Here is a 243,793-nt window from a genome sequence, read left to right on the forward strand (position 1 = left end):
TTGTGGTTCAAATTGTACTTATGTTTCTACTTAACCTTAAGTTCCTTGAGGGTAAGGATATTGTCCTCTTCTGGTATGTATCTTCTATACCACATAGATTAGCTTGTCCATGGTAGGTGAACAACCAATATATTTCTCAATGAATTGAATAAATTGAATTACTACCAAAATAGCTCCTTTGTCCTTTCCTCTCTCCCTACTTCGTTCCTTCCTTCCTTCCCTCCTTCCTTCGCTCCCTCCCTTTGTTCCCTTCTTCCTTCCTTCCATTCTTTCCTTCCTTCCATCCCTCCTCCCTCCCTTTCTTCACTTCTTCCTTCCTTCAATTCTTTCTTTCCTTCCTTCCTTCCTTCTTTCCTTCCCTCCATTCCTTCCTTCTTTCCCTTTTTGTTTCCTTTCTTCCTTCTTTCCTTCCTTCCTCCCTTCCTTCTTTCTTTTCTTCTTTCCTTCCTTCCCTCCCTCCCTTTCTTCCTTTCTTCTTTCCTGCCTTCTCTCATACATTATGAGGAAAAAGAATATTAGGGGTATTATAGTATTGTAGAATAGGAGAATAGTATTCTGGGGGAGAGGTACAATACAGAAACAAAATAACACTTGCCCTTAAAGTGATTACTTGCATGTTGAAGGGAGAAAGGAACATGAAGACAGAAAAATACATATAAAATACAAATAAGTAGCTACAGCATCATTCCCAGGACTGTATATTTAGCTGAAGAGATCACAAATAAGCAAGATAAATGGTAGACATTATTTTAGTAATATTTGATTAAAGTTGTGAAAACAGTTAGGGATTCTACAAAGTGGAGGATTCTGAAAAGAGAGGAGAGAGGACATTTCTGTCATGGGAGACATCCTAGGCAAAGGCATGGTCCATAAGAGAAGACTATGTACAAGGAACAGTGAGGAGGCAAGCTTGACTAGAATATTGAAAGTGAAAAATAGAAAAATGACTGATAAGCCTGGAAAATTTGGCTGGAACCTAACATATACCCTCTAGGAGCAAGTATAAAATCCTTTGGTTGCCATTCAAAGCTCTTCATAGCCTGGCCCTTTCCCACCATTTTACCCTGGTGGCCCATGTGTTCTGCAATGCAGAGCAGTGACTCAGCCTTCTTCATGTTGCCCCTCTTGACTCCTATCCATCTGCTCTGCTGCCTCACCCCTATTCCCTGCTTGGAATCCCTTCTCCCCTCGTCTCTTCTACTTGTCCCCCTTGGATTCCTTCAGTTTTTAGTTACAATACCATCAAGAATTCCCTTAAAACAAAACTTTCTTCCTATTCCTTCTTTCCAATTCATCCTGTATTGAGCTCATTTGTACATGACACTACATAACATCTAAACTGCATTTAGATTATGAGTTGTTATTGGTCCAAACCCTTAATTTACAGATGAGGGAAATTGAGGCTTAGAAAATTAATAGACTGGCCAAGATTCTGTGGGGTAGGAATAGGGAGAGACATAAAATATATGTGTTACTTAAAGAAACAGAAAATATTAAAAGCACTTATGAAAAAACAAATGAGAAGAATCTGAGACTTTTTTTGTATTCCCAACCCTCACCACAGTTGTAGTTTCTTGATGATGTTCATTGGGATGATCTTCACTGATGATGATGACTTTGGGGTAGATTGTGATGGACTTAATAAGCTAAACAGAATAGCTATGACTTTATAATAGAGGTGTTGGGCTGTTACTGGAGTTTGTTGGGAACGAGAGTAGAATGAAGTGGTTAGAACTGTGCTTTAGGAATATTCTCCTGGAAGCTCTAGGGAGGATTGATTGGAGAGATCAACAAGAGGGAGACCAAGAATGGGACTGTTGCAATAATTCTGAGAATCTGAACTGAGGTGGAAATATTGACAAGGGAGAAGAGTCACCAGAGCAATTATAAAGATGCTAGCAAGAAGTCTGAGCAACTAGTGACTTGAAGGGTGAATGATGGGGATAGGGACAAGCTAAAGATGACCATAAGGGTGTCAACCTTTGAGTGATCGGAAATATAGAGGATCCTTCAATAGAAATGAAGGATCTTAGGAACAGGAGAAGATTTAGTGGAAAGAGAATACCATCTTTTTTGTTTCACATTTTTATGTTACCCCAATTATATAAAGTTATTTTACATGTTTTTAAAACTTTGAGTTCTAGATTCTCTCCCTTATGCCCACACCCAACACTCATAAAAAAGCACATGTCAAGTTATGCAAAACATTCCCATAAAAGTCATATTGCGAAAGAAAATGTAAATCCCTCCCCCCAAAAAAAAACCCTCAAAAAAAAATAAAATATCACAGAGTGAAAGTCAGAGTAAGACAGAGAAGAGAGAGAGAGAGAAAGAGAGAGACAGAGACAGAGAGACAGAGAGAATGTTTCAAACTGTCTTCAGATACAATTAATTATTTCTCTGGGTATGGATAGGATTTTTCATCAAAAGTCCTTCCGATTAGTCATGGATCACTGCATTGCTGAGATTAGTAAAATCATATACAGCTAATCCTCCCACAGCATTTCTATTACTCTGTACACCAGTACATTTCACTTTACTTGAGTTCAGGGAGGATTTGCTAAGATTTTCTTTGAGCATCCTGCTCATCATTTCCCATAGAACAATAATAGAATAAGATCTTTTGGAGGGGGGGGATATGTTGAGTATGATATGATATATTTTGTCCTAGACAAGATGGAGCTTTGCAATGAGGACTTCTTAAGTCCCTGTTCCAAGGTGGTTACTCCCACCTATTGTACATAGACTTGAAGTTTGGAGTTTAAAGTAACTCAAAACTCAGCTCCAAGACCTCCTTTTGTGAGAGGTGGGTCGTGACACTCTCCTTTCTCTCTTTTCAATCTCCTTTTGTGAACATAAAAATGAATTGTTGCAAAATGTCCTTGATATTTTAAAATGAGTATTTGTTGTATCTCTTCTACCTCAGGCAAACTCCTTGAAGACAATCTCTACTGAATTTTTTTCCTCTTCTAGCACCTAGTGTTGTGCCTTATTTTTAGTAGCTGCTGGATGATTTTTTGTTGAACTGAAGGACTCCAGCATAAATCACAATTAAAGTTCCATCACCCTCAGGGATCCTGACTTGTATTCTCCATGAAGACCAGCTCACCTTTGCATCTCTTCTATTGAGTCCAGCTGCTTATAGAATCTGTCAGCTGCCTCCCTCTAGTGACCAAAGGTCTCCCTCCCTCGGGTAAGTTGTCCTAGAGCTCATGAGAGGGTGGAATTCTGATCAAAGCCAGGAAGACACCTTGTTCCAGGACTAACATGTGGGATGTTTGCCTTTTCCACCCAATGATCTCCTTCTGTCTCTTCAACATCGTCAGTATTTCTATAGGACAGGCAATAGACTTGGGTATACTGAAAAGAGAGCTAGATTTGGCTTCAGAAGGGACCCGAGTTCTAATCTCTACTTTAACACATTGGCTCTGACCATGCTCAATTTACTTCCTCTTTCTTAGTCTCGGTATACAAATCTGCAAATTGAAAGTAATAAACCCTTTAATACTCAGCTCAGAAGGTTTTGTTTTCAATGAGGATGAAATTAAGTAATGTTTTGACAATGCTTTGTGAACCTTAAGGTGATATATGAATGAAATTATTATTTCCATTCTCAATTCTCAGATAAAGATGCTAAGGGTAATAAATATCTTGGGGTTTACAGTAAAAAAGAACAGGAAAGACCCATCAATTTAGAGTTGCACCTCTCCTTGAGTTTATAACAATAGCAATGAAAATCTCTGGAGTGATACTGTCAAATATTAAGTTTGAAGCCTCATTCATCCCCCATCAATTCGATACTTTAATGAAACCATAAGCCTTTATTAATCTCTTTGTTCTAGGCACCACATTGAATACTGAGGACACAAATTGAAAGAAAAATATTCTCCACGATCAAGGAGCTAGATGTTCACAACCAAATAAGCACAGGTGGTCATGGCAATTGGAACACTATGAAAAGGCTGTCATTCCAGGAGATAATATGTGAATTAAGACTTGAAAGAAGGTAGGGCTCTAAAGGGTCCACATGAAAAAAGAGAATATTCCCAGCCTAATGGATAGCCATCACAAGAGCAGGGGGGAAGAGACATGGAATGTTAGATACAGAGCCTGGCAAATGGGCCACTTTGTCTGGAGGGTAAATTCCTATATACTCCATGTGGAATGATAGACTGGTACCCAGAGTTCCATGCATCTGTGATGCCATGAATGCCAATACTGCCTTCCCTAGTCCAGATCATAGACCCTCTGCTCTTTCCCATCCAAGGCCTCCCATAAACCCAATCCATTGAGAGCCAGCCCTTGTTCTCTGGGCATTATGTGTGCAGCACTGGAATACAGAGATACCCTAGCAGTCATGGCTTGTTCTGCCACATATATGGCCTCTATCATCTTGGACTCACTTATATCTTTCATGGCTTCCTTTAAATCACTTTTGGCACATGATTCCCCTCCTCCCCACATGCAATCTTTTCTCAAGGGTTTGACTGATAGAAATGGACATTGTATAGCTTCTACTAGTGATGGGAAACTGTCAAAAAAAGGCTTCTTTTCATTGTGTATTTTTAAAGAAATGGGCTAATATTTAGCAGGGGCTCTCAGATAAAATCAAACCTAAGAAAATTCTGAGTTATTAGAAAGACTTTCTTAAATGACAACAAGAACAACAGCAATGAAGTCTTAGGGCATTTCTATGAGTGAATTACTCATTCCCAAGGCAAAGTCAGCCACAAGTAAAGAGAAGATGTAAAGAGACATTTAGCTGGTCTTTGAGTCCAAGAAGTCATGTCTAGCCTGAGACTTACCAGGACTTAATCATTAAGGCTTCATCTATACTAGAGTATCAGCAGGTCTTTTTTTGGAAAATTACCAAATCCAGATATTTATCCATATGCTCCCTGTGCCTATAGAACATATTTATTTGATTTTCTATATCTACAATTCCCTGTCTAGTTCAGTGACTGTCAAATGACAACTACTCATAAAATTCTTATTGATTGATTCAGTGACTGATGGCTTGAACCACTGTGAATAGAGAATGTGAATATGAAGAGATGTGCCAGTACTCTGTGCACTAAATGGAAATTGTGAAAAGCCCCAGAGGACATGAGACAGGAACAGAACTAAGAAGAGACCACATTGGGCAACCGCCTTAGAGATGTGGAACCTGGCACAGAAACTCCCTACCCCTTTCTCTCTCTAACACAGAGGTAAGCTGGGAAAATATGATCTCTTGTGGCTAAACGGGAGGACTGAGCCAACCACCATGCTTAATCCCAATAGCATCCTTTTCCCCTAACATGGTATTGAAGATGAGAATAAGAAGCCGGGCTTAGAGAACGGATTAATTTTCACCTTCTGCCTGGGAAGTCCCTCCAGTCTCCGGCTTCCATTTCTCAGGTCATTTTACCCGGCTCTCAATGCAGCTGCTCTCATCATTCCAGACCCACAAGCCTTCATGTGAACAGCTTGTTTAGCCACAGTGATTGTAAGCAGACATCCAGACATCAGGATCTGACCACTTTTATGTAACCCCAAGACAGAGACCACAAAAAGAAAGATTTTAAAGCAGATGGCCTTCAGCCTGTCTTTGGATTCCCATCTGGCCAAAGCAGAATCTCTAAGAGGCTGAGATTTCAAGCAACACAAAGAAATGTCCACTGACTAAAACTGGAGAACATCCCAGGACTTGTGGATGAACCCCCATAGATGAAAAATTCTTAATCTGGGAGTCATGAATCCCTGATCAAGTTCAGGGGAGTCTATGAACTTGGATGGGAAAAGATAGATCTTTTCACTCAGTTCTAATTGAAATTTAGCATTTGCTACAAGTATGAATGTAGGCTCCAAACTTTTATGCTGAGATGGGGTCCACGGGCTTTTCCTGGTTGCCAAAAGGATCCTCAAACTAAAAAGGTGAGAACCTTGTTCTAGTCCAGCCCTGTAATTACAGATGAGAAAACAAAGGATCCTCTGGAGAGGGGGAGGAAATTATCACAATTGCCAAGGTCACAAAGGAGATGAGTGGCAGTGTTTGTAACCACAGGTTTCTAGATCCAAGCCCAAGGGATTTTCTCCTGGACCACCTCTCTTGGGGGACCAAATGAGCCTTTTGAAAAACCAAAACATCCTAAGCTATGTCTGGATGAGAAGCAGGGGGAACAAATTGAAAAATGCTATTTTTCATTTTCAGTGTTTGCTTGTTGTCTTAAAGACCACAAACTTCAAGTGTTAACCATAAAATTGCTGAATGGATTTTCTGTTGGGAGGATAACAGTTTCAAAATCAGAGCAGATGGCATTTGGGGAGCACTTAACACTTATGATAAAAATTTCTCATTCTGGATCTCCCTCCCAGGGCCAGGGGAGGGGTGCATGCAAATAACCCAGGAGGGAGAAACTGGACTTGGAAGAAATAAACATCATCATGTCCATTTTCCATCACAGATTTCAAATTTCCATCTCTACCTGGAAACTCTCTCCACAGATGCAGCTCAAAGGCCATCTTAATATTAGCCCAAGAGAGTGCAATCTCATTGCATTTGGAGGTGGGGCCCCAGTTTAAATCACAGCCCTGCCAGGGATGATCTTTGAGACTCTGAACAAATCAACTTTTCTGAATCTCAATTTCCTTCATCTGAAAAGGGGGAAGTTGGAGCAGATGGCCTTAAGTCTCCATTTCAGTTCTAATCTATGATGGTGTGCTCTATAAAGCTCAGAGTGATTAACTAACTTACCCAGGATCACACAGATACGACAGGTATGAGTAAGGAACAAGGCAGGTTCAGCTCATCAGTGCTAACCCTCTACAATACCACTTTACATACACACACATATACATGTATGTTTTATATGTGTTTATATATTATATTTAATATTATCAGTTTATTTTATTTTTAATTTATAGGATAAATCAAGCATTTTTTCCTAACAATACAAATAAAAATGATTACTCATAAAACTGCAAATCTACTATGTACCAACTTGCTATTCCTTTCAAACAGACAGCAAAATTATGGTATAAATTTCCATTTTTTTCTTCCCTCCCTTTCCCTCTCCCTCAGAGATGTCTACCATGAGACACAACCAGGTATATGAATGTAAAATTATCCTATCGATTCATCATTTCCTTCTCTGGAGGAACATAGGGTCTCTCCACTTGTTCTTTATACTTAATTTCCGTATTTATTATAGACAAAGTAACCTATTCAATCAAAATTATTTTAAAAAATATTGCTGTTATTGTAGACTATATTCCCTTGGTTCCCTTGGTATTCATTTGGCTTCCCATTATTCTGGGCAAATCTTTCCATGTTTTTTCTAAGATGATTGAACTCATCATTTCTTATAGTATGGTAGTATTCTATCACAACCATATATCACAACTTGTTCAGGCATTCCCCAATTGATGGGGGAATCCCCGCATTTTCTAGTTCTTGGTCACTACAAAGAGAGTTGCAATAAACATTTTAGAACATATAGATAATTTTCCATTTTCCCTAAGTATCTTTGAAAATGGACAAAGTTGTGGTATTTTGGATCAGAGTGTATATGGAGTTGAATAATTCTCTGGGCAAAATTCAAATTTTGCAGTTCAATTGTGAACTCACAATTCCACCAACAATGAATTAGTGTCTGAATTTTTCCACACCCATTCCAATTTTTGTCACTCTGTCACATTGTTACCCAATGTGGGAGGTGTAAATGATATCTCAAATTGTTTTAATTTGTCTCTCTGCTCAATAATGATTTAGAGAGCTTTAATTTAACTATACATTGTTTTGATTTCTTATTCAAGAAATCAAATCTGAACTGCAAGCTCATATCCTTTGACTTTTTATCAATTGAGAAATTAATCATAGTCTTATAAATTTAACATAGTTCTTTGTGTATTTTGAAAATGAGACCTTTAGCCAGCTAGAGGCTCAGTGGAGAGAACACCAGCCCTGAAGTCAGGAGCACCTGAGTTCAAATCTGGTCTCAGATACTTAACACTAAGTAGCTGTGTGACTCTGGGCAAGTCACTTAATCCCAGGTGCCTCAGCCAAAAGAAAAAAAACAGAGAGAGAGAAAGAGAAAGAGAGATTTTTATCTGATAAACTGTCAATAAAATCTTTCTCCTCCCTCCAAGTTTGGTGCTTTTCTTTTGACTTTGGCTACATTTGTTTTATTTGTAAAAAAACTTTTTAAATTTAATATGATCAAAATTATCCATTTTATATCTAATTTTGCTTTCTATCTCTTGTTTATTCCTAAATTTCTTGCCTATCCACGAATCTGATAAGTAAAATGTTTCATGTTCTTCTAATTATCTTATAATATCTCTCTTTATATCTATACATGTATAGAAGATATTCCCAGGTCCTACCATATTCTTGTGTTTGAACGGGGCTTCCCATGTTTCCAATGATCAGAATCAGGGGTTCAAGGTAAGACTTGACTTATGAACCTATTAATTCAAGGGCTGCAATATCTGCATTCTTCAGTCCAGGAAGATGCTAATGACAACTGCTCCTATACAGTCCCTTCTTTCTCCTCCTTGGAATCATTTTTTTTTGTTTGTTTGTTTGTTTTCCTTCAAGACTTACCCCAAATGACATTTTCTTCTTGAGTCCTTTGTTTGTCACTACACTCCCTCTCCCAGGGGCTAATACCTTCTTATTCCTCCCCAAATTACTTTATATGTGCATCAGTTTTGAAGTAAATACTTTATATGTCACTATTTTATAATGATTTGAATTTAACTTCATATTGATCCTATATATTATTAAGTTTACATACATGTAAGTATACATACATGTATATATACACATATATATGCCTGCACATGTTATATACATACTTGCATGCATGCATCTATCCATGTATCTACAGCTATCGCTATAGTTAAATCTATATCTACATCTACACAGTTAGGTAGAACAGTGGATAGGGACTCAGGTTTGGAGTGAGGAGGTCCTGAGTTCCAATGTGCTCTCAGACACTTACCAGTCATGTCATCCTGGGCTAGTCACTTAATTCTATTTGTCTGTTCCTCATCTATAAAATGAAGTGGAAAAGCAAATGGCAAACCACTCTAGAAAACCCCAAATTGAATATGACCAAAATGACTCGACAACAAACTTATGTATATATAGTTATAGTTGTATATATAATTTTATAGCTACATAGTTTTTTATCCAATTATATAGTTGTAATTATATATCATTTTATATAGTGATAGTTATTATCCTCCCCTCCATTAGAAAATAACCCCATTTTTATGTCTGTATACAAGTTTCATTCTTAATATAACAACAGAGTAACTGGTACATCATAGGTACTTAAATAACGTTTGTTGATAAGTGGATTGATAAGTTATATAAATCCCCTCACCCAGAACATATGATGTTTGTCCTTAGGGAGTTCCTGACTTTTGTTTTCATTCACAACTAGCACACGGTAGGCATTTCACAAATTCTTATTTATTTTCTCCAATGGAGAAAGAACAAGTTGCCTGGAAGAACAGTCTAATTGTGGTCATCAGATCCAACAATGAATTGTAGAAGGCACTTTAATGGATGGGGAAATAATGCTAGTTAAATTATTACCACTTGCCTAACCCTCGCCACCTGCTTTGAACTGTTACTGGGACAGACGTGCCTCCTTCAGACGATGACACTTCCAACTGCCCTGGCCCATAGCAACCCCTGAACTGCCAAATACTCAGTCTGATCTTGAGCATCAGGTTGTTTGAACAGAGACTACGTGCTTCTCCTTAGCATGGACATGTCTGTCTGTACTTTGCACCATTTATTTGTTGTATCCCCAGGATAAACACTGGACCTGTTTTATCCATTTGTGTAGGAGGAGCGGATAGAGCCCAAGTAGTGGCAACCAGAGATCTTGCCACCGTCTCCTGTCCTTGGTTCACTGGGTTACCCAATAAACATCTATTAAGTGCTTACTATGTGCTGATCACTTGCTAATTTCTGGGGCTATAAAAAGATGCAAGAGATGGTCCCCACACTCAAAGGGCTCCTGATCTAAGCACTGGTACATGGGTTCCTATTGATTCCAGTGTGTTTGAGACTTTGAGCACTGAGACACTTGTCATCTGTGAAATAATGAGTCATGAGAGGATTCCATGGGGAAACCATAACAAGACTGGAGTCGTCCAAGCGTTCTGATGAAAGATCTGGGTGAGATGTACGAGGTGCTCTGAGGACTCAATGGGTACTGGGGCTCTCGAGCCCTTGATCTGGGATTGGGGTTGTTGCCATTTCTATTAGCATGTTCTAATGAGAAAAAGGAGGCTATTATTATAGTTGCTGTTTGTGAAGTTTTGCCATGTGTGACATTAGTGGTAAATTAAAGTAAGAGGAATAGAAAGAATATTTGGTGAATTCAGGGCTTGGAGACCCTAATGAACTTAATTAACAAGACCTGGGTCATTAAAAAAAACCTTGGTGTTGGAACAATGATATGGTTGTAAGTGTTTGACAACCAGGTCTCTGAGGTTGGAAAATGTATAGAGGACGTACTTTAAAGTTGAAAGTACATTAGTAACATTTTCTCCATTAAATGCTCAATTCTAGACAATGGACAAACCAAGTCTAAATTTATAGTCTTTGATGATTTCTGAGATAAACATAACACTGAAAATTTAAAATTTGGCTCTTGTCAGTGAGTATAGAACCATCGCCAAACTGACCTCGGTACATTTCTGGATTATGGAAGCTACCAACTGGGATTATATGGAGCTACTGAGACTCAAAACTAAAAGGTCATCATAAAAGTTTAGTTTTCTTTCATAACCAAAAACCATTTCTTCTAAAATGACAAATAATATTGATAAATATCTATTTCTATAAATACCATGATCCCATGATGCATTTTTTATCATGTATGTGAACATATGTCAATGTATGTGGAAGAAATCTCATCCATGAATGGGGGTTGGCCTCTTATCTGCATCTGACCCATCTTAGTGAGAGTTGTGGGATGTCATGAGCAGTTGGCCAATTTGTCCCTGGCCATTGTTAGGAGATGGGGCAGCAGGGCTGCAGACCAACTCTTCCCAGATCTGAAGCCGCATTGTCATCCGTGATGACACACTCCTTCTCATCGACACCCACAGATTCACAGAATGGACATCAGAGAGGGCTCCCAAAGACCATCTCTTCAGTCCTCAAAGGGATCTGGTTATGTCAACTAGTAATAGATTGGAATCAGGATTTGAACCGATAACTTCCAATTCTATCTCCAAGACTCCTTCCCCTACAGCACACTGCCCTTTCACCAGGGCCATCTTTGTCTGGAAGCCCTGCTTTTAATGGGTAGCCCAAGGAGATGCCATTTCCCCAGGTCATTAAGGATTAAGACAAGGGATTCCTTCCTAAGCTTTGCCTATGATTCATGTCCTCTGACTAAATTCTGTATGCTCCATTGAAACAGACAGGTAATGAATGAGAAAGCACCACCCAGCAGACGCAGCCAGGGTCAAATGAATGGCTCTGTTTCTCCCCAGCTGCTGTTGCCCTCCCAGGATTTTCTGAAGTTTCATGTTGAATAAGCACAAATTCCCCTGAAGAGAGGAAAATGCCTCCTCCAGCCCGGAATAGATTCCCTTCTTTCTGCAGATTAAGAGCATGTGCTCTACTGCTAAAAATAAGCTAGTCACATTCATTTTGTGCATTATGTGTGTATTGGAAACTGGGGAATGGAGACAAATTCTTTCCTGACCCCTGTTACCACATTGCAGAATTACTCAGTGCCCCACCTTCTCTTCCTGTTCAGTCACATAAAAAACCAGTGGCTTCTGGGTCCACTCGATTATCTCATCTCTCTTCACTTTACTTCTGTATGTAGCAGGTAAAATGCTGAGAAGACCCAGGCAGGGACACATCTAAACAAAAAAGAAGTGGCTCCTGCCACAAAAGAGCTGACATATTTTAGTTTTGATGGCAGAATAGACCCAGGTCACTTAGTACAAATTCTGGGCAAAGTAAACATAAAGTCATCTCTTGGAGGGGAAGAGAGCATTAGGAACTAGTGAAAATGAGAGCAGGAAAAGAAAATTGGAAAGGCTGATAGGAAGCTAGGGAAATGAAAGGAGGGATATTGGTGGTGGTGGGTGGTGGTGGTGGTGGTTTTCCATGTTCATTTAAAATAGTAAAGTCAGGAAATGGATTCTAGGGGAAGCAGCAAGTAGGGCACTGTTGTTAGTAAAGAATATACCTGAAGGACCATAAAGGGAGTCCAGAGAGAAATTTATTTCAAATCTTAATGGAATTATTTGTATTTATCAAATTTTACTTATTCTGTAATTAGTGCAAAGTAGATTCTAAAAGATATTTACATCTCTCCTCTCTCTCTCTTTCTCTCTCTCTCTCTCTCTCTCTCTCTCTCTCCATTTATTCATCTTTCTGTCTGTCTAGCTTTCTTTCTTTTCTTTCTTTCTTTCTTTTTTTCTTTCTTTCTTTCTCTCTATCTGCTGAGTGGCACAGTTCTGAATTAAATCTAATCTCAAACAGTAGCTGACCCTGAGCAAATCATTAAGAATTTTTGCCTCAGTTTCCTCATCTGTAAAATGAGTTGGAGAAGAAAATGGAAACCATTCCAGAATCTTTGCCAAGAAAATACTCAATGGGGTCACGGCGAGTCAGACATCACTGAAAAAATGACTGAAAAATATGAAAGGATCACTATTATGATGTGACATCCCCCCATCTAAATTTCTGTTTACAAGCCCATCTACTCATTATTGTTGCTGTTCTCATTATTGCTATTGTCATCATTGCTGTCATCTTCATTGTCATCATAGTTGTTGGGATTTTCTTGGCATGGGGACCCCTGCTAAGGACACTTTCTCAATCAGTGTAGATCATCTATCTGCTCTGTGAGCTGGTGGCTTCAGCCAGTGATACTGCTCATGGAAAAGTGCTTGGGTTCCATCATGCTCAGCTCTATGCCATCACAATGGCCAAGAACCCAATGTCTGTTTCCCTTCCTCCCACTGTGTCAATTTGTGTCCCACTGAGCTGTCTGGGCCCCACGTTATGAGGGGATATATTTCTCAGAGTCCTGTTAACTATACAAACATGATTATTTTCTTGGTCCATGCCTTTTCCCCAGAATCCTATACCCCCTCCTGAACCTGATTCATAATCTAACTTCTTCTCAATAAGTACCACTTAACTGATGACCTCCTCTGTTTCAAAAGGCAGATCTCTTTGGGTCCCCACAAAAAGCATATGCATTCTGCACACAGTATGGTCTTTCCACCCTTTCTTCAGCTCTCTATACCAACCTTTTTTTCCCCTCAAATTCAGTCACAGCCACTATATTATCATGCAAAAAAAAGGTTTAATTAAGACATGGTTTTCATGGTCCAGTCCTTGAATGTTCTATCAAAGAATAAAAATGAAACAAAAATAGCTGACACAGTGCCCACATCTGAGAAATGATGCAACCTTCTGCACTCATCATTCCATGCCTCTGAGCTGTAGAAGGGACATATGTTCCATTATCTCCCAACTGATTGTGAGAATTACCCAGAATACGGCATCCTTTTAGTGAGTTTTTCATTTGTGTAATGGCAAGTATGGTCAGCTTTGTTTGTTTTGTTGTTGCTGTTATTTTTTTTCCTTTCAGCTCATTTAATTCTGTGTCAGTTCATTTTAGAACTTTCCGTGTCTCTCTGAATTCCTTGTCCTCTGTCTTCATTTCTTCATACTGCACTGCATTTATGTAAAAGTTTATTCTTTAATCAGCAGCCAGTCACATTTTTAGGTTTTTCCTTCCATAAAAAGGATTTTGATGAATATTTTGGTGTATATTGAAGTGTTCTATCTTTACGTTCCTTGAGATTTGCTAGATCAATGTGTGTGATCAGTTTAATCCTCCCTCCCCCCTTTTTTTGGATAATCTTTCAACTGTTTTCAGGAATGGTTGGACTAAGTTATTTGTGGCCCCGTGACTTATTTTTGCGTCCAGCACCCATTTCCTTGGCCCTGTTTGCATTTGGACTCCAGTGCTCAAGACCACCTTCCTAGTTTCTTGAGCTCAGAACCAGGGTGGATTCCTATCTGAGCTTTGGATACCAGCCAGTCTCCTGGGATGTATTGGGTGCTTATGAGTAAGTCTTTGGAACACCTTCTGCCTGAGGGGTAGAGGGGAAGGCTGAAAGCAGGGTGTGGATCAGAGGTACTTCAGTGCAAATCACAAAGATTTGTTCAGCATGACAGCTTGATTGAAAGAAAGGGAAATCTGGAGACCCATTGTCAAGGCCATTGCCAATGGGTGGTGCTCAGGGGAAAGGCTTTGATCACTCAACCAAGTCAGCTTAGGGAGAGCAAAACTCCAGTAGGCAGGTAAAGACCTCAAAGGAACCTGGGTAAATTACCAGCATGGAGGAGAGAAAATGAAAGCGACATCCAATGACACACCGATGGCCCTTTAGAGGCTTTGTTGTGTCAGACAAAGAGCTTGGCAATGAGGCCGCCTCACTAGTGATTCAGGTTGGTATTTATCCCCACTGTACAGATGAGCAAAAGAGAGGTTTGAGAGATTAAGCTACTTCCCTCAAATACTAGCGCCTACTGTTTACCACATTTAGATGGGTATGAGTGCTCATTCCCCTATTTCTGGGCTCATCAGTTCTACTTCTGGGCCCTGGGAGGCAACAAATAGGGATCCACCCATAAATCTGCATGAAGTGTCAACACTTTAATGACTTTTCAATGTGACAGTTTGTGTACTTGCTCTTCCTACAGAGCTATTACCCCTTCTATGACTTTGTAGCTATGGGATTATGGGTGATAGAGGTGGATCTGGAAAAAACCTCAGAGGGCAGAGATTCCAACTCCTCAATTGGCTGATGATTGACTAGCCTGTGGATCCCAAATACTAAGTGGCTTTTAGGGCCATCTCTGGCTAAAATAATAGTTTAGTCTGAAAAGATGGCCAGAGTTAGTGCCAGTAAATTGTAAACCCTCTCTCCAGTTATTGGGCTATTGGATGAACAGAGATTAAAGGTTAAATAGACTTCCTCATCCTTGTGGGGTTGTAAAGTGAAGAGTGGTAATAAAGAGCTCTCCTCCAACTCCTAAGTGTTTTCTCCCATGTTTATCTTCCCTTGATCTATAGACATTTAAAAATAAAAATAAACTTATCTCTATGACCATCAAAAAATACAATATAATAAAATAATCATTTTATATGTATGGATTTACATGCATGTGTATACACAGTATATATTGTAATTTTTATTTCATGTAATTTTCTCCCCTTCAATAGAATCTGAGATCATTGAGGGTGGAACTATTTTCATTATTTTTAATGTAAAAGCAGTTTTCTTTGGGTCACCTAATGGGACTTTTTTGGCCACAACAGAAACTAAAGACATCTTGATTTCGGAGTGCATGGGGTTTTAAGATCCCATATAGAACTCATTATATTAATATCACAGACTAGCACTTGGAGATAAATTGGATTTTTAATTTTTTTTTATCACCCATTAGCTTCCTATCTCTGGTATTTGTGAGTGAAACATCAGGGATTCAATTAGAGGTGATAAAAAAAAACCTTGATTTGTTCATCCTTTATAATCCCAAACCTTACTGCTTTGAATTCTCCTTAAAGTAGTCCTCTTGTATCTTTTGTTAGAGGAAACTTATGTTAGGGGGGAAGTCTTAGTTAAAAGGCAAACATTCTATGGATAGTGAGTCATCAATCAATGAGTCAGAAAACCAATGGACCCAATGACCTTGATCTCTGATGCTCAACAGAATTTCATTATTAATACCCTTCACTAACTCCCAGTAAATTTGGCCAATTCTGGAAACTTCACTTCAGTATTATGTCTCATCATTCCAAAAAAAAGTTTAGTTTGGAATACTTGGAATAATCTTATTATGACATCTCTGTATTATTGTGGCTTTACATTTGGCAGATTTATACCACATCAGTGCTGTTAAGTTTTTTTCTACCTAAGGCTCAGAAAATTGCCATTATAGTATAGGGATGCTGAGCTATTTATTTATACACTGTTTTCTTTCTCTATCTTAGCAATTTTTTTTCTTATTTTGTAGAAAAATCAAGTTTAGGGTCTGAGATAAATTTTATGGAACATAGGACAAGGCTTTATTTTTTTTTCTTTCCTGAGGCAATTGGGGTTAAGAGACTTGCCCAGAGTCACACAGCTAGGGAAGTGTTAAGTGTCTGAGACCACATTTGAACTCAGGTCCTCCTGACTTCAGGGCTGGTGCTCTATCCACTGCACCACCCAGCTGCCCTAACAAGGCATTTTTAATGCAGATGAAAGCTTTGGAAGACACTTCTTGAGCCTAGAGCAGAAGCACATTCAATTTCATGGTTGTGAAGGGTCTCAATGGCCATCCTGTCCAGACTTAACTCCCAAAGGCTTCTTCTACAACATACCCAAATGGGCATCCAACTCTTTGGGAGAAGACTTTCAAGAAAGAGTAGCCACCAACTTCTTCTGAAAATCTCAAATAATTAGGATGTGTGTGTGTGTGTGTGTGTGTGTGTGTGTGTGTGTTGTTTTCCTTACATCAAAACTTTCTTATTGGTAGTTTTGAATTGTTCCCCCCTTTTAGATACAAACAGAACATGCTTATTATTGTCTTATTTGTTCATAACAGCCTTTGAAAATCTCTTCTTCTCCATGTGAAATTCATTTCAATTCAGTGAGCATGTATCAGGAAGGAAGGGAATTTGCATTTATTAAGCACCGACTATGTGCCCGTTGTAATTATCATTTCATTTTATCCTCCCAACAACCTTGGAAGAGGCAGATATTATCATTATCCCTATTTCACATTTGAGGAAATGGAGGCACACTGGCTAAGTGACTTGCTCAGGATCACACAATGAGTGTCTGAAGCTGGATTTAAGTGAGGTTTTCTTGACTTGATACCCAGTGCTTTGTTAACTGTACCAACTCACTGCTTCTTTTGTGCCTACCTTGATTAGTGCAGTGAATCATGCAATCCATGATTTTTTTAATCAGGCTAACTTGGAGATCCAATGAAATCTGGGGTAGACTAAAGTCCTGGGCCCCAATGGCAGGTCACCCAGAAGGATTTCAAAGAAAAGGGACAAGATTCTGAGGAGAAATTCTCTCAGCTCCCTTCTGTTTGTGACAACTCTGGCTTCTTCTATGAGGAATAGAGCTCAGAAATACAGTAGAATTGGGATCTTTTGGCAATATTCCTTGCAGCCAGGAGGTGAAGAGAGGCTTTCCCCACCTTGTATTGCTTTCCTATCCCTCCCCTTTGGAGTGAGTCAGTTTAATCCCATTAAGTTCAGAATCCAGCACACTCTTTTGAGCCTTTAAGCTCAATCCATTATCAATAGACTGTATTTGAATCTGTCTGGACTCAATTCATGGAAAACCACAGCTGCTCAGACAACCATTCTCTGTGTTTCTCTGTGGAGAGCCCCTGTCCCCAGGGACGACTCACCTTGGAGGTGGGGGAAGCATCCTCTGCTTCCACTGGCAGACTCAGCAAAATCAGAGACATCACTTTCGTGGCCCAATTTAGAACAGGAAATACAGAGCAATGCCTAAGCAGCTATGCTGACAAGGTGACTATTTGGCACTGGAGGCCAAATACAATTAAGCAGTTTGGAATCTGGATCTTGAGCTCAAGAAGACTTTTATTTTAGCCCTAGGGGGTGGGGGAAAAGGGAAAAAAAACAGATTATGAAAGTAATTTCTCTTTAGAGATTTCCCAGCATCCCCATGAGGTCATTCTGGGGACCCCACCCTGGCCCATCCTACTGGCTAATGCCATAGACTCAAGCTCTTTAAGTTGTTGGTATCAAGGGTTACTAAAGTAGAAACGAACAAAATTCAGTGAAAATAATTTCATTTTGTCTTGTCACCTGATGGGACTCCTTGCAATTAGAATTTCCAATTCTTCTCAAGTATTACTAACCGTATGACCCTGAGCAAATGATTTTACCTTTCTTAGGTCTTAGCTTCCTCTTTCATAAAATGAACATAATTATTGCAATGCTTACTAGATGAGTTGGTTCACTGATTATGTGTATGTGAATGTGTGTGTGTATGTAGTAAGAAACCCTTTGCAATCTTGCAACAACTATGCAAATACCTAATTTTAATTATCATTACTATGGGAAGAAGTCATATTGTGCTGTTCTCCCATCATCCCTTTCTGAAAAATTAAGCAAGATTGAAAAATGATCATATTCTATTGGGTTCCCATCTCTCCATCTGCAAATTCAGCTCTCTTCTGCAATTTTTTGGTTGAAGACGAGAGCTAAGCCCCTCGTCTGTGTGGAGAATTGTCCTCACTCCTGGTAAAGGAAGAAGACATCTTCAAAAACTCAGAGGGCATTAGAGGTGCCTTCATCTTTCATGTAAGAAAGCTGAAGTGCTCACAGATTCTAAAATTATCCCAAATGGCATAGTTAATGGCAGGACTAGTCCTCCAATTTAGGCATCTGACCTGCAAAAGTGTCCTTTCAATGGGATCCTGGGACAGTTTCCTAAAGCCTGCCTACCTACTCATGGTCCCGTTAGATTCATTTTCACTCTATTAACCTCAAGGAAGGGGTAACTATTTATGAACTAAAGGATGACAGCAAATCATTTCCATTTTGGACTGACTCTAGCTGCAAAAAGTTCCCCAGGATCAACTTGGGAATTAATTTCATCATCTAGGATACGAGAGACCCATTTTAATGAACCATTGACTTTTTCTTTCTGTTGTGGCTGATGATGATGGTACCCAATTTTGGGTACCAAATTGCACCAAATTTGGGGGTCTGATCCCATGAAGAATTCACAATGGCCATTCTTTTTTGGCAAAAGGTGAGAGGTCACTGACAAAACCATACAATAGACACCAGGAATAGCAAATAAGAAATAGTGTGATAGCACGGAAAAAGGAAAAAGGGCAAGTTCCCCATTGGAACTAGCTAGCTGGCAGGCTAAATCCTGAAAGGGACTTAGCATCCCCAAAGAGTTAACTATAAGGAGAAGAAGTGGGGTCAGGAGAGATACCACAAGGAATAATGGGGTTGGGGTGATTCCTCACTTAGTAGGATTAGGGGAGACACCACGTGGCATGGGGGAAGGAAAAGGGAAAAAAACAGCAGAGTGCTAATGGCTGACTGATCCAAAGGAGGGCAGTAGTGAAAATATGGACCATGAATTGTTACAGAGGGAAAATTTAGCCTTAGGGATTATGTCCAGAGGGTGGGACCATATGTTAATATCCACTTAAGAAACTCTTAACCAGAGACTCTAGCTATGGACCATCCCCAGTGGGTCATTATTTAAGCAGGGTGTGTGACTACTTCACTGAAAAAGATCTTTTAGAACAAAAAAAGTCACACTTGAGTCTTTCCCAAAATTGAAAGTCAGGAATTATCACTGGGGGACTATTGTAAGCTTCTCATACAAAGAACAAAGGAACGCATTTATAATCCTCAGTCTCTTGTTTTCTTCTACTTTTTCATCTTCAATGATATTTATTGAACTACACAGTAGAATTTAAGCTTCCTGAGGGAGGGGGGAATGATTCCATTTTTGTCTTTAGATGTTTTATATTTTAGATACAACAATTTCATGAAAGGAATGTTTCAAGTATAATTGCTTCTATTTTACAGACATAAGATCATAGATATTGTGTTGGTAGAAAATTCGGAGGCCATTGGGTGTAGTTCTCCCATTTTATAGAAGAGAAGACTGAAGTACAGAGAATTTGAGTGACTTGTCTAGAGTACCTAGATTATAATTGACCAAGGCATTATTTTAACTTAGGTCTTCCTGGCTCCAAGATCAAGATTTTACCCCACTATACCACTTAAGGATGAACAAAACAAACAAAAAAAAGCCACCAAAAACATTTAAGATTTTCCTAGGTTCCCAAAACTATTAAATAGTAGGAGGGTATTTAAACTCAGGCCTCTCCTAACCATAATCTCTGTCTTTTTTTTTCTCTTAAGAAGAACTATAGAAAGGACCAAGATTGCAGTCACACAAATCTATAAAAGAATGGATGGAATGAAATCTAAAAAATGACAACAACAACAACAAGAATTGTAGCCTTTTTTGGAGGGGGAGAATAGACTTCTAATATTTGAAATGCTACTGAATGGAAGTTCCATTGGACTTATTCTGCTTGACCTCATGGGTTAAGTTAATAGTAACGGGATCACATTATGAGGTAAGTAGAGCCTCAACCTAAACATGTCTTGAAATTAGAGCCTTCCCAAATTAGTTTTTTCAGTTAACAGACACACCAGTTATTGGAGGACTAAGAGTGAGAGCAGCATGAAGGCAATTTCTCATACCAGTAAACCTGAAGGTAAATTCCAATCTCATTTCCACAGGAACTCTTATAACCTCTTCTCTCATTTCTCATTCACTTATTCATTTATTCATAAATTCAATAACCCCTTAAAAATAATCATTCTTTCATCTAATTTGATCCTGTTGATCTTGCCTTTTTGATAGATATTAGATAGATATTTTGATAGATAGATATCTCTTCCTACCTAAGCTGTGTTTCTCCATGTCACTGATTTCTTATTTTCCCACAACCACTTAATGTTGATCTTCTCTCCTCTCCTCTGTTCTCTTCTTTTCTCTTCTTTTTCTCTTCTCTTCTCCTTTCCTCTCTTCTTTTCTCCTTTTTCCACTTCTCTTATATGCAAATTGATCCCTTTCCAATTGACAACCAAATTACCATGTGCATTTTCTCTCCCCTGTCTTAGAGTTGGCTACCACTAGACACAAATTGTGTGTGTGTGTGTGTGTGTGTGTGTGTGTGTGTGAGAGAGAGAGAGAGAGAGAGAGAGAGAGAGAGAGAGAGAGAGAGAGAATTCCTTGAGAGAAAGGATGGAAATTCATCTAAACTTTGCATCTCCCCCCAACACATTGTTCTGTACACATAATTTACTTGAGCCTGAAGACTGTAGAATGATTTTTTTCCCCACTTCAGACATGATTCCATTAAATTTAGAAACTCCTGTTGAGAAAACTGTCTCCCCAGTACAGATCAGCATCTGTGCTGTCCCTTATAACCAGAGATGAGTTTCTTGGAGGTTCTGAGAGATTGCCTAAAGATTCTCAGGTCAATAGGTCGCTTGTCCAGTGTCCCAAATTCATCATGTGTCATAGGGAGGTTATGTACTCACATCTTCCTGATTCCAAATCCAACAGTACATCCACTCTAACATAACACTGCTTAAGAAACAGTTTTATCGAATGATCTCCCTTTGATGTGGCTTCTAGTTTTTAGAGTCTAGGATTCTCTTTGGCCATATTTCTGGGTTTTTTCCCCTTCATGTTCATCTCTAAGAGAATAGAGGACTGAAATAATAAAGCAAAGTCCCACATCCCCACGTAATGCTCTCAGAATATAATTTTGTACCCAGTAGTCATCATTATGAAGAGCATAGCTAGGAAACTGTTCTCATTTGAAGGGAATAAACATTGAAAACAGAAGACTGATATGAAGGGAATTTGACGATTACAATTTAGAATAGCATATGGGAATGAGCAAGTGGGTGGTGATGAGGATCAATGAGTTATTCATGGGAAGCTCGGGAAACTGAAAGATGCTCTGGTGATCAATCAGCCAAGTGCTTACTATGTGTCAGCCATTGGGCATCCAGATCCAGCAGGAAAAATGGCTTGCACTCAAGGAATTCACATTGGAGAGAAGGAATATTAGTAGAATCACACACACACACATACACACACACATACACACAACCACAATTGAAATAAAAAGAAGGCATAGTCTTTATGATAAAGAAGACACTAGTAGATGAAATAACCAGTACAATGACATAGATAGGAGAGATGAGATTTCATGTGTGAGGAAGAGCAAAAATGAAGAAAAAAAAAGCCATTGTGTCTGGATGAAAGACCATATGGGAATGAATAATATGTAAAAAGATCAGAAAGACAGAGAGGGGATAGACTGTGAAAAGGCTTAAATACCAGACAGAGGAATTTGTATTTTAATCTTGGGGATAATAGAGAGCCAGTGCATAAACTGAGTGTGGCTAGAGATGTGTGACATTTCTCACTCCTCACAAGATCTCTCTTTTCCACAAGAAATGGATCAATTCTTCATGAGCAGTGGTTCAGAAAATCACTGTTGTGATCACATGGAACATGAATTGCAATGGGCAGAAGCTGGAGACAGATCAGCTGGAGGGTCTAGCACAATAATCCAGGTGAGAAAGACGAGTGCTGGAGTTAGGGTGACGCCGGGTGATTATAGAAAAGGGGTTGTATGAAAGGTCTCTTGTTCATGGGACAGGGTTAACATTTCAGATTAGAATGTTTAGTATAAAGTTTATATTAAAGCAAGGTCCATTTCCGTACCTTAATGTAACATCGAGACCCTGGGGATAACAAAGAGGAAGGACTGGCAGTGGAAAGAGCCTCACTAAGCTCTTCTCCAGTTGGCCAGAAGCAGAAAATAGCATGGGAACCTGTCATTTTCCAGAATAAAGCCAGCAGGAGTCAGATGAGTCACAAGCTGAGGGGCAGGAGGGTATTAAAGGTCAGGGCAAGCCAAAAGCCCCAAATCCAGACAGGTAAGTGGGAAGGAATAAGACACCAACAAAGAGAGCATTGTGTTGTGAACCTTCATCTGAGGTCACACCTTCATCAGAAGGTCCTAATATACACATTCCTTCCATGTCATCTTGGGCTTGAACACACAGGTATAAGCAATTGACGCCTGTAGGTTTAGGTCTAAGTGGCAACGGAGGAGATAAAAAAGTGAAAATGCTGGAGCTGGGTTACCCAACAGCTGGGTTAGTTTAAAATAACTCACTCTAAAGAGTGGCTTCATATTTGAGGGATCTTGGGTACCATTAATTATCATTTCAACATCTGCCAAAGCTCATTGTCTATCCATCCACACAGCTACCCTCCATCTGATTTTTATCCATAAATCCCTCTATAGAAGAACTCTCCAACAGAGTCATACGTCTTTTAAAATCCTGTGGGCAAGAGTAAAGTGTTGAGATTAACTATCTGGGATTCCTCTTTCTGGCTATGAAACTGAATCGTATCATTTCTCATTTCTCAGATGGCCTCGAGGGTTGCTTTTGAAACAATGAAATGCAAGAAGGGGGAAAAAGTCTCATCAATAATGTTAAGTTTGTTGATATATAAAACAGCTAGATCACACATTGGATAGCTGAGTCAATAAAACTCATCTTTCTGAGTTCAACTCTATCTTTATATACTTACTGTGTTATCCTACGCAAGTCACTTAACCCTATTTGCCTCAGTTTCTCTTCTGTAATATGACTTGGAGAAGGAAATGGCAAAGTGATCCAGTATTTTAGGCAAGAAAACCCAAAAATTGGTCATGAAGAGTCATGATCAAAATAACTCAACAACAGCATGAGTTTATTATAGATGTATTATATGCAAATACATCACATTGCATCCTTGCATGCATGTATGTATGTGTTTATATACATACACCAGAGTGGAGAGCCACCATCTTGAATTTTTTGAAAAGCAGACTTGAACCAATCACAATGATGACTATCTACCACCACCTAGTGACACTCTTCCTGAAGAACAGGGAAAATAACCAAGAAACAAAACCAACTTTTGACACTCATCTTGGCAATAAAAGGAGCTTTGTGACAAATGCATTAGATAATCATAAAGAAAACAAGCTGAGTTAACTTTTGTTTTTGAAAATTTAAGTTTTAAAATCAACATCATTAAGGGTCCACTGAAATCAAGAGAAACATTAAATTTTGTTTTCTTTAAAAGAATTTAAGTCTTGCCATTTTGTTTTCAGACAATGGTGAAACATAGGATATAAAAAATTATCAGTTCTTAAATAAATTATGAAATTAAATACTGGAGGAGGTACCTCTGAAGTTTTTTTTTTAATTCTCTTTCAAAAAGCACACACATAAGTGATTTTATCACTTGCTTAGATTTGTTAATTATAATTCAAAGTATTACTTAGCATTTCAACATCAACAGTCATCAAATCCTCATAATTAAATAGAACTCATGCTCTTACTCAATTTAATCTCCTTGGGTAAATGTTGCCATACTAAGAATTCTGATTGCTTCTTCTTTTTTTTTTTTTTTTAAAGACCATTAATTTGAGTTGTATTTTCTAACTCTGGGCGTCATTGAGACAGTATATTTGGCCATGTTCCTTTGTTTCTAGGTTGCTCATGATGGTAGATATGCAGAAGTACTGAGCTTCTTGATATAAAATTAAGGTTTTGCTGCAGTCCTTCCAATGTATCCTAGATCCTTAATCCATAGATTGGTAGAATGTAAATGCAGTTTTTGCCAAGTTAGAAAAGCTCTAAGGACAATCCTAGTAGTGGCAGCTGTGTACTCTTCAAGTGCTAGACTATCTAAGCAACCAGAATTTGTTTGGCCAAAAAACAAAACAAAACCCATGCAGCAGCTGTAAGTGTATTTGGAAATAGATATAGATAGATAGGTAGGTAGGTAGGTAGGTAGGTAGATGGATAGATAGATAGATAGATAGATAGATTTGGAATATACAATGTATATCCATAGAAATATATATTTATAGGCATTCTCTGACATCACCATCACAATTGCTACTTAATTTATCAAGTTGGGTCTCCAGAGCATTTCTACTACATTTCCTTAGTTCTCTAGTATTTACCTTGGAGGGCAAGGTTGACAAGGGGTAGTAGCAGTGTTTTTGAGCCTCAGTCAATATGATTTCTATGGATATTATCTGTTGATATCAATTAGACATACTTAACTTTTATAACAATATTTTCTACAACCATTTTATAATAAGAATAATTGTTAGAAAGCATCCCACTGAAATTGTGGGATACACTATCCCATTTGTATAAAAGAGACCTAAGGGAAATGGGATCAAACCCAGACAGCACTTGTGATGAAGAGGTAATTCAGAGGCCCTTGGAGTATATTTTCTGGAGTCTTCAAAATGTTTAAATGTAGTAGAGATTTTTGCTTAGGTTTCTCTTAGAAGCTTGAATCTTTCTTTCCTATTAATGTATAGTCTCTTAAAAGCTCACAATTGTTATTGTTGTCCGTAAGAATGTATCTTTAACCTCATATCTCTAATTACATTTCAGATATTTTGAACTCAATGTTCAATAGACATCTTAAATTCAAAAGTCCCAAACTAACCTCAATATTTTTTCCTTTTTTTCTTTTTATAAGAAACTTTTTATTTTAAAAATATATGCATGGATAGTTTTCAACAATTGCCCTTGCAAAACCTCATGTTCCAAATTTTCTTCCCCCTTGCCTTTCTTCACTCCCTTCCCTAGATGTCAAATATATATATTGATGTATATATGATGCATTTGTTAAACATGTGCAATTCATACAAACATATTTCCACAATTATACTGCACGAGAAAAATAAGATCAAAAAGGTAAAAAAAGGAAAAAGGAAACAAAAATAAGCAAACAACAAAAAAAGGTGAAAATGCTATTCTGTGGTCCACGCTCAATCCCAATAGTCCTCTCTATGGGTGCAGATGGCTCTCTCCATCACAAGTCTATTAGAATTGGCCTGAATCATCTCATTGTTGAAAAGAGCCAAGTTCATCAGAATTGATCATCATATAGTTTTGTTGTTGTCCTGTATAATGATCTCCTGGTTCTGCTCACTTCCCTCAGCATCAGTTCATGTAAGTCTCTCCAGGCTTCTCTGAAATCTTCCTGCTGATCATTTCTTACAGAACAATAATATTCCATAACATTCATGTGCCATAATTTATTCAGCCATTCTCCCACTGATGGGCATCCACTCAGTTTCTAGTTTCTAGACACTATAAAAAGGGCTGCTTCAAACATTTTTGCTCATGTGGGTCCCTTTCTCTCTTTAATGATCTCTTTAGGATACAAGCCCGGTAGAAACACTGATGGGTACAAGGATACGCACAATTTGATAGCTCTTTGGACATAGATATATTTATTGCTCACCAGAATGGTTGGATCAGTTCACAACTGCACCAACAAGGTATCAGTGTCCCAGTTTTCCCTCATCCTCTCCAACATTCATCATTATCTTTTCCTGTCATCTTAGCCAATCTGAGAAGTGTGTAGTTAACTCCATTATTTTGAAACATTTCTCCAGTACGCACCCTCTTTTCTCTGACATTACCCCATCATGATCTAAGTCATTATCATTTTATATTTGGACTATTTCAGTAGCTTACTAGCATAGTCTGTCTGCTCCAAATTCCTCCCCATTATAGTCCATTCTTCATTCAGCCACCAAAGTAATTTTCCTAAAGCAAAGTTCTGACCATTTTATTCTCTTATTCAATAATAAAAAAAACCCTCTGCTTGGACTTCAAAACTCCTCCTCCTTTGCCAGTCTCATGTTCTTCTAACTATTATTCTTCCACCCATGACATTGCCCTCTTACTCTTCCATGAACAATATACTCTGGACTCTAGGCATTCCCTCTGGCGTTCTCTAAGACCTGGGATGCTTTCCTTCCTTATCTCTTCCTAGTAGATACCATGACTTCATTTTAGTCCTGACTAAAATCCTATCCTCCACAGGAAATATTTTCCAACATCTCTTAATTCTAGTTTTTCCTGTTAATTATTTTCCATTCATCCTGATGTTGTTTCTCTCTATATACTTGCTCTTTTGTTGTCTCCCCCATTAGATTGCAAAGTTCTTGAGGACAGGGACTATCATTTGCTTCATTTTATATCTCCAGAGCCATAGAACAGTGCCTTACACATAGGAGGCACTTGATAAATGTTTATTGATTATTTTTTTGAAAAAATGTTGATGGGGAAATCAGGACTTGAAAATTCTTCTGCCCCTTCAAATGTTCTACTCCAAAGTGTAAGTGGGGAGAAAAGTTAAGCTGAGACTGAGGCACTCTCCTCTCTCCTCTCTCTTCTCTCCTCTCTCCTCTCTCCTCTCTCCTCTCTCCTCTCTCCTCTCTCCTCTCTCCTCTCTCCTCTCTCCTCTCCCCTCTCCCCTCTCTCCTCTCCCCTCTCCCCTCTCCCCTCTCCCCTCTCCCCTCTCCCCTCTCCCCTCTCCCCTCTCCCCTCTCCCCTCTCCCCTCTCCTCTCTCTCTCTCTCTCTCTCTCTCTCCCCTTTCAGCAGCTTTTCTTGAATGTTTTCTCTTTTTTTTCCCTCATTCAAATCTCTTGTGTTCTGACCTAGCTCCCTAGTTTTATGTAAACTGCATAAGGATGTTCCCTAGCAACCTAAACATACCTCCTGTCACACCTGGGGAGCTATCTAGGCCATCTTAATACCTAGTGAATAATTAACTAATAAATGGATCTAATTCAAATGAGGTATGGTGATTTTAACCCTGCCTTATCATATAGAAACTACATACATACATATATAAAGATATATATATATATACACACATACATACACACACACACAAAATTAGATGTAATAGTACATATATTGTTCTTGTTCTTTTTACATGTCCACACAGTTATTTTGCTGTACAAAAAGAATAGGACTTTGAAATAGTGTACAATTAGCCTCTGAAGGAAATCAAAAATGCAGATGGACAAAAATAGAGGGATTGGGGATTCTATGTAGTGGTTCATAGTCATCTCCCAGAGTTCTTTCACTGGGTGTAGCTGGTTCAATTCATTACTGCTCTATTGGAACTGATTTGGTTCATCTCATTGCTGAAGAGGGCCACATCCATCAGAAATGATCATCATATAGTATTGTTGTTGAAGAATGTAATGAACTCCTGGTCCTGCTCATTTCACCAGCATCAGTTCATGTAAGTCCCTTCAGGCCTTTCTGAAATCATCCTGTTGGTCATTTCTTACAGAACAATAATGTTCCATAACATTCATATACCACAATTTATTCAGCCATTCTCCAATTGATGGGCGTCCACTCAGTTTCGAGTTTCTGGCTACTACAAAAAGGGCTGCTACAAACATTCGTGCACATACAGGTCCCTTTCCCCTCTTTAAAATCTCTTTGGGGTATAAGCCCAGTAGAAACACTGCTGGATCAAAGGGTGTGCACAGTTTTTAAACTTTTTGAGGACAGTTCCAAAATGCTCTCCAGAATGGCTGGATGTGTTCACAATTCCACCAACAATGTATCAGTGTCCCTGTTTTCTCACATCCCTTCCAACATTCCGCATTATCTTTCCCTGTCATTCTAGCCAGTCTGACAAGTGTGTAGTGGGATCTCAGAGTTGTCTTAATTTGCATTTCTCTGATTAATAATGACTTGGAGCATCTTTTCAAATGGCTAGAAATAGTTTTAATTTCGTCATCTGAGAATTGTCTATTCATATCTTTTGACCATTTATCAATTGGAGAATGGCTAGATTTCGTATGAATTAGAGTCAATTCACTATATATTTTGGAAATGAGGCCTTTATTAGAACCTTTGACTATAAAAATGTTTTCCCAATTTATTGCTTTCCTTCTAATGTTGTCTGCATTACTTTTGTTTGTACAAAAACTTTTCAATTTGATATAATCAAAATTTTCTATTTTGTGATCAATAATGATCTTTAGTTCTTCTTTGGTCATAAATTTCTTCCTCTTCCACAGGTCTGAGAGGTAAACTATCCTATGTTCTTCTAATTTATTTATAATCTCATTCTTTATGCCTAGGTCATGAACCCATTTTGATCTTATCTTGGTGTAGTACACATATTCTTGTAGAAGTTTGTTTTTATAGCACTTTACTCAAGCCCTAAAATGCTATCCAATGATGATGGATGCTATTTTTCCTATAGTATAAATTAGTAAACTGAGGCTTAGACAAATGAGGTGACCGAGGCAAATCTTGAAACTCATTCCCCCAGCTTAAAATCAACTGCTTTCTCTATTTTATTGAAATGTATGGGGACCTCAGCATTCATTTTTATAGACACTATATTCCTTAAACACTCTCTGTTCACTAGTCCCATATCACAAGCTGAAAAAAAAAAAGCTCTCCCTTCACATAAGGCTTAGAATGTAAAGGAAAATCTCATGGAAAATATAAAGAAAAAGATTTATGAAGGGCCAGAGCAGTCCCATAGTCATCCCATTTTAGACAAGCTATCAGAATTCCAGGAAGCTTGTCCTGGTGATTTTTAGTCCCATGGCATGTAGCCTATAATAATTTGCATGTTTATGTATTTGAAGATATGTATAGAGTCAGTACAGCATAGTTCAGGGAGAGCTGGTTTAAGTCCCAAAAAGGTCTCTGGCCAAATCCCATCTCAACCCCTATTCAGTTGGAACCTTAAGTCTCAAGTCATGGATATTTTTAGTGATCCATGGGAAATAGTAAGTTGAAGGGAAGAGGCCAGTTTTTACTAGTGGGGGCAAATACTCTGCCAATGAAACCAAGGCCCAACCACTGTCCTTGTCCCTTAGTATTGATATGGAATATTGGACTTAAAAGCAAAAGCTGACCTACAACATGAATGAAAGAGATATGACCTCATGAGCCAAATCTCCAGGAAGCCCCTCTTACTGCCCCGGCTACCAGGGCTCTTCTCCCTCCTCAAATTATAGGGAGGGCAGACATCAGGAACATGGAAACTCCTCAAGGGGCTGAGCGTTGTTGTTGTTTTCAGGTTAGCCTTTGTATTCCCAATGCCTTCTAAATTCCCATTAAACTCAAGAAATCCAGGCTATGGTTGCTCCTACACATGACCCCTCTACAGGTGAGAGTTGGTGACAATTGTGAGATAAGTAGATCTAAGTAACTAAAAAAAAAAAAAAAGATTTTTACCTAAGTGACTGATTTCTTTAATGCAAACTATAAAACTTCCCTAATTCCGAGTAATTACAGGCAAAATGAATCTGAAATGGCCTACTCTTTATCAGTGGAAAAGTGGCTGTGGAAAATGGAGCTTTTAAAATCTATAGAGATCATTTTCTTTTCTTTTCTTTTCTTTTCTTTTTTTTAAAACATATTGAGCATCTTGGATCTTTCATTTGTTCAACAAATCTCCCTGCATCATTAATAGCAAATACAAACCCTCAGAACTGCCCAAACGCTATCATTTGGAAAAAGCCACTCTACAAGGCTCAGTGGGAGTTTTGATTTATTCTGGGGGTAGCCAAGCTGTCGTTGTGCTAAAGAGATATTTCATTAAATTGTACAATGGGCCCAGATTCGTTGTTTGCTTTCCCCCAAATTGTCTATATTTCACTGTTCCCTTTGGTAGACTTCCTCCAGGTGGTCATTTCTTTTTTGACACACCCCAGGTTAAAATGTTTATCTAGAAAGTTGGGTGGGACTGACATTCACATAATGAACCAGCATCCATTGGCTACAAGACTAGAAGGCTCAAGTTCATTTCTTGGTGTTGGATATTAATCTTTATTAAGAAGAATGAACCCTTTATGGAACAGAAGGAGGATTGTGTTAAAATAAACTCTCTAGAGAGAAGCTATCATTGGCAACATCAGTTGCTTCCGTCCCTGTTAGAAGTTTGTATTCTGCCCCATTCTAAGTCACCAAATATCCTCAAAGATTCTTCCAATGAGGAGATTTATTTAAAGGGCACTCAAAGGGATTTCAGTTAATTTGATGTTGCATTTCTGGGTGATGGCTGGGAGCCAGGATATGTTTAATGCACCTTTCTCCACCCACTGTTCCAGTTCTAATTTGGTCCCCCAGTTGCTATGTTAAGCACCAAGTCCCAGATGAGAAACTCTTTATGTTTCCCAATGTTCTCTCAGTTACCCAGCATGTTCCCCACTCTAAGGAAAGGACAATGTACAAGAACTTTCCAAAGCAGGTACTCTAAAGAGTCTAATCCAATATTCTTAAAACTTTTAATAAATCAATGTATTTTAGTAAGATCTTTTAATTTTGTATCCCCTACATTCCCTATGCTCCCCATAGAGTTATTCTTTATAATAAAGAATTGAAAAGAGGAAAATAAAATAGTTCAAGAAATCTAACCAAATCTTCACAAGGTGAAACACTATATATCTTGTTCTAAATCCATTTTCCCCCTACCTCTGAGGAAAAGGAAAGTACCTTCTCATATTTTCTCCTTTAAGGCCAGGACTAGTTGTTATAATTCATAATATTCAGTTTTTATTGTTTTCTTGTTCTTGTTTTTTTTTAACTTACATTATGGATATCATTGCATATATCATTTTCTTGGCTTTTTTTTAACTTTGCTTCACAATAATTCACAAATCTATAAGAAACATACTAATATATAATCAAAGAAGAAGTCCATACATGAGTTTCTACCAGTATACCGTATTGTGATCAGTTCTACGACAAGAGTATGATGGGATGGTGTTTGGATGCTAATCAAAGAAAAGTCTGCCATTAATGCTAATGGATTAATTAACTTTGGCCAATTTTTGTGCCCTTAAGCACTTTCAATTGTTAAAAAAAAAAAAAGCAGAGATCTGAGGGTCCAGATCACAAGGACAATTATTTCAATATATTGAAGAAGAATTTCTGTAGTGTGGGTATATATTTAGGTTATATCCTTTCTGCACTGAGTGGCAATCAACTGAAGTGACTACATGGGTCAACAGATCCCTTCCTTAGATGTTTATGGTAGCATTAAAAGGTTTTCATGTGGCTCGCCATTCCTTTCAGTGCTGAAATTGTATAGAGAAGGCCCTTCTAAATAAATCCATTGCTACATTTCTGGTATTGTCTTGGTTTGTCATCTATGTCACTAAATGGGGAAACCCCAAAAGTCTTCATCCTGGACTTTCTCTTTACTTTACTTTCTATTATTTCATTTCATGATTTTATCAGTTTCCATCAGTTTGGCCATTAATTTCTATGCAGGGGATTCTCAGATTCACATATGTAGGCCCATTTGCTCTATTGAACTCTAGTCTTGAATCACGGACTTTGGACATTTCAACATCACTTTGTCCAAAAACAGAACTCAAACTCTCCCTTCATCCCCTGTATCACTATCAGTGTTGAGACTACCATTGTTCAGTTAATCATTCAGGCTGATACTTTCATTTTCATCCTCAACTCCTTCCCCTCATTTGCCCCATATTTCCAATCCATTGCTAGGTACTGCCAATTTTGCCCTCATGTCTCACAGATCTTAGTCAACAAGTATTTATTAACCCCCTGCTATGTGCCAGCCAATGTGCTGAGCTCTAGTGATACTAAGAAGAGTAAAAAACAGTCCTTGCTTTCCAAGAGTTCATCCATGTACCCAGTGGAGAAGGACCTGAGTTTAGGCTGTGCCTCCTGGCAGGAATCGCCATCTCAATCTCTCTCCACTGCAACCCATCATTTATTAGACTTCCAAATCTAATGTATCGCAATCTGACTGTGTCACTCCACTACTTAAGAACTTTCAATGGCTCCCAACATTTCTAGTACAAAACATAACATACAAGCACAGGTTTGGCCCCGGAAGCTCTAAATCTGGTTTCTTCTTATCCGAATAATCTTATACTTTGTGTTCTCCCTCCACTTTATGATTAAACACTCCCGGGCCTGCTTGAATTGCCTTCAACACAACACTTTTTTCATGCCTTTGTACTAGCTTTCTTTCACGCCAAGGCATTCCCTGTCAGCTCTGTTCTGTTTCCTGCTCTTCTTTAAAATTCATCTCAAGTTCTACCTTCTGCAAAAGGCCTTTCCAGCCCAGCTGCTGTTAGAACAATCACCTCTCAGATTACCTTCCATACACTGAATATTCTTGTGTGAATTGGGTTCTTTACATCTTCTCACTTGCCAGAAAGTGTGCTCCCCAAGATCAAGGGCTGCATTAGGGGACCTCTCCTTATAAATAAATAATAAATAAATCCATATTATTCTTGTTTTAACTTTGTGATCCCATTGTATAGTACAGCTCCTGGCACATAGGAGGAGACTTCTTAGTGTTTGCTGATCAACTGACTGACCATCCTACAGGGCTGCTAATGAAGAAAGTACCAAGCCCTGACCCTGATGGAGATCAAAAAAGGGAGACAAAAATTAAAAGCAACTTTCTCCTTTAGCTTCCCCACAGAGAAACCTGAAGTGTTTACAAAGTCATAGAATCAGAGGAATGCATTGAAAGTGATTCCAGTAGCCATCGATGTCAACCTGGAACTGACAAGAATATTTCTAAAGACATATCTAGCAAGTAGACCAACATATCTGTGTGTATGTATGTGCACATGCATAGTAGTGGTGGTAGTAGTAGTAGTAGTTGTAATTGCAGTAGCAGTGGTAGTAGTGGTAGTAGTGGTAATGATAGTGATGGTAGTGGTGGAAATGTGAGTGTTGTTTGTTGTTCTCAAAGAGGACCATGACATCAGGGAGCTGCTGCCAGGCTGTGCAGGTTGGATTTGAGGGAGGGAGGGTTTTGCAAGTAATTGTTTGTTTTGTGCCCTTTTCATCCTTTTTAGCTTTGCCGTCACATGCATTTCTTCCCCATCAGAGAGATCTGGGCCCAGTGGCAAGATATAGATCAGAATAAGTGGAGCTGGCTGGGGTTGCAATGGGAGACCTTGGCCTTTTTAAGCTAAGGTCTTCAATAGGTCTCAATTTAAATGAGTAATTAAGGCTAGATAGCAACTGAGGCAAAGAATTTCCTCCAAAAAATGACCAAATAAGGCTTGACCTGGGTGTGGAAAGACAGAGACTGAGACAGAGAGAGATAAAGAGATACAAAGAGAGAGACAGAGAGAGAAACAGAGAGACAGAGACAGAGAGAGAGACAGAAAGTGACAAAGAGACACATATACAGAGACAGAAACAGAGACAGAAAGAGACAGAGAGTCTCAAAGAGAGAGACAGAGACAGAGACAGACAGGGACAGAGAGAAAGATGAAGACTGAGACTTAGTTTTGTTTGATAAGTTTGGCATTTAATATGCTTAGGAGAAAGGAAGATGTTTAATGAAGTGAGGGCTGACAAGGAAATAGGAGAATATCACGAAAGGCTCATGGGATATGCTAATGAGGAATGGGATGGATTGGATGGCATCCCCCCAGAAATAGGAAAAAGGTGAGAGTACTCTCATCCTCAACATAGCCAAGCCGCATTCAAGTCGGTGTTAAAATATGCAGAATTTCAATATATCTTTATATCTTTTCTTTCTTCAAGTCAGTGAGAAACCAAACAAAGCTGACATGGTTTGTACTTTTAGATAAGAAGACTGTGTTTATTCAAGGCTCCAGAGGCCACATCTCCTTCTCAGACAGAGCATAGGGCAACTAAAATATCCACATGAGCTCCTGGAATATTAAAAAGGCCATGGAAAACCCAGTTGTTATGAATAATTCAAGTGACCTACAGGGTATGTACCAATTTTTTTTTCTGCCCGTAAGTTTTTAAGTATCTACCCCATTTCTATAACCAGCCAGTCAACTTTTTTTTTTTCAAGTTTTGTTTTGTTTTGCCATCGGCTCTCAATAACAACCTTTTGTTGGAGGGAACCCTGTCCAGCTAAATCCCCAAACTCTAGAAAATGGAGACTTTTAATGATATCAGTCTGACCATTCACCCCACAAAGAATAGCACATCTGAAAACAGGACCGAATTCAAAGCTTCTCTGGTCGCTCTTTCTTCACTTTTTAAGACACAACTTTGATTTTATCCCTGTATGAGTGCAGTCATCCCAAAATTAATAAGAGGAGGCTATTGTGTGTTTTTAAATATAGCTATTTTGTATATTTAAGCTAGACAAGGGCTTGAGTACCCCAAGGTAGTCAGGCCAATCACATCTTCAATCGGTTTGTTTTGTGCCCTTTTCACAAGGGTTTGAGTACCCCAAGGTAGTCAGGCCAATCATCTTCAATCGGTTTGTTTTGTGCGCTTTTCATCCTTTTTAGATTTGCCATCACATGCATTGTCTTCAAAAATCTGAAGGATTTAGGAACAAGGGGAAAAGGGTCAGGGACTGGCCTTTTTTGATCTCAATGAGTCAGTCAGCAGTGAGGTACAACTGAGGGTGGAGAGGAAGGCGACTGCTGTAATTCAGACTTTTTTATGTTCAAAAGAACAAATTTGTTGGGAAATCATGTGAATTAAAGAAGGCAAGAATCTACTCAGCTGAACAATGCAACAACAGCAGTTCCTGATGAAGGATGTTTGCTTTTGCCTTTCCTGGAATCAGCACTGTGAAAATGGGCAGAGTGGGTGCTGCCTTTACTGAAACCAATGCAAGGATTTCCAGACCTTTCATAATAGATGTGTTGAAAGGAAAGGAGAAGTTTTGGCAGGAATCTTAAGATTTTCTAAGATTTTTTTTTTATTGTAAATGACAAATGCTGGAGGGGATGTAGGGGGAAAAAAAGTAGGTACACTAATGCACTCTTGGAGTAGGTGTGAACTAGTCCAACCATTCTGGAAAACAAAAATTGGAGCATTGACTAAAGGACTATCAAACTGTACATCCAGAGGCCTCAGAGATACCCCTGCCAGGTATATACCCTAAATAGATCAAACAAAAAGTGAAAAGGCTCATGTGTACAACATATTTATGGCATCTCTTTTTGTACGAGCAAAGCTTTGGGAACTGTGTGGTTATTGATCAGTTGGGGAATGACTGAATCAGTTGTGGTTTATGAATAGGATGGAATATTATTTTGCTGCAAGGAAAAGTGAAAGAAATGATTTCAGAAAATCCTAGGAAGATTTGTATGAACTGAGGAATGTGAAAAGAGCACAACCAAGAGAATAATTTATAACAGTTACATTGTTAAGATAACCAACTGGGAAAGGCTTAGAAATGCTGGCCAACACAATGACCAACCACAGTTCCAAAGGACTCAACGAAACATGATATCCATCTCTAGATGGAGTACTAAAGAGCTCAGAGTGAATACTAAATTACCTTTTCTACCTCTTTTTTCTTGATTTCCTTTTTTTTCTGGGGGGAGGAGAGTATAGTTAATGTGGAAATGTCATTTATATAATTAGAATATTATGATAAGTTTGTCCTTCCTACTTTCCCAAAGGCTAGGGGAGGAGGAAGATGAGATTTTGAATTTAAAATAAAACTGAATATAAAAATGAAATTCATTTTGGGTGAACTTTGTTGTTGTTGTTAAATCAGTCAAACCAATTTTTTGTGACCTCATTTGGGTGGTTTGTCATTTGGAGTGGTTTGTCATTTCCTTCTCCAGCTCATTTTACACATTAGGAATAAATAAACAGGGCTAAGTGATTTTGTCAGGGTCAAACAGATAATAAGTTTCTGAGGATGGATTTGAACTCATGAAAATAAGTCTTCTTGATTCCTAGCCCAGTGTTCTACCGACTTTATCACCTGGCTGGCCAGTTTTTAGTGAATTAGAATTATTTACTAGGTCCATCACAAATTTAATAGGTTGTCCAGTCATGATTGACCTTATTCATTGCTCATTTATTTTTTGGTTGATGGATACTAGTTAATTTAATCCATTTGTTTTGTCCTGGTGAGCAAAGTCCCTGAGTTTTTTCTCTCATTGTTGAGAATATGAAAGAATTAGGATTAGGGATATAGAGGAAAACATTTGTATATCTCATTTAACAATTTAATCAACTATCAGACACACACACACACACACATACACACATACACACAGAGAGAGAGAGAGAGAGAGAGAGAGAGAGAGAGAGAGAGAGAGATTATTTCCCTCATGGAACCATTTAGATAGGATGCTCTGCCCCATTTAAATAGTTTAAGTCACATTTCCCTCATCTTTTCCTTCCAAATACAATTAATCCTTACTTTTAGAAGATACACTCAGATACTTAGACTAATATTTTCCTTTCTTGACTTCATCCCATTACTCTCCTGTACCATGGTAAATAATTCCTCTCCCTCCTTGGTATTTACATCAGCCTACAAGTATCTGAATGGCATCATTGCCCCCAATTAGTCATTGCTTAGCTAAGCTGCCTACATTTAGCCTGAAGGACTTACATGCTTTTTCTCCTTCAAGCCCGTAGAGCTTATTTAACTTTATCCTAAAACAGTGTCTCCCTCTTTTTGTCGACTGCTTTTCTCCTCTTTCTGGTCCTTGAGTATCCAGAAGGAAAATCAGGACTAGCAACATGGCTGGACCATGATAGATATGGCCCAATATGTGGCTTATAGTTACAGATTTGACACCTGTTTAATAGGACTTGTCTTTTAGGCTGGCTATCTTGTTTCAGATCCTTGTAGGATTTGTTCCCCACTGTCTTTCACAGATCTATTTCATCATAGTTGCATAACTTTGCAAATAGCCACTGGACACTCGCAAAGGGTGATTGATGATTTTAACAGATGACTGGCCGAGAACACTGATGTGGGGTTTATTTTCAAATGAAAGGTACCAATGAATTGGGTAAATCTACATTTGTGTATGTCTATGTGTTGCATTTACCTACAAGGGAATGGTAGGAGGTAAAGAGAAAGTAATGGGTTTCTCAGAAGAAAATGGCCTCATCATCTTAGAGTTTCCAGTAGTCAAGAAAGAAACTATAATTTTGGAAAGCAGGTTTTGAAAGGTTTCCAGGAATACATAAAAGGAGCCCAAGCACAGAGATTCTGAAAAAGGATAGAGGAATCTCAAATGTGAAATTGTGACCAGAGAACAATCTATATCTATGATGATAAAAAATAAAACTGGGTGTCTGGGGAAATTGCTGTGGTTGTTCAGGAACCCTTCAGATGAGGTTAAAATGGACTGACATGAGAGAGATGAAGAAGGAGAAACAGAGGACTTCTCAAAGCTATATTCCAACAAATATGCACAATGAAGGGATGGGCCCTTTGGCTTTGGGCAGATACTGTCATGGCTTTTTTTCCCCTCTTTTTTGTGAATAAGCATTTTTTAAACAACTTTCATGTGTTAAGTACTATACTTTGAATGACAAAAATGCAAAACTAAACAGAAACAAACTTCAAGGAACTTACTTTTTTCAATTAACAAAAATTCATTTTTCTCTGCGTCTTCTCAGAGATGGAAGAAACCTTTATGTGAAATATGCAGAGTGAAACAAAATAAATCCCTGTTTTGGCCATATCCTAAAATACATGTCTCATCCTGTATCATAAGCCAACATCTTTCTGTCAGGAGGTGGGGAGCATGATTCTTCACTGTTCCTCTTAAGGGGAAAAAAAAAGAATTTTTGTTAATTAAAAAGAGAATGTAAGCATTTTAAGAAGAGTTTGATTCTTCTTCAAGAAGAGTCAGAAGGACTCTTATAAGTATTTATTAAGTACCATTTATGTGTCATGCACTGTGTTAAGTGGTTTATAAATGTAATTATTTTAATTGGTCCCCATAACAACTCTGTGAGTCAGATATTATTATTATCGTTCTCATTTTACATTGAGGAAACTGTTGATGAAAGAAGTTATGACTTTCTTAGTAGTACACACATAATGGCTGAGGATAGATTTGAACTCAAGCCTTTTTGACTCCAGAATCAGCATTCCATCAAATGTGTCATCTAGAATCCTTTAGTCTTTTGTTTTATCGGTTAATTCTGTGCAACAGAATTCTAAGGGGCTTACCAGAATGCCAAAGCAAGTCCCCAGCTTCACCAAGATGAATGTGTCTTTTGGTTAACGTCAAATTTACCCCAATTTTCATTTATCTATTAATAATTTGGGACATTTTCATACAAGTGTCAAAATTGTGTATAGCTCTCTTTGATAAATGTCTGTTCATATCCTTTGTGGATGTTTCAACTGATGAATAATTATTTTTAAATCTATAGCAAGCAGTTCCATAAATACCTTGAAAATAAGAGTCTTATTAGAGATTTATTTTTCTCAGTTAATGGTTTCCTTTCTAATTTTAGCTTCCTTGGTTTTGTTTAAGTCATTAAAATCTATCAAAATTTTTCATTATATCTCCTCTGATTGTCTCTAACTCATATATGTTTATGAACTCTCCACTTAGCAATAATTCTGACAGGAAATATCTTCCTAGCTACTCTAATTTGTTTAAGATATTAACCTTTTATGTATGTCACCTATCCATTTAGAGCTAATCTTGGTAAAAGGTGGGAAGTGCTGGCTTAAAACTAATTTCTTTAGATATTTTCCTTAAAGATTTGTTGAATAGTGAGTTCTTATAACTTACTTTCATAGCTTTTGAATTCATTAAAAATAAAAGACTTCACATGTTGCTTTTTTAATGTTATATAAATTATTTCCCTGATTGAACTCTATATTTTTAACCAGTACCATTACAAATGATTTTTATAACATTGATGAAATCAGATAATCAGACTAACTGCATATTCACTTTAGATTCTCTCCCTTTCCTTTCTCTCCCTCCTTCCCTCCCTCCTTCCTTCCTTTTCTCCTCCTCTTCCTCCTTCTCTTCCTCTTCTTCCTTCTCCTTGTCTTCCTCCTCCTTCTCCTTTTCCTCCTCTTCCTCCTTTTCCTCTTCTTCCTTTTCCTCCTCCTCCTCCTGCTCCTCCCCTTCCTCTTTCTTCTTCTTCTTCTTCTTCTTCTTCTTCTTCTTCTTCTTCTTCTTCTTCTTCTTCTTCTTCTTCTTCTTCTTCTTCTTCTTCTTCTTCTTCTTCCTCTTTCTCTCCCTCTCAAATGCATTTAATTCTCTTAAACATATTTCCATATTTCATGTTGTGAAAGAAAAATCAGGTCAAAAGTTAAAAAAAATATGAGGGAAACAAAAAAGAAAAAACAAGGACCACCACCACTATCACCACCAAAAACAAACAAACAGAAAATGGTAAATATACTATGTTTTGATTCACATTCAGTCTCCATCTCTGGAGATGGATGGTACTTTCTATCCCATGTCTACTGGAATTGCCTTGAATCACCACATCATTAAAAAGAGCCAAGACCATCACAGTTGACCATCACAGAATCTTGCTGTTGCTGTGTACAATGTTCTCTTGGTTCTGCTCATTTCACTTTTTAGGCTTTTCTGAAATCAGCCTGCTCACTATTCCTTATAGAACAATAATATTTCATGGCATTCATAAGCCATAATTTATTCAACCATTCCTCAACTGATGGCCATCCACTAATAAAGATGATGAAGTTTTCCATGTAGAAATGTCCTGATTCAACATCGTAGTATAGTTACTTATGTCTAGCATTGCTTGAATGTCTCAGGTCAATGCCATTTTGGAAGAAAGTCTCCAGTGGAGCACTTGTCAGTGCTTGACCCTATATTGTTCAACTATTTTAAAAAAGAGAATCAGTGAGTTGAATAATTGTGTAAATGTCATTCTTATGAAATTTGTTGATAACATGAAGCAGGAATGGAGAGCAAGTACTTTGGATGCCAGAGTTAGGATGTAAAAGGTTTTGGCAGACTATACAATTAAGTGAAGTTTAATAACATAGTCTAATAAAGAATTATTAAGTGTTGACAAGTATTCTGATAAGCACTGGGGATAAAAATAAATGCAAATAAAAGAGTTCCTAGTCTCAAAGACCACAGTCCTAATGAAGGAAGCCAACTTAAAAAAAAAAAAGTTAGGAGAAGACACTCTCTGTAGATGGCAGTCAGTAAAGAACTGGAGAAGCATGAATAGTGACAGGAACAAATAAAGGAGGGAAGTGAGCATGGCTCGGGCCTCTCATGAAATAGTAGTATGTAAGTCTTACTCTTAGATTAAAAACAACAACAAACAACGACGTTGAACATATAATGTAGACAGACATGATAGAAATAAATTGCTTTGAAAAAAGCATGTCAGTTTAAGAGACTGGGATTACAAATGAATCAATGTTATGTCCACAAAAAAACTAATAAAATGAAAAATTGTATTCTTGGAGGCATTGGATCCAGGGCTAAATTCACTACCAATATAATCCTGTACTCTACCTGGGCAGATTATTATCTGGAAGAGCATGTTGAGTTGTAGGTGAGCCTACAATCTGGAAATAACATTGTCAAACTACAGTTTCTAGACAAGGATTTGTGGTGATTAAGGACCATTATATTATTGTTATTTTCTCTGTCCTTCATTTTCAAAGAGTACCAATGGCATCATAGGTAATTTCTTTTTTTGTTGTTTTATTTTATTTAATAGCCTTTTATTTACAGAATATATGCATGGGTAACTTTACAGCATTAACAATTGCCAAACCTCTTGTTCCAATTTTTCACCTCTTACCCCCAACTCCCTCCCCTAGATGGCAGGATGACCAGTAGATGTTAAATACATTAAAATATAAATTAGATACACAATAAGTATACATGACCAAACCGTTATTTTGCTGTACAAAAAGAATCAGACTCTGAAATATTGTACAATTAGCTTGTGAAGGAGATCAAAAATGCAGGTGGGCACAAATATAGGGATTCGGAATTCAATGTAATGGTTTTTAGTCATCTCCCAGAGTTCTTTCTCTGGGCGTAGCTGGTTCAGTTCATTCCTGCTCCACTGGAAATGATTTGGTTGATCTCATTGCTGAGGATGGCCAGGTCCATCAGAACTGGTCATCATATAGTATTGTTGTTGAAGTATATAATGATCTCCTGGTCCTGCTCATTTCACTCAGCATCAGTTCGTGTCAGTCTCTCCAGGCCTTTCTGAAATCATCCTGTTAGTCATTTCTTACAGAACAGTAATATTCCATAATATTCATATACCACAATTTATTCAGCCATTCTCCAACTGATGGCATCCACTCAGTTTCCAGTTTCTAGCCACTACAAAGAGGGCTGCCACAAACATTCGTGCACATACAGGTCCCTTTCCCTTCTTTATAATCTCTTTGGGATATAATCCCAGTAGTAACACTGCTGGATCAAAGGGTATGCACATCATAGGTAATTTCTTGACTTGCACATGAATTGGGGTCATGTGAGGCAGGATTGCACAAAATTGTGGCTTCCTTCTTCCAGAGTCACCAAAACCTAATGGCAAAAATCAAGATGGTTGACCATGGCTCAGGATGCGATGGATGACCTTAATGTCCCTGAGTGCTCCTCGGCAACTACCTCATCCACCTTCAGGGCCATTGCAACAAATGATTTTCATCTGCTCATTCGGCCAAGAGAAGTTTTCACATACTTGGTCTCCTCCACTTAAGATAGTTTTGAGGTCTGGTGGTACCCCTCAACCTGGTGTAGTTTATTTGCTGAGATTGGAGCATGGTTGCTATACGTAGTATGGCTTCTTGGAGCCCTAATATGATGGGACATGTTGAAGGAAATGGTTATATTGAGTCGGAGGACAAAATATCAGGGATAATAAAGCTAAAGAGCCACTGTGGTATAATGGGAAAGGTTGTGGTTCTTGAGTCAGAGAATCTGGTATCTCTGATATCTGATAGCTATGTGACTTTAAATTTCTCTGGACATCGATTTACTCGAGTCTAAAATGAAGGTAATGAACTTTTTGGCCACTGAGACATGTTTTGGATTTAAATTCAAAATCTATGGTGCCATAATCAAGCTTTCTTAGACTAATTAAAGAATGTGGATGAGAGCCAACATTATAGATAGAAAACATACAATTCAAAACTCATTTATTGGCATTTTCATTGATTCTAAAAATTGTTGAAATATATCATATACAAAAGATTGTATAAGGGAGATTTTAAAAATAACACTTTTTCTCTGTTTTGGGGATCTTACAATCTAAGACTCAAAAATACTTAAACCACAATGTCTAAATAAGCAGTATAGACTAAAACTTTTATAGGATTTCTGAGAATATATAGTGGGAAAAGGTAGAGAAACTGAAGAAGCAGAGAAGGGAGATGAAAGAGGCATCTTGCCCAGGAGATACGATGAAAAGTCTTAGAATCAAGAATGGATTTGAAGTGATTAGTTGATAGAACAAGCATGGGACCATCTAGTACTTTATTGTAAGCAATCATTTATAAGACTAAAGTCCCACACATGGGCAAGTACAAGACTGAAGAGGGGTTGAAGGCATGGGGGCTTTACCCTGTAAGTAATGAAGAGCAATGGAGATTTGCCTGCACATTGAACTGCAGTGAAAATTTGTTAGTCATTGTTAATGCCTCTAATAATGTGACAAAAGATGGCACTAGTTTTGTTTGTTTGAAAGCTTCATAAAGTTGTGTTTTAGAAAGTTTCACTTGTTCAGGATGAATTAGAGAGAAGTGTTACCATAGTCAAGAAGGTCAATTAAAGTACCCTTGCCCTGGTCCACATATCAGCTGATCCGGCCCTGAACTGGGGTTGTGAGCATGGAGTTTGTTCAGTAAAGATGGACGAGACGTTTCAAAATCTCCAAGATTCAATGACTTACTGTATTTAAGAGAGAAGAGAGAAAATTTTCAAAGACAAATGGGAACTGGAGAGATGTAAATATCAATGGAGCAAATAAGGAAGGAAGTAGGAGCAATTGTTTTAGAAACATGATGGAATCACTTGGAGATATATGAAGGAAAAGGGCAATCCCCAAATGGACAATTTCTACTGGGAGCCGAAAATATGGGAATGGAGGTCAAGGCTAGAGATGTTTATTTTAAAAGTCATCAACACAAAGGCCAGAGTTGAAACTCTGGGCCAGAATTAATTTGCAAGTGGAAAAAAAAGAGAGGAAGAAAGAAACATAGATAAAAGAGCAAAAAACTCTGCAGTCCTGACATTGGATTCACAACTATTGCTTTTGGAAGAGGAACTCTGTCTCCAGTAAAAGAGACAAAGAATCAGTAGTTATCAAGAGCTGGACCAGAAAACTGAAGCATGATGGTATATAGGGGAATGAGGGCTTTCAAGGAGAAAGTCCTGGTCAACAAGCAGCATGGAATGAAGCAAAGGCAGCCAGGAGGTAGAGACCCGATGCTAGATTTGGCAATGGGGCAATAGTATTGACTTTTTGGCCAAAGGACAGAGAGTGCTGTTTGCATCAGCTGCATTCTGGATTTTAAATTCCAAAGGATTAGGTACTCTGCCTGTCCAGTGGAGTGTCCAGATGGCCATCCCTCTGCCTCCTGTCTATACTACATGCTGCTCCTTTGTGTGGTAAACAAGGACAGATGACAGAAGATCACCAAGGACTCAAATGCCCTCTGAATCTTTCCTCCATTAAGATATTGATCCTAAGTCAGGCCATTGTCTCCTCTTTCTATCACAATTGTCTAATTGCTCTTCCTCTTTTTCATGTCTCCCCTCTCTATTTAATCTTCCACAGTGATAATAAGATAATGCTCTTCTTCTTTTTGGTTTCTTCCCTCTCTATTTAACCTTCCACAGTGTTAACAAGATAATTATCTTCCTCTTTTTGGTTTCTTTCCTCTCTACTTAATCTTCCACAAGACAATTCTCTGAAAGTCCAGAGCTGTCTGTATCATTCTGCTGTTCAAGAACTTTCAGTAGCTCCCTATTGCCTTTGGGATAAAATTGCACATCCTTAGCTTTGTACTTCAAGTATTTTTTTTCTTTTTTTACAATCTGCTTTTTGTCTCTATGTCTAGATGTAGTCTCTCTTATCCCCCTTCAGGTGTTCCGAATTTTAGTTCCATTGATAGATTTGCTTTTCCATTTCCTGCTTCTGCTTCCATATCTTTCAGCAGGCTGACCCCCATGTCTGTAAAGTATTTCTCATTTCTACCTCTCAGAAGATGCAGATCTTGGATGAAATATGCTCATAGAATTTTAGAGCATTTCCTCAAGATCCAAAAGATTTCATGGATTGCTGTCACTCAGGTCAAGAAGGCTTAGGTCAGTTCCAGCACCTTGTTCCACCATTCTCTCCAAGCTTCAGTCACAGAGATCCCCACATTTCTCTCTGCACTTAAGGTGTGAGATGCTTCAACCTCCCTACTGTCAGCTATGAGAATGGCTGAGGGCACAGCATTAACTTAGCAAGCTCTGGAGGGCACTGCTTGAGAAAGTGGAGCTTGACAATTGCTGAATACCGTGGAACTGCCTCCTTAAAGGAAGGGCTTTTGCATTTGTGTTATTAAATTCTCAGCATCTCGAGTGGACAGAGGGAAAAGGAGGAGGGGAGAAAGGAAAGAAAGGGCCAGGGAAAGAATTCACACATAACGCTCTGTGTCTTAACATTGTCCACTTCTGGTACACTTAAGTCACAAATTAAATCCTAGGGCTTTTGCAACCATTCTGGAGCTGACTTTTTTTCCCCTTTTGCCCAGGAGAGTGAAATGGTCTTTCAATTTCCATCCAAATTGGACAAGTCGGAGGGAAACTAGAATCATTTCCCTTAGCTTGCATTAAGCCTTTTCCGGGTACCAGGCCGGGTACAGCAATGGTCTGAGATCAAGTGCTATCATTCAACTCTTGATCCTCCAGGCTGATCTGAGACTGTCCGTTAGTGATGAGCCACCGATCTGAATGGGCAAGAAAGTTCCTACCTCAGTAAATTACCCTATACTTTTGTCCAGATCCCCCTCCATTTCTATAAAAAATGGAAATGAGATTGGAAAAGGAATTAGGTATTCAATGACAAAATGAAAAGCGATATCATTTGAAATACCAACCTCCCTGCAGAGTCTTAGAATAAAGTAAAAAGATGAATAGAAGTTCCCAATTCAGTTATCCATTAAGTCCTAATTCAGTATCTATTCTGGTCCAGGAGCTCTCAGAGAAACAATAGCTTGAATTGGGAAGCAGATGAAATTCAGCTTTAAATTATGTTTACAATTTAACCACTGGTCTCCACGACCACATTTCTTACCATATCAGAGCTTCGGTTTCTCAGAGATAATATGCTGCACTTAGCACTAGGTTGTCTTAAGAATAAAATGAAGTGAGAGTGGCAATTAAGTCTTGTCCACCTGAGAGTGCATTCTAAATGTCAGTTCCTACTTTATGGAATATTTAATCAGAGTGGACAAGTTTGGGCGCCAAGGCGTCACTCCCCATGGAAGTATGAGTCAATGAATTCCCTTTCCCCCAAGTGTTTTTGTCCAGTGTTTAGACACAGCCTTAGTGATTTCCAGCTTGGAAAAGAGGTGAGCTTTGAAACAGGTGTTCATGGTCTGGGCATCTCCCTGGATACTCCATGGACACCCAAGCTCCTAGGCCTATTTCTTTGATCCTTTCCTTCACATGTGGATCAGAGCAATTAAGAATCATTATCAGATTGTTCGCATCCTGGAACGTGGGGCAGTCTCGTGGGGACAGTGAAATTTAGGGCAAAAGGATGAAATTTGGGAAGTTCTTGGAGTGGGTCCCGTGGGTCACCCTGACACCTCCACGTCCAAGATTAGTACCTTTCTGATGGAAACGGATCCTGGGCTCTGTTGATGGTGTGTATGTTGGTTACTACAAGTATTGACAGTTTTGAGGCCTTTCCACAGCTCACATTTCCCTGCGAGCTGCCCCACAGTGACCCAGACACAACACTGACAGCTGGGGAGTAAATAAATAAAAACAGAGTATTTTGATCCTGATGGTGGGGAGGGAGGGAAAGTGATGAGGCAGGGAGGGAGGGAGGTTGGAAGGAGGCAGAGGCGGCCAGAACAGGCCAGCCGCAGCTGTGAAAAGAACAGATGCTCTGTTGGATGAGGCTGAGAACAAGGGGAGGAGGATAAAGAACAGAAGCTGGCCAGTGCGGGAAAACTTGGAAGCCAAGGTGGTGCTGATGGCTGGGGAGGAGCCGCACATGGTGCAGACAGGTGAGGATTGTTTACTTTAAATTAGAAGGGCCATTTACCCTGTGACCCAAACTGACCCAGGCCCAGGGCCCCTTTTAGGCCTCTGGAAATGGTGATGGGTTCAAGAGTCTTCTCAAAGAGTCAGGATGAGATGGCTCACGGGGACTTATCAGCATGCTGGGATTTAACATGCCCTTTGAGGCTTCAAGTCTCCCTAAGAGAGCTAGTGGCTTCCTTAAGTCCCTCAGAAAGTGCTCACACTTGCTAAACAGATTGCATCCTAACTTCACCCTTGCGCCATCTGCTTCAGGCTGGCACCCCAGCTATCCCCAAGTGCTCTGGTTACCTAAGCCACTTCATGGATGCTGCAACACAGAGGATTGTGTACAAACTGTCCCTCTGGGAGCTGTGGCAACAGATGGGCACAGAGTCTTGGCACTCCGGAGTCGAGATTTCATTCTGGAATGACTTTGCTCTCCCTCCTCTGCCCCTCTTTGGCATCCGAGTAGCCCGGAGCCAAGGCAGGAGCGGGATTCTTGGGGCAACTTCACAGAATCACAGAACGTCAGAGCCAGGAGGACCTCAGAGAGCCGGAGCTCCCCTCAGAGCATTCTAACACAGCTCAACAAACATCTTTTCAACTGGGTTCCAGGCGGGGTGTTGGGACTGAGGATACACAGAGGAAAGGAGAGGGGTTCTAGCCTGAAAGAACGGCCATTCCACTGGGAAATGGCTTATCTGTCAGGGGAGGGGCCCTAGTTCAGCCCAAGTCCTCGGGAGTCCCGCTTGGGTCTTCTATTGGGCACAGGTTTTAAATCCGGTCATGATGTCCCTTGCAATGTCAATGCCATATTCAAGAAATCATGAAAGGCAATTGTCTAAGCTTTTTAGAAAAGGAGAGGGAAGTGAAAATAGAAAGAATTCATTGCTTATCTCCTGAATGATACCCAAAATCACAAATGCCCAAAATGCCATGGGCTACATTCAGAGCTTCCAATTTAAGGGAAAAAATTACCTTGAGGAGCTAATCATCACCAAAATCATAATCATAATAAATCATAATTTACAATTATATCATTTTATCCTCATAATAGGCTTCTGAGAGCCTTCAATACAACATTTCACATGGAAAAAAAAAAAGGATTATAATGAAGAATAGCTCAACAAGGAAAAGTGATTAGAATCTATAAGGGGAAAATGTGTCTTTAATGAAATAAATGATATCCAAGCTTTCAGAACTAAGTAGAAACTCTGAAATACCAGGATGAATCATGGAGTCACTATCTGCAAGGTGGGAATCCTTATATTCAAGACACCATATATCTTTAAATTTTGTAGAAAATCACATATAAAGATAAGGATGGACTTTGAAATCATAGTAATATTCAGAGTCTGTGATTTTATGGGGGTGATAAGTTCCAGGGGAAGAAACTTCCTGCACCCATGGTAACCCACCTCCTCTGCCACTGAAAGCTGAAAATTTGTGTCCAAGGTCATACAGTCAGTGAAGCTGGCAAGGTTGAGACTGGAACCCATTTCTTTCAGCCTTTGAAGCCTTCTCTCTCTGGCTCTACACATCCTCTCAGAAGTCATTAACAGGACTTACATCCTGTGGTTCTTTACATGTTTCTCAAAGGTTTCACTCCATATAATTTCATTTGATCATCCAATACCACCATGAGGAGCAATACTAGAGAGTTGGGTCTCCAGCTGATGCACAGACCCTACAAGTAGTAATAGTTGAACTCAAATCCTTTCTCAAATACTAACAGTGTGACCCTGGCCCAGACATTGTACCCTTCGGTCATAGCTTCATCACTCGAATGAGGATAATAAAAGCATTTACCCCATAGGGTTGCTGTGATGAACAAATGAGATGATGTGTAGACACAAAGCACTTTCCAAAACTTAAGGTGTTATAAAATTTATTATTCCTATTAGGGTTATCATCATTATAAATTAACAGGGCAGGTATTTTTCACACTTAAAAAATTACTTAATGTTCTTTGATGTATTCACTTGCTCTGTTTACTGATCCCAGTGTTCCTTTGCATTGAGTGATTATTGCCAGCATCCCCACCTGGTCACCACAAACCAAATGGGAAACCATCAAATTGAGCCCCAACCTATAGATCCAGAGGTTCCCTATTGGGCTGGATTGTCCACTGAGGATGAGGATGAGAATGGGAAATGATATTCAGCTTCACTTCTCTGCTGACATCATAACAAGAAGGCCTTCTTTCTGGTCTTCTTTCTCCCAAATACTTGACTTCATGACTCAAACGAGTCACTTAACCTCTTAGTGGCCCAGGAAACTTTCTAATGATTTAAGATTCAGAAAAGTTGCCAAACTACAGTGAGAGTAGAATTCCTTCACATGAAATTTCTGATGTCAGTTAACAGCTATTTGAGTATTTTTATTTGAAAATCTGGTTTCCCTCAGGTGCTCAGAACTATCTGTGTTTCTCCCTAAATGCTTTTTTTCTGTCATATTGGAAAGAGGACAGTACATTGCATTTTAGAGCTGGAAAGTCCCAAAGAATCATAAATTAAAAGTTAAAAATGTCTTTAGAAAATACCCAATATCACTTTCTCTCTTATCAATGAGAAAAAAAGCGAGAAAAGAGGAGAAACAATTTATTCATTTTCCTGTAGAACAATAAAAAGTAGTAAAGCCTCAATTTAAGACTTAGGTCTTACCTGAATTTTGGATTTCCTTCACAAGCTAATTGTACAATATTTCAGAGTCTGATTCTTTTTGTACAGCAAAGTAACAGTTTGTCATGTATACTCATTGTGTATCTAATTTATATTTTAATATATTTAACATCTACTGGTCATCCTGCCATCTGGGGGAGGGGGTGGGGGGTAAGAGGTGAAAAATTGGAACAAGAGGTTTGGCAATTGTTAATGCTGTAAAGTTACCCATGCATATAACCTGTAAATAAAAAGCTATTAAATTAAAAAAAATAAAAATAAAAATAAAAAAGACTTAGGTCTTGGATAGCAATTTGACATTTTTATATCCACAAACTGATTATTATTATTAGAATCTTTGAAATGTACACAAAAGCCATGGGGCAGAGGAATGATGAACTATAGAATACGGTCATCCAGTATACTCATTCTTTCAGTTCCTTGATTCTCCAGTCCAACCCTTGGCCTATATACTAGTCTCTCATTCTGCTTTATATCCAGTGGGTGCTTTAAAATAAATGTAGTTTGAAACAATGCCTCGTATGCAGTCGGTGCTCAGCGTCTGATCATGAGTTCACAGAATTTGAGTTCAAATTCTACCTAGGCCAGCCTGCATCTCTGCAGGAATGTTTCCCATAAGATTTCCAAGGCAGGCAACCCTCATCTGAAAAATGGGACATTGGAACTCATGAACTAATAATTTCAGCCATCTTCTTTTTAAATAATCCCAGATGGAAAGATGTTCTTTTCCCTTATATTGAGCTGAGATAATCTTTCATTGTCAGCAATTGCTTCTAGTTCAGTTCTTTGTAGTAATCAGAAGCAGCCCATTCTTGCTACTACATGAGATCCTTTCAAGTACACAATCAGAGCTCACATGTCCCCTTAGGTAATTATCTTCCTCAGGAAAAAAAAAACACCCTCAGCCCCTTCAAAGTGTAAGGGCTCATTTCCATTTCCTTCTCCAACAACCAGCACTTTAAATTTTGTCTGATATGAGGGTCTCATAGTAAAAGAACTGGCTCCAGATGAGGGCTAGTGTGGGCCCAGTACAACAGCTCTGTCATCTCCTTAAGACCCATGATCTTTTTGGCCACCATCTTTTCTGTTGATTCTGTTGATTTCAAGTTGATTCTGAAGTAATCTTTCAATGATTTGTAATTCACTAAAATCCCCACATTTTAATGTTGATTACTATCTATATACATCTCTCCACCTCCTACTTCTCTAGATTCTACTATTTATATTCTACTAAATCTATCTTTAAAACCCAAATCTTGAGTTTTATCCTGATTACATGTAAATTTTAATTTATTAGCCAAGTAATTTCTTCCATTCAGCGAACATTTATTGGATGAATAGTCTGCTGAACTGGGAATTAGGAAGAACTGAGTTAAAATTCGGCTTGAGCTATTATCGGCTAATTGTATAATTCTGGAAAAATCAGGAGACGTCAATTAACTTATTTCAATCTTAATTTCCTCATTTCTAAAGCAGCATCTACCTTATATGACTGTTTTGAGGATCCAATGATCTTCAGTCATTAAATTACTATATAAATATCAGTTATTGTTGCTAACATGATTGAATATCACTACACATTATCTTTACTACAGCCATCTTTGCAAGACACACTGAAGTTTTCTGACTAGACAGCTGTTCTTTCTGAACTGATTTGGGGCTTTGAGAGAAGGTGTAGACGGGCTAGACATCCCCTGTGCATCCACCCCTCTCTGAGCCCTCAAGCAGAAATGGAACAGCCTTGTCATGCTTCTCCGTGTCCTTATTGGGCCGGGGAGGGATGCTGGCTGGAAATTGTAAGGGAGGTCCCAGCAGCCCCTTGGGCAGCTCAGTACTTCCTTTTTCAAGGAGCACAATCTGTTTTCTTTGACAGGCTGCATCTGATTTTCAAACTTGTCCTTAAATCACCCTACTGAGAACTGGTTCAGCATGTAAAAGAATGAGAGAACAGATAGATAGACAGACAGATGTAGAAAACTAGAAAGACTGAGAGCCACCATCTGGACATGAGGTTCATTCTTAACTCCCTCCCAGTAAAACAGAGAGAAAGCTCAATCCCCAAAGTAATATTGCGTGATCGATCTTACAGCTCCGTGCATGCCCATGATCCTTAACACTGCCCATGGTCCCAGAACACTCCATGAGTTTGTGGACCTTGAGTGCCACAGCCAGCAATGGAGCCATCCAAGACTTGGAGGAATCTTTAAAAGTCCAGGCCCAGGGTCAGCCCTCAGGGGGGAACTGCTGGAATGTTGTTTGTCTTCAGACGGTAACAACTAGCCCAGTGTTTCCCAACAGAAAGGCCCTTCCTAGATCTCAGACACAGAAGGCTCAGAGCGACGATTCCTGAAATAACTTTGGCTCCTGCCTCCTCCTCCCTCCTCGCCTCTGATCCTGCCTCCTCACACCCTGGGAGTGTGTGAGGCAGGACACCCCTCACACCCTCCTATTTTCCACAAGGAATCATGATGCCATCAGGTCTGTGACCTTGAAGGAGACCTGTAACTGTTCCTTGTAGCCCCTGCCAGTACCTGACACACAGTAGGTGCTTCAGCCATTGCTAGGCTGAGATGAGAGCAAATGGAGCCCCATTCACTTCTGGAGGGAGCAGGGAATATGGAGATGCTTTTTTCTGTGAGTTTTACTCATGATGTTCATGAAGATTGCCTTATGGGGTGACTGAGTGACTCATTTCATGGAACTCAAATACATTTTCCGATTATCCCAGAATCCTTCACTGAATGAAGAAAGAAAGGGCTGATGTCCCAGAACCTCAGAGTTAGAATGGAGGGCAGAGGATTGTTCCTGGAGGGGCCGGCTTCTCTTCTCTTGTTTGTGTTCTCAGCCTTCTCCAAAAACCAGCTTGAATGACTGAGTCCAATTCCTACATGAAGAATTCTTTCTTATTACACCCATCCAGCAGTCACCCAACCTGTACCTGAAGCTCTCCAATCAGGTGAAACCCACTACTTCTGGAGGCAGCTCATGCCTTTTGTCTGTGTTTTCTGATGTTACAAACACATTTCCTTATTTATTTTTTAATAGTTTAACCCAGTTCTCCTAGTCCTGTCCTCTGGGGCCAAACAGACTAAACTTTATTCTTTGTTGATATAGTATCCTTTCAAAAACTTAAGACAACTATCAGGTTCTCCCTAAACCTTCTTTTGGGAGACTTCTTAAATTTATCATCATAGAGCCTGAACTTGAGGCTCTTTACCTACTAGTTTCATTAGTATGGGTATTTTCCAGTCATTTTCCAGTTCTCCTATGTTCTTTAGCCTTTTAAAATAATTTATTGTTCGAAGAACTGAGCAAAATGTTCCATATGTAATCCATCAAGAGAAGACAATATGGAGACACTGCCTTTTCCTTCCTTGATTTTGTGACTTTATATACCCTGGAAATCTCATGGGCTTCCTTGATCAACATAGCACCCATAAGCTTCTCTCCTTTCAATAGAACCAGAAGCACGGAGATTGTCACTCCTCTGCTGACAAATCACAGACATGGAGAGACAATTTTAAATATTTGGTCTTGTAAGTAGAAAGGAAAGATCCTGTTCCTCTATCTCTATAGAGATTAACCCAGAAGCTACCCCCAAGGATTGGGCTCAAAGTTGAACCGAGATGTTAGAAACAGAAAACACACAACTTCCCCTTGTATGTCCTTCCCCCTTTAGAGAACTGGATTTCTAGTTGCACAATCTTAGATTTGTTTTCTCCAAGTGGGAGATAAATGGCAAGCCAAAAAAAGAAAAAAAAAGAAAGAAAAAGAAAAAAAAAGCTTTCCAAGAAAAACGAATTCTTCACACTGAACCAGCACGCAGGACCTCTAGCCCTAAAATCAGCCCACAAACTAATTCTTTATTTGATTTGGTCAGTCTTGCTTTCTCCTCTCAGCTCCAGGGCAGAAAAAGAGCAGCAGTTTAGAAGTCTGAAGAACTGGGTTTGGGTTCCAGTCCTATCTTACTCTTGCTGGGGGACACTGACTCACTTTATTGCTTTGAGATCCTTTTTCCTTCTCTGTATACCAAGGCCCACATCCCAGCAGCCCTGCCTCTCAGAGATAATTCAAGGAGTAATGGGTGAGATAGCAAGGCAGGACTCTTACTAGAAAGCATCAAATATTATGGAGTTGCTTAATCACTTATTTCCCCAGTTTTGTTCCCTTTGTATCCTCAGCACCTAGCATGGTGTCTGTCATACAGAGCCCCAGAGAAGAACCTGCTAGATTGAATTGAATCCTGTTCTATTTGCAGGTCCATTTCCATCAGTCTGACCAATTCACTGAATAGATTAAACCCACTGTTTTGGTTTCTTTAGTTGGTTTTGTTCTATTCAACTATCCCTTGAGAAACAACTAATTGATCAGGAAGAACTTTGTACTGACCAATCTGTCAGGTACTCATGAAGTCAAGGGAAAAATACAACATTCGGTTCAAATTCAGCCTTGGAAACTGATCCTATGTATGCCATGTATCTTCTCTGAAGCGGAAAATAGTACTTTCCTAAGAAGACTGCTCAAATAAGAACATTTATGTCTTGTGAGTTTTGGAACAACATGTCTCATGAAGACAATCGTTTGTTATTCATCCATTTTCTATTCTTTCCTGAAGCCTTGTCTCACTTGGGCTCTGCCAACTAGAGACAGAATTCTTTTGACCAGGTGCATTTTCTGAGGGCAGTGTGTTGGCCAACGATCCTGTTAAAAGAAATCTTCATTCATGCCTTATGCTAGTCAATAACTCCAATTCAGAAAATAAGAGAAAGAAGTTTGTTAGCACATCAAAGCATCAAAAATTGGCTTTGTATATTGGGTCAAAATACAGCTGGGTCTCCCCAGGTTACAAGCCTAGATTTCACAAGGAGGAACTTCAATCATTCATTGGACTCGTCCACCACCAAGATCCCTCCTCCTCTGGATTCCTGGAAAAAGAGTTCAAAAATGATAAACCTAAAGACTCTGCATATTGACATAAGAACTCATTACTTGACAAAAATGCTGGGAAAACTGGAAAAGCTGGAAAAATGGAAGAAACTAGGCATAGAAAAATATTGCATCCTCTACACCAAGATAAGGTCAAAATGAATACTTGATTTAGACATAAAGAATGATGTCGAAAGAGAGAAAGGAATAGTTAACCTAGCCTATCTATGAATAGGGAAAAAGACCAAATAACAGAGAGAACATTATGAAATGTGAAGTAAAAAATTTGTTACATTTTGCACAAAGAAAAATTAACCAAGATTAGTAGGAAAGGACAAACCTGAGACACAAATGTTCGAAAATCAGTGTTTCTGACAAAGGCCTCATTTCTCAAATATATAGGAAATGAGTCAAATTTATAAGAATACAAGTCATTCCCTAATTGAGAAATGATTAAAGGTTGTAGTCACATAAAAATGTTTTTAATCACAATTGATTTGGATAATGCAACTCAAATCAACCCTGAGGTATCATCTCATGCCTATCAGATTGCAAAATGAGAGAAAAGGAAAAAGAGAAATGAAAAGATGTAGGAGAATTGCAACACTAATTCATTTTTGGTGGAGTTGCGAACTGATCCAACCATGCCAGAGAACAATTTGGAACTATACTCAAAGGGCAACAAAACTGTATAATCTCTGATCTAGCAATATCACTACTAGGTTTGTAGCCCAAAAAAAGATAAAAAAATGAGGGGGAAGATGCACATATACGAAAATACTTATAGCTGCTCTTTTTGTGATGATAAAGAATTGGAAATTGTAGGGATCCCCAGCAATAGGGGAACAGTTATACAAACCATGCTACATCGATGTAATGGAGTACTATTGTTCACTCAGAAATGATGAACAGGTGGATTTCAGAAAAAACTTGGAAAGACTTACATGAACTGATGCTGAGTGAAGTGAACAGAACAAGAGAACACTGTACACAGTAACAGCAACATTGTGTGAAAATGAGCTATAATAGCTTAGCTCTTCTCAGCAATACAATGATCTAAGACAAATCCAAAGGACTCCTCATGGAAAATAATATCCACACCCAGAGAAAGAACAATATATTCTGAATGAAGATTAAAGCATATTATTTTTGTTTGTTTTGGTCTTCCCTTTTGTTTAGATTCTTCTTTCACAACATGAATAATGTGGAAACGTTTGGCATGATTGTACATGTATAGCCTATATCAGATTGATTGCTGTCTTGGAGAATAGTGAGGTAACAAGGGGAAAATGAAACTCAAAATTTTACAAAAAATAATGTTGAAAACTATCTTTACATGCAATTGGAAATAAAATAAGATACTATTAAGTGCAAAAAAAAAGTCTAATGGCTTGCCCAATGTCATACTATTAGGAGAAGGACCACTCAAAGTTGATGATACTCTACTCTCTTGGATTTCCTTCCACTCCTTCTAAGTCTCCATTATTTGACTGTCATCCATTTTATACTCTCTAAATATAAGTGCCCCTCAAGACTCTATCCTGAGCCTTTTTTTCCTTTTCTTGGTGATTTCATAAGCTCCCAAGGATTCAGATATCACCTTTATTTTCATGATTCCTCAGAACTCTGCCTCATGCCCTATTCTCTTTCTTATGCTCCCACCTCCCATGAAATATTGTCTTTTGAATTATTTGGAGATGTTTGCACATCCAGCCCCTGAAACTTACTCTTCTTGTAAATTCATCCTTCAAGGTTGCCCTCACCCCTTCTAGTTATGGAGATTCACAGCCTATGTCAATAGGTGATCCATGTATTGTGGGGAACCTGTTAAAGGAAGTCTTACAACTTCCAGGCAGCAGATCCCAGAGTTTGTGATATTCCTATCTCACCAGGCTCTGAATAACCCCTGTTGTCTGGATGCAGATACTTGATTCCCATGCCTGCAGGAAATCCAGAACTCAGATTCATTCTGAGATCATATTCTCATTCCTATTAGCTATTGTCTGAGAGAAATTGTGATTCATTAAAATCCTCCCAGAAATATGACAGACTGCAGGAACTCATCATCTGCTTTAGGGCACCCAGGGAATAGAATACAGGATCTGGAGTCAGGGAGGTTTGTTTTCAAATTAGGCTCCGATATTAGCTTAGTAATCCTGGAAAAGTTACTTAACTTCTTTTTTAACCTCAGTTTTCTCAACTACAAAATGGAGACGATAATAACAGTTGCTTTCCAAAACTATTGTGAGAAGCAGATGAGCTAATAATACTGTTAAGGCACTTAATTGAATGCCTGGAACCTACAAAGTATACAAATTTTGCTGCTGCTACTCTTCCTCCTCCTCCTCCTCTTCCTATTATTCCTATTACTCCTACTCCTATTACCTCTTGTTATTCTTATTCTTATTATATTACTATTATTTTATTTTCTCCCTAAGAGCCACTGGAAGTTGAAACCTATGGACTTGTTGACTTTGAAATCTCCCCTGTAGCTACATCCTCCTTTATGTGGTCTCATCACTACTTAAAACATGACCTCCTTGAGAAAAAAATTATCTCATTTTTTCCTATTTTTTTTCCCAATTTTCCATTGCTTGACATGAGGTGGGCACATTTCCAGCACTTTATAAATGCTTTTTCTATCATATCCTCAAAACCTTCATTTTCCTCACTGTACGTGGCTAAACTGTCATGACATGTTGCTGCTTCTTCCTCCAGTCATTAAACAAACATTAAGCCTCCAAAAAAGCTCTCACCCCCTTCCTATGTAAGCATCTCTCCATTCCCACAGACAGTAAGTAGTAGCCTAATTTAAAACCTCTCAGCTGGTCTATTACAATAGTTTCCTATTTATCTCCTTGCCTCAGTTCTCTTTTCTTTCCAATCCATCTTCCACTCAACATCAAAGGGATTTTTCTACAATAATCTCTTCCCTACTCAATACAGTCTTGTGGCTCCCTGTAACTTCTGAGATGAATCTTAATCCTTTAGGTTTGGTATTTAAAACCCTCCACCACTTGAATCCAATGTTGTTTCCCAGCATTTTGATACATCACTTTTTCCTATATGCCTATGGTCCAATTACATTGGTGTTCTTTCTGTTTTTCATGCACCACAAGCCCTTCCCTGTCTGGGACGCTTTTTTCCTCTCCTCACCTCAATATTCTTAAAATGTTTGTTTCCTTCAAGTGTTAGGTCAAATCCCATCTTCTCCAAGAGCCCTTAATTATCTCCCCAGATGTTAAACCTCCTTCCCCATCACCTTGTATTTTACAGACATTTCACATACATTTACTATATGTATCTGCTTCTTCCCCTGTGCGAATGCAGTGCTAAGGGCAGAGATTTCCCACATCTGTTGTTAAATCCCCAGAACTTATCAGAGCCCTGGGCATATAGTAGGTGCTTAATAAATATTTAGTGATTTAATGTTCAGACCTAGAAGCCAAGTCTCTTGACTTGAACCTCAACTTGTATTATTTGAGCCTCTTCAAAGTCAGTCCAGCTTATTGGCTTTTCCCTCTGGGATTAGTGTAACTGCTGTTTTGTGATTTTTTTCTTTTTCCTTCTCCCTGGTCTTCTTTTGAATTCAGTCCATAACAAATTCAAGAATTGAAAAAGAATTCATTAAACATCTAGTATGCACCATATACTGTGCTAGGGAACACGGAGCAAATAGGAAGTAAGGGGGGAAGGGAGAGAGAGGAAAAGGTACTGGGGGGCAAAGATAGGAAATAGCAGATACCATCTTCAATTTGAAGGGACATTCTAGAGAACTGGGGGCACTCCTCTCGTTTCACAGGTAAGGAAACTGAAATCCAAAGAAGAGATAAGAAGTTACTGTCAAAGGACATGTACCTATATAACCTATGTCAGATTTCTTGCCATCTTGGGGGAGGGAGGAGAAAAAAATGGGAATCTTATAAAAGTAAAAACTATCTTTATATGCAGTAGGAAAAAAATAAAATGGAAAATAAAACAAAGCAAAAAAACAAAAAGCAATGAACATGTGCCATTCAGTCCTGGTCTAGCTTCCAAACTCTTGGAGTTTGCCTGCTCAAAAGGGCAGATTAGGGGAATGACAATAGGCCCATGTTCTTAATTGTACCCTTGCAGGAGCCCAGAGCCAATGAGCTCACAAAGTTCAATGGAAAATGGTCAGGACATGGGGACAATTTTGGTTTCTATTGAACTTTCTCTATGCTGATGAAAGAGGCGAAACCACCATAATGATACCAATTCTGATGGATTGGCTTTTCTTTGAAAACTATAAAGTGGTCAGAAGACACTGGAAAAATAGCAGTTCTCTAGACTATTTTTTTAAAGCTTCCTGGCATTTGCTTTGATTGGAGTTTTCTTTTTCTTTTTTTCTTTTTTGTTTCTTTATTTTTTGCTGAGGCAATTGGGGTTAAGTGACTTGCCCAGGGTCACACAGATAAGAAATATTAAGTATCTGACACAGTGTGGAGTGACCTGCTTGATCCAACAGGGCTATAAATTGGATTCAACAGTCAGTTTTCAGGTGTTTTCAGGTGTACCTTCCTACATTTGTTGGGTTGCCCATGGTAGTGAACTCGGTAGAGTGAATGTTGTGTAGCCATTGCTCTAAAACTGAGCCAGGTAGAAAGGGGGCAGAGGGGACAGTGTGCCCCTGATCCAGTGGAAAACATTTGTAAATCTTGTTTTAACTTGTCAGTAAATATTTCTTTTATAAAATCAACAAGTCTTTGTAAATAAAATAAAATAAAATAAAAAACTCATCAATGTCAATAAGTTAAATAATATTAGATCACTAGTCACTGAAATACTCAATTATGTAGGTAGAAGAGATATTAATTATAAGTAGAGATAGTAGGGAGAACATACTGAAATGCAGATATGAGCTGACAGGATTAGAGAAAGTTGATGGTGAAATACCCTTAATGCTTAAGTGTAAATCTTGCCTCTGTTCCACATTGGTTTTACGACTCTGGGCAAGTCGGTCATTCTTTCATTGTACCAATCAGCTCTCAATATTATAAGCTGTAGAAAAGATGCCAGCCTCATCATTTCTCATCAACGTCAACCATTCCTCGGCGATGAATATCTTCTCCATTTCCACTATCTCCCACCATCCCTTTGGTGTATTTCCAGGAAGTGGAAAGTCATTTTCTTATAAGCAAAAGCAAAACAATTATTTAGCTTAATCTCCTGAAAGAAAGCAAAAATGCAGACAGATCTATTACAGCATTTTTCCCCTTAATCTATTGCTTTGGCTGTAAGGCTGCCTCATTCCTCTCGACAGCTATAGATAATGGAGGAATGTATGGAACAAACATTCAACTGGCTCCTCCGAGACCAGCACCAAGCCAGGCTCTGAGGACTGACTGTGATACTTCTTAGATTGGCAGGAGTTTAAATGGGACAGTCAGTTGGCAACAAACAAGCAAGGAAGATGTGGGATGAGTAACATAAATAAGTGGTTGTCTTCTCAAAAATGAAAAAATAAATGAAGGCATTAGTAGACTAAATACTTATCATAAACCACTGGTATTATCAAACAACTAAAGCAGTTGGTGTGACTTAAACTTCATTGAGAGTCAGAGGAACCTGGTAAAACACAGTCACAAACATCCCACTATGCTCTGTGTTGGCTAAAACCAAGCAGCCACATAATGTTGGGTTCTGAGGCAGTTAAATGGCATTAAAAGGTAGGAAAACACTCTGATTGTGAGGGTCCTCATGTCATATGGGTACCTTTTAGAGGAGCTTAAATAAGAACTCTCCCCAGTGACTCTTCCCCATCTTGGAAGATCAGGGGATTCCTTTCACTAGTCTTCCATGCTCAAATAATGATCTCTTGGGATGTGAGTGTGTGTGTGTGTGTGTGTGTGTGTGTGTGTGTGTGACTTTCAATTTTACATATGGGCTGGACAAGTTGGCTACTAGAGCTTGTTTTAATGATCCAAACATCAGAAAGCCAGATGAATAGACAGAGGCAGATAGGCAGAGACACACAGAGAGACAGAGTGAGAAATGAGAGGAAGGAACAATAGCAAAACATCCCTCCCCAAGAAAAAGAGAAAGGAGAAGAAAGACAAGAAAACGATAGGAGAAAGAGAAGATGCAAGAGAGAAAGAAAGCAAAAAGTAAAGAAAAAGAGAAGGAGAAAGTAAAGGCAGAGTAAGAGTGAAATAGAGAGATAGAGGGAGAGGAAGAGGGAAACAGACAGAGAGAGACTGAGAAAGAGAGGGAGGGAGGGAGAGAAGGAGAGAGAGAGAGAAGGGGAGAGAGAGAGAAAATGCAAAGGAGAAAGAAAGCTAAAAATAAAGAACAGAGGAGAAAGCAAAAGCAGAGTAATAAAGAAATGGAGAGGAAGAGGAAAACAGAGAGAGACTGAAAGAAAGGGAGGGAGAGAAAGAGAGAGAGAGAGAGAGAGAGAGAGAGAGAGAGAGAGAGAGAGAGAGAGAGAGAGAGAGAGAGAGAGAGAGAGAGAATACTGCGTTCATCTTTATGCCTCAGGCTGTGCTTTTATTTATTTTTCAGACTGGCACACGTCTCCTTCTTTTTGAATAATGGAGATAATTATACATTGATGGGATAACACTTTAAGCCCACTGTGCAATTAAAGAACTCTTATTGCATGCAATCATGAGAAAATGTAAGAGGGATTATCACAGAGACAATGGAAATCACAAGTCTTTTTGTCCCTTGTTAAGCTTAGAGACCTAAGCAGACTTTTCCTTTCTTTCCCAGGGTTTGATTGTTGATAGTTTCACCTTCTCTCCCAGCAGGGAGGCTGTGGTCTCTCTTAAATCCCAGTCTTCTAACATTCCCTTGAAACCAGAGATTTGACTAAACTGCTGTCTGATGACACTTTGATGGTCTTTCTTTTTTGTTTTTGTCTAGGTTCTTTTGGCATCTCTTCTCACAGTGGTGGCCAATCACTTATGCAAGCAGCAGCTTTGGGGAAAGACAAGAGACCCCGGTGACTCACCAGCCTCAGTCTTTGTCCCTTGTCATCCCCAATCTCCCTTCAAACTTGGAAATCCTTAGACACTCTTTTCCTCCAGCTGCCTGCCCCCGACTTCCCCACAGGGAGGGGATAGGCAGGGAGAGTGGGAAGGGAGCCTTTGGGTTCTTGTCATTGGATGATGTAAGGAACTTCAGAGACAGATCAGTACCTAAATGTAAGAGGGTTTTGGTGAGGGTCTGTCTCCTTCCTTCTTCTCCTTCCTTCACTCCCAATTATTATTGTTGTTTGTCCTTTGTTCTCAGAGAGTACCATGACATCAAAGAGATGATGCAAGTAGGTTGCAACGTGCAAGTGCAATGGATTTGAGTGAAGGAGGGCTATGCAAGAGTCATCTGCCTCACTTTCCCCTCCAGAACCATCTGGGTCCAGTGGCCAGAGAGAAATAGAGATCAGGACAACTGGACATGGTCCTGGATGTAGTGGGAGACACTGACCTTTTTAAGTTAAGGTTTTCAATACGTCTCAGTTTAACTAAGGTGGCACCCAGTCAGTGATTAAGGTTAGGGAGCAATTGAGGCAAAGATTCTCATATAGTAAAAAAAAAAAACTATATGTATAAATAAATATATCTGGGAAGGGAAGACGCTCAGGGCTTCTTTGCCAAAACAGAAATGATTGCTACTTACATTCAATCTGAGCCACTCAGGACCCAACAATGAGAATCAGAGTGGTTTTGGCTTAAGCTACGGTCCTTAAGAAAGGAATCTAGCCAGTAAACCCCAAGATATTTTGGGGGAAGGTTCAGCGATCCAGAAGAAGAGAAAAGCTTTTAATAACATCTGTAGGTGAGGTATTATACTTTATGTATGTGGACAACTACTTAAATGATGGTGACTGAGAAGTCATGGTGAGGATGAGGATGTGTGTGTGTGTGTGTGTGTGTGTGTGTGTATGTGTAGACTAGGATCACATGAAAGTCAGAAGTCCAGTGGCATTCCAGCTGTAGATAATATGAGGAAGGCTGGAAACAGAATCAAGGAAGTAGGCAATTATAATGTGCTAAGCCACGGGGGCACAAATAGCAACCAAGAGGAAGAGAGCCGCCATCCTCATGAAGCTTGTATTCCAGGGAGAAAAACACACAAAAAGGGGAGCTGAAAATGAGAGGAATGCCCAAACAGATGTGTACAAAGATGGGCTAAGGAAACCCATGGAGAACTGTAGTGGCCAAGTTTGGGGTGACTGAGGCAGAGCTAGGAGGAAAACGAAGCTGAAACCATCCCTCCATGAAAAACAGAACAACAAAGATCCCGTAGCTTGCCAGTCCCCAGCATTCCCACCTATCAACCCTGCACTCCTTCCACAGGCTTTTTTTAAGCTTCTTGTCTCTTGTAATTACATCCAGGGTGGAGACACGTATGGGGTCTAAAATGGATGGATTGAACATGTCATCAGGTAAGAGGTGATAATAATGCAGTTCTCTCTAACTTAATCTTATGAAGTGGTTTCCATTGGGTAGCTCATTTAGTACTCCCCACAAACAGAGGATGTTGGTGTTTTTGATAACTTCATTTCCCAGAGGAGGAAACTGAAGTGAAGAAAGATTCAATGACTTATAGAGGGTCCCACACCTAGTGAGTGCCTCAGTCAGACTAGACTCAGAGTAGTCACTTAGATACCTCGCTACATCAAAGGAAGATTCAGTCACACACCTGATCACCCTTGGGGTAAAGATTTCTTGTTATTGTTGAGTCATTTTTCAGTCATGTCCGAGTCTTCATGACCCTATCTGAGGCTTTCTCGGCAGAGATACCAGAGTGCTTTATCATTTCCTTCTCCAGCTCATTTTACATATGAGGAAACAGGGAAACAGAATTAAGTGACTTACTCAGGGTCACACAACTAGTAAGCATCAGTGGCCAGATTGAATTCAGGAAGATGAGAATTCCTGAATCAGGCCTGGTCTGCTATCTGCTGTACTGTAATGTCTGGGCTAGCTTTCTGGTGGTTCTCTGGACGGGCCTTGGTCTTTAGGTGGAGAAGTGATGAAGGCAGGAGAGCCACCACAAGGCTGGTCAAGTCTTCTCTGTGTCTGGCTGAGAGTCTTCTATGTCGGTCCCCAGTCCTTCCACTATAGCAACTGAGCATGTGCAACCATTACATCATCATATTACATTAAGTATATGTTTAGAGAACCATTATCTCACTGAGTAGGTGCTTAAGTAAAAGCGCCCTGATGTCCTTGATTCAAGTACACCTTTTCAGAGTTCCAGCCCTCTACACTATGTACTACACTATGTACCACATAGATGCTTACTAGCTAGCTAGAAATGGAGACTAGAGGGAGTAACACACATTTATTGATTGATTTATTGATTCATAACAATGAATGACAACAGTAAGGATTCCAATTCCAAGCCTGATCTCTTTTCTCCCCACTGTCCTAATCATCATGGGTTTGATGGTAATTTTTTTTCCTAGATTTTCCCAAACAGGCCTGATTTCAAATGATTTTCTCCAACACAAATCAGAAAAAAAGAATCTTTTGACAGATGACATATTCCTCTTTATCCTTTGAAATCTATCTTGATCTATATTGGATCTGGGTAGAACTGGGAAAAAAATATGGAGAGATGAGTCTTCTTGGCTACTTATATGTCATACTCTTCCCTGAGTCTTCTCTGAGTAAGGTGAGACACGCCTCACCTTAAAAAAATAATACCGCACCCAGCAACCAGAAGACTCAAAAATATTTGGTTAGCCAATAGGCATTCAGACACAAGGTCAAATTTGTTGACAATTGATAGTTTGAAATTCAGCGTTTCCATAAAATCCTTACCTCCCTCGACAACTTCTTATATGAGTGCTTTGTGCTCTTTCCCGACCCACAGAAACCATCCTTCTCCTTTCTTTGTTTTATTGCTGCCAATTACCGAGAGCACAATCAAGAGGAAATCTACCTTGGAATTCACTGTAGGCAGAAATGTCATTCCGGCTTGAATTGGGTTCCATTAGAGACAATCAGCCACTTGGATAAGCTCGGTGGGAGCAGCTGTATTGTTCCCCAGCAATCACTCAAAGTCTAATAGTAACACTTTCCTGTTTGTCGCTGAGCTAAGAAAGACACTTTAGAGGACAGAACAACAACAAAAAAATGTCCTCAGACAATAGTTGAGCACATGATGCCTGTGGTCAGGTTGGTATTTAGTTTTTATTCCCTTTCAATAAAGGCTTCGTTACATAAGAGAAGGACTCAGGTTTCATGGCATGTGTTCATGGTTTGCTGCTGATTTGTAATTCTTCCTTGATCCTCAGGCAGAGGGACTTATTTCCCTTTTTATATGATCTGAGTTATATGTAAAATAACCCCACAGCAATCAATGGATTAATGATTAATTGGCTTTGACCAGTGCGTGATGAATGTTTTGTATTAAGTTCCACTCACAATCACTGGGATCCCTTGTGAAACTTTTCCATGGGTTTTATATCAGTATCGTCAAGGTTCTCATCAGGATTCAGCCAGGAACAGCTGGAAAATGTGTGAGTGTGTGTGTGTGTGTGTGTGTGTGTGTGTGTGTGTGTGTGATCCTACAACCTCTCCCTCACTGAGCCCTTTCAGGCTGCTTCACCATGCTGGAAGAATAATAAGATAGTCTCAGCTTGAAAATCCTTAGACTCCCTAGTTTAAAGTTGAAAAGTATTGGAAGGAAGGTATAAGTGTTCAGCCTCATTCTCTGAGCAAGTAAAGGGGATGGCATCAGGACATTTCTTGTGACTCCCAAATGAGGACTCCAAATTAAGGCTCTTAATGAATATGCTCACAGATGCCCTTAATGCAAGGCTCCTATCTCTGATCTCTCAGTGTGACTTTGAGAAGATGGGCAGATGTTAGCCAAGGAATACTGGGTCATATAAGCCCTGAAGTTATTTCAAGGAGAGTCTATTGAGTCACAAGCAACTAGGACTCAGGGTCACTTCCAACCCGGTGAACTAAGAATAAAGAACACAAAGGAAGAAGATATTGAAAAGATCAAATACCACTGTGTTGCTCCAGTTTCAATTAAATAAAGTTTTTATTTCCTTTTTTTAGACAAAATTATCTTTTATCTATTGAGAACAATCTCGGGGTAGAGAGAATTATGATGAGAACTGTTTCTAGTTACATACAGGAAGAAATATTTAAAGTTGGGATAACATATGCTTAGGCTTTATTTTACTTTCTTGCCAAAATGACCTTTTTGTGCCATTTCCTGTTTATGATCTCCTGCCTCTAGGTATTTGCTTAGGATGCATAATCATCCTGAAAGTTCGGGATCCTCTCCCCTCAAGATCTCTTCTTAGAGAATTAGATCACTCCATTTGACTTATTTCCTAAGACCTTTCCTAATTCCTCCCATTGTTGGTGATCTTTGCCATCCATGTCCTCAAATTACTTCATATATATTCTGCATGTATTCCTTGTTTATCACTCTACATTTTTTTCTTTTAGACCAATATAAAAATAAATCACCTATTCATCCATTCATTCATCCATCTAGTCATCCATCTATCCATCCCTCCATCCATCATCCATCCATCCATCCACCCACCCACCCATCCATCCATCCATTTTTCTATCCATCTTGGGTAATGATACTTTGTCTTCCCCCCGAATAATCCGATCACCAGGAAAAGTTTTTTCAGGTGGTGCCAGTATAACCTTCCACCTTCTAGCAAAGTCATTTATTCCATCTCTAATGATCAAAACATTTTCCTCCTTTTTTTGATTATTTTTTCCACTTTAATTATATTTTCATGTCATAAAGACACAACACACACACACACACACACACACACACACACACAGAGCCCACAGTGAAATTTTGACATCATTTGATTATAATTCACTGCTTGAGAGGATTACAGAGAGTCCTATTCAAGTACAGCTTGGGAGCTAGGCTTTCACAGACATCAGAGCTAAGCTGGGGATGAAGCAAGAAAATTCCAGGGAGTCAAAGAGAAGATTGGACATTTCTGTTGAATGTTACAGATTCATTTAGGACCCATACATTTCTGCATCTGGGAAATGTGACCTGGGACAGCTCCAGGAAGGAGTGGACCTGGTGGGTAGCCACATTGCCTCCTGTCGGTGAGGGTAGAATATACTGTGATTTGATAGGAAGCCCCATCCCAGAAGGGGAGTTGCCAGGGAATTTCCATCTACATCATGAGGATAAGGTTCTGATACATGGGAAAGAAAGGGAAGACTGACAGTTTGTCCTGTTTTGTGCACCATCCCCATTTTGTTGTTAGTCTGCGTATGTGGTATCCCCACAAGAGAATTAAAACCTTTAATGGAAGATTGTTGTTAACATTGTCATCATTGTTGTTATATACTCGGTGTCTCACAGTGATCTAATATTTGCTTATTGAATGGATGAACAAAAGCATCCTGAGTTTCTGGCTTTAGACCTAGATGACCACAGAGGCCATTTAGTCCCACTTCTTTATTTTGCAAATAAGGAAACCAGTCCAGAGAGGGTCTCAAACTCGTATCTTTTGGCTTCACATCCAGATGACTTTTTTTCAGAACAATTTAACGTCTTCTCAGAGAGACCTTTGGCATCATTAATGCTGACCCTTATTTTGTGGATTTGAGGAGGTGAGGCGATATCCCCTGGGATATTGGCGGCAAATCCCAGAGTGGAATCCAGGTTTCCTTCTCCTCCATCTCAGGCTGTTTTAGTTTTACACTTCGTCTCAACTGACCCACCATCCACATCCTTTATCCTTTCACATTATGTGCTGATTTCTCCAATCCATATTTTAAAATAATCCTCCCCCTTTTCCAAATGCAGAATTGGCACAATCCAGGGCAGAGCGATCTGATAGAAGCAATGTCCCCAGCTCCTGAAAACTGCACTGCAGCAGAGTCAGCCTGCCATGTGGGATCTGTCAGTGATTAGAATTCTAACCTTGACTGGCTTTCAGTCAGCCTGTCACTGCATCGGGGATTATCTGCTTTTTCAACATAAACATCAACAGCATCAATGTGATGGCTCATGTCCTTGGCTGGGAAGCACTATATAGAATGTTAAACATCACACCGTGCAGACAGGAAGGATCTGGGGGCTTAATGTGCCATAATTACAGAAGGCATCTTAGCTTCTGTCTAAACCTCCAGGACCAAGTGCCTGAAAGCTTGGGGAAATGTGGTTTAGTTTCAAGAAAACAGCTGCCTGCCTCCACATTTTTTTTTCAAATTATTATTTTTCTAATTATCAAGTGTTTTTTTCTTCCTATCTTACCCTCCAAACAAACAAAAACTTATTTAAAAATATTCAAATTCTCTGATTTGATGAACTACATGTTTTAGCAAGGCAGATGAGAGAGCATGGGTCATCCCTCAATCCCCCAGCCAGTTTGATAATTGTCTACTTCTAAATTTGGAGGATTCATTTTGATATTGATAAATTTTGATTAATGTTGATAAAGCTCTTAGAACAGTTGGTCTGGTACATAATAGATGGGTAACAATTTATTCTTTCTTTCCTTCCCCCTTCTTTTCCTCTTCCCATGTCCTTTTCTCATCCCCACTGTTTCAAACTATGTCTTCTCTCTTCAAGTTCCAAAGACCATCCTTATCCTCCTATTTTAGCATATGCTCTTTTTAAAAGACAAACTCCTTAAAGGATCATATGCATTCCTAGCTCCTTCTCCTACTCACTTCTCAATCCCTTCAAATCTTGCTTGATACCCAGCAGTCCAGCAAAGCTAGTCACTCTAAAGTTACCATCTTGGAAGTGTTAAGTCCGATGGTTATTTCATAGTCCTCAACCTTGGCAGCTTTTTATTTTGTCAAGCATTCCATCACACTTATCAAAATAATAATAAGCTTATCAAAAACAAAAATAAGGTTAGTCTGGATTAATCTGCTCTTGACAGAGCTAGTTTGGGTTTCTGTGGTCATTGCTTCTATTTCTAAATCCCCATAAACCGTCTCCTCAAATACAAGATTTTTGCCTAAAGAAAAACTCTGTCTTTAATTAGCAGATTCAACATTCAAAAAACGCTCACAAACATTGAAGAATACATGGAACTGAGTTTCAAAAATCTAGTGAAAAGAGTAATATCCATCAAGAAATCAAATATGCCTGTACACAATATACGGAAGGCCCATACATTCACTTTGGAGTTTGAAAAATCAATGGATTTATTTTTCAAGAGAGTTTATATGACAAAAAATTTAAAAGAAAATAAGGGGAAAATATCCTATGAAAAAAGGTAGAAAGTTTTGTGTTTATATTATAACAAAATCATGGATTCCTACAACTGAAAAAAAAAGTCTTCTAAAGCCATTTTTAAAGCATTCTTTGGTAACTAAGTATTGTAGTGGATGAACTTCCAAGCCTAGGGTTAGGAAGACAAGATTAAATCCAATCTGAGACACTAGCTATATGATCCTCAGCAAGTCACTTAAACCCTCTGCCTCAATTTTCTCCACTGTAAAATAGAGATAATACAACACTTTATTCAGGATGGTTGTAAAGATTTGATGAGGTAATATTTGGAAAAACATTTATTACAATGCCCAGCATATAGTAGTTTGTTCATAATACAGATTCTTTTCAATTCTCCCCATTGCCATATATCTAAGTGGTTAAAGTACTTGACCAAAGAGTTCTCAAAAAAAGAAAGATAGAAAGAAAGAAAGAAAGAAAGAAAGAAAGAAAGGGAGGGAGGGAGGGAGGGAGGGAGGGAGGAAGGAAGGAAGGAAGGAAGGAAGGAAGGAAGGAAGAAAAGAAGGAAAGAAGAAAAGAAAAGAAAATAGAAAAAAATGCAAGCTATTATCAACCATGTGAAAATGTTCCACATCATTAATAATAAGAACAATCACAATAATTTTGAGGTTTGAGAAAAACAATTATTTATCTCCTATGTTATTAACCAATTATTAAAACTTTGATGCAGCAGTCTCTCCACTAGGCCTGTATCCAAAGCAATTATATAAAAGGGAAAAGAACCCACGTGTGCAAAAATGTTTGTGGCAGCTCTTGTTGTAGTAGTAAGGAACTAGAAATTGAGTGGATGTCCATCACTTTGAGAATAGCTGAATAAGTGATAACATATGAACATTATAGAATATTATTGTTCTATAGGAAACAATCAAGAGGATGATTTCAGAGAAGACTGGAGAGACTTACATGAACTGATACTAAGTGAGATGAGTAGAACCAGGGGGACATTGTACACAGCAACAGCAAGATTATGTGATTTTCAACTGTGAAGGACTTGGCTCTTTTCAGTGATGTGTTGATATGGGAGAATTCCAAAAGACTTGAGATAGAGAGCCATTTTCATCCAGAAAGAAGACTACAGGGACTGAATGGGGATCATAACATAGTATTGTCATCTTTTTCTTTTTAATTGTTGCTCATTTGCTTTTGTTCTTTCTCATTTTTTTCCTTTTTGATTTTTTTTTTTTGGTGCAACATAATAAATGTGGAAGTGTTTAGAAGAATTACACATTTAACATAAAAAATAAGTAATCATTAAATTGGAATTAAGGTTTCCCTTTCTATGTTCTCCTTTAAAGCCCAGTCCTTATGAAAGAAATTGCTAATGAAACTGTTCAAATTCGTTGAGTACATGCTCATCAAACTTGGGTGGGACCCCACCCAACTAGAAAACCTTACAAAGATTGTAATCTAGGTGGAAGTTTTACCCTACAATTGTTCATTAAAGTGATGGATGCCTTTGTCCAGATATCTTTAGACAGCTAAATCTCATCACATCCTCAGCAGAAGGATCTGAAGGCTTTCAGCCCACCTCCTTCTCCACAATGTCATTGTTAACCAATAAGAATTGATTTCTACTCTTAGATACACTACCTTTCTCAAAGGATTTTTAATCATTGAATATTCTCCAGGGGACATGTTAGGTTTATGACCTCATTTTATTAATTATTTGCTAGTCCTAGCTAATTAATAAAATTGATTATTAATCATCCAAAAAGTATGTCTTGGGCTTTTAACTCACCACAGGTTTCATCCTTTTCCCAGCAAAATTGTCAAAGAAGACATAAGTTGAAAACAATCCATTTTGGAGGGATCATGGAAAGATTGACTCACCTTGACCCAGAGAGTCCATTACTAGGCATATGCCATTCAGAGGTCATTAATACAAAGCCCCAAATACCTCTATACCTCCCCCCAAAAAAAGTAAAATAAAATAAAATAAAAACACCTGAAAACAAAGTAGGTCTTTATCAATTGAGGTATGACTAACTAACCAAACTCTGGCACATGAACATAATAGAATGTTAGTGATCTGTGACAAATGATGGATGTGATGAATACAGACAAGCATGGAAAGAATTACATGAACTGATGCAAAGTTAAGTAAGCTGAGTCAAGAAAACAATATATACAATAAAGTGAATGAAGGGAACAACTACAACATAAAAAGGGGTAAACCATGAATCTTGCCAAGTTACAAAGCACTAACATGACTTCAAAGAAGAAACCTGGGAAGGTACCTTCTCCTACTCCCTTGAAGAAGTGGGAGGTCCCCAGGTGCAGGACATAACATGGATTTTCAGATTTTTCCATTGTATTTTCTGGTTTTGCTGCTTTTTCATCTTCTTTCTCATTTGTTTTTCTCTTTAAAATATCTTCTTATGTTGAATGGCTCTCTGGGAGGTGAGGAGAGGGGAAAACTTAGGTTATGAAAAACAAAAGATTTTACTAACCATTTCTTTTTTTTAGAAAATAGAGCACCAATCACTAATATGTATTACACACACACACACACACACACACATATATCAATCTATCTATCTATATACATATATATGTATGTATATATGTATGTATTCTAAGGTCTGCACAATATTTTACTTACTTTTAAATTTTATATTCCTACGATAGACATTTAAATATTACTTCCATTTTAAACATAAGAAAACTGAAATTCAACGTGCTTTAATCTCATGATCATAAATCTTGTAAATGTCCAATGCAAAATTTAGACGCAGCTCTTGATTCCAAGTTTAGCACTTCATCTACTATGTCATATTCATGCTAAATGAGCATAAAAAGAGGCATTATGGGACAGCAGAAAGATGAACAGATTTAATAACAGAGGACTGATATTTAAATTTTCTCTGATACTTAGGATAAATGACAGACTGGGCTCCACCTCTAAGAACCTACATACAAAGTTTTATCTCCTATATCTGGATCTTTTCATTGACTCTCTCCCATGTCTAATATTGATCTCACAAAAAGCTTCCTTAAGCCTTAGCTCAACTGCTACTTCTCCCAAATAGCTTTTCCAGTCCCCCAAGCTAATAGTGTTCTCTTCTCTAAGGCTATGAGAGAGAGAGAGAGAGAGAGAGAGAGAGAGAGAGAGAGAGAAAGATTCATTCATTGTTTAATATTTAGTGTCTATCAGATATAGAATCACAGATTTAGATCTTTAAGGGATATTAGAAGCCATCAAACCTAAATCCCTCCTTTTAAAAATGGGAATAATGAGTCAGAGCATCATTCAGTGCACAGCTAATAAGAATTTGAAGCAGAAATTAAGCTTATATGCTCCTGACCATTATTGCAAATGTGTCCTTCATTAGACTGTAAGCTCTCTGAAGGAAGAAGCTATTTTTCCCCCTTTGTATACTCACTGCTTACTTCAATAGCCTACAAATAGACAGGACTTAATAAACGGTTGTTGAATGACTGATTGAGATTGAGAATTCTAAGACTATGAATGAAATTGAAGTAAGCAGTGAGTATACAAAGGGAAAAAATGATTCTTATTCTCCAGGTTTGAGGAGATCATAGAAAATACCTTAAAATATGAATGATTTACCCAACCAAAGCCAGTTTTTTCTCCCAACAAAAGCTAGTTTTTTTTTTTTTTTTTTTTTCTCTCAGGGAATTGCATCCTTCTATTTCTCTACAATGGAAACTACTGATCAGCTATGAAGTTCAAGTTTCTCACTGTCTCTTTCTCCATCTCCCTCTTTCTCTGTATACACACACATACACACACATACACACACATATGATTATATTTTTAAAAAGGAATTATGCATCATATATATGCATGTATATATGTGTGTCTATGTGTTTCTTGGAAACCATCTCTATTGTGAAATAAAAACAGAAAAAACATCATTTACTTAAAAACTGACTCAGTTCTCCACCTCATCACTAAAGATTTGACATTCTTTTCCTAGAAGACTTATAAATGACTCAACCCTTCAGTATTTTGAATAAGATGGCAGTCAATATAACTTCAAAAGTTGAAGATGGGACTTTAACGACAACAATTTGTCTAAAACTGATTTGGGAGTTTTAATGAACTATAAGCTGAAGATATGTCAACAATATGATGTGATGAAGAAGGTTTTCCCAATCGTTGGTCCAATCAAGTGAGAAACTATGTTTAGTATTGAGAGGTGATACATCTGAGGTATTGTTTTTATGGCTGAGTATTCCATTTTAGGAAAGATATAGCTGCCCTCATATGTGCTCAGAGGGCAACCATTCTGGTAAATAGTCTTGATATTATGCCATATGAAGTTTGATGAAAGGAATTGGGCATTTCTACCTTCAGTAAGAGACTTGGGGTAGACTTGGTCAAAAAAATTTAAGCTCAGTTTCTGCTTCCTTCTTCCTTTCCTTCCATCACTTTCTTCCTCCCTTTCTTCTATTTTTTCCCTCCTTTCTCTTCCTTCCTCTCTCCTTCCCTTCCTCCCTTCCTTCCTTCCTTTCTTTCTTCCTTCCTTCCTTCCTTTCTTCCTTCCTTCCTTCCTTCCTTCCTTCCTTCCTTCTTTTTCATCTGGATTAAGAATGCAATTTAACTGGTACAAGAGACTTCTTGGTGAACTAATCATGCAAATGCCACCTCTTTTATGTCTCATAGTCTTAGAGAGAAACCTAGAGTACTCTGAAGTTAATTAATTTACCCAGGGACATACAGTCAGGGTGGATCAGAATGGGAATAAACCCAGATCTTCTGGACTTTCAGGCCAGCTTCCCATTTTGAATGTATAATGTCTAAGCCACCTGAGATAGTGAAATGAGTATTGAACTAAGAATCTGAATGCCTACATTCTGGTGCTGGCTCCACCACTAAACTTCACCTTCCTCATCTGTCAAATGTGGAAGCTGGAACAAATGTTCCTTCCAGCTCTCAGGGTTAGGTGCAAGTGCAGAAAGCACCAGGTATATAGTCAGGAAAACTCATCTTCTTGTGTTCAAAGCTATCTCCAATCATGTTCACTGGGCAGGTTGTTTAACCCTTTTCATCTTAGTTTCTTCATCTATAAAGTGAGTTGTAAAAGGAAATGGCAAATTACTCTAATATTTTTGCCAAGAAAAGCCCAAATAAATTCATAAAGTATTACACACAACTGGAAAAGTGACTAAAGCAGCTCTAAAAGCCAAGGATTTTATCAATCTATTTGAAAAGAAAATAGAAAATAGAAAAGAAGAGGGGAAAATTATCACCCAATGGCCAAGTCTATGTGTTATTACTATTAAAGACTCAATGCCTTGTACCCATATTACCATGTGGTTATAGAACCTGAAGGACAAAAGGTGGGATGGAAGGGGTGTTATTAGAAGGAAGGAAACCATAGACTCTGGAGGAAACAGCGCATGAAATGTGACCTGCAGACTTGGGGTTTAATTAATAAGAGGCGTGAAAAGCCAAGTATCAGACCGACATTCTCTGAATGCCTGCTGTGGCACACTAAGGCCGGGGCCTGTTTGTGTGTCCTCCAACTGCGGGGGGGAGCATCTATTTTAGAATGTACTCATTGTTAGGATGCTTCATCACAGCTGTGGCAGCTCATTAAGCCACCGCATGTCACTCCATTGAAGCAAATGGTGCTTTTCTTTACATTGAAAAGATCCAAGATGACTCCTCTACTAGATACTCAGAGGGAAGTCAAAATGGGATAGACCTGCGGGTATGTGGAGATGATTGAGGATCAATGGCATGGGAAGGGGTCCTTTGTCCGAGCCACATCGTTGGAAATCAGAAGAAAAAACCCAGGCTAACAAGCAGAGGGGAAAAAGGTTTCCGTGGCAGCTCCACCCACTTAAATAGTCATTCAGGACCTGGTTCCCTCCATTAACGTTCTTTCATGGCTAGAAAATAACTCTAGAGGTCCCGACCCATGGAAAAAATTTGAGGAAGAATGAGGCAAGTCGATGCACCAAGATCACACCCTTTTCCCTGTGGAATCTCTTAATGTCAGACGTTTATCCCCACCATGAAGTGCTGTTAAGTCTCGTATGTCTTGCTCCAAATGATGTTGGATGTCCTGTCCTTCTTCCCTGGAAGCTCTGAGTTGCATTGACACCCTAGGCTCTTGGAAGAAGGCCATCACCACGGAAATGGAGGGCATGTCATAGAGCATCCGTGTTGTGACTCACAAGGAAATCATCAAGATACAGAGGGAGATGAAGCCCCAGTAAAGTCCTAGCAGGTCCCTCCCTTGAAGAGAGTTGGAAGATAAAGCTTTTCACCTGGTTTCAGAGCTAGGAGAGACAGAGTTGTCGCCAAGTAGATTGTCTGTGATGCTATAACCCATCTTGTCTTTCACTGGGTTCAATTTGATCCCATGATTAAGGGCTAACAAGGAAATACTCCTGTGGGTAATACTTCTCCTGTATCCTTTCTATGTCTCCCTCCCAGAGAAGCTTGGACTTTTGGTTCCTGACTCTATAGCAAAAGCACTTCCACAGCACAGAGCTAATTCGTAGGGAGGTGCATCCCCCTTGATCCTGTTGACTGTGTAATTCAGTGCCATTCCACCTGTATTATCCCCACTACTGACACAAGCTTATGGTTAAAAACGGCTCTATTTTGGTCAATAGAACCCCATATTCTCTGGGTTTGTATACCATCCATCTCTCAGACCTATAGGGGAACAGGCTACTACAGTGAATAGAATTCTGGACAAGTTGAACCTAGCCTCAGATATTTACTAGTTGGATGAACTTGGGCAAGACACTTAATTTCTGTCTTTTCTCCCTACAAAACAGAGATGATAAATGGATAAACCTCCCAGGGCTGTAAGGAGCAAATGAAAGGTTTCTTGAAGTGTCAAGTCCACCTTGAAGTGACATGCCCAGGCTCATCAAGCCAGATAAGTCAGGGGACAGAGCTGCAGCCCGATCTTCCTCACACTTGGGTCCTCCCCTTCTATCCATGATTCAATGCTTCCTCTTTGCTGCTTGAGATGATTGATTTAAATGGATCTCTCTAATAAGCACTTATGAAATATGGATAGAACCCATTACTTTTCACAATTCACAAATCATCAACTTATTGGCACATAGGTCTAGAACTGCAAAGGATTTTAGAGGTCATTGCAGCCTGTCTGCACAAGGAGAACCTCTTGGGAAACTTGGAGGTGACACAATTAGGCCAGGGTCACACAGGCCATGTTACAGGCAGAACTTGAAATCTGCTATTCTTTTTATCTCTTTTTTACTCTTCCTTTTCCAATGAGTGTCACTACTGCAATCAGGAGAAAATTCACAAAATTTCTTTATTAGACAGGATCTAAAAGGCCTTTGGGCAGCTAGGTCGCTTAGCAGATAGAGCACCTGAGCTGAAATCAAAAAAGACTTATCTTCCTGAGCTCAAATCTGGCCTCAGACACTTACTAGTTGTGTGATGCTAATTAAGATTTTTTTAACTGTTTTCCCAGTTTAATCTGTTTAGAGGTACAGTGTACCTGTAAAATAAGCTAAAAAAGGAAAAGGTAAACCATTCCAGTATCTTTGCCAAGAAAATCTCAAAAGGGATCATGAAAAATCAAACTGAAACAAATGAATAACAGGGACTGTCCTGTCCAGCTCAGACCTGGGCAAGAATCCTTTCTTTCCATCTCTAATCAATGGCCATCAAGCTTCCAACTTAAGAGTTAGAGGCTGGGAGCTCACTACTACCTAAGAAAGACCATTCCACATGTCTTCAGCTCTCCCTTGGAGAGGGTTTTTTGTTATTAAAACACAAAAGAACCCAACAAGCGTTCATGATAGTAGGTAGACTGTGAGGATGAATCTTCTCATTCTTTCCCCTAACTAGACCAATGGGACAAAAGCTTATGTGAGGGTTCTGGTTGGTTAGTCTAGAGAGCTCTAGTTGGAGGACCTCTTTCCACCAATCTGATCACCACCAGCCATGATTTTCCAGAACTCATGGGGGATGGCGTTAGGTGACTTGCCTAAGGTCACAGAGGTGGGAAACACCTTGATGTAGACACAGAACAAAGTTCTCCTGTGTGGTGCTGACCACTTTCCTACTAGGGATCGTGCTATCATTGGTCATGAGCCCAGGTCCCTGAGGTGTACAGGTCAGCAGAGAGGGCTACACAGGCACTAGTTTCTTATCTTTTTTCACTGGAATCAATGGCTGATTCACAGGAAAGAGTAATGGTCAGGGAAGCAAGAGATGACTAAATGCAAACACTCTGACTCCAGGCACTTTCACCACAATGGCGATGAGCAATGACTATGACTAAAACCACTTCTGCTACTGTCTCGGCTCTTATTTACACAAGGGACCTCATCTGAGCCACAATAACTTTATAAAATTGATAATAATATTATATTTCAGAGGAAATAAATGATACTTGGAGAGACTGAATGATTTACCCAGAATCATCAGCAAGTATCGGAGGGTCTGAGTCCATGTCCAGTGATGTAGCCTCAGGGTGACCTTGGATCTCTGTTTACTTATATTTACAGTACAAAAAGGTAAGTTAGTTCATCTCCAGCTCCAAGCACACTGCATGGTTTGACAAAGACTGAATCTGAGAGGCTGAAGCATAAACGATGCCCCTCTCTGGGGTGCACTACATTTAACGGTGACCCCGTGAAGTGCCGCTATGGCAACCTTCAATTTTTCCACTTTGGACAAAACTGTTGGTCTCTCCTTCCTTATCTTAAACATGCTCCCCCCCAACACATGTATCCCTGACTCTCTGCAGGCAAGACACAGCCTGGACATAGCACCATGTTGCTATGTTCTCAGGCTGTAACCAAAACAAAGTTTCAGTGGAAGAAACATTTGAGGAAATCATTGCATCTTCCTGATGACAGGACCAGAAGTGAGATTTGTCAGCTCAGCTGTGAACCAGATCACCTTAAAGACTCCAGGTTAGCAGCAACAGAGACATGTGCTACTAAAATAGGAATGGGTTCAACCAATCTGCAGTGACCCTGGTCGATAAATCATGGGCCACTGAGGCCCTCAGTGGTAGCATGTCTGAGTTCAGTGACTAAGAGAAAGCAGTATGTCCAGATCAGCTGAATTCCTTAAGAACAAGAGGCCAGAAAGGTCATCCATCTAAGAGATTTCAGAACAACTGTTCCCAGGCCTCAAGAGTCCAATCCCCTCTGAGCACTCCAACTTCGTATCACATTTCTCCTTAATACGGTCTTCCCGATTCAGTCTAAATGAATCTATTTACTGGTCTCCATGGGCAAGGCAGTAGTTACCATATCAGAACATTACAAATGAGTGTCCTTATGCTTAGAATTCCCCATACCATCACCCATCCACAGCACCTTGCTTCAAAGCTCTCTCTGGGAAGCTTTCCCCAACTAAGAAATGCTACCTGATTCCTCCTTTCCTGTATCTCCTCTGCAAATAATCCCATCCAATTCACTCTTATCCTATTCAACTTAGCATCTATTATTCATCTACTATGTATAAGCCACTTTGCTAGACACTAGGGAGAGAATCACAATTAAAGGGCTAACTTCTTCTTCCTATTGAAATGACTTTGCCTCAGGAGCCTCAGCTCCAGCTCCTCTATTCAGCCTTTGGAAAGCCTGTACTCTAAAGAAATGGAGTTGACTTTCTTCATCACGTTTTCAGGATCCTTATAATCTATCCCATAGTTACATATATATGTAAAATTACATAAGGCTTAAGTTTAGTTCTTGTCAAGAATTTCCCCAAAGGGTAAAAGGAAGTTGGATTTCAAATGTATTTATTGAGCAATAGCATCAAATGTAAGACACCTATTTATCTCCTCCATATAATCTAGAAGTACTGTTTAACAGGGAGAAAAAACAACCTTGAAAAAAAATAGCTCAAAGACAATTATTTTTAAACTCACCCAGAAAGTTGAGACATTTCGCATTTCACTCTGCAAAGTCCAAACCCTGAGTCCAGGCCTATAAGCTGGGCTCATCCTCCTATTGGTCATCTTCTCCCCTAAGAAACACTGACTCTTCCAAGAGTACTTCCCACACTACAGAAAGTACTATTAAGGATCCTAGCTCTCCTGACCTCCCAAATCCTGTATACTTCCATGTCAAGACTGACATTTAATTAGGTTCATGTAGGTAGAAGATGTACTGTAACTGTCACATGCTCATAATTGTTATGAATTTAGAGTAGAGAAAAGTATCATCCACTGACCTCAGGAATAGTCCTATCATGATCTGAATAGAGAAAGGAATGAGAATTCTGGGGATCAATTTAATTTTCAAAAGATAAACTGAGTTAATGAACCTTTCTATTCATTGTTCCAAATTATAAAGCCTAATATCTATATATATATATATATATATATATATATATATATATATATAAAAAATCAAAATAATAATATATGTATATTATATATAATTGATCTTGATATTGATAGATATCAATATATCTTTAGAGTCTTCAGAAGTTTCCAATGGAGCTGATCTTATCTTCCCTTCCAAGCTTCTTTTTAAAAAATCATTTTGACTTATTCCCTTCTCATCTTTGTCATTTTTTTTTAAAAATCCCTTTTGATTTATAAAATACAGAGGGAGCCTGATAAGTAAGAGTACAGCTATGCTATTTTCTCTCATGTCAGTTTTCATCTGTTTGTTGTCTTCCTGTGTACGCTATTAATGCTTTGAAAATAAACTTGTTAGGAGTGATGTTATATTTGTCTTTTACCACAGATTCTCAGAAAAGACCTCAGTCATCATACAGTTCAACACATTCCCAAAGCTGGGTTTTGCATCACATTTTTTGGCAGAATTATTTCCCCTTTTACTACTTCTTAATGTTTTATAAGGTGATGTTGATCATAATTTTCTACTCAAAGTAATCTGTAATAATTTGGAATGTAATTTACATTTTGAATCAGTGCTATCATCAATCATGATATCTCTATGCTTGGGAACTTTCTGGGTTCTTTTGACTTTCCCTCCCAAATCTCCCCATTTTGGAGATTTCTTTGTGTCAGTTCAAAAGGTAGTAGTCTGTGTCTATATAGTTTCCTTTGTTGATTTCTCATTTTGACATCAATAGCATTTTTTGATTAGGTCAAGTTGGACCTATACATTGCTATTGCATACAGTATCTTTTTATATTTATTCTTTTGATTCTTAAGCTTAATAATCTGTGTTATTCACCATTTTCCCTCTTTGGAATTTAGGTTTTTGGTTGTGTTTTATTTGTCATTTACTTTATCCTATGTCCTCCAAACTTCTTGAAGAAAGGGTTCATGCTTTATATGCAAGCATGTTTTTTGTAGTCTGAGAACTTTAAACCTCTTTAATTTCTTAGTTTTGGATTACATATATTTTTATTTTTTAAGCTTTTTATTTTAAAAACATATGCATTGATATTTTGTAACATTCACCCTTGGAAAACCTTGGGTTCCATTTTTTTTTCTTCCTCCTTTCCTCCTAATCTCTTCCTAGATGGCAAGTAATACAATATATACTAAACGTTCAATTCTTCTATATTTTACTTTCACCATTACCATGCTGCACAAGAAAATTCAGGTCAAAAAGGAAAAAAAATGAAAAAGAAAACAAAATACAAGTAAATAACAATAAAAGTGAAAATACTATGTTGCGATCCACAATCAGTCCCCAAAGTGCTCTCTCTGGGTGAAGATGGCTGTCTTCATCACAGGATCATTGAAACTGGCCTGAATCCCCTTACCATTTAAAAGGACCATATCTGTTAGAAATGATCTTCATATAGTCTTGTTTTTGCTGTGTATAATGATCTCCTGGTTCTGCTCACTTCCCTCAGCATCAGTTCCTCTCAGTCTCTCCAGGGCTCTCTGAAATCATCCTACTGATCGTTTCTTACAGAACAATAATATTCCATAACATTCATATATCCTAACTTGTTTCACCATTCCCCAGCTGACGGACGTCCACTCAGTTTCCAGTTTTTTGCCACTACAAAGAGGGGCTCCCACAAACATTTTTGCACATGTGGGTCCCTTTCCCTCCTTTAAGATCTCTTTTGAATACAAGCCCAGTAGAGACACTGCTGGATCAAAAGGTATGTGCAGTTTGACAGCCCTTTGGGCATAGTTCAATATTACTCTCCAGAGTGGTTGGATTAATTCACAACTCCACCAACAACGTATAAGTTTTGGACTATATTTTTTACAATAAGTTTTTACTGATAATCTTGTGCTTCACATTAATTTTCCTGATACGCTTCCCACTCCCAAAGAGCCATTCAACATTAGAAATATAATTTAAAGGAAAAAAAGAAAAGAAAAAGAGGAAAAAAATCAGCACAACTGATCAGTACATTGAAAAAAGTCCCAATGATGCACAATATGCAACATCCATGGGCATCCTCCATCTAAGAATGGGAAAGTCAGGGGTGTCCTCTCATATATCTCCATCCTCACCCTCCACATTCCCACACACTTAAGATTCCTTGTACTATTATATGTTGCCTCTCTAAGGAAAAATTCATAATAGCTTCCATTTGTATAGTACTTACTATGTGCCAAACATTGTGCTTTTTATAGTTATTGTCTCATTTTATTTTTATAATAGTCCTGTGATAGAGATAATATAATTATACCCATTTTACAGATGGAAAAATTGAGACTAACAAATTGACTTTTTCAGGATCCCATAGCTTGCAATTTTCTTAGGGTAGATTTAAACTCCCATCTTCCTGACTCCAAGTCTGGGCACCCTACATATTGCACAATCATGGCTGTCCCTTCTATTTAACTAAAACTGGTTTTTATCTTCTGATTCCCTTCGAATACAAATCTGGTATTGATATGATTTCCTCTTGCAACAGACAAATTGTTGGTCATTGGGCAAGAATCTCTCATTTAGAGTATTTCAAAAAGTCAACTGTTTAAAGATCTGTGCTTCTGCCACCATCACACTCCCTCTACCAAAGCATAATCACTCTTTGACGATAGCCTCCAAGTGACCTTAAAAAAATAAGTCATTCCATTGAGATAAGCCTGTCAGGAACTGCTCCTTGCAAAGCTGGACTGGTCTCAGAGCACAGAAAGCCTCTCAGATAATGGCTATACAACCTCCCCCTAAACCCCACGATTAGGACCGACAGAGTTTTTGCTCCATAGGCCTAGTTTTCAGGAACATTGGTCCCTCGCTCTTGCTTGAAAGCCACAGAAAGAGAATTTCCCCGGCAAAGACTTGGAGACCCAGGGCGGGGCTGATTTTGATGTATGGCCTATGGATTATATGATTCTTGGTTGCTCTTCTGCCTTTTTGCTGCTGTGCAGCCACCAACCCTAGAAAGGACTGCTGAGACCATTTGTCTTTGTTTCACTTGTTGAAATGGCCACAGATTTGTCACCTACTGGGCCAATGCTGGCGAAGAGTCTCTCTGCGTTTAACTAGGCCAAAGATACACTCAAAGCCTTTCCAACTTGGTGGAACTTGCCAGAGAATCTGTTTAGCTTTTATGGACTTTGAAGACCCAGGGACACCCCCAGAGGGATGAGAAAGCATTAGAGCTGAAATTCTGCAAAGACTGAAAATGTGCATTTTCCCATATATTTGAGAGAGCAGTCCAATTACTAAGGAGAAAAGGGAAGGGAATCACAAATAGAAATAAAAGGACAATTTTTACTACCACGAGACCATTATTACTACCAACCCATCTGCCTTCTCTCAGCTTATAAAGACTTTATATGGATCATCTCCACAAATTTTTGAAGTATAATTGATGATAATGGAAGTGAGATTAGGAAAGCTTTTAAAAGAGGAGAGAAAATAAGAGGGAAGAATTAATTTCAATTAGAGAGACAGAAGGGGAGACAGACAGACACAGAAAGACAGAGAGCAATCAGACAGATAGGCAGAAAGAAAGAGAGAAAGAAAGACAAAGACAACTAGAGAGTGAGTGAGAAAGAGAGACAGAGAGAGATGGAGAGAGATAGAAAGAGAGAAAGAGAAGGAGGAAGGAAGGGAGAGGGAGCGAGGAAGTCAGGGAAAGAGGAAGGGAGAGAGAATTGTGTCTATAAAATAGTTAAATGACCTTGACTTTGATTTTTGGCAAAATTTTAGAATGTATTATCAAAAGAAAGATAAGCAAATAACTTGAAAGGAAGCAGGAAGTAATGTAGCTTCATCAGGACCAGGTCATGCGAGACCAACCTATTTCCTTTTAGAAAGTTATTAGGAGACAGTTACAGAGGAATATTGTAGACCTAGTATACTGAGATTTTAGCCATGTGTTCAACAAATTGCCTTCTGTGAGGCTTTTGGAGAAGATGGAGAACTCTGGGCAGAAGGATCATATAGTTGGTTGATTTTTTTGTTTCTCTTGTTTAGTTATTCACTCACATCTAAGTCTTTGGAATCTCCTGACTAATTAAATGAACCCTTATAATTTTTCCTTTTCACAGAAATATTTAGTAAAGAACTGATATGATCTAAAAAGAAACCAGAGTATGAAAGAACTTGGAACTGGTTAAATACTGAACTCTGAGTAATCATTAAGGAGGTAACATTATAGAAGGAAGGAGGAAAAGGTAGAAGCTCCAAGGATGTGAAATTGTGTAAGGGCAGCATATTTATCACAGTCCCATGTTAGAAAGTTGGGACATTCAGGTAAAACAATGGACAGAGATAGGATCTAAATATACACACATACACATATACAGACAGATATGGATTGATGGACAGATGATAGATAGATAGATAGACAGATACATAAATAGATAGATAGATAGTCCTAAGACAAATTTAAGAAGTATAACTTAATAGGATCGAATCTAAAGTTTCACACAGGGTTAAAAATAAATTTCACACAGCATTAAAAAAAAGTCTTTTTCACATGTATCACTTGGGGGAGGTTGGGTAGAAAGCCAATTTGTGGGATTTGAGAAATGAGTGGGATGTGAGGAAGTTGAGGCAAAGAATGTAACCGATGACTATTCTTCAGGTATGCTATAGATGAATATAGATTTGGACTGACTAGAGTACGTAAATTGCATGTGATGAATTGGATCAACTAGAGGTGTCTAGGTGGTGTAATGAATAGAGTACTGGACCTGGAGTTAGAGAGATGTACATTGAAATTCATCTCAGATACTTATTACATGTATGACCCTGAACAAGCCATATAATCTCCATTGCCTTTTATGTCAAATGGCGATAATCATAAAATCAATCTGTGATGGCTGTGAAAAATCATGTAAAGTATTTTGCAAATCTTAAAGCTCTAGATAAATGTCAACCATTATGTATTCCGAAGCCTAATTTGTCTTTGAGATTTTGGGTTTTTAAAAGGAAGATGTTTTTAGATGAAATCTGCAAGGATTAGGGAAATCTTCTTGGAGGAGGTAGTGCATGATTAATATTTAAAAGGAAAATCAAATTATACCTCAAAATCAACAGTTTCCACATCATATCCTAGAAGCCCCATAAAGATAAAAGGATGAAATATTCAGGAAACATTGAAAGTCTAGGAACAAGACATGAAGAATTATGGTGGGTAAACTTCTGTGATCAGTCTTTCCTTGACCCCCAGATGGTTGTTTAGTATGCTTCAGACTTGCTCTCAATACCAGTTTTGAGATTCTTATATCCTCTATCCTTTCTGGACAAAGCAGAGATGATGTGGACATCAGTGGCTTCCCAGTGATAAATAACTGCACCTCAAAAGTGTTGATTAAAGATAATAGTAAGAGAAATGAAAAATGGAAGAATTCTATAATGTCACTTGACATACCGAAGAATGAGAAATATGAACAATCATTGTGAAAAGGGTTATGAGGAGATGGGCCCTTGAACACAGCCAATGAGGCTCTGATAACAATTCATGTATCAATGTGTTATTCTGAAAGACAAGTGACTAAGCTCTCCATATACTCTGACCCAAGTATCCCCGTATGCCCCTGGTCCCCCACTTTGTAAACCATCGCACTCCTCTCCCGTTTGTTGGCAATGTTGTAAAAAGAATTCCTAACATGGGTGGGAGGTTGGACTAGATTACCTCGACCATCCCTTCCAAATCCAAGATTCTCTGAAAAGGGAGTGGGGAATTGAAGGGAAAGGAATTATTGAAATGTAGGGGAAATACAATATGGCCTTGGACTTAAAAGACCTATCTTCCCTGATCTGAGCTGTCAACATGAGTGTCATTCGGTCTCCATCTATCTGTAAGGGCGTACTGTTAACCCCCACAGACATAGAAGGGCCCGAGCCAATTGTAAGAATTCACGAGCCCAGACCTCAGCGTTCCACTGAGCTTTTCTGAAAAGATCTCGGGTTTTTGTTTATTTTCTGAGCATCTTCCTCATCTCTCCCCAGTGACATACGGACACTCTGCGTTTCCTTAAAAAACAAATTCTTGAATTTCTGACAATTTAGGCAGGTCTGAGTTCTGTCTCAGGAGGGTAGTAATGACTTCCCTCCTCAGATTTCACATTGGCTGGGGACCTGAAATATTGTACAACCCAAAGCTGGAGGCTTTGGTTTCTGGGCTGGAGAGAGGATTGTGCAAAAGGTATCCTGATTCCTCCTTGTAGGCTCAGAGTTATCCTAAGGGCACAAGTTGGCCAGAACAGGGAAGTTTCAGAATTCAGGGTGGACCTACTTCTAAGCCCTTCGACAGCTGGTCCCCAGAGCCTGAGAGGTTATGGAAGCCAATGGCCCAAAGGGTCAAACCTTCCCCATGCCACAGGGTGTGCACTCACAAAAAGGGCAGCTCACACCTCACTGATGGCAGCTTCCTGTTGCCCAAAGTAAGAAGTTGCTCATGAGCAGTGTCCTTAAAAACCGCAGCTCACAGGATGTGGCTCCAAGCCTTGTGAAACTCCTGGCGCACTGACAATGGCCCTTCATCCTTCTTCAAATACATGTTGTTTGTTGGGGTTTTTTTAGGTTTTTTATATATAAATATTTGAAAACCACAGGTATTAGTCTCACTCGAACTTCCCTTTGGCACGCGGCAACCTCTGCTCTCCAACCAGGGACCGGAGCTGGAAAGAATCTCTGCTGAGCGTGGGGTCGAACTTAATACAGAGACCCTCCTCTTTGCCAGTGCAGAGAGCCAGACAGAGGTCAGGCTTTAGGACAAAGGATGAGGGCCAACCACGGCTCTTGCACATTCCCCCGCTTGCTTTGGCTTCTTTAATCAAACAAAACCAGAGTGGTGGATGGGAGACCTTAAGCTTTTAAGAAAATAAAAGGCATTTTGGGAAATTCCCTCAATCCACTGCAACATTTCTCCCCTTCACTTTTGAAAAAAAAAAAAAAAAAACTAGTGACTCTTTTAAAACAAAGTTAAGAGCAAACAGTACAACAATGTGAAAAGAAAGTTCTTTTTCTCCTGTGATCAGGAACAGGCTGAAGCTGGTGGGATGACCTCCAGAAGAGAGGGTGAAGAAATTCCCCATAGAATAGAAGTTTCTAGGTTTTGTTGTTTCCCTCTTCTATGCAAAGTGTTAGGAGGGATCCAAAGAGCACCCCTTCTTCTTTTCCCACAGGAGAAGGCAGTGGGAACCACCATCTGCATCCCTGTAAGATACCCTTGGCAAGCTTTATACCACTTCAGGCCTTGAGCTACTTGGTAACCAGGGTGGGGGAAGATAGGACTGTGGATAGACAGATGTCCAAACAGATACATAGATGATAGAATGATCGAGGATAGATAATTTATAGATGATAGATTAGTAGATTGTAGATAAATAAATGAGAAATGATAGAGAAATAGATAAATAATAGATGATAGGCTGATGGATAGAAAGATAAACAGATTGATAGATGAGAGATACATAGATAGATGATAGATAGTAATCGATGATAGATAGGTGGATGATAAATGAATCAATGGTAGATAGATAGATGATAGAAACATATATGATAAATAGATGACATAGATAGATAGATGGTAAATAGATGATAAATACATAGAGAGATGATAGAGAGATAGAGAGACGATAGATAAATGGAAAGGTAGAGTATTTATTAAGTACTTGCTTTGTGCTAGGTAATATATATTAAGCCTTGGGTATTCAAATGCAAGCAATATGATGCCTTTCATCAAAGAGCTTTTAAATCCCAATAAAAAAATCATAAAGGGATAATGGATAGAAAGGGAGAGAAGATGGGATTTATGCATCATGGCTTGGAAATGGAGAAGGAGAAGAAACATGGAGATCTGGTATTGGGCAACAGAAGAAAACAATCAGAGTTCATCAATAAAATGGCATGGCCTAAGTCTTTACCAAGGGGTAGATTAGGATAATGGTCAGAATAAGATGCTTTCTCACCTGTCATCAATTAAAAAAAGCTAATGTCCAAAAATTTCTGTGTCAAATTTAAAGAGATAAAAATTAAGAAAAAATATGAAGCATGACACTTAGATTCTTTTAAAACGAGCTCCTTAGGCCACAATTAAGGGATATCCATGGTCCACTGTCCATCTAGGAGGAAAGGGCTAGAAGTTTTAGAGGTTTGAAAGCTCATTGTGAAATAGTGATGTGATATGGCCATCTAAAGATGCAATCCTCTCAGTGGCTGAAAGATGAGACATAATTTGCAGGAAACCAGAGTTAGAGCTTGGCTGTTCTCTGTCCTGGTCAGATTACATCTGTTACGTTATGTTCAACTCTGGGACATTTTAGGAAGAACACTGACAAATGAGGATATTTGGTTAGGGAGCTAAGGGGGTGAAGGACTTCAAACTGAGCTCATATAAGACCCAGTTAAAGGCATCAAAGCTCAGAGACAGCATGATATGTCTTTGTATTCTTAAAGGGTTGCCCTATGAAAGGCGGATTAGATCTGTGCTGTTGGCCCTAGAGAGAAGAAATGATGAGATGGGTAAAATCTGGAGAGGTAACATGATTAAGTTGCAGCCCACTTCAGGAAAGAAAATTCCAAATAAGTGAGAGGATACATTCATTTGCAAAGAAAGAATAATCTCCTGACACAGCCATCTCAAATTTCAATCAGTTTCCTTGGAAGGTAATGGTCTTCCTCTAAAAGGAATTAACCTAGTAAGGCCTGGATGACCACTTTTCAACTCATTAATAACCCTATGTTAAGGGAATGCTCTGTTTGATTTCACTGACTCCCGTAGAAAGAGTGAGGCTGACAAGTTTATATAACTTTGGCTCACTTAAATCCAATTCATATTCAAGTCTAAGACCATCATCTACAATTTTACCTTAACATCATGATATATGGGGGAAGAAAAATGAAGCTAAAGTCTATACCACACCTAGATGAGTCTTAATTTGAGTTTAATGCTTCCTTTCCTTTCCTTTCCTTTCCTTTCCTTTCCTTTCCTTTCCTTTCCTTTCCTTTCCTTTCCTTTCCTTTCCTTTCCTTTCCTTTCCTTTCCTTTCCTTTCCTTTCCTTTCCTTTCCTTTCCTTTCCTTTCCTTTCCTTTCCTTTCCTTTCCTTTCCTTTCCTTTCCTTTCCTTTCCTTTCCTTTCCTTTCCTTTCCTTCCTTTCCTTTCCTTTCCTTTCCTTTCCTTTCCTTTCCTTTCCTTTCCTTTCCTTTCCTTTCTTTCCTTTCCTTTCCTTTCCTTTCCTTTCCTTTCCTTTCCTTTCTTTCCTTTCCTTTCCTTTCCTTTCCTTTCCTTCCTTTCCTTTCCTTTCCTTTCCTTTCCTTTCCTTTCCTTTTCCTCTCCTTTCCTTTCCTTTCCTTTCCTTTCCTTTCCTTCCTTTCCTTTCCTTTCCTTTCCTTTCCTTTCCTTTCCTTTCCTTTCCTTCCTTTCCTTTCCTTCTTTCCTTTCCTTTCCTTTCCTTTCCTTTCTTTCCTTTCCTTTCTTTTCTTTCCTTTCCCTTTCCTTTCCTTTCCTTTCCTTTCCTTTCCTTTCCTTTCCTTTCCTTTCCTTTCCTTTCCTTTCCTTTCCTTTCCTTTCCTTTCCTTTCCTTTCCTTCCTCTCTCTCTCTCTCTCTCTCTCTCTCTCTCTCTCTCTTCCTTCCTTCCTTCCTTTCTTTCTTTCCTCATTTCTTTCCTCCTTTCTTCCTTTCTTCCATTCTTTTTTTTTTTAGTAAGTAGATATGACTGAGTCACAATTTTGAAGTATATATTCCTTGGCTTAGAGATAACCTTGTGAGGAATATACACCTGAACATAACTGATTATTAGCAACTATTCTAGCACATTTTGGAGAAAATGAGGAGCAATGAAATAGTATGTGCTACACCATGGCTGGTTCTAAAGAAAATACAGACCTGGAGAGACAGTAAAGATATGCAAAGAGAAGGGGGAAAGCCAGTACTATAATCCCACAAATTGCTTTATGTTTTGATGATTTTGAGGCACAATATAAAGTGATTCCAGCTGGGAATCTTAATGCAATCACCTCCTCCCATGAGATTTAAAGTAAGGGACTCAAGAACTTTTGTGATGAAAAATATATTCATGAAAATTTTCATGAGTAGACGTCTTCCAATTGAGTTTTCTACATTGAAATCTTTTGAAATTTTATTTGGAGGCCATTCACACTTATTTGAAAATGGGCAGGCTTATGAGAGAGATGTTAAGCTTTGAGTGGGAACTTAGGAAGGTCTGGTTGGCCTTTCATAGCTCAATGCCAGCAAATTCCACTTTCTTGGGGCAAAGGGATGGGGGAGGATGTTCATGCTGCATTATTACAATAATCTGCCAATTTTTCCTGTATGTGAACTGCTGCCAAAACAATGCAACAACATTTCATTCCATCCTTATTGACAGGACAGCTAAGTATTTCAACATTTCCTTTTGCCATCTTAATAGAAGTTTATTGCCCTGGGGACTGTAACAATATTTGACACAGTGAAAAAAGGTTTGGGGGTTGGGAAAGAGGAAAAAGGGGGGATTTAGGGTCGGGTAGATTTGTTCCAGAATGGGGATTTTCATTACTATCCAAATATGATATTTTGTATATGGAACATCAAGGGATAAATCTGAAGGAAAAACAAAATAAGTAAACAAATATTTTCAGAACAAATTTTTAAATTCGCTTAGAGGAGCCAAAAGGAAGTTAGCCAAAGTCTGCCTTTTTTGTTTTCTTTCTGAAAATCAACCAAGTTTTCCCAACCTCAAGAGGAGAGATGGACAAGAAAATTATGTTGTAATTTTTCGTGGCCTATGTCCCATATTAATGGTTTCTGCAAAAATAAACAAAACCCAATCTAAAAAAATAATTTGGATCTTCAAAGATTGGCAGAATCTCCTAAGGACATATTTCCCCTTCACTGGAAAGCCAGTTTGATGGCATTAATCCTGCAGAGGAGCAGGCATCTGGAATCTGGTGGGGACCATGAGTCTGTCTTCCAGGAGTTGTTATGCTCTGTACCAGCCACTTCCAAGGATCCACAACGTGGGAGCCTGGGTCACAAGATACCAGACATCATCGAAACAGGAAGGCCCCTCTATACATCCTTCCTAAAAAGCACAGATCTCTAATTTGTTCATACCTACTGAACCAGACCCGAGCCATGGAGAATGGTGTAGATCTGTTATGACCCTCTTATCAATTCCAGTTGATTATTCAGCTGCCAGACAGTACACTGAGATAATCAGAAAAGCAGACAAGGAACCTCATGACTGTTTTAGGGGCAGTAGATGACTCCCATCAGGTGAATATGAGGCAGAAAACTGATTACCTCCCCCCCAAAAAACAGACAACATTTTTTTCTTTTTGTTGAAGGTTCTATGATTCTTCAGTTACTCCTTCTTACTCATCCCACAAATCCAGTCACCTGCTAAATTTTACTATTCCACTCATCTCTTTACATAGTCACTTCTATTCACTCACACATTCACACTGTGATCCATAGCCCATCACCTGGACTAGTGTAACAGTCTCCTAATTGACCTATTTTTCCCCCAAGTCTCACTCTAATCCCATCCACTCTGCATTTAGTTACCATTCCTCAAGCACAGTCCCTTTACAGCAGCCTCCGGAATTACAAATTGAATGGATTGAATCTTCTTTGGATCACACACTTTCCAGATATTTGAACTTCCAGAGACCTAATTTTGTCCCTAATATGTCCCTGGCCATGCTTTCTTGTAGTGTTCTTGTTGGTTTTCTTGGGACTAGCCTTCGTTTTAGCAGAGTAATCACCAAAAAGCTGATGAAGATGGAATGAATGTCTCTCCTTGGCTCTGAGAGCTTGAGCTCCCACCTCCAGTCCTCTGTCTTCTCCAACTCTGATCCTGGCTGAGTTTGTCCTAGCTTATATGCTCTATTATAATTAGATCATTTACAGTATACTGAGTATAAACCAATCATTATAATATTAGGGAACCATTATTTGTGGTAAGATTAAATCAATCATACTGAACTAGAGAACTATTAATCACCATGCTAAACTAGATAGCCATTGTCTTATCAATTTCCATGAGTTAGCACCTTGTAAGAATCCTTGTTTCAAGTACAGAGTTCTGGCCCATAACACTTTCTAGCCTTAATTTTCTAGCTCTGATTCTTTGAAGGGACACTCAATTAAAATCAGTTATACTACACAGATAATGAAATCTGTTGTCTACAGTCCTTCCTTACTTTCAGCCAACTCTCCCCATTTTCAAGAAATTTAGTCCCTGGACTGTAAAGTCCGGGCTAGCTCCCTGGAGACCTCAAGAACAGCTAGAGTCAGGATAAGGAAAAGTCCTTGGTCTTCAGGAGGAGAAGTGAAGGGGATGGACAAAGCTGCCAGGAGTTTTGCCAAGGAACTAGAGTTCAGAATCTCCACACTTTTCTCCTCTCTGTCTGCCCATGGCCAAGTGAGTCTGCTTGTCTCACTCCACCCTCCAATCCCTCCTATGATTATCTGTATACACCAAAAGATCGAGCCAGCACGGAATAATGAAAAGGGCCATTTTTCCAAGTATATGCTAATAGAATTATTGTCCAATAAGTAATTAGCCTTAAGTGCTTGGTTGTCTGATTCAAGCATACCTTTTAAGAGTTTCAGCCCTTTACATCAGATCACTGTCCAGTACTCTTCCCCTTGCTTTTTGGAGGATTTCAACCTTCATGCTTATACTTAATCAAACATTTCAACCTCCCAGTTCCTCAATTTCTTAAATCCCATGACCTATATTTCCAGTGAGAAGGGGTGATCCCAACCTGGATCTCAATTCCCCCACAAGTAGGTAACTCATAGGACCCAAATTTCTGTTAATGCTCTGAATGATCATATGGCCTCCTATCCCCAAAGTCATAGCAGTTATACCTTAGCGATTCATATGGTACCTGGGACGTAATGGGTGTTTCCATGAATGGGAAATGTTGTATAAAGAGTAGAAAGAGGACATAGATGGTTAGAAAATTAGTAAGGATATATTGCTGTAGTATGAAAATGGAAATCTAAAAAGTAATTATTTTTAAATGTTAATTTGGCGTTTCAGAAATCAACAGGGGTCCCAGAGTAAATAATTTTAATGATTACAGAATAGAAAAGCAAAAAAACTGACATACTCACAAAACTTGATTTTCAATATTCATTAACTGGTCTTAGGGTGAGAATATCATTCAACATTACCCAAAAACTTAAAACAAAAGGTGTATTTAGAGTAAGAAGAGGCTTAAATCTCATTTTAACAAAGCAGTTAGAGGAATTTTTATTTTTCCTCCTGGGCTCCCAGTTGGCAAATTAGAAAAGCTAAAAGCTTTGTTCAATTTTTAATTGACTAATCCTCCCTAAAGACAATATTTAAAGATTCTCTCAATCCCATCCAAGTCATGCATACTATAGGCAGAGACACATGTTCTGGCTATTTTCTTATAAAATGACTTAACCACTAAAAATAGGATATCATAGGGAGTCATTCATGTGGCAGGCTTGAGGAGAGGCACCCGTGATGTAAGTTATTCTTTATCAAAACTACCCGATAAGTGTGTGGGCTTTGTATAATCTCCTATTTTGTGGCCTATATCCACTTTTCTTCCATCATGGACAGACATAGTGTCTTCATGTTGCCAACAGATGTCCACGATTCTCAATAGAATGTCTCACTTAGTCCTGATTCTCCAGGACTTGATTTTTTTGTTCATTTTCCTTTCCTTATCCAAATAGACACATCATGCATTTCATTGATTCAGGACCCACTTTTCCACTAAGTTAATCCATGTGATTGGAGACTCACAGCTTTATGTATTTATTTCCTCTCTGAGACTTGTACATATGAATAGCAACTTTCTGTAGACAATGCCCAATAGCCAGCAATGTTTTTTTTAAATTTATAATAGCTTTTTATTTTTCAAAATACATACAAAGATATCTTTAAATATTCAACCTTGCAAAGCCTTGTGTTTCATTTTTTTTTTCTCCCTTCCTCCCTTAGATGGCAAACAATCCAACATAAGCTAAACATGTGCGATTTTTTTGAAATATTTTTCCACATTTATCATGCTGAACAAGAAAAATCTGATCAAAAAGGAAAAAAATGAGAGAAAAAATACAAACAATGAAACAACAAAAAAGTGAAAATAATATGTTGTGATTCATTCAGTCCCCATAATTCTCACTGCAGATGGATTTCTCCATCATGAGTTTATTGAAATTGTCCTGAATCATCTCACTGTTGAAAAGCACATCCATCAGAGTTGATCATCGTATAATCTTGTTATAGCTGGCTATAATGTTCTTTTGGTTCTACTCACTTCACTTAGCATCAGTTCATGTAATTCTCTTCAGGCCTTTCTGAAATAACCCAGCTCATCATTTCTTATAGAAAAATCATATTCCATAGCATTCATATGCCATAATTTATTCAGCCTACTGATGGGCATCCATTCCATTTCTAGTTCTTTGCCACTACAAAAGGACCTGCCACCAACATTTTTGCACATGTGGGTTCCTTTCCCTCTTTTAAGATCTCTTTGGGAATATAAGCCCAGTAGAAACACTGCTGGATCCAAGGTGATATACAGTGTGATAGCCCTTTGGGCATAGTTCCAAATTACTGTCCAGAATTGTTGGTACAGTTCACAACTCCACCAACAATGCATTAGTGTAACAGTCTTCCCCAAATCATCGCCAACATTTATCAGATAAAAAGTCTTGTTGGCTTTGGTTGCAGCACTCCTCAACTTCTTGCTGCATTCATTACCTTTATCACCATCACTCCACTCTACCATTATCATTGTCAACTGCATCATCAGCCATCCGTTATCAGTGCCAATCATGATTGGTATATTTCCATTTTCCAGTAGCTGATGCTTATCCAGTGCTTTATAAAGAATGTTATTTATGGGTTTTGTGGAGTTTTTACAGCAATTTGATGACACAGTCAGAATAGGTACCCTTGTCCCTGTCTCTTTACAGATGGGAAAAGTAAGGCACAAAAAGTATGATGCACTTGCCTCAAATCATATGACTATTAAAAAGCAAACAAAATCCCAAGGTTTCCTGATTTAATTCTTAAGCTCTGAATTATGCAATATCTTTTGAGATGACTAGTGTAAATAAGACACTAAGCTGCTAGGGCTAAGAGGAGGTGCAATTTATGATACCTACTCTTAAGGGCTTATTTACATTCTTCTTGAAGAGATAGAATACATACATAAAAATGCAAAATGCCAGCACAAAGGGTTATGGCAAGAATGAACTGACTTACAAAGGGAATCAAGGCAGAAAGAGTTGAAATAAAGCTGTTCTGCTCAAACATGAGGCTATTGGTAAGTGGTCCTAGAGAGGAGCCATTGTGGCTGAGCTGAACTTTAAAATGTAGGGTTCACACCAATGGGAAAAAACACAGGGAGTTCTCCAGAGAGGAAGAATAGCACATGCAAAGGCAAAATCATAGGAACACGCATGTATGAGGAAGAAATTGGTATGAGAAACTGGAGATACTATTATGTCGTTAAATGCTCAAGGTTTTCTGAGCAAGGAGGTTCAAATTCTGAGATACTTACTAGCTGTCTGATCCTGGGAAAATCATTATCCTCTCTCTGGCTCAGTCTCTTCATTTATAAAATATGGATAATAATAGGGTTGTTGTGCAGAACAAATAAGATAACATAAATTGCCTCATTTATCTTAAGTTACTCTACAATTATTGCCATCATCATCATCATCGTGACCACCACCATCATCATCATTTGCAAAGGGAATGCCTTAGGAAGATTAATGAAGTGACCATATAATAATAGGCTTACATGTGGTCAGTGAGTATCAGATGGACAATCAGTAAGATGGCCACTAAAATCGCTTAGATGGGAAATAATGAAAATATATATAAAATCATAAAATTATTAATTGGAATAATTTTAGAATTTATCAAATTTCAAACTATCATTTTTATATGAACACATTGAGGTACAGAAATGAGAAAGAACTTGCCCAAAGTCACAAGTAAAGTTTGATCAATTCTAGAATACAGATACATCAATTCTGACTCTACGGCCCTTGCCACTAAACAACAGTGCTGTGGAAACACTATGTTTTCTTTGCAGAACATGTTGAGTTTGAGGTGATCTGGATATCCAGGTGGAAATATCTGGCAGACATTGGGAGATGGGGTAGAAGAGAGAAGTAAGGATGGAGGCCATCAATTTGGGAGCCCATTACATAGAGCTTGGGGGATGACTGAGATCCTGAGAATGGATATACCTCCACAAAAAGTTAAGATTGGAGGAGAATATATTTGTACATGGAACTTACTTCATATTCAGACACTAATTTGATAATGAATTTCTACTTTAATTGTTATCTCAATCTTTGTATAAAGGTCTAAAACACTATCTTAGTTTATACAACTTTCATACTTCTTGGTAAAAATTAAGCAGCACAGAAAATAAGTCTGTGTGTCATAAATCTTGTGGGATGGAGGAGAGGGAGAGGTGACTGTAAGGAAAGGTGACTTACAGAACTGCAAAGGAAAATAGCCCAGGAACCCTAAAATGACTTCATGTCTTTTGATAGCCCTCATTATACAGGAATGTGATTTTAAAATCCCACACTGCCTCGGGCCAAGGAATAGCCCAGTTTGTTGCGATTCCCAATGAATGACATCAGACCAGTGTAGGTCTCAATGAGAATTGGTTCTGTTGAGACCATGACTCCTTTTCCTCTTCCAGGTTCTGAGGAGGTCTTGTGAGCGTTCTGAACAGCAGGCACAAGTTTAGCTGTAAAGGCAGACATCTGGGGAAACAAAAAAGAAAATCCTCAAGTTGAGAAAGACTAATAGAAATGTTCTTAGTATGTAATAAGAAAGGGTTTGCCCAGGACACCAGAATTCAGAAGGTACTTAGAACACTGAAAGAGTACAGAGAGCATAGCTGCTGCCTAAGATTTCTATGATAATTATCTAATTAAGGAACTAAAATGTGCGTCATTGGACAATCTGAACCGCCAAAGAATGAAGACAGTCTCTCAAGACTTCTTTGGCAACTACATAGTGCTGTGGATAGACATTAGCCCTGAAGTCAGTAAGAACCAAGTTCAAATCTAGCCTTAGAGTCTTACTAGTTGTGTGACCCTGGACAAGTCACTTAACTCCTATTTGTCTCAGTTTCTCATCTGTAAAATGGTGAAACCCTGAAGAAAAAAATGGTAAGTCACTCCAGTATCTTTGTCAAGAAAACTCCATGGAAAAATTCATAGATCTTGAAGAGTTTGATTAGATTGGCTACTAGAACATTTACCCTGCTTTAGGAGAGTAGAAACAATAGTTTAGGATTTGGTTAGTACAAACAATTTATTAAAATAGGAAGCACACAATAGTCTGCCTAGTTGCTGAAACCCAGATGAACCCATCCCCTTGTCCCCACCTCTCCTGTAACAACTTCTCCACAGGTGATACCAGGTTTAGCTGGAAAGCCCAGTGATCTCTGGCTCCTAGCAAGACATCTTACTGGTGTCTGCGTTCCCTGGGATCTCTTATTCTATCCAATTCAATTTAGCTTAAAAAGACAACTTGAGGCCATTTGCTGTGCCTATTCTTTCAAAGTTCATTTGTGATGTTCATCTCACTTGTTAAATTTGCAAATTCTGCCACAAATCTATCCCACCCCATATCTGCCCATCTCAGTATTATTGTTTTTATTATTAATTTAATGGAATAAAAGAAGCAGTTCCATAACAGCAGCAGCAGAAGCAGAAACAGAAGAAGAAAATGATGATGATGATTGTACACAAAATTGTAAATCTATTATGTACAATTTGCAATTTCTTTTAAATATATTTAATTTCTTTTTTCCTCATTTTTCCTTCCCTCCTTCCCCCTCCCACCCATTATATCCATTAGATGCAAACATGTGTGTGTATAAAACTATTCTATACATACTTCTATTTGTCAGTTCTTTCTCTGAATGTAGATAACACCTCTCTATTTCCTTTCTACTTAATTCCAGGATTTATAACAGTCAAAATGACTTAGATGCTCAAAAAGAAATTACAACAATATTGTTTACTGTATACAATGTTCTCTTGGTTCTGATCATTTTACTCTTCATTATTTTGAGCAAGTCTATCCAGATTTTTTTAAGGTCAGTGAGCCCATTATTCCTTACAACACAACCATTTTCCATCACAATCAAATACCATGACTTGCTCAGTCATTTAAATTGCCAGCAAGTGAGCAGCACTTTGCTGCTTCTATGAACTCATGCATCTCATTGTCTCCAAAGTAACCAAGAAGATATCACTCAAGGTAGAGATACTATTGGACAGTAGGAAGTGGATGGTGATCTGAACAAAGAGCTTTGATTTCTGGTTCTGATCCTATTGCTTGTTAGATATGGGATCTTGTAGCTGTATAAATATGTCTATGAGTGTGTGTGCATATGTTGGATTTAACATATATTTTATTATATATATTCATTCATTATATTCAACATGTATTGGACTACCTGACATCTGGGGGGGGGGGGGGGGGATAGAGGGAAGGAGGGGAAAATTTGGAACAGAAGGCTTTGCAAAGCTCAATGTTGAAAAATTACCCATGCATATATTTTGTAAATAAAAAGCTTTAATTTAAAAAAAATGTGGGATCTTGAACAGACTGATCAACCTTTTTGTGCCGCAATTTCCTCATCTCTAAAATGGGGATCATGAGCCCTGCTCAACTGATCATGAAGTATTCTAATACAGATCACATAGGATAATAAATGTGAAGCTACAAAACATGTACAAGGCTTTAAAAACACATTTGCTTGTGGCTGGGGTTATAGCTTAGTTCTCTCCTTCTGGATGATTGTATTTCGTGTTCTTATTTTTACTCATTATTCCTATGCTTACACATTGACTGAGCTAATGCAACTTGATAGGTAAGTCCTAAAAGGCTTCATCCTTCAGTCAGTTAAGATCCTTTTGATAATTTAATTAATTAAAATATTCAATTAGCACCAAATCCTAATTAAAACATTAAAAAAAAAACCAACAGTCGCGTGACAGGTACTCTGCTAAGCCTAGAAATCCAAACAAAAGCAAAATCCTAAACCAGTAACTAAGCTGATGTTAAAGACAGTGTTTAAGACAGAGACAACATGCAGACAAGATTTCTAGAAGATCAATTAGTGATTCTTAACAAGAGGAAGCACTAACAGTGGAGGAAAGGAATTGGGGAAGTCTAGTACCAGATGGGATTTATGACTTGAGTAGAGTCTTTCTGATGGAAAAACCAGGAGGTCGATGTCACTTGATTGGAGAGTATATGAGGGGAATTAAGGTATATGAAGACTGGAAAGGTTGGAGAGAGAACATTATGAAGGTCTTTGAATATTAAATAGATGATTTTGTATTAATTCTGGAAGTGAGAGATTATCTTTTTTTTTTTCTTATAGTATCTGGATTTGATGCCCGGAACATAATAGATTCATAATAAGTGCTTGCATTGATGACTGACTGGAATGACATCCCCAAAATAGTGTGAGCACTGGTAATTCCTCCAGATTCTCTACCCAAAACTCTCGAGATGCTATTATTCTTTATTAATATGCCTTGGCAAAGCCTTTCTGTCACTCATGGGACATTCTTCCATTTGATATCAATAGTAAATTTTCAGCCCAATAGTATTCAGAAGTCAAGAATCAGAGAATCTCAGAGTTGATTTCTCTCTGCCACATCTGTGACAGTATTTTAAGACTTTCCTTTCACTGGCAAAGATGTTAGATTAGCAAATTTTAAAATTCCCTCCGTATTCAAGAAAGACCAGGTAGAATAATGGAAAGAACATTTGATCTGTAACCAGCAATCTAGATTCAAATCCTATGTGAATTTGGGTATTCCCTTCTCTGGGTCCAGTATCTTTCTAAATAATACAAAAGAGATGAATGGGATGACCTCAAGGGTCCCGTTCAGTTATAAATCTATCTTTCTAAGATCGGAATCTTTCTGATGTATATAGCATTTCAACAACAGGCTCCAACTATGAGGAACACAAGAGTTGAGTGGTTGTGTAATGATGCTGGAATAATAAACTTAAGAAAGAGTGAGAAGTGAAAAGAGGAAAAAAAGAAGAAAAAAAGAGATAGTTATAGAGAAGCACATTGGGAATAAACTCTTTCTTATAATGAGCTCTCAGTATTTTTTCTTCAGCAACAGTCTCCATAACCTGGATTAAATTGTGGGTAACAGTTCATTCAGAGTTCATTCAAGCTTAACAAGCACTCTCTAAAAAGACCCATTGTTCTGTCCAACCACCCAGAAAGAAGCTGGTTCTGGCTTTCAGGGCTGAACCAGAAGTGTGAGTGTCTGATGAATCAGAGAGCTCCAGGTGGATCCATCTTGTGACCCTTGCCACAGTCCAAATTTTCATCCAGATTAAGTTTTGGCTCTGGTATTTTGTCCTCAACTGATTTATTACTATCCCCTGTTATTATCTGGGTATTATCATGAGTCACAATATTCAGAATTTGAAAAATCACTGAGATGCTTTTGACTCAACTCCTTTTTTTCTTTTCTGTGAGTCTTATCCCAAGGGAGAGACGCCCTCGATCAATCACTCAGCAAGTGTTTAGTAATCATCTACTTTGTGCTAAGCACTTTGTGAGATTCTGGGGATAATAATATATAAATAAGGAATCTCTTGCCATTAAGAAGATTACCTCCTAATGGGTAAGACAATAATATATGTGTGTATAAAGAGTAAATGTAAACATAATCAATAAAACAAAAGTAGATAGATAAAAGGCAGTTGTGAGGAAAGGGCACTGATAGTTTGGGGCAGATCATGATAGATTTTATGTAAAAGATGTTAGCTAATTTAGGTCTTGAAGGAAGAAAGGGAATTGATCAATTGTAGGTGAGAATAGAGTGTAATAAGAATTGGAAACATATCTTGGATCCTGTTATTTTCAGAAACTGGGAGTGTGTTCATGGTGGTAAGATTTGCTCGCCATTAAGAGGAGTTTTCACAGCAGAAGAAGTCAAGATGAGTCTCCAGCCCTGCCCCCTCCCTGGTCCCATTCTAGGACAGATCTACACTCTGAGTGGCTGGCAGGAAGCTATCTTGTCCCAAAGCCAACGGAAACCAGTGATGCTCATGTGGGCTGGGGGAATCCTCTGAGCGAAATATTTGTGGTACACAGACTACAGAATGACTTCCTGTCTGCCAGCCACAACTCAGCTTGCCAGTCTAAGAAATCCTTCTATTTGGAATGCCAGATGAAGTGTGTTTTTGTTTTAGCATCCTAGAAGTATAGATGTAGAAATGAAAGGGATCTGGGATTCAGCTAATCTGACTCTCAATTTATTGAAGAGTAAACTGAGGTGCAAGGATGCTCAGTGGCTTGGCCAAGCTTCTATAGGTAATAAGGGACAGAATTGGGTTATTTGATGCTATTTCTTCTGACTCCAAAGCCAATATCTCCATTTATATTACAGTACATTGTCCTTCAGTTATACTACTGTTTGTGGTATCCTATAAAGAGTGCCTCCACAAAGTCTCATGCAGAGTTGTCCCTCACTTATCCTTACCTGAATAGTATGAGATAATTGGCGAAGTGATGGATCAGGAGTGAGGAACATGTGGGTTTCAATACTTCCTGACACATACAAACAATGAGCATGAGCATTTCACTTCAGATCTCTAAGACTGGGTCCTCCTATGTAAAATTAAACTAGATGGCCTCTGAGGGCCCTTCCAGTTCTAAATCTGTGATGCTAAGAATGACAGGATGAGAAGGATATAACCATATGATTTGCAAAAATTATAGAACCAATGGGGAAAATCCCATATAGGTTGTTTTCATACTTAAAATGTTTAGTGAAAACATAAATGAATTAAGGAATAATTGAGTGAATGACTCATGGAATAAGAATAAAATCAGAGATGAAATGGTCCAACATGGGATAGAGTGGCTGGGAGCAGGGATAGCTGAAGAATTTGTAAAGGTTATCCAAAGTAAATGATCTTGCAGGGTGATTTCTGAAAAGCCTAGAGAAACTTACAGGAGCTGATGCTGAATGAAATGAGTAGAACCAAGAGAACATTGTATACAGCAACAACTAGATTATGTAACGATCCACTCTGACAGATGTGGCTCTTTTCAAAAATTCAGGCCAATTCCAATAGCCTTGTGATGAAGAGACATTTGCAACCAGAGAAAGGATTGTAGGGACTGAATGTGGATCGCAATATAGTGTTTTCATCTTTTTGTTGTTGTTTGCTTGCTTTTTGTTTTCTTTTTTTTCCTTTTTGATTTGACTTTTTTGTGCAGCATGCTAAATGTGGAAATATGTATAAAAGAATCATACACTTGACATATATTGGATTACTTGTTGTCTAAGGGAGAGGGGGGAGAGGAAGAAGAATTCAGAGCACAAGATTTTGCAAGGATAATGGTTGAAAACCATCTTTGCATATATTTTGAAAATAAAAAGCTCTTTTTTAAAAATCACTCTTGAAAAAAGAAAAAAAAATAGTGAATGATTCTCTCTCAGAAGATGGGTGCATCAAACTCCACGTGCAGACCTCACTAGGCACCAAATAATTGCATTCACAAGGAGGACCTAACTCCTCAGAACAGAATGTGCTTATGTGAATATTTAGTCTTGATCCAGAAGTAAAGGCATGTTGACTTGGATATGTAATGAGGTGAATGTAGAAAGTTGATTAAGTGGGGGCAAAATTTGGGGCTGGATCTAAAATCATACAAATTTCCAATATTATTCTCACTACTTGACATTTATTTATTTTATTTTATTCCTGCAAGGTGTTATGAAAAACTATTCTGCATGCTAAAGGCAGTGGTATAATATTATTGTTAACTGTAGAAGAGAGAGATGGAGAGACTTAGTGGACAAAGAACTGGCATTTAAGTCAGGAAGACTTGGGTTCATTTAGGGGCCTCTATATCTATATGAGTATGGGTGTATAAGTTAACTTTTCAGTTTCCTGAGAAGCTCTTGAAGACCTTAACTTGCAGAGAAAATTGATTCTAGGTCTGTCCTAGAATGGGAGCAGGGAGGAGGCAGGGCTGGAGACTCATCTTGACTTCTTCTGCGAAAACTCCTCTTAATGGCAAGCAAATCTCACCACCATGAACATACTCCCATTGTCAGCTGTGTGAGATAATGCTGATTGGTGAAGGGAGTTTCCTTTATTAGTGATATTAGAGTCACAGATCTTTCAAAGAAGGCAGAAGGTCACAAGTTCTTTGGAGGCAAAATATGATGAAAATTAATGATTAACACCTGAATCAATCTCACAGTTTCAAGTCTCTTCCCTCTCTACTCCAGCCTCCATTCAACTACCAAAGGAATTTCTCTCAAGTGTAAGTATGACCATGTTACTTCTCTATTAAATAAACTCCAGGAGTGCCTGTTTAGCTCTGAGATCAAATGACATTCCTTGAGAGTCCTTTAAGAGCTGCCAGAAATGGGTCAAGTGAACAACAACAAAAAGATCAGATAGTTGATTATCAATAATTGTTTAGTTTCCACTGAGAAAAACAGTGGTCCAATGGAAAGTGGTCCAGTAGGCAGAAGCCTTCCTCTGTAAAGTTACTTAGTTCTTATGTTCTCTGTATATTGCATATACCTATTTATGTCGATGTTATCTCCTATTCAAATATAAACTCTTTGAAGGCTGATTTTCTGTTTTTCTCCAGGAACTAGCATAGTACTAAAAAAAAAGTACTCAAAAATTATTAAGTTTGATAACTAACTCATTATCAATTAATCTAACAAGTGGACAACTGATTTTCTCAAGCAATGAATATTTCCTTCAATGAAAGCATAGTCCCAAGATCTGAGAACAAAAACATCAAGGTCAGATGCTGCATTGACAATTAATTATTTGACTTGAAAAGGCTACAAGCCCAGACTAAAATCAAAGGAGAATGGTGCATGATTTTTTATTTGCAGAGAACTGTGCACTCAATGCGGTCTCTGAGGCTGAGATGCAACCAAATATGAACCGATGCTCTGCTGTTTGGACTTAAGTTGGTCTAAGAAGAAACACCAAGAAAACAGAAGTTCTCCACAAGCCAGCACTACATCATCCATAGGTGGAAACATCCACTACAGCACATGGAGAAATTTTGGATAAGTTTAATTACTCTGGCAATATTCTTTCTAGAGATACCTATGTAGAGGATGAAGTTGATGGATGTATCACTAGAGCTAGCTTAGTGTTTGGGAGTGTTTTTAGGGAAGTGTGAGAGAGAAGAGTCATTAGACTCCCTACCAAACTACATACTTACAGAGCCATTGTTTTATGCCTGTGAAACCTTGACAGAGTAGCATCACCATGTCAGGAAACTGACATGTCTTAAGGAGATTCTGAAGATAAAATTGCAGAATAAGGCAATGGATACTAAGGTCCTTTCATATGCTAAGTCACTGGCCACTCAAACTCCCCTGCAGAGATCTCAACTCCATTGGGCCGACCATGTTGTTTGAATGTCAAACTTATGCTTGCCTAAAAGACTGTTTTACAGAGAACTCACACCAGGAAAGCTCTCACGTGGTGATGATAAGAAGTAATATAAATACATGCTCAAAGTCTCTCAGAAGAACTTTAATATTGATTTAGGGACATGGGAAACACCAGCATAGGGTTGTCCATCATAGCATGCCATACCAAAGCAAGTTCTGTGCTCTACGAGCAAAGCAGAATCACCGATGCTCAAAAGAAATGTGAGATGCACAAATTTAGAGCCATCTCCCCTCCAAATGATCATCTGGATTCTTTGTGACTGAGATGTGGTAGAGCCTTCTGAGCTCATATTGGTCTGATCAACCTTAGCTGGACACATTGCCCCTTGAACCCAATATAGTGATGTCATTTTGGTTTTCTTTAAGCATGGAGGACAACGAACCATTCTCAGATTCTGATCCCTCTCAGTTTTCTAAGTCAAAAGAGTAATGGTTTCAATAGAGAGCAGGGATAGATATACATATAGATATCTATATGTATTTATCTATACATATTTATACATGTATATATGAAAAAGTATATATATACTTATTTAAATATATATGGATTTGAACACATATTTGTATGTCTAAATGTGTATCTGTATACATCTATATCTCCCTCTTTATATATGTATATATATATATATATACACATTTATACATACATATATGTGTACATATACACACCCAGCATACACACACACATACATACATATATATATATATATATATATATATATATATATATATATAAACTTATATAAATGTTTGTATTTTTATTTGAACACACACACACACAAATGAAAAGGGGCAGCTAGCTGGCACAGGGCACAGAATATTGGGCCTGGAGTCAAGAAGAATCTGAGTTCAAATTTCATCTCGGATACTTCCTAGCTGTCTGACTCTAAGGAATTTACTAAATCAATTGACTTAGTTTCTAATCTGTAAAACGAGGAAAAAATGGCAAATCACTCCAATATCTTTGTTAAGACAATCCCAAAGGAAGTCATGGAGTTGCGTACAGGTGAAACTGATATAAGATATAAGAAAATATAACAATATAAGGACATAAGAAAAATGTCACATTTTATTTCTCTCTATAAATTTTTATTCTCTTTTCAAGAGACACATGGCTCTATAGAGTGTTTTGTGTTTTTATATACATGTTTCTATATATTATATATGATGCAGACACATATGTGCATATGCACATATAAATACATGTACCATGGGGTTTTCTGGACAAAGACATTGTGGTGGTTTACCTATTTCTTCTCTGCCTCATTTTATAGATGAGGAAGCTGAGACCAAAAAAAAAAAAAAAAAAAAAAAGGATAAGATGACTTGACCAATCTCAGGCCAGATTTGAATTCACAAAAATGAGTTTTCCTGACGCTATATGCAATGTGCTATCTACTGAACCATCCAGCTGCTCAGCTCCATTTATCTAAATATATCTCTCTATATAGATATATGTAGATGAAGAGAAGGAAACACTTGGAATTTTTGAGGAGCAAAATATGATGTCAAATTCATTCAACTGAAGACCTGTAAGAATCTGTAGTTTCCCCTAAAATTTAGGCTTCATTATAATGTGCCATCATCTCGGAATGGGAGATCAAAAAAGGAGATACACTTTCTCCTGCATCAACTTTGACACTTCCTCAGGGGTCAAATATGTTTAATTTTGAGCAATTCCTGTTTGCTGCTTATGCAAAAGGAAGCCAATGGGAAGGAGAAGAGAAGGGGCTCGTGTGGATTGTGAAGAGGGGACACAAAAGCTCTCATTTGGAGAATTTCAGGCAGCTGCACTCAGTCTGGGTGACAGGAAAGTCATGTAACCTGACATTAATGCCACTAGCTGCATATTTGTCTGAAATCCTGCCCCTTCCCCTCTTTCAACAAAAGAGGATCAAGTTATAACAACTCCGGCTGCATGCAAGCTGCTGGGTGGTTTGGGCCTTTTGTTTCTGTACGTCTCCCGTCCATAACCTCCATTGTTGCTGGGCCCTCCACAGGGGCTCACTTCAAATGCCAACAAAGCTTCGAACACACCGTCTCCCCTTTCACAGGCAAAGCCACCCCTTGCTTCCTGTTGACACAGGGTGACAAGAACAGGTTTTATGCCCAGGGGTCCAAATTCCCTTGTTGGGTGAGTCCTTCCAACCCTCTGGCCACAGGCTGCTGCCACGTGCAGGTTGCACAATAGGAAACATTACCAGAACCTGTATCTCCAATGAGTCAGGCCTTCACAGTCTAGACTTGAATACCTCTCATTCCCTGTGTGATTATTTTCTGTGATTTTTGATTGTAGAAAGGGGGACCTTTAGGCACATGGGCCAAAGAAGAGAAGATATGGCAGGAAGGAAAGTGAGTGCTTTGGAATCTGAATTTAAATTGAAAATTAATGTGGTATTATAGAGAGAGCACATAGCTTTAGAATCAGAACCATACTTCTACTCTCCCATCTGAAAAATGGGAATGGTGACATTTGTACTATGTACCTCAAAGGGTTACAGTGAGGATCCATGGGAAATATGGAAGTGAAGAATGACATTTCCTCCAGATGTGGGATTACATAGGGGTGGGAGAACACCTGTAATAGAAAGTGCTTTCACCAAAGCAGATCATCAGCATTATCAGTAACATCAATGGAGTGTTTCTTGGAGAGCTTCTAGGGTTTGGAAAACCTAAGTAAATTATTAATGGTCATTTAGCTAGCATGTATCAAAAGCAGAAATTTTTGAACCCAGGTCTTCTTGATTTCAATGGACAGATAAGGTTTGATGCATCCCATACTCATTCATCACATCCCTCTCCCATGAAAAGTCTTTAGAAGTGCATCAAATAAGCTAAAAAGAAAATAAGGATCAGAAATATTTAGGTGCCATTGATCATTTATAATATCCATAAAGAAAGATTAATGGAGAGGGAGTGAAGGAGGGAAGAGGGGAGAGAGAGAGAGAGAGAGAGAGAGAGAGAGAGAGAGAGAGAAAGAGAGAGAGACTGAAACACTAGCCCTGGACATTTTGCTTTGGATGAGTAAGTAGAAGGATAGGTATTTTCATACACTGTTAGGGAAGCTGTGAAATGGCATAACCATTTTTAGAAAATAGTTTGTAATTATGCAAATTAAATGACCAATATGTCCATGCACTTTAAATAAGTGATTCCATTATTATGGTTATATCCCAAGGAAACTATTGCTTAGGGAAAAAAATTCCTCATACACTCCAAAATATTCATTGCAGTATTTTTTTATAGTTGCCCAATGATTGAGAAATAAAAGAAAAAATTGTGTATGTGAATATAACGAAATGTTATTGTGCTTAAAATCCATGTGATAAATACAGAGAAGCCTAAAAAGATTTGAGTTGATGCAGAGTACAAGAAACAGAACCAAGAAAACAATATACACAATAGTTACAATTGTGTAAACAAAAAGAGAAATATGCTAGCAAATCAAAAGTAAATGTAACAAAAGTGTAGAAATCAAACAGGCAAGATAAGAAATCATTGACTTACCCCTTTGTGGGGGTAGAAGGTTAAACCGGAGCAGATATTTTTGAATTTTTTGAATGTACTGATCAGTTCTAACTGTTTTTTTCCCTCTCTAAACAAATATTTTCCATAAAGGAAAATTCTCTGAAGGGGGAAAAGTGGGATATGTGTTGAAATAAGTATGTTGATGTAAAAAACAGAAAATATTCATAAAATATTTTTAAAAGTACAGAGATCAGGTTAAGTATTTATGATCCAATTCAACTCTTAATTCCACTGTTGGGGAAACTGAGACTCACATAAAAGAAAGAGTATCTCTAAGGTCAAACAGGCATTAAGTAGCACATTGAAGGTAGAATAAGCTAAATAATCTGAGTGTATTCCTTAATCATCTACTGTTTCTAGCATCCGTATCTTTAGATATGTGTGGGTTTGGAGATTGTCTTTCCCAAGGGAATCATCCAAAGTCATACCTACCTTGCAAATTTCTTTGAATTTTTCACTGCTATTCTTCATGGGATGCTCTGTAAAAGTAGCATAAGGAACTTTTGTGGACCAAGGATTCCAGCGGGACCAGAGGGACTGATCCTCACTCTTTCCCCAAAAGATGCGGATGCCTTCTCCCTGCCTCCTGAAAAATGAATGGTTCAGCATTAGATTTAGAAGGATACAAGCAAAGGAAGATGTTTCAAAGTGAAGTTTCTATGACTTAAGTGCCCTTGGTTAGGGATAAATTCCTCCAGTTACAAATAATAATTCTGTCGATATTTATATAATAACATTTGTAAAGGAATTGATGGACATTGTCTCATCCAGTCTTGCAAAGTTAAGTGCTATCACAGCCCCCATTTACCAGTAAGAAAATCAAACTGAAAGAGATTCAGCTACTTCTCCAGGGTTACATAGTGAGGAAGTATCAAAAGCAAGATTCAAACTCAAATGTCTGACTTTAAGTCCAGTCATCTGTCCATGACATTGCCAACTTCTACCCTTTTCACCAAAACAAACAAATGAAGGAACAACTAAATGAATGAATAAATGAATAAAAAAAACATTTTCCAACCTAGAAACATTTTGTTAAAAGCACAAATGACATCAAGAACAAGCTCTTGTTGAATTTAATCTTCTTACAATCTTAGAAATGGAATATTCCCAATGTGAATTTAAGAAATGTCCCTGAATTTGGAATACTGATACACATCTATAAACTCAGGTCAAGGAGAAATAGAGTCAAACAAAGCTAACCCTGAACTAAACACTTTGAGTGGTTTCAAATAAATATTGAATGAGTTTTTCTTGCAAGACAACTCTCATTAAATAGCTAGCCCAATACAAGTATGTGCCTTTTACATACAGGGAAACTGATGCACAGGGAAATGAAGTGCTTGGTTAAGAGTCACACAGGTAGTTGGCAGCAGTTTGAATATAGTGCTGCCTTCAAATATGGGGATTTTTCCATGGCATGAGTTTTCTTTTTTTATGATCTTCTATTATTCTATGTGTATTGTCCCCAATGCAAGAATGAACGTCTTTACTTAAGTCGTTCATTCTAAGTAATATTTATTAGAAGCATGCTATTCACAAGGTCAAAGGAGCCAAATGAACAGAATAGAAAAGTATGGTTATTGGTGAATGATCCTAGACCAAATGTTCAAAAATACTTAGAATCCTTCCAAACCCTTGGGAAGATTGGGAAGCAGGATCAGTGGGGTCTGGTACAAAAGAATCCAGCTTTCTTCCTTCTTTCTTTGTAATCCTTCAGTCACTGTAAATAAGTTCTGAGACAAGCCTGGCTCCTACAAAGGAAGAATGAAGAAACTGGGAATGTTTTACTTGGAGACAAAATGATTTAGATGAAGTGCCTCCAAATATGTGGAGGCTGTCTTGAGAAGATATTAGATCCATTCTATTTAGTCACAGGATACAGAACTGGTGTTAGTGGGCAGAAGTTACAAAGATCTGAGTCAAATTTAAGGACCCTTTTCTCCACAATTACAATGGAGATTTCGAAAGATGAGTGGACAGCTTCAGGGTAGGAGTGTGAAGAAATGCATTGTTTTAGGACAAGTTGTATGAAGACAGAAGACACAGATTCAAAACTTGGCTTTTTGCCATGACTTTGGGCAAATCCTACCTCTGGTCATCAGTTTTCTCAGTTTCCTCATTCTGCTAACGAGGCATCGATGATTTCTTCTCAGTTCTACTTCTGTTAATGCAATCATTCAAGTTGCTATTAGATGTCCAACCACTTCTCAGGAGTAGTTGAGAAGGAAATCCAGTTCATATTGACCTAAAAGTCCCTTCCAACTCTGAGATATTGGTTCCACACGATCTCCTGGTGTACAAAGTTTATGATCAACTCAGTCTTAGGACTAGTTCCACAGTGATTTTTAATGTCTATTTCAGGAAAGGGAATGGAATTGTATTATTGCAACAGATATTTGAAGTAGAATATAGTGGATCAAAAGCCTGCCCTGAAGGAAGGAAGATTTGGCTTCCAGTGTTATCTCTAACACATTCTGATAATGTGATGCCAGACAAGTCACTGACACTTTCACTGAGAGATGATGGGGACTAAAAAGATAAATTTGTGACCAACAACATTTCCCACATTTTCTAAGAGCAAGATATTCTTGGATTTGCTGCAGCTGTTATATGCAAAGTGCTTTGTCTTTTTTTCTGCCCCAGATACTATTCAAAATCCATTTCTATTCTTGATGGATGCGATTGGCCTGGTCTTTCCACTTTTGGCATTCCCCATTGCCTACAGATGAGACCCGTGCATAAAAGCCATCTGTATTGACATCTTTAACTGACATCAGCTTTCTCTGCTGTGGTTGTAGTATTTCATCTACGTATCAAAGACGCCGCAAAGGAATAAGAGGGAGCCTTAAATTACTGGACAAATTGGAAAACGGAGAGGGAAAAATTAAGGAATCCAAATGTCAGAAAGGATAAGATGATTCTTACTTAAAATGGGAATGCCAGGAATGATAGTGAGGTTTCTGGTACTAGGACATGGTTTTGCACAGATTTTGAGTTTCAGATGATGGCAAGACTTTTAGGTAGAAACACCCAATAGTCTTTTGGAATCTGGAGACTGGTGCTTGGAAGAGGAAGCAGAACTGGAGATGATTATTTAGCAATTATCGGCATTAGATGAGAGTTGAAATTTTAGGAATATATGAGATCTTAGAGAGGAAAGTGTAGAAAGGGTACAGAAGAACACAAATGTGATGACTGCACTTTGAAAAAATCCCCAGCCCCACATGGAAAGTAAGAGGAAAAAGAGCTCAAGAAAGAAGGCAGAGTAGAGATACCTGACAGGGATATAAGGGGTACTGGATACTTAAGAGATGAACAAAGTTGCGAGTTTGTATCAGTTGTCCTACAGAGATGTGCAATAGGATCTATGGAGGGAAGACGGCTTGGGTTTGGCGATGAATTTGGCATTGGTGACCTTCCAGAATCGCTGTTGATTCATCTTGCTTCATGACACCTACTTTGGTACTCTGCTCCGATTTCTCCTTTGAATAAATCCAGCTTGATAAGATTCCATCCCTTTTAATTCAACATGCGCACATTAAGTGTCTACTTCATGCCAAGTACCATGCTTACTTGGCACTGGGGATACCAAACCACAGATGAAACAGCACTTGTACCCAAGAAGCTTGTGTTTCACTGGGAAGTGTGTGTGTGTGTGGGGGGGGGGTTAATGTGGGCAAATGCACTGAAGGAGTAGAATATAATATAAGAAAAGTAACAGAAGAGAGAGAGAACACTTAAAATTAGGGAATTTGGGGAAAGTTTCAAAAAGGAGAGGGAAATATAGTTGAACCCTGGAAGAGGACAAAGGGTTTGAAAGCTGGAGATAAGGAGTGATTATGGTTCAGGTAGGGAGGTCAGCTTGTATGGATGCACAGAAGTGGGTGAAGGAATGACAATCCATTCCATTGGTGATAAAACTATTGTATTTCCTCCTTTCCCCCCCCAACTTAGATTCTGATTCTGATTCCATACCCAGCACAGGACAGTCCATCTCCCTCTAGCACAGATCTCAAAGGCCCAGGTGCACTGGGCGTGGTGCGCTCAGCATTGCCAGAAAGATTCCATTGATAAATGGGAGCTGGAATTGTGGCAGGCTTGTGGGGAGTGGGGGTGGCGGGGGGGGGCACTGAGTAATCTGACTAGAATGTCCGTGGGTTTTACTCTTGGCATGCATCTGGCAGAAGCTGTGGTCTGCGGTTTCAGCCCTCTTGGATGCAGAAATGCCTGAAGGTTAATCCAAGCTCAGGGGCTTTGCACCCAATTGGGGCTAAAACAAAAAGCCTGAAACTCTAGCCATCCAAACCAAGTACCATGGAGGTCTCATTTCTCCTGGAAACCAAATCCTGGGATTTCTGGAGTGAAAAACCTAAGCTTAATGGTGATGCCATCCCGAAGCTGTCATTTCCTGAGTTTGTCAATTTGGGGAAGGGAGACTGTTCTGGCTGCTGAAAATGCAAGCCAGTTTCTGCATGTGTGCATGAATACACATACAAACTCAAAAATACATACACATACACGCACTGAATACGCACTTCAGTGGGTTCAACACAAAAACTTGGCTACTTTGTACAATAAAGAACGAAGGAGAACATTTGGCACAGGCTCCCACCCTGTTCTCAGATTTTGACAATTATTTTTGAAAGCTGAAACCTAATCATTTTTGTACTTAATCCTTTGGGGGCAAAGAAAGAAGCAAAAGAAAAAAAAAAGTTCTTAAAAAAAAAAAAAGCTTGCATACCTCTAAAGTCTCCTTCCTCCCTCCCACCTCCTCAGGTGTTGAAGACATTTCTAAACCTTCCTGCATTATGCTGTTTTCCCCCCTTCTTGCTTCTCCCCTCTTCTTTCCTTCCTTCCTTCTTTCCTTCCTTCCTTTCTTTCACTTCCTTCTTTCCCTCCTTTCCTCCTTCCCTCCTTCATTTCTTTCTCTTTCTTTCTTCCTTTCTTCCCCCTCTTTCCTTTTCTTTCTTTCTTCCTTCCTTCATCCCTTCTTTCTTTTATTCTTGCTTTTTTCCCAATTTTCTTTTTTGTTTCTTCCTTTCTCCCTTCTTTCTTTCCTTTTCTCTTTCTTTCTTTGTCTTTTTCCTTCCTTCCTTCCTTCCTTCCTTCCTTTCTTCCTTCTTTCCTTCCTTCCTTCCTTCCTTCCTTCCTTCCTTCCTCTTTCCCTCTCTCTATGCCTCCGTTTCTATCTCTGTCACTGTCTCACTATGTCTGTGTGTGTGTGTCTCTGTGTCTCTGTTTCTGTCTCTCTCCCTTTTCCTCTCCCTCTCTCTCTCCCTCTGTCTGTCTCTGTCTGTCTGTCTGTCTGTCTCTCTTTCTCTCTGTCTCTCTCTATGTGTCTCTTTTTCTTTTTCTTATAACAGAATGCAAACTCAATGAATATTCTATGGATATGTGGTTAATGGAGCATTTTGGCTCGAGTCCATTAAAACATCTTGCACAATGGAATTATTTACTGCTTCATATGTCAATTTATGTGCTGTGTGCAAATTTGCTTCTATCCAAAGGGGATGAAAATTTGCCAAGCTGGCTGAAGTAATAACACATTCCTTATTATCCCCCTCCATAGTTGCCCCAAAATAAAGTATAAGCATGAATGCCTAGGGATATAATAGAGCTAATGGTCTGTTTGTCTTTCTGATGCTCTCTACCTAAATGACAGAATCTACCAATAACTTCTGTTTTCTAAACTGCAGTAGTGGGATGATGAGAAAAAGAGTCATTTTGAGATCTTTGGACATCGCATTGAACCATTCATTAGATATATTTTGCTTCTATTACTTTTGGCGATTCATCACCTCCCTGGGTCTCAGTTTTCTCATCTGTAGAATGAAAGCTTTGAACGACATGATTGTTGAGGTCCCTTTTTATTTCTAGATCGGTGGTTTTCAAGGAACCTTGTCTTTTGAAGGCTGTCATGAACATTGGTAGGAAGTCAGTTCCCGTGTGACCAAACAATACACTTTATGTCCATCAATATTATTTATGAAGACGGTCTTGGGAATGAGTTAGGCTGACAGACTCTAACAACTCATACACTATAAGTGCAAGAGACAAGGTTTACTATGATGGCTATGGGGTACAGATATGGTAGGAGGGGCTACATCTATTTAGAGATTTAGATTTGAACACAATAGAGCTGAGAAGACTTCTCAGTAAAGCAGAAACACTGAGGATCCTTCCCAGAGCCCTGATTCTAATGTTATGATGGACCTTACAGATTCTTTCATCAAACCCTTACTTTTCACAGATAATAAACGGACTAAATAGACAAGCAGAGTCAGGTCAGTTTATTGGACATGAATCTGGAGGCAAACCCCTACGTGGGGGAAGCAAAGCGGGATCATTAAAGGGAAAATCAATCCAGGAAAACCACACCAAAGCAAAATGGGGATATGGAATGACATGAAATGAGGCTGTGGAAGCATTATGGTTGGGAGTCAAGGGTTGGACTAGACCAAGGCCAAGGAACAGATTGGAAGAAATAGTCATGGATGCTAGAAATCTTTCTTCCCTTTGACCTTAGTTCCTGGCAGCCCACCTCACCCACAGATCCTGATTTGTGGACTTCTATTTCAATATCAATGTATGTAAAAGATACTTGTTCTATAGGATGAGGCTAGTAGAGCACTTTGCATAAGTTATAAGAGGGATTTTTTTTTTTAGGGGAAGGGTGAGTGATATGAGATGAATTAGATTATTACTGAATCCTCTTCCTCTTCTCAAATGATGTGATTTTGTGAGTTCTGGGATCAGAAATATAGACTAAGAGCTAGAAAGAAAATCAGACAGAAGACAGATATAGAGATATACACATACAAATATACATTTACATATGTTTTTATAGCTAGACATAGATATCATATACATATATGTGTGTAGATGTGTGAAATATATTTATATATGTGTACACACATAGACGTGTGTATATATATGTGTATGCACACACACACACACACACACACACGTGTGTATGTATGTGTATCTTCAGTAGGTAGTCACCTAGGAGAAAGTCACTATTTCTGAGCTCAAATCCCTACTTGGCCATGCATTTGGCTTTAAAGTACTAGAAAGATTTTCCTAAAGTATTGTCAGAGTCAAGTCCCCTGCTGTTTTTCTCTCCTTTGTATCCTTGGTCCATGGCCAGAAGGGCTGAAGCATCTAATTTATATAGAACTTTATTGGGTCTCCAGGATTTGTTATACACTAGAAACAAGAGGAAAAGATGAGTATAATTCCTAACTTAACAAGAATTCAGAACCAGTTCAGAAAGATGCCTGAATAAGGAACGACCCAAGTGTAAAGATTAAGCACTAAATTCTGAAGCATAATGGAATTAAGATTCCTAGTGAGTACTTTATCAATCCTTGGGGATTAATTGAGTGATTGATTAAAAAGAACTCTTTCTGGTCTGTTTTCTCATCTCAACATTCAAGGAGAAGTCTAGTCCATAATTGATGCTCCATTAGGTGCTGGCTCTTTTTTTTTTTTCTCATAGCAGGATATAATGAGCTTTTTTCCCCTCCCCATTCCACTTCCATTCTAGCCTTCACTGAATCTCTTCCCTCAAACACTGTAAGTGTAAGAAAAAATGACTCAAAGTCTCAGCTCTCCAGGAAGAATAGCAGCCTCCATTATCTCAGCGGACTACACCTCCTTTCTACTCATCTCAAATCTCAAATCTCAACAATAGAATTAAAAAAAACATAGCTTAAGGCATCAGATCCCAATTTATGAGGAAGCACAGACATTAACTTCTGCTCTAAATGTTGGGTGTGTGCTTGTAAGTCAGAGTGAGCAAACAGAGTGTGTGTGTGTGTGTGTGTGTGTGTGTGTATGGGCTAAGAGAAGGAAGAAAGAAACAGCTCAGAGGGGGCACACGATTTTTTCTCCATTCTTTTACAACTCATGCTTATTGAAAGACAGGCTTCTGGGGCTTCGTGAAATGTTAGCCCCTTGTTAATTTAATTAACACAAAAGGGGGCACCGAGTTGGCACCTCGGAGGGTATTAAATGCTGCTTTGCTGACTATATGACCTCAGACGAAATATTTTCCATGACAGGAACCCCAAAGACGCTGGCACCAAGTCAGAAAGGAGGTTTTCAGAACGTGTTTACATTCTGTCCATGGCCCCCGGCTGTTCCAAACCCATCAGCAGGTGCTGCCTTTCTCTGTTCTTTGCTCACCTGGCTCAGGACCAGAAGGTTCCAGGGCCTTGGGCTCAGCAAGCTTAACCATTTATTGACATGGGTGGCCCAGAAACTCAATAGACTGATTTATTCCCCACTGGAAGCAAGAGAGAAAATCTAGCACAATTTCAGAATTTGGAGAGGATCCACAGGAAATCTATAAAGAAGACTGAGGGTGGGAGGGATAACCTAAATAAAAAGATTCAAAGGCCTTGGCCTATTCACATTGACCACAAAAGTAGAATTTAACGTCTTTGTAATGTTCTCAGAGGGTATGAAAATCATAGAATCTCAGAGTTGGAATGGAATTCAGAGGTCAATATGGTGGACCCCTGTTTGAACAGGAACTGTCTCCAAGAGAGTGATGAAATATAATTATGTCATGTCTTCTTGAATCTCTTCAGTGATGAGGAACTCACTTCCATTTAAAGTGACCCATTTCCTTTGGGGATCAGACAATCATTAGGCAATAGTCCTTTACATCAAGCCATCCCAGCTTGGCTGCCTTTCTCATGATCATACCTCGGCAGAAATAGATCCAAGCCCCCCTTCTACTTGATAGCGGCCTTTGATCTTTCCTTCTTCCCAAGAGGAACCATGAATGGTTCAAAGAGACTTGGGAAACCTTCTGAAGTCTATTGGATCTGCTTGTCCTTGCCAAGGACGAGGAGCTGCTCATTACGATGTCAATAGAGCAATCTGTGATTTTCATAGGAAAAAAAAAATCATTAAAGAAGTCGCCTGAAGAACCTAAGGGGCAAAACCTCCTCAGAAAAGGGGCCCAAACCTGTAGTGAGAGGGAGAGAAGACTAGCCCCGAGACAACCCAGCTGCTCCCTTGTGGCTTCCTCAGCTGAGAACTGATTTGTTTTAGGATTGCAGGAGAATCCCCAAAAGAGGGAGGCTTCATAGTCTGACACATGGGGAGAACTGCACAGAGGCTGTGATGGCACGATGTGCCCGGGGGGCAATCACGGAGCCACAGAAGCATTTCCTGAGTGTTGAACAAATCATAGAAGAGACCCATTCTCTGCCCAGTGTCTTAAATAAATACAACAATTCACAAGTGTATGGCTTTCATGAAAAGAAAGCACTTCCACCTACTTACCTACTTGAGCATTCCAAGAACTAGGGGAGAGGCAGGATGTTTCTTGGGAAGGGAGGGAGCAGTGTAATGACTAATGGATAGAGAAGGTGCAGCTAGGAAGTGTAATAATGGATATTCCATTGGCCTGGAGTCCAAAATTTCAGACACTTACAAATTGTGTGATCCTGGGCAAGTCACTTAACCTCTGCCTACATAAAAGTGGAAAAGAAATAGCAAATAAGTAAGTGCCAAGAAAACTCCACAGGTGGTCCACAGTGTCATGAAGAAGTGGTTACAAAGGAACTACAATTTATAAAGAACCACCCTCAAAGTCCTGGAAATCTGGGCTACACTGGGGATACAAAAATAACTTGTCACCAACATTGAACAAATGAGTCAGGAAGACTTTTTTTTACTACTTCCTTTGTGTGCAATCTCTGTGTCACTTCTATGGGGATCTCGTAGGGCAAAAATCCATCCACTGAGGCAGAGAAGCTTCCCCTTTTACCTTACGGACTTTGAGAGTTGCCTGTGGTCCTAACATAGAGGTCTGTTCAGGATCTCCTGGCCAGTGCATGTCAGTGGTGAGACTTGAATCAGATTTTCCTGACTGACTTTCTACAAGTTTTCTACTCAGTCTGAAATACTGTTTCCTCAGGAAAACTTGATCGGTTTTTCACCAATGGAAAGTCCTTTCATTATGGGCTCTTAGAGTAATATCTCACCTATGAGATAACTACATTTCCAAAGTTTATTGAGCTAGAAACAGCCTGTCATGGAAATCCGTGTGTTCAGGACTCTGTGCATGCACTCTAAATGTGGGGCAGAGATCTGTGTTGGAGGCCACCCAACCCACTGATTTCCAGCTTGTACTGTACAGTTCTCTGCCTTTACGGCACATTTCCCTGCATCCGTATTCCCCACTGAGAACTCATCCATCAGCCATGAATACAGACTTCTGGAGAGGAAAACTAATTTTCTTTTTCACACTTCTCTATGTACTCCAGACAAACCCTTTAGGCTGTATTTCCTCTCTATACTCTCAAGGATGTGTTAGAAAATTCATTTCATCAGTCTGACTACTTAGCTAGAGGCTGAGTACTAGATCCAGAGGGAGAAAATGGCATTTGAAATTCTACTCCTCTGCTAAGAGACCATTGTGAGCTTGGGCAAATCCTGTCACTTCTTAGCTGCCATCTCTTCATGTAAGAAATGAGGAAGTTGCCATCCAGATTTTCCAACACTGAATCAGTGACCTGTTGGGATAACCTTCACGTTCAAAGATGTCGTCTCTCTTTGCAAATTCTCTAAATTATAAAATGAAAGATTTGAAATAAATGTCTTTAAGACTCTATTTTATCTCTGAATTTGTAAATCTACTTCTAGGTAGTTGGTCTTTACATTTTGAACATATGGTGACTATCCAGATTGGGGAGTGTGTGATCAGTGATCCTCCATTGAATCCTCCATGTAATAATTGGTTGATGTCTGCTTTTCTGAGACCATCCCCAACTATTTTTGCCATTCCTGTCTATTAGAATATAAACTCCATGAGGATGAGACTTTATGATCCAAGAAGGCAGTGTGGTAGAGGCCAAAGAGTTCCATATCTAGAGTTAGAAGACTTGAGCCCACCTTCTGTCTCAGCCCCACACTTCCTGTCAGACCTTAGAAATTCAATTTGTCTTCATGGACCTTACTTTTCTCAGTCACAAAGTGGTTAATCCCAATGACTCCAAATGGTCCTTTTTAGTACATTCTCTCTGTGATATGATTTTACATTTAATTCCAAGATGGCACTGGGCTCCTCTGGATCAACATGAGAGGAACTAATCAATAATTCTTAAAATGGAGTCATGTGAAACTGGCTTCCCAGCCAATCTCGGCCCTCCTTGCCCTTTCTTTTAATCTATAAGATCCATGAATGTAGAGCCTTTTCTGCTAATCTGCCTCGGTGCACTGCACACTGAAAGTGGCCTTTCATGGCCTTTGAATTGGCCATGGGCATTTAGAAGTTATCATAATAATTGTCTTTAGAGAAGCCCTCTGACATGAAATGGGCCGATCCTATTGCCCCAGGTGGCTGCTGTTCTTGCCCTGAGTTCATTTTGCTGCAGACACGAGTTGCCAAGCACAGGTTGGGTCACCGAAATACCAACTGCTGTGGCCTGGGCTTGGAGAAGGCAGCCAAGCAAGCTCCCTAAGGAAAACATGCTTTCATAAAGAAAACATTTTTAGGGCCTACCCTTTAAGTAAAATAAATCAATGGAAACATTCAGCAATTGGTGTAGCCTCCAGGGCTTTGCTTTCAGTGTTGTTATTATTATTTTTTGCTCTAAGCATGGAAGAACCAAGCCTGAACATGTTTGCCATCTCTAAGGAGAGGGAAGAAGGATCAAGTTCTAAGAAATATTGTTGTTCCCCCTCTTTGCTCCCCAAATCTAAACTGAAGCAGTAAAAAAGGGGATTCCCTCGCCCACCATCTTCTTCTGTACTCCCCAGAAACAGCTGGATAATGACATTGCCCTTGGAGTTTTGCAACAAGTGTGCCTTTAGTGGTAAATAAATAAATTCCCTGAAGCCAGCCACTGATGGTTCTGGTGTTCTGATTCCCCCGTTGTTTCTCCAGTAGGGAGCCAGTCCCACCACCCCTCCTCACTTTTATTTGAAGAACCTAAGGCATTAAGGTGGGAAGTGACTTTTTTAATGTCACACACATATTAAGTGGCAAATGCAGGATTTGAATCCAAGATCTCAGGCTCCAAATCCAAAGCTCTCTCCATTCCCCTCCAATGTTTTTCAGGGGGTACTTAGCCATGAGGTGACAGAAGGACATTGATCTTGGAGGACAGCTAGCCCAACTTCTCATTATACAAGAATCCTACCTGCCACAGAAGAGGCACTAAGGGGCACCATAGTGCAAGCATGCTGGAGTCACCAAGACTCATCTCCCTGAGTTCAAATCCAGCCTCAGACACAGGCAGGGCAGGGCCTGCTTTTGCTATTAATTTAGATTCACAGAGTTAGCATGTAGGAGGTACTTAATTATTACTTAGCTGAGTGATCAACAGATGAAGGAACCAAGACTCACAAAGGATAATCGGTGGACTAAGGGTCATCTAGGTAGTGAGCCTGGCCCCTTGATACCACAGTCCTTAATCTTTCCAATGTTATCTCAGATCAGAGACAGACCGTTCTGCTCTGATCCTTGTTTGGAAAATATGAATTTGTTCCAAAATGACTGATATATTAAAGAGTAGTTTAAACAGAGATTTTTGCATTTGTTGACTCTTCATTTGATTTTTGTGAAAACTGAGGGACTTGCATAGAATAGTTTGGAGAATGGGAGGATAAGCCCCTCAACATACAGAGGAGCCTGCAAGAAAACTTGATGTCTCATTCCATCAGGGGCTTCCTTCATCCCGGATGTGGTGAGAGTTCTTGGAGGAAGGATGTAACCCTCTGAGGAGTGAGAGGTGGGGGCCTAGAGAGGAAGGTACAGGAAGGAAGGATGCTCTACAGTGGGGAATAAAGGGGTCAGGTAATCTATGGATGCTGTGGCATATTATCTCCACAAAATGAACACAGCTTTGTCGGGGTGTCCCAAGAGCATCAGTGACAACCCAATAAAGATCAAAATGTCGCAGTCCTCCTCTGAGACCAAATCTGAGTAGTGCTACTAACTTCATCCTTCACCCCCACCCCAAGCCCTATGGTTTTGAGTATAGGACTTTATAAATTCAGGTATTCTTCTTTCTTCCCTCCTTTTCTTTCTTTCTTTCTTTCTTTCTTTCTTTCTTTCTTTCTTTCTTTCTTTCTTTCTTTCTTTCTTTCTTTCTTCTTTCTTTTTTCTTTCTTTCTTTCTTTCTTTCTTTCTTTCTTTCTTTCTTCTTTCTTTTTTCTTTCTTTCTTTCTTTCTTTCTTTCTTTCTTTCTTTCTTTCTTTCTTTCTTTCTTTCTTTCTTTCTTTCTTTCTTCTTTCCTTCCTTCCTTCCTTCCTTCCTTCCCTCCATTCTTCCCTCCCTCCACCTATTTATCTATGTATCTATTTATATATGCATATATGTATCTGCCTATGTATCTCTCCATCTATATATCTTTGTACTATGTATCTATATGTATATATAGACATACATTTATTTATATACCCAGTTTCATTGAGCATATTATTTGAACACCTGTCCTGTAGAGAAGAGAGAGACATTGAGCCATGACACTTACAGGAACCTAAGACAAATCAGACCGCTTATGAAAAGCAGGCTCAGAACTCTGCAAGGAGACTCTGATAATTGATGGATTTGTTAAAATTGTAGTATTCCATTACTTGTGCTCATACCATATTATTGGGAGAAACTGGTGGGAAAAATAGATGAGCCCTTGTTTCCCAAAGAAAAGCGGTCATTAAAATAAGTTTTCAATTTCTCAAAGACAATCTGACCCATTTTCTTTCCCTAATTCAATCAGGGTCTGATTATTTGTGTATTTGCAGCCCAGAAGCTGACATTCACAAGTTTCCAAGACCATTTGCCTCTCAGGGGCATCACTTGGAGTTTATTGTTATTCATTGCCGTCCAATTCTGCTTGAACTCATTTGGCATTTTCGATTGGGATTTTCTTGACAGAAATCCTGGAGTGTTTTGTCATTTCTTTCACCAGCTCATATTACAGATGAGGGATCTAAGACCAACAGGATTAAGTGACTTGGCCAGAGTCACATAGCTAGTAAATATCTGAGGCCAGATTTGAACTCAGGTAGATGATGAGTCTTCCTAACAACTCCAAGCACGGTCCTTTGTCCATTGTGCCACCTGGCTGCCTCTATTGAGCAACTGTTGCTCAAAATTGGATAGGGGAATATAATGGAATATATCCGTTTTATAAAAAATGTTCAATATAAAAAAATCAGCCTTCCAAGGAAAGATCTTCCTGAAGTGATAGAAAATCAAGGAGGTGAATCAAAACAATAGCACCCAACACCAAGCAAAACCCAAGCAAAGTAAGTCTGTAAATACAAGACTCTGGTCAACTTCGATGGTCATCAACGTCAGAATCATGTTGTTTCTGTCCAAGGACAGCTCCCCTTTCTGTTAGTTTGTGATGAACTCCTTTAAGGGAATGTAATATGGAGTGTGTTTGTTTAGGCATTTGCTGGGAAATGTTATTCGCGCCGAAACAAAACATATCCATAAATTAATAGCAGAAACAAAGCTATGAGACGACAAGGAATGGAAAAACAAACAAACAACAATAACGAAGCATGTTGTCTTGTCATATATCAGCCCTCAGACTCCCTGATCAAATAATAATAATATTTTCATATTTACTTTAATTAATTTTGTCTTTGCACAAGGGTCCTCGTCATCATTGAGTCTGAAACAAAGAGAGGAGTGAAACAAAACAAACAAACCCCCTCCTCGATCCTTCTGGGACTTAGCTGAAGGTACCACTCCAATCTTTCTCCTAGCACATCCCCAAATATCTCTTCCCACAGGGAAAAAAAAGACTGCTTTCAGCCTGGGTTTCAGAGATTGCAGCTTTCTCTTCTCACAATCTCTTACAGATCAGTGGGCCAAGGTACGTTCTGAGATCTGGGCTGTGCCCACTCCCCATCCCAAGTTCAACAAGCTCCAAAAAAGGGACTTCAAACTGCTTCCAACTGAAAAGGATGAAGAGGTTTTAGTCTCAGGACAAAAGAAATAAACTGGATGCTGGCAGGAACGCCCACCCTGGAGCCTTACTTTGCTCCCTTCCCAATTATTCTTTTCCTCATGTTTACTCTATCAAAACCTCTCCAGAGGTTACCTAGCTTTTAATTACCCCAGCCCCAAATCCTGATGAGCTCCCTGAAACGGTTGCCTGAAAGAATGCTGCAGTTAACACCCCACCCTGGCAGGGCTCCAGCCCCGATTCTGGGGAACAGAGAAGGGGGTGAAGGGGCCGGGAGGCTTAGCAGAACACTGACCAGGCCCCTGATCTGTTTACATTGGGAGCTGTTCTGAGAAACCTGGCCCAGTGGCGTCATCTCATTTAAAACAGGGGAGACAATGGGGAAGTCATGGGTGGTACAGGAATCTCTCCCTGCAATCTGGCTTCCAATCACTGCCTTACAGACTTTAAATTCCTGATGAATGACATGGAACAATTAGGAACCTGCTTGTAAAAGCCCACCAGTAAGGGTGGGGGGAGAAAGGCATTGGGGTGGGTATCTCCAGGACCACAACAAGGGGGACCACCTCCATCAGAAACAGGATACTCTGGGGGCTGGCCGAGTCTGGGGTTGTCCTGGAAGCCAGCTGCCTTCCCTCCATTTCACCCCCCCCTCCCCTCCCAGGAGACCTGGCACCCTCAAGGATGCTCTTGCAGACAATGCCTCAGAGTCCCCTTTCCCTGATAATCCAGTGGGGCTTTGCAGCTCACTGCTGGCGAGCATTTTAATTACCAGCTCCTGCAGGAACCATGCACTAAAGGAGAGAAGGAGGAGAGAAATTGTCTCCCTGGAGATCCTGCTCGATTTTTTTTCGGGATTGGGTTAGCTTGTCACCTCAAAGCCTGCTTGCTCAGGTGGGTTTTAGAATATGCATGTTTTATACCCAGGAATCTATAAACAACAGCCCCAACATTTTTCAGCTTGAAACAACTTGGCTTTAAAAGGTGTTTGAGAAGGAAGTGCAAGAGCATTGCTGACCTCACACACTGCTACAGAGAGATAGACATTTACAGAGAGATAGATATGCAGTCTCTCTGTTTCTCTCTGTCTGTCTGTCTCTGTCTGACACACACACACACTCTCTCTCTCTCTCTCTCTGTCTTTGTCTCTCTGTCTCTCTGTCTCTGTCCCTTTCTCTAGATTTGTCTCTCTTTCTTCTCTTTCTCTCTGCCTCTCTCTGTCTCTGTCTCTCTGTCTCTATTTCTCTCTCTCTTTCTCACTGTATTTCCCTCTGTCTTTCTCTCTATCTCTGCCTCTCTTTCTTACTGTATCTCCTTCTGTCTCTCTCTCTGTCTCTGTTTCTCTCTTTTCCTGTCTCTAGTTCTGTCTCTCCTTCCCTCTCTCCCTCTTTGTGTGTCTTTCTGTCTATCTCTCTGTCTCTCTCTTCTTCTGTCTCTCTCTCCCTCTCTTTCTTCTCACTACCTCTGTATGTATGTCTCTAGCTCTATCTCTTTGTCTCTCTGTCTCTCTGTGTCTCACTGTCTCTGTCTCTCTCTCTCTGTCTCACTGTCTCTGTCTCATTCTGTGTCTCTCTCTGTTTCTGTCTCTGTCTCTCTGTGTCTTATTCTCTTTCTCTCTGTCTCTTTCTGTGTCTCTCATTTTTCTCCAGCTCTATCTTGTTTTTCTTAGTCTCTGTCTCTCTATCTTTTTTCTTCTGTCTCTATCTCTTTCTCACACACACACACAGAGAGAGAGAGAGAGAGAGAGAGAGAGAGAGAGAGAGAGAGAAAGAGAGAGAAAGTTAATCATAACTAATACTCCTTTAGTGGAAAAACGGTGACATCTCTAGTCAATCACTCTCTCTGTCTCTGATTGTCTCATTTGGCTTCTATCCCATGCCTTCATTCACTCACTAACTACAGAACTCTCCATCTCAAGCTCTTAGGGCTTGTCTCCTGGACATGCTTACACTATCAAGGGCCAGTGGTCATTTTATAGTCTAGAAGCTTATCATATCTGCCAGGCAGAGACATGGTATCCTTTCCTTATTGTCAATCCTCTGAAAAAGGTGATACTTAAATATCCAAGTTAACATTCAATAAATGCAGGTTTTCTGATGATAAATATAGTGCTTTAAAAATAAGTTACCTCTTGTCAACACAACTAAGAAGTCTACTATTAAGCTTCTACTATGTGTTAAAAATGCTATTGATTCCAAAGAATTAAAAGATATGCTCCCTCTCCTAGACCATGAGTTTAATCCTGTCACCGCCATGAACAGTCGAGAAGGATGTCAGTTAGACTAGTTAGACTCAAGTCACAGAGAAATGACCAGTCCAGCAGATTCAAAGTAGACAAAAAGAAGAGCTGGTGAGAAAAAGGAAGAGTTGGTACGAAACTTCCCCCCAAAAGTTTGTGGAGTCCAAGGTAATGGAGTCCAAGGGAAAAGAGACTCAATCTTAGATTGTGAATGTGGCAAAGGGCTAAGGCACAGTTGCTTGAACATTGAAGGGTTTTTGTCTTAATGATGGAATATCCAAAAAATTACCCATAAACTTGGCTTGGTTTCCTTGCTATTAATCTACTTATCATCTGCCCTTGATTCCAATACAAATGCTACTATTAGGTGATCTGGAGATGCACCAAAGACACTAGTGGGACCCTGGGAAATACAACATCCTCAGTCCATCCATTCAAGCTTGCAACGTTTTTGTTTGGTCAAAGGAATGGCCTAGTGGGAGTTGGGGAGCAGTGGAAATCTAAGCCTAGAGCATTCTTCTAAGATGCTTCTTCCTCGGGAGTTTGCTGGAACACTCTTTCCCCTGGTTGACCACATTGTAAATCTCCTTAATGACCACAAATTCAATGCTTCATTTTCCGCCACTCTCTATTCCTTTAGAATTCTCCATCTTGCCCCATATATGTATTTCCTCTCATCCTTTTCCCCTTCTTTTCCTGTGTTCTCTTCCCACATTCCCACACAATCTTAACATTATAAACTCCTTGGGAACAAGAACTGTTTTCCTTTTAAATATTTGTAGCCCCAGGTTTTAGCAGAGTGGACCTTAGTTGCTAGGGAACCCTTAGTAAATGTTCATTGACTGATTGGCCTTTCTACAGGGTCCATTGCATGTGACATAAATCTCTCAGTCAATTGAACACTTTCTGCCAGTTTCATTCCATTACATTCAAAAGGTCTTCAAAGACTTTTCCAATCTTGTGTGTAATCTACTCCTGAGAATGATTATTCATCTTCCCACCTGCTTTAAAGGGACAGAAATGACATGATTGATTTATTTCTTCATTTCACCTCAATTTTCTGAAAAAATAAAGGCTTTGAACTTGAAAACATGTAAGATCCTTTTGAATACGAGTACTCCATGATCCTATGATGGGAAGCTGTGATGATCCCTTGTGCTTTAGGATTCTCCTCTGACACACCTGTAGATTCCCATAAATTGCTTTATCATGTTCCCCATATTTTTTCAAGGGTCAAAGTTGTATTCTTTTAGCACCAAGATCAAGAAGCTGAGCATGGTGGGTGAAAGAGGGTCCTTCTTCTTTCGGAAGACAGAGTTCCAATCCTGATTCTGATCACTTATCCATGGGTCATCTTGGGCTAGTCCCTCCTCTACACTGACCTCTCATTCTTCATATCTAAGGTGAGGGAGCAAGACTAGACTGAATTACCTGAAGGTCCCTTCCAACCCCAAATGTATATGACTTTATGGTTAATGATGTGTCACACAAAAAATGAAAAACCCATGAATCCATTTGAGCAGCCAATTCATATTTCCTCAAATGTTTGGAAAGCCACAGGATGAGCATGATGGAAGGCTTTCTTGTACCCCAATCTTCCTCTATTAAGCTCTGAGTATCAGCCCCCCACATCCCTCCCTCAGAGAAAGATGGGAACAGTAAAACGGGATAGTTTCTCCTCAAGATCAAGCTAATCTTGCAAAGGTTATATACTCTAGTATGCTAAGGAAGCACATTTATGATTTTTGAAACTCTAATTTGGTTCCTGAAGATTTAGAGGATCCTGATCCATTAAAGGTAGAAGAGGGCAAGATTTCTGTTATCACCAGGAATGGAAGTGCAATGGCTCAGAACTCTCTAAAAACCAAATGCACACATACATACAGACACACAAACACACAGAGACACACACCCACGCACACCTCACATTGCCCATAAAATATGTGATATTTCCATTTTAAATAATGTTTATGCTGTTTACCTAGTCTAGAATTCTTTCCAACAACTCCTCCACCCTCATTCAAATTCTGACCTTTAAAAAATTTGCTCCTACTTTCTCAGTAATAACGTGACATTTATATGATATTTTGTTTTGAAAAGTAGTTCATATTAGCCATAGGTAGACAGAAAGACAGATAGAAAGAAAGATACATGGACAGATAGATTTAATTATCTAACCATCTATCAATTACCTCACACGAGTCTCACAAAAAAAGCAGCAAGGGAGGTACAGAAAATCTCATTAGCCCCATTTTCCATATAGGATGCTGAGGTTCAATGGATAAAGTAATAACTTCCCCACCTGATAGATTTTAGTGAATTGATTGGAAATGGAGCAAATCTCTGGAATCTTTTTTGAATTCCCACTAGAACTACACATACATATATGTAAGTAGATGCCGCATCATGGTCAAGTTCAAGTAAAATCTAATCTAATCCAAATTAACCTAGTGAGTTAATTAGACTCTTACTCAGAACCTTCTGTGAGTCAGGTATGGTGATTGATATTGGCGAGGAAATTAGAATATTCAAACAGTCCCTACCTTTAAGGAGCTTATATTTGCTCCTGAATATCCCATTTGTTGGTTAATTGTTTCCCTTGTGTACACAAGGATCCACAAGGATCCACAAAGTGTGTGTCCCCTTCACAAATGTGAAGAAGAAAATGAATACTGAAATTTAAGTGAGTTAAATAAACATTCATTAAGGCTCTTCACCATGTAATGCTAGTGATAAGTCCCATGCTAGCAGACAGAAAGGTAAAGTGACATTTCATCCTGCTAAAATCAGTTAACTGAGAATTGTCCCCTTGTGAGTTTCTTCCTGTCTCCCTGCAACTTCCCTCACTTGGGATATATTTTGAAGCTTGACATCACTTAGGCATCATTTTTCTAGGGAAAAAAGACAAATAATAATCCTCTGTGAATGAGGCTTGAAGGATTGACCTTTCCCCGGCAGGACTGAGCTGTGAAGGGATCACCAAGAGACAGATGAGTGACCCTGTTCCAAACAATTGCCCAGAATTCAGTGCAGTGACATACACTGATCCCTGACTGACACTGGGGACGTGAGGCTTTCCGGCATGAGCAGACATGGCATGTTAGGGATTAATCACAGCCAAAGTGGATTGTGGACATTCAGAAGGAGCTTTGGGATAAAAGATCGGTGCCTTCTGGACCCATCCCTCAAAGATCAGCCTGGTGCTCCATTACACCAACTATCTTAATTCCATCAGCAATTTCTTCTCCCATGATCTCATACTTAATATAATCACTCAGCTCAATATTGAATATATGGTTATGGAAATTTGGGGACCTTTTAGAAGCCAAGATCTTTTTAAAGCTCCCTAAGGTTCAAAAGGTGAGATCCTGAAATTATCTTAGGTTTTCAAAATATATTCTTCTTGTGGTGCTAAATGTTTGTGTGCCATAAACATGAGCTCCTCCATAGAAATAAATGCTGTGGATCACCCAAGGGTCAATGGAAGCATGCACAGCAAAAGTGAATAGGCTTCAAGACATTGGCAATGAGAAATTGGAAGAAATTACATAAAATGTATATAAAAAATATACGACCATATGAAGAAGGGAGTCAATCGATAGCAAGGATATGAGACAACCTGTGGACAACATTGTGCTATCAACATACATATTCATATAAACACATCACAAAACAAAACAACATCTCAAGGGAGTCACAATATCAATGGGTGATGATCAGGAGCACAGAATGACAAAGGATGTATGTGTAGGCTGCTATCTATGCCATTGCTGGGAGTCCTCAGAGCAGTAAAGACTATCCATGGCAGCTTCACAGAGTGGCTACAAATCAAATGAAATCAATTAAAATATATGGAGAAATATTCCTACTTACGCATCCCTATTTCTTAGAGCTCCAGCTAAATATAGTTATCCAACCAAACCAGCGAGTATATATCAGCGGAGAGAACTTTAAATTTTCAAGTTAATTAATACATTAACAGGATCAAGTGGTATTTATTTAGCAATTACTATAGACATAGCAACAAACAAATGGCTAGAGGGGGTGCAGGAGATGGGCAAAACAACTCCGCTCTTGAGGAGTTTATGATCTGTTAGGGAAGACAAAACAATTTCTGCCCAAAGGGCATCATGGTCATTGTCAGCATCTGGGAGTTTGGAGTTGGAAGGAACCTCAGTAGCCCTGTGATACCACCCATTCCCCTAAGACCTCTTAGCCAACGCAGCTGCTGTTCTTTCCTTTGTGGCCCTAGCTTAGAGATGTCCTCATTATCTCTTGAGGCAGCCCGCTCTTCCTTGCGATCACTCTACTGGAGAGGACATATGTTTTGACCGTGAGTCTCAATCTTGCTCTCTCAGCAGCTTCTTCTGGATCCTAGCTTTGCCTTTCAGGGCCTAGCAGAATGAGACCTAATTTTCTTTCATAGGAAGGCAATGAAAATATTTAAAGACAACTTTCATGTCCCCTTTGAATTTGCTTCATTAGATTCATAAATGGCTCAAAACCAACTCTTAGATATAAAAGGAAGGCACTTTGTCAAACCCACTCTCCCCTGCCTTTTAAAACAATAACAACCACAACACAACACAAAACAAAAATATTACGTTGAAACTAAGACTTAGAATGATTGAGTGATTTACTCAATTTCACACACATTAATAGGGTCATAGATTCAGAGCTGAAATGAATTTTGGACACCATTCAAACCAACTCCTTTCCTTACATATAAGGACACTGAGAACCAGAAAGGTAGGTGCCCTCCCCAGGGACATACAGCTAGGAAGGCTTTGAGTTGAGATGGGAATCAATGTCTCCTGCCTCTCAAGCTAATAGCTCATTTTCTTAGCCACTTGTAGAGCTGGGATTTGAACTCAGGTCCTCTGGATTTACTGAGTCTCCTAATTCATCACATCTCAAGTAGTCCTGATTTTCTTTCTCAACACATGTTAGAGTAAAAGGCAGAGGATATCACTGAGAAAAAAGGAAATATCTGAGTAGAAGATACACCATTTCAGCCCCCCAAAGGGCATTCTCCCTTTGCAGCCAAGGATTAAAGAATGAGAGCAGAGCAAGAACTCTGGGTTACAGATGACATTCACTCCACTGTTTTTCTTTGACTCTGCTGAGACAACATTTTTCCACCTTAAGCTGTGTAACCCATCCTGGCAGTGTCATAAGCATGCGATTATACCCCCAAAGGAATGGAAGGGGAACAAAATCAATTCCATCCATTTCACCAGACTCGAATGGGAAAGGCAATGGATAATGTTTAATTAAGTGAGGTACTAACACATATAATTCCACTGGGGAAGAGATTCTTTAAAAGCTTCCTTTTAAAATATGCATGGTTTCTCACTAATAATAACGAGAAAGAAGCCCAAGATTCTCCAGACACAGCCTCACCCTCCCTCAACCAGCCCTGGCATGCCAGCCTTCCCAGGATTAACCCACACACCAAGATCCTAACTTGAGTTTGTGGGGGGAGGAAGGGCTGGGGCAGGGCTTTCACTCTTCAGAGGCAGAAAATCTTTATCATCCAACCTGTCATTATTCTCTCTTGCCCCTTTCCCTCTTTCTGCCCAATCCTCCTCCCTCCTCCCCCAGCAGGCCAAGAGAAAGGTAAGGATTTGCTGAGTGGATCGAGATTTGGGGTACAAAAGGAAGCCAGCGATAAGTGCTCCCTCTGAGTGATAGAAATAGTGAGTTAGGAAAGTAGCCCAAGGCACTTAGGTAGAAATCCCAGAAAATATTCTTTCATTAAAGATGATGTTTTACACACAGAAAACACACTCACTCACTCATACACACGCACAATATGGAGTGCATTTTGAAATGAATTGAATAAGGCTCAAAATAGGCTGGACCATGTCCTACTTTGCCTTTTAATAACAAACATAAAGAGGCGGCCCAAGAATATTGAATAAGAAAGTTGCAATGCAGCTGAAGGCACAGAAGGCAATCCCTTAGATGGCGGGATGAACCATGGATACTGGATGGCCCTCTAAGTAGCTCCTTCCTCCATCCATTTGCTAAAAGCTGGAAATCCTTTGTAGGACTTCTTTTATTTTGCTAGATCTTGATAATTTATAATAAAGTTAGAAAAATGTATCCTGGACAAGTGGCCCCATTTAGGGTTTCAAATGTCAGTAGGGGAGTAGAAATCATATTTGGCTTGGGCGGGAAGTTGCTTCCTTAGGATTTTGAGTAGCGGGGTTAGGTATAAGATGATCCTAACAGAGGTGTGAGAGAGAAGATGGAAAACTTCACCTCAAGCTATTGGGCCAAATGAACAAACATGAAGACTGTCCTGGGGAGAGGGCAGTGAGAATGAATGGGGGCATGAATTTAGGGTTCACTGTAATTAAGACAATGAACATATTAAAAAATATTTTTTTCTGAGTAAACCTCAGAGCAGCGTTCATAGGCTGAGTCTTTCTTGCCTTAGAAGGTTGAGAGATGAAGAAGCCTTGGATCTGGGTTCTGGTGGGCAAGCTCAAGGTCTTCTTCACCACAGATTCTAGGAGGAGGACAGCCACCAAGGGGAGGGTGCTATAGATGAAAGGAAGAGGAAAGCCCAAGCCAAGGAAAGGCATGAGAGAAGATCCAGACAGGAGCTGAGTAGCCAGAAGATAGAACTGAAAGGGACATACATACAATAATTCAACAAAACATTTCAGGATATTATATTTTAAATATCAAGCTCCTGGGAAAGGATATTGAGTGACTCTGATTTATTTTAAATATTCCAGGTTTATATACATTTAGTTCTTTAAGCTGACCTTTGAGGCCCTTTGTCCCCTGGTTATCTCACTCAGGAAACTCTTGGCTTGAAGTGGTGTTCTAATTATGTTTCCAGAAAGGAAGAGGTTAGATATACTCTGATCAAGATGGAGTACAAATCACAAACCTGGCACAAGATCATGGTATAATAATAATGAAAGATCTCTCTCTCTCTCTCTCTCTCTCTCTCTCTCTCTCTCTCTCTCTCTCTCTTTCTTTCTTTCTCTCTTTCTCTCTTTCTCTCTCTCTTCTCTGTCTGTGTCTCTGTCTCTATATCTGTGTCTCTGTCTCTTTCTCTGTCTCTCTGTTTCCTTTTCCTCTCTTTCTCTTTCTCTTCCTCTCATGGAAATTTCCTTAGAAGAAGTCAGGTCAGGTGGGATAAGTTGTCAAAAAACTTTTTGGAGTCACAAAGGGAAAAAAAAAAGTAAAAATTAGAGAGTCTGATATGGATGCATAGGGAACTCACCAGTCAACACAGATTTTGACATTCAGAGAAGAAGGAAGCAAGGGCAGCTAAAGGACATTGGATGCAAAAGCATTCTACTGTATTGTCAGAGTTCTTTCAGGACCACTAATTCTCAGAATAAGCTGAGTCTGATGAGAAATATTAAAGAGGAAATTTATTTTTTTCAAGTGTTATTAGAGTAAGATGAGATCCTTGGCTGGGGTGGCCTGTAGGGGAAACCTATATGCATGCATATAATCACTATTCATGATAATGAATATGGAGAAAAGGTACAGCGATTTATCTTATATTTAGTTTCTATTTTCTCTTCTGAGGAACCTTAGCTTAAAAATAAGAATAAAAACATGCCTAAAAGGCAGCTGAGAACCAAATGATTAATGAAGATGTAATAAGAAAGCCTAATGAGAGATAGTAAATAAAGAGACAGAAGAGATCAAGGAGATATAAAAAGAGAGCATCTAAGAATCTTGGATGGCTTTAAGTCATTGAGACTGGGGTGGGGGGAATAGATATAGATATAGATATATGTATGTATATCTATATCTATATCTATATCTATTCAGGGATTCTGGAGGAGTTTGATAGGCATAATTGCTTAGCCACTGTCCTTGATATTTGGAGACTCATAAACATTCAGAAAAGCACCGCACGACTGTAGGCAAAAGTTGTCCACATTTTCAACAAAAGGGAGAAAAATAGAGGCTTCACATTATAAGTCAATGAATTTGAATTGGATTCTGTGTAATGAAATTTCCAGATACATGTAGGAGCAATTAGGTGGTACAGTGGATAAAGTACCAGATCTGGAGTCAGGAAGTCCTTCTAGCTAAATGACCCTGAACAAGTCATTTAATCCTATTTACCTCAGTTTTTACCTGGGAATTTTTGAATAGACAGAACTAAGAAGTGATCAAAGGCAGAGTTGGAGTGACTGGTTCCCTGAGGATATTAGAAAAATCTTTCTCTTCTAGAACTGGTAACCAAATAAGACAAGCTGGTCAATCCTCTGATTTATTCAATAAAAATTTTGGCTTAAAGTTGTGGTAGATTATGCTTTAAAGGCTACATACAATTATGAAAACATTGTGTTGTCTCTAAGTTTCTAATTTTTATTTAATTAATTAACTAACTAATTAAATTAATAATTTAAATCCAAAATTGTTTATTTTAAGCTCCTTGTTTGTTATTTTCAATAGTATTCTGAAGATAACGTTCTCTAGATAAAGCAAAGATCTCTATCCGTTGTTTGAGTCATGTAGATCTTTAATGCATTTAGAGAGTAATGCAAAAAAATTATCAATGTCTAGCCTAAATGATCAAGAATTTAAATAATTAATTTAATTAAATTTATTTATTTAATTAAATTTTTTAAAGAATTAAAAAGTTAAAAGGACTGAATCTATATTGATCATCAGGTTTTGCTACTTCTCAGCTGTATGATTTTTTTTTTAATGATATAATATGTGTCATTGAGCTTCCTAAAAGAAAAGAAAATGGATTTAAGTGGACCCGAGGGCCATTGTCTGAAGGCTAATACTGCCAGTCCTTCATTTGCTACATCTAGATCACTTCAGATGTTGGCACCTTAGGCAAGAATTGCTAGGTTTTGATAGGAAGTAGGATGAAGAGGATGGTAACCAAAGAGCCCGTTCTGAGGATGATCAGTGGGAAGAGACCGGTCCCTTCCTCTTTTCATACGGGAGAGCGGGGGTCAAGATTCATTCACTGTACTAGAGATGAAGAATGAAACACAGTTTTGGCCATTGTGAATATATGGGTTTGTTTTCCTCAACTGTTTATTGGTTACAAGGTAAGATTTTATGTTTTGTTTTGTTTAAGAACAAGACTCAAGGAGGAGATGGGGCAATGTCAGAGATGGAAAACAATGATAAGACCATGAATAAATCATTTTTAAAAGTACACAAAACAGACAAAAAGAAAGTTTAGAAAGAAACACAGATAAATAGGAGCAGTGAACTCAGGTAAGGAATGAATTATAAAGGTAACAAAAACAAACAAGGAAAAAAGTTATGAATAAGGCAGTTAATGGGGATTCATAGCGTCGCTTTTTTGTGCTTTCCTTTTGTGTTCCTTTGTGTTTGTCACATTCAAAATAAGACAAAACATTCATGTTTTCATCAAATATAATCCCTGCCATGAGCTTTAGAAAAATAAGGATCCCTAAGCATGCACCTCAGAGAGGTTATGCTAACAACACCAAGTTTAGATGTTGTCCCCTGTACAAGCAAACATTTGGTATCTCGGGGAGTTACTCGTACTGTTTACATTTAATGGATTTATACACACTCATAACATAAATACATGGAGAGACAGAAACACCCTACAGATGTAGGCCTTTGTGGCACATACTCAGATGCACGTAGGGACACTACACAGGGATACACACAGCCCCCTTATCTCATGCAGCCAAATGTACATAGACCCATAATTCTTGTCTCATATTTTGTTATTTCCTACACAGAATCTACTTTAATCATTATTCCAGCAAACCACAATATTTAATATAAATTCCAGCCAAGGATGGCCTTGGGCAAAGTCTTGAAGTCTGCAAGGCTCCTCTTGGGTCCTTCCTTCTTTGGTTTTCCTCTTTCACGTTAAGACCTCCAATTGGAGGTCTAGTTAGCCCATCATCAATGGCCTTCCCTCCCTAGCCCAGGACTCTCACACTGCAGGGTTAGCCAAACACATTGGAGCAGACACTCACCTTTCTTGTTTCTCCTATCTACCAGACCCAAGTTCTCAGTGTGATAATCTGGCAAATCAGCCAGTGCAAAGTAAGGAAGGCTAGAGGGCATCTGTATTTTAATTATTATTTTCTGGAGAGACTAAGGGCCCCAGTGGAACACTTATTAGAACTGTTATAAAGAAACTTAAATCTCAGCTACAGAATCATAGAATTTCAGAGTCAACAAAAATAATAGCAGCCATCAAGTCCAGACCATACCTGAATTGGGCTCCCATTTCCAAAATTTCCAATGAGGAGGAACATCTAACTTTCACTCGATGATTTTCAGAAGCACCTCTTCAGTTTTAGTATTTTCCAGACACACTCCTCTATTATTGGATAATCTGGTCTCTAAAGTAGCCTGCTGTGAGCCCTAGGAAAGTATACACAGCAGCTGCCCAAGAGAGACTGAGCGAAGAAGCCAATAGAATGAGGGGTCCTTAAACTTCTGTGTGTAGACAGGATTTTGGACTTGGACTAAAGAAGTTCCGATTTTAAATCCTCCCTTAGACATTCCAGTAGAATACTGGAAAATCACTTCCTCTTTCAGTTTCCTCATCTGTAAAATGGGGTTGATACGAATAGGGTCTTTCTCACAGATCAAATGAAGTAATATATGTGAAAATCACTTTACAAATCTAAAACAAGTGAAATGAACAGGCTGTCAAATTTAATTAATAATAACCACCCTGTACGTTTCACTTGTTAAACAAAACTATAATAAATGATTCTGCCAAAAGCCTTGTTGAAATCAGTGCACTCTCTGATGATCTACCTGATCCAAGCCCCACCAAAGGAGCCACTTTAGTTCAGTTTGTTCTTACCCTCTGCATAATGATTCCTGGTGGTATTCAGTCCCTTCTTTAAGTATTCATTCCCACGCTGGGAACATTTAATGACCTAGAAGGGAATTTTGTTGGGATCATCATTAATCCTATTGATCTGGAGTTTCCAGGATTTATTCAAGATCGACTTTTAATTTTACTGTGTTTGATTCCAGTTATATTTATTTTCTTTTGAAGAATTAAGTTCAGCATTAAAGAATCAGGAGGTTGTGTTATCTCACACGTGCTTAAATAAATCAACCATAACCAGCAGCATCACCAGCAGTCAAAATTGGCTATTCAAGTCAGTAAGAAGAACTTGTGGGATCTACCACCAGTCCCAGGCATCTGAGGAAGCCATCATGTTAGCCTTTCTTTCAGTAGATTTTTATGTATATGTACATATATGTACAAAATCACAAGCATATAAAAGGCAGAGAATCAAAGTCCCACAAGAAATTTTTCCAAATTTCCAGCCCTTATTTTACATTTAAAATAAATTCAAGGAATAGTTATTAAAGTCCTACTGCCTACTAAATATTTTTCTAGGTGCTAAGGAAAGATAGAATATTTGAAAAAGACACAATCCCCATTTTTATCTCAATATAACAAACATCTTATTTATTATTATATGTATATATATATTTTTTTTCTTTTAACATCTCAATTCCAAATATAATCTTCTTTATCTCCTATCCAGAGAATCATATCTTTTAACAATAACAACCACAAAAGAATAGAGGGAGGGGGAAAGTAGGTCAGCCAACCTACCCAACATATCAACCAAATGTGCTGGTGTATGAACCATTCCATATTCATAGATCAACCCTTGCTGAGAAAAGAAGGTACGTCTTCTCTTCCCTTTGGGGGGACCAAGCCTCAAAAGGCATCTATGGATTTCTGACTGTATACAGGGGACTGAAGTACAAACTGGAGATGCAATGGCCAGAGTGAAATATTGCCTATTTCATTATTTCCTGATGCTCATAAAGCCAGTCAGAAGTCACTGAGTTTCTATGAATGGCACCAATAGGAGAGAACCACAGAGGAAGGGTGGTGGGTTTGTGTAGGGTTAAGGTAAGTCACTTGTTCAAAGCCACACAAGCATGAGGCAGAAAGACCAGAACCTAATCTCCCGCTCCAAATTCCCAGACTCTTTCCTTTGCCCTACAGGTCCAGTCATTTTTCAGTCACATCTGACTCTATGTGAGCCCATTTGTTGCTTTCTTGGTAAAGATGTTGTTGCTATTTGTCCCTTGATCTCAACCATGACATCAGGGAGGAGATGCTAACATGAGAGCGAATTGGATTGAGGAAGGCAGGGCTGGGCAAAGTCACTGGGCTCACTTCCCCTGCGGGGCCCTCTAGGGCCAGTGGCCAGATATAGATCAGAATAATTGGAGATGGCCTGGATGGAGTGGGAGACCTCTGCCTTTTTAAGCTCAGGTCTTCAACAAGTCTTGGTCTGATTGAGGCAACACCCATTCAGCAATTAAGGCTGAGGCAAAGAATCTCCTCTTTTACCCAGTACCCCAAAAATCTGAATAAATAAATGAATAACGAATGAATGAACGAACAAATCTGGGAGGAGAAGATCCTTAGGGTTTCTGGCCAGAGAAGAAATGATTGTTGTTTTGTCATTTATGTCTCCAGCTCATTTTGTATTTGAGGGAACTGAGGCAAAAAGAATTAAGTGACTTGCCTAGGGTCACCCCACTGGTATCTGAGGCTAGATTTGAACACAATAAACCTGATGTCTATTAGGGAGGTCTATTAAGATTGTGATCAATCAATGTTTTACAATGAACTCTAGCAAATGTCATTGAGGGGAGATGTGTTTTGACATCTGGGTGGAGGAGATTTGGGTCTGGGTCTACTCTAGTCCTTTGACCTTAATCTGTCCAAAATTGAGCCCCAGCTGACCAGCAGTGGACTAGGTCGACAGGCTTTGCCAGGTTCATTTGAATGCTAGGACATTCTATATAGAGAATTAACTCTAATTTATAAAAAATCAAGCCATTCTCCAATTGAAAAATGGTCAAAGGATATGAACAGACAATTCTCAGATGAAGAAATTGAAACTATTTCTAGTCATATGAAAAGATGCTTCAAGTCATTATTAATCAGAGAAATGCAAATTAAGACAACTCTAAGATACCACTATACACCTGTCAGATTGGCTAAGATGACAAGAAAAAATAATGATGATTGTTGGAGGGGATGTGGGAAAACTGGGACATTGATGCATTGTTGGTGGAGTTGTGAACGAATCCGACCATTCTGGAGAGTAGTTTGGAACTATGCTCAAAAAGTTATCAAACTGTGCATACCCTTTGATCCAGCAGTGCTACTACTGGGCTTATATCCCAAAGAGATTATAAAGAAGGGAAAGGGACCTGTATGTGCACGAATGTTTGTGGCAGCCCTGTTTGTAGTGGCTAGAAACTGGAAACTGAATGGATGTTCATCAATTGGAGAATGGCTGAATAAATTGTGGTATATGAATATTATGGAATATTACTGTTCTGTAAGAAATGACCAACAGGATGATTTCAGAAAGGCCTGGAGAGACTGACACGAACTGATGCTGAGTGAAATGAGCAGGACCAGGAGATCATTATATACTTCAACAACAATACTAGATGATGACCAGTTCTGATGGATCAGGCCATCCTCAGCAACGAGATCAACCAAATCATTTCCAAATGGAGCAGTAATGAACTGAACCAACTATGCCCAGAGAAAGAACTTTGGGAGATGACTAAAAACCATTACATTGAATTCCCAATCCTTATATTTATGCCCACCTGCATTTTTGATTTCCTTCACAAGCTAATTGTACAATATTTCAGAGTCTGATTCTTTTTGTACAGCAAAATAACGTTTTGGTCAGGTATACTTATTGTGTATCTAATTTATATTTTAATGTATTTAACATCTACTGATCATCTTGCCATCTAGGGGAGGGGGTGGGGGATAAGAGGTGAAAAATTGGAACAAGAGGTTTGGCAATTGTTAACACTGTAAAGTTATCCATGCATATAACCTGTAAATAAAAGGCTATTAAATTAAAAAAAAAAAAAAAAAAGAATGCTAGGACATTCTGATTTATTGCTGAGTAAAGTGAATAGAACCAAGAGATCATTGTACATTATGAAGTTGAAAACTCTTTTTGCATGGATTTGGAAAAACAAAAAGGCTATTTTTAAAAATTAAATTTAAAAAAGAAATCTGGTCTGTTACCTGTCAAGCAGACATTTCATAGAGCACAGTAAAAAAGGGAGAGGATTTTTTAAAGGAGGTGCTGCAGGACCTGGGGTGAGGAGGAAGAGAATGAGAAATCACTGGGATGGGGAGGTCTGATGGGCTGGAAAAAGAATAATCCTTGTAGAATGAGTCCAGGTAGGCTATCATTGACCAAAGCCATTTGTCCTCCAGCAGCATTGCCCTGCTGCTATGGGACCCGTAGGTTTCACCACACCTTAAAAGCTCCCAGGATCACCTTTGTGCAATGTTTTTGTCCCATTGGGTCCTTTGGGTTTTGCACATTTGCCCACACAGAATGTATCAGTGAGAGCCCAGCCAGGTTTCAATGCCCTTGATTCAAGGACAGGGCAATTCCAGGGGATACTGAAGCAAGAATGATATCGACACAGAATATGTTCAGATAGATTAGAGATGTGCAAAGCATATTGTTTCTTAGATTAGCAAGAGTCATAGAATTCTCTTGTTCACTGATTCAGAAACAGTATTCTCTGCCTAAGCTGATTAATGACAATTCCCCCCACTGCCCCCATCATCAAGTGGTAAGCCATACCACTAATCTCGATTTATGTTTGTCTTTTTTGCAACCTGAGGAATTGCTAGAAGCCTCACAGCAGGTCACAGAAACTCCTGCTTTCCTGCCAAAGGCTTTCACAGAATCCCGAGCATCTCTCCTTCAGTGATCAATCCCAATTAGTAAACATGATCCCTAAATGGTAGGGACCTGACAACCAAAGCCTTCTCGGTAGGAAGGAGACTGGGATGTGAGAAAACAGGTCACTTGGCCATCCTCGATGCACATCCTGAATTGGCTTTAAGACAAACAAAATAGCAATTCTACCTGGGAACAGGCAGATCTTGGCTAAATTAGCCATTTATTTGAACTGGTCAACGGGAAGAGCTTGGGGGCTGCTTCCAATATGCCCAGGCATGTTTTAGAATGAAGTGAGCAGGCAGAAATGCATTTTTCATGAATGGACTCTAATTTCATGTTAGAGTTAAGCAAATGAGAAGCTCAGAATAGAGCTAAAATATTATGTGTTTCATCCTTTTCCAGTGAGGTCTGATTTCCTGCTCCAAATTGCCAGAAAGGAACAATGTTTGACCAGCTCAGTTAGGGAAATGTTGTGAGTTCGGGAGAGCAGTGGATTCTCAGAAAACCTTTTTAAAAGTCTTTTCTAAGCATTCTTCTGCCCCAGGGTCAAAATCCCTGTTGAATCCAAAGGAAAAGTCATGATTCGTTGTCCCTACCATCCTATATGTTATGCTAAGGGAAACTAAAAGGTACAATGGATAGAGTGCTAGGTCTAAAGTCAGAAATGTCTAAATTCAAATGGGGCCTTGGAAACTTACTAGCTCTATGACTCTGAGCAAGTCATTTAACCCTGTTTATCTCAGTTTCTTGATGTAGAGAAGGAAATGGCAAACCATTCTAATATCTTTGCCAAGAAAACCTCAAATAGAGTCTGCCATGACAGAAATAACTGGACAACTAGCTTAATAGATGGAGCGATCATTTCAGGACTGTGCCTTAGCAGCTTTCTCACACAGAGAAAGCAAAGAAACTTCCTTAGCCCTTCACCGATGACCAGCCATTTCAAGGATCCTTTCTATGACCAATGGACATGACTGTGGGCTTGAGAGGTGTTTACATAAGAATAATAACATGCCACTTGATGTTCTTAAGTTTAAAGAAGAGGATATGTCCAGTGCCTTCATTTTTTTTAACAGACAGTGCCTCTCTGTCCCTGTAGCTCCTCAAGCTTCCATTTTCAGGAAGTCTCAGGGCAACAATGCTTACTCCTCTGCCCCCTTCCTGCTTTCATCTGTCTGTTTTGTGTTGTTTGCTCTCATTAGCTCTTTAAGTATAGGACTTTCTATCTTTTCCCACCTACTTCATGGATTGTTGTAAAGTCCAAATGAGATCATATTTGTGAGATGTTCTTAGCACAGGGCCCGGCCCCCAGTAGCTACTATATAAATGCTTAATCTCTTCCTTTCTCTCCCCTTATATTAGCATGACCTGAGCTTAGCAAAGTGCCCGGCCCATAGTAAATGATTTAAAAAGGAGTGCTGACTTCATTGGAGCATATGAGAGTAAAGAAAATTGTAGCCCTCTGAGGATTAGAGAAAGAAAATCATTTTTTCGATCTGGTTTTGCTTTAATATTTGCTCAGGCATTCTGCTCTAATTAAATTACTTGCCCTTTCATTTATTATTTCTGCCTGTTTTATTATGAATATGACACTGAATGTAGACTCAGCTATTATTTCCCAATTGTTATTACTCCCACATATTTCCACACTGAACTTATGATCGATTTGTAAAAAAAAAAAATTAAAATTAGAAGATACTACAAAGGAGCATAGTATAGAATTTAGAAGTGGGAAGGCCCTTGGAGATAAAGTTGTCCAAAGAGTTTATCTTCCAGGCAAGTAAATGAGGTCCAAAGATTAAAAAAAAAAAAAGGCTTGCCTCTGCTCCCTCAGATAATAAGGACTATAATTGGCATTTGAACCCATCTTTTTTGTCTTGAAATTATCTTTTAATACATAATGCTATGGTCATCGTTTGGGCTGTTTTTACAAAAGTTAATTTATCCATAGAATATTCTAGGGTTTGAAAATGGATGGGACCTGTCAGATAGCATGTGATTTAAGAAGTCTGGGGATTAGTTATATCCAAAGGAGAGTCAAGGACATTTTGTAAAACAAATAAAAGGAAAAATAACTCCATAAAAAACGGTGATATCCAATAAAGTTGATATCTACATAATTTAAAATTTTAGAGGAACAATATAGTACCATCATCAAAATTTCCTCAAGGATCTCTCATTTTTGCTACATGATAGACCAGGGCACTGGGAAAGACTGTGTGGAAAATGCTATTTTAGTCTAACCCCTGATAAAGCATTATATGAGTGAGGGTTGTTATTAACATAATTGTTGTCATTATCATTGTTTTCATCACCAGCATAATTTCCCAGACTGGGGAGCTAAGGCTAAAAGTTGAGAGAGCTCACTCCAGGTCTCACAAGCAACCAATCGGGAATCGTTGAACGGTAGCTTGTGTAAGAAGCATAGTTGTGACTTGAAAAAAGAATGTTCTTGGAATTAAAAGATCTAGGTGTGAATTTCTGTCTCTGCCCCTTCTTGGAAATATCACCTTGACTAAGTAATTCTACTTTATAGGATTCTCTCTCCTCAAACATTAAAAAAAAAAAAAAAAAAAAGTTGATGTCCTTCAAGATTCTTCTCAGCTCTAAATCTGTGACCCTATGTCAGAGTAAAAGGGACTTTTCCATTCTGCTGTTTGACTTACATTACTAATGGTATGATCATGGGCAAATCATTCTTTGCTCCTGGAAGATGACTCCAAGCCATTATCTCTAGTGTCCCTTCCAATCCTAAAATCCATTCCACTGGAGAGACCAGAACTGAGACATCCTGTTTTTCATCAAAGAGCCCTTTTGACCACATCAAGTGCTAAACAACTCTAGTTAAATCTGTGACTACAGACCTTTAGACATATCAAAGTATCGTAGCCCTCATCTCTTAAAGAGCGCGCCATATTGTTAGGTGATATATTGGATCTGAACTCAAGGACATGATCATGTAGGTGATTTTGGACCCCTGACAGAGAGCTCCTGTGCTTTTTCTCAACTAGGGCAATGACTTATTGGTACTGACAAATTGCCATTGTATTATCTCACTCGAACCCAGGCTGAGACATGCTTCAAAGTATGTTTTCAAAAACATAAATGCCACGTTGACACACTCTAAGAAAATGTTTCCCATTTAATGTGTCTCAGTGTGAAGAATCTAGCACCATCCTAGAATATCATAGATACAGAGATCTTTGCAGTTTTCCTGAGCCATATTTTTCTACACATAAGAAAGCTGAAGCCCAAAGAAGATCCCCAACTCTCCAAATGCCATAGAGCACAACTGAGACTCTGACACAGATTTAGTCTCAGTGAGAACAACACACATCCAGTTCTGTGATATTTCATCAATAATGCCCCATCATAAAATACAGATGGGTACAAAGGAATAAAGCAGGTGGTACAGGGGATAGAGCACTGCATTTGGAGTTAGGGATGTTCATCTGCTTTTGTCCAAATCTGGTCTCAGACACTTACTATCTGTGTGATCGGACAACTCACTTAACCCTTTTTATCTCAGTTTTCTCAGCTGTAAAAATGATCTGGAGAAGGAAATGACAAAACAATCGCTATTTTTGCTAAGAAAACCTTCCAAAGAGGGCATGAAGATTCAGACGTGACTGAAATGACAGAAGAACAATAAAATGGAGTAAACATGTAGCAATGTCTCTATGAGTCAGTGGGGTACTGTGCAAAGATTGCCAGATTTTGTGTCACAGGCCCTAGCTTTTCCATAGAACCATCTGGCTGTGGACAGAGCACTTGCTCTCTGACATGTTTCCTTATCTATACAAGAAGCTTTAATGATCTGTTGTCTTTGAGGTTCCTGTTGTCCCCGAGGTTCCTCCCCTATCTGAGGTTCCAGCTGGATCTGAATCCATTGTGATTCCAGCAAGTGGGTCCATGGGATGGCTTTCTGCTTCCAGCAGCTAAGATACCGTGCTTCTAAATGGGACTTCAGGCTGGGCTTTGGCCACCGGCCCAAATAAGAAAGCAACCACATCACACGAACTCGGTGACAAAGGACAGAAGGAACAGGTTGCCATATGCAGAAAAGGCATGTTCAAGGCAGCCTTCGATGAGGAAACTCCCTCCTGACCTGCACGAACCATGTCAGCCCAACCACAAGAAAGGAGCCAGGCATTCAAGGCGCTTCGCAATCCAAGTCACACACACTTCTCCAAGATGATCATACCTTAATCCCCAACCCTCACTCCTAATGGATCTGCTCGCTTCAAGCATTCGCCATTGGATGTCTCATCTCTGAGCATTTGCAGAGGACTCTCCTCATCTTCAACTCTCAGAAGCCCTGGTTTCCTGCTAAGCCCAGTTTATTTTCCAGTCTTTTCCTCACCCCATTTGCTGTTCCCCCATCCCACTCCTTGCCACTGAAATCCCTTTGTAAATAGCTCTTCTATCTTGTATTTGCTGGTACAGCAAATTGTCTCCTCCAAACAGAATGTAAACTCCTTGAGGGGAGGGCCTGTTTCAGCTTTGGGTAACCCCATTATCTACCAGGGGATTCAACATAAAGTGCTTAAGAAATGCTTGCAGAATAAATAAATGTCTCCCTGGGAGACTTTGAGTGATGACTCAAGAGATAGTTCAGTTAAGGCCACATTGGAGGGGCCATTGCACTTTCCAACCAATTGACCAGAAAGGGCTGCTGTAAAAAAAAAAAAAAATCAAAATTATTTCCTTCTCTTTCCAGCTAGAATGATGCAGACGAACCCATTTACAGACTGGGAGGAGATTTCACTCTACGTTTTCTAGTTCCTAAGGGCTCCTCACCTTTAAAGGACTGTGAGGCTGGGAGTCCCATCTACCAGCACAGAGACCAAAGTCTCCCCACATAATTTGTGAGAGTTGTTCTGGTTAAAAAAGCCGCCATTCTCCTTTGACTGAGCTGGTGATGAACCTTCTCCAAACAGAGCTGGGTTGGACCTCGGGCCATAGACACATAGTCTCATGTGGGCACGTCCTTGAAGCCCTGCCAGACTGCTGGGAGCTGTCGGTGCTTGTGTCTCCTGGAATGACCTCTTGGGATGCAGGGAGCACCGCCGGACCCCAGGGACGTCTTCAGGGAGAACTTTAGAGAGGCCTAGCAAGGAAGGAAATGCCCTCTCACTGCCCTCCCAGGCTTCAAGGGCAGCTCTTTTTCTCTTTCTGGGAGACAGGAGGAACACTCAAGGACTATCCAAAAGCTGGGCTTGGACCAGCTTCATCAGGAGGGCTTGGAAGGACTAAATACCAGGGCATTGGTTTGAGCACATCTGCTGCCATCCAGCAGCTGCCCAGGGAACTGCATGGATACCACTGAGGTGTCATTTAAACAGAGAAAGGGGATGGGAAGAAGTAGCTCTCTGAGAGAGACAGACAAATACAGAGATAGAGATAGAGATAGAGATAGAGATAGAGATAGAGAGAGAGAGAGAGAGAGAGAGACAGAGAAATAGAAAGAACCAGACAAACAGAGATGGAGAGAAACAGAGACAGACAGACATAGAGACAGAGAAAAAGAAAGACAGGCAGACACAAATAAAAACAGATATACAGAGAGAGTTTGAGACAGAGAGAGACAGAGACAGAGACAGAGAGATAGACAGAGACAGAGACAGAGGGAGGGAGGGAGGGAGATAGAAACAGTCTGTTCCCTTGGAACCCTGAACAGTAATATATAGGCACATAATGACTTCTCCAAAGTCAATGATGCTGCAAGTTAGCCCAGGCTGTTCCATATGCTGTGTATCCAGATCCCTAAGACCTTCTTCCTCTCCCAGTACTTGAGGAAGCTGAGTGGCCATTACTTGACCAACATGAATCATTGATTGGGAATATACCAAGCAATCGCATGTGGCTACTCGTGTGGAAGTGCAGCACGAGAGGAGGAGTGTGGCAATTTCCAGCTCTAGGCTGTGTGGACTTTGTTAACATTGCTGTATGATCTTAGGCAACTAGCTTAGTCTCTGTGGGCTTCAATTCATTCCCAAAAGAGTCCAGTAAGAGGAAATGTGGTACAGAAAAATCTAGAACACAAATACACATAATGTGGGTGATCTTGAGCACAAAGACGTGTAATCTGGAATGGTTAATCTGATCTAGAACACAAATACCATGTAGTATGAGTGATCTAGAACATAACCCGGGTGATCTAGAAAGCAGACGTGTCTTTGAGTAATCTAGATCACAAAGGCACAAGCCTTTCTAGAACACAATGGTATTTATTTTGGGTGATCTAAAACATAAAGCCATGTAACCAGGATAGCTAATCTGGGTGATCTGAAACACAAAGACATGTATTTTGAGCAATCTAGAACACAAAACACACAAGCTGAGTGATCTAGAACACAAAGACATGTATTTTAAGTTATCTAGAACACAACATACTTGGGGTGATCTAGAATGCATTTATTTCTAGTGACCTAGAACACAAAGACATGTATTTCGAGTCATCTAAAACACAAACCATATAATCCAGGATATCTAGAATGCAAAAAATGTATTTTGGTGATCTAGAAAGCAAAGACATGTAACCCAGGATGGCTGATCTGGGCGATCTAGAACACAAAATACTTAATCTGGCTGAACTAGAATGCAAAGATGTATTCCAGGTGATTTAGAAAAGAAAGATACATAAACCAGGATGGCTAATCCTGGTGATCTAGAATGAAAAGATATGTATTTTGGGTGATCTAGAGTACAACAATATATTTTTGGGTGATCTATATCACCACTAGTATTTTTGGGGATGATCTAAAACTCAAAAACAGGTAACATGGGATAGTTAATCCAGGCTATCTAGAAAACAATTGCATGGATTTTTGGCCATCTAGAACACAAAATACATAATCTGGGAGATCTACAATGCAAAGACATGTATTTTGGGTGATCTAGAATGCAAAGACACTTATTTCAGGTGATCTAGAATACAAAGACACATAAACTGGGATGGCTAATACGGTGATCTAGAATACAGAGACATGTGTTTTGTGCAATTTAGAACAAAAGACATGCAATCTGGGATGGCTAATCTGGGTGATCTAGAACACAATGACATATTTTGGTGTGATCTAGAACAAAAAGACATATTTTTGGTTAGCTAATCTGGGTATTCTAAAACTACATTATTCCAAGTAATCTAAAACACAAACCCAGATAATCTGAGCAATCTACAATGCGAAGGCATACATTATGGTTGATCTAGATCACAAAGACATATAGAGATCTAGGATGTAAAGACATATTTTGGGGTGGTCTAGAACACAAATACATGCATTTTGAGTGATCTAGATACCCAGATGTATTTTGAACTAGAATGCAAAGACAGGTAATCAGGGATGGCTAATCCAGGTGATCTACATAGATATATTTTGAGTGATCTAGAACAAGTTACCCAAATTAACCATCCCAGATTACCTGTCTTTGCATTCTAGAAGAATGTCTGCTGTTTCAGGAATCAGGAAAAATGAGTTAAAATCCACTTCCATCATTATGTGACCTTGTACAGATCACAACTTCTCGGAGCCTCAGTTTATGATCTGATAAATGAGGATCTTTCCAGCTTGAAACTTGTGGAAATGAAAGAATTCTTTTGGATGATCATGAAGTTCATTGGGGGCCAAGTCGATTACTAAAGATCACACAGATAGGAAGGAAGAGTCAGAGGCAGAATTTGAGCCATTTCTTCACATTCTAAATCCATGCAGTGCTCTTTCTATTCTATTTGATTCCACATGATTAAAAAAAAATTGCAGTCTCATATTTTATAAGCCATGTTAATGCCATATCTCTTTTCAGCTTTAGAAGTTACTCTCATTATTGCCATTTAACAGATAAGGAACCTCCCTTTCCCTGTCATTATTAGTACGTTCCTCAAGATTAGCTTTGTCTATGTACTAACCATCTACAAATATAGTTACTTACTTGCATGTGTATCTCTTTGTGAATGAGGTAACTAGAACCCTCAGGGAGGGATCCGGGATTAGAGGCAGAAAGACTTCTCTTCCTGAGTTCAGATCTGGTCTCAGAAACTTACTGAGTAATCCTGGGCAAGTTACTTGACCTTTCTGCCTTAGTTTCCTCAATTGTAAAATATACATAATTGAACAGGTTTCTTCTGAGGACCAACGGAGATAATTTTTGTAAAGTAAATGTTCACAAAGATGATTCTTTAGATCTTTTCTCCTGAACTTCACAACAAAACTGTGAGGGCCAACTTTATTATTATCCCATTTTATAGATAAGGAAATTGAGAAAAAAAGACTTGTCTAGAAACAAAAAGACAAAGACAACAAAATGATCTCTAAGATTTCCTTCACTCTGAAGTTTACCATCCTAGAACTCTTTGATGGAACTTAAATCTGCCCTTTAAGCCTGGCTTCTGTTATTTCAAGTTCAGGAGGAGCTTGACTCAGTGTCCAGCTTCTTGAGAGAAATCTTTATCTGTTCCAAACCCACCTCCTAACTCTGGTTTCCTGAATATTTCTGCATCCAGCTGTTCTGGCTGATAGGACTGGGAGACTTCATCCAAGATGTCCAACGGATTCCTCATAAATTATATTAAGATCCCTTCTTTACCACAAAATGTTTCTCAGAATCAAATCACTGGATGAAAAGGATCCAGTCTCTAATCCTCAAGTGTGGACCAATGCCAAATGAATAGAAGAAGGGGATGAGACAGTGTGACACAATGATTAGAGCTCTCTCTCCTCTGAGTCAGGAGGACTTCCATTCTCTCACCAGTGATATATACCTATGTTTTGCCTTTGGGGGAGATCCCTCTCAGTAATTTCAGTAGAAATCCTTTGACAATAAAATACAGAGGAAGGAAAGGGGAGAAAAAGGAAGAAAGTGCAACTTATGAAACATCTATCTACATTATTAAGGCAGGCACTATGGAAAGCCACTTTGCAAATAATATCCCATTAAATCCCATGAAGTAGGAGCTATTATTATCCCCATTTCTTACTTGATGAAACCAAGACCAATAGAGATCAATGACTTGCCCAAAGTCACTCTGCTAGTAAATAAGATCTTCCTGACTCCAGGCTCAGGATTCTATTCATTAAGCCATCCTTTCACCCAGATCATGCACTGAGCTACCTTGATATAGAACATTCCCTTTCCAGGAGACTCAATGAAATTAAAAAAAAAAATCAGGGGCAACTAGGTTGCACAGTAGATAGAGCACCAGCCCTGAAGTCAGGAGGACCTGAATTCAAATCTGGTTTCAGACACTTAATATTTCCTGGCTGTGTGATCCTGGGCAAGTCACTTAACCTCAGTTGCCTCAGCTAAAAAAAAAGAAAAACAGAAAAAAATTCTTCAGATGAAAGCCAGTAGCATATGAGGAAAGCCAGCCTTAGGGTTAGATGGATCTGACCTGAAATCCCACATGTGATCATCATTACCTCTGAGTCCATGAGCATGGTTTTCTTTCTTTCTTTCTTTCTTTCTTTCTTTCTTTCTTTCTTTCTTTCTTTCTTTCTTTCTTTCTTTCTTTCTCTCTCTCTCTCTCTCTCTCTCTCTCTCTCTCTCTCTCTCTCTCTCTCTCTCTCTCTCTCTTTGTTTTATGTGCCGAGTCTAGAGGGTTAGAAAGTGGTTTCTGCCATGTGCCATGTGGGATAAGAGTATATAAGATGTACACTTGTCAATAAATCCTATAAATGGGGTGAAGGTGGGGAACATCAGGGAATTTCAAAGAAGATCGCACAGAGGTGAAGGCTCCCAAGCGCAGCGATGGAAGAAGCAAAGAATTCCGAAATTCTCAGGGGTCCAGACAATTCTCTAGGAGGGTAAGTCACAGAGGGCTGCTGCTCTGCATTGGTGGAGAGAACTTCCACACCAGGATGCCTCCACACAGAGAGCAGCACAGGTGAGGAGCAAACTCCAAATTCAGAAAATCCCGACAACCGTGGCCAAGTCTTTAGGACACTGGAAGGCCAGCCTGGCATCTGCCCGAAATCTCCCCAGAATTATCCATTCAGACTCAAGCTCCTGGTAACCAAATATTTATGCGATGGAAATGGGAGCCGCCGTGTGCAATCTGGCACCCGGGGTCCGTCCTTGGCCCAACTATAACAGGACTGCGGAATGTGGGATGCGCCCTGAGGGAGAGCTGCCAGGAAATAACTCCACAACACTCCTCTTGTCTGCACCCCCCCCACTGGAGGTCCAGCCATCACACCCTGCTGGCCATTAGTAGGGAACCGCACCCACCCAAACCAAATTAAGGGAATTCTTGGCACGGACCCCCCCAAGCAAGGTTACGAGTCCTGTACCCGGTCCTGCTGGGTTGGTGCTATGTCCACTGGGGCATGTGATGGAACACGATTCCCCGCTTGGCAAGGGGGAAGATTGGCTTCCCCTCTGCTCCCCCTCTGCCCAAGACTAAAGTCACCTTCCTCCACAAAAGTCTGAAGTTATTCATTAAAGTTAAACTTAGGAGACTTGAATCTGTCCCTGCAGCAAAGACTCATGGGATCAAGTATCTACGGCTCTAAGGAATCTCAGAGGATGATGATACTAATATCTCGTGTTATAGATGAAGAGCCTGAGACCAGAAGACACATTAGATGTGGGGAGTGGAGTCACAGAATTCATCAAGAACACAGAGTTAATAAAGACAGAGGTGGAGACATGAACTCAGGTCCTTCAGCTGAGGATGGAACTTTAAATGGAAAACATTGCTCTCAAAGGGGGGTTTCACAAAAGGTGAGAAGGAAAGCAGAGGCACGGGATTCTGTGTCTCCCAGTGAGAATCTGGGAGTCACTCTCAACCATGCTCTGGGTCTGTATGAGGAAAATACAGCAAAGGATTCTGGAGTCACTCAATTTGCTGCCTCTGAGTGTGGTTAGGGGAACAGATCCCCCCGTCCTGTGTCTTCACAGCTGCCTTTGCTAGATCCAGCTCCTTAGTCCTGGGGGTCTGGTTGTTGCCTGGGGCCTCTGACTTGCCCACCCCTTCCTTCTGGAAGCCATGTGTCGGAGGGGCTGACACACCAGCACTGATGCCCAGCCTGTAGATGTCCCAGATGGTCACTTAATACCCATGATTCTTCCCTAAAGCAAAAGGGAGCTATGAGCCATCTATCCACCATCTGCTGGGCTTGGAGAGCTCCATGGCCCTTTTCTTTTGTCTCTGGGTACTCTCCTATGGAATGGGTTCCTTGTGCCCAGTGAAACAATATGAACAACAGGGGTTCCCTGTCGGACATGTACCGGTGCAACATCTATGCAGATCACATTCCCTTTCCAACGTACGTCTTCCCTGACCTTTCTGTCATTATGAATACATTGGGAAAGATGCTTCCAGTCGGCACCGCCATCTTGGATTTGGTCCTTTTGTTTTTGTTTTATTTAAATTCAAAGAGCACTGCTCATATACTGCTCACATCCCAGTCATTGTCTAGAAGCTGAGCTTATAAAAACAAAAATTAATTTATTATTGGTCACCCAGGGCTTATCTGTCTCTCTTTCTTTCTTTCTCTCTTTCTTTCTTTTGCAATTAGGGTTAAGTGACTTGCCCAGGGTCACACAGCTAGGAATCATTAAGTGCCTGAGATCAGATTTGAACTCAGGTCCTCCTGACTTCAGGGATGGTGCTCTATCCACTGCACCACCTAGCCACCCCAATTTTCCTTGATTCTGAACCCACATCTTCCTCACTTGTCATTACCTACACTTTCTCTGAAAGAAGGAACCTAGATAGAGTCTCAGGGCCCTGGGTTCAATCTCTTCTGCTACTTGGTGTCCATATGGCCTCAAGTTAATAAACTTCTGGGACTCAAACTTTCTTATCAGAAAAGTGAAGGGTTTTTTATATATACTTTTCTTTTTTTTAATAATTTTTATTGACAGAAGTGAAGGTTTTTTTAATGCCTCTTCTAAATGAAAATTTATTTGTAATATTTTAATTGTATAGATAAAGATGCTGAGATTGAGAATCATAAATCTAAATCTAAGAGGGAAGATGAAATGAGATATGATGCTTTAAAGCATCTTGCAAAGCTAAAAGTGTTATATAATGGCAAATTATTATTATTGTTGCTGATGATAACAGTAACTTGGATATAATTCCATCAAATTCCTTCATTTCACAAATGAGGAAACTGAGGTTCAAGTGGTAGAAAGTGACTTGCCCCATGTGATGCATCTGCAAGGAGCCTGGCTGGGATTTTTACCCATTCTCCCAACATCAAGCCTAGGCAGGGTTCCTTCCTCTCCCCCAGACAGCATCTTACATGGCCTAAAGGTTTATAAAGTGCTCTCCTCTCCAAGTTTTGTGAGCCTCATCTTAAAGATGACAACACTAGCCCAAAGACATGAAGTCACCTGCTCAAGGCGCCACGACTTCCAGATGTCAGAGTCTGGTTTCTGAGCTGCGCTTTTTTTTTCCAAATGCAAAGCTCTTCTCATGTACCACCCTGCCTCTAAGGCCCTTCTCCACTCCCCAGGGTGCAGGTGCAAGGTGCTATATGTGGTGCTCCTGAGTCAAGGGGACCTCAGGAATGAGAGCTTCCCTCCAAGGAAGAAATGAGAGATACATGAGTGTAGGCAAGAGATATCTGGACTGCTATTAAGGCTTGCTCTCCTGGAATGGAGATTGAGGCTACCCCACAGCCAGAAGAAATTGCCATAGACCCTACAAAGGCAGAATCGGTCACCCGTCAGGCCTTGCTGTGCAGCCCTCACCTGTGCTGCTTTCCCACCTTTTCTTCCATCTTTTGAACTGGAATGTTACCTCCATCCCCTTCCCTGTGGCCTTCAATTGTCTTATCTAAATGCTCTGGGCTCCAGCAGAGCTTTGGTCCTGACATTGGGAGGGAGTGGAGCACACTGCAAAATCAGAGTTTGAGATGAAAGGATCTGAGTTCAGATTCCAATTCAACTCTTCCCGACCTCTGTGAACATTAACCTTAAACTTAATTTTCATGGTGCTTATACTCATCCTTACGTGTAAAAGCGGGTGCTGGACTTAGCCCCAAAATACCTTCCATTTTCCAATACAGAACCAAGTTCCCATCTAAGGAACATCCTGGAGCTCACGGATCATTTCAGTCTGACTAACAGGAACTTGTCCCCAACCATTGGTTCCAGTGACCAGCTCAGCCCTTCCCATTTCCTTTCCCAACTTCACTATTTTTCAGACAATAGTCATCTACGTTCCTGGCACCTGACTACCCCAATATTTAAAATATTTGAAAATAAATGTGGACCAGAGACCTAATTTTCAGGATAGAAGGAGATAGTATTTTAGTTTACTAAATATCTAGAGGCTGGAGGCAATTCTTTCACCTTATTTGTGGATGTACAGCCAGAAAGATACTGTGTAAAGAACTGCAGATAGGAGCCTAGCTTGACAGATTAGAACCTGGTCAATAAGATACTCCTTCCTCCTGAAAAGCCAGTAGTTCAATAATTTGGATCCCTTGGAGTCAGAAATCTCTCCCGCTACACCCGGTGATACAGAGCACAAATATTGATATTGGTTATTTTCCTATTTGTTTGTGAGAGCAAACCCTTCCAACACATACCAATGGGCTGGGAATTTTTTTTTTCTGGCCTTGCAAGGACACAAGTGGAAGAGGCAAAATTGTTCCACAGTTATTGTTCTTGTTCTGCATCCAATCCAATCTGAAATATTTATTAAAGCATTTCTTCCTCTCCTTCCTTTTTTATACCTTTCCTCTTCTCTTCCTCTTTCCCCTTTTCCTTTTCCTTTTTCCTTTTTCCTTTTTTCTTTTATTCTTTTTCCTTCTTTCCTTTTTTCTTCCCTCTTTCCTTTGTTCCTTTCTTCCCTCCTTCCTTCCTTCCCTACTTCCTTATTTTCTTCTTTCCCATCTTCCTTCCTCCCTTCCTTCCTCCCTCTTTCCTTCCTTCCTTCCTTCTTTCCTTCCTTCCTTCTTTCCTTCCTTCCTTCCTTCCTCCCTTCTTTCCTTTCTTTCCTTTCCTCCCTTCCCTCCTTCCTTTCCTTCCTTCCTTCCTTCCTCCCTTCCTCCTTAACTACCTTTCTTCCTACTCTGTTTCCTACCTTCCTTCTTTCTCTCCTTCCTACCTACCTTCCTTCCTTCTCCCCTTCTCTCCTTTTCTCCCTCCTTCCATCCTCCTCCTCTTCTTCCTTCCTCTTCCTCCTCCTCTTCTTTTTTCTCTCTTCTTTTCTCCCTTTCCCTCTCTCCTTTCCTCCCTTCCTCCCTCCCCCCTCTCATAAACACATATATAGTTTCTTTATCTCCTCCTTCTATTTTCCCCCAAACATGACAAATTCAGTTCAAATTCCTAGCCCTACAAAGTTAAATTCAAAAGCAATGTTTTCTCATTTTGTAGCCTATGTTCAAATTCTAAGGTATTTATAAATGAATTTTCCTTATATCTTCCACATGAGAGATCTGAAGTCAGTCACACAAAGACAAGAAAAAGAAAAGAAAAGCAGATTACTTTTCTGGACAAGATTATAATATTACACTGGAATATTCTTAAGGGCAGGGACTCTGTCTTCCTTAGTGATGTGCATATAGGAGATGTTCCATGAATGTATGAAATAGTGAATAAGCCAACACATGTTTCTTTTCTTTCCATGCTCCTTCTAGGATTCCTGTGGCCCTGGGGGGTCAGAATTACCCAGAGATCCCTTGTTCAAAGACTTTTCTCAAACCTCTTTTTACTGCTACTTCATTAATAGAAGATATATTTGCATTAGCAAGTTACTCTGGGGAGATACTTTTTGGAAGACCAGAGGCTAGTAATAACAATAACATTTATACAACACTTCCAGTTTTGCACAGTGACTTCCAAACTTTTGTATTCATAGATACATTAAATCCTCACAAAAACCTTATGAAGTAAAGACTATTATTATCCCCATTTTACAGCTAAGAAAACCTGAAGCTTAAAGACTGGTTAGGTAAGTGACTGCCCAGGATCACACAGCTAGAAGTCTGAAGTAGAATTCTGACTCTGACCTCAATCACTCTTACTTTAAAGTACATTGTTTTAATAAAAGCAATAACTAGCTTGTCAGATATAGTAGAGGACTGTTTTGACCAGCAAAGAGAAATGATATATAGCTTCTTTCTTTTGCAATTAGTGGGGACCAATTGATAAATGGTCAGTGGAGATGAACAGACAATTTTCAGATGAAGAAATTAAAGCCATTTCTAATCATATGAAAAAATGCTCTAAATCACTATTGATTAGAGAAATGCAAATTAAGACAACTCTGAAGTACCACTTCACACCTCTCAGATTAATGAAGATAGATGTGGTGAGAGATTAGGAAAACTGGGACTCCAATGCATTGTTGTGAAATGTTCCAATCTGGAGAGCAATTTGGAACTCTGCCCAAAAAGTCATCAAACTTTGCATGCCTTTTGATCCCTCAGTGTTTCTATGGGGTTTGTATCCCAAAGGAGGGAAAGGGACCCACATGTGCAAAAATGTTTGTGGCAGCCCTTGTTGTAGTGGCAAGAAACTAGAAACTGATTGGATGCCCATCAGTTGGGGAATGATTGAATAAGTTATGAGATGTGAATATTATGGAATATTATTGCTTTATAATAAATGATAAGCAAGATGATTTCAGAAAAACCTAAGAAGACCTACATGGACTTATGCTAAGGGAGATGATCAGAACCAAGAGAATATTGTACACAGTAAGAACAAGATTATGTGATAATCAACTGTGATGGATTTGGTTCTTTTCAACAATGATGTGATTCAAGGCAGTTTCAATAGATTTGTGATGGAGAGTGCCATCTGCATCCAGAGAGAGAAATATGGAGACTGAATATGGGTCAAAACGTAATATTTTCACCTTTTAGTTGTTTGGTTTTTTTATTTGCATTTTTTCTTTCTTGTGTTTTTTGTTTTTCCTTTTGATTAAATTTTCTTGTGAAGCATTATGAGAATGGAAATATTCTTAGAGGAACTATACATGTTTAATCTATATCAGATCGCTTGCTGTTTTAGGGAGGGGGAAAGAAAGGAGAGAGGGAAAAATTGGAATATGAGGTTTTACAAAGGTGAATGTTGAAAATTATTTTTGCATATATTTTAAAAGTCCTATTTATATTTTCAAATTATATATTTTACTACAGTGTTTTCCCTCATCAAAAGATATGCTATTTAAAAACAGAAATTAATGGGGGAGAAGATAACAACGTTGATTATAGGATCAGAAATTTAAGGTGAAAAGAAACCTCATCTTGTCTAATCTACCCTTTTTTTGCAGATGGAGAAAGTAATGTCAAGAATGGAGAAGGGATTTGCGTTCCTGACTCTCTTATGCCTTTTCTCATCTTGGAGATGGAACTCTCCTCACAGGCAGACTCACAGGGGAGAAAGTTCTTTGGAGCAGCTCGAGGAAGGGAAGTGAAGAAAGTCCCCTCCTCCCTTTTTATTTGCTTCATCTTCCCTTAGTAAAGGCAGACACATTTCTCTACCTTTTGTTATCCCACAGTTCCCAAATGACCAGAGAGAAGGCCACGGTGATTCCTGACAATAATGGCTCAACTTTCTTTCTCATCATCATCTATAAAGCTTGGGATCTCTTGTGCTTCTTTCTCCTGAGAGTTGACGTGTGTGTGTGTGTGTGTGTGTGTGTGTGTGTGTGTGTTCCCCCAGCACTGTTTCACTGCCTATTTTCTCATTTTCCTTGGAGATAACTATACATGGTATTGATTTCCCACAAGCAATGGGGCAGGAGTAGTACCAAGATGGAGGGGTGGGTACATTTTCTAATATAGAGTTTAAGCAGAGAGTGAGACTGCAAGCATCATCACCATATTATAACCTTTTCCCTTCCCCTTTCCCCTCCCATCCAGACTCAGGGTCAAGCTCTGAGCCTGTCCACAACATATTTAAGTGGGACCCTGAGAAAACCCAGTCCCAGAGTCAGTTCTACCATGAGTGCGGCACAATGCTAAGCACTGGGAATGCAAGATTTCCTTCTTCCCTTGAACAAAAATAAACAAACAAAATGGCCTTTATTCTCTAGGAACTCACAGTTTGTATTCAGAGGAAGAAAACATGTAAAAAAAACTGTACAAACTGCCTCTGGATGGGATAGACTGGGGGCAACGAACAGGGAAAAGCCCAGACATTAAGGTCAGGAGGCAAAGGCTGCTTACGGGAGCTAGGGATGTAACTGGGGCTTGAGGGAGGTCTGGGAAGCCAGGAGACAGATCGCACAGTGAGACGGTTCCAGGCATGGGGACAGCAATGAAAATTCCAGGCTCAAGAGATGGAATGTCTTGTGGGAGGAAGAACAAAGAGCCCAGTGTCACGGGAGCTTGGAGTTCATGGAAGGTCATGAGGCAGGAGAGTGGAAAGGCAGGAAACAGCCAAGCACTGAAGGACGTGAAAAGGCAAACAGGAATGGATTTACATGTGACCTTGGGAGGAATGGGAAGACACTGGAGTCTATTCACTAGAGGGGAGGACTTGGGGTTATTAAGTGGAGAGGACAGGACCACGATTGGTCCTGCTCAAGGAAGACCAGTGGATCTGACACCTGAGGGAAGGACAGACTAGACTGAGGAGACCCTGGAAGTAGGGGGCTATTGCCATGGCCCAGCCTTGAGGTAATGCTGCACCTGGGGATGGGAGTGCCAGAAGAAATGAGGGGTGTGAAGGAGAGGTGATATGAAGGGAGAACTGAAAGGATTTGACAACTGATTGGATATGTGGGTGAGAGTCGAGTCAGTGAGGAGTCGAGAATGGCACTGGGTAAATGAAGGATGGGACATGCCAGTGGCAGGGAAGGGTAGAGGAGGGGAGGGCTTTTGAAGGAAAATAAGGAGTTAAGTTTTGGACAAGTTGAATCAAGACTGAGATTGGAGAACAATCATCTGACTAGAAATCCTAATGAATTCATTGATGTGATCATGTAAAATATTGGAAGGAGAAGAGAAAAAAAGTGTAGAACATGGCGACATCCATAGTTGATGGGTAAATAAAGATAATGAGAAGGAGCCATATGACACATTACTAGAAAATAATAGTGTCATAAAAACCATGGCAAAGAAAGGGCTAGTGTCATAGGTTACAGAGAGGTTAAGGAGGATGTCTTGAGGAATTAAGGTACTTGTCCAAGGTCATATGTGTATTAACTGGATTTGCTGTATATGGGTCAAAATAGGATTTGAATCCAGATCTACAGATGCAAAATCCTACAATCCTTATTCATTTTACTGCACCAGTGTGATGCATTTAATCTCAGAAACAGCCCTAAAACATCATCTTCACTTTGTCCAATTAGGCTCCCAATCAGAGGTGTCTCCTCCATCCCAACCCTTGGGAAATAATCAAGATTGTGTTCCATTTTCCCATGCTTATATCTTTCCTCTGGCTATTGTCCCACCAGGAGTGTTCTGCCTCATCAATTCTCAGTTTCCCTTCTTCCTTCAAGACTCAGCTTAAAACCCATCTGGTGCAGGAGGACTTTCCCAGAGGTAAAGGAGCAGGAGCTCTAGCTCTTTTATTTACAGCTCTTCTCCCCCATTAGAATAGGAGTTCTTCTTCAAAAAAATCTGTGGTTTTTGTTTCTTTGATTATGATTTGGACTTCTCTCTTATACCCATGGTATTCAGCATTGTGCCAGGAATATATTAAGCATTTAAGAAATGTTCATTAAATGACTGACAAATATAATCCTATCTTGCTTTTTGAAAAATATAGCTAACAGTTGGCAAATCCCTGGTTAATCTCCCTCGCAGTGACATTTGCTAACTCTGAAGGTGGAGTTGGTTAGAATGCCCTTACAATCTCTTCCAGTTCTAAATCTTCACTCTGATATAAATCACACCTAACTTGAGACATGGAGTCAGGAATATCTGAGTTCAAATTCTGCGTTAGAGATTAGATTATGATCTCAGGAAAGTCACTTATTTTTTTAATCTACTGCCTCAGTTTCCTCATATGTAAAATGAGATTAATAATACCATTTACCTCCCAGGTTACTTATGAAAATAAAATGAGATGAAATTTGTTAGGGGCTTTGCAAACTTTAAAGCACTGGAAAATCTCGCTATATTTTTCAAGGACAAAATACTTAAATGGTGTGTAGTGATCTGTACCTTTGGTGTGGAAAATATTCTTTGGGGGTTAACAAAAGGAACCAAAACTCCAATTGTGACTCTTTTTTGCAGATTGCCTGATATAGCCAAGGAAATTCCAAGACCTAAAGTTTGCAAAATATGCCTGAAAAACAAACCTCCTTCAACTCAAACAGCAAAATGGGAGATTGTGAGGATGAGGGATGCAGAAGGGGTTGAAGAACCCAGCCCAATTCCAAGATCTGTTGGATAAATACTCTTAATTAAAGTGCTCATAGGCCTCCAGCAAAGGGCAACTTCCTAGAGTCAACCACCTGCTAGGAATCCAGTGGGAGTCTCCTCTAATCTCTCCCCTCAACTTCTCCTTCTCCCAACCCCAGTTAGGCAACACTAGGGGATCGCCCACAACAGCTTCAGCTGTGTGCTCTGGGCTCTCCTTATTAGGTTGTCTAGACAAGAGGTGGGGTTGTGGCAGGAGGGAAATCTTTTACAAGAGTTTCCCCAGCACAGCAGCCCTCCTGGGGATCATGGCGTGCTGACAGATGTCTGTGAGCATAGTGGGATGAGCCTTGATGAGAGGCTGCATTACCTGGAGCAGCAGGTCTTTGAAAGCTCCTCCCTCTGAACCAGGGCTGTGCCAATGGAAGGCACCGAGGGCTCTGATGCACCACCATTGACACTTGCCTCCTCCCATGGGTTGCCCAGATCTTGTCTGGGTCATGGTAGGATGAGATGGGATCCATCTTCTTCCCCTTGCCTCTCCCATCAAGAATGATGAAGGATCAACAGAAGAATATTGATTAAACTCTTCCTATGGAGCAGCCAGTATGATGAGTGCTAATGATTCAAAGAGAGAATTGAAATAATCCAGGCCCTCAAAAAGCTGACATTCGAATGATGATCATGTTGATGCTCAGAAGATGTATATTATCTCCCCAGAAAAAGAATAAGCTTTCTGAGGGCAAGGATAAGTTTGCTTTCATCTTTGTAATTCAAACACTTGGGACAGTTCCTGGCCCAGATTAGGTATTGTATGCACATACATGGGGAGGAGACAGAAAGATAGACATAGACATACATAGCATAATGTAAACTATATTATGTTATGCTGTGTTACAGCATATACATTAAATAAATTGACCTGAATTAAATTGAATTTTAAAAAAACAGAGCTTATGGAAGCCACATGAACAAGAATTAAATAAGAAGACCAGTTCAATAGATCATTGGCTTTTTTTTTCCTATTTTAAAACCTTAACATATACTGGACAGAAAAAGACAGGCATCTCTCAGAATCATATTCAATATGGCCCCAACATTCCCATATGACTTGTCTGATGTCTCCATGTAACATCTACAGATTTTTTCAGGTCACAGTTTCTTGACTTCTTAAGTTCACAATTTCTTGACTCCTTTTTGTGGTAGGAACAGAAAGGGCAAAATATGTAATTTAAGTCATTAAATGGAATTTCTTCTGGAAAATAAAAAAAAAAGTAAAGTATCGTATGACCAGACATTTCAAGACTTCCACTGGAAAAGGTGAACTCTAAATGAAAGCCATACTGGCTTTTTTCTGATGCAGATGTTGTTAACCTTTGTGTATATATGTGCATGTGAACATGCATGTGTATGTGATCATTTTTTTTTTCAGAGTAGGGAACTCTATGGATCCCCTCTCAGAAGCAAACTGTTTAAAATAATTAAATAGCATGCTAAATTTCAGATAGAGTTAAGTGGAAAAAATCTATTTTTCCCATTGAACTTCAAAAATTCATGGAATTGTATCCATGGAAACCATGATGATCCATGAATTTCAAGTTGAGAAGACCTTTTCCATCCCAAATTTGTTCAATGAGCCCACTTGAAATAGTTGATTGAGCATCACTAAGATTATGGTTCCAGATGTGCTAGGCAAATATCAGAAAGAGTCAATATAACTGATTGTGTCAAAGAAATAATTGTCATTAAATAAGTAATTAAGTTTCTAAAATATTCAAGATTGTGCTGGATACTGACCTCACCAAGACAAAATGAAAACCAGTGCCCACTTTAAGGAGTTTACATCAAAATCACAGACAAAAAATAATTGGTAAATGCCTTCTATGTATAAAACACTGTACCAAATGACGGGCAAAAGAAAAACAAAAGAAAGAGAGGAAATCAACAACAACAACAAACTAAACACAGGGGATCTTTGTGATATCTGATATGAGAATTCTTCCAATAGTTCACAATATTTGCCCCACTCCTCCCTGAACCTTCTCTAGCCTACATAGCCCTGTTTCTTCTACAGATCCATGTCCAACATGGTTTTGAGTTTCACCCTGATCTCTACACCCTACTTTGGGCCAACTCCAGATGACCAGATGCCCATTCTGCACTGCCCTGAAAGAAACAATATGTTCTAGATGTGGCCTGAAGAGGACAGAGGACAACAGAATTACAATCCCACATTTTCTGCTTTAATAAAAGGATTTTCATTTCCATCAGTGAGGGCCCTCCATTCATTCCCTCCAATGGGAGTGGGTAAAACCCACCATACTTTAAATTAGAAGATGGTCTTTAAGACATATTGTCTTAGAATCCCATGGCCTTGGATCCAGCCTGGAGATGCTTTGAACTTATCCTGGCTGGTCAACAAGGCTTAAAGATGCACATAATTCATAATTGCACAGTCCTCTCAGTCAGCACTAGTGCACCTGTAGTGTTTCAGAGTTTGTATAGGGTTTTCCTCATTGTTCCTTTATGAAATTTTAAGAACTAGTTCTGTTAAGCCTTCTATCCTCCGATTCTTTGTTCAGGAAAAATAACTCATTCCATCAGTGTAGGGAACTCCTGGTGAGAAGTAAATATTCACCAATACAGATTACCATCCCTCTATAGTTAGTCTTAGAGAGCCTTAGAGAGTGTTCATACTGCTAATGGGAGTCAGAGATCTTCCCGAGTCCTAAGGCATCTCTATATTCATTTCACCAGACTGGCCTTTTAAAGTCACAAATAACATCCTTCTACCCTCAACATCTTTTATAAAGGAGGAATCTGTACCTCAGAGAGGTGAAGGAACAATGGCTTTCTCCTCAAAAAGTGAACATACATACATACACACACACACACACATACACACACACCAATCAACACAAATATACCAAGAGCTTAAAGGGTTCTCCTTGCTTCTTCCATTTTTCCAGAGCTTTAAAAGGAGAAGGGAGAAAGGAGAAATAAATTTGTGATTTGGATTAAGCTTCCTAACTGTGTCTCATAATCCTACAACTCAAAACAGCCTCTTCTATGAAGCCTTTTCACCTTTGGCAGACTTGCTAAAGATTGTGCTCCATACTGAGTGCCTTTAAGAAGTCAGGATCACTCCCCATGAGGAGCCACCAGGGAAGGGGCTGATGGAAGCTCTGCACACTATCATTCCATCAAGGAAGCCTAGGTGATGGATGCTAGCTTTTTGTACACTGCCATAGAACATTATTGATGTATTTACATTCTCTTCATGTGAATTACTATTTAATATGATCTTATTCATTCAATACCTGGGCTATTTATTTAAAAAAAAAGCAAATACATTCCATACATTAAGTCAATAGGTCTAGAATATGGGGATGATTTTATATCAAGATTCTATCATCCAGTGTCCTGGCTGTCTCTTTTCTCTGTGGGATATCAATCAATCAATGAGCCAATTAAAGAACCCATGAAATGTGCCAGGAAATTTCAAAGAGCTTTATTTGACATCTATTTCTTTGTGTGGGACAAGAACAAACTGGGAAACAAGACCACTGACTCAAATTAATCAAGGAGATTTCTCAAGGCAAAACAGAAGGGAATTTTATTATGATTTCCCCAGAAAGGGCATCTCCCTCCTAACAAGCCTTTACTCAAGGAGAGGCAAGGCCCAGTTAATAGACAAGAATTTATGTAGGGGTCCAGGGTTGTTGGAGTCCAGCTCCTATAATGAATTAAGAGTGTGAAAACATACCAGGGCCAGGCGGACAATTCTTCAAAGTTTATTAATCAGAGAGACATATATATATATATATATATATACCTCAAATGCTCATAGGCTTGGTACAAAGTACACTTGTTGAAGTGGCTATAGTTTTCTCCAACAAGATCTACTGAGATGTAAAGGATTAAGCCCCGGATCTTGGTTAATTAATCAGAGATGCAAATAGTTGAGATACTGAGATACACACCAGGGTAAGGTGTATCATACCATTGTCTCAAGTATCTTTCTCCCGAATGCCTTTAGTCCCTATTGTGGGCTCTTTATCCTGTCCTAAATTCAAAGTTTGCCTTTAATCCAAAAAGTAGTGTTTGCATTTGCTTCAGGTGTTAGATGATTAATTTATTATATTGACAAGCAGTCTCTGCTGTTTCAATAAGGGAGTTTTGGGGAGCCAAGTTACTGTAAGATTCAAGACCTAGAATGGATTCTTACCTCCTGGCCTTCTACATGGGGTAACCCTCCCAATGGGCTGAATCTTTGCCCTGATGAGCCAGGACAAAGGACCTCACATTCTAAGTCGTACATAAGGAAAAACTTTCAACCCAACCAATCTTTAGGATTACTAAATTACTTGATGTGGGAGTTTCAGTGCCAAAGTGGCCCCAACTTAATCTCACATAGAAAAGGCCCCACTCCTTGTAAACCACGTGATTTCTGGAGAAAGAAACCTGGCCCTGGGGCCCAGCTGACTTTCATTCGGTCTTTAGAACACTGTCTCCATCTTGTGAGAGAACTTTCACAATTCACTTCATTCACCTTCATCCAAATCATTGGTAAAATGTTGGAACAACATAGGGCTAAGCTGTAAAACTGTCATAGGGAGCTATATCTAGTGTTAGAGTAATCAATTCATGTCCTTTTTGAGGAGGCCACATTTATTTCCACAGTCCCTGGACCTTCCTATTTAAACTAATGCAACAGCTCATATCTTTCTACCTTCTTTATAAGGATTTTGGCTAGCATTGTCCTATGTCTTACCGAAAAGCGAGTCTTCCAAGTCTATGGCATTTCCATATTATTTCCATCTCTCTACTAGCCTAATTAACTGTAGTTGAAGTAACTATGCAAACTCCATGGCTGCAAACCAAAAGCTCTTTTTCATTAGTAAGCATGACTAATGAATCATGGCCATCCACTGGAATGAGCTGGTGGCCCATCTATTATATTAACTCATGATGGAAAAGCCGCACCTTGGGAGGGTCCAGTCTGACTCATGTCCTGGTGTCTTTAGCCTTGAAGGAATATCCATACTACTCTGCTAGAAAAGACTCCTGTCAAGGAAGGATGCGAAGTATCTCTCATTTTTTCCTTCAGTCGGATTCCAAGGTCTGCCTCCTCAGGCTAGGATGGATGGAGAGCTTTCTTTTTAAAACTCTAAAAGGATTGGGTGAGAGACACAAATGGATGATAAGGAACGACTTTTAATTAAAGGCTGGGAAGCTATCCAATTATGCTAAGCAGAAGAGAGAGGGCTTGTATCCCATTTGCAACCAGATAAACTAGAACTCTAAAGCTCTGTTCTCCCAGCATGGAGGCAGGGAGGGACCCAGCCGAATAAAGGCACCCATTCACTAGTTCCTTGTTCCTCCCCTTGTAGAAGCCTTTTATCTAAAGAGGATCTGCCAGAATCACACTCAAGTAAATGAGGCAGAGTCTTTCCTTATTTCTACCCCTCCACATACACACCCCATTTCCTTTAAGCCACAGGCAAGTGATGATTAAAACAAAACATCTCTGTTTCCTAAGCACCAGGTACGTGGGATGTGCTGAAGCTTGTCTTTGGCAGAGCTCTGATCAGACGCTCAGAGACAGCAGTTCCTAAGAGGAACAGTGGCTGCCTCCTCAGGAAGGCACTAAAAGTGCACACACACACACACACATACACACACACACACAAAATCAACACAAACATACAAATACCACTGAAGACTTGAGAAAGGCTTCTCTTTGCTTCTTCCATTCCCAGAGCTCTAAAAGAAGAGAGGGGAAAGGAGGACAAACTATTCTGCTGGAAAGTTTCCCTCTTGCTTTCCCTTAAATGAGGTTTAAATCTAAATAAGCATCAGACTCTTGATGGACACTGAAGTGTCTATTCAGGATTCAGGAAATCAAAGCATTTTGACTCTGGAGTTGGAAGAAACCTCAGAAGCAACCGATGAGCAAAGTGAGACTGAGAGGTTAAGTGTCTGGTCTAAGTAAATGACAGAAGGAAGGATTTGAAGAGATCCTTTGCTTCTCAAGGCAGTTTTCTCAATTACCGTACCCCACTCCTGTTTAAAACTAATGTTTCCTTTCCACATTTTCCAGTATCCTATCACATTCATCATGAAAGTTAATGGGCTGATAGAATAAGATAGAATCTCTATTAAAACATAAAATTGAAACTCTTTGAACAGGGTCAGACCCTGTTCATTCAGAAATCATTTATTAAGTCAGATGTTTAAGAGACATTGTATTGTGTTGTTTGTTTTTTAAATGCTGGTTATAACCAAGGAAAAAAAGATCAGCCACTGGTCGCAAGGAACCTAGATTTGATTGGCAGCAGGGGGTTGGGATAATGAGAAAAAAAAAAACAATAGGGAATGTGAAGTAATACATGGTTAAACTAAAATCATTAATGTTCCAGGATTTGCACAGAAATGATAGTGCTTTGCTTTAATAAAAAAAAAAAAAAAAATAGGACTCAGGACTCTGACCCATAAGCAGACTCCAGAAAATTAAGCCAAAGATGTCTGTCTGCTTCTCCAGCAATGCCTTCTGAACCAAAATAGTTTTGGGGGACAAGGAAGAAATAGTAACAAGGGACTAATTCTCACAAAGATCTTGGGAATTTCATTTTTCCTTCTTAACCTTAATCCTCTTCTCTAGAACAATTCTGGGGAAATGGAAGAGCAGAAGGAACACAGCACCAATGGGTCCATGAAGTCATTAAATGGTTTAGTCTGAGAGTAATGACCTTTTATGGGTTGTAGGGAATGTTATAGATCCTTTGGCAAGGCTATGAGCTAATCATGCTCCCCAAAATGGGTTTTTGTTCATAAAGCAGAATTTGTAGGAATAGCAAGGAAATAAGTTATACTGAAATGTAAATATCTGTGTGTGTACATGTGCATATACATATATATATATGATCATACATACATATATTTATACACACATAAATATGGATATATTTAGATATCTGTTTATGTATGAAGCAAAAAAAAAAAAAAATTAAGCTCACAGACTTTCAGATGAAAACCCCTGGAGAATGTCAGAGCTCAGAGTAACCTTAGAATGTAGAATCAGAAAAAAAGAATCTTAGGCCATCAGGTGTTAGTGCTAGAAGTTAATTTAAAACATGGAACATAGGTGTAAGAGCTAAATAAAAATGAGAATGCTGGCACAGAAAAGAACTTAGTCCAAAAATGAGTATCGTAGCTTAGGAAGTTCTTTAGAACACACAATGTACACACACACACACACACACACACAACGTCAGAATTAAAAATAGTCTTAGAATACAGAGCACAGAATGAGAGTGCTGGTTTTGACCAGAGCATAAAGCATGACAGATCACAATATAGATTTTGGAAAGAAAGAGCCAAAAGAGAATTTCTATGGGGAAGTGTAGAATATTGGAACTCTTAGAACCTAGAACCCAGGGTGTCAGTGCTGAAAAGGACACTAGAGATAACTAGTCTAGTCCCTCACTTACTGGCTCAGTATTCACCCTGGAAAGGGCTTGTAATAGCCACGGCACCATCAGCAACAAGTCACCCAAGCCCCTACCACATCCAGGTTGAGTCTAAGGTACTAGAAAGAAAAGGGGTACAAGACATGGTCTTCCCTTTGTGTGTCCACACTACAGCAAGGGAGGAAGGACAACTTTTTTAGAAGACAGGCAACAGCAACAATTAGCACATAACCATGATTTAAGCAAACCAGAATTAGTTCATGAGAAGAAAGGGTTTAGTTTGAAGGTTTTCTGATTCTTGGGATCCTTGTCTTTTCACTAGCCTGGCCTACGTTCATTTTGTTTCTCTCTGGGCTCCCATGCAAATTTCTTCCATGTAAGGTTTGGCCATTTCCCTCACCAATCCCCAACCCGCCAGGGGCAGAGCAGAGTACTCACTTATCCAAGGATGTCCCAGGGAAGGCAAAATTGCCCAGACAGATGTGACAGATGCTACTCAGAGGGATGCGTTGAAATTGGACACAGCTAAGCATGATGAAATCATATTTGCAGATCAGCAAAGTGTTGTCAGTGATCGCCACCACCTTTTCCTTCTCGTTGTTCCAATGGTCCACTCTGCAGGAAACAATGTGATATAATGAGAATTAATGTAGCTTATCTTGTCCAAATAGAAAAGGAGAGTTAGTAGCACAAAGGGGACCCAAAATCTATAGCTGCTGGGGAAGCCCTGAGCATCATATGCATGGTTACAGGATATATTATTTTTATGGCTCCCTCTGGTTTGAAAAGTACTTGATGAGCATTAATCATGTTGGGTCCTTGCAATAACCCTGGGATGTAACTACAGTACAAACCAGTGGTGGAGGGGCTTTGAACTCAGGTCATCTTGAATTGAAGCAATATTGACCTAAGAGAAGAAGAAAGTGGAGATGGGTTCCAATGAAGCCACAAAAGAAAGGACCACAGCTGGTTATGAAGTCTTAAACACCCAAAGCTTTGCAGGTCAATATGTCCCTAGAGAACGCTGCCTTTGTATAGTGTATTTTGCACAAGGATTTAAGCTCTTTGTTAGGCAAAGGGTCAGTCTTTGTGGGGTCCCTTGTCTATCTACTTTATACTCGGTGTGGAGAAGATGCAGAGGCATTGTAGTTGAATGGGAATCAGTAAGCATTCATTTAATGAGAAATTAATAAATAAATACCTGGCAATCTGCTAGGCACTGAGGGTACCAATATGGAGGCAAAAGGGGGAGAGGGAAGGAGGGAGGGAGGAAGGGAGGGAGGGAGGGAGGGGGAGAGAGAGAGAGAGAGAGAGAGAGAGAGAGAGAGAGAGAGAGAGAAAGAGAGAGGAGAACAGAAGAGAATACATTAACTATAATTAGAGGCTTAAGATAATTTTGATGAGAAAAGCCACCAGCAACTGGGGGACATGGAAGGACCTCTTACAGAAAGTTTTGAATGAAATCAATGAATCTAAAAGGGGTAATGAAGAAGGAGCCGATTCCAGTTATGGAGGCTAACTAGCACAAAGTCACAGAGTCAGAAAATGAAGTGGCCTGAGTAAGGACCAGTGAGAAAGACACTGTGGTTCATCTAGAGCATGATTTTATGAATTCAAAGAGGATTATTGCTGAAAAAGTAGGATGGGAGCAACTAGAAAAGAAATATAAAGGTAAAAAATAAATAACCATTTGGGGATACTGCAATCTATTAATGGAGAGGAAGGTAACAAAGTCAGATCTTTGTTTTAGGAAATCACTTCGAGGTCTTGGAACATGAAGTGGAGTAAAGAGAAATTTAAGACAGGGAGAGTAAATATTAGAATATTTCAAAATGGAAATGGAAATATTTCAAAATGTGGAAATGAAGAGATGAGAATCTGTTCTTGGATAATGGCTGTGTGAGGAGTGAGCATAGAGAAGAGGCAAGAAATAGTGAGATAAAAGTCACATGATTTGACAACTGATTGGTTATTTATGTAAGAGTAAGAAAGAGGGATTGACTAAAACCATGAATATTCTGAGCATGTATATTCAACTACATCAAGGTTGTAGCAGCCCAGCCCTCAGTACATGCTCTGAAGGGCTGATTGCATTGGCCAGGCTCCCATCATATGTCAAGTCAGATTGAGGAATTAAATATAATAATAAGTTCAAGAACCCATGAGCCTACAAAGAGGCTTGTATGTTAATCATGTAACGGGATTTATAAGGACCCATAATGAACATGACAAAATCTTTAAGTTCTGGGGACATCCAATTTGAAATTGCCCAAGACAATTAGTGAGCTAAATAGACTGATTAGAATTTAAAATTCATATGTGAATGAATGTCTTTCACATATCAATGATAATTGAACCCATGCTGGAATGATGAGATCCCCAACCAGATAATATAGAGGGAAAAAGGAAAAAAAGGTCCTAGAGAGAACACTGGGATCTTCCTCTAGTTAAAGCCATGGTAACGTGGTAGTGAAAGATGAATGGCTCAGTAAACAAAGGTTTGAGCTTCTAATCATATCAATTTTTTTAAACAATGAATGTCAATTAGTAACAAATCAGGACCAGGCTTCCTCAGCTGAGGACTAGACCCCAAATATAGGAGGAGACAGATGTTCACTCATTAAAACAATTAATCAAACAAGAGCAATTAATAGAAAGAAAATAATTGAACAGATGTGAAATTAGATAATCTTGATTTCTAATTGGAAGAAAGATTAGAGACTTTCCAAATTAGGATGGAAAGAATGAACTGGTGCTATTGCCTGAAACAAATGTAAATAATAAATGAACAAATAAATGAATCAATGGATAGATAGATAAATAGATAGACAGATAAAAGTGTTTCACTCTTTACAAATTACTATATAATAATAAATAATAACAATAATAAATGGGAACAATAACTGATTAACCAGTATGGAGGCAGCTTTAAGAAAAGACATAGGAGTTGCTTGCGATATATTATTGTGTGAAAATTCCTTGCATCAGTCTTCAGACCTGATTGGGTTTGTGGTTAGCATAACAAGGTCTTTAGTTAAGAGTCTCTGAGCAGCAGATAGAGGGGGTGCAGATTCCCAGTCATGTCAAGCTAGGATCAAACAGTAAATTAAAGTTCTGTCACAATTCCCACAATTAAATAAAAGTTTCTCTATAACTGAATAGAAAGGTAACTAAGCTAGCTCCAGAATTGTCATAAAATGGGATTAGAGTGGTTCACTCAATTCTAATCCTCTCAATTGCCTCAACAGTTATAAAAATTCAGCAAAGGAGGTTGAAAAAGAGTGAATAGACATATTAAAAAAGAAACAAGAGAGATAAGTGCGTGTCTCAAAAACTGTGAGAGAATGGAGTATCAAAGAACAAATGGTAATCAGTAGCATAAGATTTTTGAATGGTTGAAAAGCATGAAAATAGAGTAAAAGTCATCCAATTTAGCCATTAAAACCATTGGTAATTTTCCAAGAAAGAATCTCAATTATTGCTTCAGAAATAAGAATGAAAATGGTTTAGAAAACTGAAAGGAAAGAAAATGAAGGAAATGTGTATAGACATGGTTCAAGTTAGTGTCAGAGGGTTGTAAGATGAAAAGAAGAGAAGAGGAAGTCCTTGGAGAATGGCTTCCATTTTCTCAGTAAAGTATTAACAAAACATTTTTATCTCAGAATATGGAGAGGGAGAGATCCCTGGAGAAATTCTGGTTTTTTTAGGAGTGAAGACATAGAAATGTGAGCAACAGTTTTGTTTGCTTGTTTTTTGCAGTTTTATTAAAATGCTACCTTCTCCCTAAAGTCTACCTTCATTCTTAAAATTCTCACTCATCTTTCCTTTACTAAATGCTTTTTGTTTTTGTTTGATATCATATGACCTTCTAATTGTGGACGGTGTTATTTTTTGGTTGTCCCCACTCTACATAGAATTATATATACAGTTATAGCTATATAGACACAATAATGCTGGATTCTTTTACTGCCCTGGCTTCCAAGTCACTGGCTAGCTCTCTGGAAGGTAGGGACCCTCTTTCCAGCTTCTATTACAACCAACACAAAGACAGATCCGTAAGATTCTATCTTTGTTTCATCAGTCCTAACATCAGCTGTCATTTGTGGGGCTAAGGTTTCCTTCATGCTGAATTTTTTTTTCTGCTGCCTCACAGGTTGGTCTGAGACCATCATCTCCTGAGAGCTCAGTCAGGAGCCCACTAGTCTGGGCAATTGCAGCCCATTGTGAATGAGTGTGGGTATGGCTGCAGTTGGACCAGCCTCACTAAAGTTACAAAGACTACTGACAAATGGGAGAATGAACTGCAGTCTGTGTCACAGGAAGTACTACCTACCCACAGCAACAAAAACATATGCCTTTCAGCATTTATTAATCTACAGGACAGGCACTATCTCCCACATTGAAATTTATGCTTCTTGAGGACAGGGAATAGTTTCTTTGTTTGTTTTATCTCTTTTGGTGACATCGCATCTGGAACCGAGTAAGCACTTTTTCGATAAATACTGACACATATGAATGTGTGCAGTCCAATGGAAAGAATGGCAGGCCTGGAGTCAAGAAGATTCATCTTCTTGAATTTAAATCAGGCCTCAGATACTTACTAACTGTGTGATCCTGAGCAAGTCACTTAATGTGTTTGCTTCAATTTCCTTATCTGTAAAATGATGTAGATGCTGGTATCTTTGTCATAGGCACACACGTAAGAAGAAAGAAAGTAAGAAAGAAAGAAAGAAAGAAAGAAAGAAAGAAAGAAAGAAAGAAAGAAAGAAGGAAAGAAAGAAAGAAAGAAGGAAAGAAGGAAGATAGGAAGGAAGGAAGAGAAAGAAAGGAAAGAAACAAAGAAAGGAAAGGGAAGGAAGGAAGGAAGAAAGAAAGAAGGATGAAGGAAGGAAGGAAAGAAAGAAAGGGAGAAAGAAAGAAAAGAAAGGAAGGAACGAAGGAACAAAGGAAGGAAAAGAAAGAAGGGAAAGAAACAAAGAAAGGAAAGGGAAGGAAGGAAGGAAGGAAGGAAGGAAGGAAGGAAGGAAGGAAGGAAGGAAAGAAAGAAGAAAAGAAAGGGGGAAAGAAAGAAAAGGAAGGAAGGAAGGAAGGGAGGGAGGCAGGGAGAGGAAGGAAGGGAGAAGGGGAGGGAGGGAGGAGGAAGGAATAGAAAGCAAGCCCTCTTGGTCTTTCTGAACTTGACGTGTCCTATGAAACGGCTCCCTGAGTCACCCAAAATAGATTGTATCTACTTAGCAACAAGTTGAAAGTAACAGCCTGATAAACCAGACTTCATTTCCATCCAAAAGAAAGTCAATCACAAGTTAAAAGGGCTGCACAGAACATTTCCTTGATTCATAATGAGATTTATTTCCAAAAAGTAAAGATTCAGAAAAGAAAGAATTCTTTTTAGGAACACGGGGGCTCTGTTTTGACACAGACTCTGTCTAATTTCCATATGGGGAATGTGGGAATCAGATTAAGCCTGAGATTATAAATAGCTGTGAGTCTGTAGCCTGAGTCTCTGGGTTGTTTGTTTATTGATGCATTTAGACTTCAGTCACCCCATTCCCCCTCACCCCCCAAAGCCTAGGATGAAACCATTTCTTATACAGTCTCACTACTTGACACTAGGAGTGAGCAGGAGCAAATCTGGTTGTATAGTGGAAAGTCTTAGATTTGTAGTCCACACACCTGGGTTCAATTTCTGGCTTTCCCATTTAATACTTTGCCTGTCACTGTGTCCTTAAATCTTTTGGACTTTACCATAAAAGCTGCTTCTATCATCTGACCTGTTAATGTAAGCCCCAGGCCTTACAGTGCACATCACCTCTGCTCCATCAGGACTCTTGGGCTTTTACATCAGTCTGACAAATGAACTTTATATATATATATATATATATATATATATATATATATATATATATATATATCCCCAGCTACATAGAGAGGAAGAGTAGAGAGAGGGAGGAGGGCTCTTTGAATACTGAAACCATCCCACGTTTTCATATTTCTATTCTCAGAACTTAGCAGAATACTTGCAACAGCTAAGAACTTAATATTTTCTGCATTCATCTGTAAACTAAGAATATTGACCTGGATACCTTCAAATCCTCCTCCAACTTAAAATCTTTGATCCAAGGATGCCAGAAGGGACAGTGAATAGAGTACTTAGCTTTGAATCTTTCTGATTAGACTCTTAGAATCAGGAAGATTCATTTTCTTGAGTTCAAATCTGACTTTAGACATTTACAAGTTTTATGACCATGAGCATGTCACTTAATCCTATTTATCTCAGTTCCTCATCTCTAAAAAGAGGTGGAGAAGGAAAAGATAAACCACTCCAGTATCTTTTCCCCCACTGGGAACATGAAGGAATAAAGAGTAGGGCATGACTGGAATGAATGAGCAACAACAATAAAATGACCTTAGTCCAACCTTTCAGAAAACCCCTCTGTCCTATAGCTGATGATTTTTCTATTCCATCTTTAAGACCCTTGGTAAAATGCAACTTGGTGAAATAATTCACTAAAAATTAGAATTGAAAATGGAAGTGAATGACTCAATAGGACATCAAGGATCGGTGAAACAAAACCAGTTTCTGATATAGATTATACTCCTTTGGGAAAGAAGGCACTACACACTTCATAATCATTTCTTGCTAAACTGGGATGAGTTTTAAAAAACATTTCATCTTATTTAAATTCCTTCTTTGATAATGAAAAAAACTGAGGCCTACAGAGTTAGAATAAAAACCACGATTCCAGGTTCCAAAATATCTAAGGCAAGAGGTTTTAATCGTTCATATCCTATTATAGGGGATAGTATTGTGTATTACAAATGGGCCTATATATATATATATATATATATATATATACACATATATATATATATATGTATATATATATATATATATATATATATATATATATATATATAATGATATAAGAAAGAAACTAAAGGAAAAATGTCTCCAGATGAAGTCTCAAAGGGTGATATAAGTTGGTCTCCATCTCATAAGACACTCTTGGAAAAATTCAGAAAGGATCTTATAAGATTTAACATCTACTGATCATCCTGCCATCTGGGGGAGGGGATGGGGAGTAAGAGGTGAAAAATTGGAACAAGAGGTTTGGCAATTGTTAATGCTGTAAAGTTACCCATGCATATAACCTGTAAATAAAAAGCTATTAAATTTAAAAAAAAAAAAGGATCTTATAAGACAGAAGGAAAATGGGGAAAGGAATGATAGCTCTGGAAAAGGAAACAGAAATAGTCTGAAGAAAATCATTTCTTAAAATAGTTTTCATGAAATGAAAAAAGAAAACAACTTGAAAAACAATTTGTTAAAAGAAAAAAATCCAATTAATAAAACATTTAAAAGTTCAATTAGTCAAAAAAAAAGATAAAAAGCTAACTGAAGAAAATAATTCACTAAAAATTAGAATTGAACAAATGAAGTGAATGATTCAATGAAACATTGAGAATCAGTAAAACAAAGCAAAAAAAGAAAGAAAAAAAGTAGGAGAAAATGAAAAAAGCTTCATAGGAAAAACAACTACCTGGAAAATAGATCCAAGACAACCTAAACATTATTAGATTACCTGAAAACCACAATAAAAAAAAAAAAATAAAAAAAAAAAAACCCTAGACAACATCCTTCAAGAAATCGAGGAAAACTGCCCTGATGTTGAACCTGAGGGTAAAATAGTCATTGAAAGACTCCAACTATCACCTCCTGAAAGAGACCCCAAAATGAAAACTCTGAGAATATTATAGCTAAATTCTAGAATTATCAGATCAAGGAGAAAATACTGCAACAGGCAGAATGAAACATTTCAAATATAAAGGAGCAATAATCAGGACTGACCTAGCACCTTCCACTTTAAAGGATTGAAAGAATATGATATTCCAGAGTATAAAGGTCCTTGGACTGCAACTAAGAATCAATTGTCCAGCAAAATTAAATATTATCTTTCAGACAAAGATGGACATTCAATGAAATGGGGATTTTCATTTATTTTTAATGTAAAGACCAGAGCTGAACAGAAAAATCTGATCTTCAAATCCATAATTCAAAAAAAGCATAAAAAGGTAAAAAGGGAAGGAAAAAAAAAACTATGATTTTAAAGGTTAAAATATTTACATACCTATAGGGGAAGATGTTATATTTAACTCTTGAGTATGGTATCTTTATTAGTGATATACTTGGAGGATGTAAGTATAATTTGACTTTAGTGTGATGATATAAGAAACTAAGGGTGGAAAAGAACTGGAGGATGATCACTGTGTAAACCTTAATCTCATCAAAATTGGCTCAAGGAGAGAAAATCAGACACATTTACTTTAATATAGAAACTTGTCTCATTCTATGTGAAGGCTTTCTGGAGGAGAAAGAAGAGAGGAAAGGAAGAAGTAAAACAAAGGAGAACAGAAATAGAAGGGGAAAGGGATGAGAAAGGGGAAAGGGGCGAGAAAGGGGAAAGGGGCTATAAAAGAGGAGGGCAGACTGAGGGAAGTGGTAGTCAGAAACAAAACAGAGAGAAGAGAAAGGGGGAAAAGAAAGAGAAAAGTATATCTTGGGGAAAATAAGATGACAGGAAACAGAGTTAATAATTTTAACTGTGAATGTAAATGAGATGAACTCTCCCATAAAAGAGAAGTGAATAGCAGACTGAATTAAAAGCTAGATTCCTACAATATGCTATTTACAAGAAACATTTTTTTTAAAACAGAGTGATACATACAGAGTAAAGGTAAAAAGATGGAACAGAATGTATTATGTTTCAGTTGAAGTAAGTAAATTAAAAAAAAAAAAAAAGGCAGTGATCCTCATCTCAGATGAAGCATAAGTAAAAAAAAATAGGTCTAATTAAAAAGATAAGGAAGGAAACTACATCTTGCCAAAGAGTATAATAATGAAGTAGTATCAATACTAAACATATGCACCATGTTATAGCATCCAAGTTCCTTGACGAAAAGTTAAGAGATTTGAAAGAAGAAATAGATTGCTCATCAGAACTACATAACTCAAACCACAAAACAAATAATAAAGAAGTTAAGAAGATAAATAGAATTTTAGAAAAGTTAGGTATGATAAACCTTTGGAGAAAACTGAATGGGGACAGAAAGGAATATATATATATATATATATATATATATATATATATATATATATATATATATATATATTTTTTTTTTTTCTCAGTAGTACATGGAACCTACACAAATATTGACCATGTATTAGGGCTTCAAAATCAAATGCAGAAAGGCAAAAAGAGTAAATGCATCTTTTCCAGATGATGATGATGATGATGATGATGTGTGTGTGTATAATAAAGAGCCAGAGAAAAATAGAGCAAAAATAAATTGGAAATTAAATAATCTAATCATAAAGAATGAATGAGTGAAACAAGAAATACAGAAATAATCAATAACCTTATCCAAGAGGATATCAATTATGAGACAACATCCCAAAATGTATGGGATGCAGCCAAAGCAGTTCTTAGGGGAAGTTTTATATCTCTAGAAGCTTACTCAAATGAAATAGAGAAAGAGATGATCAATAAATTGGGCATGCAATGAAAAAAGTTAGTCAAAAAACAAATTTAAATTTTTTAAAACCCAATTAAATAACAAATTTGAAATTTTGAAAATAAAATGGGAGATTAATAAAATTGAATGTAAGAAAACTATTAAATTAATTTTAAAAAATAGTTTTATGTGAAAAAAACAACAAAATAGATAAATCTTTATTTAATTTGATTAGAAAAAGGAAAGAAGAAAATTAAACTGCAGTATCAAAAATGAAGAGTGAACTTTCCACCAATGAAGAGGAAATTAGCCCAATAATTTGCAATTATTTGCTTAATTGGAAGTCAATGAATCTTATAATCTGAATGAAATGGAAAAAATACTTACAAAAATATGGATTGCCCAGACTAATAGAGAAGAAAATAACTACTTAAACAGCTCCAATTTAGAAAAAGAAATTGAGCACATTTTTAATCAACTCCCTAAGAAAAAGTCTCCAGGATTAGATGGATTTACAAGTGAATTCTAGCAAATATTTAAAGAACAACTAATTCCAATAATATGCAAATTATTTGGAAAAATATGGAAAGCAGTCCTACCAAATTTCATTTTATGACATACACATGGTGCTGATATCTAAACTAGGTAGGAGCAAAACAGAGAAAGAAAATTATAGACTGATTTCTCTTATGAATATTGAGGCAAAAATCTTAAATAAAATATTAGCAAAGAAATTACAGCAAGTTATCCCTAGGATAATCCACTATGACCAAGTAGGATTTATACCAGAAATGTATGGCTGGTTCAATATTTGTAAAAGAATTAGCACTATATCACTATATTCACTATATAAATAAACAAATAAAAATCTAACAAAATTATATGATTATCTCAATAGATGGAGAAAAATCTTTTGACAAAATCTATCACCTACTTCTATTAAAAAAAACATAGGAATAAATGATTTTTTTCTTAAGATGATCAATAATATATATCTAAAACCATTACAAGATTTAAATGTAATGGGGAAAATTGAAAAACCAAAAGAAGAGGAGAAAAAGGTTTATATCACCATTGCTTTCCAATATTATATTAGAAATGCTAGCTTTTCAAAAAGTTATCAAAATGTGAATACCCTTTGACCCAGCAGTGTTTCTACTGGGTTTATATCCCAGAGAGATCTTAAAGGAGGGAAAAGGAACCATATGTGCAAAAAATGTTTGTGGCAACCCTTTTTGTAGTGGCGAGAAACTGAAAACTGAATGGATGCCCATCAGTTGGAGAATGGCTGAATAAATTAGGGTACATGAATATTACGGACTATTATTTTTCTGTAAGAAATGACCAACAGGATGATTTCAGAGAGGTCTGGAGAGACTTGCATAAAGTGATGATAAGTGAAATGAGCAGAACACATCATTATACATGGCAAAAACAAAACTATATGATGATCAATTCTGATGGATGTGGCTCTCTTCAACAATGAGTTTATTCAAACCAGTTCCAACTGTCCAGTAATGAAGAGAGTCATCTACACCCAGAGAGAGAACTATGGGAACTGAGGGTAGACCACAACATAGCAGTTTCACTCTTTCTGTTATTGTTTGCTTGCATTTTTTGTTTTCTTTCTCAGGTTTTTATTTTTTTTTTCTTTCTAGATCCGATTTTTCTTGTGCAGCATGATAACTGCATAAATATGTATACATATATTGGATTTAATATATAATTCAACACATTTGACATTAATTGAACTACCTGCCATCTAGGGGAGAGGGTGGGGGGAAGGAGGAGAACATTTGGAACAGAAGGTTTTGCAAGAATCAGTGTTGAAAAAATTACCCATGCATATGTTTTGTAAATAAAATATATAATAATAAAAACAAAATGTTAGTTTTAGCAAAAAGATAAGAAATAAAAAATAAATGAATTAGAGTAGGTAATGAGGAAAACAATTATCACTCTTTGCAGATGATATGATGATATACTTAGAAAATCCTAACGAATCTACTAGCAAAACTCCTAGAGACATTTAACAATTTTAGCACAGTTTCAGGATACAAAATAAATCCACATAAATGATTAGCATTTCTATATGTTACCAACAAATTCCAGCAGCAAGAGATACAAAGAGAAATTTCATTTAAATAGATAAATAAAACATTTGGGAGTCAACTTGCCAAGACAAAGTCAGGAACTATATGAACACAATTACAAAACATTTTCTACACAAATAAAGTCAGATGTAAACAATTGGAAGAATATATCAAGTGCTCATGGGAAGGCTGAGCTAATATAATAAAAATTATAGGCCTACCAAAATTAATCTATTTATTGTGTCATGCCAATCAAATTGCCAAGAAATTCCTTTATATAACAAGAAAAAAATAATAACAATGTTCATCTGGAAAAACAAAAGGCCAAGATTTTCAAGGGATTTATTAAAAAAATGAAAATGAAAGTGGCCTCCCTGTACCAGACCTAAAACTATATTATAAAGCAGCAATCATCAAAACCATTTGGTACTGGTTGAGAAATAGAGTAGTTCATCAGTGGAATAGGTTAGGTTCACAGGACAAAATAGTCAATCAATATTTATTGATTATCTTTTCCTTATTTAGAGTTATCAAACTCAAAGACCCCAGCTTTGGGGATAAAAACTCACTATTTGACTTATAATTGTTCTACTATTGAACCAGCTCTGAATTATTGGTATAAATTATTGTCATTTTTTTTCATGAAATTGTTAATTGATTTTATGTGATTTGACCTACTCATTTTTTAGGATTAGATTACTTAGTTTCCAATTACTTTTAATCTCTCGTCATGGCCATTTATAACACATAACTTATATTGCATTATGATCTGAGAAGGATGCATCTAATATTTTTTTTGTCTTTCTGCATTCGATGGTGAAATTTTTATGCCCTAATTCATGGTCAGTTTTTACAATACTGCCATATACCACTGAGAAGAAGTTATAATCATTTCTGCCCACAAGTAATTTTTCTCTAAAAGTCTACATATCTGGGGATTTTTAAAATTATTATTTCCCTCTGTTTGTAATATATCAAAAGAGTTTTCCTTCATAATTTCTTGAAAGATATTGTCTAGACTCTTTATTATTATTATTATTAATGGCTTTTACATAATTCAATAATTTCAATTTTATTTTTCCTGGATCTATTTTCAAGGTGAACTTTTTTAATGAGGTATTTTATATTTTCTTGTATTTTTTCATTATTTTGATTTTGCTTGATTGATTCTTGTCAGCTCATAGAATCAATAACTACCACTTACCAAATTCTAATTTTTAAGAAATTATTTTCTTCAGATAGTTTGTATACATTGTACACAGAAAGGACGTATACAAACTATCCTTTTCCATTTGGCCAATTCTGCTTTTTAAAGATTTTCCCCAGAAGATTTATTTTTATTTCCAATTTGACCAATTTTATTTTTTAAAAGAAATTGTTTTCTCCAGTCATTATTTTCCTTTTCTGAGCTGTTGATTCTTTTACATAACATTTATTTTCCACATTTTTCCTTTGCTTCTCCTAATTAATTTTTTTATTTTTTTATTATTTTAATTTTAAGAGTTTATTGAACTCTTTCAAGAAAGCTTTTTGGTCTTGAGACCTATTCATCTTCCCCTTTAAGACTTCACATGTAGCCATTTTGATATTGTTATCATCTTCTGCTGTGCTACTACCCAGCTGATCCAGGACAGTGGAGCCTCTGTTGCTGATCTGTGCCTTAACTAAGCCTTTTACAGGCTTTCCCAGACACTATATGAGCTGGACTGTACTTCCCTTTTACACTAGTGAAACAGATGTTTCCTGGAGTCTTTATAAGTTATCTTATGTTGGAAAATGGTTTCAACACATATTTTTGTGTGCTCTGTTTTTTCAGAATCCATTTAGTGCTTTAATTTAAAATTGTTTCTGAGGAAAACTGGGGAGAGATCAGGCAATTTCCTAGTTTTTCTCTGCTACCTTGGTTCTACCTCCTAACCCTTATTCTTTAGCCTTCTTCACCACTCTTCATCAAAGGCATCTTTCTTTGCATATGGCGAAGGAAAATGCAAGACCCTTTCACTATGGTAACTATCACAACTTGAGGAGGGCAATACCCATGGCAACTGTGTGCCCTTTAGAAAAACCTCCACCTGGCTCCAGGGACATAATTCTGAACTTTCTTTTAATAGTATTTTTTTCTAATTGTATGTAAAAGTTTCCAACATTCACCTTTATAAGATTTTGAGTTCCATATGTCATCCCTTCTTCCCCCCTCTTCTCTCCTCTCCAAGATAGCAAGTAATCTGATATAGTTCCTATATATAACCTTAATACGATCATATTAAGCATAAATTTCTACATTAGTCATTTTGTGAAAGAAGAATAAGAACAAAAGGGGAAAATAACAAGAAAGAAAAAAATATACTCTAGTATATTTCAATCTGTATTCAGATGCCAAACTTCTTTCTGTGGATGTAGATAAACAGCAATGTTGTCCTGCTTCTGCTCACTTCACTTAGCACCTGATTCTCAATTTTAGGTCTCTAGGCAGAAGTTCTAGAAAGGATACCCTGGATCCTGACATCACAACAGTATTCACAGGGCCACAATCCAGAAAAGCTGCTACTGATGTACTTCTGTGGATGCAGTTTTTACACCAGAAATTGCCAACATCTGCCTGTGAAAGCTCTGTCTGGGTTACCAATAATCAAAGCCACATTGCTGCAGCATTTTCCATTTCACTAATGATTCCTCAACAAGTTCTATTATATAACCAGCCCCAAGTGCCTTTTAAATAGCTGCTGATTCAGGGAAAGGTGCTTCACGGAGGGCTTGTCAAGGACCCCTTCATTATGTAAGGGAAGGTCTGCCTATACTTTGTCTTCCTGGCAATCACTTGTCTTCTGGCTATCTCTGACATGCCCCCACTCTATTCTTTTCTTAATAAGGAGATTTCAAATGCTGTTGACCACCATTTTTCCTCTCTTCCCTTGATTTCCATATGGACACTTCCAGGGTTCTCCCTCTGTTTAATTCCCAGAATCCTCCTCCCACCCCCTAAAACATACAAGTTCCATCTTGGGCCCTCTTCCCATCTGTCTCCTTCCTCCTCTTGGGGAGCTTATTGATTGCCTTAAAACTGATTGGATCTTTCAGCCTATTCTCAGAGCTCCACTGTTCACCTCATTCTTCCTAAAGCGCCAATTCCATATTTCTATCACTGCCTAGACATCCCTGATGGCTTCCCAATCTCAACACATTTAAATCTGGATGTTTCTTGCCCTTGAATCTTGCCATACCCAATCCTCTCTTCCCTTTCTACTGTTGTGCCTCTTCCTTTCCAAACATACAAGCTAGTAAACTGGGAGTCACCTGGGAGTTTTATTCTTTGCATCTCACCCCTCAATATACACTTTAAATCAGTTATTAGCTCTCATGTTTTCTACTTCCCCTTTTTTTTCTTAACTAGCCCTTCTATTGAATGAAACCAAAAGAGCCATCACCTTGATACAGATCCTCTTCTCTTTTTATGTAAATTATTTTCTGTTACATATGTCAATAATTGGAATGGGTCCTCCCTCCTCCAATTTCTCCTCTCTCCAAATTATGCTTCTTGCAACAACAAGTCCTGTTTGGATCACTTCCCTTCTCAGGGAAACCTCATTGCACACATAAAACACACACACACACACACACACACACACACACACACACACACACCCCTTTCTAATTCTACTGAATAAAAGACCGACTCCTTATACTATTATTCAAAGTCTTCCATATTTAGGAGCCAATATTCTTTCCTCAGAACATCAGTTGAGGTTAAGCACATACAGACAAGCTTCAGATCTATAATCCACACTATTTCACTCCAGAGATTCTTCCCCACATTTCTAACGTCATTAAATGAGGTCATGGTAACATAGGATGCTCTGTCCCAGGAGGCAGTAGGTTGTTTCTCATGGATGAGGTAGAAGGCATCCCTACTCAGATCCAAGTTAGCACAGCTGCCTCCTGAGGTCCCTTCCTAGGTTGAAATTATGGGATACTGTAGCTCTGAACTGTAGCCTGGGGGATTCTCTCCTGTATATGGGCAGCTCTGCCCTGGTAAGAATTGAAACCCCCTTCCTTTCCTCTTGAAAGAGAGAGTTCTCATCAGCCCCTGGTTCCTACCACCTCTTAAATTCTTTTAGCATCAGGTTCACACACACCAGGAGGAAAAACAAAAAGCAGGGAGCTGGCAAACTCTTAACAATGCTGAAGCTCCACGGCTTCAATGGGAATACAGATCTTTTACCAGCAGAGGGCAACAGCTGACAGGATATTGCTGATGGAGTTTCAGGCAGCTTGCTTGTAGCCTCCCCTCTGGACAGTCAGGTAGCCAGCCTAAACCCTGCTCTCTCTCCTCTTCAAGTACAACTGAGAAGATATCAAAGGCTTGAAAGGGGATCCTATTATTGAAATGAACAAGCCTTGTGCACTTTGAATCAGTTGTGTGTGAACAATAAACCCGATTGCTTTAATTTATTGATTTTTATATTTTACATAATTTATATGTATTTATATATCTCATCTATTTACATGAATTATATGACTATTTATATATTCATTTAGATATCTGAAATGGGTAAGTTAAGAAATCACAACTATTTGTCCATTCACACAAATGTACGGATTTGGAGATTTCACCCTTTCTTAGCCCCATGGGCAATGGCATAGGTTACAATGACACTTGGAGTCATTTCACCGAAGAGTAGGGATGTAGGAGGCCTTTGAGGTCATCTTGTCCAGTAGACAGATGCCCCCAGTCTTGCACAAGATTAACAAGGATGCAGAGAGAAGGAGAATTTGCATGAGCGATATAGTAATTGCCATCTCTGGTTCCATTTACTGAGAAATTGATCATCTATTGCTTGAAAATGGATTTTTTTTTGTTTGTGTCCTAATAATAATCCTTTCTTCAGTATTTCAAACTCACAAGGAACCATCTTCATTTCCCTATGATGTGGAGCATGTGATGTTTATAAATTCCATTTTAAAAGAGGAAAGGTGCTGAGGCAACAGGATGCTGATGGAATCATCCCAGAGTTACTGTTACACAGGCCTCTTCAGTCACCAGAGGATTTCAAAGCAGAACGGGAGGGCAGTAGTCACATTGGAAAAGAAATGAATTTTCTGCTGTGGGAGTGGGAGTCCACAAGGAAGGGAAGCATATTTTGTATTCGTCCATCACGGTTTCCTACAGAATGGTCCCATTCCCTACCAGTTAGACCTCTGAATGTTGTTGATCCAACCGAGCTAACAATACATCATATTGAAGAGCATCAGCTTCAAACAAAATAAATACAAGGAGCCTGAATAAGCAGGATCTTCTTCAAGATTCATTTTGTAAACAGGAAAATCAGTCTCCACCTTAATACACCTTAATCTCCCCTTCATATTTCATACAGTACAATCAAACTGACCTTCTCGCTGTTCCTCAGATACAACATTTCCCACCTCATGTCTTGGTGATGGATATTCACTATTTTTATACAATTGAAAGATACAGATAATAAACAACATATCTGAGATCCCATGCTAGGTACTATGATCCCTAAATCTAGGCTCTTTCTACTATGTGCTCAAGTTAGAGTTTTCATTTATAAGAGTGAAGGGAGTCATAACTATTCTGTTCAGATAGACAAATCTGATGCCTCAAATTAATTTAATTAGTTAATTCAATTGGCTTTGCTTCACAAACAGAGACAATTAAAAATGTATGAACCTTTTGGCTTTAATAGAGTCTTCTATAAAACCCATGACAAATTCTCAATTGAGATAATCTAATATTCTTCAAACTCTTCTCATTGGGTTACATTTTCTAGTCCTCTGGTTAAAATGTTCCTTGACCCTCATCATCTTTTTAAATGTAGAGGACCCTAAATTAAACCTAACAACAGTGTCTTTACGGATTTAGAGCAGAGCCGTCTAAGTGAGCAACAACAGAATGACAGACAAAACATTATCTCCCATTCCCACAACTTCCCAAACCTCTTCAAAACAGAAATTATGAACCACAGATAGTCACTTCAGTTGTTTCCATGGTCGAGGATAGCCAAAATCCAAAATTAAATTAAAAAACATTCTCCAAAGAACAGGAACTGAAGCTCACTGACCTGAGCTCACTCACCTCCCCTCATCCATCTCATATTATTGTCAGTAAGGCCCAAGGACACACACCTGGTTACATAAAAACCCACTCCTGCATCCCTTCATTCCTCTTTCTCCACCCCTCTTTCCAGTACCTTTGAGATTTTGGCTCCAGGCTATGGAAGTTTTCTCAGGCCTTTACAATCAAACAGATTTTCTGGAGCAAAAGCATATTAAGGATTGCAAACGAAGGCCTCCATCCCAGAGAAAGCAGGCTTGGCAAGTGCTAGAGAAAGAAGGCTCTGTAAAGCTATTGTTAGAGCAGAGAACTAAGGAATAGTGGTTTGGGTACAGGTCATCAGAATAGGACATTATGCATGTGGGGAGTTGTGCAACACCCTACCAAGCTTGAAGGGGAAAGAACATCCAGGCAGGGTTAGTTCTGACCACTCCAAAGTCATTTGTGGTGTGTGTGAAATTCCCATTGTGGTAGGAGGCGAGGGTAATTTGAGATCCAGGCTCTAAAGAAATGACAATTAGAGGGGAGTGAGTCAGGAAGTGAATGATAAAAGGGAGGAGTGCCTGATGTCAGGAACAATAAAATTCAGGGACTTTGAATAAAAACAGATAAATCGGCAGGAAAAATAATGACAAATAAAGGAATTGTGGCCTCCAGACCTAGTAAATGAGTTCAAGCATTTATGAATAAATACTGAAAGAAAAAGAAAATGTGTTATAATACTTGATGAATACCTGTGAAATGTGGGGAAACTGCATTCTCAATATTCTGTTCCTGACTGTTTAAAACATAAATTTAGAATCATGTGAGCAGAAATTATATCTGGAATTATGAAAATAATGAGAATAGGCAAAAATGAATTTGCAAAGGCAAGCCTCACCAAAGTAACAAAAAAAGAGAAAATAATAATTTGGTAATGCACATTCACAAAACTGAAGGACAACCTAGAAGAAGAGAAGCAGAAAAGCAATAACATTAAATAAAAATATGCTTAATGTGCAAGCAAAGACAGGATACACAGAGACAACGAAAGGCTTCCAAGTCTCCCAGAAGGTCATGACAGGAACAAAAAGAAAATAAAATAAAAAACCTCAATATCATAAATAAGAAAATAATAGAAAGAGAACGGCCCAGAACTTCTAAGCATAGAAAATGAAATGACAATTGAAATAATTCACGGATAAACTTCAGAAAAGAAATTAATAAACAAAAACAGGGCTGCAAACTCTGAGATAGATAGTGGTTAAATTTAACAATTAATTGGAAACCACAAGTTTGACAAACTGTCAGAAGAAAATTATCCAACACAGAGGAAAGAACATTTAAAACAATAACCACCACAAAAAAATATTATTAACCCATTAAAAAATTACGAGAGAATAGAAAAATGCTTTCCAAAAAGCAGTGGAGCTTAAGAACAGCCCAGGATTATCTATCTTGTGAGTCTGAGTGTAACGAAATAGTACAAAACACAAATGTTTAATAGGAATGTAGGGTTTAAGATATTTTCAGATTAAAAAAAAAACTAATAATGACAGAAATGCAAATCAAAACAATTCAGAGCCCTCACCTCATGCTCTGCAAAGATGACCCCCCAAAACAGTAATACTTAATGTTGGAAGTGTTGTGGAATGATAAGCACACTAATGCATTGTTGATGGAGCTGTGAAATGGTTTTTAAAAAGGGAAAACCACTTTGGAAAACAATTTTGAATTTTCCAAATAAAGTGACTAAAATGTCCATACCCTTTGAATCAGAGATTCCATTACTGAGCTTATACCCCAAGAAAGCCAATGTTAAGGAAAAGAAACCAAAAATTTTCATATGTAGAGGAACAAGGAACCTGAGACATCTTTAAGTCCCACTACCTCATTTCCAACTCAACAAAGGGAGGTTTAGAAAGATGAAGTGATTTCTCCATGGTTTCAGAACCCAAGTTTTCACATAACTCCTCTTATCCCAAATGTAGAACTCTTTCCACTGTAGCATATTATCTATGAACTTTTGCCTATAATCATCACTCATTCACATCAAATGAGTGTTTTCCCTTCTTTGGACCTTAATTTCCTTACTATAAAACATCTAGAGCAGGGGTTCTTTCCTTTTGTGTGTGTATATCTTAGATCCCTTTGGCAATCTGGGGAGGATGATGGACCCACTCTAGAATGATATTTTCACATACATAGGATGTTGAAATTATCAGAGAAAAGATAGAATCTATAAGGAGAAGAAATAGGGAAAAGGGAAATAGGGAATAGGGAAAGAAAATGTGGCCTGAAATGAAACATTTAAACAAGATATGGAATTTTATTTTTTAAAAAAGGAAATGAACAACAGAACTGATGCTAATATGTAAATTAATGCAATGAGACCAACAGAACCCAGACAGGACCATAATCAGCAAAAATTTGAATTGATAAACAAAGAGATATCTGTGAAACACAAGACTAGGTAAGGTTATAACTTACTTTAACTTATTTTGAAGAAAAAATTATGGGCAATTATGAGCGGTATCATCTCACAAAGCAAAAAAATATATATATAATTATAATGGAGGATAAAATCACTCCATAGATAGCTTGTAAGATATACAACTACAGAAAGGTAACCAAGAGTCGGTATCTCAAGAATGAAAATGGAAAGAAAACTAACAAAAAATAAGTAGAAAAGATTCACCAAAAAAGGGACTGATGTTTTTTGTTTTTGTTTTTGTTTTTCCCATCAAGGATAGTGGAACTTTATAATTCCTGACTTCTTACAGAAAGTAGAATTATCCCTAAATATAACAAAGTAGTCAGATTAGATAAAATAGAGGAGTTCTATGCTGAAGGTGATAGTATTGATTATCTCATCTGAAAGTTTCTTAAGATAGGAATAAAAACCAAAGGCACAGAAATAATACAATTTTGATAACAACAATGGTAACTGTAAGAATATCAAAAATGGCTAACCTATACACCTAAGGAAAAATAACATTTATTATCAAAATAATCTTTATGATAGAGAAAATGAGAGTACCCTTAAGGAAGAGATCCAATAGGATGTTCACAAGGAATATTCAACAGTGGGGAATATAATTATTAATTATCTGAAAGTGTAGAGAATATGAGATCCTGTTGTGATCCTTGTTGTTGATTATTAAGAAACAAATATTCTTACTTGATAGCATAAACTACAACCTTACATTTTTTTTAATAAGGATCTCTCATCCATACATCAAATTCATTTAGGTTTCCTTGGAAGAAATACAAAATAAATAACCCTTTGATAATAACCATAAAAAATTAAAAGGGAGATCCATGCTTGTTAAAGATATTTACTATTGTAAAGGATGACACCTAGCTAGAGAACAGACTGAAAATGGATTTCCTATGGTTTCAAATAATCCTATTTGTGGATGATATTTTGTTGATTGAATTAAGACTCCAACATTGTGCAGCCTCCTGAAAGAAATATGCAATCATTTCATAGAGTCTGTCCTTATCCTCCACACAGGAAAGCCAAGTTAATAAAGAATGCCAATTAATAGTATAGATATAGGGACAGATATAGATATGGATGTAGATGTGAAGATAGATAGACAGATGGATGGATTGAACTCTATCCATCTATCTATGTATTTCAGGTAAACAATGGGTATTATACATCGAAAAGGAGCCAAACTTAAAGCTGAAAAGGAGGAACACAACAGGCTGAATTGATTTAGAAAATGGCAAAGTATTTTTTTCTCTGAAAGCAGACTTCTCATAACATCAAAGGCTTATGTTTGCAAAACAAATATCATCTTGGGGTTACTACTATATAGCAGCGAGACCTAAAATAACATTGCCTCTGAGTAATTAAATACGAGCCTCCCCCGGAGGGCAGTGGTGAAGTACATGGTCAGGGTGAGCAGGTTACAGTGGATTGCCTGTGAAAAATCTTGAGGAAAAACAGGAAAAAAAGAACTGCATCAAAGTATTAAATGGTGGAAGAGAATATGGGCTGGTGAAATGACTAAAGCAAAGAAGATCCAAAATTTTCTATTGGCCTCACAATATTTGGGGAAATAAAACAAAGCAAGTCTTCAATATATTGGGCAATCCCCCATGGCAGAATTTGAGGAGAGCAACGGCAAGAGTTGCACAACATGGGATGTAATCTGCAGCAAATTTGGGAACACAATCTTACATTGATGAGACCAGAGATTCATGTGAAAGTTATTGAGCAATGTCTCCATTTGTTTGGTGCTGGGACATAAGGGAGACAGAAAGATAATTAAGACAGTGACTCTTCCATCAGAGAGATTGCTGAGTAAAAAAGCAGGAAGGAGAAGTTTTATGACAAGGCAGCAGGCGGTGAGTACTATTGAGAATATGTAGTTGTACGTCTCAGAGTCCTACTGACACAACACAGATAAGGAGAATGCTCTCACTGACAGACTTTCTGTCAAACCAGCCGGGCAAACTTGATCCCAGAAAAGAGTGGGAAAAAATAAGTCTTTTCTTCTTTTGTTAGAATAGGGAGCTCTATAGAATGATTTCGTAAAGGTCTAGAGAGAGACTTACATGAACTGATGCTAAGTGAAGTGAATAGAACCAAGAAAACATTGCACACAGCAACAACATTATATGATGATCAAGGAGAAGATGATTCAGGCCAGGTCCACTGGTCTTGTGATGGAGAGAGCCATCTGCACCCAGAGAGAGGATTGTGGGAACAGAGTGTAGATCGCCACATAATATTTTCACTTTTTTGTTGTTATTTGCTTGCTTTTTGTTTTCTTTCTCACTTTTCCCTTTTTGATTTGATTTTTCTTGTGCAGCATAATATTTGTGGAAATATGTATAGAAGAATTGCACACGGTTAACACATATTGAATTACTTGCTGTCTAGGGGAGGAGTGGGGGGAAGGAAGGGAGAGAAAGAAATTTTGAAAACAAGATTTTGCAAGGATAAATGTTGAGAACTATCTATGCGTGTTTTGAAAATAAAAGGCTTTATAAAAAAAAAAAAGAATGGGGGCTATAGATATTCACAATTCCATATATTTCTGGACCCAGTTGTTGAGCTGATTAGTCTTACTAAAATGCCATTTCCCCTTTCATTTTTATTAATTAAAAAAACCATTCTCTTATTTGATTCAATAATAGAAGTGATTACTTTCCAACTATGGAAAGAGAAAGGATATGTTTGGAAATAGAATGGTATGAAATGTATAATTTTTAAGTGAAATAATGAGATTTTTCCATTGTCTGATGGTGATAGTGTTGTAACAAATGTCATTTAAGGGGTCTCTGTCGTACCCTGATTTCTGCAATGCTTTAGATGCTTTGGAGGTGGCCAGATATGGTTGGAACAGAGCTGAATTGCTTCTGGGAATTGAAAGTCATCAAAATAGGGTCTTCAATGGCTCTGAATTTTCAGTGACACTCAAGTATTATTTCAGGGAGTAGGCAGATGGGATAGATACTCTTTGAAGGATCTATGACTGAAAAATATCAAATGCTTTTAACTGATGTTGCTAAACCAGGAATCAAGCTGATGTCCTGCCCAGTAGCATTCTCCAGATTTTGGGCGTAAGCCCCTTCTTGTCCTTGAAGAACACATAGAGTGAATGAGGCTTACCCTTCTGCTGAGTTTTAGCATACGTGACTCTACCCTCCAAGTCTGGCAGGAGCCAGCCAATGTTCTCACTGTCACTGTCTTAAAGCCAAGTCTTCTATCCTTCAGGGTTGGTCAAATGACTAAAGCAAAAGAAGATCCAGAGTTTTCTCTTGGTATCCTCATAATATTGAAGGAAAAAAAAAAACAAACAAAGTATTCAATACATTAAGCAATCCCCCCCATGGCAAAATTTGGAGAGAACATGTGCAAGAGTTCCACAATAGAAAATGTAATCTGTCACCCATTTGGGAGCTGGATATTAATTTGAAAGTCATTGAGCAATGTCTACATGTGCTTGGTGCTAGGACATAAGGGAGACAGAAAGATAACTCATTTTCTTGTGCTTCAGGAAAATATATTCCTTCTCCCTCAATAGCACATCACAAAATGACAGGAAATCTCCGAGAACGGTCCTAAAGCTATTGATGGAGAAAGGTTAGTGGCAATGGAAGTGCACGGCTCAATTGCTTTCTACCTAAGAGTTAATCTAATTTGTCTCCAGACTTTCTGCCCCACAATGAAGTTCCTTGGCAGATCTGAAGAATGTTTCCACTGCAGGTCCCAACCAACCCTGCCCGCCCCCACCCCCTCTCACCCTCAGTGAATTGGGAAGGAGCCAGCAGCTTCCCGTTCTCCAGAGCACTACCATTAACTAGTAGAAAGTTAAGTTGGTACTTGTTTGTTTGTTTTTGAAACCTTAAAATAATACATGCCTCTGGAACCACCCCTCTGCTCTATAAACAACAAGTAAAATGTGTTTCTGCAAGTCCATCCAGAGTGAGCAGACCAAGAAGCTCTAGCTGAGGGTTAAGGGAGCAACAGTGGGACCTGAACCCTCTAATGAGGTACTCGTCGTGTCACGATTTCAGAGGATTCAGTTCAGTGTCTGGCACAGCAATCAGAACTATCTGGGAGATAAATGGAGAGAGGGTGGAGGGAAGGAGGAGACCAAGCATACACAGCAACCACCCTTGCACTTTTATTTTTAATTTTTCAAAAGCCGGGGCTGGGTATTTGCAATAAAAACCCAGAGCTGAAGATCTAGGAGTGTGGATATTAATAGTTCTGCTCTTTCTGACCCATGAAAGCTCGAGTTAATCCTTGCATCTGAGGTGCCAGTGTCTGTGTTGGTTGAGAGACTGGTTGCTAAGCTTTGGGAGGAAAAAAAAAGCCTGCTGGGTGCTTTTCCAAGCTGACTTCAAGGGCTGGTTGAGTTCAAGGGGAAGTTTCATGCAGACAACCACGAATATTCATTTAACTAGGGGCAACTGAAGCCAGATCGGAGTGCTGGGAGTACCTGCCTGTGATCTCCCATCATGCCCCCATCACAAGTCCCTACAGTTTGGAACTTCTGAGACAGTTCTATCGACCTTAGTTCTTATTCACCCCTACCTTTCTCTAGAGACTCGAATCCCAGATTCTATCCCTAACATGACTACTGATTTGAAAGATAACCTTTAGTATTCCTCAATCTTTCTATTTGTCAAAAGAATATAGGATGACTTGCCCTCCATACATTAAAGAGAAGAATAAAAGGCAAATCTTATATAAAAGCTTTTGAGTTTCAAAAGGACAACACTAGTTGACATTTTATAGTACTTACAAAGTTCACTCAGTTAATCCTCAAAACAACTCTTTGGCCCAGGTAAGCACTATTCTTATGCCCATCCTACAAAGGGGGAAACTGAGTCACAGAGAGTTGCTTAGAGGCACAGAGCTAATAAAGTCTACATCTGCCCTAAAGATGTCTACTCTCCTGCATTTTATCCAAAAATAGGGTTACTGTGATTTCCACAACAAATTATATAATTCCCCATACTCCTAAGTAAAAATGGATTTTTCTGATATGGTAGCTAGGGGTAGGAGGAAGAGGAAGAGGCCCTAGCACTTTCCTCCATGCACATTGCTCCAAAACAAATGGCCACAGTGGATTTGAGAATTAGCCACTAAACCACAATCTATCATTTTTGCCTATACCTAAAGAGAGCCAGATGGATGTGTTGACTTCATTTTGGTTTTATATTTATCCCCTAACATAATCTTATAATCACAAATATGAACAAGGTCTCGATAGCTTGAATCTGCTTCTCATTTTGGACATATTTCAGGACATAGTTTTTATGGTTTATATCTTGCTGTGTTGGAGAGAGAACTGGCTTCAAACTCCAGAAGAAAGGTTCAAATCCTGACTCTAGCATATATTAGCAATGGGATGCTGAACAAATAACTGAACTTGCCAGCACTTTGTCAGCTACCAGATATAAAGACAATGATGACCTTGGGTGGTGACTTCATTATCTGAGATTTCCTTCCAATCATTAAATCATAGGCTTGGCTCAATCCCTCCTCGAGGAGATTTCCCACTGGGCAGGTCACTTTAAATATCAAAGACAGGAGTTCAGAGCCCTTCCTTTTTTTCATATCTCTTTGACCCTTAAATTATTTAGGAAACCCCAGTCTAAATATCAACTGACAAAGTTATGGCTGGATTCAGAGATCACAATAGATGACCACACTCAAAGTTGATATAGTATTTGGTCATATGTATTTGAAAGCACATCCCCCACATTCCCACATTTTCCTGGATCCACCCAAAGATGATGCTGTATAAATGACTAGCACTACAGAAGGGTGGAGAAGGGAACAGAATACACAGCTGGATTCTCATGCTTTTTATCACCACACATCTTAGAGAAGGAGTAATAAAAAAAAGTAGGCCCAGGATAGGAGCCATTAAAGCTACTCTAAGGCTACACCAGAGACTCAAAGCCTTGAGAACTTGACCCAAGAAGGGAAAAGTCGCTCTTTGCTAAAGAAAACCTTGGCTTATCAAGTTCACCTTCTGCACTTGGGTGGCCAACTTTTAGCTTCAGCAATTCTTGGCCTGTGTTCCTGGGGACAGAGGAACAATATGAAGGAGTTTTGGAAATTTAAGGATTTCTATACATGGTCACCTCTCTCTAGGAAACATTAATAATGTTGATTCAGGTATAGCATCTGCTCTGACCACCCTAATTCCAAACTTACACTCAGTAACTAGGTACTATAGGTGGTAGTTATTATCCCCATTTTAAAGCATCATATTCTCAAGCAACATCCCTAAAACTATAATTGATGAGCCTCTACCAACTGACTTTCCTTTAACAGCCATTAATTACAATGAACTCATATGCAGCCATAATAAAAACAGTAGCTTTAAAAAAAAATTCCCTCTTATGTTTGGGGTACCCTCTCCCCACAAACTCATAGAGCATTCCTGAAAAAATATGGGACAGTAGCATCAATACAAACATGGAAGGTCCACATGTATCCAAGTCAACTAACACCTGGGATACTACGGGGCCCTAATGTCCTCCTTCTTGTTGCCTGGACAATTCTTGGCTAAATTCTCAATGTTTATCTCAACACCAAGTTTGTCTGTTTACTTCCTAATGAGTATTTCTCAACAGTGTTTTAAATCGGCAAATTAACAGGCTATCACATTACCAGATGGGAAGATTACCTATTTGTAGGATCTCTTTTTCATATTGTTCTGGATTATGTGGAGGGGAAGGTTAAGAATGAAGAGTAATTCCTTCTCAGAGACTGGGTTTTGCTTGACTACTTCCCTCTGCCTACACTGGAATACTGAGCTGGAACACTCAACTTTTTAAAGGTTATTGGGAGTATAGTTTATCTTTTCCGGGCCAATAATCAGACTCTGCTTCTAATAAAATCACCATTTCACATTTTCACATTTTCTTCACATTTTCAAAGGGATGGCAGGGTTCAGCTATGTCATATGTCCCTCCAATCCCATCCAGTAGGCTTTTTTTTTTTAACATCTTAAAGGGACAGAGGAAATTGATGCACTTTTACACTTGCTTTAATACCTCATTATTGGCTTTCTGAATTTGCATACTGGGTTTCCTTGATTGGAAGTTGATTAAAGACCAGCTCTCCATCACAAGAAAAAATATACGGATTTTTACCATTTTTTTCTGTTGGGGTGTGTGTGTGTGTGTGTGTATGTGTGTGTGTAGGCATTTGGGGTAAAGTGACTTGCCCAAGGTTGCAGAGCTAATTAGTGTTAGGTATCTAAGGCTGGATTTGAACTTAGATCTTCCTGACTCCAGAGCTAGTGGTCGATCCACTGTTCCATCTAGCTGTTCCTCCCTTACTCAACCCAGCATCTGAAGTCAAGAAAACTGATGGCCCTAGTAGGATTTCTGCCTGCCTGCCTGCCTGCCTGCCTGCCAGAAATTATCACCTCCCAATTCTAGGTCTCCAATCTCGATCCTATGTAGAAATTGGATGATGCTAGAGACAGTATTCAAAGTGATTAAAATAATTCTAACATAAATGTTTAGAAGGAAGGTTAAATGATGGGTCTGAATATCTTCAATATCTATACATCTATTAAGATATGAAATCAGATGAAGCCTGGTGCAATTCTTTATAATATTCATATTGTGTATCTTCTTTCAGAGAAGACAGTATCCACCAATCTTTATTTGTAGCTTTAGTAGATTGTTTTTGTTCTTTCCATTTAGGGGCTTCATCTAGAATATTGTCTTGTAAATTCGATATAACCATAACACATGTAAAAGGAAAGGACCTTCCCTAATACAATTCCTTATCTTCTAAAAATGGAAACAATAAAGCTAAGAGAGAGGAAGTGATTGTACTAATATCTTTACAAAATGTATAATGTATTATATTTAAATATATTATCTGTCAATTCTTCAAGACTGAAGATTATATTTGGTGTAGGGATTTACTGGACATCTACTACGTAGACTTTTCTGTGACAAAGTAATTCATCCCCTTGATGGCTCCCCAGTCACGAGGCCTTCCAAACTGAATGGGGCTGTTCTTTTAGCTAGAGATGTGTGGTTTAGGAGCAGAAAGGTAATTAAAAGTGGTCCATGATTATAGGGCCTGTCAGAAATTTAGTCCTGTTTACTCCGCCTGTGAGAACCAAAGGTCAATCACATTCCATGATGACAACTATAGAGTAGAGCCTAGGAATATTAGCAACCTCAAAAACTCATATGAATAATGTTGCCCTATAGAGTTTGACTGCTCTATTGAAAAGAAATAGTCCAGGCTTTCAGGATATCACAGGACAACAAGAACGATGGCTTGACAAACAAAGACATGGCATATACCCTGCTGCCCCATTGAGTCACATTTAAAGGAATACTGATTGCAGTGACATTCTGTAATGGTTAGGAAGGACTGACAAAATTCACTGTTAATCTTTTTGCAAATGTGAAGTTTCAAAGAAATGCTAAACAGTATATTTTATGAAATGTCACATTGAAGGCTTCACTAACATTAATAATTCAGATCCATTCATATTCGTTTGATTTCTGAAACATTCCCTTAATGCAGTTTCTGGTAGTTTTCTCATCATGGCATCCTTACAAGTCATTTCATGAAATATTTTTTTCAATCTTATTTTTGTTATAAGATTGGGATGATGGTCCCAGGCTTCATTATGAACAGTGAAATCCAGACATGAATGGAAAATAGTGCCTTGTGGTGTTTAATACCCATCTGCAATGACCTTCTTGGAACTTTTGATTACTGCAGAAATTAACATGGTCTGAAAGAAAGAAGAAAAGATTTAAAGAGGAAGGAAAAAGAAGGAAGGGGGAAAAGGATGGAAAAGGAGAGAAAAGGAAAAAGAACAAGAAATGAAAGAAGAAAAGAAGGGAGAGAGGGAGGGAAGAAGGGAGAAAGGAAAGAAAGAAGGAAGGAAGGAAGAAATGGAGGGAAAGGAGGAGGAGGGAAGGAGGGAGGGAAGAAAGGAAGGAAGGAAGGAAGAAAGGAAGGAAGGAAGGAAGGAAGGAAGGAAAAATGGAAGGAAGGAAGAACATTTATTAAGGTCCTATGTCCCAAATAATGTGTTAACCTGCTCTGACATCTAGGTGACATCTTCACTATACAAAAATGAAAACAAATAAGCCAAAATAAAAATAAAATAAAAACCAATAGCTCTGCCACAGGCCCAAAGATAATATGGCTGTGGGAAAATGATTTTTTGCCCCTTGTGAACTCTCAACAGACTTTAGACTTGACTAACACTAGAAACTTTCTCCTAGCCATTAAAGCACTTATAACATGATGCTTTGCATCTCTATTTATGTAAACTGGAAGGCGTGGATAGCATATTAACTCTTCTAGACTGCAGTCTTCTAGAGGACAGGGAAGCTTTCTTAAACTTAAACTTCTTAACCCTTAAACTAATGACTTTTTTACTGTGTATCAGATAGTGTTGCCCACACTAATAACATGCCTGATACTGGTACACAAACCACACCAGACCTGAAACAAAACAGCTATTTCATTGAATAACAGACATGCTGGCAAATCTAGGGATAGTCAAGTCAAGTCAGCAAGTATCTGTTAAGTGCTTACTATATACTGATCATCATACCCTCTGGGAATACAAAGAAAGGCAAATATGATACCTGTCCTCAAGGAGTTTAGAACTTATGAATAAGGCACCGTGTAAACAACTATGTGAAAATCCGTTATATATAGGCTAAATTGGAGGTAATCTCAGAAGGGAGCCATAGTCCATTTAGTGAGCCCTACAACTGCTGATCGCATGACTTCTTGAATTTCTGGGAGGTCATTCCAGACTCCATCCTCATCGGTTCCTTCCACTCAATCCAAATCAAGTCTCATGCTTTACGATTCATTCCAGAGCTTTCCCACTATAATCGTTGTATCTCCTTTATGATTCTGCCCTTTTCCCATCTCTTGGGACATGTCCCATCTTTGGGAAATAAATATACACCAAAGCATTTTTGTAACTGCTGTCACAAAATGCCCTGACTGTCCTCGAATGCAGGTCACTCAGGGACTATTAGCTCTCTAGACAAGGTTTTGCACTGGGAATTTATAGGGAAAGCAATCCATTTAATTAAGCATTTCTCTCCAACACCCACCCAGGACAAATGGATTCTGGCAACAGAAGTGGTTTTGCAGTCACTAGAGTCCTGCCTGCCACAGGTCATTAATATCATGATGGATTGGAGGCACTGTTCAGCCTGAGTGTTCTCACCCAAGGAGAACAAGAAGACGTCATTGGAATCAGGGCTTAAAGAAATCAAAGGGAGAACTAGCAAAGAAGGGGATCATTCTGAGACTCAGTCCTGGTGGGGAAAACTTTTCCAACTGAACAGGGTTTTATAATGAGCTACAGGGACTGATTTATTTTTTTTTGGGGGGGGGGAGTGATTTTTAAAATAGCTCTTCTCCTCCAAAGAATCTGACCTTTGGAATTTATCTGAAATTATTATCTGGGCAAGATAAGAATTTTCCCAGCCAAAAATAATGCCCTCTGATACTTGTATCACATTTTCACTTAAATAATGGCTCATGTTTCAGAAGAACTTTAATAAAATAAAATGAATTCACCCAGTCACTTTAACTTTTCAAGGAGCTTTCCTCACAATAGTCCTGGCAAGTCATCATCCCATTTTTCCGATGAAAAATTTTATGCTTAAAGAAGTGAAGTCAGAGAAGCAGAACAATCTGAAAATAGTAAAGCAAACAAGCAAGCTATATCCCCTTCCTCATATACTGATGAGACATGCCCCATTGGGGGATTTATCAACCAGAGGAGTGGACTTATCCAAGCTGTGATCAGATTATGAAGCACTTCCAGAAAAGGCTATTTCTAAATGAAAATTCTGCATGACTCCATAGTAGCAATGCAGAGGAAAGACCTTGTACCTAGAAGGCTTTCTTTCTTGTAATATCTGAAATTCTGTCTTCAGTTGAGCATTTCTCTCCCCCCTCCCTCTCTCCTGACACACTCACTCACTCTCTCTCTCTCTCTCTCTCTCTCTCTCTCTCTCTCTCGTCTCTCATACTGTCCTAGTGTTGGATGCTTAAGGTCCTGTGAAAATGGAACCCCTGAAGGTAGAACAGTGATAACAGTGATTCATGACATTATACCTATCCATGAAGAGCATTTGGAAATCTGGGTACTGCAATTGATTGCTCAGGCTACAAAGACTAGCCATAGATCAAACTAATGTGGACTTTATTTGAGAGCATGACTCTGAAGCCCATTTGAATGAATTGTTAATTGACATGACTTAGTAGATGATATAATAAATTAAGGTGCCCCCTCAACAAAGTTTTGGTGGACAAAATTCCTGTTGGTAAGATTTCAGAAATCCACCTATATTGATCATCAGGCAACAAACAGCACACTCTACCATTAGGTCTGTAGTTATGAGGCTCAATTTTTATGACGCTTTATGAATCCGTAGTATTCTCCAGAACATTTACAACAAAGGGGTTGTCTTTGGCAACTTTTCCCATTCTTCTCCCAATTCTGTAGACACAATGAGGCAATGGAGTGGGACTGAGTTAAGGGGGCTATGAATAATGATAATAAGGATGTTGTTGTTGATGATGATGGTGAGATTTGTGAATACTAGTTGGGTGACAGAAATACAGCCCCTGGTACCACTCAATGAAAATGAAACTCAATTGCTCTATCTAGATCAGAATTAGAGAAAGAACAGGCAATTTATACCAAATTTCCACAGCCAATATTGTTAATGAGAATACAATATCCCACCCTGATGTCTGTTGTGGGGCAGGAATCTGGAAACTATCTTTAGTAATGACTTTTAAGATGAATGGAAAGCTGAACCACTACTAAAAGTAATTTTTAGAATGGGAGAGGAAGAGAAGGTGAAAGAGAAGTGGGAGGTGAGACATATACAGATAAATATAGAGAGAAAAAGACAGAAACACAGAGAGACAGAAATGGAATCAAAGACAATGACAGAAAGAGAAACAGAGGAAGAGATGGACTTAGAGACTATATAATTGACCTCCTGCCTTTCATGGAAAAAGAAACTAGAGTCAAGAGGAGAAAAGTAACCTTCCAAAGTTCAACACAAGAAGTAAATAGCAGGATAGGGATCAAAATCCAGGTTCTCTGAATATGAAGTCAATTTACTTCCCAGAGAATCTCACTGCTTTAATAAGAGAAATTTATAATTCAGTTCAATTATACATGGTGATAAACAATTGCTCATATAATGAAAATAGAATCTTTAACACGTCACCTGAAGATATGAGACATGTTTATTTTTGAAGGAAATATAGCTCTGGATTACCTTACCTAAGTTCAATTAGGCTCATCTCAATGAGAGGCTGTGTGAATTCAATGATTCCTAATGAAGTAAGCACAGAAAGAACACACACACACACACACACACACACACACACACACACACACACACATCAGTAAGGACAAGAGGGAATGCTGAGGTCAAAGGGAAAGAAAGACAAAAAGAGGCAGGTTCTCCTGGTTGATCCTTTGCCCCCATAGGACAAAGAGTTGTTTGAGTTCTATTAGTCACTAGGAACAAAACACCAAGGGCATTGTCTATTCACTCATCCCCACTTAAAAACTTCTGTTCATTGTTATCAGTCATAAAAAGATGGGGAGTGAGAATGCTCTTCCCATTTAATTTATATGCTACAGCTGTCGCTTCTTTTGTTGCCCCTTAGTCCCAGATTTGATACCCAGTGATTCACCTTTCACTCATGACCAAATCGCCCTATGAACCCAATAGTCCTTATTTTATTATTCCATATTCTCTAAAGAAGTCATTGGTTATTTATTTAATTATTTGTCTTTTTTTTTTTTTAGTTTTACCCTCAATATTTTAAAACATGTATATGAAAAACAGCTGAGGGAGTGCAGTGCCCTTCAGCCTGCCCTAGACATTCATCACTTCTCAGAACAGTCCTCCTCCACAGCCTGAATCCTTGAAAATGATATTTTATATGGATAAATAAAGTTAGGAACACCAATAAAGCCAAATAGGACAGTCGCTGCCCTCAAAAGTTGACTTTCTAATGGAAAAGCCATTGCATACAGAGGTGCAGGAAAGCAGAAAGAAAAGGGGGCAGGAAGGACTGTGTCACAAGGGACAAGAAAGTGAAACCCAGAGAGAGTTGAGGCAAGAATCACATGAAGCTTGCCTGGGGCCCTTCCTGAAATAGTGGTCCCAGAGAGTGAGTCACCAATAAGGAGAGGAGGGCTCAAGAGTGGCAGTTTCAATGCTTCAGGCTAGGAGAAGAAGAGGGCATATTGCTCCTTGTCATTTCTACCTTTTATTACATAAAAGTTTTTGCTTTTGACATTCATATAAGCTTCCAGTTCCCCTAATCAACCCCCTTTTTGCTCCCTTTTAGATGTCTTCTCCCATCTAAAGCTCTTTAAAAATAGGAACTTTTTTCCTCTTTTTTTTTTTTTTTTTTTTTTTTTTTTTTTTTTTGCACTGTATTCTGAGTATTTAATCCACTCCTCCTCAGGTAGGAAGCACTTAATCATCACTTGTTGCCTTGCCTTGTTTTGCTTCAGCACCACCACCACTGCCATCCCAACACCAGTCTGTGTAAATGGGTAATATTTCAAATGGACAGTAACTTATAATAAAAACACTGTTCTCCAACATGGCAAAGTACTGCCGTTGCTGTTGTTGAGTTGTTTCAGTTATATGTGACTCTCTGGGACTCCATTGGGGTCTTCTCGGCAAAGACGTTGGAGTAGTTAAACATTGTCTTCTTTAGTTCATTTTACAGATGGGGAACAAAGGCAAAGGGGCAAAGTCACTTACTCAGGGTGACAAGGATGCACCTGAGGTCCCATTGGAACTGAGCCTGACTTAGTCTTCCTGACTCCACACCTGGCACTTTGTGCACTAGGGTGCCCTCCAGCTGCCTATAGAATGCCTCAGACCAAGCTTCCTAATTTTTTCCCCATGTACCAGCCCTTTTTCTTTAAGAAATTTTTGTGTGACCTCAGGTATATAGGTATACAAATCAAACTTTACTGATGATCAATCACAATTTCACTATCTCCATGTTCAGTTACATGACCCCATATAGTGCAATCATTTGCAGTTTAAGGAGCTTTGCCTTAGAGGTGATCAGTTCTCCCTCACTAGAGGAGACCCTCAAGCAGAGGCTGGATGCCCATTTGGGGAGGCTGAGGTCATTTCCAACCCAAGAATGGCATGACTCTGATTCATTTAGAGATAAAAGAAATTGAAAGATCATTCTCCTATTTATGCCATAGATGATTATTATAACATTTTTTAAATCTATTAAATCTATTAAAAATAGATAAGAAAATTCTCAGAAAAAGTAGGTGACCTCTCAAGATCTAGAAGATCTCATTATCAACTTTTCTCTCCATTAAAGTGAAAAAACTTCCTTAGAAAGGATGAGGAGAAAAATCAGAAAATAGAATTTATTGGAAATAAATGTCATTGAATTACTTTGAGGTCTTAGTGTATATCCCAAATGTCTTGGTGTAAGATCACTGACTCTAATAGGCCGTAATCTTGTTGTTAACCCAACTCTACCTGAGCCCTCTTTTTACAATCCACATTCATCCAGGTAGGTATTCCTTTTATACATTCATCCTTCTATACAAGGCCTATCTCATTAGCAGAGGGTGAACATCACAGCTTCCCTCATCTCATAAGCAGTCCCTAAATTTCCCATAATGATTGGAAGAGACCTTAGAAAGCACTAGATCCATCCCAATCATTTTAAGGACACTTTCAAGATTTCTCTTAGGAAGTTTAGAATTTATTGTGTGACAAGGGAGACACTGGCACAGGATTGCCCAGCATGCTGTGCCCTCATCAGAGAAGATACTCTGCTCTATAAGCAAAATAGAATTAAATTAGTTCAGAAGAAATATGAGGATGAATCCATCCTGGTGTAGGCCCTAATCACATCATACCTGGACCATTATAATAGTTTCTGGTGGTTTTTCTTCCCATCCAATCCATCCTCCATTCAGGCCTTTAGGTGTTCTTCTCAATCAGAAGTCTGATCAAGCACATCCCTTTGGTGCCCCCACAACACATACACTAAACTTCAGTGGTTTCCTATCGCTTCCAGATCAAATACAAAATAATTTGACATTCAAAACCCTTCTTACTTTAGCCTATTCTTATTTATCTAGTCTTCTTATAACTTATTCCCTAACAGCTATTCTTCAATTGAGTGACATTTGTCTCCTGGATGTTCCCATGGATCAGACATTCTCTGGTCTGGACATTTCATTGATTATTTTTTTCCCCTAAGGCAATTGGGGTTAAGTGACTTGCTCAGGGTCACGCAGCTAGGAAGTGTAAAGTTTCTGAGGCCAGATTTGAATTCAGGTACTCTAGATTTCAGGACTGGTGCTCTATCTACTATACCACCTAGCTGCCCACCTGATTATTCTTTATGCTTGGAATGACAACTAGAACCTGATCTCTTACTGGAAGTCTTCTCCAACTTCTTTATTTCTAGTGCCTCTGTTTATTATTATCTATTAATTATTTTCTTTTGATCATGTACATGGTTTGGTTTGTATATGTTTGTTTCAATCTGATGTTCACTATTAAATTGTAAGCTCTTTATAATCTTTATAATAAGAATGTTTTTGCCTCTTTTTATATCTTTAGTATCTAGCATAGTGTCCGGTACATAGTAGGCAATCAAATGTGTATTAATTTATTACTAGCACAGTACATGGATCACAGCACTATAATGGATAATCAATCCATTTTAATATGGATAATATTAGCTTATTATTAATAAGAATATTATCTTATTAATAATGGATAATAAAAGCTTATTACCTTTTTTCCCTTATTAAAACTTTCACAGATAGGTAGTAGAATAGTTTAGATATTTGTTATTATATTCATGCTTTTTCTCCCCAACCATATATGTATATGAGTGCTGACACCCACCTTTCTACCCCTCTCTCTTTTAGTTTACTTACTCTTTAGTTTACAGCTCTTTTTTTTTAATGGGCATCAATACATGTGTCTTCAGTGTTCCACCACAATGACCGACTCCAAAGGCCCTATTTATACCATTTTTTAACTTAGGGGATTGTGCAATGATTCAATCATTTTTGCTTTCTTCATCTTTCTGGAAGAAGGAGAAATGAATCTCACCAAGGTATGGCCTAACTTTTTTCCACTTTCTTTTTTTCCTTATATTCCAAACTGAAGATTTAAGCAAGCATACATGGTCACAAGGGTTTGCTCTGTTTTTTTAAGCTCAGGAGTGATATAATAGTCCCAAGGTCTGCAAAGTCTCGTTCTCTTTTATTTTATAGAATTTATACCAGAATAAAAGTTATTAATAAGATTGCAATAGTTCAGAGCCTCCAGATAGGAAAATTGGTAATAGCGAGAAGATAGGTTTTCTACTCTAATTTAAGCACAGTAATTAACACTTGATTTAATTTTTCAAAATCCATTCATTCTTCTAAACTTCTTGAGATTGAATTATTTCATTTCCCAAGCATTTCTTCCTGTTGTTTATCCTTCACAATCGACATGATGCTGTGGGTAAAACAGCTTTCTTACTATCTGTATCGTCTTTACATGAGTTTCTAAATTCAATTCATTAAACAGATATTTAACATGTTATTAGTAGATTCAAAACAATGTGCTTTATTAGGCAGATCTAAAACAGGAATGGAATAATCTTTGTTCTCAAATAACTTACTTTCTACTGGGTGGGGAGAGAACAAAATGCAGAGAAACAGAATGGAAATCAAAATCTGAAGCAGAATTACCATAAAGGGTTGACCCATTCTACAGCACTCTGGCCTTCTCAGATCCTCACTTTCTCCATTTGTAAAGTAGGGATAATAATGTTTACATCATACCATACAAGGTTGTTACGGGTAAATTCTTTGTGAATCATTAAGCATTCTGTCTAAATGTAAGCTGCAAAAACTAAAATGAAGTTAATGGAAAAAAAGCATAATTCAAAGACCCATGTTACATAATAATGTACCATAATCATAAAAGTCTTTTAGTATGCAATACTAAGCTGCTGGCTCCAGCTGGTAAAATCATCCTTAATGCTTTGAACACTTCATTTGAAAATATTACTTATTTCAGGTAAAATTCTTCTTCTTGTAAGTAATTCACAGAGAAAAATCTTTTTTTGATGAAATCCACAGGTACTTGACATATTGACATATTCAATAAGGTTCATCCCACCATATCTGGATTATAGTAATCACAGCTTTGGAATTAGAGGGATTAGAATTAGTGTCCCATTATCATTTTCTCATTTGTCTCATCCTTGCATTGTCTTCTTGTTTTGCCATAAAGTTGAGTTGACCAAAGCATGAGAGAGCCAAAGACACCATCCAAGTAACTGATGAACAACTGAATTAGGTTTGGAAAAGATTTAAATTCTAGATCGCAGATTCTAATGCTCTGTAGTAAGGTCAGTGCTTAGACATTATACAGCAAAATTTCCCTACCGATCAGTGATCTGGGCCCAATGAGGGGAAATGACTTGTCTGCAATCACAAATCAGACTTTCAGAGTTAAGGATAAAAGTAATTAAGAGTTTTGAAACTTGATCAAGTCCTTTCCTCTCTCTATGCTTTGGTTTGTTCAACTGGTAAGTGAGGTGGCAGGAGTAGTTAGTTTCTAGGGGATACTCTAGGTTTAGAACTCTGAATAAGAGAATCTGGTAGGTTCCAGATTGCTCTAACCTCAGAGTAATCAATGGATGTCAGTTCACTGTGAGGTCTCTGTAGATATATAAATTTCTTTTTGGTTTTTTGTAAAGCCAGATATTTGAAAGAAAAAAAGGCCAAATATCATGATAGTCCTTTCTTTACACAAGTGTCCCTTCTAAGTCATTTATTTCTGTGACTTGCCACATGCCGAGTCATGGTCATCTTATGACCCAAGCTCCTGGGATATACGATTGATCCCAGAACTACAGAGAAGGAGGCCATAGTCTAACTCCTACAAGAACCATTTCAAAGAGGAAAGTGTTTTGTTCATTTTTTTTTTAATTTCTTGAATTAGTCTGCCTCACTGATGATTGAGAATTATTCATCTCATCACCACTTCTACCCATGACCCATTTCTCAAAAGTACTGAAGAGCAAAAATACTTGGATTCATCATAAATCCCTCTTCCTCAAAAGAAAACCTATTAAAATAACTAACTTATGTTAAATTTAATGGCAACAAGATGGCACCCGAGGTTCATATGATTCATTCCTCTACTGCTTTAGAGAGTTTAGAATTGAAAAAAGAGTTTCAGGGAATATCATGAAAATTGTTGAGGCCCCATTTTGAAAATTTCTGACATTTGGAGAGAGGATTGATTCTCTCTCTTCCTCAATTTTTATTATATTTTTCTCTAATCCTTGATTTCTGGTTGAGGAAAAATTCAAATGACCAGGAATGTTATAATAAAGAAGAAATAAAAAATATTGCTATGTCTAGTGATAGACATTAAGGAGAAGCTGGAAGAAAAAACAAACACCTTTTCTTGGGATGTCCCTCAGTCACCCTTGGGTGACATTCATTCACCCAAGTCTTTGGCCTAGAGTTGTCTGTAGAACTGATCACCTTCATCCATACCTCAAGCCATACCTCAGTCCTTCCCTGTCTTTCTCTTTCATGATTGCCCTGCATTACTGAATCTTTCTGGCTTAGCTCTTGATGCCTCCCTGTCCCCCACAACTCCATACCCATTTTTCCTCAGACCTTTGGAATTTCTTGTCAATTATGAATCTGATCTGATCTAGATCTAACCAAAGATTTGTGGGGTTTTTTTTTAACTAAATAAAGATAATTGATTTTCAATAGAGTGTTGTTAACTGAGCCTAAGATAACTTACCCTGACATTGGCCTTGAAGTCAAGGAAGCCAACATTCAAATTCTATCTTAGACACTGTTACTGTTTGACCATGGGTGGACAAATCATTTAATACCTTTGGTTCTCAATTTTCTCACCTATAAAATCAACTTAATAATAGAACCCTTCAAGGTTAAAGGTTAAACAAGATAATGTCTACAAAACTTTAAACCATCAGGACATCATTATTATAATAATAACTATTAGTAACAATATTAATATTCATTGTTGTTGCTCTTTCTCAATCAATGCTGATATTTATTTCAGATTCCTTGACATACAATCCTAGCCAATGCAATCAGCATTAGTTCAAAATCTACTATGCTCCATGATCCATTTGGGGAATCTAGGTGTGCAAAGAAAAAAAAATGTACATGTCCCTATACAAAGAATTTCTAGGAAGGGCTTGTAAACAGAGAATTTACATGATAATTGACAATTTGAGGAGATAAAGGAAGAGAGGGAGGGAGATGGGGAAGAAAGGAGAAGGGGAAAATGGAAGAGTAAAAAGGTGAGGGAGAAAGAAGGGGGGAGGACTGTTGGGCAATGAGATCAGAAAAGCAGGCTTGGAGGAGTTCAACCTTAGGCATTTAGGTAATTTACACAGGAAGTCAAAACCAAGGGCAGTACTATGCTTACCAGAACTCTAAGACTTTTACTATTCATTTACTCATTGTGAAACATGGTTGTGTTGCAAGTGTTTGTTAGATAGTCAAGCCTGTGCATCAGAGGCTTGGGTAATACTTCCTTTAAAAAGCTGATGTAGTTTCTCATTTACACGCTCCAGTGAACTTCTGACCTCTCACTACATCTTTAATTGTGTCTAATATTTGCCAGAAATGGCCTCTTTTTCTTTCCCTTTCAACACTTTAACATAACCTAATCATGAAAACCCCCAAGTACACAAGGATGATCCAGGCAGCTACTCACTCTGTTAAGAGCCAGAAACCTCGAATGACTTCATCCATCGTCCCTGCGACATGGGCCTTTAAATCTTCTATGGCTGTCTCCATAGCCCCTGGCTGAAAGAAGAAAGATTCAGACATTGTGGACACAGTACAATGGATCACTACATTAGTAGGCTCTTCTCAAGCAGTGCACAAATAGCATCATATCTTCCCTCATAGAAATTGATAGTGTGTTCAAATCTAAAGAGATTCTTGGACTTTGAAGCTAAATTGGGGTGTTGTTAACTTCAAAGAAGAAAATGGGCATATAGCAGTTTATTGTAAAGCATTTTAAATGGACTGATCATTATAATTATTGCTATGATTTCAATTTTTTCTTAACATCATATTTTATCAAATTATTATTATTGTTATTATTACTATTCACTTTAAAAGTCATTTTGTGTGATTGAAGTGAACCAAATTTCCCCTATGATAAGCCAGTAGTTTTTCACTATTATGATGAATGCATTCTGTTAAAATAACTGGTGATGACAGAGGTCTTCCTATTTTTTTCACATTCGCCTCTCAGTCTCATGTTTTGTAAAATCCCATCACATCTACTCCAACAGTGGGAGACTGTGTGGTACATTGGAGAGCTCCCTGACTCTGGAGTTAAATAATCTGTGTTCAAAATTCCAGCCTAATGATAATCATCTGTGTGACACTGGGCAATTCATTCAGTCTCTCTGAGTGCTTCCTTATCTACAAAAATAAGATTGGACTTAGGACATTTAAGGACTTTTTGAGAGCTAGATTGATAATAGATATAATGCCTTCGCTTTTCTCTCCAAACACAGCCTCCACACTGTTATTGGACAATATCACTTTTTACCAGGACTATTTTAACAGTCTCCTCATTAAAGTCCTTGCTCTAGTTCTTCCCCTCTTCCTCCTCACATGTCTATGAAAAAAAGGTTTCCTAAGAGATCCTAAGATGAGTCTTCCTAAGGTCTCTTTATTCTGATTCCCAAACTTTCAGTGACTTTTCTTGTCCCCATACTGCAATACAGATATAAACACCATAGCTTGACATTAAAGCCTTTCAGCAATCTGTTTCCTATTTTCTGCTTTTGTATCACATTTTCCTTCAAACTCTACAAGTTCCTATTAGGCCAAACATATATTTCTCACCAGGAACTGATTTTATCTCTTCTATCTCCAAGCCTTCATATGTATCATTTCACTTCCTGTCTGAAATGTCCTCCCTTCTCATCACTGAATGTCTGGATGACTCTGTTTCCTCAAGGATTAGCTCTACTGTCCCCTCTTTCACAAAACCTTTATTGATCCACCCTCTCCCACCCTTTAGGAGCAAGTTTTCATTGCTGAAATTCTCTTCTAATTATCTGTGCTGTGTTCATGTTAGTATATAAGATTCTTTGGATTGGAAGAGTTTTTTCTTTGCATCCTTAGAACCCAACACTGTGGATGATATAAGGCATTTGTTTAATGGAATTGATTTATTTTGGCTAATAAGTATCAGGTATCACATGGTGTGAAGAGAGAGTTAAAATGGAATAGGAGAAACAGAGAGAGGTAGTGAGATAAAAAGAAAGGAGACAGAGAACAAAATAGAGATACAGAAAGAGAAAGGAGGAGGAGGAAGAAACAGAAGGAGGGGAGGAAACAGAGGAGGAGAAGAACAACAATAATGAGAAGGAAGCAAAGACAAAGAAGAATAGATATGGTAGGGGAGAGAAGCTATTCTAGACACGAAGAGTAAGTGGGCCATCATATATATACTGATTAATTTGAAATGAGTCCATTTCACACTGCCCCTTTCAGTGGTGTGAGCCAGGGTAAGCTGATTAACTTCCTCACCCCAGATCTCTCCTTAGGACTAATCTAATAAAAACAAAGAACAGTTCATAAAATAAATCCCTGCACACTTGGATGGATGCCCTTCTTTCCTACTCTTAAAGTTGCTAAAATTCAACTATGTGACTGCTGCCTTTCTTTCTGTTCCATCTTCCTCCTCCAGACCACATTTTGATGATTAGCTTGATGATGACTCTAATAAAAGCAAGAGAAAACTTCTTGCCGCAGTCATCAAAGTCAATTTTGGATATTTCCATTGGCAGGGAGCTCACTACCTTTTGACACAACCCATTTCATTCAAAGCCCATTTAAATCATTAGAAAGATTTTTTAAAAACTGGGACATAATTTAGCCTTTTCACAGTCATGATTCTGTCTTCTGTGACCCAGTAGACCAATGAGGATCTCTGCTTAATGTAAGACTTTCTCTCAAAGACTTCAAATCAGTTATCTCTACACATGCTCCAAATCTTGTCTTCTTTAGCTTAGACATCCCCTTCAGTTGATTGCTTCTGGCAAGATCTCTCTCTCTGGACTCTCTCTCTCTGGACTTTTTTTCTTGAGTCCCTCTGACCGTCTGGGTTCCTGACTATTGCCTAAGATTTCTGATGACCTGGTTTGTACTTGGTTGCCAAATCTCTGGCTCATTTTCTGCCAGGGCCCAATAAAATGCTTTTGAAATATAATCTAACTCTGCCCCACCCCAGCCATGTCTGTGTGTGTTCCCTCCTACTATAATCTGTCTTGACCACTCGCTTCTTGGTCATTCCTTAAGTCTGATCCATTATATTTCTTGCTCCTCAGATTTCTTCCCTTTTCCTAGTTCTGGCTCAGACTTTAACTAATCCCCCAGATTCATGCTGTCCACTGTCCTGCCACTGCAGCTGGATTAAATCAATCAACCCCAGACAGGCACACCATGTCCTCATCCAATTCACTATTTGTAGCAAAGTCAGGCCAGTTACAAAATACAAAAGTCACTCCCATCTCCCAAGCTGCATGTCTCCTCTTAGACATGGAAGTGTTAGTTAGCTTGGGGATGGAGCCTGTCACTAGAAAACCACCTGAAGAGAACACGTCAAAGTGCTTTCTCAATGAAAATAAACATCTTTTGGGTATTTTCTTGACCATTAGTGAAATTAAATTAAATCAGAAGATATGGATTTCAGCACCGTACCATTTCCACCAGTTAGTTCTGTGACCATAGGGAAGATTCTCTGTGTATGTGTTCAATCACACAAACATATGTACATACACACATATGTGATATATAAATATGTTTAGGAGAGAGAAAAAACTATATTTAAAAATAAAAATAGCTAACATTTATATAACATGTACTATGTGCAAGGAGGAAGTATACTGAACACTTTATAAATATCTCATATGATTCCCCCCCCCCAAAAAAAAATCCTGGGAGGTAGGTACCCTTTTTACAGGTGAGGAAATTGAGGTAAACAAGTTAGGTAACTTTTCCAAATTCATACAGTTAATAAATGCCTGAGAAAAAATTAGATCTTCAACCTTCAAAATTAGGTCTTCTTGATTCTAAGCCCATCACTCTATCCATCCTGCCATCTACCTGCACTAATTCTTTGTATCTGTTTTCCTTTGTAACTTTCAATATTTTATTTTGTGTCTTTAAAAGCCTTCTTCTGCAAAGGGCTCTGTAGACTTTGCCAGACTGCCAAAGTGGACCAGGACACACACACAAGCTTGGGGACCATTGGCCTGGTGGAATTCTCAAATTATGTTCAGCCATAGACTTGATGCTTCATTCTTTCCCCATCACGTAGGTAGATGAAATCTATAGCTTAGCTCATAAGTCCTAAAGTGTCACCCTAGACATAGAGAGGTTTTAGGACTTGTATAAGCTGTGGGCTTTGAATACAGATCTTCCTAACTCTAAGCCGAGCACTTCTCTCAGAGTTAAGCAGTCTCATTTATAGATATATTCCAGAATGGAAATCTCCCTGTGAGTCCATAAATAATAAGACCTTTTAATAAGCAATATCTTTGAAATAACAACAGCAATTTTAAGGACGACTATAATATGAGTCAACGAGATCTCATGAAAATAAGTTATGATTAGAAAAGTCTATTAAAACTTTTCTTTTTCTGGGGTGAGGGTAGGAGGGAACAGATCATTTCTCTTTCAAGCAGGAGCCTTGCTGACCCTGCTGAGTATCTGTTCTCAGAAGGATCAACAGCCATCATCATGTTAAGATGGATAGGGGAGTAGGGAAGCCACCTACCCTCTCAATTGTCAGAGGTTTAGACCAAGGAGATACCTGTGTAGACAGTTGCAAGTAGGGGGGCTCGGAGAAAGAAGTGGAGAGAGAAAGAGGGGAAGTACTCCAGCCAAATCAGTGTCATGGCGGCAGAGCTATCTCACAGCACAATGGGGAGCCCCAAACCTGCTTATTAAACTCTCCCAACTCACAATGGCACATGAGCTATAAAAAGGCCACGGGGAACCGTTAATTAAATATTAAAAGATCAAATAGTTTTAGTCCCATTAGTTTGTATGTAATTTACATTCTTAAGTATAAATTTAGAGATAATTCCCCATCCCCAATCTCTTTCAATTTTCTGATAAGGTATCTTACGAATATAGAGTCCTACAGGGAGTTTAAAAATATCTTTCCCCATGTGGCTCGAGTATTGTTCCTTTCATAAGACGTTGCTTTGGAATATCAGTCTCCACAAGAAAAGCGATTATCATAATATACCTTGAGTCGTTAGCCTTGAGTGGTACTTTTGTTCAAAAAAAGACATGAGGCTTGCATTAGCTTTATTTAAGCTTTAATAGCAAATGAGCTAAAACAGTGAGAAAGGGCTGTCCAAACAGATTTGTGGCACATATGGGATGCCCTTGTTGGTTTGTCCTCCCATCCATTAAGTGTGTGATTTTGGCCAAGCGGCCTGTCACACAATCAGCATTTGGCACCATCCAAAGTTTGCCAGTATGATCTCATCTCAGTCTTGAAAGTCTCATTGTAGCTTTTCCATGATGACCTCTCCGGGCTATGAATCCCATTATTTAAGTGTTCTCAGTCACTTCATGAGTTTACTTCCCTGTCATTTGAAAGATGACCCTTGGCTGTCTTTGGAGAACACGAACAAGACCTGCCTTGATCTATAGTTCTTACCTCACTGTCTTAAAGACCTTTGGTTTTGTCTATCAAAGCTGAATCATGATCATGAAGGGTTGGATTTCTTTCTCAAGAAGCCAATTCCAACTCCCTCCAGTGAGTTAGAAAAGCAAGCTTTGGAGAACAAAACAAAGTCCCATGATGGAGGCCAGTTAACAGATTTACTTCTCAACATTGAATGGGCAGACTGAACGAAATAGATGAGAATCTGTCTGACTTGATGCCCAAATCTTACTTTCTCAGAAATATACTTGATTTACCTTTGGGATGTCCTGTTGGTGAATATGTGTTCTTGAATCTCATATATCCCTTCCATATTATTGATTTCTGTGTTGCCAAGACTGATAAAGACTTTGGCCACTTACTGCTCTTTACTGTTTATTGATTAATAGGTGCTTTTAGTTCCCAATGTAATCTCTTTCAATTGTGAGAGGAGCAGACAGACCAAGCCAGACACTAGTATCAAATTAATATCAATTCTTCACACCCATTCAGATTTCATCCCTATTTTCAGAGTCCTTGGTGAGTCTCTAGGTACATTCTCCCCTTTCTCCCCACTAAATATAGAAGTAGAATATAATCAAAAAGAAGGAAAATGGGAAAGGGTAGGTCAAGGGAAAGTAGAAGAAAAAACAAGTTCAGAGCTGCCACCAATAGCATATCCCCCCTTCCCTTGCTACTTCCAGACTACAAAACCGACTCTGCCTAATTATCCTAAGACTGTTAATAAGGATACTTGTCCTTAAGAATCTAAATTGACCTCAATATTTTCATCTGCCTTAAGGGAAGATCAATTTTTTGATTAGAGCTAAGTTTTAGACATGTGGCCAATCAAACCACAATTTTAGAATATTCTTTTTTCTGAATTTTCCATTGTGTTTAATTCCTCCTTGACCACGGCATAGATCCCAACTTCTTAAACTATGGGTCTCATAAGTGAATGTGGAGGTCACAAAATTATGATTTATAATCAGTAAATGTTTAATTTGTATTCCTATTATATATCCTTTGTCACATAAAATTTTCTCTAGGGAAAAAGAGTCATGAGTGGAAAAAATTTAAGCGGCCCTGGTATCGTGGAGAGAACATGACTTAGAGTCAGGACTCAAATCCTGACTAAAGTGCCTACTAAAGATGCTAGTATAGGCAATTAATTTCTCTCTACTTCAGTTTCTTCATCTATACTATGGACAGCTGGTCTTAATGGTCTCTTCATGTCTGATCATGTGATTCATATTTTCTGATTGATTTGATGCATCTCATCTCAAAGTAGAAAGCCCATTAATGTCCTATTGTTCTTATTAATGAGTTCTGTGTGCTTATGACTTGAGTATTTCCTTATTGTGTGTACCCCAAGATTACTGCTTTTTTCATCTTTTACAGAGATTTCTTACTTGGTTATAACATTTTGATTGTGTAATGTTTCTACTTTATGTTACTTTAAAGAAGAATCCATATTGTCCTTGTATTTTTATATTCTACACTCTGCCTAAGCTTGATCTTTATTTCTCTAGCTTTTTTCCCTAATAGGAAGCACTCATAACCACCTCGGCTCACTGGGAAAATAGGAAGGGATTTTCCAAAATGCATGTAGTCAGCAAGCAGCAAATTTAAACCAGTCAAAGAATAATAGATTTAGGGCTGGGAAGAGGTGGTTTTAGAACTTATCTAGTCAACCACTATTCCTTTTCTATTTACAATAAAGAATAAATCTAAAAACCAGACATCAAGATCAGAAAGCAACTCTCTTGAGTTTGAAATAGAAAGGAACACAGTGCAGTGGATAGTGGTAGACTTGGAATCAGAAAAAACCTGAATTTAAAATCCTGATCCAAATGCCTACAAATGGACACTGAACAAGTCACATTTCTGCTACAGTCTCAATTTCTTCATCTATAAAATGGATATAATAGCAATTACCTCACAGAATTGTTGCAAGGATTAAAGGAATTAAGTATAAAACACTATGTGAAAAAGTGCTTTACAAAGGCTAGTTGTTATTGCTATCATTGTTGCTTATTTGAATTTTCTTTAGAGCTACAATTCCTGCAACCATTTGTTGATCTTCTTGCCATAACCAGAGCAAATACAAAGTTATGAAGTGGACTTGGCTCTAGTGGAATGGCCAGATCCAAAAAATAAATAAATAAATAGATAGATAAATTCTTAGATAGATAGATAGATAGATAACTACTAATTGTTTTAAGTCAAATTGGAAGGAAGAAGTCTCCAATGGAGTTTCACACTTGATTTCGAAAAAGTCACCTTTTAAGTCCAATGTCAGGGAAGTGTGGCTAGATAACCATTTGCTTGAAAAAGAGTTGGGAGTTTTATCTAACTACAAACTCCCCATAAAGTAGCAATGGGATTATGGCAGTCAGTGATGCTCAGGAAAATATCAGGCTTCATTGAGGAAGGCGTAATTCCCAGAACTTCAGAGATGACAGCTCCAGCATACTCTGATCTCAACAGCCCCCCAATTGTACTCAGTTCTAGATGCCATATTTTAGGAAGGACATTAATAAGTTCTACAATGTAAAAAGGAATATAATTCAAACACTGGAGGATACTGACTGACAGCATGTGAGGATTAGCTGAAAGAATAAAAACTGTTTGGTCTAGAGTGGTTGCTATCATGGTGGTCTGTTATGGAAGAGAAGCTGATTTATTCTACTTGTTTCCCAGGTGATAGAATCAGCAATAAGAGATGGATATTAGGAAAACGTCTCCTCCATTTTGAGTTGTCTCATGTGGACTGAGCATTCTGAAGAAGCAGTGGGCAGCCCCTTGCTGAATATCTTGAAGAAAAAAAAACAACTGAAAGACCACTTAGTGGGCATGATGGATGGGGATTCTTGGCTAGGTATGGGCTGCCCTGTACGGTTTTGAGCTCCTTTCCAATTTTGAGATGCTATGATTCATTTTGTCAAAATAAATCTGCGTGGGTGTGCAGCGTAGTGTCCTACAAAATAGTAGGTGTTGATGATCCACTTGTACCTACACAGACACAATTATAATTCCTTGCAATATTGGTGCAGGCAATTATGTATATTCAGGTAACTTGTTTTAAACGCTCTTCCCCAAGTACTTTGAAAATTAAAATAAACAAACTGATGTTCTTTCTTTCGGCTGCCACAAAATCCCAGGCAGAGGTAGATTGGAGTGTTTGCTTCTGTCCCTGTATGACTGATTCAGCCTTGGAGGATGACACATGGATCATAAGAGGGAGGAAGGGAGAAGGGCTGGTCCTGCTGATTCTCATTGCCATTACACAGTTTCTCAGGGATGGAAGAAATATCTCTTTGCTATTGCTGTTGTTAATTTGCTATGATTTTTGCACTGTCCCCTTTCTTTAGCCTTGCAACAGCATTTGATTAAATCCCTTCTTCTTGATTGCTGCTGCTTTAGCTTGAGAGAAACCTATTTTTGGTTCTTTTTCTACTTTTTATGAGATCTGCTAGTCTTAAAGACTTGTGTGGAGGGACTTCAGAGAGAGGCTATGTTAGAGACAGGACTTGACCAATGTCTGCCTGACTCTAAGGCTTGTTTTCTTGATCTTCTATAGCACACTGCCTTCACAGTGTGTGTGTGTGTGTGTGTGTGTGTGTGTGTGTGAAGAACTACTGGGCTCAGTTTCCATTATTGACTTGTTGTATTTTTTCCTACTCTTTCCATTTGAGTGTCTATGAGCTTCTGACTTTGACCCTCTTCTCTTCCTTCTTTTAACTGTCTCCCGTGGCAAACATTTTCTTCTATGGTTCCATTTATCATCTCAGTAGATGACTCTGGATTTCCAACTTTTTGTTAGATAGCTCTCCTTCATGTCCCAATGGCACCTCAAACTTAATATTTCCAAACCTGAATGCACAATCATTCTGAAAAAGCCTAAAATACCCTACTTGAATTTTTGTTATCCTTTCCTCCTATATACTAGGGAACAAAAAGGATCATACATAACTGAAAAATGACTTAACATATATATCTACATATACACACATCTTATCATATGCACATATAAAAATGCATATACATACAAATATACACATCTAAATATACATAAAAATGTAGATAAAAATTTATACATCCACATATATGTGTACACACACACATATATATAATATATATATTTATGTGCACACATAATATTATTGTGTGTGAATGAAGGCATTATAGTATGGAAAATAAGCTTCAGAGTCAGAAAGCTATAGGGTCAAATCCTGTCTCTTAACATCCGGTCTATGTTAGGAAGTCACCTAATCTCTTAGTACTGCACACAAGTCTCAAAGGCTATTAAATCCCATTAGGATGTAATGCATGGTTTTATCCTCTGTACTTGTATTCCCAATGGTTAGCCCAGTGCTTGGAACAGAGTAAGTGCTTAATAAATATTTCTTAATCAGTAGATTTATTGGATGGTTGATTCATCTGTGTGAAGGATGTTTTATTTGGAGGAGTTTCCTATAGCAATATATATCCAGACTTGGTCCAGTCCAAATCTATCTACACACACACACACACACACACACACGGCATATGTTTGCATGTGTGCATATAGTAAATGTACATATGCGCAAAGAGAAGATTTCACGATATTCGGTGATTTGCAGAATTCATCTCATTTAAAACTCCAGCACTATTCAATATCTTAAGCCATGTTTTAAAAATGAGGAAACCAAGTATCAGCACAGTTATCTAATGCTCTCCACTAGGAAGGGCTGATATAGGATTTGAAAGATGAAAGCAGGTCCAGCACCTCACCCACTCATTCAGCCATTTACTTTTGTATATAGACCAAGTTCTAATGCAGTGACTAATTTTCTTTCTGCTCCTTCCCTCTCCATCTTTGTATTTCCAGTCACTCCTTACACTACTGATTAACCACTCCCTTCATCAACATCTCCATGGTAGACGACCAGGCTCGGTGATTCCAAGTTGAGGACTTGCCATTATTCAGAGAGACTTCAAGGCCCATCTTCAGTGACTGTTCCATACAATTCTCTCTCTTCTCTTTCTCCTCCTTCTCAGCTGAAGGGGCCCTTTTGTCTTTTCTCAGAATAATCCTCCTGTGCTTTGCTATTATAATCACCGATGTGTATAGTCTGCCTCTCTGCAGTTAGAGCTTAAAATGCTCTGTCATATTGTATTTCTTTCCTGTTTTGCACCTGCTCATAGCAGATACTTGATAAATGTAAGATAAAGGAATTAATGAATGAATGAATGTGGTCATTGTAGTTGTTTTTGGTCCTTTGTTCTCCAAGAGGACTAAGACATCAGGGAGGTGATGCCATGACATGGACATGAATTGGATTTAAGTAAGGGAGGGCTGAGCATGGTCACCTGCCTCACTTTCCCTTCCAGAGCCATCTGAGACCAATGGCTAGATATAGATCAGGATGACTGGAGATGGCCCTGGATGGAATATTATGAGTCAGTGAATGATTGAATGAGATGAAGAACAAATTTAGAGTCTGGACTTGAGAAATATAAGAATTCAACAAATTTAACTTTGCAAAGTCAGAATCTGAATGATGGTTTTACTACTTAACTGTGACTTGAGACACGGCCTCAGTTCCACTCCTGTAAAATGTGCAGTTTGGGTTAGTCTCTGAGGGGTCTTTTAATTCAAGATATAGAATCCTATCAACCTATGTTGATCCAGTCACCCTTCCTCTTTAGATGAGAGTATATCCCTTTTTCAGATCTGCCAGCCTAGGCCTTCTGCCCATTGCCATGAAATCTCAAGGGTGGTTTAAGAAATAGAAACAAGGATACATTACCCGAGTAACAAAGTATTTGCGGGTGACATGTGGCTTAGAATATGGATTTGGGTAGAGAACTGACTCAGTCACACTAGGCTGCCTTGCCGTTCTGCTGGGTGCTGAATTTCTGCCTGAACTCCCCTCTTCAGTTGGTAGACTGTCTCTTTCTGAGGGCTGATCATCTCCATCTGGCTTCAGTGACACAGGCAGGAACCCTTCGAAGCTGCCAATGGTCGACATTCTACAGCCTGAAAGAAGGATGGGAGAATATTGGATGAGAGGGAAGCACGTATGTTTTGGCTGCTGCAAAACAGGCCAAGTTTAGCAGTTTGGAGTTCTTAAAAATTAACAAACAATCCCCTGAGATGACTAACTAGAGGTCTGAGTAGATTTAGTCTAATGACACAGACTCCCAAAATACCATCTGCATCTTTTCATGGCTACTCTGGGGAGAGGGAATTAGAGACCATCTGTGGCAGAGTGAAGACAGGGGGCTGGATGGCAGACAGCAATCACTGCTTCAAAAAGGGAAAGGGAGTGAGATGGGAGTTATTTCTAACCACCCTCATCAAAGGGACAAGGAATTAAACGAGAGATGAGGAGGAAAGTTTGATCTGCTAGTCCCTGCCTAAGAGTTTTCAAAAAATAAACTTGAAAAGGCCTTGAAAACACATTTTAGACTCCATGGAAATCCTGTTCCTCTCAGATTCATGCCAGAACATTGATAAATGAGGCATATAAGGGCTGTGTGGTAAATTGCTTCTTTATATGCACTCATGACCACACAAAAACATACATTTTAAAATATCTTCTAGGGATTGGTGATCCCTAGTCCCAAAGTATTGCTTTCTGAAATAATCTGAGCTTTTTCCTTTTGTTTTTAATATTTAGGGAGTTTCTTTAAGTTCTTCACTCAATGTCTATTCTTTTGAAGAAAGTGTTTAACTTTGAAAGAAAGGCAATGAAAGTAACAGTGTGGGATCATGACAAAATTCAAACATAGTGCTTTAGGAGCACACGACTAAACATATCAGTTTAGAACATGAGTGTGTAGTTATCTTTAAGGGCTTTATCTTAGGGACTCTTTGCCTCATGTGGATAAAAGTTCTTATCCTTCCCTCTCAATCCTGGACCTCAGTCACAGCCCTCACTCCATAGAAAAATGTTATGAAGTAAACGATTTTAAATGAAAAAATGGGAGAATAATTTTAATTAAGAAAAGCTTCCTCCAACTGGCTTCCTTCAAAACAAAGAGGGAAGCAGGGAGGCACAAATAGGGGATCCCTGGGATTCAGGGGAAGAGATCTCTCACAGAAACTTCTCCAGGTTATGAATGTGAGAATAGGGAAGTCTGACAGAGAATTCCAGAGAAATTTGAACTAGATTCTAGATACCTGAGGATCATATCAGAGAAATAGGGGATGTTCTCTCCTCCATGTTTATTGCCATTTGTTGGAGTCTGAGGTATTCTCCTTCCTCACATCCTCCAGCCACTCATTGTTTACTCATTGAGTAGATCTTTAGCTTATATATCAGAAACACGAAACCTTCCCCAATTCACAGTGGCAATAAATCTAGCCCAGATGCAAGGTTCCCAACCTACCTTTGCCTATTTATTCAAGCTTTTCCCCAAAATCAGATGGGGTGCAGATAAGTTAATGCTTTACTTATCCATGAGCATCTTGCACAGCTAATCTTGGGGCCACTCAGCAACTGGTGGGAATATTTTGGGGGTACTAGCTATTTTTAGGAGTCTTACCTTCAGCTGCTTACTCACTGAAAGCCTAGTCTCATAGCAGTGAAATGGAGGAAGCTTTATTTTTTTTTTCCTTAAGACAATGTCACAGTTACTTAAATTCAAAGGCAGAAGATGAAACAAATAAAACAGTGCTGGAGTATTTTTTCCCTACAGAGGTTGTTGTTGTAAAAGAATCCTATGCTAAATTGTTGCCCAAAAGCCTAGAAGGAAATTGAGGGATGAAATGATGAAGTCTGCTGAGGCTGGGTCTCCACAGAAGGTGTTCACTTGAGTGGGAGGGGCACTGTCTGGCTAGTAGGGCAGTAAAGACATTACTATACATACTGGAAATAAGGGAGAACTCTGCCAGAATGGTCTCTTGGGTGGTTTTTTCTTGATTAAGCCTTCACCAACATCTATTAACTGCTTGTTATATGTCAGGCTCTGTGATAAGAGTTGTTGAGAACTTAAAAAAGTCAAATCCAATCAAACAAAAAAATAATAACAATAACAAAGTTCCTGCTCTAACACTAACAATGTAGATGCTTCCAGAGAAGATGGAAAGCAATGACAGCCATTATCCTCTGCTGCAGTGACTAGGAACAGGATTTATATCAAGTAGATTGGATCAAGACTTGAAAGAGATCCACAAGAGGAAAATGGACACCAATGAGGACAATGATCCTGCATATGCCTAAGAGGCAGAGGGCTACATAAACCTTATTTTAGAGAGAAGGAGGAGTGTGGTTTATAAATGAGCTCTTCTATGAGTTCCAGCAGGAGCTCTATTTATTTTCTTTGGCCTGGAAATTAATTATTCCTCCCTTCTTTGACTCTTGTGACTCATATGCTTGCAAGGAGAGTCTATGTCAATGCCTTTGAATATCTTGTGTGGGCTGTAAAACCCTTCCTCTCACCTCATGCCCACCTTTGCAGGCTTCTTATAGCTTACCCTGCTCAATGTATTCTTTGATCCTATAACATTGATTTCCATGCTTTTCCTTACATAATGTGCTCAGTCTCCCAGCTCTGGGAATTTCCACTGGTTCTGTTCAGTATCTGTGATGTTCTTCCCACTCGTCTCTGCTTTCTGGGTTCCCTGGCTTCCTTCAAGTCCCATCTCAGACTCCTACCTTGTCTGAGAAGTCTTTCCCAGCTCCCCTTAATACGAATTCCTTCCCTTTGGCACTGCCTTTGAGGTACCCTGTACAGAACTCAGTTGTATTTAGTTGATGCCAGTTTCTATTAGAAGGTGAGCTCTTTGAGAGCAGGTTCAATGCTTCACTTCCTGCCCATTTCCAGTACCCAGAAAAGTGTCTGCCATATAGAAGGGGCTTAATAATGGTAGTTGGCTGATCAACTGACAGACAGTGACAGATAATGGATTTTACAGCATAATGAGGGAGAGGAGTGAGACCTGACCTCTTTATTTCATATAACAGCCTCTAAAAAATATCTTCTAAGCCCCTAGTATAGCCTAAAAGCTTTTTCTTCTTCACAATTGCCTCTGCAACTGCTAGTTCCTTTTAAGCCTCAGCTCGGCCTTCTTTTAGCAAATATCATACCCAAGACAGGGGGATACCGAGGCAAAAATAAAGTTGTGTCCATCTTCAAGGACATTCTGTTGCAGGGAAGCCAATATGCACAGGAGGCAGCTAGATGACTCATTGGAGAGAGCACTGGGCCTGAGGCAGGAAGAACTGATTTCAAATCTGCCCTTAGAAATGTACTTGCTGTCCAGGATCTCTGTCAAGAAAATCCCATGGACGGTATTGATGTGTGATTTCATGAAAAGTTGTAAATGACTGAATGACTAAGCAGGAGGCATGTATATATTGAAATATAAGTTATATATATATATATATATATATATATATATATATATATAGTATGTATGCTAGTATATTATATATTGTCTTTAGGTTTGGTTATTCTTTTTTGGTTTTCTGTGGATATGAGCATAAATAAAGGTAAAAAAAATGGAGATGGTTGGGCTTGAACTTCATTTTGAAGGTAAATCATAGTCTAGAGTGAAAAATAGTCCATTCTAGAAATGGGGAAAAACCAATTCAAAGACCTAGAGCAGGAGAGAAAGTACCTTGGGGGAGGTACCATTTGGCTCAGCCTCCTACCCTGGTGCTAATTTGTTTTTGAAGGAAAAAGGTGTGGATGAAGGTGGAAAAATAGATTGGAATCCTGTTTTGAAGAGCTTTAAATGTCAAACAGAAGGGTTTCTATTGGATAAGCAGCCACTGGAGGTTATTGAGCAATGTTCAGAGCTGTGCCTAAAGAAAATCACTGTCATTTTAAGAGGATGGATTGGAGAGGAGAGAGACTGGAGGCAGACAGGCTGATTCAGATGCCATTATAATGGTTCAAGTAAAAAGTGCTGAGGATCTGCAATAGGCTTGGACCTCTATGAATGGGGAGACATTGTGTGATGAGAGACCTTATCATAGTTGGTTACTGAGTGGACAGGGGAGGAGGGGAGGTGACAGAGGCTGAGAATCAGGAAACATAATGACTCTGGAAACCAGGATGGACCCTTAACAGAAGTCTGGATGTTTGGAATTGAGCTGCTTATGGAAGATAAAATAGAGTATGAAAGATCTGGGCTATCCCCCATTTGCAATGGATAAATGAATGTGAAAAAGAACGTTAAGCTCTTCTGATGTACCAAGCATTATACTAATTACTGCCGATAAAATACGAGAGTCCTGGATTTTAAGTCACTTAGATACTAAGGGGAGAAAGAAACAAAGAAGACAAATGAAGAAGTAAGGATGTATGTTCAGTTTGGAAGTAGCCATGAAATGGTGGGGAGGCTTGGTTTCACATGTCAGAGCCAGGGTTCCAGCAACAGAGTCAGAGCTCCTCAGTGGAGAGGGGATGGAGAGTACAGGTGGCAGGGTTTGAATTGCCCAATAGGGAATTAGAAACACAAAAGTAAATCTCTATAGGACTGAGATATGGAGCCAGGCATGGACTAGATTTGGGATTGTTGATCTGGGGATCATCACCATGAAGGAGACTAAACCCATGACATCTGGTGAGTTCAACAAATGGAAGAGTGTTGACAGAGGATGAGATCTAACACCCACAGTGAGGGGAATTGATATGGATGATGATTCAGGAAACAGGCCTGAGGAGGAATGATGAAGTATATCAGAAGAGGACCAAGAGAGCACAGAAAGGAAGCTTTTTTAAAGAGCGTGCTTCATAACAGACACTGTGCCAAGAGCTGAGTATGCAAGTATAAGTCAAAAAGAAAGCCAACCCCTGCTCTCAAGGGTCTAATGCTCTAATAAAGGAAAACAACACTGAAATCTAGATTTCTGGGTACAGTTTCAAAAGTAATATGAAGGCAGGCCATCCCACACCTGTCTACCAGGTAAAGGCTCCAGGAGGAATTCATCAGTAGGAAAGAAGGAAAGTGGGCTTCACCAAGATCTGTCAGGGCACACAGGCAGCAGGGGTGCTCAGCTGTTTGAAGGATCTGAGTTGATTTGGCCCTGCGGAAGTAACTACTAACTGGCTACTGGTTGATTGGTAGGAAGCCTTGTCGTTCTTCTCCACTAATCCTCTTGGAAGCACCAGTGAGTCCTGGAGCTGGGCTGTGAGCTATTCTAGACTCAGGGATGCTGTGAATGTGTTTTTGGATATAGAGATTTTCACTCATTCCCTTCCACTGGGGGAAGGGTGGGTGTTAATACACTCAAGGCATATCATAAAAATAAGGATCAGCTTCTTATTTTGACATTTAAGAGAGGTAATTTATGGCAATTTATGTGTGGAGTCTTTCCACAAGAACTCACTTTTTCCTTCTATCTCATTTTCTCTCTTCTGTCTCTATGTCTTTTTTTCCTCTTTTTGTATTTCTTTGTGTGTCTGTCTCTCAGTCTATGTCTCTGTATCTCTGTGGGTCTTTGTCTCTGTCTCTCTCTCTCTCTGTCTGTCTCTCTCTGTGTCTCTGTCTCTCTTTCTCTGAAACAGCATAATTCCAAACAGCGGACTTCAGTGGTCCAACTTTTCAGTTCTCTGACAAGCCATGTCTCTATGCCAATTGAAATAGGGGACTTGGCAAACAGCTCTTTACATTTTCACATTTTGCAAAGTGGAACAGTAATATGCCAGCCTGCTATTTCATCCCCTAAATAAAAATGGTGAGTTCATACTGTATCTTTCCATTCCCTGGCACTTCCCATCCTCTTAAAGTGGACCCTACATCAGACTACTTCTGATGTGGAGACTGGGTGAAGGAAGAACAAAGGCCATGAGACTGGGGGTCAGTAAGACTGGTCCTCCTATCCAGTTCAGACATTACTTACTGTGTGACCTGAAACAAACCTCTTTGATTCAATGCCCACTTTGGAAAAATGAAGAGGTGGGAACCATCTCTCCCGAGTCCCTTCCCACTTTGCCTTAAATGATTCTGGATTCTGGGAGATGCTTTATATGATGAGCACATAGCTTCAGACACATCTATCCTTTCACCAATAAGACATAAGTACGTCTACTACAAGAGCACCTCCCATAGAGAGGACCACGTCAGGATCAGTGATTTTGAACTCTAAATGCTTTAGAGCAGGGGTCCTCAAACTTTTTAAATAGGGGGCCAGTTCACTGTCCCACAGACTATTAGAGGGCTTGACTGTTGTAACAACAAAACCTTTGTTTTGTGGGCCTTTAAATAAAGAAACTTCATAGCCCTGGGAGAGGGGGATAAACATCCTAAGCTGCTGCATCTGGCACGCGGCCGTAGTTTGAGGACCCCTGCTTTAGAGGGTGGCTTGTCTGAGCTGAATTTGAATCAGATCCTTTCGGAGATGTATTTTGCCCAGTCCATTACAGAAAGCTGCCTTTTACTTTCCTAATATTCCTTGTTTCTCTTTTGTCTCTCTTCACATTTGGTAAAAATAATATACAGGCCAGATATGCACAATGTGGTCTTTCTTAATATGTTCCCTTGAAGGCTCTACCTTCCCACTCCCCTGCCAAAAAACAAAACAAAACAAAAAATAGCCATATTGTCAATAATCCAGGAAATGTTCCAGCTCTCTAGATGAAAGCACATTTCCACAGTGCTCCCGAGAGGTTCCTCCCTAAATCAAATAATAATGTACACTAGTGACTGAAGGCCCCTCCTCAGAATTCTGGGAATGTTTCCTTCCGTAGGGCAGCTTCAAGGCTGTGAAATCACTCACCAAGTGAAAACTTTTAAAAAAAAAAAAGGGTAGCCACCTAGCCACCTCTGGATCCAAGAAGAGATGCAGTTTCCCCAGCCCCTACGCAGATGACTGGATACATGCATGACTTGGAGCAAGATGCTTTCCTTCTCTGAGTGGCAGTTTCCTCATCTATAGATTTACAGATAGGACTGGGCTCAATGGCCTCTGAGGTGCCTTTCAGCACCAGGGATAGGATCCTATGATTCACCCTCCTAAGCCAGAACCACTCCTCACTTAATATCCTAGATCAGGACTGATTTCCAGAAAATGCCAAAAATGAAAAAGCTATGAGAGAGTGTCTGGGGAGGGAAGAGATCAAGGATTGTCCTGGATTTCCCCAGACTGCCAGAGCCCAGCACTGTCACCCAAAGGGGCATATGGCCTCTGATTCTGCATTATTGCCTGAGCTTTGTCTGAGATATATTCTGCACTCTAAAACAATAGTGCCTATTGAGGAGCAAGACTTCCTGAATTGGAATGGCAGAAATAGAGCTAATAAAATTCAATAAAATTAATTATTTTATATATATATCATATTATATATCTATATATAGTATAAATATATTAAATATACACATGTATGTATACACATACACACATATATATTTATGTAACCTATGTTTGTGTTAGTGAAGTACATGAGTGAACTTTTTCTACCAATATAACTCTGCTGAAAAAGCCTTTCCAAAGCAGATAAGGATGGCATTTGGTCTGAATGGCAGCAGGGGAGCCTCTGAAGTTTTTTTGAATCAAGGATTATGTGATTAGAGCCATGCTTTAGAATGATTATTGCAGCATTTATACAGAAGATGAATTGTAGAGGTAGTATAGGCTTGAATGTACTGACACCAATTTGAAATCACTGCAGTATTCTGGATGAGACTGAATGAGATACTGAACTAGGGACCTCACTATGCAAATGACAAGAAGGGAAAGACAGCTATGAAAGTAGAATTGAAGTCTTGGGCAAAAAAAGAAAGAGAAAGAAAGAAAGGGAAGGAGAGAGGGAGGGAGGAAGGGAGGAAGGGAAAAAGGAAGGAAGGAAGGAAGGAAGGAAGGAAGGAAGGAAGGAAGGAAGGAAGGAAGGAAGGAAGGAAGGAAGGAAGGAAAGAGGGAGGGAGGGAGGGAAGGAAGGAAGGAGGGAAGGAAGGAGGGAGGGAGGGAGAGAAGGAAGAAAGGAGGGAAGGAAGGAGGGAAGGAAGAGAGGAGGGAAGGAAGGAGGGAAGGAAGAGAGGGAGAGAAAGAAGGAAAATCAGCAACTGAATGGATCTGGAAGATCCATGTCTCTCAAGAACTATCAATTCAACTGAATCATGTCTATCTAGCCTTGCACAGTCTCCTATCAATCATTTGCTAAAGAGATCCTGGCTTGCTTTAAGAAAATGGCAGGGTTAGAGTAGAACTACCACAGATATACCTTGTTTCAAAGGGCTAAAATGTAGAAAACAGAAAGAACAATCTCTCTTGGGGAATTGAAGTATCTTTAAAGGATCAATTGATGTTCAAATATGGCTCCAGGGAGCCACATCCTTGAATGTGGTTTAGGAACTCAGGGAGCTACCACTCCCTGCTCCAGGTAAAGATGGATGCAGAGGAGGAAAAATAAACAAAGAAGTGAAAGGAGTATATAGAAGTTCAATTGGAAGGTAAGACTGTTGAGGTGGCACTTTTTAAACATTATATTTTGTTTTTTCATCATTTTCACATCTGGAGAAATCTCTATTAATGTGTGCGCGCGCACACACACACACAGATAAAAAAAGAGGATGAAAAATGATTCTGAAAACTAACCAATACATCGACCAAGTCTGACAGTACACACGGTGCTGAAAAACCACAGCTCCCCAGTTCTCCAAAGAAAATGAGAGTACTCTTGTACCATAAGAACTCCTGGATTAAAGCAGTAGCCTCATTGGCAAGCAGCCAGGTAGGACTGGTAGACAAAAAGAAAGAAATTCAGAGTAAGAAAATCAGAGCAGCTGTTTTTGTAGGGCTCCAAGCATCCTAAAGATAATTTGTCTTTTCAGGACACATGTGTGGCTCAGTTTTTAAAAATGCTTGGGCATTCAATTTGAATAAATTCCCTTAACAATGGGAGGGTTGGACTTGCTGCCTGTCAGGGATGGGAGCTTTCAGCAGTCAACCTCACGACTGGAACTAACTGATGGCACTAAATAGAGAGAATGCAGGTACCTCTACCCCACTCCAGGATCCCACACTTGCACACCCAACTACCAAACCCCCATCTTACAAGATTATGTTTTCTGAGCCAGGCAACGACCTATAGCAGGAGACAATCAGCATGAAATATCTGCCAGGGCTGCCAGTGAATAGAACAACTTTGGAAAGAGAGAATTAGCATCATAGAGAGAGCTATAGAGAAAATCTAGTCAGGGCATGTCATTTTACAGAGAAGGAAACCAATGGTTACCACCACTGACAATCTTATGAAGAGGATCAGATGAGGAAGTCAAGAGCTAAAAGGGCTAGAGCTAGCCCAAGGTTAGCCAGTCAGTGCATCCATGGGGTGGAGGAGTAGGATTCCTGGGATCTCGGCCTATTTTACCAAACAAGGATTGTTGTTTCCTGACTTGGGGTGTTGCCTTTCAAGGATAATAGTACCATTCTAAAGAACACAAAACATTTACCATATGCTATTTTGCTCGATCTTCATAGCAACCCTGAATGTACAAAAGAACAGATGAATTGATAAATGAGTGGATGCATAGATAGTTGAATGAATGGATGAATGAGTGAATGAATGAAAAAGAATTTATTAAAATTAGATTCAGAAAGAAAACACAAAGGAGTCACGTCTCTAAAGGAACTCATTCTGATGAGGAAAAGAGTCATTAATGAGCCGTGTATGGAAAGATACACTGACAAGGTTAATGGCAAGGTGCAGAGGACTTAGATCACATTGATAAGTCAGAAGATAACACCCAGCAATCTGAACGGTATAACATCAAGGCAGAAAGTTAGGTCTGATGATCTTTTGTGAAAAAAAGATGGAAGTTGGGGATTGTACCTCCCAAAATGATGTTATCTGCCATTTTGTTCTTCCCACCTAGCTACTACAGGAACTATATACATGGCTATTCTTATTTTATAGATGACCAAATTGAAAGCGTGAAAAGATCAATGACTTTCCCAGCTAATAAATGTCTAGGGGAGGGATTTGGAAGATCCAGTATTATGTCCACCAAGTTACATGAGAGAGAAAAAGCTATGGGCTTTATTGGGGATAAGATCACTGAGAGGGTAAAGAAGAGGATATGAGAGAGGGATCAATCCAAGAGGAAAAGAGCCTTTTCCAAAGATTTCCTGTGTCAACAGTGGAAAAGTCAGATTTTTAGGGTCAAAAGGCCCCTAATATATATTTTTTATTTGATTGATTGATTTTGTTTTGTACAAGTAGGACATAGCCCAGTGCTCTGCAAAAAGTAATACTCAATAAATGCTTGATGACTGATTGATGTGAAGGATGGTTTTCATTTTTGGTTTTGTTTCTTGGCAACTACCACAGTTTAGGCCCTAATTATAATAGACTTTTGTTGAATTAATTTGACTCAGGAAGGCAAGGCAAGAAGAGGAAAACATAATATGTCCCAAACCTAGTTCAATAATTGCTCAAATAATCTTCAAGCCTCTTATCCAAGCTCTGCCCAAATAAATAAGACAGAACGGGTGTGGGGGTAAAATTACGCACATCCCAAAACAGCTTAGAAGAATCCCCACCCCACCCATAGAAGGAATGTGAGAATCTTCCTAGAGATTTAGTTTATCCCAATAGATGCCAATGAAACCTAAGGTAGACAAGCAAGATCCACCTGAGGAAACTCTCAGGAAAATAATGAGAGGTGGACATAAATAAGGAGAGAGGAGGACATCCTTGGTTTCAGGGCTGAGGGATGCTGGAGCTTGGAGCCCAAAGTCAAGCTCTGATTTATCTGGAGCTTGAACAGCTTTGGAGCCTTCTGGGTACCTGGAGTAGAGGGGGCCAAGCTAAGTAAGAAAGGCAGTGAGAGAGAACAATGCAAGAAAAACAATAGCTTTTCCCTTTTCATTTATAGAATGGAAGAATATATATGAAGAAAAAAAGAAATGATTAATGGTGTAAAAAGTTCATAGAATATGATATTATTTTCTAATCTAATATTATAAAATATATTTTGAATCTAATGTTATGTAATATATAAAATCTGAATATATATTATGTGTGATTAAAATTATAGAAACAATAAGAAGTCAGAATACATTCTCAGTGCCTGGCACTTAACTCAGTGGCTGCCTTAGAGGAACTGCTTGATCAATGCTTGTTGACTGACTGGCAGTCAAGATTCTCTCCTAAAAATGCACTAGTCATTTGTCTTTTGAGGATCAGATTAAGCCCAATCTTGACAATCCAAGATCAAGCAATTCTAAGGGGCTCCATTTAAAACTTCACCAAAAGAAATAGTGAGGGGACTTTGCCTTTAGTGAACAATCCAGACTAGTAAACCTCACTCACCAAAGGCCTGAAGTAGAAATCCTGAGGGTCTTCCTCTCCAGATTGATTTTTTTCACCAAGTAAAAGAGGTCATCCTTTGTGGAATTTCTTACATAAGATTAATTATTGAATGGGTAAACCTGATTCAAACTAAAACCTGGAAAAGACTTTAATTTAAAAGGCCAAGACCTCCCAATGATGGGATACTGATCCACATCTTGTCATTGGAACCAGATGACTCCAGAGAAGAGAGTGAGGCTGGTGACTTTGCACAGTCTTCCCTCACTTAAATCCAATTCACTTGCAAGTCATGGCATCACCTTCCTGATGTCATGGTCCTCTTCCAGAATGAAGAACAAACAGCAACATGATCGTTTCCTGAAGAGAACAGTATGGCAAAACAAAGGAGGACCTAATTTCTCCATGCCTACATATTTCCCACAGGGAAGCTGAACTACTGGGCAATGACTTCTTTTTTTTCTCACTCATAAAAACCTTATGTCAGGAAGTGTAGGGAATATAAATACATGTGAGCAGGAAAAAGTGGTGACTTTTCTTCCAGGCCTGTCCCACCAGGGACTAAGAGACTGACACATGCCTAAGAGTCTCTCAATTAATTCTGCTCTCTTCCAAGAAATTATAATCTCTCCTATCCAACAGAATGATGTTAAATGGTCTCCTGTCCCTCAAAAAGTTCCATAGAAAAACTCAAAAATACTTTAAAAATCAAATGAAAGAGATCGAAGAAAAACAAATCAAAAACAAAAGAACAATCCAAGAAAAAACAAGAAGATTATGAAAAGTAAACTAATTAAAAAAGGAGATTCAGAAACTTAAGTAAGAAAATGACTCTTTGGAAACTAGAATTGGACAAGGGAAAGCCAGCAAAGCTATAAGAAAATAAGAAATAATAAAACAAAACATAAAGAATGAAATAAAGAAAGAAAACAGAAAAGAATGCATGACATTTCATAAGAAAAAACAATGAATGTGGAAAAGAGATTGAAAAGAGAAAACATAAGAATAATCAGACTACCTGAAAGATACAGCCAAAAGTAGAATCTTGATAGAATAATATGAATCTTATTTTTTTAAAAAAAATTTTCCTGAAACGTTAGAACAAGAAGAAAAAAGTAGACATAGAAAAAAATCCACCAATCATCACTTGAAAGAGATCCTATGGGAAAAAAAAAAAAACTATGGGAACATCATAGTCAAATTCTGAAATTCCCAGACCAAGGAGAAAATATATCAAGGAACAAGAAAAATAAATAAATCAAATGCTGTGCAGCCACAATTAGAATCATACAGCAGGTAGCAGCATTTACATTAAATTTAAAAACTGCAGGTCTTGGAACACTATATTTCAAAGACAAAAGAACTAGGATTGAGGCCAAACTATCATAACCAGAGATATTAAGCATAATTCTGAATTGAAAAAAGCCATTCAATGAACTGCCAGGTTTGGAGATTTTGTTACAAAAATATCTGAACTTAATAGAAAATTTGACCGAAAAGATCCAAGTGAAATATAAATATCAAATTTCAATGGGTGCAATATGGACAAACTGTTAATGTTTTACACATGGAAATGTGAAGCATGTCTAAGATTGTCATTAGAAACTGAGTAGTTAGAAAGAAAGATTGGAGTAGAGCTGAATAAGATGTGATCAAAAAAGGAACATGTCATAGAAAAATTTTAAAATGTAAATATGTTATATGAATGAAATACGAAACCAAAAACTGATAGAGAAGATTTAGGTGATAGAGAAGGGCTAGTAGTTCAGAATCCTACTCACATTAGGATTGGATTATGTATAAAATACACACATACATACATGTATATGTACATAAGTGTATACATGTATAAATGTCTTCTACATTTATAAAGAAATGAGGGAGCAGGAATAGGATAAGGGCATGTATAGAAGGGTGTGTAAATTAACAGGAAAGGGATAAGGTATGTAGGTTAATGGGAATGAAATTAAGCAAGGGTGTGGAGAGAAACTAAGAGAAGGATCTTTAAAGGGAGGGTAAGTCAGGTAATAACAAGGCAAGGTAGCTAATAGCAGTAAAGCAGAGACAGCAGCAAGGATAGGAAATAAGAAATATATACCCAAACATAATAATAATGATCAGGAGTAGAATTTTTTGGGGGGAAGGCAAGGTTATTAATCATTGATCCCAAAGTTAAAAGTAAAATAGTTTTATTCAAAAGGAAAAAAAAAAACAGGGAAACTGCAATATATGTCAGCCATATTAATCAATATTGTTTTAGAATATTTAAGCCAACTCGATAGACTGGGATATTGCTGGGGTCTAGGAAATGATAAGTAGATGGTTTTAAAAAAAAAATATGGAAAGACTTGAACCTAGGAAGGATGATATTCTCCACCTTCTGAGAAACAGAGGACAAATAAGCATAGGGCAGCTTTACATAGATGTATATGAATATGTGTGTATATGTATATGTGTGTATATGCTTATATTTATGCATTTATATGTATGTGTGTATATCCATCCTTAATTGTAGTCTTCTTGGAGAGTGGGAGGAGAGAAAAGGAGGAAAAAGAACAATGTAAAAGTGCACACTGGAGAACAAAAGCAAACCTATGAGAAAGCAAAGATGGCCAGCTCTGAACACAATGTGCAGTATTTATTACGTGGATTTTCTTGAAAAAGAAATTTGTTGCTTCATATTTTGAATCCTCTCATGTTCTGCTCTTCATTTGACCTTTTCTCTCTCTCTCTCTTTTTTCTTTTCCTCTTTTGTATTTAAATTACTTTTTAAAGAAAGAACAGGAAGGAATGACAGTAGATTAAGAGGCTTCCCTGTCATGCACTATAGTAGTACAGAATTGACAGAAAAGAAGCTGTAAGTTTGAGTCTTTTCTCTGGTACATTTTGGTTGGGTGACTTTGGTCAAGTCCCTTATCCTCTCATTATTCCAGAAAAAAGAAACAGTGCATATCAGATACAGCGCCGAAAGTGACTAGAGGATTGTTGAAAAGACAAACAGACTATGCAGAGTCCAATTGGACCCTAGAGGAACAGGAAAGTCTAATAGAGTAATTTGCCAAAGAGACATCTATTTGCATCGAAGGAGAAAGTTTCCAAACATTACACAAATAAAACCATTGGCTTCGTACCACATCTTTTCTCTGTCCTCAGAACAAAATCTAACCACCAGCTTTGCCTTTTATATTGGGGAAAATCAGGAAAGAATGCTTTCTTGTGGGATCCTTTTCCCCAAGAGTTCAGTACTTGCTCCTCTTGGCCATTCTTAGTTGATTTGTTGGTTGGTATCTCAGCCCATCAATGCTATAGAAGTGGCCCAGCCAGTCAGCTCTGCCCCATCCAAGCTACTCAGACCCTCAAGATGACCCCCCACCCTTGATCATCCTCACCACCATCACTATGGAACACCTGTGCCTGTGACATCAAGGAAGAGACACTTGTGCTTGTAGCATCTAAGGACATCTTAATATCAAGGTCAATAATAGAAATTAGTACCTACTCTGCACAGAGGAAAGAAGAATAAAACTTAAACCTATTCACTTATCTGCTTGTGATAAATAGTCTCCAAGAGAGGACGCCTGGGAAGAATTTTTGAATTATTGACAAAAAGGAGGGTCAGTGATCATGAATAACTGAGATATGTCTAGTCCAGGGCTACATTGTTCAAGTCTCATTCCAAACAGAGAACCAAGAGTTAACAGAAAAAGTGTCTCATACTAATCATACCAGCAAGGAAAAGTCAAGGGAAAGAGTCCATTTGTCTTCCCAATTATCCCTTCTTCACCTTTAGCGTTGTATCTGATACGGATCATACCCTTAAGAGGTTAGGAAGATTCAGGCAGGTAGGAGAGCAAGCTGTCATGCCCTGGTGAGGCAAGAAAGACCTGATTCTTTGGTGAGACTTATTACTCAGTCTCACTAGCTTTGCCTTGATACTGATAAGAGATTTACTTCAGAAAATAACCCAGCCCATTTAACAGACATGTTCCAGTTCTGCCTAGGGGATTTTGCTTCTTACATTACTAGGCAACACAACACCTTATATCTCAAGTCACGAGGTCCCTGACCCTTTCTCTACCTTTTAAATGGAAGATAATCAAAGAAAGGGTAACACCACATAAAGCCACCAAACTGGATATATAACCCACATCAGAGGAAATGCTGAAAGGAATCAGACTTTCATAAATGTTCAGAATTGAAAGAGACCAAGAGGATAATTGACCCATTCTTGTTCTACCTGCAAATGACACTGAGCTTCGCAATGCTCTACTCCCCACTAAAACCTCAAATGACTGGATTTGGGGATTACATGTCATTTAAAGCAGATTTTCTAGTTAATTTCTCATAGTGTCATTTAATCTTCCAACCTAATTCAAGCCATATATGAACAAGAAAGTCTTCTATATCATATCCAACAAGGCCACTTAGCCTTTCCTGGTGGTTTCAAATAAATGTGGCTAAAGATTTCTCACCTGATCAAGTAGAATGGAAGCATTTTGAGAATCAGATGTCTATTAAAAAAAAAAAAAGCTAATAACAGGGGCAGCTAGGTGGTGCAGTAGATAGACTATAAGCCCTGAAGTCAGGAGGACATGAGTTCAAATCTGGCCTCAGATACTTAAAACTTCCTAGCTTTGTGATCCTGGGCAAGTCACTTGACCCCTATTGCCTTACCAAAAATAATAATAATAATAAAGGGGCATATTGAGAAGAATAGATTAAAATTATATCTATATATATACATATATATACTCTGTAATAATTTCAAATATATTGAACAATCAATTGAGGAATAGTTATTAAGAAAGTGTCACATATAAAATAGCACCAGATACCAGAAATGTAATATTGTCATTATTATTATTATTATCATTATAAGAAAGAAAGAAGAAAGAGAGAGGAAGAAAGAAAAAAAGGAAGAAAAGAAAGAAGGAAGGAAGGAAGGAGGAAGGAAGGAAGGAAGGAAGGAAGGAAGGAAGGAAGGAAGGAAGGAAGGAAGGAAGGAAGGAAAATAGTCTTTGTCCTCAATGAGTTGATACTCAAATAGAAAAAATAACACATTATAGAGCTGAAAATGTGCTGCAGAAAAGGCAAGTGGACATGGATAAAATGTCCCGAGAGACAGCTTGGAGTTAGCTTGGATATTGTCTCAAAATGAGGCTTCAGAAAGCAACTTACCAATCAGAGTAGAGAATTTCAGAAACACAAAGATATTCCAGAATAAGAAGGTCATAGAGAAGGCAACATCTTCCAGGATACTACGATGCTGAGGCAGGGTGTGTGTGAGGGAATTCTGAAGAATCCAGAGTTTAGGAATGTGGTCATTGGCTGGGAAGAAGGGGCTTCTAACCAGGGTTTGAGTAGGACAATTAAGCTGGCAACCAACCAGGCTGAATTTCTGCTGGATGCTACCAGTCTAGGGGCTCTTGGACTCTCCTGTTCATCATTATAGCTGCTTGGTAGTTTCCAAGGTCAATCAATGTAGGCTCATTCTGTTAAAAACTGTTCCCTCAAGGGTAGCTTCATAAGCCATCACTAAAGCAATAAGTTGTCTGGGGGTCACTTCTATTCCTGTTACTCTGTGAATCTGATTCTTAGCCTGACTCCAGAGAATAATAACTTAAGGTAATGAAAATATAAATTTACATTTGGAAGGACTCTTAAAGATCATCTAATCTAATCTCCTTAGTTTGCCAATTAGCAAAACATGGCCTAAATCTGGAAAGAGTCTTCTCTACCAATTTTGATCTTTAAATGCTATTAAAAATAAGTAAATAAATTCAAAATCAGAATACTCCAGGTTTTATCCTTGCGGCTTCAACTTCTCCAGTATAGAGTGTCACCCATTCCTACCTTGGTAGTCAATGGAATGAATCAACATGGTGAAAAAAGAAGTCATTCAGTGACCAACCTTTTAGATATTGGTTGAAAGTAACTCAGATGGTCATTAAATAATCTGTAATTCATGACCAGATCCATGTTGGAAACTTTTTAAATTTGCCAAAACATTATAGATCTTGTGCTCTAGCCAGTGAAAATCTGAAGGCAATTAATTATATGACACAGGAAAACACTGGAGGACTGACTCTCCAGCTCTTTTTACTCTCTGTTTTTCCACTGCCCCTCTTTGACAAAGCCAAACCCTAAATTTATCTTATTGAAAGTATTTAAGGAGACATAATGTTAAGGAAATAGAAGGAATAATGCCGACTTTGTGTTTGCTCCTGTTAATTGAACACCATTAACTCCCTCAATGGACATTTTTAGTTTTGCTCATTGTTTTCCTCATCAATCTAAAATTAAATTGTGTGGGTATGGATGGTCCAATGGAGAGGATGCTGGCTTGAAAGTCAGAACATGGAGTCAAAATCTTTCTGCTTCGTGCAATTTGTGTGACCTCGGACAGTAACTCAAACTTTCTGAAACTCAGTCCCTTAATTGTAAAATATTGGGGAGGGGGAGACTGGAAGAGTGGGGAGTAGACAAGATGTCTCCGAGATCACAAGTCTGTGATCCTGAGAGTGCCCAAAACTAAAACCATTCTACATCAGCTACATCGGTTGGCCTAATTATCATACAGAGACTCATCATCAACCAGGAAACAACAAATGGCTTAATTTGTGTCATATAGGTAAGGATTCATAGCATTTCTACTTCAATATCATGCAGGCAGTGAGACTGAAGTCACAGACCAATCAAGGCCAGTAGATCAATTCTCCTCCTTTCTAGGAATTCTTCTGGCATTATTCTTTTGTTTTTCCCTGAGGCAATTGGGGTTAAGTGACTTGCCCAGAGTCACATAGCTAGGAAGTGTTAAATGTCTGAGGCCAGACTTGTACTCAGGGCCTCCTGATTTAGGGGCTGGTGCTCTAACCTCTGTGCTACCTAGGTGCCCCTGGCATTATTCTTATGACAGATTTTGATATCTTGGCTCAATACATCCCAGAGTTTCTCCTCACATGGTGAAGTAAAAGCCTTTCTCAGTTGTATCATGGAATTCTACAGGTCAATGGAAAAAGCCAAGCAAATAAACAATAATAAAAAATATATAAATAACCTCCCAAACTTCCTAAAGTATACACAGAGAGGTAAAACATTCAGAAATAATAATGATAAAATTCCATCTGATCTCTTTTCTGGTCAGACTATACTAGAGTATTATATGTAGCTCTGGGTTCCAGTGTTTAAGGAACCTCATAAACTAGAGCTCATTCAGAAGAGAGAAATCAGGAGGATGACAGACTTCAATATTTATGCTGGATTAGAATTGGTTGAAAGGGATTTATGGGTCATGTGAGCAGCAAGATGGCAAACTGGATGTTTCCTCTGTTCCCACAATCCCTCATTTCTTTTCAAAAAAGAAATTATGTATCAGAGATAAATCAACTTCTACTATTTCCATGGTCTAAGACATCCAAAATCCAATTAATTGGATTGGACTGGACTGCTGGTGCCAGGTCGAAGTACTAAAGAACAGAGACAGTGGGACAGGTCATCAAAGCAGAACACTCACTGGGCAAGTGAGGAATTATAAAACACTCCACCTAGCTCAAGCAAGAACAGAGAACGCAGCTGGGGCCAGTTCTGGCCACTGAAATGTTATTTGGACTAAATAACATAAGTTGGTGCACCGTGAATTTTCCCATGTGGGAAGAAACTAAGATGCTTTGAGATCTAGTCCAGAGGGTAACCCAATCAAAAAAGGAGGAATGATAATGAATGATAAATATAAAGTGAGTGATAAATACATTTAGTGTAGGGGATGGAAGACTGAAAGTGTCAGAGATTCCTGAAAGAAGAAACTTCCAAGGTTGGACATCCACAGATAAATCAATAGAAAATCAGTAATAAGAGAAGCAAATATGGCCTCTAGCAAGTTCTAACAAATTCAGGCACATATGAATAAATGATTCAAAATGAAAGAAAATTATTTAACATTTTATGAGATAGGACCTTGTAGAATTTGAAAAAAAATATACAGCTACAGCATTCTATTACTGAGTAGTTTAATAGAGAAAGAATACTGTTTGGAGTGGAATTCATATCTTACATAGCAAAAATAATAAGCAGAATAGAATCAGGTGGAGAAACTCAGGCACTTTAGTCTCAAGAAGGGGAGAATGAAAATAGGGAATGATAGTCCTTTTCAAATATTGCACAAGAGGGCAGAACTGGAAGCAACAGGTAGAATTTGAAAATAAATATTTGATGCATAGAATTATTTCCTGACAATTAGAGCTATCCCAAAGTAGAACATGTTTATAAGAGTTAACAACTTCAGGTGTCTTGAGAAAAAGGGCAAATAGTCATTTTTGAAATATTATAAATGGAATTCCTTAAGGATTTGGTTGGAATAGATAGCCAGCGTGGGATCTTCCAACTCTATCATCTCTACTCTGTGAGATATTGTTTTTCGAAGAAAGAACTCCAGTTTATTCTTCCTTCAGAAACTCTCAGAACAGCATGGATGCAGACTTTTGATTGATCACAGATCACTAATGAAATGATCAAGAGTGAGCCAGCCAGCTGGATCAATGCTGTAACAGCTTAGTGCAGACATTGGGAATGACCTCAAGAAGTACTGAATGAGCTGGATATCCATTAGCCATGCCTTACACTGATGTATTCTTAATATGGCTACATTTTATAATTACCTTAATTATGATAGCAATTGTCAGGTAGTGTTAAATCAGCTACTGTTTTTTAAATGTCTTCTTTGCACTATGTACTATACTCGAGTTCTGGATATAAAAAGAAAACCAAAAAGAAAAGAAAAAGAAATTGTCCTTGATCTCAAGAAGTTCACACAAAAAGTTCTCAGGTTAACGGAAGAGATAATTTGCAAACAACTATGGACAGTGATGATAAATAACAAGTGGGTGATCAGTGCTGCAGAAATAATCCTTCTCCACTCTGATTTCCTTAAAATTTCAATTCCCACAGTAATTAGTCCAACCTTTCTCTTTTCCTTGAATGTCAACTATACATGATTACTCAAACTTAGAGTGGGAGACAGATTTCTTTCTTGGTAAAAAGCCCAAGGTCACAGAAAGAGAACTTTCTCACCCAAAGTTATTTTATTTAATATTTTCATAGCATAATTACTATCTCTTTTCTCCAGTCAAAAAGAAGTAGCTATCCCTGTTCATAAGGCTGGTACTTCAGAGGGCATAGAGCCCAGTCTATAATTGATCAAGAACCTATTTTACAACACAGCCAAAGAAAAGAATGCACTATCACCAGAGAAAGACTACCCTATATTTGACCAACTCCAACTCAATTCATTTATCCTTATATCAAACATAAGCTTGGCTCTTGGCAGTTTCTGACCAGTACCCCAGTTCCTTCTTCATTTAGCCAAAATCTCATCCCTCTTCTTCATGGCAGTTCTTCAGATTCCAGAAATCAATCATGAAAATCCATGTCTTTGATTCAGATATTCCAGTTCATTTGATGGTTTCATACATAGCATAAATTCTCACCCTCCTTCTAAGCAGTTCTCAATTTATCAGTATCTTTTGGGGGAAAGAGGTGGGAGCAGCGAGATGGTACAGTGGATAGAGTGCCGGCCCCGAAGTCAGGAAGACCTGAATTCAAATCTGACCTCAGACACTTAACACTTCCTAGCTGTGTGACCCTGGGAAAGTTACTTAACCCCAATTGCTTCAGCAAAAATAAATAAATAAATAAAAGAAAAAGAAAAGAAGAGGAAAAAAAGGAAAAAAAAAAGAAAAGAAAGAAAAGAAAGAAAAAAATATGGTGGTGACAAATCCATAAAATATCCCAGAAGTTCGTTAATTAGGGTAGCATATACTTTATTTTAGGACATTCTGGGACTCTGTCCCTCTCTTAGTCAGTTTTGGCTTTCATGTCTGTTCCATTGCCTTCCATGTTGTTGTCTTATAATGACTTGGTAGGTCACTCGAACCCCAGAACCTTTCTGGATAAACTGCTGTTTCTATGATTTCTCCATTTTGTTTTTCTGAAGTATTTTCCCCCCTTTGACACAAGTATAAAGACTCTGCATTTACACCTATTATATTTGATCTATTTATATCCTTGGTATCATCTTCTCCACTTGCTGGGGGTTTTGATACAACCACAATTTATTAGCATAATCAATCTCTTCTTTTTTGTGAACTTCTCTCACTTTTGAAGCATGGTCATGTGCTCTAGAGGGTAAAAGAAAAATCCTTCCTTGATTTTTTGCCTAATCATCTTCCATCTATCTAACTTTAGTTAATGTTAATCTCTCGGAAAACAGTTATATGTACATGATTCATCACTCATTTCCCCCCATCAATCCCCCCAAACTTCTGTTTCAAAGTTCATTGAACTGGATTGTAAACTCCAGTGGCTTTTGTTTGGATCTCTTGGCTGTTGATTTTCTCCTGGCTTTGATCCTACTTCTTTAACTCCTCTGTTTTGATAATACTTCTTCATCTTATCTCAAGCTTAAGGAGATGACATCAAGTTCTTTGGTGCTTTTCTCTTCTATGAGTAATGTTTTTCATTATAGAACATCAACTACCATACCTTAAGGATTATCAAATCTAACTCCCTCAGGTTATGGAGAAGTTGAGGTTTAGAGATGTCTAGAAATATAATAAAGTGGTCAAGGCAGGATTTACACTCGGGTCTTATGACACAAAATCTGATCCTTTAACATGTTCGTGCTGTCTCTTAGGGATTTGGGACTTTGAAAGAAAAAAAGTTAAAGGATGTCAGAATTAGCAGCTATTTGCCTCCTCCCCCCCACCCCCAACTTGAACTTTGACATCTCTGAGCCACTTAGTGACTATGGGAGACTATGATTGTCTGTGAGAATGCCCAAGGCAGGAGTTAGCAGCAGCCTCAGGACATGAGCATGGCCTCATTTATCCTTGTGCTCAGGAATAGTGAACTTCCTCACCCTGCAAACATACTATTTCAGCTATGGGTGAAAGTTTGATTTTGCTGGCAAAGGAAACGACTTAGGACAATGGGCCCATCTAAATCCTAAGCATCCTATCAGTCCCTTCAGAACTCACTTGAGACTTTGCAAAGCTTTTCTTCACACCCAAATCAGGGGGGTGACATTGTCCCTCTTACCTCCATTCTACAGATAAAGTCCTGAAAGTTTAGTGACTTATCTAGGAGGACAGAACCAATAAGTATCTAAGACAGAATACCCCTTGAAGTTTCATTACTCTGGTTCTAGTCCACATGACTTTCCCCAAGATTTAGTCAATCAGCAAAGTGTTCTCTCAATCCCTTAATAATTTCCCTAGACCCTGAGAATGTCTGAGCCCAACTAGTCCCATTTCCTCTTCTGGAAGCCAGAAATGATAGTTTTCCTATGTGTTAGGCAGGGAGGAACCTCAGGGTTCCCAAGAACCCCTGGAAAATACCATCAATAAGCCATTCATTTGCAGGACCAGCTTGGAGATTACCTAAAACTGAATCAAAACAGAAATTTTAATCCCTCAATTTAATCTGACCAAGCCTTAAGAGATACTTTCAAGTCATTCAACAAACTGTTGTTAAAGTGGATCTATATAAAAGTTTATTAACTGACTGACAAAAGACATAACCAAACTTTTGTCCAATACCCTCATATTAAGTCCCACTCAGTAAACTCCAGGGGCAATTTGGCACTTAAAGATCTTCAGAATCTCACCTTTCTACCTTTTCAGTAGGTAATAGTTCTGCCTAACCCTCCTCTGTATTCCAGTTATGCTGGACATATTTTTTTTTTCCTCATTCTAAAACAAGGACACTCCATCTTTCTTCACTTGGCCTTTGCAAATAGATTTCCCCATTGCCCGGAATGGATTAACTCCAAGGTTACCTCAATTTTAGAATCTCTGTCTCCTTTTAAGAGCAATGAAAGCTCTACTTTCTATCTAACAACTTTAAGATACAGAAATATTAAAAATAACCACTGTCTTCCAGGGACTAACTTAGTACTTGGCCAAAGATCAGCAAAAAAAAGAAAAGAAAAGAAAAGAAAGTATATAGAAAGTGATTCCATGGCAGACAAATTGGAACCAGAGTGTTCAGAAGAGACCTTACACAGGAGGAGGTGGCCTATGAGCTTCCCTTGGAAGAAAGTTCAGGATTTTAAGAAGCTGCAGCAAAGTGGGAAAGAATTTTAGCCATTGTGATTACCCTGTGCCAACATCTGGGTGTGAAGGCATCCATTCTGTGTATAGAGGATGGGCAAAGAAGTAATTTGTTTTTGGTGGCCCCACTAAAGGGAAAAGAGCACAATGACGAAAAACACAATGAGATCCTACTGTGCAGGGGCCTTGGTCAGTATCTGGTGAGTTCATGAAAGTGACTTTTAACCCTACCACTGCATATAACAGGAGAGTAATTCAAAAGAACTATAGGATGACTTATGAGAGTACACACACACACACACACACACACACACACACACACACTCTCTCTCTCTCCAGGAAGTATTCTTTTTCACAACTAAAGAGGATGCAACCTTTTTTGGCAGAAGAAAAAAATGTGGCTAAAATTAGCATCTTCAGAAAAACCCCCGCAGTAACTGAGAATGAGATTATCTTAAAAGTGTAAAACAATACAGATATAATGACAGCTCTCACAAGAGAGGAAATTAGGGGAGTCAATTTGGGAGAAGCTTGTATAGAGATGGAATTTTCCTTCCCCCACAGTGGGATGAGAAAGCTAAAATCTTTCTTTTATAGCCATTAGTATTCAGGTTTGTTTGTTTGTTTTTTTAATATTGACCCAACCCCTATGATCCTATCAAATTGTGCTTAGAAATATAGCTTTCTTCTAGCAGAACCTAGGAGAATTGATAAGGAAGTACATGTATGTATAGAAGCATAAATATATATATATGCGCATTTATATAGACGTATGTAAATATATAAACATATGACCTTCATAAAGAAGTGATTATTATTTTAAGAAAATGGAAGGAAGGAAGGAAGGAAGGAAGGAAGGAAGGAAGGAAGGAAGGAAGGAAGGAAGAAAGGAAGGAAGGAGGAAAGAAAGGGGGAGGAAGGGAGAGAGAAAGAGAGAGGAAGAGAGAGAAAGAGAGAGAGACAAAAGAAAAGAAAAGAAAAGAAAAAAAAGGAAAGAGAAAGAAAGGAAAAAGGGAAGGAAGGGAGAAAAGGAAAGAAAGAAAAGGAGGGAGGGCTAGAGGGCTAGAGGGGCAGAGAAACCTTGAACCCTAGCATCATGCATGCATGCATCTCTGTTGGTTAGGTAAGGTAGGTTACGTTGTGTACTACCAGTGTTATCATCACCTCTTTCCATTTTAAAAGGCATGAGATATAAATAGTTGTCTCTAGTCAAATGAGATGTCAGTGACAAAGACTGGACAAAAGAATACGAGTTAGCTAGTTTGTCATCACAAGTACACACTACCTTTGTGGGTAGCTGGGGAAGGATTTCCTTGTCTCCGTGAAACTTTACACAACTGCTCTGTCCTTGTACCTGTACTCAAAATCAATTCAACAGCCACAAAAACAAGTCAATTGGCCTTACCTGTTTAAGATGTGCTTTCTTGTGGTGGAAGTAGAAAGACTATGTGGTGAGCAGTTTTCTCTCTGCCTCCAACCTATCAGAATCAAGTGGCAATAGCAGAGAACTTTAACTGTTGGACAGACAGGATGTATCTTCTGATTCTCACCTTTTCCTCAGTCTAAATTTCCTCAGTCTTCCAGGGGCCCAAAATCCTGCTGCAGTTATTTGTTCTTTTAAAGTAATGAAAATATTAAGTCAACATAACTTGTACGGGTGGGACTGAACCAGTCAGACACCAGAAGCCTGCCTCTCTGGTTATACCTTGCCTCTGTTTGAACACACCCTTTAGTGTTCTCCATCATTGTCACCTGACTGGTTTTTTACTCTGCAGCCCTGGATCATCAACAACTAATCAATCAACAAGCATTTATCAAACTCGTACTCTGTATTGGAAAATGGCTTATTTAGACAAAAATGAGACAATCCTTGGGAGTTTTCATTGCACCATAAGTAATACAGAATGAAAACACCTTTTGTACATGTGACCCCTTAATTCGTAGCCAGTTTATGTCCTCAAGGAACAATTTCTAAATGATGATTAGGGGAATGAAATGAGAAGTACTATATGGTAGGAATGGGGAAGGGAAGAAAGAGGAAGCCCATGATAAAAGGTAGCCTTTTATTTGATCCAAGTTTCCATTTCGTATTAAAAAAAAAAATTCTTCTTTCCAATCAGCAGATATTGGTTGATATTTATTGGTTTCATAACATAGATAAAAAAAAAAGAGGAGAAATATTTATGGGTACTAGCCTGGCTGTAAGATAAGCTTATCTTTTTGGAGAAAGAAATAACAAGAAACACAGGAACTCATGAAGTTACATAATGTAGTGGAGAGGGCATTGGCAAGGAGGAGTCCTGGAATATGGTCTAGCTACTATGATCTCTATCTTGCAGTGTGATCTTGAGATAATTTCTTCATTTCTCTGAGACTCAGTTTCTTCATCTATAAAAAGAGGCAACTGGACTAGATAATCTTGAACCTAACTTTCAATTCTAACATTCTAGAATTCTGTTTCAATATGGATCATGTAAACCAGTACATTATTACTGACATTGAAATCACTGTAAGGGTTGTTTGACAATTGTTAACTCAATTGCTTCTCACAACAAAACGATGAGTGCTTAATGTAGGTACAATTACTCCACCTTCTAGACAAGGAAAATGAGAATCAGAACATTTAAGTAATTAAGCATTAAGATTTGCTATGGTCACATAGCAATTCCACAGTCAATTCCACACCTAAGATTTGAATCAATCATTTCTCGACTATAATTTCTCTGTTTTCTGCAACTTTTTACTAGCTCTCTATGAAGATTTCAGAAGTTTGGAGCAGGAATTTGGCATCTGAAGATTGATTCAAACCTTGGCTCTGCATTATTAATATGTCACCCTGGGTCATATTTTTACCTCTCTGGGTCAGATTATTCAACCACAAAGTCAAGGAATTATAAATTATAGCTGATACTTCAAACACCTCTAAATCTATGATTTATTAAAACATAACGAACTAGAACCTCAATTTCACATTATTATAATATTTAATTTATAGGCAGGATAATTTTTTGGCTTCACTCCTATATCTGTGTATAATTGTGTAGTTCTGAGCAAGTCATTTCCATGGTCTTCAGTTTTTTTATCTGCAAAAGGAAAAGATTGGAAAATCAGCCCCTACCAATCCATTTACCACCTATCCACATGGCAGGTTTCTCCTGAGGAACAAAGGAGAAAGTAGTGCTAATTACTGCTCTATAGTAAAATTTGAGCTCTGGTGTGGCTAGGTCACCTTTCTTAGCATTTTTTCCCATTAATACCCTTGACGGTCTAGAACTTTTGTTCTTCCAGATGAATTTTGTCATTACTTTTCTATCTTTATGAAATATTTTTTTGTTAATTATGTTGGCATGTCCCTGAAACAAATAAATTAATTTAGGTAGAATTTTCATTTTTGTTATAATTGACCAGCTTACCCATAAGCAACTGATATTTGCCCAATTGTATAGATCTGACTTTACTTGCATGAAATGTGTTTTAAATTGTGTTTATATAAGTCCATGGATTTGTCTTGGTAGATGGACTCCCAAATATTTTATATTGTCTATAGTTATTCTAAATGGAATTTTTCTCTGTGTCTCCTGCTGCTGGTAATTGAGATGTTGATTATTTATGTTAGTTTAGTTTATGTCTTTAAACTTTGCTATGGTTTTTATTTCGAGTTTTCTTAGTCAAGTCTCTGGGATTCTTCAAATATAACATTATATTATCTGCAGAGTCTAGTTTAATTTCCTCAACGCCTATTCTAACTCCTTCAATTTAGTTTATTTTTTTAGTTAACATTTCTAGTACAATATTGAATAATGGTGGTTATAATGAACATTCTTGCTTAACTATGCATCTTATTAAGAAGGTTTCTAGCTTATTACCATAAGATACAGCTTGCTGATGATTTTAGTTACTACTTATCAGTTTAAAGAAATCTCTTTATTTTGATCTCATTTTTTTATAATAGGAATAGATGCTGAATTTTGTCAAAAACTCTTTCTGCATCTATTGAGATATAACCATATGATTTCTATTGGTTTTGCTATTGATAAGTTATTTTGTGCTTATGGTTTTCCTAATGTTGAATCAGTTCTGCATTTCTGCTATAAACCCCAGTGGGTCATAATAT

At 38.7% G+C, this 243,793-nt stretch overlaps 1 protein-coding gene across 1 annotated transcript; it reads right to left on the minus strand.

Moving 5' to 3' along the window:
* Positions 1-93,231: 93,231 nt before the first annotated feature.
* Positions 93,232-241,372, minus strand: TPRG1 (tumor protein p63 regulated 1). The gene is made up of 6 exons (XM_003766269.2): positions 241,085-241,372; positions 216,121-216,350; positions 205,352-205,443; positions 165,806-165,982; positions 107,132-107,285; positions 93,232-95,431 (listed from the first exon to the last, which is right to left on the minus strand). The coding sequence occupies exons 2-6, from the start codon at positions 216,340-216,342 to the stop codon at positions 95,237-95,239; spliced, it is 840 nt and encodes a 279-aa protein (XP_003766317.1). The 5' UTR covers positions 216,343-216,350; positions 241,085-241,372; the 3' UTR covers positions 93,232-95,236.
* Between the last annotated feature and the right edge of the window lie 2,421 nt (positions 241,373-243,793).

The sequence above is a fragment of the Sarcophilus harrisii genome, chromosome 3 (genome assembly GCF_902635505.1).
Source record: "Sarcophilus harrisii chromosome 3, mSarHar1.11, whole genome shotgun sequence".
In the NCBI taxonomy this organism is placed as follows: Eukaryota; Metazoa; Chordata; class Mammalia; order Dasyuromorphia; family Dasyuridae; genus Sarcophilus; species Sarcophilus harrisii.

What these genes read in the sequence shown, in the direction of transcription:
- TPRG1 (XM_003766269.2), bottom strand. Translation starts at nt 216,342, where the DNA reads ATGTCGACCATTGGCAGCTTCGAAGGGTTCCTGCCTGTGTCACTGAAG. An exon ending in GCAAATACTTTGTTACTCGG is followed by an intron (nt 205,444 to 216,120) that starts GTAATGTATCCT and finishes TTCTTCTTTCAG; the next exon opens with CCAGGGGCTATGGAGACAGC. An exon ending in AATTCAAAGAAATTTGCAAG is followed by an intron (nt 95,432 to 107,131) that starts GTAGGTATGACT and finishes TTGTTTCCCCAG; the next exon opens with ATGTCTGCCTTTACAGCTAA.